This window comes from Melozone crissalis, unplaced genomic scaffold (assembly GCF_028551555.1).
Source record: "Melozone crissalis strain CALT ecotype California unplaced genomic scaffold, PUWL_Pcris_2 ptg000027l_1, whole genome shotgun sequence".
NCBI classification, from domain to species: Eukaryota; Metazoa; Chordata; class Aves; order Passeriformes; family Passerellidae; genus Melozone; species Melozone crissalis.
Window position 1 is genome coordinate 30,737,720 of NW_026535805.1, and position 288,358 is coordinate 31,026,077.

General features: G+C 39.3%; 2 protein-coding genes across 5 annotated transcripts; one reads left to right on the forward strand and one right to left on the reverse strand.

Annotated features, from left to right (window-relative positions):
- Positions 1-12,266: 12,266 nt before the first annotated feature.
- GRM1 (glutamate metabotropic receptor 1) lies at positions 12,267-192,904 on the reverse strand. Of its 4 annotated transcripts, none has more exons than XM_054279119.1 (10): positions 192,545-192,904; positions 190,180-191,077; positions 154,584-154,833; positions 78,340-78,575; positions 54,702-54,948; positions 48,346-48,514; positions 46,334-46,460; positions 39,989-40,919; positions 23,928-24,008; positions 13,262-13,351 (listed from the first exon to the last, which is right to left on the reverse strand). In XM_054279119.1, exons 2-9 carry the CDS (start codon positions 190,940-190,942, stop codon positions 23,948-23,950), a joined length of 2,784 nt encoding a protein of 927 aa, XP_054135094.1. In that variant the 5' UTR covers positions 190,943-191,077; positions 192,545-192,904; the 3' UTR covers positions 13,262-13,351; positions 23,928-23,947. The 4 variants fall into 4 exon arrangements, with proteins under 4 accessions (XP_054135091.1, XP_054135092.1, XP_054135094.1 ...); XM_054279118.1 differs by having other exon boundaries at positions 13,298-13,386; XM_054279116.1 differs by lacking the exon at positions 23,928-24,008 and having other exon boundaries at positions 12,267-13,386; positions 192,545-192,901.
- A 19,368-nt stretch (positions 192,905-212,272) lies between these two features.
- SHPRH (SNF2 histone linker PHD RING helicase) lies at positions 212,273-260,849 on the forward strand. The gene is made up of 30 exons (XM_054279695.1): positions 212,273-212,343; positions 214,754-215,423; positions 215,839-215,968; positions 221,900-222,118; positions 222,439-222,517; positions 223,303-223,453; positions 224,737-224,842; positions 225,334-225,590; positions 226,920-227,615; positions 230,082-230,333; positions 231,105-231,183; positions 233,104-233,267; positions 233,358-233,614; positions 236,365-236,486; positions 238,939-239,027; positions 240,828-240,917; positions 241,492-241,599; positions 242,097-242,239; positions 245,058-245,231; positions 245,547-245,609; positions 246,641-246,866; positions 247,757-247,900; positions 249,096-249,197; positions 250,019-250,090; positions 251,829-252,017; positions 255,569-255,661; positions 256,202-256,288; positions 256,732-256,910; positions 258,794-258,874; positions 260,100-260,849. The coding sequence occupies exons 2-30, from the start codon at positions 214,785-214,787 to the stop codon at positions 260,194-260,196; spliced, it is 5,088 nt and encodes a 1,695-aa protein (XP_054135670.1). The 5' UTR covers positions 212,273-212,343; positions 214,754-214,784; the 3' UTR covers positions 260,197-260,849.
- The last annotated feature ends 27,509 nt before the right edge of the window (positions 260,850-288,358 follow it).

Consider the following 288,358-nt stretch of genomic DNA (forward strand, 5'->3'; position numbering starts at 1 on the left):
CACTGCACACACACAGAACTAAACCAAAGGGAAATGGGTGGGAATGCCATCAGGTGGAACATGCTGTATGTGCCTGCACATGTAACTAGCTATGGGGAAAAAGGAGCTTTTTTATCAGTCTTTGCAGCATTTTTTACATCCTTCATTTTATGTCTTGCCCATTAAGCCTGAGCATGTGACACTATTAAAGGCTGCTGCAGATTCCTTCTTGCTAAATTGATAAAAACTGGCTTTATAATGAGACTGAATACAAAAACTAGCACTACTTAGCAAAGGAAGTTGCCAGAGTTCTTAAATAAACTATAGAATAAGAAAAGAAGAAAGAAAAGAAAAGAAAAGAAAAGAAAAGAAAAGAAAAGAAAAGAAAAGAAAAGAAAAAAGAAAAGCACCAAACTGATTTCCTCTTGATTAATTGTAGTGGCAACAAAAGCTCAAAATAGCACCATTTATATTGTCAAGTGATTCCCAGATGAATAACTTTTCCTTCATCATAATAGCACGCTGTCACAATAAACGTCAGGGGATAATGGATGCATCTAGATTTTCATCCAGAAAGACTGCTTGACAGTAGATTTGGACTGAAAAATATATGCCACTGAACAGGAATTACAGCAGAAAAGGTGGTTTCCTTTACTTTTGAATTTGGCTGATGGTCTACTCTAACATGTGTTGCTGAGGAATGCTACTTGGCATTGCCTTAAAGCTTTAGAGCATCTCCTGCTGTAAGATTTTGCTTGAAGCTGCTTGAAACATTGTTCAAGTATTTGGGCTGTGATTTTCCAAGAGTTCAACCAATCTCAAATTTTAAATGTTCAAATAAAAGACTTCCTTTTGTCACTTAAAAAAAAAAAAAAAGTACATCCAACATTTCTTTAACAGGCGCTGAAATTCAGTCTGAGTTGACTATGGAGATTAGGCCTGAGCTGTGTCTGCCAGAGGGATGTGAGGTACTTGGTGTGGAGACTGGGACCTTCTCCCTGGAGCAGAGAAGTTCTAGGAACCAGTGGGGAAGCAGACCCACCTGACACAGAGCACTTCTCCCAGGGTGAGCCAGAGATCCCAACACAAGCTGTAAACTCCCTGGCAAAAGCACCCCACATCCTGTAAGGCTGGGCTGTGGTGGGGAGAGGATCCCTTGTCACTGCTCAGGTGCTGCAAGGACCGAGCAGAGAATCAACACAACCCAAACCATGAGAAGCAGCCATGAGGCTGGAGCTGCTCTGCTGCTGAGTGCAAGCCCAGGCCATGTCACAGCTTGGAAAGGATGGCCAAAATAGTCAAAAGATGCTCCCCATATGAATAGTTTATGCTTAAAAAGCATAACCTTGTTTTGTTCTTTTTTTATAGACAAGTGAAGACAGCTTTTAAAGATGGGAGCAAAAACCATTTTCCTATGGGCTATTTTTCTATTCAGTAACAGGATTAACTTGTTTTGGGAGTGAATCACTTTCATGTAGTAAATGAAAATTATGTGGTAAGTGAAAATCATGTAGTAAATGAAGAGGGGAATTGAAAGACATTAGACAACTGTCTTTCATCAAGTTAAAACATTAGGCTTTATTTCCATCTCTGGGCAGCCATATGTGGTACCAAAATAGCAAAGCTGTGATCTGATTTATGACTTCCTTATAATATTATAATATTATGTAAATTGAAGCAGCTTGGCCAGAACGGGGACCCACAGTTAATGGTGTGACCCTTCTCTCTCTGTCTCAGTTTTATGTGCATCTTTGTGTGACTAAGCCCCATGTCTCACAGGAGAGTTATGGCATAAAATTAGTTTGATTAATTTGAAAGAATTTGAATGAAGAAAGCTTGCTCCCCTTCTCATCACATGTTGGTGGAAATCAACAAAGCATTGGAAATCTGCTCACTGTCTGAGCACATTCCCTGCACTGCAAGAGATCCTGTAAATGGCAGATGGTTATGTGGTGACAAAATTGAAGTCTTTGACCTAAGACATGTCAAAAAAGAAATCTGAACTACAGAATATTAATCAGTCTTATTTTGGACATGCCTTGTTCCAGAATTCTAGATCTGGAACTAGGTCATACCAAGGGACATTAGTGTAGGTTTTAATTTCAAGATGAATATAGATAAAAAATCTATAGGGTAGAAAGAGAAGAATCTCTTCTCTTTTTGCTCAGTGCCACCAGTCCTCATTTGTGCTACAGGATCCTTGCCTTGAAGCAATAGTTTGAAACATTTTTGCAGAAGAGTACCTAAAACCATTAGAAGTGAGACCAACAGGTCATGTTTTACATATATGTGCTTAATATCTGTAGCTGCCATTAATTTCAGGAGAAGACAAGAACTGAAACAGGCTATTTTTTTTTTCTTTAAATGTCAAAATAAGAACTTACTGCTTAGCTTTAGGAAAATATTTGCAAATGTTGGTGTTAGTATACGATGTGTCAGCCTCCTCACCTGCCAAATGGGGAGGACAGTGCTACATCCCACACAAACACGCTACATTACAGACAGACTAAATCCATAACTATTTATGCTCTGTAAAGCTCTAGGAAAGGAGTGCTCGTAGCCTTCCAGATGCCTTTGAAGAGTTGGAGTGTCTTGTACTGGGATGAATAAAGACATGAATATCAGGGGCAGAAAGGACCTGGGGTGTAGCTGCTCAAACACATATTCTGTAAGATGCCATGCCGTCAGTTTAAAAAATCTCAGAGGCAATTGTGACAGAAAATCCAGAAGTTCATAAGGCTTAAATCTCTCTTGACTAACTTCAGTGTTTCAGTAGGCATGGGAAGGTAAATTTGTTAGTCCCTGTTTTCAAATTAAAGTTGTGATTATCGACAATTGAAAGGTGGACTCATGTCTCCTAATTATTGGATTAAAAGCAGTAAGTACCTTTTCACCATGGCTTGATGTGATTGTCAATGATGAAGACACATGTAATTCAATCATTTTGCAAAGATAAGGTGTAAAGTGTAATTTTTTTATGGTTTTACGCAGAGCTTTCCTCTCGAAATAAAGGAACTCCCCAGCCTTCTGTTGAGGACTCTTTGTCTTAACGGTGATAACTGCATGTTAGCCACTCATGGCAGGTATGAGTTCCCTGCAGGAGAGAGAGCTTTTGGAAAAGTTAGCAAAACTGGCCTGACTGGATGACTCAGCATCAGGCTTTAGCTGAACACATCGTGTGTTAGGCAACGTGGAAGGCCTGCATACTGAATCTTTACATGCAGCTGCTTTTGTAGAGAAGAAAACATGACCAAGTGTGTTTGCAAAAATACTCCTCACTGGAGAATCTTCTCCCTTTTCTTCTTGAGATCAGTTAGGACATATCATACCTCCCAGCTGATGTGATACAATTTATATATATATACTCAGTGGTTTGCTGGAGGCTTATTTCTTACATTACAGTAAACTGAATAATAAAATTAATATTTCACCGCTTGAGTGAACCTTTCCTGGTTGGAAATAGTACAGATTTCCTTTGAATTATTCTACAGATGCAGTTATACTGTCAAAGAGGGATTAAAGGAGAAAAATACTTTTTACCACTGTATCTTGTAACTTTTTTATTAAGAGCTGGATCCTTATTCCTCGGTCTTGGTCACTTGACATTAACCATCCTTGTGAAACTTGGGTGTTAGAGTACCACTTAAAAATTTTTAAAGGGTTCAGATTTTCTCAGAAAAGCAGAAGATGGAGAAATTCTTGTCATGGTGTTACCAAAACAGGACTGTGAGTCTTTTCATTTCATGGTATGGAGTAACTCTGCTAAGAGTTACTCTTAGCCTTTGTCTGGACTGAGTCTAACACAGTGGTAGAAGAATAACTTGTAACATCTCAGCTATTAAGTCCAATAGCTCTTTTAAGAATTAGCTCTTCTTGCTGACAGATGCACTTGTTGCCTAATTGGGCTCCTTTTCTTCTGTGTTTTCCTTCTGTTGTCTTTGCCACTGCGGCAGTCAGTACAAACTCGGAGAGAGTCCCCAGCTGATAGGGATGTCTGAGCTTGGGCAATAAGGAGCAAGGTATAAAGGTGTAATGGACAGCATGCACCACTTCTCTCATCCAGCCCAGTCAGAACTCTGGATTTTCATGATTTAGCCAGGATTTCATGGACATCAGAGTGAAACAACTCACAGAGGCCTTTCATGCAGCTCCTCTCCCTTTGTTCCTATCGTACTTTGTGTGCAATACCTGCATGGTTGGGAATTGGCAGCATTGCTCTCCCTTCCCAGCCAGGACAGGGACAGCAGACCACCCCCTGCCACCCGTGCCCACAGGGACAAACACTGGTTCCCATTTCAGCTTGCATTTTGCTTAGAAGCCAGATGAAAATGCATCAGCAGAGACCTCTGGAGCAAGCAAACAAAATAGCCAGTCTTGCAACTCCCTCCAGGCATCTTCCCCTGTGGAAGGAGAGAAACAAGTGTGAAGAGCTAGGGCCGGAGCTCAGGAGGGTCTAAAGGTGAAGGGAGGCTCAGCCTTGGTGGGCTGTAGGCTATCCCAGACACAGCAGGAAGAAGTCCTACACTCACACAGACCCTGTGACCTGAGTCCCTTGGAGGAGGATGTCAAGGGGGAACTTCCCATCCTTGTCCTTTTCAAAGCTCTTTGTCCCAAACTGGTCACACATAGATCTTGATTGTCTTGGTGAACAGCACTGTAAAATTCCCTGTGGTCTCAAAGAGCCTGAGAGGGCTCCATGTGCCCTGTCTCTTATCCTCAGCCAGTGACAGTGTGGGCACCTTGTCTCCTGTGCATGTGGGGGACTCTCCTGTGGGACATGCCTGATCTCTGTAAATCAGTGTTCCCTGCCTTTAGCCCCAAGAGGCCTTTGCACAGAACGTGTTTGTCTCCCCTGTTTCTTCAGTCAGGCTTACCCCCTTGTGTCACAGCTGACAAGCTGTTTGTGGCAGGAAGAGGGAGCACACAGATAAGGGAAAGTCCTAGCAGCAGAGAGAGTAAATTCTGCTTGCTGTGCTGTTTTTGCCAGCTGTGTGTTGTTCATGCTGCTATGAACAGAGGTGCTGAGGCTCAGAGAGCTCTAAATGCAGAAAGGAAACACAAACACAAATGTCTAAAACAAGAACACTGCGCAAGAAAGCTTTTGCTACCCGGGTCCTGATCCTGCTTCCAGCACTGCCCCATGCCCAGCCTGCCAGGGACAGGGTATGCCTCGCACTGAAGCTGATAACATCTGTCTTAAAAACAGCTTTAAGGAGAGAAAGGCTTGGAATGTTTTGTAAGTGCTGGGGAAAGGTCTGTGCACAGCAGCCACTGAAGATGATGATATCTACTTTAAACAAACCAACCCAGCACTAAGGAGGAAAATGCTCTGAGTGTTTTTCAAATGGTGGTATTGCAATCTGACAACACAGCTTTATTCTGGAGCTGAGACTCAAAGCCTGGATCTTGCTGGGAAAATTATTTCTCCTTAGACCTGCTAGCATTTCTGTCCTCCTGAGGATTAACTGTGTTGTAGACTGTTGTCTTTTTTGATGATTTTTATGGCTGCAGCATCTAAGCTTGCCCCAGCTGATATGACTGTTGTGCCTTCTCATTGTGTGCTCTTTTTTACTCCCTAAGCTTTCACAGACATCACAAATCTTCCTTTAACACTGATCATGAGGTAACTGTAAATATGGAAAATGATTCAAAATTATTGAACTGCATGGTGCCACTTCCACAGTTATGCCATGTATGCTATAAAAAGAGGCTGAGTAAGAATGAGCAGGAGTAAACTGGCATTGAGATCAAGGTGAGAAAGAGAGTAAAAGGACTGTGAATATTTTCTTTTATTTATACACCCTTCTCCTGTGTCCAGGCCTGGTTTGAAAGGAAAGACCGGCTGAGATTTTAAACATATCTTAAAGGTTTCTAAGCTCAGTTTTCACTTCTGTGCCTTGTAAATTGGAACCCAGTTCCCTTATGCAGCTTTGAAATACCCTTGAGTAGATGAAAATCCTGAAGTTATTGAAAGAATCAGGAGCTGAGCTGGGGTCAGAGCTGAGGGCCAGGCTGTGATGCACCACGTTCGTGCCCAGCAGTGTGACTTGTGCCAGACTGCCCCAGGGGAGCACAAGAAACACATTGGAGGGCATGCAGCATAGCCACTTCTCAAAAAGGGAAATGGAACTCAGAAGGAAAATGTCTTGGCACTCTTGGGGAGCTGCAGCCTGATGGGCACTTGCCCCTGTAGTTGGGCCAAGGCTAGTGCAAAGGCATCGCATCAAATTATAAGAACAATGAGCAACAGCAGCCTCAAAAACAGAGATAAGAACAACATCCTCACAACTGCAAAATGGAGCTTGGGGTGGGAAATGAATCTTGAAGAAACTCAAAAGTTAACAGCACAGGTACTTAGCCAGCTTCTCAGGGAAAATGACATAATTCAGGACTTAACGCTGATTCACACACATTGAGGATCTTGGCACTGAGAGGCTTCAGTTTCTAAATTAGCATCACACAGATGCCCATGAAAATCCTGGCACAGTTAATAACCTTGCTAAGTATTCTAGGCATTATTTTTAAGCAAAAAAAAAAAAAAAAATCAATCCAACTCCCCCCCCCCCAAAAAAAAACATAGCAGCAAAAAAATGGAATAATTACCAAGGTGCCTGCCAAATTAAAATACAGTTTAATTGTTCTGTTTAGTGTTCAAACAAAACATGTATAACACATCCCAGGAAAACACACTCATTCTTGCTTCCTTCCCCAAATAAAAAGACATTGATTTGTCAGTGCATTTTCAAGTCTAAAAGATATATTAAAAAACTCCTATACGATACATTTTTGAAAACATTGCTTAGATTCAGCTTCCATGAGAGACATCACTCCCAGTGGTGGTATTTAAGCATTTTGCCTTGATAATTTTGCAGTTTGTCTATTATAGTGTTACCTAACAAGAGTAGATAAAGAATGAAGAGCCAACTCCTTATGTCTGTTGAGATGCAAATCACAGGAGCTGTCAGGGCTTTGTCAGAAGCCATAAGGGACACGCTGCTGGCTCCACGGCACAGTCCTGCTTGCCTTTCTTGTGAGGGAAATCAAGTCAAGCTGCTGCCTTTCTTTTGCTCCATCGCTTTTCCTGTGTCATTGGGAACAGTGAAGGCCACAGTGGGCCCTCAGTGCCACTCAGACCTCTGAGTGCCAGCAGCTCAGGGAGCAGCAGCATGAAGCTCCCCCCAGACACCTGCTCAGGGCTGTACGTGCAGCACCGGCATTGGGCAGCACAGGCTGCTGGGCACGCAGGGAGCGATGGACCATCCCAGTCTGGATTATGGCTGTGGGACTGACAGTCTGTTCAGCTGTGGGGGACACCTCACCATGGGCTGCTGGAGGGCAGCCGAGGAAACAGCTCCTTTTAAACTATTGACTTATTTCAAGACATTCCAAGGCACTGAAATTCCCTGTCTCTAGGTGACATTTGCAAGGAAAATACACTCTTGGTGCATTGCAAAGATACCCTGTGTTGGGAAAGCAGAGACCTGACCAGAGACTGGCCTGCCCTCAGCCAGTCCTCCAGGCACACAATTTTTCCTGGAGGGAGGTCTTGCAGATCTGTTCCTGGTTCAGCCTCAGAGCAGCACAGGGAGGTAGGAGTCCCACACACCATACCGTGGCGTAGGTGGGGGAATGGATCTCATGCCACCTACACATTGCACGGCGTGCAATAAATAAAGTGGGTGGATTAAATGTCATAGATACATACCACTCCTAAACTCTTATCTGTCTGCACTGGTATCTGTGCCAGCTGCTTCTCCACCTACCTAGAGGCCTTTTGGTTATGGAAACCCACAACTCACAACGTTATTTTACTTCTGTAGAGATACATTGCTTACGCCCACAGTGGAACCAAGTAGAAAACAAATGCTCTTGCTTGGTGCCAAAGAGTGACCTGCTCACTTGGGGGAGCAGTCCTGTTTTGTGTGATTTACTGAGATCTTGAAGTTGAATTAAAGGCAAAGAATAGTTTGCTTGTTTTTTTAGTAGGATACAATTTACCTGTAGTACTGGAAATGGCAACCAGTCACTCCTGCTCTCTTCTACCATCTCTGCTTGGGAACTTGCAGGGTTTGCCAAAATTTGAGTCCAGGTCCAGATATGGGGCCTGTGATAGTACCACGCACTTGGCAGTGTGTCATTCCTGATCTTCTTCTTTGCTAATATCCCTGTTGGGAATCTTACACAGACAAAAATAGGCTACAGTGTCTGCTTCTCCCTCCCAATGATCTGCAGACAGATACTTGCCAAGTGTCTAGTGACTCATTTATTTGGGAAAAAAAGACGACCACAACAATGCAATCTGCAAACCCACACTTTTCCCACTCCCATATAAGAAGCATTTTTAACAGTCACTCAGACCTTGTGTAGAATAGATATTAGCAACCTATTCCCGTTTTTGCCTAAAGAGTGATGAATACAAGCCCAGGGGCCAAATTTCCACTGCCTTTTTCCTTTGGTAGCCACTTACTCTGTGCAAAGTGTACCTGACACCATCTGGAGACCCAAGTTATTGAGCAGAGGTTGGGTGGAGGGGCATGGGCTGGGCTGGTGGAGCTGCCAACACTCTGTCCTTGACAGAAGGATGGAGAGTAAATCTCAAGTGTGCTTTGCTGCTCTGTGGTTCTGGTCCAGCCATCCATTTAACCAGTGAAAAAATTGCTCTAAATGTTTTTTCAGCAGCTTGTGCAGAATTGCACTGGGTGCTCTGGAGGTGAGTAAGTGCTGTGTTTCTCTGAGGATGATTTTGTAACTGAATACACTTGGTCAGCAGAACTCTTACTAAGGCATAGACAGAAAAGATTTTGAAAACAAAAAGAAAAAGGGATAAAAAAAGAGAAAACCTCTATGAACAAAGAGACCAAACTTTTGGCACTTACCACAGAATGAAATGTCACTGTCTGTACTCCTGCATTGCAGTAGTTGTAGGTGGACTGACTCCTCAGAGATGGGCTCTTGCAAGGCCAGATCCAAACAAAGGAGCCACAAGCCTATTCACAAGTGAAAAGATCAAAGATCTAGGTTTTCTATGTTTAGTGACACTCGTTTCTGAAAAACCCAGCAGCACTCCAAAAAAGCATCTTGCTGAGGCACAGAGCATAGGCACAGAGCACAGAGGCACAGTTCAGAAGACACCAAAAAGTCACAGTGTCTATGAGTTGCAGAGCAGGAGTCAGGAGTCCCAATACTTTGTCCAGAAGCAGTAAAGGTAGGACACAAAATGCCAGGTGGATCAATGCCTATCATTTATAGCTGTCAAGAAAGCATATTGCAATTTCCCTGATGGGAGAAGCAGACATCTCAAAGACAATTTTCAGAGAAGGGCTGGTGTTTTCCCATGTCCTTGGGAAGCAAAATTTTCTGTCATTTCCTATTGAATTCTCTTCTACTACTTGTCTGCCTGAATGCATAGTTACCATGCTTCTGAATTTTATTAGGAAGCCAAAACACTGAGGATTATTACCTAAGCAAAAGTCCTCCAACCCTCCACCATCTCACCTTCATGACACAATTTAATCAATACCTACCTCTATTTAAATATCCCACTGTCTCTTATTCATGATGCTGAAAAGCCCTGGAACAATGAACTACTATACATCACTATTTCCTACTCAAGAAACAAAAAATCAAAAATTGTGGCATTCTATTTTTAAATAATAAATAGAAAATATTTATTTTACAGCATTTTCAAGATCATTTTGACAAAAAGGCAGTTTTCATCAAGCATTTGACAGACCAAAAGAAAGAACTTCCACAGAAAGCTTTGTAGCTCATACAGCTGCATACACAAGGTGAGTTCTTGCTCTTTAGATATATTTATGTATGTGTATGTTTCCAGTTTTAACAATTGCAAACTAAAAGCTAATATACTGAATTTCAAGAAAACTCTTACTCATGATATAATTACATTGCAGTAATAAAATCAGTGCTTAATATGTTCAAAGCAGACAGATATGAAAACAGTATAGTACCTTGCCACATTGCCATCTCCTTGTCTGTACAAATCTGCTGTATTTCTTTTTCTTATCTCTCTCAGATCTTCAAAGACTGGCTTCGTAGTATCTGTGCTACTGACAATGTGTGTTTTTGGAAACAGCACAGCAGATCTTATACTACAACTGTTAGCAGATAGAATTCATTGCCAGTGCAGTGATCAACAAAGACGGCATTTTTCTCACTGCTTTAAGGAGTAATCAGCATTTTAAATAAAAGAAACAGCAACAGAAAATATCCCCCTAAAAGCCCCAAGCAGAACAAAAAATCAACCAACTAACCCTCAGCTGTCTTCAATTCATTATAGAGACATCAATATACTGACAAAAACTTGTCTTTGGGCAAAGTCATTTCATGCTTTCTACATCAGGACGATGATAGCAATTGGCCACAAGTAATATTGAAAGGAGCAAATATTGTGAAAAGAGGATGAGAAAAAAAGACTGTCTCTGGTTTTGAATGTGAGCCAAACATTCGAAAACCAATACTGCATAATTAGGGAAAAACTATGAGATTTGGATCTTCAGAGATGAATTGATAACAAGAGGGACTTTTTAAAATTCAAGTGAAAAGAAACAAAAATACTCGAATTATGATTAATTCAGAAAAGCTCTGGTAGAATATTCAAAAGAAGCATGGTTAAAATCAAGGTTTGCAACTATATTAACAGGAAGACATTCCTTTAAAATATTTTTTGAAATAAAGCGTGGAACTGTGGGACAGATTGTCGTCCTCAGCTGAATTCAGCAGCACTAGCAAAGATCATAGCAGCTAAAATCCTGATCTGTGTATGTATAATAAGCACATTTATAAATAGGTAATCATCATGATAATTAAGTTCAGACCACAGCAACTAGACCTGGACTTTTATCACGCCAGTCATTAGGGAGCTTTAGATTAGGCCCATCTCTAGGAAACACATGAAAGATAGAGGAGGAAGAGGAATAAATGACAGAACTACAAATGCCTGGAAGTGACCTTTAAGCTATATTGTATATTAAACACAAGAAGTGAATGCATAAGAAAAGAACAGGCAAGTAAACCTCAAAGGGTTTAAAAGAATTATCAGTAGCAAAACCTGGGAATCTATGCAGACATTAAGCACTGATGAAATTTCCTGTCCTGACATGATTTCATTTTAAATTATCTGAAGCAGTGAAATAGTTGGTTTACTTTTCCTGTCTCTCACCTGCAAGAGTTCTAAAACAGATTTCTTTTTGTTGGTTTTTTTTTTTTTGGTTAGCCACACTTGCTGCAAAACATGTAAAATAACAAGTTCTCAATGCACTGGTTATTAATATCATATATCTACTTCATAAAATATCTGCAAAACAAAGCACCCTATTATAAGGGTAACGACTGTCTCAGCTTGTATGTGAAAAAAAGGATGTGTTAGCACAGCATACAAACCTTCAAAGATCTATCGAATATTTGTACCAACGCGATATAAAAACATGATTTAAACATAAAAATATTCATAGTATATAAGACAATCTTCCAGTGGTAGTTATTGGACATTACTCTTCACACACACCATACCCACGCATACAGATACACAAACGTACGCTCGCTCTCCTGCCTGGAGGCTCCGAAACCCCCAGCGTGGAATTGCCCTTCCTCCAGACGAACAGTTGTTACTCTAAGTAAACAGTTATTTCTCAATGCATTTGTTTCCAAAGTAACACAATGGAATGATGCAATGGCATGGCAAAATACATTGTTTTATGAAAAGATAGTCAATAAATATTGTTCTGCTACAGGAAATGTTGTGTAACAGTTTAGCCATGTGGTTTGCAACCTTTTACAAAAGGGCAGTTTTTCTAAGTCCTTATCATGGTACAAGTACTATGGCAAGGCTTTCTTCAGAAACCTCTTGAGTCTTAACTTGATCATATTTCTTGCTCTGTTCACAATCAGCATTAAAAGAAGCCCAAATCCCCCAAAAAGCAGCCTAGTATGAAGAATGAAATCATTCAGGTAGGAGTCAGTAAGAGCCATGTGCTTTCACATTATCTCATCTCCTCTACCCAAAATAAAGATCCACAGTTATACCACCTGTAGAAACCAGGAAAAAGGTATTTATGCATATATGTCTCATATACAAGTAGCTTTGTTCCCCCGCACCACACTCTGCCCTTCTGGCTCCTGGGTGTGTTACTCCCATGGCAGACAGACAGCAGTCATGAGGTGTGCTAATGACTTCTCCAGGTCGCACTCCCCAGAGTCCTTTGCAAGCATTGCCAAGAACGGGTGTGACTGAGTGTGATTATATTTTTTTTCCTGCGTGTTTATTTTTTTTTTTTTTTCTATAGAAGTTGTTCCTTTAGTTTGTGCTTTGTTGTGGTTTCCTAACATTTTCCCAAAGTACATTTATTTTCAACAGATAGAGAATCTTGAGCCCTCAGAATGGATTTTTTATTTTCTTTTTGTTTCATTTTAGTTATTTAAGTGCAGGATGAAATTTTTGCCCTGTCATTTGTCACTTTGTTCTCTGCTTTCTCTCCCGCAGCCCTGGGAGGCTTGTCTCCGCACGTCCTCCCAGTGGGCAGCTGCCAAAGTCCTTCCTGCCTTGTCTCTTGCAGCATCTACAGGGTGGACGAGCTTTGCTTATAATCCCTCAGGATGACAGTGGCGTAGGTCACATCTGGGGGTGTGCAGAGCACCGACTCCGACACGGGGGAGCTGGGCACGGAGCTGCCCGAAGCCACTGAATCCCGGAAAGGGGACGGGGGCGTCAGCGCCGGAGAGTCTTCGAGAGTCAGTTTGCTGGTTGCCGGCTCCTCGTCCTCCTCCTCCTCTGTGCTCTTCTCATACACATATCCCTGAATGAGCTTCACCTTCTCACTCTCGGCTTCCTCAGCCGGGGGAGACAGGGGCTCCTGGCTGAAGGCAGCCACCTGGAAGGGCTGCAGGGGCTGCTGCGGTGGCGGGGGTGGGCAGGGCGGCCGCACGCCGTTCCCTGAGCCGGGAGTGGGGAGGACGGCGTTGAAGTCGGGGATGCCGGTGGCAAACTTGTTGACCACTCCTTGCAGCTGGTCCATGAGAGACTGTGGCTGCAGGGGCAGGGTCTTGGGGGACTGCTCAGGCAAGAAGAGTTGCGTTTCCTCCGCCGTGGCCTGCAGCGGGGGGGTTGTTGCCACCCGCCTGTGCACCACCATGGAAGGGCTGTTGGACTGGTTGAGGTGAACGGGCTCTCTGTCTTCTTCCTCCACCACATTGTACAGAGTCTTAGTGCTGATGTCGGTAAAAGTCAGACTTTGGCCGTGGCAGTCTTTAGTGAGGGGTTTGATCACCGCTGTCTGATTGCACCCTGTCTCCTGGTTCTTCACATGCACTGAGAGTCTGTGCCAGGTATGTTCCCCCTTTGGATCTTGTCTTCCACCTGGTTCAGACCATGACACAGACTTTCCATTAGAACTATGAATAAAATAAAGATGGTTTATTTGCATTTACATTACGAAGACACAGGCAGTATAACAAACAAGCCTACAAAAATACTAATTGCTTTGCCTCATTAGTAAGCCTCCCCCCACCAGTTTTTCATGTCCTCCCAGAAATACTACATGAGAAAACAACGCTATGATTTTCATCCAAAAGTGATGTTGGTTATCCATCCTACAGCCAACCTGGAAAGGCTAGCCTGCGGGAAGGGCTCTGGGAGAGCCATCTGTGGTTTGAGGACTTGAGCTGTCATTTGGTATCTAGGTTTGCTCACCATTTTGCAGGGGAGAAGAAAAAAAACACAGGAAAAAGGTCACAGGAAAAGATTTAATTAAGCCTGATTTGCAGCTTATAGGAAATATTTTCAAGCTGTTGGAAGAAAAACAATCCACAGTCATAGCCTTTGGCAAACTGAGTAGAGAAATAAATGGTTTCTAACCCCCCCTTTCCCTTTTATTCCCTCTTCCCCTTAGAAACAGATTAGCTAACAGAGAAATTAAGAACTCCCAGGGCTTCTATCAGGTGGGAGGTAAATGCACTTCTTCCCGAGTGACTGTTTATTTACAATCCAGGCTAAAATTCTGGGACTGAAAACAGTTGGTTTGTGTGGGAGGAGGAACAAGCAGCAGCATGACCACGGTGAGTCAAACCCTCTGACTCCTCGTACGGGCGGGGTCCCACCAAAACTCTGGGCAGTTTGGCCGAGTGAGGATCTGAGGGTCAGGTCCCACTCTGAGGAGCTGTAGGATTTTGCATTTCCCTGTACTCTTGAAAGGAGCAGCGCTCAGAGCTGAGTGGCAGCTTGTGAGCAGCTGGTGGGACAGGGAGCTGAGCAGTGCTTTAGAGGACCAAGCAACTGTTTAACTGCAGGTCAGGCAGTAGAGATGGTTCACAAATTCTAAAATACATCATCTGGGTGCAAACCAGAGACGGAGAGAAATTCTGAGATGATTTATGCGAAGCGTCCTTATCTCGGGGTTTCATCCCTCAGGGACCAGAAGCAAACAAAGGATTACATTTCAGACCCTGAGACTGCCATGCAGATGGGAGACAAAGTGAGTGGGAGGCTGGCACAGCAGCCTCACCTCCTGCTACTGCACACACCAGAGGAGATTGTTTCCCCTACAGTATTGCAGTATTGTTGTAAGCATTTTGCTTCCCTTGCTCAGACTCTCATGGTTCTCTTTTTTAAGGAGTAAATAATTGCCACTTGAATTTTATAAAAAAAACCCCATATTGACTGACTTTGTCATAGCTGGAAGAGACTGGTACAAGACATCTAGTGTTGTAAATCTGTCAAAACAGAAAAGAAATATACATGACAATGTGTCATTTTTCTGTCGAGCAGTAAGTACTCCTGGAGAAAAAAAAAAAAGAATTTTAGGTGGATCCAAGCTGGGAAGCTCATCTCCAACTCCAGACTCCAAATTCTGGACCTGTGACTCACCACCTCTGTAGGAACTGGGGCATATGAAAAGGCCAAACTAAAAAATTCATAACTCCCCAAAGCATGTAGTTGATAGGACCTGGAGTTGTTTTGATTTAGAGCTTTAACCTAAGAGATAAGAAAGTCATGTTCTGAACTGAAGAAGGAAACATCCATTTTATAGTGATCAATGAAAAGATAAGAATGAAGGCTTAGAACCCTTCCTGTTTTGATCAAATAAGCTATGGTATAACTTTTTTTTTTTAATGTGCTATAATGATAAGCAAATGAGTGTAACTCTTGGGTGTGAAAGTTTTTTAAAGTAATGTTTAACATGCCAAGAACTGCAAACTCTTCACACAGAAACACATTTAGTCTAGTTTAATTTCAAAACAAGTATCTTCTTGTAGACAGGAAGTCTACAAGAAGAAGAAATAAGTCAAGTGCTCTTGTATTTTGCTGACGCTGTAGCTTACAATAAGCAAAGGGCTTTTCTAAAAAAATGTTATGATTATCTTCTGCCTTTTGTGCTAAGTCCATTTCTGCATAATTTATTTCTTCACATCTAGTTCTGGTGCATCACCTCACTTTTGAATCCCTCCTCACACCATCTGTTTTTTCTCTATCTCGTTTTATTTCCAAGATTTTGTATTTTACATCAAAGGCAAGCACAGCTATTTTAAGGAGCTCACTACCTCTGTCTTCAATTCTTGCTCCTATTTAGTTCATTTCTCTCTCCCTCACTCTCAAATTCTGGTCTTACTTCCTTCTTCTGTGGCACTCTCCATAGTCTCAGGTCAATGGCCATGCTTAAACTGTGCTGGTACTGCAATGTCCAAAGGTGAGCAGACCATTTCGTCTAAATTTGTCTGGTAGCAGCTTGCTCCTTGGGGAGAGCTGGTCCTGCTTGCCTCTGCTTGCCTGACCTTACTGCTCATGGCTCCAATGGCCTCATGACAAAGAGCTTTAGGGCTGCAGTGGCTCTCTGTGAAATCCATTTGACAAGATCCATGAATTATTTGCCTCAGATTATTGTTCCAGCTCTTTCCCTCTAGTTGCTATGTCCAGGCACTGCTAGCCTGTTAATGAGTCAGATTTTGAGATGGAGTCCCAAGACTGCCATAGAAATACCTGGGCTCTGTCTTGCTGGATGGCTGGCAGGGGGTCACATTGAGTTTGACACTTTCAGGAAAAATTAATCATTAAAATGCAAGAAGAGCACTTGTTATGCTGGAACAAAAAGCAGCCATCTTGAATATCATTAATTCCCATTTAGACAACAACAAAGATGGGTCTGGAAAAGCTCAGACCTGAACAGAGTCTCAGTGAGAGGAGCTGTCTCACTTGTGCAAACTAATGATGACAGTCCTGATTGTGTGGTCATCACTTGCTAAGTGATTGCCATCTCCTCTTTTGAAGGAAACATCCATTGGAGAAGGCCAAGATCAAAATAATCTGCCTGGGTTAATGGGAGAAGGGATGGTTTTCCACAAAAAGGCAAGAGAGGGTATGAAGCCAGGTCACAGTGAGGGTATTGAAAACCTGATGTTCATTAGCACAGTGACAAGATGGCACCAAGTCGTGTTTTCTTCATTTAATCAGTAGGGTGATTACCCAGTGCATGTCCACCATGCGTTCATTTATCTTTCCTAACTCTGTCCTTTCTCCTGTCAATTTTTCATAGGATTTAGACTTCACACTTTCTGCTCAGAAGTGAACTTCTTGGAATCTCAAGGGATCTTAAGGTTTGCACTTGCATATACCCAGTGTAACACTCCACTTACTATTTCTCCAAATCCTCTCATCTAGTCTATATGTTCAGGTGGATTGCTGGACATCCTATCAGCATATAGGGTGGGTTTGCTTTTGCTTATAGGCAAGAACATACTTTGAATTTAGATGCTTTTTCTCAATTTTCACCACAGCTTTATCTATGTGTTTTGTATTTTAGGGGAAATAGAAGTATATTTTTGGTGTGAGTTTTTATTAATTTCACGAGCAGAGCTTTTGCTATTTTTGGTAATTCAAAATTTTGCTTCTAATACATGCATTGATCTTTATAACATACTCTCTGTATGACTCTGGGGCACTTTCAGCTTTCTTTCTTTATTGTAGACCCTAAACAAGATGCAAAACAACTTCAGATCCTAATAGTTACTTCCTGAAATTCTTTGAAAGAACTGATACATCCAGGTCTGAGACTATGGTTCAAAATGGTCCAAAATGCCTGCCCAACAGGAGGACATGCCTATAACTTGTTAAACAGCTCACTGTGTTAAGTATCTCCAGATGACCAAAATCTGGTCCCTCCTTGTGACCAGGAGCTCCCCAGAACCAAGTACAATTTCAGGCCAAGAACAGAGTCCTGCTCTTGCCGGTTCCTGGAGGACCTGACCTTATCGGATTCCTTGGAGTAGTGTCAAGTCTGAGTACTCCACAACTGTTGGCTTCTCTCCCTACTTCAGGATTCTGAGGATGACTTATGTTAGATGTTGAATAGAAAAGGTTTCTTTACATCTCAGAGGCTGAATGCTTCTGAGATGAAAAATTATTGTCACATTGGTCTAAGGTAAGTTAGACCTCTGATCCTTTTACCAGAAAAGTTATAACCTGATATCAAGCATAGAGAATTAAATCACCTTTGAGTCTTGTGGGCCTGAAACTTTGTCGCCTTTTTTTTTTTTTTCCTCGAATGTTTTATGCATGACAATCCCTAATTGATAGCACATGAAACAGTTAAGCAGGGTAGTATGTTTCCTGATGAGGTTAACTCCAGGAACACACAGGCTGGAAAATGGCTTCAGGCCTGGCTTCAGATGCAGTCAGGCAAAGTGTTTGTGAAAGAGCACTTTCTGTTAAAACAGGAAGGGATATTCCTTGATCTCGTAAGAGTTTATACTCTGTTTTGTCCTTTCAGGATGCCAGAGTTGTGGTCTGCTATCTTCTTCAAGTGGCCGTGAGCTGAGGAAGAACCTTAATTAAGATTCTTAATCTTGCTGAGATGAGTGATGCAGACATTTGAGCCAGCTTGGTGGTGTTAGACAAGACACAGAGCAAAGATTTAATATATAAGGCTGTTTGTGTTTTTTTAAACAACAATGGTAATTAATCAGAGGAAGAGGAGAATATTATGGGACAAATAGTAAACATCACCTGTCTTTCATTGCCAGCCCAATGTTTTGGCCCAACCTACCTCCTTGTAGTCACTGTGGTAACTGAAATGCCACAGCCAGTAGGAAGAACTGGATAACCTGGCAGTCCCTTCTATTACAATAAAATTTTAGGAATGAACATAAAATGAGAACTGAGAAGCCTATCAACTTTGTCAGGAAAAATTAAGTCTGAAACAAACCCTGACCTGTCTTACCAGCAGCCAGAGGAGGTCACTGCCAGGTACTGCCCAGTGACCAAATGCTGCTCCTCCCTTCAGAGAGCCCAGGTACAGCCATTGGCAGCTGGCTCCGGAGCGTAGCACATGCAGAGCTGTCCCTGAGCACTGACACAGGTGACCAGCCTTTGGAGGCAGTGGGGTGCAGAACAGAAAGAAATGCCCTGTTCAAAAGCTGTGCTTTGGACAAAACCTTTCTCATCCCTACACAGCACTTGCTGATGGATGCTATCCTAGGGAAGCCAGTGGAGGAATTTCTGCCCTGCCCAGAGAGAGACAGTCAGTAAACTAAAAACTTTCTCCAGCCCTGCAGTCAGGTAAGTGGCAATGAGCTAGACTAAAGCTCTGTCCTGCTCCTGCCTCACAGTTCCCAGGGCCTAAGCTAACAAGCTGAAAATTTAAGGCTAATACCTGCACTGCAGCACACTGCAGGTGCTTTGCTGGTATCCCCAGGGTCTCTTCTGTTATTGTCTCCATTTCAGTAAGGCCACTGGGGCATGAAATGTGATTAAGGGAGTGAGCAGGTTCTAATCCAGGGTAGTGATACCTCCCTGCACTGAGCAGCCACTCTCAGAGCTGCCACAGCCATCCCTGCTGCTCATTAGCAAAGCAAGCCGTGCTGGTCTGCGTGTGCCTGCCAGCCTAACTTCTAGAGCACTGGTTCTAGGGACCCCTCTCTTAAACCGGGGTTGGTAAAATTTCTCTGCACTCTCTCATCAGTGAGGGAGCCCTCACCAACCATAGTCCCTATCTGGTGTATGCTCAGGATTTTTGCCTCATATAATCACCTAAATGAAAAAAGAAATCACAAACAAATTTCAGCCTTAGCTTGTTTACACTATAATCTCTATCTTGGTGACAAGAGGAACTTAAAACTGTTCTCACAGCATGGCTCCAATGCTTTTGTTAGTGCTGTGTAATTAGAGCAATGTTTAACCTCCCACTTGTGTTTCTGGAAATTTAAATTACTTAACTTACTTTTCCTTGTTGCTCCCCTCCTCCCTTTACCCGCCTGCCCTCATCCCTCCCTCCCTCTTTTTTTTTTGGACAAAATTGCCTTGAGCATTGGACACAATATTCTATGTTAATTAGAGCACTGCTTTAAATGTATGATGCAAACAACAACAAAAAATATAGGAGAACATAATGATGTCATACTGTCTTTCCAGGGCAGAACCTGATGATACTTAGAGATGTTGTGAGTGAGCTCAAGTCCAGAGCTGCCTTTCCAACTCTCTGTCTGGCCACTGGTTTATGTAAAATAAATGTAACCAAATAATTTCCTTCATAAGCTACTTTAATGCAGAAGTTAAGCATTACTTTATCTGAGTTGCAAATAGGCTTTCTAATGTATATTCACCCTATTGATAATTGGAATATTTTTCTCTTTTTTAAATTGAAATCTTAATATTATACAGTCTGTAATGTGGATGCAGTACTTATGCCTAGGCTGAGTACCCTGTGATGAGATTCTGGTTTCCATCCAGAGGGTCTCCAGGTTGGGATCAGACCCTTGGGCAGGATCAGAGGTTGGCAGCCCCCCTCACCTCTCTGCTCTGGTCACTCAGATGGGGAAAGCTGGAACAGGGCTGGTGTCACTCACTTTACATTTTGCTACCACAGAAGTGGGTTGCTGCTAGGCTCATACTTGGGTAGGGAATTACTTCCAAATCAAACAGCTCAGATATAGCCAAATGTCCCAAAATAAGTAGATTTATTTACTTTGAGACATAACAATAATTTTTATGTACATAAGCTTTTGTAGAGTTGTGAATATGGGGAGAGTGAGAGGTGGTGAGAGAAATGGTCAATGCATTGTTTCAGTGTAGTTGAAGTCCCACAAGTTCAGCATGTATCACAAATCTACCTAGCTCAACAGAGGTGTGAGACTATTACACTGATAATGTGTATGAAGGTCTGACTACTCATGATAATTACTACTAGAAATTTGTAGTCTCATCTGAAATACAGAAGCTGTGTCATATTTCAGTCATCCAATATTAGTGAAAAAATTTTCCACTCCTGTGTGTTCATTAGGTGCTTTGGAAAAAAAAAATCAAATAACTACTAAAGTGTTGCTTTGAGAAAACAATCTAATAGATAATACAGAGTCAAGATAATAAACAATTTGTCAGAAACAGCAAGAAAATTCATCCAGTGCTCAAGAAATGAAGATGAGAAACCTGCAAATCAAAGTGAAATTAAAAAGTGCTCTTAGTAGTTAATAGCTTTTGAATCTGTTTATTTTGTTATTATTAAAAAGTAAAGCCCACTGAATATTCAGAATTAATTCATCCTACTGAGTCATTTTTGTAATTTTTTTAAGGATAATAAAGTTAATGCATGGGAAAACACGGTGTAAGTCATCATAGGTCCTCTGGTATCAACGGAGAAGCTCATTTGGGTTATCTGAAGGTGTGTTTCATGCTGCAAATTCAAATAAATGTTTATGACAGTGCAGCCAGTGCCAATGCCTGACCTGAAGCATTTATTCTTACAGGCTCAGAAGGGAGAACAGTTGATAGAACCTGAAAACTGAAAAGTACAATGTTTTGAGCAAAGGAACCTAGAAAGCTTAGGAACATTCGAAGAAAATGCTACAATTAAGTTCATTTACAAAAAGTGTAGGTGGGTGCAACTAAGGCAAAATAATCTGTAGGACTGGGAGGCTGTAAAGATCAACAACCTTCAAAAAACATTGCATCAAAAGAAATGCCATGGAGCTGCTGTTGAATAAGAAATACTAATTAATGAACTTGAATAGAATAAAACCACAAAAATTGCCCATGAATTCTGTATTCCCCACTGAAAAGCACCACACCATGGTGCAGAAATCAGTAGATCTTTCCTATGAATGCATTTTAATAGTAATTAGGACAGTTGGAGGTTTTTCCTTGCTTTCTGTAATCCTCTGTGGTTCTGATGGAAAATTATTTGGGCCACAATGTTTTTTACCAAAAAGATATTGACAAGCTGAAAGCTGTATAGTGAACAGCAATAATAAAACACTGGGGACATAGGACAGAGTGCATGAGATAAAACTAAAATATCCAAATATATTCTGGATTTTTTCAAGCATCTCGAAGGCATTAACACCAAGGCTGAAAAGTATTTCACATGGCATAGAGATGCCCAACTGAGAGCTCTAAATGAAGCTAAAAAAGGGCCAAATTATACTGCATGGCCAGAATATTTCCTAGTCTATAGCTGTATTAGAAAAGGAGCAATTCCTTATGAACAGAAAAACCAGCTGCCCTGGATATTTCCTGCCAAAAAGTGTGCAACCCTTACAGGGGTAGTGGTCAATGAGGTCGTTCTTCCACAATAACTTGTCAAACTCTCTGGTAGCCTTGAGAATAAAATAAATTCCCAACAGTTTAAACGGGGCTTAAAGAGCCATCAGACTTGTCTTAGCATGCCAGCATTTTGAGTGCTTAACCCTGTGGCAAACTTAGCCAAGTTGCCACAGGAAGCTTAGTCATGAGGCCTCTTGTTTGTAGTGTACAGCTCTCCCTAATGTGCTGCAGTAGATAAAGCAGCCTGTAAAGCCTGTGGGTTTTTGGGTGTATCCGAAAGTTTCCATGGTAACAAATGTGCAGCTTCAAAAGAAAAAAGCCCTGAAACTCCAAGCTGATGTTTCTGGGTTTAATATGATAATAAAATGTTATGATTCTATATTTCGATGATTCTGCATTTCTAACCATCTCCAGCGTTGCACAGAGAAGGGGGATGAAGATTGGTGAAACAAATGATGCTAAGTATAATATGCATCAAAACACAGGACAGTTCCAAGAGTTTACATCTACTTGCTTGTAGGTGGGAGCTGAGGGAAACCATAGGACATGTGGTGATTTCCAGCATGTTGGGGTGATGAAGCGGGGCCTCCTAAGGAAATTCTGGACTTACAAATTGCTGGAGTTCTGGTGGATGAGATTGAGGCTTGAGACCAGGTGGTGCTGATGGGCAGCTGGTGATATCATGGACAATTGTCTACCGCTCAGACTGGGCTGTGTGGCCACAGGGAGCTCAGACTGTAGATGGAGGACATGCCTTTCCTTGAGCCATAGTGCAGCCCTGCCAGGCCTCTGAACACATCAGCCCTGGCTGGAGGGAGGGGGAAGCCTGAGGGGCAGAGGCAGGCAGAAAAGCCAAAATAGCAAGCTTCATGCTGAGCAGATCTGAAAAACTCCCCTGCTTCTTGAAGGTGTTCTTATCTGGACAGATACCACAAGCATTTGCAGACCCATTGACAGGTTGGAGTCCCACCAGAGGTGTTTCTCAGGAGCAGATAAGCATTTTTTTTCAAAACTGAAAAAAAATATCCAAGCATGGCCATGCAAAAAGCAGGAGGTTCAGCTTTCCCTGTGCTCAGGAGCTTCACAGCGTGTACTCATGCTTTTTTGAATAGAATCTGTTGTTGCATTTGCTTTTACCACCTAATAGTATGCCTGCATTGGACTCCCATTTGAATTTCCAGACAGACAATTGGTGATCTGTACCCTGAGAATCTGCAGCACTTGTTCCAGTTCAGAAAAAAAGAGGCATATTGTTCTGATTTAGAAGATAGAAACAAATAGTTTGTGCTGCTCCTTACACTGCCTGTGTACAGTTTGCTTTTCAGGGTGCCAAATCTGGTTGCTGCACAAGCCCCATAAAGCCATCACAACTGCTCCAAATGTATGATGAATTTTGTGGATTTCTTCTGATCTGCAAATCAGAGAGGCAGGTTGGATTGAATTAACATCGTTGCTACATGCCCACAGATTGCATAGACTCTCAGAGACATACACAGAGCTGGAATGCTTTGCGCTACTCATAGCAGTGCAACGGCATCTCTGGTTGCAGCGGGGAGCACTGCCCAAAATGCTGTGTCAGTGGATCACGAGCATCCTTCCACCGAGTCACTGCACAATCTTCCCTGGGGCAGGGAGCAAGACTGTCACACATCTGCTGCTTATCAGATGGAAAAGAGCATAGATCTGGGAGAAATGAGGTGAAGTCTTTCTGGTTTTGCAACAGCTTGCTTGTTTTCTGCACCGTATTTGTGTTTGCTCAGAGAGGGCAGTATTTGCACTTCTTGCTTCTGAAGAGCAGAACTTCGCTATTGTTTGCTGAATGCAGAATCTGAACGTCTTTCAGAAATTACAACAGAAAAAAGATTCACTGCTGTTATTTTGAGATGCCATTTGTTTCTATACAAAATCCTGCTGGTTTTATTTACATGTGCCTTTTTGTGATTTCCCTGTTTTCTGCAAATCCCACCAAAACAAATGTTTTCTGTGCTCCCTCAGCTGGGTCTGCAGCCTCAGTTTGCTAACAAGCATGGGTTAGCAAGAGCTGTGCACAGCAGAGGTGTCTTGCCATGTAAAGCACACAGGATAGTGTCATCTCTATGCAAAACTACAAAAAGGAGAAAAATGTTGGCTGAATGGAAAAAAGAAGATAAAATTAGTACAAGAAAGAGGACATATTTGCAAAGTTGTAGGCATTTAGAAATAAATGTAAAATCTTCAAAAAATTTATTCAATGTCCTCTTCATCACATCTGGACAATGTTTAAAGTATTGTGTGAAACAAGGGGACATAAGCAAATTTCCCATATTTAATGGCATGCACCACATTTGTCCCATCATTAGACATGATAAACCAACGAGAAAAAGAAAGCAAGGGGTAAAACCACTCTTTGTCATGCAGCTTCTCTTACACATTCACTGCAGGGATTTTTCAAAGCTGCACATGTGCCGACGGACACTGGCTGGTGGGCGAGAATTCTGGCTGCCTCTTCCTGAAGATTGAAAAGAAAAACACAGCCAGTGAGTGGCTATACACATGTGCACACATGGTGGCTATACCACTCAATAGGTGCCTGTCCCTAACCTATGTCTGTGGATTTCCCATCTTTCATCCTCTTGTCACCTCAACCTCCACATAGCTATATCTCCTTGGCTCCAGCAAAATACTGGTTAAAATAGATTTCCATGGTGTTCATTCTGCTTCCTGTGCTGAGCCTTGATGCACTTTTCCTACCAGATGGCAAGGGCTGCTGTGTATCTAGCTGTCAGAGGAACTTCTCCCCTGGTATTCTCAACATAGGATGAAATGATGAAAAAAGGAGCATCTGCCCCTCACATCTTATTTACAAAAGAATCGCCAGACGTTTTTGCTGGTGGAGTTTTTAATATATACTCAGCTGCTGCTTTTTCCTTTGTCTCTCTTCTTCTAATATGCTTTTCTAAATGTTTCTTTTACTTTGGAACTCTGGCTGAATAGTCACTAGCTTTCATTTTATGTGATTTCACTGCTGTGCTTCTTTTTTTTCTAAAGGAAGCATTTGGTTTATTAAGGTAGACACAAAATGAATAGTCTCCTAAGCACTCTATCTGCAATGGTAATTCAATATAGAATTGCAGATTGCAGTTTGGGCTGTTGATATAGGATGATTTCCATTTAATTTTTCTTTTCTTCCTTGCCCTGTCAAGCAGATGCAGATTCTCATTTGTCTTCCCCAGTATCACTAAAAATAATATACACACAAGCACGTGCTTTGACAAAACTCTCAGGTATTTTTGCACATGAAATGTATCACTGAATTTCTGAAAAAAAAATTAAAATAAAATAATCATTGTATTGCAAATAAAATGCAAATAGAAATTCAGCATTTCTCCCCATCAAACAGTCATAGTGCATGCTTGCCAGACTTCTGTGTACCTCCAAATGACAGATTCATGGATGGTGTGTGCACGTACTACGTACTCAGCACATGAGCCCAACAAGCCATTCCTCTCACCATGTAGGAAAGCACAGGAGCACAGCATGATGTACACAGAACACATGCATACCCATTTGGGAGCAGTAGATGCCTTGAGATGACTTCTGAACTATTATGAATAAAACACAAATAAGACATTCTGCTGAGCAATTTTGCCAACCTGATTACTTTGAAGCCTCTAGAAAAATTTAATTCCTTACCGGGTTGTAATGGAATCACTGAGATTTGAAAATTTAAATGTGATCACGACTAGAAACTTATCTAGCATGCTCTGTCCTCCACCCTACTAAAGGCACAGGGATTATTAGGCTTCTGATTAGACAGAATATTCAGCATTTCTACAGTCTTCCATTTTTTTAATCAATTGAAAGAATAAGAGCTTTCTACATCCTGTGCTTTTTGTTCAGTCACAGGAACTGATTTTACAAAACAAGTAGGGACACACAGTTGATTATCTGAGAGAAAAAGCAATACATATTTCACACACATGTATTGCTATGCACTCAGTGGAGGGCACACAGCTACAGACAGCCCTGCTAGGACCATGGAAAAGGTTTTGTTTCTTAACATGGCTTGGAACTTGGATCTCTCTGAGTCAACAGGCTTTGGCAGCCATCATTCCTCAGCTGCTGCCATTTGCTGTCACTTTTGGGTTACTTAGCTGCACCCCCTTTGTGCTTCTTCTTACTCATCTATATCCCTGTAGTGAGCTCAGAGCAGTTTGCTCTCCAAGCTTTGGGCATTTGTTGGTCTTGTTATGAAATCCTCCTAAGCGAAAGGAAGAAAGAAGCCTGCTTCCTCAAGCAGTTCAAAATGCCTCAAAACGTGTTCAAAATACAGCAAGCTCCTCTCTTACTGGGATTGCAATTGTGCTGCTCAGCCAAAATCAGACACAGACATTGCATCTAATAGAGTTTGCAACCCCCAGATGCCTGGCCAGGTTTGTATTCCGGAAATTGGTTTGCATTGTTGTTATTAAAATGCTGCCAGGCTCCATCAAAGCAGTGGTCTGACTCTTGATCAAAGTCAAGGGTGATCCCCACACGGTTATGCACAGCATATACCTAGCAGAAATCCCCTAAACCTCAGGGTTCATGCTTCAGTAGAATTTGAATTTATAGTGAAATTTAGATTTATTAAATGGGAAATGTAGTGCATGTGTTGATAATATTTCAGTGAATTATTTTCCAATTATCAAGTCAATGTCAACTGTGTAAATATTAATAAACACTTTTGATGCATTGAATAAGAAGTATCCTTGTAGGCTTTCTTTTATCTTCCTAGTAGTGTGTGCTAATATTACAGAGCTGTGATTCAGAATTAATGCCCAGATCTCTATACCTTTATATTTTTTCTTTTATTTTTAACGATGGCAATGTATCCCTGCTTCTTTCTCCTAGCCTTGCTGGCAGTAACAGCACTTCACATACATTTCTCTGGTTATAAAACATTAGATACTCTGGCCATCTTTACAATATGAGGATTAATGAGTCATTTTGGGGGCAGTCTTCTGAAGGGTAATTCCTGCTGAGTAGTTATCTGTATCCTGAGCCCAGGGGCAGGATGGATCTTCTGTGCATTTGAACAAGGAGCTGGCATGCCATCATGAAAGTGTCTGAGTTGCTTTATAAGGAACCCCTGGGTGCAATAAAAGGGAGTCTGGCAGAGGAAGCAGGGTGGCAGTGCAGAGGGTTTCTGAAAGAAGTGGCTTAATTGCTTTACTTTATGTTCTTTGAAGCAGAAAAATGCTTCTGGCTAGTCATTCAGAACAGGGTAGGTAACAAGCCTGTTGAAATCTGCAGTGAGGAATATAAAGCATCAGAGGGAAGAGTCAGTCTTGCCACCATTTTTCCTCTTAAGTGTAAATGAATCATCCCACGAGGCAAACAGCTGTGTCAGGATTATAGGAAGTGTAAATTCTTATCTGCAATGTTTTATATCTGTGCAGCTGTGAAACTAGAAACATTCACCTTCTGCTCTGGAATTATCCCTTCTGCTCAATCAGACTCTCAAAACAGAATGAATTTATCTGGTGCCCAAGAAAACTGGGATGCAGTACACTGTGCTACTTATCATTTGAAGTCATGGTCAGAAATCCCCCTCCCTAGGTGTACTTCAAGCTGTAAAAAATCTTTCTCATTCCCCATGTGAAAAAAGTACAGAACAGCATATCACTAGAATTTGTACAATCTCATTTGAAGCAACTGACCATCAACAACATCAGGAAAAAAGTAAAGTGGGGATGATATTCAAGGGAAGTTGAGTGATAGTCCTGAATAAACTCGTTTTTAAGAACTTTATATATAACCCCTAGTTTTAGTACAGGAAAGGAGAAGCCTTGTACCATAAATTCTTGGCACACTGCCTCACATTCAAGAGCGGTTCCTGCTCCAACTCTCAGACTGGCTGCCCTCTGCACTCCCAAGGAATATCTCAGCAACACCAGAAACTTTCTGGCCTGCATTTCACCTCCTCAGTGCTCCAGCAGTCTGCAAGGTGACTGGAAAGGTAAGCAAACCTCATGTGATGAACCAGATCACTGAAGTGTTCAACTAAACTCTCATCCCAGAGCGTCATGCCTCTCCAGTTCTAGCATCTTCCTAGGAAGAAGCATGTTCCTCTTCAGATGCTTGTGTCCTTGAAAGGTCAGGTTTTATGTACAGTTGTCATGGCTGGATCAAAAGACATCTACAAAAAAGAAGCAAGGTCATGTCCTTTTCCTGTAGGATGAGAAGCTGAATTTTCAATGCCTTTTGTATGACCTAGGACCTGATAAAAGATTTCTAAGCCAATAGAAGTTGGGAAAATGGACAGATTCTTGGTACAATTTAATTTTTTAAACACAAGGCCTGAATTCCAGTCTAAGTATGTCTGGAAATAATTGCTCTGGGTTTAAAATTAATTATGCTAATCAATGGCACAGCGACAAGTTTTGGAGAGAAATGAAGAGCTATGGAGCAAAGAGCAGTACGAGTCCATAGGGTTAGTCACCCTCACCCAGCAGAGTGAGGCATATGGGTAATTATCACCCAGAGAGGACTGAGAAGCAGGAGGGATTTCATGGCACATGCTTTCTGTTGAGGTGTGAGCATCTGCTGAAAAGGACAGAAGGGTCAAGATCACCAAGGAGAACATAATCTCAGAAGGATGCTCAGAAAGACCTGGCACTGAGCTGGATACTGAAGATGGAGCATAGGCTGTGTGTACTTCAGGTCACCCCAGGGCAGCAGGAGCCAGCTGTGTGCTGGAGGGGTGCTCTGGCCCTCCCCAGTTGCTCCCTTCTGCTGCTCCACCTTCTCCTCCGTGTCAGCACAACCCCTGGTGCAATTATTCAATCATCTGGCAGGGAATGACAGGGACAACTAATCTAGGTCACAATCATGCCAGAAAAAGAAAGGAGAAAAAAAACCCCCTCTTATTTCCCAATTTGATTTCACAGCATGGCTGTCCAGATTCTTGTCCCTGCATTGGCAAAGTGATGGCATGGGATAAAGGAAGGCTTTGAGTGTCAGTTCTGGCTTAGAGCAGCTTAAAGCATTTGTGGATTTACAGGCTATGATAGCCCAAAGTAGCTGCAGAAAAATCTCTTGATTGTCTGGGATGGTGGCAGGAGAGATTTTTGAGATAACTTATATAACACTAAGGATTAAGAAATGTACACAGCCTTATGTTTCAGAGGAAAGCAAAGGAGGAAGGACTGCTCCCTGGCTGGGGAGCACAGAGATGCCTGGGGCCACCCTTTGTGCTCCCCCAGAGCCTGTAGTGCCCAGGCACACGAGCCGTGCCTGCCCACCCACGCAGTCCCTGCTGAGCCCAAGAAGGAAGCTGCCAGCTGGGCACGGGAGCCCGCGGCTCAGCGGGGCTGGTGCCACCCACACCCACATCTGCTCGCTGGGCACCGCCTGCATGGGCTGTGCTGCCCTGGCTGTGTTTTCAGGTGCAGCTCCCTGCCAGTCCCTGTCAGCCTGCCCAAGGTAGATAATCCCTCTGTAGGGGGTTCCACAGACTGTGGGATTTGCTTTCTTTGGTTTGATTGGTTGTTTCCTGGGTGTGTTGGCTATCTGGTTAGTCAACTTGTCTGGGCGGCTTTGAGATGCAAAAAATATGAGAAATGTGAAAAAAGACCAAATTTCCAGACAATCCTTTCTCTGGGAAGGCAGGGCTTGCAAGCCAGCCAAAACAGGCTGAATGGAACCATCTGAAAATTTGGGTTGTGCCAGGAAAATAAATGGCCAGAAGATAACATTTAAAAAAATCCATTCAAGTAGAGGGGAAGACCAACAAGAACTCTAAGTAAGTGTGTGAAGATCCTGGCTTTAATACACCAAGGATGAGGAAAGATGAATAGTGCTGGGTCAAGAGAAGGAGGATCTACTAACTAGAAGGTGGCTTGTAGATGGTTATTTAAACTGAACCTGGGATTCTCTGGGGCTGATCAGACTGAAATTGCAAACACCAGCAAACAATTTACTAGCAAGGAGTTGCTATAATCAGATCAAGGGGCACTTGTTTTGATACAGTTTATGATCAGCTTTGACATCTCTGGCTGCGGTGCTGCAGCACAGCTGTGCTAAACTAATAATATGCTGCTGAAGGGGACAACTCTCACCCCTGTTCCCCAAATCATGGGCATCAGGCACAGTTTCTCTGGTGCTGACATTAGTGTCTATTTGACCTTGAAATCTGGCTCAAGGAATCCAGCAGACAGTAATTAATTTTCTTTTCTTTTTTCCTCTTTGTAAGCGTAGTTTTATAGGGTGGAAGAAAGCCACATCCTGCACATCACAAAAGAAGAACCAGAGAGAGTAGAGAAGGGGAAACAGCTTAAGAAGAGATAAACTGAAGCAGTAAGCTAGAAAGGGTAAATTATCTATAATGAACTAACAAGAAACCTGGTTTTAGTTGTCAAGTGGGCTTGAAAGTGACAAATTGTGTGATTGCTTTCAGCCTGCACAATTGTTTGGTGTTTACAGTGATAATGACTTTTAACCTATGCTTGTCAGGTGTGGGAGGCTGAATGCCAGAGCACATATATGCTCTGCAGAATTAGTTGACTTGTTATTTCAAAATTAAATAGTCTCTTAACAACTTTAGTGTGGAGGCAGATGTTATATTGATACAATATATTTTCAACCCACACTGAAGGTGGTTTCTTAGAGTCTTTTGGCACAGGAGAGAACCTAGCTTCTCATGCTGGCCATGTTTATTAGTGACTCTTTGACAGTCTATTTCTTCTGTGTGGTGGAGTCTGTTCTACAGCTATATCTTGGTCTGAAAACCCTAAAAGAGATCTGACAATGAATGACAATAACATTCAGAGGCCTTGAAGCACAGAGGTAAGAACACACAGAAGAGAGGGCAATGTGCTCAGATCTCTGCTCTGGGTGTGAATAGTTTTCAGTGTGTTTGGGACAAAGGAAAAACAGAAGACAAATAAAAAAACCATCACTCCATACTAGCTAAAAAAAAAAAAAAAACCAAAGCAAAAAACAGCAAGTTGCCCATTACACATGTTGGAGGGATAGATATTTAGCAAAGACTACATCCAGATTTTGGACTGAGTAGTGCACCAGAAGTTAGTCTTTGCTTTGCCATATTCATAATATCCATATACAGGTATTTGTAAATGAACATGTCTGAATGTGCAGATTTTATTTCTAAGAGGGTGTAGAACCATACGCACCTACATGCCCTTAACAGAGACGGACCAACTTCTCTCTCTGGGGATAGGATTCATTTGTGAATTACAGTCTGGCTAAAAATCAGATGCTTTTTTGGCATGTGACTACAATATCTGCAGTTTGTCTTGTGGTGTTTTGCTTTGTGAGGCATCCCTGAACAAAGGGGTGAGCACATCACAAGAAGGGATAAACTCAGTGGACAAGCCAGAAGGCAAAATGCCTTTCACATCAGTGAAAGAGAAGACATGCAAATTTTGTCCCCTTCTTGGGCTCCTATGTGCCTCTTATGTGTCCCTAAACAAGGAAAAGGATTAAATAAATAAGCAGTAGTTCTGCATTTTCCATTAGTAACTTTGCACTGAATTTCTGGGATGAATCAAAAGTATTTTTCAGATGTCTTAACTTGATGAAAAAACAAACTCCAGTATTAACTGTATATAGATGTGTATAATACTTCTGCTTTTTTACAGTCTTGTTCTTATTTATAAAGAATATCAGGGATCCACATTATACCCTTCAGTACTCAAATTTTTTCACCCCTAAACTAGCTCAATGATGTATGAAATCACAAGGTGGCTCAGAGACCCCTGCAGAATAAATGCTTGCAGAACACCCTGCATGTTTATTCTAGCAAGTATTTTTACATGAATTATCACATGTTTGTGCAATGTCACAGCTCTCTTAATTTCTGCTGAGGTGAGGTGACCAACAGTGGCATGGGCTGAAACATCACACCTAGAGAAAAGAAAGGAAGTAAATTGCATTCTTCTCTTAAAAATTGTTAAATTGACCTGTAGAAGACTTGTATATTCTTCATTCCATTTCCATTTTACATTTCAGAGCAACACTCACACACAACATGGGTGTGGAGATTGGTTTTTTCCCCTAAGGGTGTGCTTATGAGAGTTGGAATCTGATTTCTAGATGAAATATAAAGAACTATCCAGGGGTTTAGGTGCTTAACTGGATGTAACCTTCAACGCCTATTTATGTATCTGACACTCTTTAAAGGTGAAGTTTTCTTCCCTATTTCTCTCACAGAGACAATTGTAACCAAAACAATGTGTGAGTGTGGTGCTAAGCAGATAAGCAACACTTGCTTATCCCTACATGGGAACACAATTGTTTGTATCACTCACTAATGAGTTGATGCACTTTTGCAGCATCTTAACTGGATATGAATAATGTATACAAGTACCAAAATACAAGGAAATGTAATAAGTGATCCAGTCAAGCAAGAAATTAAATTATGAGTGGTGTCCTTATTCCTGTGGTTTATGCCAAGAAAGATCCTAGCTTTCCCCAGGATTTCTGTAGTGCTGCCTTTGCTTCCCCTCAGTCAGGAAGCAGAGATTGTGGTACATAACTGCAAAACACCCCTCTGATGTGACTCTGTATCTTTCTGTCATTGTGCTTAAGTATTAATATTCATTAAACAAAGCTGCCTGGTGCTACAGCAGTGCCCCCAAGGAGAAAAACATTTTGTGATGCAGCATCCTGAGAGCTGTAAAACAAGAGGAGGAGTAGTAAAGTGAAGTTCTCCAGCAGTCCTTTGGCAAGAACCCGGCTGGACTCAGGGACTGTGCCTTAAACATATGTCCTGTCAAAATCTCCTGGGAGAACAAAGTTGTGCCCATCCCTGAAAAGACTGTGGCAAAACTGCCATGAACTGGGAACTTCTGAGAAAAGGAGGAAACTGCATAGAACCTTACACAACAGCCCTCTCATTTAAAGTACCCTGGACATAAAATGTGACTCTGGTGATAAAGGAGCAGAAGTCTGGATGGGAGCTCAGGGTGTAGGCAATATATCCTGTAAACTTATTGAGTATATGAATTTTGTCTTAGGGGGGTTTATCCCCACTGTTCTTTCTGGGAAGTCACTGCAGAACTTCACAGCTTTTTCCAAGTTATTTCTCCCAAATGTAGTCTCAGGCAGCCTCTGTTTGGCTGTGGAAGCAAGCCCAGAGGACTGAAATTAAATTGCCAGGCCTTTTGGTTTTTCAAACATCTCAATCATATCATGTATTTTTGTCCACTTCTTCTCCTCATTTTGTTTTAGGAATGGCATGTGATCAGCTATGCATGAGCTGGAACTCTCTTTAGCTGGTATAATTTGCAAGGAAACCTTTTACAGTGCTTTATGCAGTTATGCCCCTTATTTCTCATTAGAAGGATTAAAAAACCCACTATCACCAGATTGGTTATTTTTCACATATACACCCAGATAGACAATTTGGTGTATAATTTGATATATACATATGCCATGTCTGGTTTTTAAATAAGTATAGGTTTTAGTAGTTTTTTAAATGAGAAAGTCTTTTATCCCTTATTCTGTATTTTATTTTTGGTCTATGGCCAGAACTAGAATATATGTGTATCATAATCCAATGGAAATTCAAGGCCATGGAAGACAATATTAGATATAATTAATAGATCAAATTTAACAGAGAAACCCTGCAACAGGGCTGGAAAAGATTGTTATTGGAATCTTAAGTTTCACACTCCCCTGTTATTTTTTGTTTCTTCCCAGTTCTTTAACTTTGGTTCAAGAGTCTCTTTGGAACCATGTAACTGTCCTCTGGGAGTTTTAAATCAATCTGGGAATTTCACTTAAATCAATATACTGACAAGGACAGAACAGCTTGACTGGGTATGTTGCATTTTCTTACATGAAATTCATATCACATCCACAAGAGAATTGGGTAAGAGCTGTTACATGTCACAGTGCTATGTGTCTGCAAAATCTTTCATGGTTTAAGACCAGCAAACAGCCCAGCAAAGCCAGCAAACATGCCAGCTGCTGAGAGAGAGGCGTTTGGCATTAAAACCTACAGCTATCCTTTGTGAGCATGCAAGAGGCTTTCCCAAAAAGGCACTGCAACCTCAGAAAAGGGTGGAGGATTACACTAAGTACAGAAACTGGGTAAATGTTAGGGAGGGCTGAAATAGGAAGATGAATCAGGCCAGGCCAGGGTGCCCCCTGCCTTCCCTGTGACAGCTGGGTCACCAGGAGCCATTCTAGAGCTGCCACATCTGCAACACCCTGTCAAGGAAGCAGACTCCTCCTGAGTGTGATGCAAAGGTGAACCAAATGTCCAGGGGTTTTGGAGCCCCATGCCCTGGTTGGGAGCTGGGAGCCTCAAAACCATGGACCAGGACAGCACCTTGTGCCCCATGGTGCCTTTGCCCCAAAAAACAGGCTGTGGGTGTCACCATTTTATTCGAGGTTAATGGAGAGATCAGATATACAGCAACAAATTGTTTAAATAAACAACCTTATCTGTCCTGTACAATTTTGCCAATTTATTTTTTCTTTTCAATCTCTGTATAAACTTCCCACTGGCAGAAGCTCACATTCTTTCTGCTGTTCCAAAATTCTCTTTCATGATATGCCATTTCCCTCTGGGGTAAGCTTCAGTAGGATGGCTGTGCAGGCAAAGCAGGCTTAAGGGTATTCTTGCAAATCCCTCGGAATGTGGTGTTTTCCAAGGCCTGTAATTGTGTCTGCAATACTAGTGCAGGACACAAGAAGTTTACCCACTGCATCAGGTTTCTAAATTGCAAAGCAAGGTAGTCTACCATCTCCTATCTGATTCAGCAATTGTCTTTGTACTGTTTTGGCACTGTTGTAGGAAGGTAAAACTGCATGACATGCTAATTTGTGTAAGAAGCATTTAAAGACAATTCTTGTGTGCTGCAGGCTAGATGACACACTTCAGGACCAAAGAAAATACTTCTTTCATTGGGCCTGTCCTGAAAAACAGGATTTAATATATCACTTTTACAAGAGAAGGTACAATGGCAACTGGTTTTTATTAATCCTGCTTGCACTTTCCACTAAACCTACTCAGAGGTTTTGATACATTTTAGCCAGACTGAGTGAAAAATTACCCCTGTGGCTGTTGCCAGGTTAAGATAGATTGGTTTGTTTCCATTTCACCTATTTTAGCCTGTAGAGATCAGGACAAAAGGCACTGTTTTACTAACATTTAAAGTGCTTTCATGAATTCTGTTCACACTTTTCTCTCTCCCTCCTTGCCTCTATAACCCCTGCTTAAAGACAGAATATTGACTGTGCAGAAGAATAGCATTATAGTGAGAAGATGGAGTACTCCTGAGCACTATTTCTGTGACAGGGCTGTTAGGCTGGACTAAGTGACATGCTGTAAAATATCTACATTTGGGCAACTGCAGCAGAGCATGCTGAACGTTTACTCTCTGTATCTGGAAGCTCCAAGTCTTGCCATGCTTCGTTGTGCACTTTTCTCCCCCCACACCATAAAAACCAGTGAAACAAAATCTTCTGGACATACTTGTGCTAAGATTCCCCTCACCACGTGTCTGTGGGAGGCTTTGAAAATGAAGGAGGTGAAGAGCCCAAAAACCTTTGTGGACTGTGAATGGCCAAGGGAAATGAGCCCAGAAAAGCACGGCTTGTCAGTACAGTTTGGTCAAGATGAAATGGCAACTCAGCAAGTCAATGTAAAGAGAAACATCAACTTCAGAACACCTGGAGATAATTTTATAACTGGCAAGACAAAAAAGCAGGTGGTTCCCTAAGCCATGGTAAGGAACAGACATGTTACTAGAGGTTTTTATCTGAGAATCCTGATTCTCAGTTAAAAAACTGTATGTAGGAAGCCAGCACACAGGGAGAAAGGATAAAGGGAGGCAGGAAGAAGTTACTAGGGGATGTTGAGTTGTCTGCAAATTTTTGTTGGAATAAAATAAATACATTTGAGAGATCTGTGGCCCAGGGAACTGGATGCCTGTGACAGCAGTCTAGAAGCATGGACTGCTGAAATGTGTGAAAAAGATAAATTACATGTTTAGAAGTACTTTAAATCAGCTATTCATTCCTAAAGGCAGACAGCTGGTTGCAAAATAATTAAATGTAAATATACTAAAATTATAAGGGAAAAGCAGATAGCCTATGCATTAATGTGGAGTCCTGGCCATTCAGTAAGTCTTGCTAGTTGGCTTCCTTTTAACTCAGATTTTGCTACATAATGTATATCGACAACTAAATCCTTACTAACTCTGATTCAAAATGCACTAAAATGGTGTCCAGACCTGGGGTTTCAACCATAAATTTTAAAATAATTCAGATGTGAAGACTGAGGGAGCAGATAAGCATCACTGCCAGACCTGGAATTTATTATCCAAAGATACAAAATGAGCTTTCTCTCTGTGACAACCCCCTACAGCACTCCTGAAGAAGGCATTTCCTGAACCCTCATCAGAATCAGCATCTGAAGTGTCACTGTTTGTTTTTTTCCTTCATCTAGTAGAGAAGACAGCATTGCTTCCTCAGGGAAGGATCATTCAGGCACTGTAAAAGTGTCGTTCTCTTCAAGCTCATTGACCCTCATAGACCAAAATAATTTTTGAGACCAATAAGAAGGATAAAAATCACAGCAAGATCCATACACAAATGTTTCCCTCTCACATCTGGAAAAAATAAAAAAAAGATGCAAAAAGCTCTCCTAACAAATGCTGGTATGCCATCATCCTATAACAGCCAGGATCTTGTAATACCTTCAAGCAGCAAACGAATAAATGTCCCCACAAAACTTCAATACAAGCAGCACATATCCCTCTCTCTTCATCTCTCCTGATGGAGCTGCTCCATTTTTTTATACATATTTAAGTATTCATTTGACAAGAGGGAAAGGATGACAGTTGCTTGGTACTGAAGACACTCACGAGGGATCCCTCAGACCCAGATTCAAGCTCTCTCACAGAATTATACCAAGTATTTCCCAGAGGTCTGCACCACAATATTTTTATCTCTGTTCCAAAATACTGCTGGACAAGAACATACAGAAAAGAGACTTGCCCTGGACAGTGCACAATCCAGTTATAAATCATCTACCTGGGAAATGAAGGAGATGATCTTAGCCTAAGTGAGCACTTTAAATACTGGGGTAAGATTCCCTCATGATTTCCCAATGTCTTCCTCTCTCCGTGGGAAAAAATGTCCCCCTGGCCCAGGGTAAATACTTACCAGCAAAGCCCAATTCTATGAAGTGTTTTGAAGGGCCAGAATTTTCTGGTAGAAAACATATGTATTCCACTGGAAAATTCCCAACCAGCTCTATGGAAAACAGTGCTGGTTGTGACCGCTCCTGGTTTAACTCAATCAAAGTAAGAGCAAGATCAAACCCCCAAGACTGCACGTAGCATCTTGAGAGCACAACAGATCAGTAAAGGCAGTGTGCTCTGTTATTTATGTGAACACCAGCATTACTAAGAAATTTATTTTCCCTGAAACTCTGTTGGCAATGCAGCTGGGAGAGATGTTTTTCAAGATGACTTTTTTGATCACTATGTCAGCACCAGAGGCAGCTGAAAGGTTTGCATTGATTAATTGATCCTGTGTTAGGAGACTTCCCTGGTTAATTCTTTTGCTCTACTTTAGGAAGGAGAAAGGAACAGTGTCTCATCTTGCTCTAGTCCCCAAGCTATACTAGTTAAACTAACAGCACAACATTGCATGAAAAGGCTTTATGAAGGCTTATATAAGTTTTATCTGCCCTTGTAAATGAAAAACAGTTTCCATTTTTAAAACTAATTAAATTTAACCCTGTACCTCCACACCAATTTAATTTAGATGGATGCCACTTTTCTGTTTAGGAATTGGAATTCAATAGATTAAGCAGAGAAGAGATTTGATACAGACAGGAAAAGAGATGAAAACTGAAAAGCAGAAAAAGAAAAACAAACTAAGAAGAGGAAGAAGGCATAATAAGAAGATAGCTTAATACATCTAGAAGAGAAATCTTCTGAGTGCAGAACTGCTGGCCACTTATAGACAGAAAAATGTGGCCACAGGGAGACACTATTGAAGATTCTAGAAACAGAGCAACATACTTACAGAATTACTGAAAACATCACAAATAAATCCCAGATCTTGATGTTTGACAAAAAACCAAACCAAATATAAAAGAAAACCACCCAAAACCAAACAAAATCAAAACAATCAACAAAAAACAAACCAAACCAAAACCAAACCACAAACAAAACTACTGAAAATCAGTCTGAGATCATTCCTGTGGGCATTGAGCGTGTACCAGTAGCTGTAAGTCCTGTTTCAGAAAGGACCTGATTACACATTTGAGTTATCTAAGTGCTTCCAAGGCTGCAGCAAATTCTTTTTCCTTCTTGATTTCCACAGTGCCTCACTTTTTTATTTGCGTTGTCACAATGCCCTCAGAAACTTTGCAATGGACTCAGCTGGGAGATAAAAAACTTGCCCAAATCCCCGAAATTACTTCTTGTTTTGCCTTGTGACTTTATTTCCAAAGCTTCATGTTTGTCTATTAAACCTCTTTCAGTTCTGCATGCCCATGAACAGAGATGTCCTTTTCCATCAGCAATCCCAGGGTGCCTCTGCACCTGAGCTGGTTTGGGTGAACAACATGCAGTAACTGCACAAGAGGTTTAGGACGGAGGTGGGAATTTGGCTGTATAAAAGACACGGATGCTTAACCTGAGGGACAAAAAGGCATATTAGCTAGGTATTGAGCTTTTAGTTTAGAAAAGCAACTTAAAACTCTGTAGACCTTTTTTGCTTTGTAACACTCATGCAGGCTTAACATAGAGGTCGAGAAAATCTTACTAAAATGATGTAATAAATTGATAAAAATCTCAGGTAAGCCCTGTTGAGTTTTAAACATGACAATGATGAGGGAGAAGCTTAACTTTCATGTAATATTTTCTCATATTAAGATTTGTATTCTAAGTATATCACATTGGGATCTTTTAAATTACTTTTTTTTTTAATAAAGGTAGAAGAAGAATAAGCAGAACAGAGAATTAGTTATTAAGTCTGTCATGACCTAAAATATTCAAAAGTCCTCTTTTTTTGACAGTCATAACTTAAAGAAACCAACACTGTTAGCCAAAAACCACACTGCAGGGACACCATACTAGTTTCTTACAGATGTCCCTCTTATTTATAACTAAATAAGAGTCAGAGGAAGATGGATCAGGCTCCATCTTTCTATTTGCATGGAATTCATGCTCTTGGGCTACAGAGAGTTTTGGCCATCTCCCTGTAGATGGTGGCTGTTAGGGCTGCTCCCTGCTCTCTCTCTGACTAGCTCAGGAGTCAGCAGCCTTGCCTTGATGTGGCCTCTGTGGCACACTGAGCTGTGTATTTGGGTCACTTATGTCTCCATTCCCTTCCCTTCTGACCCCCTTTCTAGCAAAACAAAAAAAAAGTACTGAAGTAGCACAAAGATAAAATTGATCACAGCATGGGTTTTCTACAGCATTACCTCTATCACCAGGACAGATCAAAATGGTTCTTATGAAAACTGAATCAAAACCAACCTGAGTGACTCAGAAAACTACAGATCCCAAAAAACTGGAAATTAACTGAATTTTTGTTCTGTTGGGAAGCTCAGAAATGTAGGTTTCACTGGTGCTTTTTTATTTTTATTTAATTGAGACAAAAATCATCTAAGATCATATGTACCCCTATAGTGCTTCTTTAAAGATTAAAAAACAATAGGATAATAAAGAATGCAAATTTTCAGACAGCTCCTCACAGGGAGATGCTGTTTGAAGTAACAGTTCTCCCTCCTGCTCTGCTGCATCTGGCTTGCTTTTAATTATTAGCAAGGAAAATAACGAGTTCCACAGATGTGAATGCAAGTTCATTTTCACCCTCAGTTGACTTCTGCAACTTTCACACCAACATTGAGTTTGAGAACACGGAGAGATTTACACAAATGATGAGTAAGAGTATTGCTCATAATACTGAGTATTAAATAGAGCACAGGGATAACATGGAGGGTGCTTTTGAATCACAGTCATGAGGACTGTCACAACACACTACCTTAAAAACTTATGTTCAGTCCTCAGCTTTCACACACATTCCAGTGGCCTTGGGCAAGTAGATGTGATTTACAATCATTTAGACAGAGATTTCTTTTCTAAAAGGCTACAGTAGCACCTCAGTTTGAACATGGTGCAGAGCAACTGCACCTCAGGGCGTGAGATTCCTGTACACACGCACATGTGACAGGGAGATGCAAGAAGCTGCTATGGAGCTTGGTCACTCTGCCACTGCCTGACCTGCCCCAGCAGTACAGGGCTCCTTCAGAGCAGGTTGAGAAGATAATGAGCAACATGCCAATATCCATCTGAGGCTTAGAAATAAAGGGTCATTCCCACCTTCTCTGCTACACATGAGATGAAAAACTATTACATACCTTACTATTCAGCAGACTACAGTCAACCAAGAAAGGATGGCAAAGAGAGGGACATATACAGATAGAGGTGTACCTGCAGTCAATCCACTTACTTTGGATTTCCAGCCCCTGGCTTCTTTCTCCGGAATATGTTGAGGAAAGTGTTGGACTTGCAAGGTGCCTTGCCATCCCCGACATGCATACGCACCACATCTGAGGTGGTGAAGGCACTGCGGACGTTCCTCTCGGGCTTGGCTATAATGATGTACATCTTGGGAGTGAACATGCACCCCAGAGCCACTGTCACGCTCAGGCTCACTGCGAAACAGGTGGTGATGATCTTGTAGTTGCTCCCGAAGTAGATGGGCACGAAGGCCAGCCAGATGATGCAAGTGGTGTACATGGTGAATGCAATGTACTTGGCCTCGTTGAAATTGGCAGGCACGTTGCGAGTCTTGAAGGCATAGTACGTGCAGCTCATGATGAGGAGTCCGTTGTAGCCCACAGGAGCCACGACGCCCAGGTTGCTGGTGTTGCAGATAAGGTAAACTTCCTTAATGCTGGGGTAGGAGAGGATGGGCATGGGGGGCTCCAGGATGATCAGTGTGATCACCAATGTCAGCTGCACGCTGATCAGGATGGAGGCGATGACCACCTGGGCCCAGGCGCTCATGAAGCGGGGCTTGCGGGTGCAGATCTTCTTCTTGCTGCCCGCCAGGATGCGCGCGATGCGGTTGGTTTTGGTCACTAGGGCGGAATAACACATGGCGGAGGAGAGGCCCACCAGGAGGCGCTGGAGGTAGCAGGAGGTCGTGGTGGGTTTAGCTATAAGGGTGAAAGGGCAGACGTAACCCAGAAAGATGCCAGCCAGGATTATATAGCAGAGCTCGCGGCTGGAGGACTTGACAACAGGGGTGTCTCTGTAGAGCACAAAGATAAGGGTGACAAACATGGTGACCAGGATCCCCAGGCAGGAAAAGACCACAGCCACAATAGACTCTATATTGCTCCACTGGAGATACTTTACAGGGATGGGTTCGCAGCCTGCAGTGTACAGAAGAGAAACAGAGTGTTAGAAAAGCAGCTCCTAGAAGAACCTTTTTTTGCTGGATCTCAGTATAATCCAAGCATTAGCATATGTCTACGTGATGTGGATTATTAAAAACATCTTACAAAGGAGTGAACTGCATGATGGAAAAGTTTGGATTAATATGTTCAAAAAACAGCCATGCATTTTGGGTGTTCCAAACATTTCCTCATGATGCTGCAACAGGAAATTAGATTTGGAAATATCTGCTTTTAGAGATACCTGATTACAAGCACAGAATAACAAAGGTACAGCTGGGAACAGAACACAGACAAAGTCACCATCATCTCTTCATTTCAGCAGGAAAAGCATTGTTGCAAACAGGTAGGTTTTTACCTTCTCAGATTAATTTATTCAATCATTACCACAATCACTATAGTTTGATCTACTACATTTTTTGAGACTGGTTTTATAAATACCATAAATTAATCAGAGGTCTGTGGATGGAAAAGTGGTAATAAACCCAAAATTTTAATGGAACTATATTGTAGATACTACACCTTAGCACACTTCTGCTTTTTTCTCTTCACAGTATCTCATTCTTATTTTGTCATTTTTTCCCCTCTAAATAACATAATTTAATTCTCTTGGAAGAGTCAAACCCACAGAATATGCATGCCTTTAGATAAAAACTGGAAAGACTCTCCTTTCTGACTAGTACAGATGTGCAAATATATGTATCTGTTAAGACAGTACTTAACTGCTCTCTCCCACACTCAAGTTAAAGGAATCTCTGGATATCTTCCTCACTGTGCTGAAGTAATACCAGCAATAAACACTACAGAGAAAATAAAATCCTTTGTGTAACAAGATGTTGGTTGAGAGGCTGTTATGGCCATCTTTCATTATGGCATTTTCTAATTTCTGATCTTGACTGAGTCGTTCTAAAATGCTTTTAACGTGTTTCTTTATCTCAAGAGAAGTATCCACAGCCTCTTCTACTTCTTGTTTCCGTCCTCCTCCAGTTTCCCTTTGACACAACTCAACTTTTCTGCCTTTCCCCCAACTCTCAAGTATCTTTCCTCCCAGTCCCCCACCATCCCTGTCTCTGTTCACCTAACAGTTCAGGTTTTTTAGCCACCTCTGCACCTAGATATCTTCACTACAAACTGCTGCTCCAGCTTTTCTGGTCCTGGACTGGCTGCTCATTAACTCCGCCTAAATTCCTGGACATGGCCAGAAAGAACAGGAAAAGATGTTAATGTCAGCAAGCTTGTGAGAGAAGCATTTTTTCCTCTAATTTTTGCTGCTAGATCTTAACAGGGCCCCTGATGTTGTGATGGGCAAAAGTTGTGCTCAGTTCCTTCCTCCTCAGTGTGGAGTGTATTTGGAGAAACCATCTATGAAAAAAAGGTTTCTGAGTCTCACAGTTTTGCCTAATTTATATGCATCTTCAATATTGTGACAAAAAGTACCACCAGACATTTCTGCTCTAATGTAGATACCTGTATTGTACTCTAAAGTCCTTCCTTCAAAATAATTGAGAAGTAAGACAAGGTATGGATAAGGGTTGAACACTTTTACTGTAACTTCATTTTGAGAAACAGGAGAAAAAAATTTTTGTTTAATTTAAAAAAAAAAAATTAGCCCAAGGCAAAGTCCTGACATGGAAAATTTCTTCTTGAACTTTTAGTGTCGGCCAATGTCATGTGAACTGAAAGAAGGTTTTGTACTTCTGTCCACTTTGTCTCCAAGCTGACTTAACTACAGGTGTTGTTCTTACACATGCCCATAACATGAAAAACATTAGAAATTATAGCAATGGCTACCAGAGGTCTTATTTTATAAAGAAAATATTATAAAATAAAGAGAAAATTTTATAAAGAAAATTAATTTGCTCAATACGGTCTGTTCAAGACTCAGGAAATCCATACTTCTAGCCAATACTTTTGTGGTGAAATAGGAAGGAAAACCTCTTTATTAGAAGTGTGAACCTTTGGCCATTAGCTTTAGCAGCCCTGACTGGAACCTGGCTCCTCTATGATTTAATAAAAGACTAAGGATCAGAAGGTCTTGCTCATTGATTAATAAAAGTGAAGCTCTTCTCATACAAGGATCTGGTCAGTCATTGTTGGAAGGGTTAAGTTTTAATATGGACTTTAAGCTTAACAACATCAAGACTTACTCACACTACTCCATTTTAAACTATATTTTCAGGGGCTTAACCCAGATCCAACATGGTAGTTAAGCCTATCATTTACTCTAAACTTATTCCATGCAAGATTTGCTTAGAAATGTTTCATTAAACCAGTGTAATTCCTGTGTATCAGCAAGCCCAAGAACCACATATTGTACAAACTGCAAAAAGTTCCCTAGGCTGCTTATTACCAGCTAACAGTTGTTGGTTGTCAGCACCTGTGAAGGTGGGTCATTTCCCAGCTAGGAGGAAGTGGGCTTGGACCCCCACTGAGACTGGGGGAGGATTACTCAGGAAATTGTGCATGCATTTACAAAACAAAACAAAACAGCCCCCTCAACAATTAAACCAAACCTCAAAAAAATCAGAGCAAAAGCTTCACAGTTAAAATTTTCTGGTAAAAGCTGTCTAGTAGTTTTCATGTACTATTTTCCCTGCATTTTGACTGTGAATAATTTCCAAGATCAGAAGGCTAATAAATTTTTTTCTTACTATATCCATAGCGCAAGGACAATAAGAGAAACTATGATGTTTTCTGAGGTCATTAACCCGTCCCAGGTAACTGATGGCCCCAAAACCTTATGATTCTTTTCATAAGACTGTAAAACTTCCTTTCCTATCTTGTTTTATTGCTTATTTAAGATGATTTATGTAAACGGAGTTTAATAGCTTGACATTCAACCATCTTATATTATATTCTGGTACTATAAAAGATTTCTCTTGGCACAAAGTCTAAGGTACTGGTTTTAGTGACTATTTCTCAGGTCAGGTTTTCATCATCTATTGTGAGAAATCCTTTGTGTCTGCTGAGTCTATTTCACTGCATTCATATTTAAGGGAAGCAATCTAAAAAAGTTGTGTACATTTAAAAATAAAATGAAAATGTCATTAAATGATTGCTGAGCCACAGAGATTGATTTCAAATAGAGAAAATGAGCACCTTGAAAAGTATGTCTTACAAAATAGGTTAGTATGTGCTTCACATTTCTTAAAAGGATTAAGGATTTTAGAGCCTCCATCTGGGATGGAAAATTAGTCTAAAACCACATACATGTTTAGCATTTAAGATTTAAGGCAAAGGGAAAAACAATCTGTACTGTGAGATGTTACCGCCTGTGTCTAGATGCTATGGTGACTGTCAGTGTATGAATACAACACATAAAATCAAGCTATAAAAACACATTTGATGGGAGTCCTGGCAAGAAAACCGAATTCCAGATTAAATCATACCAATGGTGACTCCCACAAAGTTCAAGAGACAGAGTTTATCTAGATAATTCCCCTTCTTCTAAATATTAGGATGGCATCAGCTTCCTTTCGCAGCTTTGTACTTTGTAGTATAATTCAAGTAAATCAATTTTAGGGGTTAAAAAAGAAGATTTTTTCTTCAATTATATTGAAGAAGCTGTGCAGGAGCAGACTGCCATTTCAATGTTCTCTAGGAAATAAGTCGATGACTATGCTGTCATTTGGCTGAGGTTACTGTGATTTCAGAACAGCAGCAGTCCAGTCTCCTTGCTGAGAAGAAACACAAATCAGCAGGTCATCTACTGATTTCATTAAAAGTTAATAGATTGCAACATGCCCTGGAGATTTTTTCCAGCACTGATTCTTTCCACAACTCTTTTCAGCAGTGCCTGTCATTTTGACATGACCCCTTCTGAGCAACTCTGAGCAGCTGGTAGCTCTGAACCATATTCTTTCAAGTGCATATTGATCTCTCACCAGGTTTTTATTCTGGCTTCTTTTTAATCAATAGAACCCTTTTTCTTCCCTGAAGAGTAGATACAAGCAATTCTGTGAACTTCCAAGACCAGGAAAACTTGATTGTGTATGGATATCTACTTTAAAATTAGCAGATACTGGTGTCCTAGGAGCAGGAATTGAATATGGGCTTTTCAAATAGGACATTTATGAAAGGTTCTGTGGATTTTTTTGTGTCTATTAATACCAGATGTGTTTCTGTGATTTGAGCCCTTACAGAATATATTTTTCATTAACTCCTCTACTTACAACCCACTGACATGAAACCTGAAGGGTCTGAAGATTTCTGTATCCCTACAAATCTGTTTGTTTAGCTGCATACCAGAGTAGGGGCAGGGCAGGGCGGTGGGAGTGGGAGGTATGGAATATAGACATTTACACACACACATCTGGGACACAACCATAACTTACTTTCCATGGAAAGCCAAGTCAGAAAATGAGTCACATTTACCAGTCTCTTGTGATTAATACTGTATTTTTACCTGGAGAAGTAGCTAGCTTTCCTCTCAAAATACATGCTCTGAGAGCTCATTTGGCTTCAATTGCTAGCTTGAAGTATCTTATAGAAGAAAATCACTGAAGTTTGAGGATTTTGCCTATGTGCTAAAAGTTGCAGCAATATCTGTCAGCCAGTCATGGTAAAGGACAAAGATGTGTTAAGTTGCACATTTGATCTTTGGCTAGGTGTTTAGATTGTTTCTGTGACTAGAAATAATGCCCTGCTGAATGCTGACATCCAAGATCTGCAGAGGTGACACGGGGCAGAGGTGCCTCTAGTCTTTCATAGTGATACAAAGCAAATGTTAAGGTCAGGGTGATACTTCTCAATGTGTTGTAGCTTTTTTTTTTTGGGGTAGTGGTTGCTGCAAAGCCCAGAGCAGAAGTGGAGGTTGACCTTGATAGGTAAAAAATAAACAGAAGGGTGTCAAAGCATGCAACTCATCTAGGCATATACACAAGGGAGACTTAACTCATTCCAGACAGCTTTTCTCAGGATTTTAAAATTCCTCTTGCTGGTGGGTCCAGTGGGAATGATCTTTACGCCAAACAAGAGTCCAGTAATCAGTTACTGAAGGTCCTGAAATCCCAGATAAAGTGCTACTAATTGCATGTTAAAATGGTCAGAAAAGAGTATCAAGTCAATATGACAAGAATGCACTGAACTCTTGCGACAGTCACTGCTAAATTGCAGCAAATGCTGCTGAGTCATTAGAGTCTTAACAGCTTTATTAATACTTGTGCTAAATGAAGGAAAGGAACCGACAGACTAGAACATTTCTTTTTGGCAGAAATTTTGCTGTCTTTATTGTCTCTGCTGTTGCACTAAGCTGAAAGACGGTCACCCTAAACTGCAGTGGAACATGTGTCCAAATATGTACCTTTAATATCTCTGCCACCTTACTGTCCAGCACACAGCACTCTCCTCGTGTCCTGCAGGAAAAGAATGTGTTTGGAGGGATACATGCCTACCTGTCAGGTCAGCATTTGGCCACCAGCCGAGCTCACAGGCTTTACAGGTGAATTCATCCTGAACAAATTCATTCTCCTTGCAAGCAGTGCAAATCCAGCAGCAGCTCACTTCTCCTTTCCTGATTACCTGCATTACAAAATACATCCTCGGTTCTCATCGTCTATCAGAAAACAAAGAGGCACACTCCATCACCCCCCAGCAAACACACAACACAATACAGTGTTTAAAACATGACAGGATTCCTGTGTATGGCACATTTCAAACAGCTAGAAAACACCAATCATGATTTTGTATCGATCCCTGTATTAAAATCTGTGCTAAGGAATTCAAGGATAACCTCTGGGGACAATTTTATTTTGTTTTGAGGAGAGCTGTTCTGAGTTAAAAGTACAAAACCATTTTGCCTCTGGTACAGAGGCATGGTGAATGTCATATTTTCAATCAAACTTGAGGCTTAATCTGTGAGATGGCAGAGGTCAGGACAAGCAGCTCAGCCCATGCTTAATATCTATTGCATAGTAAAAAGCAGTAAACAAATTCAAAGGTTAGAATCAGGAGTTATTAATGCATATAAATACATATATATGCATGTACACACAAGCACATTCACATAAACATACATTCCAATTTATTTGGAAGTCCCTTTGGGGCTCATTACACAAGTGAAAATAGAAATTAAAATAAGAACAAATTGCAAAACATCGTGCTAAAAGGATCTATTGGGTTTTAGCATAAAAAAAAAAAGCAAGCAGTGACCAACCTCATGCTTCAGAGCAGCTCTTTTAGGGACAAATGTCCCTGAAAAATTTCTTTCTTTGCTGTGAGGGCTGCTAAATGTCATGATCCAATGCTGAAAAGATTATTTCCTTGTCTTGGTTCCTAGTTTCATTACCCTGAGGCTGAAAGAAAGATTAAGGATATCTCTGGCTCCTAGGGCTCTGACAAAGACTCTGCCCTTGTTTGCCAGGAAGGAGGAATCCAGCCTTTTCTTCCAGGTCTTCCTATCCATCTATATGCAGAGATGAGTACAGCAGTGAAATGCAAAATGTTGTTTTATTGAATACTAGCTTTGTGGGCTTTTTTTTTTTGTTTAACATTTCCTCATGCAGTCTGTGGAGAGAGTCCAATAGGCTTCAAGGAGAGCTGAAGCTGGCATTTTTATGCATAGTGTTTACATATACACTATGCATAAAAATACACAAACTGCACAACCTCAAAAACAGAAAAAAGATGTTTCGGAGGGTGGTAAATACCAATAATGTTTCTCCTCCAAGATGTTGGAGTGTGTCACTGTGTCTCTGCCAAATCATCAGTTGCTTATTGTTTAGAGTAGCAATATAGAAATAAAAAGCTGCAAATGTGATTATTAAATTAAAATAGAAAGGGAAGTCTACTCTAAGGAGATTTTGCTGAATGACTTCATGCCATTTTAAACTTAATGCATCCATACCATTCTGAGAGTGGTGAAACATCTCTTTGTATCATCCAGACATGACTGGTAGCAAATTATTTGTAGCCTGATGCAAGTGCTACTCTTTGGTGAACACAGTTATTTCATTTGTGTTTCTATTCATCCTGTTGTGAACATGAGATATAAATAGGCATTGGGTTTGTTGGATTTTTTTTTCAACTTTTCCTTGCGGGTGTAACTGCTGGAACAAAATACTAGACTCCTGTGGGTCACAATATTTTCAAGATCAGCCCCCAGGTGAATCACAGCCATTGAATGTTGTAGGCAATGACTAAGTGAAAATCTTTCTCACATAAGGTGAAACTCAAATTCTGTCACACTAGAAGATTCTGCATCCGTACAAATGGTAATTTTAGAAAACATGGGCCTGTATATGCTGTTGTTAGAGAAAGATATTAGTCTAGGATTCTATCATTTTGGCATTCCTGAAGGAAAGGAAGTCCTACCCATTGGCTGGAAAGGAGCTTGCTTGGGTTTAGGAAAAAAACACTGACTGGATATTCCTATTTCTACAGCAGAAAGGAAGTGTCTGAGGCACACCTTGATCTGGCCCTTCAGGCAAGGCTCGCTGCACACCGACCGGACCATTCCGCTCTTATTCATCTGAATCCTGTAGTCATCAATATTGAGCACGCCCTCGTGCCAGGTCCCAACCAGGACGTAGTCGTAGCGGTTGGGCTCTATGTACTGCAGGTTCATGATGTCATATCTGCAAGGAAAAAACAATGAGTCACTGTCCTGCAACATAAAGGACAAAAATTTACCTTGCTCTTCTTCTTCTGCCTCTAAATATTCAAGTTTTCCCCCAATTCCAGGGACTTGTGTTTCACAAAAACCCAAAATCCTTTAGGATTTGCAGCAGAATCACAGGAAGTGTCAGCTCTGATTTGCACACAAATGCTGATTGCCTGCCTTGCTTGCATAAAATTATGGGTAAAAAGTTGTGTATCCAGGAAGAACTGTACACCAAAGACAGTAAACTCTGCTGAAGATGCATGTGTAGGCAATGTCTGGGTGCTGCTAGTTCAAATAATTTGTCAAAACTTCTTTAACCTTCAGTTGGTGTCTCCGTGCAGGCTGGTTGTAATATAGCCCTTGCTGGGAGCTCTTAAGCAGAAATGCTCAGACCAATTGAACTGGTTTGCCATGAGTTAGCTGTAAGCTCTGAGTTCGACCATTCATTTTATGCAGCCCAGTGATCCTGTCAGGAAAAGTTAGCACCTCAGTCACAACATTTACTTCCTCACCCTAGGCAAGGAAGAGAGCACTTCCCAAGGCTAAGGTAAGGGAAGCATAAAAAACTGCTACAATAAACATCCAGCCTGTCCCATTACCTTCAGTGTGTTGGACCTGAGGTGTGTGCATCCCTTCTTGATATTTATTATATTCATTCTTTTACCCACAGAATGTAACTTGATTCTTAGTAGAAAATAAGCAAGAATGGAAGAATGAATGTTAGAGCGTGTACAGAGACGAAGAACCACAAAAGAGGCTAAACCCACATACTGGTTTCTTAAGATGGGAAGGGGGAGGATTTTGTTTAATAAATGACAAGAAAAAGAGCACTGAGAACAAGGAATCAGCATTAAAGCTGAAAATAACAGAGCATCCTATATTTTCCAAGCCTGGGGTTTACTGCCTTGCTCTTCTGTACTGGATTGGCTCAGTCTCCAGAGGAAAAAATTCTTTTGTTTATAATGGGCATTGCTAATCTGTACATGCTTTAAGAATGAAAGGTAAGGTAAACAAAGTACAAACCATAAATAAAATTGGGATGTTGGGTTGTGAGCAAAGAGAGACATCCATTTGTTTCTTTTCCATTTTGAGGTTCAAATATGCAAAATTTCAACTCTCTCTGCACTTCACAGAGGGAAGAGGTGCTAGAATTATTCTCTAGAGTAGAGCAGAGTAATTTTCTTAACTAAGTCTTTGTTAAAGATGATTTAAAGAAATGCATATTTACAGCTGTAATTATACCTCAGTTTTGCAAATATGCATGCTCAGATAATGCCAGTGCCACTGCAGAGCTCCATTGAATCACGTGTGTAAAGCACCCCTGCCACTCAGTTCAATGGAGCTCCAAGCAGCAGGCAGAGCCATTGGTTGGGAATTGGCCACTAATCAAGGCATTGCTTAGGAAACGGGTAAATTTCAAATTCATTAGGGAACAATTGCTTCTCGTATCCCAGCTCTAACACTAAAGGAAGTGCCTAAAAAAAGAAATGCTGTTTCCAGGCTTGTGAAGAATCAGGATAACAAGAAGCAGTGAAAGTCAGGCATTTCATAATGGATGCTCAACAGACAGGAGTAAAGCTCAGTAGAAATGTGCATTCCTCTCCCTAGCAAGGAAAACGTACTTGGATTTCAGTTTGACCTTATATTAGACTGACACAAAATCAGTTACTCTGGGCTGGAAAATTAATTCAGGAAGGGGAATAAAAGATTGCTAAAACCTCACATTCCCTTAATGGAATTTTTGAGCCCACATACTTTTTTGATTTTTACAAAAATACATCACAAGGCACAGAGTGACATTAATGCAATATCAATTAAGAGGTTCTCCTGTGTTCTTGTAATACTATTCCCTTTCCTATAGGTTACCTGTCAAAGAATAAAGTATGTAGATTAAAAGCTCTTACACAGCCTTGCGTTATGACAAGTTGTAGTACAATGTTTGCAGCTTTGATATGCAGCTTGAATTTTAAGAAGAAAAATGTGGTCTAGAAAATACACGTGGTATATGGAGATGTGCTTAAGTTCTTTATCCTTTCCTTCTTTTTCGTAAGGAAAAATCTGTGCTTCAAGCAAAGACAAATTCAGTGCTGGAATACCTCCTCCCATCCCCTTGCTCACATATGTACAACTTGAACAACTTTGGGCCGTGTCCATGCTAAAAATTATGATCCCAAAAGAAGAGAATTTGACAAGAGTTGTGAAGTTCTCAGAGTGTGAGACTTCTTGGAGGCAGCTGTATTTCACACACACATGGCAGCATTTAAAGAAGCCATTCAAACATCCATCAGGTAAAAAATTAATCCTTCTTTTAAAAAGCTCTCTGGTATATTGGGAAATGATGTGACACAGTAGGTGGTGTCTTATGAGCAAGTTACTTGTAAGGCAAGCCAGAATATAAATCAGCTGGTCACAGGCACACCCTTGTTCCAGTTAATCTGAGATAGCTGAAGTTACCTTCTCCCACAGCCATAATACCTGACTGATACTGATGTTTGCTATCCTGAAAGACAGGAGGGAAAAGAGATACTGAGCAATGCTGGGATGTAAATGGATGAAATAACCACCCGTTAATCCAAACTCTGAAACAAAAATACATATTTGAAAAAAAAATTGTTTACATGCAAGTTTGAAGCCTTTACATAAGGCAAAATTTGATTATTCACTCAAAGCACTAGGGTAGATAGCATTGCCATGACTAAAGCCTGAACAGCTGTTGGAAATTTGGAACTAAATAGAATTACGTGGTTCTAAGTCCAAGTCTAGTTAAGATGAAAAGTTTCATGTAGGTGAAACTTTTGTCTTAGTTTGTGAACCTCAGCATTTCTCCACATATCAAAGGTTCACTGTTGGGCTGAAAGTTCTCCTGCCTGTTGTCACAAAGCATTTATGGTCAGAGGTCTATGCAAATCATTTGCTCTAGAGAGGAAAGGTTCTTCATACCAACCACAAGATAAAAGGAGGCAATTACCTAGAATGGACCAGAGCTAAAAGATATGTCTTATTCCAGAGAAGGATGTTGTGTTGACTATTGCATCCTTCACACCTTCTCCAGCCATTTCTGGAAATTTGAGTGATGTGATTGCTACAGAGGAAGGAACTGGGAGCTAGTGAATGAAAGTAAAAAGTGCAGTAAATTTACCAGCATGTTCTTAATGACAGTAAAGAGAGCACAGACAGCTGAGTTTCCAGAGTTATAGCCATGTCATTTTTTCCCAGAGGCAGTGCAGCCAGCTAAATGACTGCATTTGTGCCCTTCCAATAAAAGTTTCCTTTGTATTTCTGCATAAGAGATACTCAAAGAAAAGATTCTTCACAGAAGAAATACACCTTTGGCTACACACTTTGTGTTTTCGAATCTCATTTTGATAAAAACCTTGAAACAATGAATTGAGCCTGAGATGGAAAAAAAGTTGTGTCTAAACAAATGGTTAAGGTTTCATGAAGCTGTATGGGTTTCAAAACAGAAGATTATAGGAGTGCCAGACAAACATAACTATAGGCAACTCTATCTGCTCTGCTCATCATGATGACAATTAAGATTTTGTGGGAGTCAATTGCTCAAAGAACCTCACAGATTTTGAAAATGATGAGAAAGTTTGCTGCCTTCTAAGAAGAATATTATTTCACCTTGGGAAGTTGATTTGTTCACATGATTTGAGGACAAGATGTCTAAAAACATTTTACACATTTGTGTGACATTCTTGCACTTGCATAGAGAAGTCAAAAAACTAAGAAATTTCATAGCAGGCTGACTTTGCTATGTTTAGGTTTTGTACGTGGTCCATTTTACTAAGGTACAAAAACTCCTGGGTATTGACACAGTGCTATGGTCTGTTCACTGATGCATGAAGAGACTTCCAACACAAAGCTGTGGAAGCACTACAGCCAGTCTGAAGCTACATATGATTCTGTTAAACTGCTGCTGCCATACAAGGATCTGACAGACTGTGCAGGTCACAGTTCATATACACACAGCAATTCTCTGATACGATATTGCCCACATCATAAATGCCACGGATTGATTCAAGGATTGCAGAATGAACAGCAAAAAGGTTAATTGAATTTCCTTGCTCAAACTTGCTAGCTACAACTGTGAAAATATAAATGAGGATCAATAACAAAAAAAAATCCCTACCTAAAATAACCTATCAAATTCTAAGTAGGCCAGGGAATCAAGAAAAATTAACCTTGCTATAGACAAAAATGATGGATGGAATAAATTCTATCATTCTGGCATACTCAGAGGAATATCCTGGTATAAACTCTCTTATGTTTTAAATTCAGCAACTGTTCAATCTAATTTTATGCTTGGTACTGATGAGAGTTGTGGAAATGCTCTTGGGTGACAAAATAATAAATAAGAATTAGGCTAAAATTGGAAAATTATATCTAAACATCAAACCAAATAGCTAACAGACAGAAAATGCAGCATCTGCAAAGCTGGAGTAACGCTTTTATGGACACAAATATGTGCAAAAAGCATAAAGCTACACTAAGCAGTAATTTCTCTGTATTATCTAAATTATATGTGCAAAGACTTGATTTATGCATTTATGTTGATAAGTATGTGGTCAAATTTAAGGGAATTGCTTGCTTTACTTTCAAAGTCTAAACTCAACTGATATGTATCTTCGACTAAAATATGCAAAAGTCAATGCTCAACAAGACCAAACTGACTAGTTTTTTGTTACTAATTAAATGTAACAAACTGTTTAAATGTATATATGTTGTCATTACATTGCAAAGGTTCCATATTGTTGTCTCCTTCATGCAAGAGTTTCATACCTCCTTGATGTTTCTTATAGGCAGCACCACTAGGTACTGACTTTTCCTTCTTCTCAGAGTAACCAACTGACTCCAGTTACCCCTGAACCACCCAATCCACTCTTTTATAGCACTCTTCTTCTCACTGGTTACAGATGTGGCCTGTTAAAGTCAGGCCTGCTCCTAATCTTTAATAATTGGCCCAGCTGCAACTCTTTAGGGCTAAGATTACTTTCTATACTACATTTATTTTCTTATATTCTATCCCCCTACATATATACTGTTTAAATATGACAATAGAAAGAAACCATAACAATCTAGAAAATGGCAAAATATTGGCCAGTTTTGCTAATAAAACCTAGTACTAGAGATAAGAGTTGCTTTAAGACCACCGTGTGTTATGAATACTCATTGGAGGCATGGAAAGACATGAAAACTCTTGTTTGCTCCAGAGTCCTTCCTTTGTGTGGTGCTGGCACTCAGATGCACTTATGCAATAAGCCCAAAGATGGAGTGAGAGAGCCTTTTATAGCACTTCAACAACTCAGTAGGAAAACAAACTTCAGTGAAGCAATCCCTGGGTAGGTTTCAATTAATAATGGACTTTGTACTTCAGCAGCTGAATTAAATGTATTTGTAAAAAAGAAAACAAAGAAAAAAGAATCCCCGTGTTAAAATGGAATGCACAAAACTAAATGAAAGATCTCAGTCAGTTCATTACCATAAGAGAAGCAAAGATGACATCCAAGTCCCCAAAGGTGCTGCCTTACCCACTGCTGGGGTACATCCTGTGTCTGCTGGGGGGGGCTAAACAACAGCAGCTGCCACATCTGGGACCAGACCCCAAATGAGTGAAACACAGAAACTTCTGCCAAAAGCCCCCTATTATTTGTCCTGCTCTACACAGACCTATCTTTAAATTCAGGGACTGATCTGATTCTATTTGGAGTGAACAAATTAAGGAGATCATAAAGGATCTTACCAATCAACACTAGTCTCTGGCAAGGTTTCAGCGGAGCTCCAGTTGGAATAGATGAGCTCTACAGCCCTCTATTCAAAACCATGTCAGGTAAATTCTTCATTAAATTCCAATAATTTGTATTAGGCCTTATATATGCTAAAACCCTGGTACTGAGACCCGATAGTACCTTGCACACCAGAATTCTGTGAGTTACAAGGTTTTTCATCTCCTGTAGCACCAGAAATTTATAAGCTCTGCTGTAGTTCTTGTCCCAGTATAAGATACCATGTGTTACCAGTGTTATTCCTGGCTGTTGGAAAGAATGGTCCATGCTTTATGCTTCAGGAAAAAAAGCCAAAGAAATCTACATCACCAAACACAGTAACATTCCCGCTTCCCACCCTCTGGTTTAATAGTTGAGATGAACCCTCTTTACCTTCCAGGGGCATCTCCCTTCTCATCAAACCAAACTTCTTCTCCAGAAACACCAATGAATGAGGATTTGAGGAGGAACTCCAGGAGCTTGCTGCCATCAATTGGCTTCATAGCATCACACAGTCCAACATGTCCGGGGCAAAGGGAATGATGCATGTTCTGCAGCCCGTAAGCCATAGCGTATATTGCATTGATGACAAATCCCATTTTACTGTCCTGCACGTAATTTTCTTCTAAGCTCTCATTGCCTACAATGGTAAGAAAAAAAGGGTTGTTACAAAGAAAGATGAAATTACATGAAAATGTGAAAAAAACCTATATATAAAAGGGATTTCCTTCTTTCTCTTATAAAGCTTTAGAGTCATAAACAAGGTGCCAGTCAGGGATTTTTAAATAAACAAACAAATAAATAAATAAATAAAATACATAAATAAATAAATAAAACACATGCCCACCACCACCCCAGAGATCTTGAATTCATTAAAAGTTAAATGCTTCACGAGAAATCAACTATTTCATCAAGTTGTCATCTTTTGATTATCTTTTGTAATTTTTTTAAATTTTTCCTTGTCATTCCACAATATTATTTATTTTAGGAAAGGTTAATCAAGAAGATAGATTTCCACTGAAATAATTTTTAAAGTGATTTCTTTGAAAAATTGACTTTTTGTTACATTTGAAGTTTTTATTTTTTAATCTCATGTTTTTGAGGGTCAAGATAGCAATGTCCCTTTCAGTGTTAATAACTAAACAATGTAAATCAACATCACTTCTCCAGTTACCAGAAACAGTCCTTTTAGTTAAAAGTGGTACTAGATATGCCAGTATGGGGTTGCAACAGAAAGTCAGCCAAAGTATGAAACACTGAGTATTTGTGTGACTGCAGCAGGAGCAGACACTGAAGTCCCCTTCCTCTGATCAGAATCAACATGGCAGCAGAGGTTTTCTCCCCACACAGGTTTTCCCTCTGATCTGCAGCTGGGCCAGCACTGTCAGAGGGTGCTGGTTTTGGGGTGCACTTCACATCAGACCCTGCTGGGTCCTGTGCTGCTCCCTGCTTGCCTCCTGCCAGCTGAGCTGCTGCAGAGCACTGCCAGCTTTGGCCCCAAGGCCCTGCAGACCTGTGCTGTGGGGCCAAGGCAGCTGGAAGTAAGAAACCTTCCAGTTTTTCTTCTTTCCCCTTGAGTCATGCAATGACAATATGCTCCAGACTGCAAGTTGCTTTTATCTGCAGGCCTCCCACGTTACTCGATGTTTAACAGGCAGTGGCAATCCAGCCTCTGTTATTTTGTCTCAGGAACACCTTGTGTACACCAGGGAAGTAGGATGTGTGAGAGACTAGCTGTTAACTGACACTTCTTGAATCCAGGTTGGAGAAGATGCTTGTCATTTTAATATGATGAAAGGAGGTAAAAATCTGCAAGTTCACCAAAACTTTCAAGTTGAAAAATAGTTCCTTATCCTAATGCAGCTATTATATGGCTTTCAAATGAAACCATGAAGACTGTCCTTACATTTTTCATTGGAAAAGGCTTGGATTTGGTAGATCTTTTCATTGGCTTGCCCTAAAACTCAGAAATTTCAGCTGAGAATTCATAGGATAGCAGAGAGTGCAAATGCAGGGATGTCTATCTTGCTTTCCCTGGGTTGCATTGCAGCTGGGCAAGAAAATTTTGCCTCAGTAACTATTTCACAGATGAGCTTAACATAGCAAACAGACATGATGGTGAATTTAAAAAGCTTTGTGAATATAGCATAATCTGACTGAATGAGTTCATGTGCTCCTCACTACCATACATTCACCACCAGCATCACCAAGCAAGGAGCAGCTTGAAAGGAAGCAGAAAAAAATTCTTTCCAGAGGCAACATATCTGTCACTTTCTTTGTGAGAAAAGGTTCACAGCTCACATTCAAATCACATGAAACAAACACCACTCAGATGTTGAGAAACACAGAAAAAATAAAAAACCTGGTATGCAAGATGACAGAACATTCACCCAGGGAAGCAGAGAGCATGCCAGTGCTTGTGCACCCTTACTTATGTACAGCTTAGCCTGACATTTGTATGCCTGTATATGCTAATATATAGTCTCAATAAATTATCTGTCAGGGTGTTTTATCAGCTGATTTGTCCCATAGGATTAGCAGACAGCGAATTTATCACTGACTCTGCTTTCTTGTAGCTAGAACATGAAATTGTTCTCAGTCCCTAAGTGAATGAGACGCAGGAAGAACCTGGGCTTGGCACAGCATTCTCTTGTGAAGCTTCTAAGCAGAGTGTTGTGGAAGAGATCACAAAAATCAGATAGTGCACAGCACCCACTATCTACCCTTTCCTACATGAAAGTTTGCCTCAGTCTTCCTCATTGTTTAAAATTAGTTAAAAGAAAGAAGCATAAACATCAGTAATGCTGACAGGAGACAATGATAGCATCCATGAGTTTCCTGAGGCAAGCCTTCATGTGGGTGATGGAGGTAGAAAACAAAATGTAAAAGGATTTGCCAATGTTTAAAAAGAGGCCACTCCCTTAAATATGTATTGACTCAGTAAAACATGCTTTCGATTATCATATCTCAATATGATATGTATACCTCCAAAGAGAATAAATAGTTGTGGATTGAAGAATTTCCTTTTGACTATTTTGGAATGAACACCTAAATTAAGGTTGCAAGCATATACTCTGACACTACAGAGGTGACTGCCTCAATGTCACCTATCAAAATAATTGCATTGTAGTGGAAAACAACATGTAAATTGTCTGAATGAATTGTCTCCAGATCAGTAATATAAAAATCCTTATATGTAAATAAGATATTTTTCAGTAAATCCAGAATGAGAAATCATGTTTTCCCTAAACTTAACTTCCCAGAGTCAAAATCCACTCTATTTCATTTTCATCATTATAAATTATTGATACATTTATGCATTTGAATTTGTAAGATTCACTTAGGACAATCAGTTAGAAATGTGTGGGTTTTTAAAACAAAAGAAATCATGTAATTGTGTTCAGCCAGAGATAAAACAGTGTTCAATTAAGTCTTCATAGGGCAAGTTTTTAATAAATGCAAAAGTATTTCAATATTTGTCATTGGCCATCTCTATAAAATTGTATTTCTCCTCAGGAAGTCTTTGAAATGTAACAAAAAGCAAAGCAGAACCCTGAACAGTGAAACTTCTTTTTTTTCTTTGTTTCTCAGGCCTTGGAAGAAAACATCACTGATCTACAGACACTAACAGAAAAATATTTTGTTAGTTTTCTTACTTTATATTTTTTTTTAATTTTAGAGACCTTAGCTTTCACTAACCTTAGCTTTTCACTAAGCAAAGAAAAGCTGGAAGTCACAAATCCTGTTGGATTAATTGAAGTCACTCAAATTAGACCATTAATTTTTGAATGACCTTGAAGAATTCAGGTGTCCTAAATATCATATTTAATTTTCTATTGGGTGTAATGCAAATCTTCCTTTAATAATTTAAGTTTAACAGCTTCTCAGTACTCTGGGTCATTTTTTTTATCACAGTTTTGATTTTAGTCTCTGTGTCTGTCAGTAAATCTTAGAGGATGAGGGCACCTACACACATACACTACTAACCAGAAAGGAAAAGGAGATAAAAACAGGAAACAAATCCCAACAAAAACCCAAACACCACATCTTAGCTGCACACTGCTGAAAAATCTCCCAATAGTGCTAAAAGTGATACTGAGGGACAGGTAGAGAAGGAAGAGAAAAGAGTCCAAATTTTCATGAAAATCACTGTTATTTTTTCCATTTACTGTAATGTATCTCACAGCTAAATAATCCCAGCTTCAGCTAAGTCCTTAGAAGGATGTGACTGTGAAGCAGCCATGAAATTAATTTAGTGCCTTTACTGTGAATTCAGTGTGGAGCTAACAGTGCTCTCGAGAACAGAGAGTGTATTTTGCAAATCCCACTTGAAAAACTGAAATGAAGAAAAAATGGGCTATTGGAATTATGGCAAGCCATGAGTTAACTATCATGTGATAGTTAACTTCTCTTGATATTCAATATAAAACTCAGCACCAAATATTACTTGTTTACAGTCCTCAGAAAGGTTAGGGCAGGAGGGAATTTGTGATGGAAATAAATGTAAAAACATTTTGGTTGGTGAATCTAGCCAGTTGGCAAATTTTGAGCAAACATAGACATTTGATAAAGAACACAGTCTGTTCATAGATGACTCTTGATTAGCTTAAAAAGCCAAAATCTGTTCAGCAAAATTTTTATAAAGGACAATATTTCATCTGGAATAAGCAGACAGTTTTATCATTAGCTATGGTCATCTGCTGAATATTTAGGGTGAAATAAAAAAGTTGCCAGCTTTCATAAAAACTATCTTCATTTCTGGTGATCCTGACAGAGGTATGAAGGTATTAAAAATTGTATATACTGCTTTCTCAATTTGCAGTTGTCCTTTACAGGACTGCCATGCTTCATAGGAAGGCCAAATGAGATTTTTGCTTTGTTGTAAGTTACAACATGGCTGACGGTTGCTTTGAATATGAGTGCTAATTTATGCAAAAAATAAATACATCTGGAAGGACAATTGGGGCAAAATTTCATTGGGAAAATGAAATGAAATGAAATGAAATGAAATGAAATGAAAAAATCTGCCATACTTGGGTTGCATAACCCAAGTATAGGTTATGCAAGTATAACAAGGAGTAAAGAGGGCTCCCCCCCAAAAATGCTGGGTATGAACTGGTAGAGCAGTACTCAGGCTGATAGCAAATATACATATCTATTGGACAAATTGTGGAGTCAGGTTCCTCATCCTCCCCTTCAGTCCCAACAAACACTGCCTTTGCCACAGGGTGGCCAAACACTGGAAGAGGCTTCTTACAGAGGTGGCCAATGCTTCCAGCCTGTCTGCAGTTGGAGCCATTTGAGCAAAGCCCTTAAAAATCTGCTTTAACTCTGGTCAGGCTCCACAGAGTTGAAATTAAAAAGCTCCAATGAAACCAAAGAACCCCCAGTGGCTCTGAGAAAATTTGCTCATCTTCCTCTGTGCAGGTTTGTGTAGAGAGGTGCTAGTGTCATAGCATGTCCTTGGAAAGCACTGGAGGTCACTTATCTTGCAGTGTCTCATGCTAGAGAAGACCTGACAGACTTCGACAACAACAAATTTGTGTCATAGGATCTTGTAAGGAGCAGGGCAGAAGACCCGTCATTTTAAATCTGGGACTCTAAAGGTAAGAATTAAAGATTATTCTAGAAACCAAATGGAATGTTAATGGTGATGAAAAAACTTAGTTAATGGTGATTTTTGTAAAATGTTACGGTAGTTGGGTACTTAGAAAAGTTGGAACAATTTTAGTTAGATGCTTAAATATTTAATTATGGCTTTATCTTTGTACACATAGGAAAGAAAATGTGCTCCAGATTGTGCTCCAGTTGGGCTTTGGCCCTTCTAATTTTCTCCCTGTATAACCTAATGAAATCCTTGTAGTCTTGCTGAGTTGGTTTCCCCTTCACTCAAACGCCATAAACTCTCCTCTATTATCCTGAGTTCCAGCCAAAGGTATTTGTTCAGACAGGTCAGTCTCCTTCCCTGGCTTATATTTCTGCACATGGGAACATTCAATAATGGCTAATCTAACAAGCATGCCAAACTATGGTTGTATAAAATATTTTTCATTTGTTTTAACTCATTTGCCATTATTGATTCAGATGTTTTAGAAACACTGCCAGCTCACTCCCTCTTATATTCTATTTGTAACATCTTTTTACATTATCTAACTTCAAAGATAACAACAAAATTATTTAACAAATTTCACTTCAAGGCACTGCAAAATGAGTAACAGAGATTATAATTTCTCTAGATATGATAAGAACAATGATGGTGTGTTTAAAACCTGTGCATCTTTTGGGATTTTTCTCTTTGTATCACCTTTTTGATAAAAAATACATTTTGTTCATTACTATTGTATGGCTGAATGAAATCTGCACATCTTAAGATTAGAAATAAACTTTTGTTCCTGCTACTGTACTCACTATGTCCAAAACCAAGTCACAGGCAACAAGTCATTTATTCTATATGAAAACATCCAAACACTTCTTCCAGCCCACAGTCAAATATGGAGTAACAAGAATTCCTGAAGTTTTATTTCCTAGGTAACTGCCTGCTTTGCAAGGCATTTCAAGCTGTAGCTCACCAGCTACGAGGAATAGGCCAGGATTTGGTGACTAGAACATGCAATTGTGGATCAGGAGCACAGGTCCCACTTGTTGTGGGCTGTCTCAATGACTTTGCTGTCTCTACGTGCAAGATATAATGTGACCACCAATAATTTGTGGAAAAATTATCTGGGGGGAGCATATTTTCCAGGCCAAAATATGTTAAACATGTTCAGAAAAGAACAAGGCTTTGCTTTGTTCTCAGTTAAAAAGAACTTTTGAAATTTTCATGACAGAGAATAGATAGGCTGAAAAATTTCTCACAGACCATAATATGTGTTTCATTCAACCTACCACAAATGATCCCATCATGGTAAGTTATTGTTTCTTTTATGGTTTCTGTTCCCAGAAAACCAGTTACTATTCTGTTTTCAAACAGAACAAGATATGTGCAATGGTTACCACTTCTCACTTTGGTGTCTGTTTTCTAGCAGCAGGGAGGCAAGTCCAAGAGGCAGCTAAATACAGTGAAAGAGAGGAGAGATCCCTTACAGGGATCCCATGCACAGAGGATAGAGCTATCAGAAAGGCACAAGATGAAACAGGTAACTCAATTCCCATTGTATGTGAACTACTTGTTTTTCTGGACAGAGCTCCTGTATTTATAAGGTAAGGCTGAGGAAGGATCAGGATTTTTATATACATCAAGGAAAAGACCTTTCCTTAATGTCCCCCTGAGCATCATGTTGCCACTCTAAAGGAAGCAATGCATTTCTCTATCTAGAACTGCAACTTCTTCCCCCTTTTGGCAAGAGAGGAAGCAGAACTTTCACAGGAGAAGCTAAAAGGAAAAAATATCTTACAAAATGCAGGTTCTACACCAGATTTTGAAGCATACTGATAAATATTTGACATTTTACAATACTCATGAAGCAATAAATGAAGTTCACAGGGTTTCAGACTTTGTTTTCAGGATGTCATTAAATCAGAAAGGTTTTGCTTCCATTCTTCAAATGGTTTTTATTTCCCCAAGCAAAGAGATTAAATTCATGCAATTACATTTGATGTATTTTTCCCTGAAAAGCTAGGATACAATTACAGTTACCAGTTGAGACACCCTGCTATTTTCTTTCTGAGCAATGTAAAATCTATGAGACTCTCAGATACTACTGCTTTGTTACATCTGGTGAATGTAGTTTTTTAATTGGGATTACTGTATTTCTATTCTTCTATATAAAACTAGAGAGAAGTGAATAGAAACGCCCATTTGAAAGCTGGATGTTCAGCAAAAGCTCCTCAAAAAAATTGCAGTAGAATTCTCTAAGGCAGTAACAAGATGGTAATTGCAGCAGTATTTTCATGGAGGGTTTTTCTTTTTATCATTAGCAAAGTTATTCAAATCACTGATGAAATGACTTCTCTTGGAATAAAGTTGATATTGAATTTAAAAGAATTTGGGGTTTTTAGATTTATTTTTACCAGCATATCTTTTACAGATGTCAACTCCATGGCTAAAAGAAACCAGAATATGAATTCAGCCATCAAGGTACAGGTTCTCTCTCATTTCAGATATCTAACACCTAAACCTTTGAAGGTTAGTATCTATTTTATATATATTATACACCACCAGGGTCTTCAATTTCCTTGCTGCTTTTGTGAGTACACCACGTTATTCCCCAGTGTTCTAAAAGAAGTTCCTTTTGTCTCTCCCTGTGTGTCAGAAGGAGTGGGGAAAGATTTAATTAAATTTACTTTCTTGGTTCTCCATATCATGTTATGTAAGCACATGAGGGCTTTAAGAGCTTAGTGTCAAAGACTCTGGAACAAGTCTGGCATACACAAATACAACAGTGCCACAGTGAAGCTGAAACATTGTGAGGAGAAATGACTGTACAAGTCGCTGACTCACTCATTAATCAGATGTAGAGCAAGTGTCGGAGTCTCTAAGCACAGGGCAGGAGAAAGGGGACCCAGCAGTGCAGGCAGCCCTATGCCAAGTCTGAATTCACCACATGACTTGGGAGCAAAACAGAAGGAAACTGATCTAACTCCTCCTTCACTTCCCAGTCTGCAGACTTTGCTAAACAGATACAAGAGTCTGAAGTTTGCTCCCTGCTCTGTTCTCCTGCCTCTTCCCATGGGCATTCAGACTCTCACACAACTATTTGACTCCAAGACAGCAAGTGACAATGCACATAGCTCATGCTTATACTGAGGGAGATGATGAAGATGTGTTCTACTGTGCCTTTGTCCAGGAGAGTAGACAATCTTCCTTCTGTGACCCAGAGAAGCAAAGCAGGGGATGAGAAGTCCATCACCTTCCTAGGGCTGCCTGCAAGCTCAAGTGAATGTGAGGACTGGGCATGCCTGATGCCACAGGACAATGCAGGGCTGAGCAGACAGGGCATGTCTGGGTGAGATATTACATATTCACAAGCACTTATAGCTGATGTGCAATGCTGCAGCCCCTGTCTGCCTTCAGGAGAAGCTGGAGGAAGACTGGAGGCCTTTGCAGAAATTGCCAGCATGGCTTTGTCAGAACTGCATCACTGGAGTGGGAGGCGGTGTTGGAGAAAAACATTCCTTTTCCACTTCTCCATGAATCCGCATTTCCTACTCTGTCTCCTGTGTTGTTTAGCAGCGAAAGAAAGGACTTGAAGGGAAACATAACGCATCACCTGAGGGCCATGCTAACAGCACATCTGTCTGCATGCCAGGAGCCCCAGGAGGGGGCTGTCTCTTCCTTCATTAGCTGCCCCTGGCAAGGTGTAGCTTTCCAACACCACGGGCTTTACAATCTACACAAATTGTTCCCGTGCGTTTATAACTCCTGTCACTGAGAGCTGAAGAAACTGATCACAGAGTTGAAAAGTTGCAAGATGTAAGTCCACAAAACCAAGCGGGAAAGGGGGCGGGAAAGGAGAAAGAAACTAGGTAACAAGCAGAGAAATTCCACAAGTTCATGTACAGGGGGACATGCTGTTAAATGCAGGTCCGGAGAAACCCACTTAGAGCAGATGGCTTGACAGAAGCTCATCAGCCTAATAAAGCTTCTGCAGGGGATGACATGGCCTGAAGCCTCTGTGTTTCTTCCCATTAGGATAAAGATTCCTCATAAGAAATTTTACTTACCAAAAAATATAGGATTTATCACCCTATGAGGATGATATGCTGAGATTCCTTCTCTAAACAAGCCTGCAAGCTGCCATTTGAAACTCCTTCTGTACACATCCATTGCTATGGACTGTTAAAGCCTTGACAGGACATTTTAGCATTACTTCTCCTTGTTCATAGCTTTTGGTGGAATGATCTTGATGAAATAGCTCTGCAGCGAGGACTGGTTTCTAATGAAATAGAAATGGAAGGATCTACAAAGTATAGCTCAGTGCAAGGTGAAAACAATTCAGTCCACTTCAAAGAATAATAAAAAAAAAGATTCATACTTGTGATATTTGTGTGTGCACTTCAATGAAATCAGCTTAAGAAGTACAATTCACAGAATGTTCAACAGTGAAGCAAGATAACAAAAACCTGCCAAAAACGCTAAGTTTTGAAGTTATTGTTTGCCTCACTTTGGCTATTATCTTAATTCCTGTTGTTTGGAATTAATACACTGGGAAACAACAAAAGAAAATAACTGCCCCTATTTAAAGAAATCACTTCCTGCATCTTATACTCCCAAGCAAGCATCAGTAAAAATGGTTTGAAAAGACGCATGACTTTGTATTGATGTGCCATCGTTTTCATGGCTGCAGTCATGTGCCAAACCAGAAGTATACTTAAAATGCCATAATGAAATAAAGTTACGGACATTCATTTTTTTGCACACTCTAATAAAAATGTTTGGAATCAACTCCATCATGAAGCAAGTAAGTTGTAAAAATATTTCATCTACTCGCAGATCATAAAATAATCAATATTCAGCCATTCTAGCTTATGGAAGTTCATCCCTGATTAAAATACTGTGATCACAGATTGGAAGGCTCATGGAACTGACCAGGAAATCACATGGAAATACAGTGGCTTATTATGCTCAAATACTCAAACATGATACTCAAGGCTTTAAACTGGAAATCAATAAAATATTGATTCTGAACTTGGGAATTCATCAAGTCAGAAGCAGTTTAGGCTTAAAGAAATCTACACTAATTCAGATAGTTCGGACATAACATTAAATTACAAATTCATTCTAGGAAAAAAAACAACATAGAAGAAAATGTGAGGTGATTACAGCATCTTTTTTTACTTTTGAAACGGACAGAAATCACTATGAGAGCTTGACAAATAATTATTATTATTAATTTGTTTTCCTCAAATGCTGGACTGTGTACAGTCTGCCTGTAAAATGACCACAATATGTTCTTTTACTTATTTGAAATTATTATTCACCTTCTGCAGCAACATATTATTTCTCAGTTCCTATTTTAATCAGAAATTAATATTTCATCCTATAATCAGGAATAAAATATGCCAGATGATCTTTTTCTTTGATTGAATGGTTTGTATATGTAATCAACAAAGATGGTGATTTCAAATCCTAATATAGCATTTGAAATCCATCTTGTTATTTCATTAACTGGCTAAAATTTAATGCCAACAAAGGCATTTGAGTCAGGCTCAGCCTTTGCATTTAAAGGACATAGGCAGCAGCACAGTTATTTTAATGGAAGATTCACAAGCAGTGAATGGAATGGAATGGAATGGAATGGAATGGAATGGAATGGAATGGCTTTTGATCTGTCTCAGCCTGTTCAGAGGCCGTATTCTCATCTGGCATCATGGGTTTTGTTGGATGGTGGTGGTATACTTATTATTATTATTTTCTCTTATTTTCTTCTGTCCCCTTTTTTGGGAATACGAAAGCAGAGGATTTAATTTGGTGCTGTTACTGTGTCTCACATAGCTACCTCTGTCAGTTAGAGCTCAACAATAAACTGTCTCTGAGCCTCTCTCAAACTCTGCAGGGTCCCACAAGTGTCCATGCTCTCAAGGCCTCAGGCACCAATTTAATTCCAATATTACTTAATCTAGTTATTATCACAGAGACCTTGGATCTGCCTTCGTCTCTTGCTTTCTTCACAGCCTTCTCCCAGTGCCATGTGGATCCTGACCAAGATTCTCTAAGAACAGGATTCCACAGAGACCATTTTCTACATGACCTGAACTCCTGGGGAGAAACAATTAAAAAGAAAGAAATCCCAATCTTGAGTCTTCCCCTCTCCCTTAGGTAGCTATGTAACCTTGCTGCCTTACTCGCACGCTCAATTAAAAATATATTTAGAACTACTATTCTTAACAGATCAGTTATTTGGAACAAGCCTAGCAGATAATAAGTTGCTGCTACTCTTACATGAGACAGGAATGAACACACTTACAATCAAATTCATTTACAAATGTAAAAGAATGTGTAGAGATTTTTATGCTATTTGGCTAGTTTTAATCAAGTGTTCACTCTTAATAAAAAGAAAAAAGTTGAGTCAGATACCCTTGTAGATGTTCCATTGTAACACGATACAATAGAAAAATAGTTCAGGAAATAGGACTGATTATGTTTCAGGTGTCATGCTTTTTATATGAAGCTTGAGACCTTATCTGAAAGAAAGATGGAACTCAGTAATTGTACTGCAGCTTTCAGAACATCATCCACCATGTGCAATACTTAAATTAGGAACCTGAGTACATATTCAGGCACCTAATTAATTGACTTGATTAATGCCTGAACTTCTCTAGCTGCTGTTGACTTTCATAGAAATTATGGGAGATCAGTACCCTTAAAAATCAGGCCAATTTATCTAGGTCTCAGAACATGCACTTGAGTAGCCTAATTTTGAGCATCTTCATCAGAAAATGTTAGTTCAGAGTTGAAAATAATCAACTTCCATATTAACCACAGAATGTATTACCCCCAAATGAGGCAGGAAATTTACAAGAGATCTATTCTCAGTATATGTTAAATATATGGCACCAGCACAAAACCCAAAACAAAAGTCAGGGTCTTTAGATTGGAAAGTGGAAAAATATGATGATTGTAATAAAATACACATATTCATCTGTGCTCCTATGTGGCATGGAGGCAGAAAATTGAACAAATCACAAACTCTCTTCCCTCCGTTGATCTAGATTTGTAAATGTCTAAGTAGTGGCAGTTGTTGTCCGTGTATGGGCATGAGATTCTGAGGTCTTCAAAAGTATGAGTCAAAATCTCATGTTAATAGACCCAGTACTCCCCTTACGGTAGGACACAAACTAGCTGGCATAACTGGTCTTTCCCTATATTAAATTCCAGTGGTTCTGCAGAAGTACAAAGAGCAGCCAGGAAAGATATCCACTATTTAGTGAGCTTTAAATCACTATTGATTTTAGAAGGGCTTCAGAATTCTTGTCTGTAGTACCCATCAGCCAATACTACTGGTTTTTTCTTTCTTTTAATGGTTTTTTATTATTATTCTTAGAGTACAAACTTTCTTCCTCAGTTCTGTTTTTAATGCTAAGGTGTTATTAAAACCACCAGCATTAGCTGTCAGAATACAAATGAACACAAACACCAATGTGCCTTACTTCTGCAGAAATATAGCTTACTCCAAATTTCTCCTTTGCCAAGTTTGCTGTTGGTTTTGGGTTTTGTTTTGTTTTTAATAGTCCATATCCTCACACAAGACAGTCTCTGTGTGAAGGGCTGGATCCTAGAGCCACATGAATATCCAATATGCAAGGCCCAGGCTACACAGCAGTCCTGCAAACATGCAGATTCTTACAGAAAAACTCCTGGCTACCCAGGACCAAAGCCAGATGCTGCAGCTGCTCTGGAGGTACAAAGTGGTCTTGGCCACTCTATCTAGCTGGGCTATGTTATAAATTAGCAGAGTACACTCACAGTTTTTGGTGAAATTAAGCATTGTTTTGAAATGATTGTTAGGAGCACCCACAGTTTCCCTTTAACCCTTGCAATATGTAATCATTTAATCACAAATACACAAATCACAAAGACCCATTTTATTTTCCCCTCACCCGGACACCTGCCCAGGGCTGTGTTCAGTAACACAGAAATGATCCTTCTTAAAGCTAAGCTAAGATTAGGAGTTTCTGAACAATGTCTGCACAAGGACAATGCATCAATGACTAGCAGCAAAATAGAGCTAAGCAAATCAGAAGATAAAATAAGTGGCCCTAATCTGTAGTCACACGTCAAATTCAACAGAAAAACAGAAGCAGAATTCTTTCTGATCTGAAAGAATTTTAAAAGCATCCATTTTAGCCCACCTCTTGTTTTCCTGGGTGTAGCCAAATGTGACAATGCAGAAAACACTCAGGTACTTGAGATCTCACGAGAAAACAGGTCTTGTGGTATGAATTTTTTAGACAAAATAAGCCTAGAAAAAGATGCAGATTAAGTTGGCCTCTGCAGAAAGTGAAGAGTTCACTAGCATAATATGTACAGTGCTACTGCTTCGAAGACAACAGCCCTGCTTTTTCATTCCTACAGAGCTGAGCCTGAATCCAGTGGTAAATGGAAGCTTTGAACTTGTGGGTTCCTCCAAAGCTGCTTTCTACTGTATGAATCTCAAAAATCTCAGCTGGAGGAAACATTTTGACATCATCTGGTCTAGTGCCTTGCTGTGCTACAGTCGATTTCTGGCTCAGCCAGCAACGCAGTGTCAAGGCAGTATCTTATCATTTTTCCCTAACTCTCTCCACACAAGCAGACTTCTGCACTTCCCCAGACATCCCAGGATGAATGGGAAAACAGAGATTTATTCTAGCAGCACTGCTTTTCAGACCACACACCTTCCATCAGATTATACTCCCTGTGGATACCAACACAGCATATTCTGAATAGGAAATTCTGTGGTTTTCATGGTTTCGATTTTACTCAGGCTCATAATTTATGTTCTTTATGCCACTGCTTGCCCTCAATCTTTTAAGAGGAACCCATTTATTTTAAGAACACTACTGGCTATTTTTCAGAAAATATCCTTGTGTGCAAAGAGTATCTCTGGTCTGCAGATAAACAGGTGTGAGTATGTGGGACTGTGCCTACATGTGTTAGCCTCCACTTCTTCTCCTTTGCACCTGTATTTATGGGGTAACGCTGCCAGTAATGACAACCTGTAAAATTGCAAGCTGAGTTTAAAACTTTCCACCTACAGGTAAATGAGAAAATGGAAGATATCATCTAATAAAAGACATGGAGGGCTGACAGAAAGCAGCTTGCTTTGTGTTCAGATCAGTTACTTGTGCTATTTCATCTGACTGACTTCCTGGTTTGGTTAAATGTTTATATCTCTGCTAATTGTTCTGATGCACAACCTGCACAAACAATTGATTTCTAGGAACAAGTCAATTTTTGTTTTAGTTGTGTGCTTTTGTCCTCACTGTGCTCCTGATAAAAGTTTAAATCATCTGTGGCAATCTGAGCAGTCAGGAGTGGCCCTGTCTCTCTCTAGGCACAGGAGACAGGAGCCTGAAGGAGGCACAAGGGAGCACGATTCAGGTGTCCTCTTCCTTAGTAGCACGAGGAAGCTGGATAAGGAAGTAGTCCCCTTCCTTATCCATGTAATGGAGAAGGCTCAGTGTTACAAGCCTACCTGAGGACTTTTTAATCCCAGAAGTGCAAACTTTTACTGTTAAAATTCAGAATGGAAAATGTAGGTGTAGATTCTGAAAACTTTTGTCATATGCTGCTGTAATATGCATGGTTCTGTAAACTGTCTTCTATGCTGTTTACAAAGGGACATGTATATTGTGCCTCTCCTTTATTTCATGATGATGTCATTTTTTTGTTATGGGTCCCAAAAGAAGAAAGATATTTATTTTCATTGTATACTTGTAGACAGCCTGGTTTAAAAGTGTTTTTGGAAATAGAAAATACAGGAAAAATGTAACTGCTTTTTTTCCAAACATGGACACAAAAAGGGAGAACCAAATGAACAAAAACCTGGCCATTATCTCTTTTCTGAATAATTCACATTATTTATCACAGTAAGCACATTATTAATCCTCCTCATCTTTAAGCCTTAAAAGCTGCCTGTAACATTGGGAAACAAAATGAAACTACAACTCTCCTGTCTTATCTGCTGTAAAAAAGACTTGACTAAGAAAAGTAGCAACTAGAATATTTTCAGACAAGTTGTTCCCAGTAGGCTTTGTTCTAGGTGCCAATGAAATTGCTATCAGTTTTGATCACTCCTGGGATCACTAGGATGTTCTGCCTCATACTGGGGAAAAAGAGTGTGATACATGACCTAAATATGTAATGAGAACGCAAAGCAGAGGTGAGCATGGACAAGTCACAGGATACTTGATGTAAAATATATTTTGAAGAAGTTATGGCATGTAAATAACTTGATTCCTTCTTCAAGAGCTTAAAAATATGTCTCCTATACACCACAAAGATGATTTACCGGCAGTGGCTGACTTGGCAGAGTGTACACCAGGCTGTTGTCTTATAATTACTTTTTCTGAATTATTGTAGTGGCAGTAATTCCTATTGTAGGTGCTTCTGCTGATGAAGAATCTCGTGGGAGAGGTGCTCCATGGGGGAGCCTAGCAGATGTTGAGATAAAAATAATGTTCTCAGAGAAACACCTGCACACTTGTCTGACACAGCAGGATGAGCCTTAGTAAATCCTGCTGGATCTAATTTGTTCATCTCTGGAAACAACTCAGATCAGCTCTCACTGGAAATGCATTCACTCCTTCAGAAAAGTGTAGAAAAATCAAGTAGACATCTGGAGTGAATTGTCCACTGAGATGAGAAAAGGAGAACCTCATGTCATCTCATGTAGATTTATTAAAAGTAGGGTGGGTCTTGAGAAAAAAGTTCTTGATTAAGAGAAGCTCTGAACTCCATTACTGGTGGCCTGGATGTAATCTGAAAGATGCATTGGCCAAGTACAACTGTGTCTCAGGATGGCAATAGGCAGCCATCAGTCTTCTGTCTCCCCATCTGGTGCAATAAATGCAATCAAGGAGAACTTCACAAACAAAAACAGAAAAACAAACATCATGACACGAGGAGAGGTCCTGTAGATCGTCTAAAAAATATGTTATTGTCCTTGTCCTTTTTTCAGCCAAAATCATTGGGAGGGGCTGTAGCCAAGACTGTAATGTTATTTGATATCATCTTACATCATTGCCAAGGTGAGGGAAAGCAACTTTCTCTTATGTTCCCCTCCCATGGGAGAAAAGGTGGTGTGGTGTGGAAGAGTTGGTTGGTATCTGTTGCAGATTTTCATGTAAATCATCTCTTTGTTCCTTTGTCTTAAACCTTCCATTGCTATTATTGTACTGCTGTTGTTCACTTTCTTATTTCATTTTTGTTTCCAGTAAATTTTTCTTATCTTGAACCATGACTTTCACCTTTTGTGCCTCTAATTCTCAACTCCATTCCTGGACCAAGAAGGGGAAGAGGTGAGTAAGTGAGTGGCATCTGGTTTGGGAGAGTCTTGGCGGGGGCACTGAACTGGGGAGTACCATTTTTAAACCACAGATATCCTATGTCAGGAAAAAACCCAAAACTTTTCATTAAAATTACAAGAACTGTGAGTATGGATAGGATAAATCTAGTTACTTTTTAATGAGTGGGTGATAATGGTGGCAAACACTTAGGGATGCTTTTCAGAAAAATCTTAACTAGAGGCTAACAACCCCACCTGACTTCAGGACCAATTGTTGAAATGATTGGATAATATTCCACAGATATAAATACACTATTTGAGCTGGTATGTTCATGTAACACTGCACTGCTTTTTGTATTGCTGTGTGGGTCGCTAATACCTAAACCACCTCTGCCCTGTGCTCCACATCTCTTTCAGATTATGGCCATACCAAATGTAGCCCAAGGTCTTTACAGTCACAAAATAATCTATATTCACCGACATTAACATCTCAAGAAATATGACTCTGCATTATTAATACCAAAGCATAAATGACCCTTCTGGAATATTTAGCCTTCCTAAGCTTCTTCTGCTATCATTATGTTCTGCTCATGATTTAATATGCTATGACAATTTGTGGTAGTCTTTCAGTACTGGCCAGGTGTGGTGAAAGCTTATGTCTGCTGCAGAAAGGATATGGGAAAAGACACACCTTTTTAGGACCAAATTTGACACAAGAATATGGTGGACATACAGATCCTTGGCAGGAGTGATGGCAGGCAGCATCCTGTAAGCAGGACGGTAACAGCAGCACAACCAGTGACTGAGGCATGTGATTATCTAACCATCACCACCATCCTTTACTTGGCACTCATCAGGCTGCACCTAGAACACTGCATGTGGTTTGTGAATCCCTAATACAGAAAGACACTGATAACCTGGAGTACCTGCAGCAGAGAGCCATCAGGATGACCTGGAGCTGCAGTCCTTGCCTTTGAGGGCAGACTGAAGAGCCTGAGCTTGTTCAGCCTGAAGAAGAGATGGCTGCAGGAGAACCTTACAACAGCACCTCATACTCATGGGGTGGTGAAGAAGAGAGGGGCAGGTTTATCATAGTGAGGCCTGGTGGAAGAACAAGAGATGATAGGCATATCTTGAAACGAGAGAGGTTTAGACTCTTTCTTTAGATATGAGGCCAAACTTTTTCACACTCAAGTAGTGGAACAGGTTGCCCAGACACACTGTGCCACCTTGGAGGTTTTCAAGGCCTGATCAACCTGGTCTGTACTGATGACTTACCATGCTTTGACAGGGAGATGGACTACCTGAGCTATCTTCTAGACTGAGTGATCCTGTGATCCTTGTGACCTTGGAAGCACTCAGACTGATTGCTTGCAGTTCTCTTGGGCCAAGACAGGAATTAGCAGATAAAGAAATCCTTATGGCATGACCAAAGTATGAGTAAGCATCCCGAAGGGAACTTGGACTATGACTTCCTTTGGAACAAAAAATATCTACATTTCTTGTTCTTATCTGCAACAAATACATTCACTGACAAATAACCCTTTGTCACAAAGATCAATTGAATCGATGAATGAATCATGAATTGCCCACTTTGTTCCACTTTGCTCTATTGAAAAATGTTTGTGCTGATTGCCTGCCAATGTATTTTGTTGTCCCAGCAGATGAACTGCTGTGAGCATAATCTGTTATTTGCATCAGTTCCATTACCAATTTCATAACTGTCTCTTGTGGTGCAGAGGAGGACTCAGCCCACCTGGTTTACATAAACTCCAGCCACTGTATGATCTGCCAGGAGGAGAATAAGGCATTTTGTAAAAGAGCTTTCAGACATCTCTACAAGTGTTTGCACTGCACTGAGTTTTATATCTGTGTATTTATTTCTGTGTGAGTATGACTTGCATTTAATTTTGACCTATGTGGGCTCACCACATGCAACAGAGAAAGATTAGCCAGTGTATTTTTGTGTGGAAAAAAACCCACCTTCATTTGGGCTATCAGATCTGGGAAAACATCCTACAAGTCTGTTGGAAAAATATCTGAACTCTGTTGACTGACATACACAGTCTATCATCTGTGTACAATCTACAAAATGCAGAAAATGCTGTTTTCTAATGAACTGAGATAAGCAGGGACTGTTCCTTGGGGCAGTGCCTGAGGCTGTGTGCTAAGGGAACTTTCTGTCAGGTCCATCCTGAGTCAGATACTGTCTTAGTACCTCAAATTCAGAAACAGCCTTTTTTATTACTGTTAAAACACTCTGTTCTGTTCTGACATTTTATCTGAAGGACATGAAGAATGGTGTGAATTTCTGAATTCTGCTGTGTGTCAGGGGTCCATGCAGAATTGTAAGATGTTGTTTCCTACAGAGTGTAGCAGCTACATGGGATACATTACAAGTACCTTAGTGGCACAGACAGTTTAAGAACATCTTTGTATTGGAAGTGGTTTTGACCTGTTAGATACCCAGAAAACTCTAGGAGAATATCCATATACAAATGTGTGTTTTCTGCTGTGGTACATTGACTTCAGCTGGCTGTCAAGTGCCCACCAAGAATTTTCTCACTCCTCCTCCTCAGCAGGACAGGGGAGAAAAATACATAAAATAAAAATTAAAACCACATGGGTAAAAATAAAGATAGTTTGATTAAAAAAACCCAAAGACCATATGTAGAAGAAAAGAAGAATGTATTCTCTAACTACGTCAGCGGATGATGTCCAGTTTCTTCCCGGGAAATAGGGACTCAGTGTGTAGCTTTGCAAGACAAATGCCTTAATAACAAACACTCTCCCACCTTCTCATCCTTTCTCTCATCCTTTATTGCTGACCATAACATCATATGGTATGGAAATTTTAGTCAGTTGGGGTCAACTGGTTTTGCCCCCTCCTGCTGTCTTGCTCACTCCCAGCCTACCAGACTCTGAGCGTGGGGGTGTGGGGTGAAGCTCTCTCCCAGAGCTTCAATGCTGTGTGAACACTGCTCAGCAGTGGCCTAAAAAACTGTGTTACCAACACTCTCCTAGGTACCAATACAAAGTACAGCACCCTGAGGGCTGATGTGGGGAAAGTTAAACCAATCCCAGCCAGATCCAATACATCTACATGTAAAAAAATGTCTATACTTGAATCCTATTGGGGAAGAATATTTCCTACAGCAGCTGGAGAAAGAGGGAAGGAGAGAGGGATAGGCATTCTGTTACAAGAGGCACTTGGCTAAAACGTTGCAAAGAATGAGTCAAAAAGAGCTCCCACTCATTTGGCTGTGACCCAAGTGGGAAAAGTAAGTTGTTTAATTTTTGCAAGAAGGGATGATCTAAATGAGCAGTAACTGCAATAGTCTTGATGGATTTCTTCCCTTCCCAATAATTTTTTGCTACTACTACTTAGTTCTAGTAATCCAGATGAGCTATTATGAAATTGTGGCAAACTGTTAGGCATCATACAGCCTTCATGGAGTAGAGCACACTCGGACTTGTGTCCTTCCAATAGTGCTTAGAGCAGATATACTTTTTTTTCTTTTCCCAAAAATATGCATGTGCATTCAGGGCTCAGCGCAATATGAGAATTTCTGAAGGACAACATCAGTCTTCTCAGAGACTGACTGAGGGAATTCCAGCAGTAATTCCTGTCATCAGAGATGGGAGATTTCTAGGAACTAGTTTTCCCTTGCTTCACAGGGAGTATGCAATCCTGAGCTAATGCTGACTCAACAGTAATAGGGTGTGAGAAATTGCAGATGCAGCAGCTGTAATTGCTCGAGGAGAAGTCCTTGCCTATCCATGAATGATAAAAATTGAACCTCACATGCCAGTGGCAATTTTGAATAAATTACTCAGTAAACTGATTAGATTTTATGTGAGTAAATTATAATGGGCAGGCAGTAACTGAAAAATCTCAACAGATACAAACTTTGCTATTAAGCTCCTTTTTAAAACATTAGTTGAAATATTGTGAATATATTTTAATAAGGTATTCAAAGAACAACAGTGTCTTTTCTATTTTTTTCTTGCCTCTGTCTGCTCCTAGGAAACCCCTTGCTGTGTAAATACAATTACACTATGCTTGCCTATCACAAGAACTTTTGCACATAGTTCTTTTTTTCATTATATAGTTTCCTGAGATGTTAGCTCTCCAGACATGGAAAACAAACTTGAGCAGTATTGCCTTTGATAATTGCTGTCTGTGTTAAAGTATGGGTGTGTTTTGTTCTCAGTAAGGACTAACAGAGCACTTCTGTAATACAAAAGAGGTCATGACCCAGAGATAGTCACAACACCTGTTAATAATGTGCATGGATTCCTGGGACCACAGGAGACTCAGCTTTTTCCATGATACATGGCCCTACGTGCTTTTGCATAGGAATATTGAGGTAGGACAAAAAGTTCCTAGATATACGGGAGATAAGGTGCTTGATACCAGTACTGGCTACTGGTTATTTTCCTACGGTGATGCAGGAGTGGCAGCAGCACTTAAACTTGTAGTACCAGAAAAATTCACATCACCTATTTGCATTTTTAATGGGTTTCATATATTTGTGCTTATCGTTTATTGAGCATAATGGATTTTTCTCCTTCGAATTTGTGTACAGAGATACTTTGTGAAGGAAGAGACTCCTTTTTTTAACAGAGAGTTTGTGAAAAGTCCTGCCTCCAAATCTGTGAGAGATGAAGAAGGCGGTTTCTTGGCACTGTCATACTAGACCTCCTTGGAGAGAGTGTCTCCACCAAACAGCTTTGAAGCTGCTAGTATTTAAAGTGACATTCTTAACCTTCCAGAAATGTCAGATAAAGATATGTTCACAGAAAGCTTTGGTGGTGCCAGACAGTCAGCAGTCAGATCTGTGTAGTTAAGTAAAAATAAGTATTGTATTGCCCACAGATTTGCTGGGGACATGGAGATCTCTTGATTCTGTAGGTATGTCATTATTGGGAAAGATACCTTGTGATGCTTCCCTTTGGTGACTTGAGACATTTTTGGATTTTTTTAGTTGTGTGTGATAAGCTTGAGAGTTGTCAGTGGTAGACCACCAAATTTAAGAGCTGATTGCTTTTCAGCAAAGCCTAAGAAGTATCACATATTTTGAGGTTTCATGCAAAAATTGACAGCTTTCTAGAGGAGGGAAAGATGTCTGAATGCCTGACTTGACACTATTAACTGTCAGAGTCTGCCAATGCAGATAAATGATTTTGTGTTTCACTAGTATTATCAGAATTTAGTGGTCCCTGACACCTTGAGAACCCAGAACACTGGGCAGGCATGTGATGATACCTCTTCAGAACTCCTCCAATGTCCAGTGACTTCAAACCTGGGATATCCTGAAAAGTTTGGGGTAAGACATTTTCTTAATAAAATTGCCTCCACTACTTTTCTTCCATGATTTTCTTAACTTTTTCTTTTTTGGCTTAAGTACAATTTTAGAGTCTACAGCAATCACTGTCTGGAAGCTCAGCTACGCGTTCTGTGCAGAAATACCCCAAGTTGGCCATTTTGAAGTCACCATGTGGGGAGTTCCCTTGCCTTTGATCCACCAGATAAAAACTGACTATGAAAGTTCAGAATCAAGTTTTTAGTTTCATAACCAAAGAGAGGCTAGATAACAAACTACCCATGTTTATAACAGCTGCTGAGATGTCTTGAAATTGAACCTTTGTTCATCAGCATGAAACATGTTTGTGTACAAAACCATGCAATTTTAAATTTCTTTTCTTACAAAAGAAGCCTGTGCATTTGCACTGTGCATAAATCACTCAACTCTCCTTAGCAATTTTTGCTCCTGTGGCCTATATCAACTTCTTTGTCTGAGTTGAAGCATTTCTAAAGCAGACTAAATATTTACACCAAAAAAAAATCAACATTTTGCTAAAGTCTAAAGTTAGTAACTCATTTGAGGAAAAATTATCCCTATAAACTCAGTATGGATTTAGCCTGTCTGGCCTGCTATTAGTCCCTCAGCACCCAGACAGGCCAGCCTGGCTGCCAGTCAGCACATCAGGCCAGTTTAAAGCCAGGGACAGTATTTGGTGATGTGCCTCAATGGTGAATAGAACAGGGGAGAAACAAAAGGGACTGTGGAAGTCCTTCTTATTAGGAAGTATTACTGATGGAAAAGGGAAGAACTAGAAACTATGGGAATGCAACTCAGAGAGCATGATGAGACCAAGTGAGATTTCTGCTGGGAGATACAGGAGGTCAAAATGTAAATAATATGAAAGAAATGGATGAAAAGTAAGACTTCATTAGTTTTGTTTCTAAGGAAAGAACTTCCTTACCATCAAGTATATATTTTCGACTACAAATTAAATATTTGCAAACTACAAACAAAATATTTGCAAAAATAATTCAGGAAATATTTCATAGAAATGTAATTTTCTCTGAATTTACTAAAAAATTTAATCTTACTGAAATATTTTAGCTCATTTTCTCAGACTCTGAATGGAAGAGAAAAATTATCTATGCAGAGGTACACTTCTCTTGCTATGAGGTAAGACTTACTTCCATGTGTAAAACATGTTTTTTATGTGAATGCTATATAGTAGAAACAAACTGCATATGTTTTAATAGGTTAAGAAGAAAAAAAAAAAAAGGTAAAGCAGATGACTGGACAAATTTAAAATTCATAAATTTTCTCTAAAATTTTCTGCTGTAATATTGTCTGTGAATTTCCTGATTCCTCAGTTATCAGAAAAGCTGACTTTGAGGAAAGAAAGTATAAATTTGTTCATATTTTTGTCGAAATTTTCATGTCTCTTTATTTTTTACAAGCCATATTACAGACTTGGGCACTCAGACTTAGCATAGCCCTAAACATAAAATGGTAGCAAGTTGCTCTATTACAGAGCAGAACTAAATTGAGAGAAGGCTGTGCAACAAGCACCAGATATAGTCCCACTAGAGCTGGGATTATAATCTGTTCAATTTGAGGTCACCATCTTTCTTTTCACAAAATAAACAAAAAACCCCCAAACCAAACATTTAATTAAAAACCAAACAAAAAACCAATAAAACGACAACAAGAAAAACCCAAACCAGAACCAAGGAAAATTTTTTTGCTAGAGCACAGATTCAAAAACCGGAAAAATATTTGAAATGTTTGACAAGTTACCAGTGCAATTCTTCTGGAAGTTGGGATTCTCAAGTGGGTGCCCTGGGATGCGGCACTGGAATCTGTGCTGCCAGAACTCGGGAAACCAGGGGTTGCGGGTGTTGGTGTCCAGCCGCAGCTTCAGGTAGTAATCATCAAACGCCAGCACCTCAGGAGACTGCAGCTTGATAGTGATGCCTCCATTTGCTTCGGGTTCGTAGCCTTCAATGACCTCATCTCTGTCTGCCCAGCCGTCACTGAAAAGAGGCAAAAAGCCGCTTATTACACAAAGACAGAAAGCTGGTTTTGGAAAAGCCACCAGCCAAAGGCAGGCCGGCACCCTTGGAAGGAAGTGATTAATGGGGAATCTAAAGATGTAAAATCCAGGCAGAAAAAGCAGAGTGATAGAGACTTGTAATGAGCAGTCTGACTGATTTTGTGCAGAGTCCTCATTAACTCATCCAGAATAATGAGGCTTTATCCTTGTCCTTCTGGAAAGGTTATTTAGGCATAGCTTGTGCTGTGATATCCCTGTGACTGAAGAGATTCTACTTAATTTCTGCTGTCCTGTAAGAGGTGGAAACAGAAAATTACTGTTGTTGAAAAGGAAAACAAGCTAGAATTCTGGAATTTTTTTTTTCAAAATAGACCTCAGCATGTATGGATCATACAGGTGGAAGAGCAAGTCAAATCAAACATGACATGAGAATTGGATTCTGTTAGAAGAGAATGAAGTAAGCCTACTCAACCAAACCAGAAAGAAAACCAAATGCTATTCTCCTGCTGCATGGGATTTGTGATAAAATGACTTTTTTTCCCCCCCACATCCTTCTTCTTTTTTATTTTTTTTTCTTTTTTCTTTTTCATTAAGAAAAATGGCTTTCTGCTTTACTTCCCTGTTTTTCATATATGAGATGCTTTTGAAAACCTGAAGATAAAGCTCTTTCTTGACAACATTATTTCATGGAAAGTCTATCTTAACAGGTTTGAATAAAGTCCATTGGGCTTAGCATCTGAGCTTTAGTTTAGTTCTTTAGTTTTTTCTCTCCTTCTTTAAGTGCCCATTGATTTACTGTCACTCTGCCGTTCTTATTAGCATCCCCCAAGAACAATGCTCTTACAGTCTAATTTAAGTGCAAATATAAGTCAGACATTGCTTAATCTTAAAATGCTGGGCATGTAATGAGAGGAATAGATTATTCGGGCACCTCAGATCCAGGTCTATTGCATTCAGAATCAAATCAGCTGCACTGCTTCTTTGAATAGCAGACAGATGAAGCACTTCCAGCAGCGAAGAGCTCAAGAGGTAAAATGCAATTCACCACTGAGAGAAGTCTCAGATTCACCCAAAGGAGAATTGCATCCTGAATTCCAGACAGACTGAAAGAAGGTCTTTGTTAGAAGCCTTTTACACACAGCCTTGAGAAGAGTGTTGTGGTGCAGACCATTACCAGCTGAGGGCATTTATGAGACACTCAGCGCAGGTGTGCCTGGATCACCACAAAAGAAAATATAGATGATTTCAAGTAGCAAGCTCTGTCACAGTCCTGGTCAAACAGCTGTAAAGTGACTATGTACTGGACATATGTGAGCTTTTGGCCCTCAGCCACCACACTAAACAGCTGCATGGTTTAGTTGGCATTCACATTAACTGCTGCATCTCTGCTCTAAGGACACAGAAAGAAAATGGCAGTTTTCCATGAAAATACAGGAAAATCCATGTAGTAAATTCTTTCCACATCTGAAACACAACACATGCCTTTATTATGGAAGTTATTTGAGACATGGAGCATCTGGCAGTGCAGAGTAATCAATACATTCCTTTCAACCTAGTCTCAGTATCTCAAAATCTATATTTTAAGATGGCACTCCATGGCATCTTTGAGGCAGGATTCCTCCTCTGTTTCCCCCTTTGCCAAGGCCTTGCAGTAGAACCACCCAAAATTTCTGAGTTTACAAACTGCTGACAAATATCTTCATACAGCATGAGATACACACATGTGACTGTTGCATTTCAAACACAGTATAAAAGCAAAGAGCTGGGGGAGATGCAGGGTGTAGGTCACAGGAGGGAGACAGAGATTTTGGAAGTGTCCCAAAGGAACTCTCTCTGTCAAGCTGAACCTGTCAGAAGCTGCTGGTCACTTCTTCCCACAGCCTGTGGTGCAGGTTACTCAGTGCCTTGTACCAATACAGCCCAAGTGACACCCACCTGGCTCAGCCTTGGCCTGACAGCTGCACTTGAATTGCTTCAGGGGTGCACAGAGTTACAAACCTACAATTTGTCCATCCCTGCTCCCTGTCCCAGCAGACTGCCTGAAATTCTAGAGGGAAAGATGCCATGGTTCAGCTTCTCTGCATCACCCCACTCTCCACTTGTCCATATGCTGAGGACAAACAATAAAATGTACCATGCTCCCCTGACTACTTCATGACAGACCATGGTGTAGGTAATCCTGGTCTAGATAACCTATAGAAAAGGTAAAACCATGAAAATTAACTTTCTAGATTTCACATAATTCAATATGGAAATTTTCACTAGAGAGGAGAAAAAGGCATAATATTTATTTTTTCTTATGTGGGGGAAAGTAAGAAAGAGATCACTCTTACAGTATGAGTAATTAGCTCCTAATTACTTAATTATCTCATTATTTGTCACAATATTTTTGGCTTTCAAACGGTAGACTCAAGCACAAACATTAGCAAGACATAAGAATTAAGTAAATTGAGCCATTTTTTACAAGACCTTGTTGAAATGAGGTAGTTTTGCTACTGCGTGGATTCCTACCAGCCAAAAAATTTATTTTCCTCTCCCCTTCCCCAATATGTTTAGCTTGGAAAATGGCCACATAAATTCTGAAGACAAAATGGAACTAATCTCCAAAACAAGAGCAAGTGTATTTTGAGTTCTCTGAGGGCAGCTCATTGAAAAGTTCCCCTAAACTGAAACACAGATTGTCACCGAATATTTCTTTGTCTCTTTCTGGCTCCAAATACTTTTAATGCTTGTTTCAGCTTCCTCAATTTGTTAAATCTGTCTGCTAAGTCTCATCCTCAGCAAAATGTGAAGAAAAATCTCTTGAATCAGAGAAAAAATGGTTCATGGGTATTGAAGCTCATATGGGAGCTTAGTTCTACTTTCAGTAAAATCAAGGAAGCAAAGAAGAGTCCTCTGGTTTCTTAGAGGATCCATGCCATCCTGGCAGCTGCAGGCTGACTGAGGTGAAATTTGCCCTAAGTGGGATTTGCAGCCCTCCCTGCAGCTGTGGGAGGATTATTAGAGATCCAAGATCCTGTTATAACACCTTTCTGGATTCCTTTTTGCTGTTTATATGCATTTTAAAAAGATTGTCTGGAAGCACTGCACCCCTGGTGTCATATGAATAAATGAATAGTGGTCTAGAAGATGGTAGGGAAAAAATTATATTTTTATTGCTTGGTGACAGCATGATACTGATGGTCAGATGACAGTGACAGAATCAAAGACCAATAGCTGAGTCAACATAAAAATGAAATTTCATTTTAAATAGGAAGCACATACCATTCTTTTGTTGTCAGAACAAGAACATTCCACCTACTATCCTCCTTTCATCCTGCTGAATAGCAAGTAGCACTACACACAGCACTTTTTGCTAGCCTGTTTTTCTGTGCCTTTGCTAGAGATTTCAGGAGGTGGCCCAATATCCATTACTGAAACTGCCATCCCTGCTAAGTGTCCATGTGTGTGACAATCTAGCTTTGAAAGGTGCTGGGTACCTTGTGCAACTGTTGATCTGAAGCTCTGTGAGGGAGTTTCAAGTGTGATGACAGAAACAGTGAGGGAGGGAAAAGCATGTGGGTGTCAAACTAGCAACCACTCTTTTTGCTCTTAGGAGAGAAAGAACAGCTTTTGTTGTGGTTTTCTGGTGTTTATCACAGTTAAAACGGTCACTGATACTCCGCAAGCTGCTCTTGGTCCAAGTTCCAGTCTGGTGGCTGATATTAATGATACCAAATCCAAATTTCAATGTTCACTCACAAAAAAAAATCAAGTGGAAAGGGAAAAAGCTCAAAGCTACACCAGAATATCAGAAGTCCTAGTTACCACTATCACAGACAGGATTTGAAGAAAGAAAGCTAGCTTTTTTTTTCCAATCAGTTTACTGTTCTGTTAATATGTAACAATGGACATCACTGAATTGTGGCTTAAGCATCTTAGCCTCTCTATATTTTCTAAACTGCGGTCACATATATTCTTGTGACTGAAACACCTGAGAAATGGAATGGATTTCCAATTTCCTCTCCTCTTCCAAACATGAATACTGTCAGCTGCTTTTCACAAGGGCTGATGAGACAACCAGCAATCAGCCTTTCTATTTTCATCTCTTCACGGCTTAACTCTTAAGTGATGCAGCAGCAGTTCTCTGCTTCTCAGCACAGTGCTCAGAGAGTTACTCATCCAGATGCTTTTTCCAAACAGGCAAACCCACAAAAGTAAACACACTATTGTTTATGAGGACTGCTTTCCCTGTGATTATTGTCGAGTTAGCATCCTTTCACAGGTAATGAAAATGACACACATTTGTTAGTCATGGATACTGACTGGCAATTTAATCCCTGCACCCTTGAATTGTTTGATCTGACTGTACAAAGCTATAGAGGGCAATTGATTTAGAGTCCTCTGACTGGAGAGCTGCAACACCCTTCTGAATTAGCCGAGGTTATGTTTTCTTAAGAAGTTTTTATTCATTATGAGATATTTTCTTTCTCTATGGATAAGTTATAAAAGAGAAGAAATTAAGAGCAGGAAGCCCTTTTAAGTGCTAAATGAATTATTTCTGCAATAATCCTTCTGCCTACAGCAGATATTCTTGTCATTATAAAACCAAATAAGTCAATCATATTAACATGATTTCTATCTCTTTAGTTTCAAGCATTCAACCTTCACAGCAGCTCCCTGCAGCTATCCCATTCAAACAGGGTGACAGGGAACTACGTGACCATAATTGTCACACAAAAGGCTCAGAATCTACATTTGTGCCTTGCTTCATTTCCACAAAATTAAAGTCCATGCCAGTATACCTCCCCTGTCATGTTGATATATGTCCCTGCAGAGCCCAGTGCTGAATGCCTTCTTGCCACAGTCTCAAGGCTGCCAGCCGGCCTGCTGTTCTGACAAACTTCTAATGCATTTAAGTATGAGAACAGCACCACTCAGAGAATTCAATGTTCAATCAAGTGCCAAGACATTTTGTTGATATGTTAATAGCTGTATTTTTAAAAACAAATCTTATATGCTGGATTATATATGTTTTTGAAAGGCTGGACATTTTAATTGCAAATACTTTTTGCAAAACTGTTCTTCTGTGGAGTAGTCAGACACTTCTTATTTAGAGGCTCAGACACTGCTTATGTAGAGGTATTTCAAAGTGCTACAAAACCCAAAATAGTGCTAAGTAGCACTTAAATAATTTGTTATTTGATTCTGGCAAATACCAGTGGTCTCATTTTCTAGAGCTGGTCAGACTTGGAAGCTGCAAATTTCACTCTCTCATTTTACAGAAGTCTTTTCTGACAGCATACCACTGGAAAAGCCTGCACACATTCTCCTGTCTGCATGCAAGAGTTGTATAACTCCTCTTCTTTACTGGCAGAATGGATGGAAACAGAGCTCAGCATAAGGCCAACCCAAAAAGTAGCAGTGTGGCAAGTGGAATAATTTCATAGGAAAAAGAAAAAAAACAATGTTACCACTTGCTATGATCATAGGTGGTAGAATCAGGCCCAGAGTTACTCATGAACAGCTCTGTAGCTGACTGCTCCACTGCCTTCTTCTGGGAATAGATTTTTTTTTAAAAGAATCCTTTATTTCACCAGCCTGATGTGAAGAAAAAACACAACTACCTTATTGTGAAGGAGGATGAGCCTATTTGCTGGCAATAAGGAGCACTACCAAAGATATTCAGTGTCTGTGTAAGACATGCCTTAAACAGAAGATGCCATGTAAAGGAAATTGAGACTGGCCAATACTCACAAGTCAGCAACTCAGAAAGTGACTTTCCTCCTTAGGCATGTGCATTGTCAGTCAATCCCAGCAGTCAGCAATGTCAGCTAAAGGGTGCTGATCATTATTGCTAATGAGTATTGTTGCAAACATGGGAAACAAAAGGCCATTTTTTGCACCTACTCATTTAGCTAATTCCCCAGAATGACAGACTTGCATTGAAGACTGGGAAACCTTTCTTTAGTTGCCAACCAGGAATTTTTAAAAAGCATAGTTTTACTTTCACCTGTGTTATAATCCTAGCAATATCAGGAAATTAACCCCGTGGCTACAGATAAGCCTGTATGTCACTGCTGACAAGAGCAGGCTGAAAGGCTGTGTATTGTCAGTCTGTAACCTGAGCCCTGCTGGCAACTGACTGACATCCTCAAAACCAGAAGAATCAAGTTCACTAAATTTTCTCAGCTGAAAGGAAGACAAATAGGTGATAACATACAATCATGGAACGGCTTGGATTGTAAGGGACCTTAAAAGCCATCTAGTTCCAGCCCTCCTGCCATGGGCAGGGACACCTTTCACTAGACTAGGTTACTCAAAGTCACATCCAGTCTAACCTGAAAGATTTTGAGGAATGGGATATCCCCAGGTTCTCTGGGAAACCTGTGTCAGTGTCTCACCACTTTCACAATAAATAATTTGTTCCTAATATCCTACCTAAACCCACCCTTTTTCAGTTTAAAACCAATCCTTCCTGTCCTATCACTACAAGCCCTTGTAAAAATTTTCTCTACATTTTCTTGTAGGCCCTCTTCAGGTGCTGAAAGTTGCAATAGGCTCTGAAGTCTCCTCTTCCCCAGGTTTAATAACTCTCAACCTGTCTTCACAGGGGTGGAGCACCATCCCTCTGATCATCTTGGTGGCCTCCTCTGAACTTGCTCCAACAGGTCCAAAACCTTCTGGGTCCCCAGAGCTGGACACAGTACTCGAGGTGAGGTCTCACAAAAGCAGAAAGCTGGAAAAGCCTCCTCTGATGTAGGCCTCAATATAGTCCAGTAGTTTGGCTCCTGCATGTATGGATGGAGACAGGTAGGAGTCATCCCCTTCCCTAGATCCCTGTCTTTCTCAACCACAGTGTCACAAGGTACTTTGGGATTCATATCTGTTTCCTTTTTCCACAAACTCTGCTGGAGTCAAATGTATCCTGAATTCCAGCCTTTAGATTTCTCCAGTTTGCTCACCTCCATAGGGCACTCTTGATTAAAATAAGCTGAAAGCATGGGAATATTGGTTGTGCACACTGGAAGCATAAGAAGAAAACCACTGAAGCTCCTTCTGGGAAAGCTTTAGAAAGCAAAAAGTAAACAGAAGACTGCTTCTTTGACGATGTCATACACACACAGAAGAAGGTACAAGAGGAGCATTTGGTGCCAGACTGCACAGATTTTAGACTGAGACTGAAGAGCATGTCAAGGATCAGAATGACTGAAGAAGAGACTGGTATGATTTACCAGTTAATCCCGCTCCATTTGAGACAGCACCATGTACCCATCATGGTTTCAATTCTAATGTCCTACAGGAGTTGCTATTTCTTGAGAGAAATTGAGATATGAAGTTCAAAAAGTTTAAAAATAATTCCAAGGCCATTTCCTGGAAGTGATTTGCCACATTTCTTAGTAAAATTTCTGTCCTTGTCAGGTTCTGCTTCATGACGTTGCATAAAACATTTTTCAGTTCCCATGCATGATTACTGAAAGCTCAGTCACAGTAGCACATTAGTTATTATATTTCACACACACAAAAAAAGTGTTGGTAGGGCTTGAATCTTTTATTTAATCAATCAGAGATTTTTTTTAATGAATGACACTCTGTAAAGAACCTAAAGTTGGTAAATGACAGTTCACAATGTTTCAAATTATCATCATTCCCTTTCATGTGAATGTTCAAAGTTTTTGCACTGTTCATTTAAAAATGTAGATTATAACCTTGTGGACCATGATGGATTGTATTTTGCAAATATGTATTTACAAAGGTTTTAATTATCATATGTGGTGCATATATTTGCATGCAATTTGCATAATGTAATTTCACTGCCTATCATGCAGGCAATATCTTGGAGAGTCTTTACTGTGAAGACTCGATATGTTTGGCATTTTTAAATGTAGTTGCTGCTTTTATGCAGGAAAGGTTTTACTGTTCTCAAGGGTGCACAATGCTGTATATCTTGGAAAATCAGCAACCATTCATGTATTCTCTAAGGCAGTGGCTGATTTTTCAAAAGGGATGCACATGCTTTCACCATAGACTGGCAAGTGGATTAAATCCTTGCTCTGCATGTTTGAAATTCATAACATGAGGCATCACGAAAGCACAGTATCTTTTCCAAATGGAAGCATGTCTGTAGAGAAGAATACCTAATTTTAAACAAACACACACAAATTGGAAACGTTAATCTTAGCATCATGCCTTATCTAAGGTGCTCCTGGGCTTCAATATCACACAAATACAGAACCACAGAATAAGCTGAATTGGAAAGGACCCACAAGGTTCATCAAAGTCCAACTCCTGGCCCTTCACAGGACACCCCAAGAGTCACACCATGTCCCTGAGAGAATTGTTCAAACACTTCTCGAATTGTGTCAGTCTGGTGCTGCGATCACTTCCCTGGGGCACCTGTTCCAGTCCCCAAACACTCTCTGGGTGAAGAACCTTTTCCTGATATTCAACCTAAACCTCCCCTGAAAGAACTTCAGCCACATCCAGTGAAATCCAAGATTTTTGACATCTTATTAATACACATAAATGTAAAAACAGAGACGTTTAGCCCTGTGCATCTCTGTACCAGTTCCTGGGGACTTTTTTGCATCCCCTTGCTGCTGCTTTGCTTTGGTATATGTGCAAGAATACTCCACCAAAAAATGAACATGGATAGTAAGGATATGATGGTCATTCCCACTATAAAGAGCCCAACTGTAATCCCTTTTCAGGATGGATAATTAGGAAGAAACATTCCTGCTGGTTCTTCCAACTGGCCTGAAAGTTAGAGACTGACGTCTTTTCTGTGCAAACATGAAAAGGCATCAAGGGGAATGGAATCATTCCTGCCTCTACTCTGGCCAACTACAGCCTTGGGGCTGGATCTGAAGGACTGGAAAGAGAGAGAACACATGGAGGTGAAGCAGACTGGAAATACATGGAAATGTGTGTGTATACATATATATATAAATACAGCAAAGTGATCAGGTAAACACCAAGTCCCTCTTCACTCCATGTTACTCCATCAGATCTTGCTGGGTGCTTGAATATTAATTTTTTGCACTTATGAAAATATTAAATCATAGATGTCTTCCCTAACCACAAGCATAAAAAGTGGAAGCATAGTTCCTTTCTTCCCTCCTCCTTTGTTTTTTGAGGTCCTGCCAAGGAACAGGAAAATAGAGAAACATCTTAGAATCCCATTTCCATACAAACCATACTTTCAAAATAGCATGAGTTACAGCCTTTAGCTTTCTCCATGATAGTTGTTTACTTTCACAGGATAATCCAAATTTTCCCTGTAGGGTTTATATCTTTAGCTGATTCCCTCAAGCCATCACTTACTATAGCCATCTCATATTACAAGAGTTAAGAGAAATACACAGAATTTATAGGCCTTCTCAATATAAATCAAATTTCAAATATGAAGACCTAAAGAGTACATCCCATATCTTACATTACCTTTCTCCATGGTTTGCATGTAAATTATTTTTCATAGCTGCACAAGGTTTCTGGAATGCCTTTTCCACACTCATTCTTTGTTTAGGAATTTATTTTTGCTTTAATGAAGCTGTGTCTGCAGAGGACCTGGCAGCTGTAGGTGAGAGCCCATTAGCCATCCATACCAACAGGTACTAAAACGGACTTTGAAAATCAGATTGTATAAAATGAAGAACAAAAGAATAAGTATGATTGAACCCATGATATAATCACAAAGCCCATAAAGATATTAATCAAAGTTATCACATGTCCCTAAATGACTGTTTTTACCAAAACTATTTTAAATTTGTCTTCATCTTCCATTCTCTCTTTTTCACATTCTGTGCATAATTGAGCATCCAGATTACTATGAATGCTTATGAATAATGTAGTTTCCACTCAAATATTTATAAGTCATTCATTTGAAATAACATATTGATATGGGAAATATCAAATTCATATTATGCTAGTGAGTCTCCTAAGCACCTAAACCATTCCAGTGAGAGAATCAAGTAATACTTTAAGGCTTGAATAAATAAACACAGAATAAATAAAATCATTACACTTCAATAACCTACTAGCACAGCATTATATTGTGTCAGTAAAGAAAAGCTCATGAACTGCTAGGAGACCAAGAAACCTATGAATTATTTGAATAATGAATTCACCTGAAAATTAACCAATCGTTTAATGAACAATTGCTGAACATTAAACACGTGTAATAACTTGAATTTCTTTTATAATCTACTTTGTTCAGACAATTCTATTATACTTGGCCTGAAGCAAATGTTAGAGAGCATTTAAAAATGTATAAAAATATTATTGATTTACCTTTCTTCAATTACTGATGTCTTAAAGGTGTAAGTGTCTATTCCTGTAGCTCTACACTTAGGAAAGCAGACATTTAAGAACAGTCCTATGCTTGTCTAAACCAAATATAGTTCAACACAGCCAGGCAAACCTCTCTGCCTTAGAGTTCCTGCTGCAGTGAGCAGAGCTAGAGTAGGATAGTAGCAGTCTTTTAGGCACTTAGGTCTCAGGTATCCAGTCCTTATTAAAACCAAAAAGGACCTGAATGTAACTGGAAGTTATCAGATATCTTTCTCAGAGGAACTGCTGAAATGTGCCATCTTGTTTAAATGCACTTATTAAAGAACAGATCACAAGCTTATCATTCAGATTGTTCAAGTCTTATTCCTCCCATGTGTCATGCTGGCATCACTGAGAAAGCTAGGGTTGCAGATACTCACTGGCATAAGGAAAAGGTTCACACAGGCTCCTGCCAGCATGCAGAAGGATGTTATACTATTGCATCCCACAGTAACCTCATTTTGTAGCTTGTGGGATATGGAGTAGCCATAGTGAAGTGCATGTTTAAATGCTGAGTTTGCAGGCAGCAATACCTGCCTACCCTCCTGACTATCTAGGGATTGGAAAAGCAGCCATTAAAGCCTTTTTCTTTTAAAAAAATTATTAGTATGTAGACTTACTCAAGTGTAAACATAAGTGAAGATTTACTAAAAGTGATAGGTTTCATTTTAAGTTATGCTAATCAAAATTTATATAGAAGATTTAATAAAAAGTATTTAAAACCACTTGTTGTTTATAAACATTAATAAAAATTGTGAACAAATGTACCTGTAGAAAGAGTAGAATGATTTTCCAAAATCTTGTTTACACTAGGTGTATTCTTACAGGTACTTGGAACATGCTTAAAACTACAGGAGTAAGAGAGTTTGATATACTTTTTATATGGTCAAGCCAAACTGAAATTAAGTAAATATACATTGAGGAAACTACAGACATTTCAGTAGACTAGATAAAATACAAAAATGCATCAAAGTCACAACTGAGAAGGCCTCCATCCTTCAAAGTGCCTGATTTACCAAATCACCAAATTAAAGAACAGTGTAATCAGATTAATTTCAAAATGAACAAAACATATTAATCCTTATTAGTTCTGTACTGGAGATTGAGAAGGCATCTTTTTCCCTTCTAAATCCCAAGTTGTACATGAGTGCATTGGAAGGCAATATGTTTGGATACCTCTTCTTATATCAGATATTTTCCTGATGGGAAATTGTCTTAATGACCATCTGTCCCAAAAAAAGATGGAGGCTTTTCTTCTTATGTAGAATCTATGTTTGTACCCTTTATTTATGCAGTCATGGAATAATTTATGTTGAAAGAGATCCCTAGAAATCTTATAGGCTTAGGAAGATATACGGCCCATACAATATCCCTTTAAGAAATTTGTCTCATTCCTGTCATTTTCTTTGGATCATTAGTCATGTAACTTGGGAGACAACAAATCTGCTACTATAAATTAAGTTTTACACTTTTATTTAGGGAGATAAAACTTCTTTTATATTTCATTAATCTATTGACCCCAGAGTAATCAAAGTGTTCCTAGGATCAAATTCTATTAATTAGTGATGATGTTACAACTTACTAACAGAAAACTGAAGCAACCTTTTTAAAAATAGTACCTGATTTTGTCTGGCTTTTGAACAAAGGTGCAATGGTGAAAGATTAACTTGACTTTCCTTCTACAAGATACAGTGAGAACACCTTCCTTTTCCTTTCATGAAGCTAGCCAGAGAAGAATGTGCATGGGGCAACAGAAAACACATACTTGTCAGCTGCTTCATGCAGTATTGGGATATGCAAAGAAAATCAGAAAGGCAAAGTGCAGAAGCCTGTCTTCAGTAAAAATGCTGCATTTATGGACAAGGAAAGGTGTAAGAGTAAAAGCCAAATGGAATCAAGCAAAGCCTGCTATCAGGATGCTGCATGGGACAGCTTTTCCTTGAGGGCTGGGGAGCTGGGAGCTGAGGGGGAGCCCTGGGCAGGGCCATGCCAGCCAGGGCTCGGTCCAGCTGTGCCCAGAGGAGCCAGGAACACCCAGGTGCTGTGGCCAGGTTCAGCATCCATTCTGCTTTCAGCCTTTTGAATGGTTTTTAAATCTCTTCAATAGAGAAGGGAAACATTGCCTGCTTAATGTTTCTGTCCCACAAATACAACTGCTACAGTCATCACAAACATGCAACATGTCCAGGCAGAAGAAAGAATTACCCTTGAGACAACAAACTGGACCTCTGTCTTTTCCTGAAGGTAAGAAAGAAAAGGAAATTCAAAACCATGGAGAAGGTGACAAGTCCCCAGTGCTGTTATTTCCTTTTACTCTATGGCTGAATAATATGCAAAAAGGTTTAGAATCAATCTCAAAGAAACCAATCACAGAAATCTACTGTACCTCTATCAACAAGCTCTGAAAGCAAATTTTTAAATCCATGTTTATGCATTCAAAATAAAAAATACTTGCTGGTATTCATTCATTGAAATACCAACAAAACCTACAGAATTTAAGGTTAAGTCACATGCAAGTTAAGAGAAAAGAAACAAAAAAAACCCCAAGCAGAACAATAACAATAAGAAAAACAAAATCTCAAACAGAACAATGCGAGGGGGAGAAGGAAAATAGCCTTTTCAATAAAATGACTCCTGTGGGACTCTGTTGTAAGAATAGCAGTCTGAAACTTTGAACACAAGGACTGTTCCTCACAAAAAGGCAGAAGGGATAAAGAAGGAAAAATTGATTAAAGCAGAGAGAGCCAGATAAAGAGCTCTAGATTTTCTGTATTATGTCCTGTGAGTCATAAGTAAAGGAAGATTGCACAGTTGGTACTACCTCAGGAGAAACCTGGGATGTGATTAAAAGCCAAATAGGCAGAGTAATTTCATCTGCTCCCTGCTGTCTTAGAAAGGACAAATGTTTGAGTTTCCCAAGTCCCCTTTGACCTTTTACTGGTGGCCACCTGTGCTTAGTTCTATACCTTCCTCTCTATTTGATTTCGGGTGCATTAAAACTCTTTCTTTCCCATCTCAGTGAGAACTAAAGCATGGGGGATCTTAATGGGTCCAGTCAGAAGGAATGGACACAAAGGACAGTCCTACAGAAGCCTGAGCCTTGATGGACCAGCAATTCTGCATAGAGCTAATTACTTATCTCTTGTGAATACCATAGGGTTGATTCCAGATCCTCTAACTATGGTCTGGTAACACCTACTTGTCTGAGGGATACAAAAGGAAATAAATGAGATTGCTCAGGATCAGTAAACTTCAGTGAGCTAGAGAAATGAAGGAATATGAGGGCAATATCAAGATCACTTCAATCATGATGCTTTTTAGAAAGTCCATGGCAGGCAGAGGACACAAGGGTAAGGAAGGAATGCAGACATGTCAGTATTTTGAGGGTTTTAAAGAAGAGTGTATAAATACAGATGTACAAAGACATTGGCAAGAAAATAATTTTCTGAGTGAATTAAAAGTAAGAGAGAAGGCAGAGAGGGAAAGGAAACGTAGTAAATTCCTACATTGCAGTCAATGTAATTTGAAATATAAATATTTCATAACCTACCCAATACATATTAATCATATTTCCAGTTGTAGGAAAGGATAAATATTTAACCTAATGATCCATTTGACGATATTTAGGAAACAATACTAATGGAAAGTATTGATATGGTATCTTTATGAAATCACGTTATTTTTACTTAAGAGGAAATAAAAATATAAATGCTCACCACATTAACCATTACTTAAAATCAAACACTGTTTATTAATTAATTAGAGTAATTTTTTTAAAATTGTGCAGTGAACTTCCCTCTGCAGTTGTTATTGGGGGAAGAAGGAGGAGATGTGACAACTCTGCATCATCTATGTAGCAACCACAGATAAAAGCTAAAAGGGAATTTACATGAATGGGAATGAACTCTGTTTGCCAATCAGTTTTCACCTGTCCTCTAAGTCTTCTTTGTTGTGATAGAGGGCCACACCCTCTGTCCTGGACAGCGACCCCCGCTGTGGCCAAGCAATCCTTTGCAACCCCACCCTTTTCTCTTTCTTATTTGCTTGTCTGTTATTTCCCCAGTTATTCTTTCTTTCTACACTACACAACCTTCACCTTTTCACACTGTCTAGATAGTGGAAGTCTTCCATGAAAGCCTCTAGATATTGCTGTGATTTAAGTGACAGAGGAACAGCCACTACTTTGTGCATGAGAGGCAGCATCTCTGCGTTGCACTCTGAAAACTACATCTTAATCCCTACTGAAATGCTACTCAGTAGCTACTAAGATGCTAAGATGCTGCATCAGTTAAAAGAATTAGCTGTGAAAGATTAGCATTGTATTAGTGGGAACTACACAGTTTTGGCAGAGGAAAAACATAACTATCCCTGGAAGTCTGACTCAGTACAAGAAATGAGATTACTACAAAAATGTTATTTATTTCTATCAGCATCAAGTTTAACTGTGCTACAAGACACATAAACACCACTAAACTACAAATTCATGTTTGTATTCTGAATAGCAATTCAAAAAAATAAATACATCTGTTCTACAAAATTAGAGCTTGAGCCAGTATTTGTCACAGAGCTGCTTGAACTGTCTAAAATGTAAGTAGTAAAACACAATAACACTCTTACTGTGAATTCAATTATGACTAGGAAACTATATTTTTGCATAGAAAAGAGAAGGGAAACAGAAGCTATATCTTGATTATAGAAGTAAAATATCACTCCCCCAAAAAAATAACATTCTGTTATATTCTAGTCAGGTACATATATGTTATATATGTTATTTATGCGTGCCACATAATTAGCCAGCCAAGAAAATAAGAAGGCAATAAATGATTCTGGGGAAAAATAATGTAATTAACAGACAATTAAAGTAATATTTACTAGGTCAGGTTTTGCTACCTTGTCAGGGAAATCTCTACCTTAGGACTCAAAACCTGTGGACATAAATGGATTCCAGCTTAAGTCTGTGTTGTCTGATATCCAAAGAGATGAGAGGAATGACTTTTTTATGTGTCTGTCTAATCAATGTCCAGAAATAGCAAAGATTAATTTTCAGGGCAGGTTTGGCAGAGAAGTAGGTGGTGGGAATTGGTTTGATAAGACAACATTCTATAATGCTGTATTCAGGAAATCCTTAGAGAAGCTCATACTAGCATTCATTTGACAGCCTTCCCTGTAAAAAAACCCTTTTTTTTCCTTTAAAGAAATAAAAATAAAAGACATGAAGATTAGTAAGTACAGATTTGATTCCCTCCTTTTTTCTGTTTGGGTTTTTTTTTTTTTTTCCCTTGAAAACACAAGTCTAATTTACCAAGCCTGGAGTGAACATTTTATATTGAAACAGAAGCTCATTTATAACCAGCAAGCCCATTTAACAATAATGGAAATAGATACTGCTGCTCCATTGTCCTCTCTGAGGCCACCTTTACTACATACCATCTCATCACCATAAACCAACTAATATTAGCCCACGTTGGTCATTAGCTGCTTTGCAAAGAACCTTCTGTTTAATCAGTTATAAAGAGAAAAAACAATACCAAGAAAAATTACCTCTTTTCACTGCCTCAGAGAAAAGAGGTGAGGAAAACTACCTATCATACAATGTTGTCATTATATTGCAAGAGTTCTAATGTCATTACATTGCAAGGGTTTCATATCACTAGAATTTTGTACCTCCTTGATGTTTTTTTGCAGGCAGCTCCTCTAGGCACTGACTCTTCCTTGTCCTCGCAGCAGCCAACTTACTCCATTCCCACCAATCCAATATTGTATCCCCCTACAATACAACAGTAATGTATTCCGCATCCCAACTAAAACACAGTACTCAAAACCAAGATGCTTCATCCTCAGAAGTGTTGAAGCATGTTGAAGCATTTATTATTGACTGTTCACATCTTCTTCAAATAGGTTGTTGTAGGGTGATACAGTATGGGTAAACGAAGGTGGTATAGAATGTAATCTTATCCCCTAAAGAGTTGCAGCTGAGCCAATTACTAAAGATTAGGAGCAGGCCTGATGTTAACAGGCCACACCTGTAGCCAATAAGCAGAGTGTTATAAAAGAGTGGATTGGTGGGAATAGGAGTTGGTTAGCTACTGTGAGGACAAGGAAGAGTCAATGCCTAGAGGAGATGCCTGCAAGAAACATCAAGAAGGTATGGAACTCTAGCAATATGGAACTCTTACGATGTAATGGCAACAGGTTGTCCCTGTGATTTTTACATTACAAATAAACCAAACACCTGATGATCACAGGCTATACAATTGTAAGACATGTAAAAATTGCAATATATTAATATACATAGTATTTTTGGAGACTATTTAGAACCTTTATTGCCTATGCATTTCCTTCATTGAGGCTTTCTTTGAAATCATGAGAGTCTTTATATTAAATGAAATTGAAGGTTCTTGTGTTGATGCATACCTTCAGTAACTAAAATAGAGCAGAAATAAAAGAGAATTCAAAAAGTTTTAAAAAAAGCCTAGTCTGTCCCCCCAGCTCCAAGCACAGTGATGCATAGTTAGTAAACTAAGTGCACATGTAACGCTAGGGATAGGAGAAACCATTGTGCTTCATTCCACAGTTTGCTCAAGTTAATTTCCCAGAAAATCTATTCACTAATACCAAAAAATACTTATGCAAGATATACCTGCTACACGGTACTCCACTGACAGTATAAAGTAATTCAAAATCCATCTTAACTTTGCATCTTCATAGTGCAAAGCTCCTTGAGTCCTTTGACTGATCCTACAAACAGGTTTATAGCCCAGAAAAATGGACACCAGATACTCCTTTGTGTGATACTGAATTCCTAACTATTGAACTTCTTAATGTCTTCTCTTCTGGGATCTGAAACAGCCACTGCTATCCTGGCATTACAGAAAGAAAACAGCTTACAAAATCCTGAGAATGTCTGGAATAATTATGGGTATAATGTCTGAGTTAAAAAAAAAAAGAGTAAAAATTTTTTTTTTCCCAAGTTGAAAAGAAAACAAAGGGTTTGTTTTCTCTTGATTCAAAAAGTCTTTGGAACAAAGAGTGCATCTGAGATCTGACATCTAAAATAAGATGGAAGAAAATAAGAGGAGATGGAAATATTGTTAGCCATTGGGTTCACACTTCAGACTACTGGGACTTGCTTACTGCTGCATGATGGAAAGTTTGAAAATTTGCTTCTAGTTTCAAACTTCACATCTACATAGCAATACACCCAGAATTCTTTTCATCTTCCCCTTTTACATGTAATTGTCAGAATTTTATACATATAACTGTCTTCTTCAGTATGATTTTACACTAATTTCTTTACATGCAAAACATAAATTTTAATCTTTCTTCTGCCTGTTTGCATCCTTGGCATTATTTGCCTCATTTCTTTCTCTTAGCAGCTATATTTGCAATGTCCTTAAATACTTTTGCCTGTATGTCTCATCTTCATTTGTCTTGAGAAAGATTTAAGCAGGAGCTAGTTTAGTAATTTTAAGCTCATTATTTCCTATCTTTATTCATGAGTTTTCTTCCTTCCTGCTATTTATTTTTTCTCATTGGAATTGTATAAGCCTCTCCAATTTTTCTTAACAAATCAGCTCTGTCCTTTTATTTAGGTTGTAATTTCTTTTCTTCACATATGGTTCTTGTTTGGTTTACTATTATATCTCTCCACTTAGCAGAGAACAGGAATGCTCAAATAGCCAGGCTGAAAAAATCATATTCTTCTTTATGCACAGCACATTATTGATGTATATTGCTTATATACCTTTTTTAAACCTTGTTCTTGTAATTTATACTGCAAGTTCCTTGAAGAAAAACAAAAATTATCTGCCTTTGGAATTTCATTATATAATTTGAAACTATGCAAATCAGAAGTAGGGCTTTTAATACATATCTGATTTAATCTTTGGGCATATGTATATTACTTACTACTGGAGGGGATAATAATCCTTTCTTTCAGTAAGCAATCTTTCAAACCACTTTTAGCCTTTAGAGAATTTAACAATTTTAATATTGCTATTTCTCTATATGGTTATGTATGTGTTTGAAAACATATTCCTACGTGCCTGTACTAAATGAAAAATATCAAAAACTGGTTACCTATTTACTGTAGTAATTTCTTTCTTTACAGATCCTCTGCTTCCCAACTACACAGAGATCTCACTGCTCAGCTCAGCTCTGCTCCTGTTAGCTTTCCCAATACCTGTCTTGGACTTGGCAGGAAAACCACCATGCCTCAGCATGTGCTGCCACACATGCCTCTCCTGTGTTCAAATGGATTTGCTCTCAAATGGGAGGTGGCTAAAGGACATTACCTCTGTTAGTGCATCTCCAACACACCACAGCCAAAGCTGCAGACTTTAACCCAGCTCAGTTCCCATCTCTGTCACCTCGAAATGTACATTAAACTCTCACCATGAGTGCAGAAAGGTCTGGGTTCATAAGGGAATGGGTAGGGGAAGATGAAAAAGACCTGAACTTTTGCATACCTGGTTGAAGAAGAATTGCACATGGGAACTGGGAGATCACTACCTTAAATGCCTGGGGTTTGTGAATCCAGGTCTTTGCCAGTGTTAATGGCCTCAAAAAATTATTTGGAATATTTCTGCTTCAGAACTTTGATCAAAGAGATGAAAAGAACCCATTAGGACAGCGCTGTGCTCAGGAGAAAGCCCAAAGCCTCTCACTCACAGTTAATTTCTCTTTCCTGAGAGAGACAGAAGGCAAGCTGTGGGGCTTTGTGGAGTTGTTGGCTACTTGGCATTTTCACAGCACTTAGGCAGTGTGATTCAGAGATTAAGAGAAACTGGGAGGTCAGAAGGTAGTGGCAAGGGAGACAATCTTGGGCAAAGTGATGACCCAAATAAAGTCCATTTCTGTTTGCCTTATCTCTAACTAAGAGTTTGTGCCCTTTTTCATGCCTAGTTGTGGACAATACAGTCCCTTTATAAATGACAACAAAAATGGAGTACATCTGGCTGTTCTGGCTTCTGCCATGAGGCTGGCTAGGTGTGTCAAACCAAGTAAGCAGCAGCCATCAGTGACAGTTACCAAGATTATTATTATTATCAGGACCTGGAAGCACAGGGCATTGGTTACGTTGGCCTCCTACAACTGAGTACTGGCGCCTCCAGCTATGATGAGGTTGGCTGCTGGGCAGATGTGTGTATAGCACAAAGTTAAATCAGGGGAACTCCAATATATTATAGGACTAACTTACAGTGTCTTATCAGTGTGTCTAATGGAACATGTGTTGCTTATCTGATATGACTTTTGTCTGGGTTATTCTTACACGTGTGTTTCCAAGCCTTTCCTGTGCATAACAAGTCCTGTTGCTTTCCAAATTTGCATCTGTTCCCAAGGTCCGGGTATGCAATTTTGAAGGTGCTTGTATGGACTTTGAAATGGGACAGAATTTTGGGTCAGTTTGTAACAGCAGAATATGAGGGGCGCTCCAAACAATGGAATCAGAAACAAAAATACTTAATGGAAAATTCAGTACAATTGAGATCTTATCATGTGAAGCTGAAGACTTCAATTGAAAACAAAAATTAAAACAATTCACCTAAAATCAGTAGGGAAAAAATAATTTTGCCCAAGCTCTATTTAAAACCTGCTGTAGCCAGCATGAGATGAAGAGGTTGTATGTCATGAAAGAGTCCAGAAAGGGTAATGTAGAAGACCAGCTGTCCTTAATGGTATGTGTATACAGGCCATAGATCCTGTCGATTTACAGATCTCTAAGTTAGAAATAGAAACTCAAACATTTAGTTAATGACTGACGAGAGATATTAGAAATGGACTCTCAATAGGTACCACTAACACAGAAAGAAAATCTGCCTTATCTGTTTGTGTTTAGATCTAAGAGAACTAAATAGATTGGAAAAAAAGTTTCATGAATTGAGGCATTATTCTTTCACTAACTTAAATGTGTATCTGCTTTGCTTTTACAAGTCTTCCCAAATAAGAGGAATTTGAGGCAAGCCACATTTGATGCACTATACAGGAGGAAGTAGTTTCATGGTTTCCTTTGGCTTAAAATGTATTCCGGAGAATTTTCACTAAGTGCTACATATTTCTTGAAGGAACTGAATCTATTGAAATGCACAGAGATGTTGTTCTGACTTTTGTGAGTACAGCAACAGAACATCACAAAAGACTAAGAAGTGTGTTTGACAGGGCTATGAAATAGGACCCAAATTACACGATAAATGTAAAGCTTCAGACTCCAGAGATATTTGAAAAAAGCCCTAAAGAAGGCAGTCAATTCCTAGGTATTCTAGACTTCAAAGAAGAAAAGACAAATGAGTGTGCAAAGTGGGAGGGATGGTAAAATCTGTGGGAAAATTCATGCCAAGCTTGACAGTCTTTATTAGTAGCTGTCAAGCACTTATAAAGAAGAGCACAATGGCATTCAAGCTTGGACAGAGACTTTCAAAGTTATAGGGTTAATAAAGTTCCTGTTTTTAATTATTTTGATAACAGTACACAGACCTAGGTATTTTCAGATATTTTGGAAAATTGAAGGATAGGATGCTTACAGAAGAGGCTGAATAGAGGGCACCTATGATATCAGAATGCCCCTATGCTTTAGCAGAGGAAGAGGATAGGTGAAAGAAATTTTACGTATTCACTTACAGAAAGCTGCCAATAGTAAGAACTAGTCACATAACATTGGTACGCAGAAAAGGTGCCACTGGTTAAATATAACTGCAAAATAGAATGAGGTTTTACTGACTGCAATTATACTATTTGAAAATATATAATGAATCTGGAATAATGCAGACAAAGACAAGATGAATTCTCACAAATAAAGGTGTATTGTGAAATAGTTAAAAAAACCCCAAACACTATTTCAGGAGCTATATTGCTGAACTATTATTTGTGTTACTATAAGGCTACATGAAGAAATTTGTTCCAATTTTTTCACGGGAAGAATTAAATCTGCATTTGCCAGATATGTCCTAGAAACTGCTAGATCTTGTCCTGCTCTACCACCTGATAGGCAGCAATCTCCCCAGCACACGTGTACGGCAAAGCTGCATTGGTTACATTGACCAAGCTTTGTGGATGTGTTGTAATTGACAGGGATCAGGCAGCTGTGGAAATGTGAATCTGGTTGGATTCAAACAACTCTGAAATTATTATACAGTCAGTTCTCATTCAAAAATACTGGGAGATGAAAAATTCCCATAATCTGTGCAATCATTTTAACTTTTTACCCAACATGTAAGCTGATTTCTCATATTGCTGGGACTAGAGTCAATCAGAAGCAACTGAAACTAATAGAGTTCTAGTACCATGGACTAGAAAAAATTGTATCAGGTCTTATATTTATGTCCAAAATTGGATTTGTTTTAAATTTAGAGTTCCAAAAGCTTCTTGACATGAAGCTTTATGTGAAACAATGCACCAGGATGGTGTCAGCTCTCAGCACACAGCTGCACTCAGCATTAACCTGCTGTCTACTCTGTCTCTGCTCAGGTTAACCCAGATCCAAGGGGTGTAGTGGGATAGAATATAAGAAAATAAACATAGTGTAGAAAATAATCTTACCCCTAAGGAGTTGCAGCTGGGCCAATTATCAGAGATTAGGAACAGGCCTGACTTTAACAGGCCACAGCTGTAACCAGTGAGAAGAAGAGTGCTATAAAAGAGTGGGGTGGCTGGTTGAGAAGGGAACTGGAGTCAGTTGGATGCTTTGTGAAGGAGAGTCAGTGCTCTGAGGAGCTGCCCCTGAGAAACAGCAAGAAGGTATGAAACTTCTGCAATAGGAGACGACAGTATGGAACCCCTGCAATAAGATGACAACAAAGGGGTAGCACAATGCAGGACACTGGTGTTGGAAGGCACTGAAGAGACATAGGGCCGGATTATGATGGCTACTGACAGTTGGCACTTTGGGCCCTATCAAGCTTTTAAAACTCCTTTCTTTCCCATATGCATAAAATTTCCTTTGTGGAGAATACATGCTTAGTTAACCTAGAGGATACTGTGGTGATGCAAATATGTGAAGAAGAGGTGAGATACAATGATGTTATCTTGAGAAAATGTATATCCCTATCCTAAGAACTACATCAGTTCTTGAAGTAGAAAAGAATAAAACTGAGATGATAAACCAGCAAGAACTCATAATTTAAAAGAATGTGTTGTCTTTAAAAACCAAGAGAAGGATCTAGGTCAGTGTTACTTGCAGCATAATGGAAAATAGCAGCCAGACACACAAAAAGCAAAAGAGGGTAATAAAGGTTTATTGGGCAGTGTCAGGACAATTAAATGTCAAAAAACACCCAGTCTTCATAAAAGATCAATGATAAAAAAACCATCCCATAAAAGCTGAAAATAGCAGAATAACCTTACAGGAATAAGTGTCCCATTTTTATGAATGTGACCTGTAGGATGAATTACTAAAATCTTAGCATGGGTAACAGAAGATTAGAAGGACAACATGTAGCTATAAATTGAGTATGTACTGGACTAATAACCTTAAAATATGTGACTGAGGAAACTCACAGAATAAGCCATAATCCATTTAAAAAGCTTTAGATGTAAAAGGACAGTAGTAACAGGTAGAATATCCATAAAGTGATATTATATTTTAAGACAGATGACATATACAGCAAATTAAGAGAAAGTAACTCTTCCAACAGTTTTTACCCTTATGAAATAAAATTCAAAGGCAGTTTGTGACACTTGAAGATATCCAGTGAAGGTTGTAATGAAGCGTACAAAAGGAAGCATACTTAAAAAAAGTCAAGTGAGGTAGTGGATCAAAATCAAATTAACTTCATTTCCTGAATTCATCATTTGAGCCATTCCATAGCTGTATTTCCATACCTTTCAGAGATGTGCATATTTCTTCCAATCCAAGGCTTTTATATTCTTCTAGAGTGAGACAACCTAATCATTTCCATTCTCTATTTCAGCTGAATCTTTGAAAGCTTTTTTATACATGAAAGACCCTGCCTAATTTACTTCTGCTGCTTTTCAGGGGATGGTGCTGAGTTCACTGTCTTAGAGGTATCTGTGATCCTATCAGAAAACCAAAAGTTTTTCCTGCAAACTGTCAGGAGTTTGAAAAGACTAATCAAACTTCCAATTGTTGTGATAAGGAGGCAAAACCTTGTACTTTTAAACTGAAGATGAACACGTTACCGAGACTAAATCCAGAATTAAAGAATTTAAACCTCGGTTTATTTATGCTTTCTCAACAGAGACAGGAAGATAAAACACCCTCGGAGAGGAGAAAAAATTACAGTGTGTAAGGATCTGCTGTGCTCTGACCCAAACTAGGAAGCATTACCTTAGGTTAAAAGGTACTGTATAGGTACCTAAATCTAGTCAATGAAATGTGAAATTGAAGAGAAAACATGCCTCAGATTAAGAGATTCCTGAAAGAAACATTAGAACAGTCTGGAGTGAGTACGGAATGTGCGCATGTTGACAGTTACATATGTTTAGTGAAATGAATTTAAAACACGTGCATCACCCACACAAGTTTATCCAAGATAAACTTATATCCAAGATGCTGGGGCACCATATGATTATTCATTTACTCATCTTTAAATGGAACTAACTTCCCAGAAAGCAAAAGTGTGAGGTCTTGTTGGAGACAGCTTTAGAGTTTCTTCTATCCCCTTCTTTCATTTATTCCCAGATAAAGTCTCATGCTGAACCCTCTTCTGAACAGTAGTAATCACTTTGCTGAGGGGTGCAGGGAATCACTATGAGTTTCAAGACTGCACTAATTTGCTGTCAAGGCTAAAGCTCGGTCTGATACATCAAGGACCAAGCAGCAAATAGCTGATATACAGGGCAGCTCACTAAAACCTCTGTTAGCTGTATGAAAAAAAGCCCCCAAATTTTGGAAAGATGCTAACAGTAGAGTATGAGGGTACAGGTATACAGTACTTCCTTGGATTAAATTCCACCAAAATCATGTAAATATTATTATTATTAATGTAAATATTATTAAAGCCCTACTAAAGGAAAAGAGAATTTCCAGAATCTGTTTGCATGTTTGTTTGAAAATGTAGCAAAAGGAGTGCTCTTTTCTTACATATTATAAGCAGTTTTGCAGAGACATGCAAATAATACTTCAGTTAAACTTACTAGACACTTCCATTTGAGAATGATGAAAATATGTAACAGTCATTTAAACTGAACTACTTTACCAGCTACTACTCAAAAATCAACTGCAAATGCACCTTTGAACTGCTTGTGTAGAAAAAAACCCTGTCTGTATCTAAGATGGTAGCACAGCACAGCTGAGAAACTGTTATTTTGCAAAAAAAAGACCATATATAGAAAACTTTTACTGGTCTAAGGTGATGAAAGCCAGTCAGCAACTTGGAGCACAACCATGTAAGGCCTGTTTCTAGTACCTGGAAGGTTTTAAGGGGAATATGAGGTTCATATCAAACCAAGGTGAAGATTTTAAAATTGTGCTAATGTGTTGAGACAGTCAAGTGTCACTGAGATTTTTCAGATATTGCCATTTTGTATAAAGATGGTTTTGTAAACAAGATCACAAAGACCACATCAAGACAAAATTGCCTGGTCTTTCCTTGAGAAAAACAGTGGTGTTAACTGACTCAGGATGCCATTTTAAACCACCAGGAATCTTGCATTCAACTCTACTATCACAGAGATTAGTAAAATGGGGCTGGTAGACCCAAGTCTACCAAGATTAGACTAATATGTGAAGAAGAAATTTCGCATAGACAGCGATACTGGAGGAAAAGCCTCACATATACTTTGAAATTAGTTAGGTTATTTCTGTTTTAATATTATAAAACTACGGGACACCCACAGCTTAACAAAATGAAAGCTTGCCATCTCAAACCATCATAATAAACGCAGGATGTGACATAGTTAGAGAAATTGTGACATTAATGCTAATTTTAATGCTGCATAACTCAACCTGATAGCATCATCAAGAGGCAAAGGAGAGGGACATAACATAATATAGTGTTCTTGGCAAGCTGCAAATTAGAACAGGGATCTCAGAACCTGAGACTCATCCAACCTATTTCAATACTCAAAGCACAAAGGATGCAAATAAACCATAATAATAATGGATTATAAAAATAATGGTCTATAGATATATCATAAAGATATGACCTGTGAACAGGGAAAACAAGTGATTTAAGTAATTTTCTATCACATTAAGTACTCAAGGAAAAAAGAATCCAAAGAAAACCATATTGTCCTTTCTAGACCATAAAAATACATTTTCAATTTACAGAAAAAAACCCAACATCCTTTATGCTTTGACGCTTTTATTTGTCTTTGATGGTCATTTCAACAAGGGTTTATGAAAAAATGTCTTCCCTGCTCACCCTGCTTGCCTGGGGTATGAGTGCCTGGGGGTTTCATGCACTGTGGTGCATGCATAGATATGCAGTAGCCACTATGTATGAAGATATCTAATGAGTGGAACATTATATAAAACATTTATAAAAGCATTTACTGAATTTATCAAGCTGTAATCACAGCAAAGTTCCTGTGATTACACATTTCAAATGGCTTCCTGTCTGCACCAACTAAACATTCACCAGATCACATGTGCATTAGTACTAAGAACCACACTTCACTTAACCCTTTGCTTTTTATAATTCAGACTGATTTCTGACACTTAAAAACCAAGTTTGCTTTCTCTCTGAATGAGCCACTGGTAATCTCCCCAGTCATCAAGATGTCACTTTGAGCAAGTTTAAATCAAAAATATGGCAAATTGTACAGATAAATAAATGGGATAAAATGAATAAATTGAATAAAAAATGAGTAAATAAATTAACACAAGAGACCAGGCTTGAGATAAGAAAACCTTACTGAATTGGTCACCACTGAAGAATACAAATTGTTTGAATTATCTCACACTTTTGAAATCCACTGACAACAACTTCCAATGAACATTTTTGCCTAGCTGGCACATCCCAAACTTGGGCTGATATTGCTGTTTATTACTAAAATTGCCTGTGACTTCCTAGGGTAAGATTTTGTTCACAGTAATTTGTAACTTGGAAAAATACCTGTCTCTTTGCCTGCTATTTACCTCAGGCTTTCTTTTTATATTGATATTTTTTAAAATATCCAGAACAATTTTGTAATTTCTATTATCACAACTGCAGCAAAAGATTGTTTTGCCTTTGTAAAAATTCTCTTGTGACCTTCCTTTGAAAAGTTCATGCAGACTCCATCTTGAAATTTGTGAGGGCCTACAGAATTTTTATTAGACTCTCTTTTGAAAATACACATTTAGTCAATGCTCATCCCTCTTTTAAGTGTTCAGGGCCCAGGGAAGGGCACTTGATCAACCTCCTGCTCAAAAGAAGATAAGCTCTGAGGTTAGACCAGGCTGAGATCCATGATAAAACGTGTTGGAATCAGGGTCAGAGCAAAGAGATCAAACAGATCAAACAGAAGACTCCTGGGCAGCTTGAAAATCTCCTTTGCCCCAACAGCCACTTCCAAAAGCTTTTACCTAGATGGTATTGTTGCTTGTAGAGATTGCTGGTATAGATACCCGAGACCTACACTTCATTTTCCCAGAAAAAGAATTATTACAAGAACAGCAAAATCAAGACATCTAAAGACAAAATAGTGACTTTTCCAATGGTTAGGCACAGGCAAAAATATTCATTTTTCATTTATGTCTAAAACTTAAAACTATGCCATCCTCCCCTCTCAGATCTCTGATTTTTTAGGCTGCCAAAAAGACCAAAATTCTTATACCAAATGAACTTAAAATACTGTTAAAATTGAAATAATTTGTTTCAGTATTGGGTTAACGTTTTCATTCTTTTTCTTTTCTAACATGGTTGATTTTTAAATGCAAATTCCTCTCAGATAGAAGACAGAATTTTCATTTATAAGAATCTGAATTAAAATATTTCAGTTTCTCATAGAGAAAATATTTCAGCTAGGAAAGTAAAAAAAATACTTTTATGTCTTCAAAACAAACATTATCTAATATTGTTCACTCTCAAATTTCTGTAATTTTTGGTTCCTTCAAAATGTCAGTTACATTATTAAAAATTAGAAAAACTTTTTCACCACCACTTTTGCATTTTCTTGCAGAGCTTCAGAATATGGACTTCTTAACAATGAACTTAACTTCAGAACATACAAGATGGGAGAAGAGGATTAGTTATTTCTTTTTCACAGAAGCTGAACTGAGACATGAGAGAAAACTAGTAAGTATAAACTAATTTGGGAATCTAATCAGGACACCTACTAATCAGTCTTTCAGACTACTACTCCAGAAATATTTTATTTAATCGATTCTGTATGTATTTCACATTAATTTTTATGACAGATTAATACACTCAGCAGTTTTGCAAATCATACCTCAAGACTCTAAAGCCTGGCCCCCATCTAAAACCTTGTGCTACATAACTTTGTCAGCATTACATAGAAATGTGATGTAAGCAGGGTGTTGTGACAGAGACAGGTTTGTTTTTGTTTTTAACTATCATAAATGGGGATGTTAAACTGTTTTATAACAGACATTTTCTCCTTAGGAAGGGACCCATCAGGATCACAAAGCCCAATTCCTGGCCCCACACATGCCATCTCCAGGAGTGATACCATGTGTCCGAGTCCATTCTTGAACTCAGGTTCAAGAACTCAGGACAGGCTAGTGCTGTGACCACTTCCCTGGGGAGCCTGTTCCAGTGCCCAAACACCTTCTGGGTGACAAATATTTCCTGATATTCAAACTAAACTTCCTCCCCCTGACACAACTTCAGGCTATTCCCTCGGGTCATTGGTCCCCACAGAGAAGAGATCAGTGCCTGCCCCTCCTCTTCCCTGCATGAGGAGATTGCAGACTGCAGTGAGCTCTCCCCTCAGCCTCCTCTTCTCCAGGCTAGGCAGACCAAGTGACCTCAGCTGCTCCTCACATGGCTTCAATTCCAATCCTTCAACATCTTTTTTGCCCTCCTTTGACACTAATAGCTTAATATCTTCTTTATGTTGTGGCACCCAAAACTGTCCCCAGCACTCAAGGTGAGGCTGCCCCAGTGCAGAGCAGAGCAGGACAATCCCCTTCCTTGCCTGGCTGTGATGTTGTGCCTGATGTGCCCCAGGACAAGTTTGGCCCTCCTGGCTGCCAGGGCAGAGCTGACTCAGATTCAACTTGCCATAGACCAGGACCCCCAGGTCCCTTTATGAGGTGCTGCTCTTCAGTCTCTCATTCTCCAGTTTGTACACACAACCAGGGTTGCTCCATCCCAGGGGCAGAATCTGACACCCGCCCTTGTTAAACTACATATAGCTGATGATTGCCCAGCCCTCCAAATTTTTGAGTTCTCTGCCTTTAAGGGAGTTAACAACTCCCAATTTAGTGTCATTGTCAAGCTTAGTATTCCTTCAAGTCCTGCATCTAAGTCATGAAAAGAACTGAAAAAACCTAAGAGATTTTGAAGCACACAGGGCCAATGATGGAGCCCTGTATAACCCTACTGGTGACAGGTCACCGGTCTGATGTCACCCCACTCACTGTAACCCTTTACACCTGACACATGAGCCAGTTGTTCACCCACACATCACTGTCCAGATGTGTGCTGGACATTTTGCCCAGAAGGAGAGATATTGAGAGATTGTATCAAAAGCTTTACTGAAATCCAAATAGATTCTATCAACCGGCTTCCCTGGATCAACCAGGTGGGTTACCCTTATTTTAGAAAGAAATCAGGTTCAACAAGCAGGACTTTCTCCTCACAAAGCCATGCTGGTTGTGACCCTTGGCCGAGCTGTTTTCCTCCAGGTGTTTTTCAGTACTTCCCACAATAATCCTTTCCATGATTTTAACAGACATGACTGAAGTGAGACTGACAGGCCTGTCAGTCTGGAATCCTCCTTCTTGTCCTTCTTGAGAACTGGGACAACGTTCACAAGCTTCCAGGCAACTAGAACCTCTCTGGGTTCCCAAGATCATTCAAAAATCATTGACAGATTTGCCATTTATGATGGTATTACCTAGGTTCTTGAGGATTGTCTGATGAATCTTATGAGGCCCCATTGATTTGTAGGGATCCAGCTGGAGTAGCAGATCTCAAAAAAATTGAGAGTTGCCTGCAACTTGATCATTCTTGCAGTCTTGGTCCTTCAGCTTGATCCTCCTTGTCCTCTTGCCCTGTGATTTGTTTATTATATGTGTGATATTTCAGTATTCCCTGAGGCAGAGTTACTCCAAATGGCAGTTGCCTTCTGACACAGCCTTGCCTGTACCCAGAGATCTGCAGCACGTACTGAGCAAAGCAGTGTTTTATGGAGAAGGAAACTTGCAGTTAATTAATTAAGGAGTGCTGCATGACATTCTTAAATGCCAAGTGATTTACTTCATAACTTTAGGAATAAAGTCAAGAAGTAGTTCTCTGTGTGTGGATGCATATCCTCATCACAAATGTCTTCTTCCTCCAATTATTAATTCTCTTCTTAAGAATGTATTTTCCCAGCAATCTCTTGCAAAAGAATATAAGCTGTGTGTTATCTCCTCTCGTGAAATGATATCAGGCAAGAAATAAATTAAGGATCTGAACACAAGTTTGATGATACATGCATTATTCTATTCCTCTACAGTTATGTTCCAGATCGTTCTCATGCTATCATTATTTTTATACCAACAAGGGTCCTCCTAACAAGAAATTAGGCCAAGTATATGCAGACTGGCATAAATAAGTATACAACATTGAACATGTAGATTTTGTCCCATATTTCATGGTGAAAGCATTTGATCTGTACATATAACAATTTGGTGAACAACATGAATTTAGAGAAATCAGAAAAATAAATGGAAAGCCTGTGTTCAATTAAAATGTCTATCAGGACAAAATAATGATGATATCTGTTCTTTTCTCAAGTTTTCGCTTCAATGAAATGTCTCTAGAAGTGCCAACAGGTACTGAAATGCTTGGGGAAAGGTGAAGGGCATAGCTAATCCCTACCCTAGACAGATAGCATCTGCCCACTGACTAGCAAGCAGTCTTGGGTTTGGTTTTAATTTATTTTGGTATTTATTGGGCAGACAGATGGCTTCATGCCAGCATTTTTAGCTAAGTATTCTTACATATAGGTACATTGATTGGGTCTTGTGGAACATGTTGTCATATGCTGCCTTATAAAGGTTCTTTCCAGCCTTGAACACACAGGCTGCCTCCAGGTCCCTACAGGAAGAGAGGTTCTACCTAAATGCAGGTTCCCTTAGTGCCCTCTTCAGTGTTTCACCTCACTGAAGGACATCTGTTATTTTCAGTTCTATTCATATTTTTTAATTCTTTCCCTACACATGAGACATTTTCAAAGCCTTCAACACTACAGTGTGGAAGAAAAGTTCAGTGCTGACTGCCACAGTTGACAAGAATAAACTTGAAAGAATAAGTGAAATTATATGGGAAAACAGTACTCTGCAAAACCAAAATGCTGGTCTTAAGCTCAGGAGATTTAGCTTTGTGTTCTGAGTTAGACATCAAAATTCTCAAGAAATCTTTTTTTTTCCTGAAAACCCACCTAGTTTAGGAAAATGTTGGTTCTTATAATCCATATGAGAAATGCATTATCAAGAAAGTATTGCTTAGTGTAGAGAAATTACAAAAAGAATTGCATTGGGTTTTATTTGTTTTCTTCTTTTGGCTTCCTTTTTCATGGTTGAGATTTGATTTTCATTTAAAAAATAAGCATATGTTTTATTCAAAGTGCGGTAAGGGAGAAAAAAGGAAACACTATTTTAATCTTTATGTAGCTTACAGGGTTTTTTTAATCCCCTTAGAGCTGACAGTGCAATTGGGGCCTATCTCATTCAGATCAAATCTGTTTACTGTAGATGTTAATGAACAGATTCTTTTTTCTTTTTAATAGGGCATATCTATTGGAATAGTCCATGAGATTAGGAAGTTTGCTTTCAGATTTTTCTGTACAGCATCTGCTGACACCCTACCCCTATTTTCTGCTGCTTTATTTGTCCTTAATTTTTTCAATGAGTGAGTAAAATATTTGCTGTAGTAAATGACAGCAAAACTTATGTCATGCCTCGACTGATAAATTTGTATGATAATTTGGAAAACTCATACTGAATAATTAATAATTAGCAAAGTCCAGAAATAATATTCTGTTTCTTGTATTGACTGCTACAGGCTGTTAGCATCATTGTTGCTATGTACTTCCACCTTCTCAGCACAAATTTAAAGCTGCTAGGCTTGACTCAGTCATATTGAGAAAAGAATATTGAATTCCACAGCTCCTTTTCTCAATAGAGGGATACATAGGGAAAGGATCTAGCAGGAAATTACAACTGATAAATACACACCTCGGACTTGCTTATGGCTATGATACACAAACAGATTCTCAGGTGAGATGTGTAAGTGAAATAATTAAAAACCCACAGAATTTATAGTGCTTTTTTTCTGTTTGTCAAAAAAAATCCAAGGAGTTTCTGCAAGTTAAATAGTGACTATGCAAGTTTCCAGACATGATATTCAGCTTCAGAACTTTTTTCCTAAGGAAAAATATTGACCCTATCCAACAGTACATTCAATACCTAGCACTGAAAATATTCACATATTTTTTATATATTTAAGAAACACTTCAAGTGGATAAAAGTCAGGGGAGGGTATGATTATGAGGCTAAAATGCTTATGTTTCACTCAGAACAGAGTTTTTGTTCTTTCACAGGGACATTTTCTTTTTCACATGGTAATGACCACAAACCCATTCCAGCTAACAAGAGTAACAATATCCAGTACTTTGAGTAGCCTATTATCTGGAAATAGGGTTCATCCTACATTTACCATTCAGTCTACAGGGGCAGATTTTCAAAAACCACATAGAAAGTAAAGAGAAATTAAGCTCTTGTACTTCAATTAAATTCAGCAGGAGTCCAGGAGCTAATGCCTTGGACACAGCTTTAAAAATGTTGAGATGAGCACCAATTGACTGGGCAGCACTGGTGTCTGGCAAAGGATCTGGATTTCAAGGTTTTTTAGACAGCATGAGTTCTCACAACACTAAATTAGAATGGGCAAAACTGGAGTTAAGCTACTGCAATGGCCATCCCACAAAATTTGTTCTCAGGATGACCCCCACTACAGGAACTCTTTCCTCTATGAATTGCCATTGCCACTCAGCAATCAAATTACTAAATCATGTTACGCTGTTGTAGTCTCTACAGTGTCTTTGTAAGCCAGAATCATTTGATAAATGTGATAAATGTACAGAATTTTCTAGCAGATTAAAATGATTTCTGGATAATACCAGTACAGAGAAATTTATTGCTAGCCATTCTTTCTTTATCTGGGAAAAGGATCAACTAAAGTCCCAGCAACAGAGTGATTTCCAGGGAGGACTTAGCCTTGAGATCTGTTGTTACATGAAAAACTGGAGATCACTTTTTTTTGTGCAGGAGAGAGAAGCATCTGCTTCTGCTTGGACATATCAAAAACTGATCTGGTCCTACAGCTGTAGGGATATTGCTCCTCCCTTGGAATACTCTCACTGTGTATGCTGGCAAACACTATAATGCACAAAGAATAAAAAATAGTGAGCAATGATGAAATTCTAGAGCAGGACCAAAATACACCTTACACAGGGTTTGAAAATGCCATATACCAAAAAATGAATAATTCATCTGGGTGAAGTCCTGAAATATAATTATATTGTAGAGAATAAGCTTGCCTAACCTATCTGCAGCACAAAGAACTTAATCTATTAGCTGTTTTAAAACATTCATCATAGAAATGCTAGAAGCATTCTATTTCAATTATGAAATATTTGGCTTAAATAGCCAGTTCCTAGACAAATCTCATGGACAGAATATCTAATTAGATATCTCATTTGGACAGATGTTCTCCCCTACTTTATACAAATCATGATTTTTTAAAATTTATTAGCAATAATGCACAGTAGAGGAAATCTGAACTGGACAGTAACATATAATCATGAGTAAATGTTAAAGAGCATGACAATGTTGGATTGGATTCAAATTTCACATGACTTTCTCTATTCACTTGAGAGAGGTTTGGATCAGTCTGAGCAGCAACCTAAAACTGATGAAACGAAAGTGATATTCAGATTACATAGCTACTGGTAAAGTGCATGGAATGAAGTAAAAGAAAACAAAACCAAGCAAAGTTGGAAATTAGGATAAAAATATCTACCAAAAACTGTAGCTTAAAAAAAGATGTATTTATGTCACATTCCATCTTTTGAGAACCGTTGAATGCAAAAAAATAAAAGCCGAATAGTAAACCTAAGAGGAGATCTGCTGAATGATCATGAATCACAGCTGCAACTGGAATCTGACCCTGTATCAACAAATTTAAAAGGTAAAAAATTAGAATATGTGTATATTTCTAAGGAACCCAGTTGCAGAATTTTCTCCAAGTCTAGTTTATATTATTACAGGAAATTTTCAACATATTGCAAACTATGAGTATTAAAACATCTTTGAATTTAATTTGAGGTTGAATACTTGTATTGGTACCTGGTTTTGGTTTAATCTCACAAACAAGATCCTCAGAGACAGGCTTTTACAGCCCTTCAGGAACTCGCTGATTTCAGTGGTTTCTCTGCTACCTATTCAATAGATCACTATTGCGTTACAAGCTCAGGTCTGTGCTCAGCAGAATATTTAAGAGCACACTTAAATCCATACTTACTCATCAGAGCACTCAACTACAAGCACATACTCAAACCCCTCCAGTATCAATATCACTTAAATATTTTACAGACTATGGGTAGATATTTCAACTGGGACACTGGCTGGGTGTGCCAGCACATATATACTTCCTTTCTCTTCTTTAGCAAGGAATATGGAATATTTGTTGTGACTTACACAACTATTAAATTGCTGGATGTGGTTAAAAAATTGTCAAATTGCACTTGACCTGATATATTTATGTTTTTACCTTTAAAAACATTTGTTGGAAACATAAGTCTTATACACCATTTCTGTGATATTTTTCAGAGGACTCAAGTTTGATAAAGCTTATTGTTGCATTGCTGTGTTGGACAAATTTGATAGAAACAGATGGAAAGATAACCCACATATTTTCACTGCCCACTTCAAAACAAACACCAACTCTCAAAAATTTTTGAGACAAATGTACATGGAAATAATTTAAAATTAATAAAAGCCTGGAAGTTTTAGGCTGATTTAATAGTAATTTACACTTTTTTAAGCTAGAGTAATTGTTTTGAAACTGCAGAATATCTGGACCTGTAAATAAAGTACAGTTAGGATTGTTAGCCTGAATGTGTTTCCCATGTCTTGATAGTTACTAAATTAAAAAAGGTGAAATATTTCATTTTAGTTTTTCATGTGACCTCTTTTAAATAGACTGCTAAATAAAAAATCACCCACAAATTGTCTTTAAAATAAGCTTTGTGCCTCAAATCTAGAGGTTGAAAGAGGACTGCATTATTTCTACTTGTAAGGGAAGTGGAAGATACATAGCATACTGCAAAATGTTCAAAACAAATAATCCACAAATCACTAAAAATGAAAGATATTGTAATTCTATTATAAATTAAAACCAACTGTTGAAGAAAGTAAAATAACTATCCTGTGTGCATAATAAATGTCAAAAGTAATTATCCTCTTGTATGAACCAGCTGAAGTCTCTAGAAAAATTAGTTATCTCAGTCACAGTCTAAAACAAATGCCATTTTATCTCTCTTTGACCTAAAGCCTTTCCCATTAAAGAGTTTTCATTCCTAAAATCCAATTCAGCATTTCAATGTCTCTTTTAAATTCTGGACATTTAGAATTGTTAGTGTTTCAATTGTGTTTTGATAATCTGACAGTTGCAGTAGTGTTTGGAGTAGTAAATTGTACACACAGAACTACAACTTGCCTGATACTGTTAAAACCCCCTAACACAAATATCTGGGACAGTTGAAGTAGCTAGGAAGAAAACCATTTTGAAACAACTAAGGCCCATAACTGGTTAAAATAGGTTGAAATTCTCATATTCTTGTGTATACTGCTAGTGGTGTAACAAGCTGGTGTGACAGTCTCATCTCAGTGAGACGCATGGGGTCTGTGCTGAAGGCACTTAGCAGCAGCCAGAAGAAAACCCCACCACCACCTCAATGTATGTCCCTCTGTGGGTATCTCCATTTGCTGTTTCACACTCCGCAGAACAAAAGGGTAACTTTCGGTGAAATATTTACAAAATATTTTGATGTTGGAAAAACCTTTTCTATTTTATTTTTTTTTAGGTTAGTAGATTGCATTTGCACATAAGGGCAGCAGACTTTGCACAGTGTTTTCAAAACAATAAGCATTATGCAGACTGTGAAGAATAAAATCCCTATGATTAGCCTCTTACCTCTGCAAGCTTCAATGGAGTTAATAATCAGCTTTGCAGTCTGCAGGTATAGTTGAAAAGGCATGAAGAAATCTGTATTCTAGCCAATATTGTACTCACAGAAGAGCAGAAAACCTGAGTTTACCTTAAATAATGTTAATAGCAAAAGCAGTTTGAAGTTCAGGCTCTGTTCTCTGAAGCAGTAGCCAGGTGTTTATGGATGCCACCAAAGCTAACAGGAATACTCCAGTGCTTATGGCGCCTTACCAGAACTGTAGAAAAGCTAATCACAATTACAAATGGTCTCAGTGGTTGAGTAATTTGATAATAACAATTGGTTTAATGTCAAAAAGATAGACCCTATCTTCAAGTTATTTTTGATGTAGAACTGGCAACACTGAAGGCCTTTTAAAAAACCCAAAACACTATTCAAATTATTTTCAGCTTTCTATAAATGCATCATTATAGAAAAAGTAATGTCACAGGAACAGCAGAAACACATTTTTATAAAATTAATACTAATTTATTTGTCTTAACTATGTCACGTAGTTCCCAGAACTACGTGAACTTCCCAGAAGACATTTCTTAAATTTTTTGTAAATATTGTTATACAATATAGGAAGAAAATAAACATTTGATAAAGGAAATTCCGAGAGGCTCTGTTTAATTCCAAGCCTTTGCATTAGCAAGATTGTATATTTGGTCAAGGTGCCATTCAGAAGTTTTTAATCACTGAGTTGTCCTCTTCACCACTGAGTTCAGCCAGCCCTAACAGAGGTTGCCTGGAGTTTCCATCATTGCAGATACTCAAAAGCCATCTGGATGGTCCTGGGCAATCAACTTTAGGTGGCACTGCTTGAGTAAGGGATTTGGACCAATTGATCTCCAGTGGTCAGACCTTCCAACCTCAGGCACTCTGCAATTCTGTGCTGACTAGAAATTTATCATCTTTCCTATTCTCCTCCTTAACTATGAATATTTCACTAAGCTTTCCCGAAAAGTTCTTGGACAAAACCCTAGTCATACAATACAAATTCATTCTTTGGGTGGTACTTTATGTCCTCCTTCTTCCCCTGAGCAGCAGGCAGGGGAAGCCTACAGATACTACAAAGAACGTGGGACACTCAAACCCTTAAATGGCTTTTGTGCTGCTGCCACTGGCAGGCAAGCAAGCACAGTGCTTTCGGGTGCTCCAAGGGAACTCACTGACAGATTGCCAGGTAAGCTCAAATATTTTATCAGGCCAATGTCTTGATCCATCCCATTGTTATTTGCTGTGCATGGAAAAAGTCATTTGGAGAAGGCATCAACGACAGGCTTTAAAATTCTATGGAAAATGAAGTTCAACTGGAAGTGACTGCAAAAATAAAAATCTTCATGGTTGCTGACACAAACACAAGGAGATACCAATACAGAAATGTGCTTTTGCTTCTTGTATTCTACAGACAAAAACCTGTCTCAAAAAAAAAAAGAAGAGTTCAATGAGCTATGTCCATCTGGTCCCTCTTGCCCAAGGTATTGTTAATCTTAAAATATGCCAAATGGAGGCCATGAGCCTCTCAGCTTCAATGCTGAGCCACATGGCAACAACAGAGCACTAAAATCTGTGCAGTTCTGTGTGCCTTTCTCTCGTGGAAAAGGGAGCAAAGTGAAGTGAATAAAATGAAATTAAGAGATTGGCACTCAGCAGCCAAAGACTCCTACAACCTTTGTATATAATTTTCTTTTTCCTGGTAGTATGAAGGCACTCAAAAGGCATTCAAAACCATTATCTTTAGAGAGCTCACTTCTCAGTAAGCCCTGCATGGCTAAGAATCTGTCAGGAGCTGTAATAAACTCCCTCCCAAATGAAATGTACCTCTAGAATGCAACAGACAGTTTTGTACACAAAACACTATTTAGCAGTTTGAAAGAGAAAACTAAGAAGGAAAATTACAATTAATGACAAAATTCCAAAGATAGAGCTACACAAAATGTTGTGATTCACACAGAGGCTCAAAGAGGAGCTTGTGGGCTCCGTACAGGCTTATTCCACCTGCATGGAATAGCAGAGAAATGGGAAATCGGGTTTATAAACCCATGAAACCTAAAGTTCTACCTGAACCCAAAGCTCTCTCCTGGAATATCTTCACGTTCCAGGGCTCAGGTGAGTGTTCTCCTGGTGGTTGACTCTGAAGTGGGGGCAATGCCTAGAATTGACCTTAAAAACTCTCCTTAGTCCTTCTGATCTGCTTCTTGGAAAAGCAAAATCCCGCATACTAACATTTGTTGCTCATATTGTGATGTCTCAGTGATGCACATATTTGAATCACTAGAACTACAGGACTGGATACAGGAATTTTGTGTGTACATGCACCTCTATCTTAACAATTTCTGTGTTAGAGCACATGGGTTCATTAGCAGTTCCACAGTCTGACACTCTTCTCACATTATTCACATATCTGTTTATATTTCCATCTAAAACTTCACAAAAAGAATTTCACATGCCAAAAAAGGATGTGAAGCTGTGGGAGAAGCCATTCCCTGCCGCAGGTTGCCCCCAGCCATCTCCCTGGTAGCAGCCTAGAACATGAAAGGTGTTTAGTTTTTCTCTTGGGGAAAAATGTGTGCACCTATACCCATAGAAACAGTCGTGATTCACACAATTCCTTGAGGATCAGGGTGAAATTTTCTTCTCGGTGTTTGATTGGAAAATTATCAACAATTCTTCTGCCTTCCTTCTAAAACTTGTGGTAAACAAGTGCATTTTGGAAGAAAAAAATAATCCTCCTTCATTTACCTGAATTTGTTGTTCCACAACACTAGCAGGTTGCTCCATTCTGAATATCACTGTAAAAAAGACATTTTGTGGTATCAAAAACATTTTGAGCACTAGAATAGTGGGTCTTCTGTATGTCAGTTATTTCAATTTTATTTTATTTTGGGGGCTGGAAAGGGAAGGTTCTTTGCCATTCAGAGTTTAGTGCAAAACTGTAAATGTAGGTTGCCTGGCAACTGCTTTTAAAGAGTGTTATTTGCTCTCCAAGAGACAAGCTGTTATTTCTTGCCTTTTAAAACAAAAACATAAAAGAAGAAATGGAACAAAAAGGAAAAAAAGGAAAAAGGTAATTACTTTACCAGCTATTAATGTAAATGGCTCCTTTATATGCATACAGTGGTGACATGCAAGGTCTTCGTCCTCCCCACCACATGATTTCCAACATATAGCAAAGAAGTGGATTTCTACAAGACGTGCAGCCAAGTGGAACTGACATCTCATACCAACTCAGAAAAATAAATTACATGCAAGACAATGCATCTCACAGCTGGGAAAAAAGCTATTAGAGCCCAAGGTCAAACCAGCTCAAATTTTTCTTTTTTAGGAGTTCTTGCCAGCAGCCTCTTGGGGAAAAACTGTAAGAACCCCTGTGCATATCCCACCCAGTTGTTTAATCCTCTGTTTAGAAGAGGCTGTGAAGGAGCGGAGGCTCAGCAACCCCAATCCCACGGAGCTCACAGAGCGGAATCAAGGAAACCCAGCTGAAAGAGAGAGGATCACTGGACTTGCTGAGGAGGACACCCCCCGTCTAGAAAGCTTTCACACCTTTTCAGGAATTGAAACCCAGAAAAACAAACTAGCAATGGCTGCTCAAGACAAAAATGCAATGGGTCCATAAATTCCACCACTTCCATCAGCCTCCCTTTTCTTCCTTATTGAGTATGCAACATCTTAAAACTGCTTTTGCTGAATTTTGTGTGTTTTGGTTTTGTGAACATTATGTCATGTCACTGATATCAGCTATTATTTAGCTGCAAAAAGACAGCTTACAAAAACACACTGAAGAATCCAGAAAGTGATTCAAATTTATTTGGTATGTGCAGTTAGGGTTGCAACTTCACATGACAGAATGTGCAGTTTATAAAACAAGCATACTTCTCTTGGCGGAAAATTTATACAGGGCAGAGATCCAATTCAGATTACAGAGGCTAAACATTTCTAAAGAAAGCATTTAAGGTACACATATGTCCTCAACAGTCCTTTAGCTCAAGGAATATACATTTTTTTTTTTTTTTCCACTCTAAGCAAGTAAGTCAACTATCTTAGGGGTAAGAGTCAACTGTATGAATGTCTCTGCAGAACAAATAGAAATGAGAAGAATTGGTAATAAAAATTAATCTGAGTAAATACAGTAAAAAACTTTAAAATTGCAGGCCATAAATCAAATATACTATCAAGATGAAATATGCAGCAGTTTAATATTCTTCTAATACTGACAGATGAATAGAGATTAATAATAATCTGGTTTCTGTCAAGAGTACCTTACAGATGGTGAAAGTTCTCAAGTCAAAACAACAGCTAGGTAGTCTTCAGAAATATTAATTCTCCTGAAAGCATTATATGACTTAGAGAGTTAGCAGGTTTCATTTCATTGGCCTGGAAGCCTTTGTGCCCAGTGCATTTCAATACCTGCTAGCTGGCAAAAAAAAAAAAAAAAAAAAGAGACTTATGTATAAGTCTATAAAGAGGCCAAAACTCACCAATTAGGCCTGATTAGTTTTCCTCTTCAAGCATACCAATTGTGTTGCACCAGAAAAAATTTGTATTCAAGTGATGGACCTATATCTCTTTCAAGTCCAAGCCTGAGCTGTAGCAGCACAACTCTTTGACTGCATGAGGATTTAACTTTTCTTATCTTTTTTAAAGTAATTTTCGTGTGTAAAAACGCAGTTCTAGCTATAATTGCTTAGGAATTTTGCAGTTTCCTTGATGGTCACCAAAACAGTTTCTGATTTCAATATCTTATATTCTCATTTTCAGATGACATTTTAAGATAAAATTTTCTTCTGCAGAGGAGAACTAAGATACATTCCCCTCAGAAAATGGATTAAGTGAAATCCCTTTCCTGGTGTGGTTCCAACACTAAAAGAAGTTTCTATATCTTTTCTGATATAAAAACTGTTCCTAAATGAATGACCCTAGGAATCTGTATCTAGATTTTGTTTGAAAAAATATAAAGAATGCTTAACAGCACTATAAAAAGCAAACACATGCAGAACATGTAACTTTATTCCGAAAGGGTGGAAATTATTTTTTCCTTTGCTTTTCATTCAGAAATTACTTTTAGTAACTCACTCTACAGAAAAATGTGACTTCTGACTACAAGAGAGAGCAGAGAAGGTAAATTCCTGGAGTTATACAGCTATGATCCTATACAATTTTGTCATTTCCCCAGCCGTGGAACCAGCAGTAGCAGCACTGCAAAACACTTTTCATGGACACTGTTAATAGAGCAGAGCCTGTAATCATCTTGGCCAACTTTTAATTTGTTGGGGTGTTGTACAAGACCTTAATGATTGTAGCAGACATTAGTAAAATGGGGTGGCAGATACATTTTAGATGGGCAACTGAGGAGCTTGGCTCTGCTAGGCCTCTCAACACAGCAATGGAAAAGTTGTAACCATGTCTCAATTCAATTTTCATTTAATCTAAAACAATATACAGGGGAATATGGTGAGAAGTAATGAGCTTGTTTTGCTTCTGTAGAAGTCAGAATTGACTCCAATAAAGCCCAAAATGTTTCTCCAGTGTGGTCCTAGTGCCAGTCAACCGGGTACCAAGCACCTTAGTCCCCAGATCTGCATTTTCCCCAGGAAACTGTCAATATCATTCAGAAGCATGTGCAGTGGTTACTTTTTCAAGAAGCAATCTATTGACTCATTTCAGGCTGCAATTATTGTCAGAGTCAGCCTGAACAAGTTGAAGTTTTTTCCCAGAGCTGGAATTAGAGTAAATATGCATCTCTTTAGACTACTCAGCCCTTTATAGCCCATGTGCAATATAATAAGGGCCAGATTCAGAGTAATGATAGTGGTCATTCAAATTCTGTACTGCAGAAGAACAGAAAAAAGGAATGAAAACCATCAAAAGACTGATTTTGAGTTCTAAAGATAGTATCTGAGCAATGTCAACTGTGGTGTAACCATCTCTATTGGGTGGTTGAAGGTCCTTGGTTCCCAAGCCATTAGACTAGCAATGCACAATCTGGTCTTCTCACAGGGCACCTACTTTGGGCCTCTCAAGGCAGGCAGCAGGCACTTGGTTGGCAGAATCTGATTAAGCAGGGGCATTACTCACTTTGCACATTAACTCAGTGCTAAAGGTATTAACACGGACAGAAACTTGGGTTCACATTCTTTGTCTAAGCTATTTGAAAGGCACAGATTCCTTCCCAGGTGTCTCAAGGCATTGGTCAATCTAAAGGGAACTCTTATTTTTTTCTGCAGAAATTAGGCTAAAGTGCAGAAAAGAAGCTTAAAAAAGAGCATGCAATGGAGTCCATTTCTGTAGCTTGGAAGCAGGCTACAAGGTCAGGGGGAAGATTGTAGCTTTCACTCACTGTTTCCTGGATTGTTTACACATTTGCACATCTTTTTTCTTTCTTTTTCTATTTTTTTCCCAAAAAATAGACTGAAACAAGCCAGAAAATTCTTAGAACTATTCAGCATGGTACATTCCAATTGCATATTCACTAAAGTGGAACAAGAAAATCAGGAAAATTATGGAACTCTCTGAATCCTGAGCCACCTTTTCAGGAGGTAGAAAGTATATCTGGATGTAAGATTTATTTTTTGTCAGAACTTTAACCAAAAAATTGTACAGAGTGGTGGCCACTTAATGTTTCATAACATAGGTATGAGCTCTGGTTTGGTGCTTTTTGCATTCTCATTGAGGGAGTGTTTTTTGCCTGCTTAAAAAAACTGCAATCACCTCTCAAACAGCATCCCAAATCAACATTTGGGGCTTCCATTTATCTAAGCATTGCAGCTAAATTATAGCAATAAAATTTAAAAAGACCACTTTTGACATTATAATGTGACATTATAATGAGACATTACATTATAATGTAATATGCACTACATGTGGAAACATTAACATTTACATAAAAATATTAATTACATTCATTTAACTCAGCCTTCTTTCAATCAGAGGCACATCTATTAGCAAATAGACTCTGCATTAGCTCAGCAATTCCATCTGAGGTTTAAATTAAGAAATTGCATTTTGATACTCTTTTGATATTTGGATAACATTCAGACTTTATATTAGATTTTTTAGTGAAGTGCCATCCTTGCCTGTAAGCTGGCTGTTAAATTTATCCTTCCAGTAACAGCCTATACTGAACACAGGTTTTTACTTCAGTACAAACTGAAAGGTAGAAATTAGCATTCTCTCTTGATAATGAAAAAATACATGTGCTGAAGGAAGATGCTTGAGCCAACACAATGAATGAGAAATGCAGTGGGGAGGGAGAGGCCTGAGCTGATCTGACCCATTGAAATGGGCCAGCTCTGTTTGTCTTGTCAAAATAAGCAATTTCCAGTCTCCTAGGCTAGGGTTTCATCAGACCACAGAAAGATACTGGCACAGGAACACTTCCTCCACAACAGATAAGACTTCTAAGTGCTACACCAGACTGGGCAGCACCCCTAGAGGAAATTTTTCCTTCTCCCTTTCTCTTTCATGAATGTTTTTTTCTTTTCTGCAGTCCTCCTTTCTACATCAGAAACTTCCACTGGTTTTCTAACATGAAATGAGCTGTGTGAACCCTCTCCAGCCTTCCCATAGTAAAGTGAATAACAGTGTGATTGAGTAAAAGCACCTAGGTTGGGAAAGTATATTTAAAGAAATTTAAATCAAAATTCAAAACTCAGCAAACTACAAGCCACTGATCAGCCTGAAGCATCCTTCACAGAAAAAAGTTAATGCAATTTTTCTGTCCCTTCCTGGAAAAGGTATTTCCTGAAGTGCTCAGAGAAAGAGAATTTCTCCTGTTTCAGGCCCCCAATGTAAAGTTAATTGCTTGCAATACTGTTAGATGATACAGCAAAAAGACCATATTAGTTTTTCTTTACTGTACTTTTTGCCTTTTCAGGATGAGCCATTTGAAAACATTCTACTTCTCTATCTCTTTTCAAGGATTTCTCCTGATGACAGGAGCATTTACATGAAAATACAGAACAGGCACTGACTGACACTGTGTTGAAGCTCATAAAACTATCAAATTATGTTAGGTTAGAAAAATGTCATTGGCATACAGGAACATAGCATGCTCACTAAAGCTTCTACATTATTAAGTTTGAATATTTACTTAAGACTAATTAAAGATAGTGTAACAGTCTGTTCAAAATTAGGGAGTTCAGTTTGGGGTTTTTGTAGAGAAAGAGAAACTACAATTTAATTAAACTACTATGACAGGTGATAGCTGATTAGTTTTGCCACACTTCACATTTCTAATGGGGACAGGTTTGAGATTAAGCTGAAAAATGTATTCCAGTAATGAGAGAGTTATTTCCCATTCTGTGTTATTACATCATGTAAACAAATACACCCATACATATGGACATTATAATGTGAGTCAAATTTAAAAATAATGGATCAAATACTAATAAAAGTCTCAAATTTTTGAACTACTTATAGTCAAGATGTAGGATGGCTGAATCTCAAAACTTTTTACAGGAATGATTTGCAAATCTCGCAGCAACAAACAATTCCTATTTCAGGAAGGCTGAGAATGGTATGTAAAATTCATGATGCAGTGAGAGAAAGGCTTGTCCAATATTTTGCATAGATGTAAACAGAACTGGAACAATACAGATACAGCCTACTGACCACAAACCATTTGAACCAGATAGAGTGGCTGAGGCACTCTTGGAGGGTGAAGGCACAGGTACCAGTAGTATTCTTTCCTTGGGAAGGTGGATGAAGTCACCTTTAAATGACATTTTAAAGTTGCTTCCAGCTAAAAATGAAGAATTTTTTTGAGAATGCAGGGATATAAATTTGGGGCCAAGCATTCATGAACTGATACAGAGCACTCTAATAACACAAAGAAAGAATGAGAGCTGCCTTTCTCATCCAGTGAGCCCCAGTCAATTCAGGGAGCAGGTGGGTATATCAGTAAGGATATGTAATGCACAGATGTGTGTCAAAAGTGTCATTTACTGAGAGACACAACATCAAACGCTGAATGGCACCACCTCCTGGCACTGTGGAAACTGGTAAAAACCAGACAAATGGCAGGTGTCTAATATGGAAATATAAAGAGGAATGCAGCTATGAAGGGGAAAAAAAAGAAATTTTAAAAAATAATTTGGGAACTTTTGGGAAATGTCACATATTATGGACATTTGATGTGCATGGTTTTTCCTTACTTTAGATCATTACAAGAGAGCAAAATAAGAACATTTACCTGAAAAAAACAAAATCTTCATGCAATACAGACCATAAGAATAAAATAACATATCAGTGTTGCTGTAAGTGTTTGTTTTAACTCAGAATTCTGAAACACTCATAAGCTGAAGCAATTTACATTGCTTAATAATCCTCAAATTACCAACTGGGTTAGCTCTGCTCTAAGTTACAACAACACTGATGTACCTGACTGCGCAGAGAAAATTGTGGCACAGGTCAAAAAGTTCAGTCTCTAGATGATTAGATGATCCGTTTTTCTTCAGAGCAGGGCAGACTTGTAAGATATTAATGTGCCAATGAACATTTCCAAATACAGAAAACTTACATAATTTGAATTTTTGCTCCAATTCATTAAACCTTTGAACTGGGATTTCTAGGATAACATGCCACTTGAAGAAAGAAAGGTTCAGCATCCTAAGAATAGATATTCACTGTGAGGGAGAACATATATCAGTATCTCCCCTTGTATCTCATAGAGACTAATGCATAAAGCCTCTGCTAAAAGACAAGCAATATCTTTAGCTGAAACTGTGGAAATTATACAGATAATTCATGCTTTGGCTATCTAATGCTAAAGACACATTTAGTTCTAGCCTCAAAATCACAGTTCACCTAACAGCTGGCTGTGGTGCTTAGGCAGAAAAATGTTTGTTTAACTCTCTGAAGCAATTATGAGGACTAAATTAAAATATCAGTACTAGGAATAATATGCTTCTTACTTATTTTCTTCTTAAGGTAAGAGCAGCTGCACTGGATTTTATCCAGGGAAAACAGTTTCAAAAAAACTATGTGGAAGAAAGTAGAAAGCATGAAATGTACTGTAAGGGGTGAAATACTAATGGCATTTGAGCAGCCTGGTCTGGAAGGTGTTGGGAGAAAGTAGCAGGAGAGACTGGGTGAGATAATCTTTAGGGTTCCCTTCTAGCCCAAACCATTATATGATTTTATGATTACATTTTATTCTGTGTTTCGGTCAGGGACACGCTGTACGAAGCAGTTCTTGGGACTTTGAGAGGCCAAAGCAATGTTATAATTCAGACTTTGAGGACAAAATGTATTTAGAATTTCAACATTTCTTTGCTGCCCTAGTCCCCAGTCTATGTTTATTTTCTACCCTCACTTTTATTTTTCTACTCACACACCATTCCTGAGGATTCATTTCACGTCTGTTCACAAAGCTGAAGTCCTGATCCACCTGCTGCTTAACTTTTTTGTTTAGGTCTATTTTCACAAAAGCCCTAGGCTTGGCAATTGCACAGGTCAAATCACAGCATTCTCAGGATACAGAAAATAAGGCAGCTCTCTCCCTATGCTGTGAGTTAGATAAACAAAATAATTTTGCAGATATCTCTGTAATTTTACAGAACATTTTCTCTGTGTGTCATCCCCTTTGTTCTAGGTACCTGTGAAATAATGGCTGGGGTTTTTATAATAAGACCTTTATACTGAAGATCATGTCATTATATTTGCACTTTGCCATTCCTGCTTGTGTTTTTTTCCTCAGACTTATGCAATAATGGGAGTGCTGAGATAACAATAAAGAAGAGTTCTGAATCATAATGGCAGGTGTAGAGGGCATTAGTTCTTGCATTCAATATTAAGAGAAAAAACCAAGGCAGAACTGGACAAGGCAGCTGGAGAGCCAAGGCAGGGCTAGGGAAAGGTACTGAAAAGCCAAGCTGGAGGAAACTGCTGACTTAGACCCAGGATTAAAGCAGAACACCTGTGGAAATGAGGCAGGTGCAAAGCAGAGCCCAAAGGCAGAACAGGCTATATCAGGAAGTTAGGGCTGAAAGTGGAAGCAAGGAAGGAGGGCAGATATACTGCAGTGGACAGAGGAAGATTTGTGTACCACTTGGTATCAGAGGTGCTCAGATCTCCTGCTTTGTGAGAGTCAACAGAAATACAAAAACACCAGTGAAGATCTCACACTTCTCTCCCTACCATGAAAGGAAACAGAGTTCTTTGAATAAAGACAGAAAATCTGTTCAAATAGAGGCCAAACATCACTTGCAGTTACCAATAAAGCTAAAAGTACCACTGATTAATTAGCAAATTAATTTTCTAGAAATGAGTATACAAATAAAAGGTGGATATGGAAGGGTCAAACAGACTTTGATCATAAACACCAAGATTTTTCATATTAGATTTATGGAAAGGTCTGATAAAAAGATACTAATTTTTCAGATCCAGAAGTGTAGGGATACAATAGTGAGCAACTCCTACCAGAAAGACTGAAACTTTGTCTTAGTCTCTGCTTGAAAATGAGGGCTTGCAGATCCAGTCCAGCAGAAACCATATCAGGCAGCAAGGTAAAATGGGGAAACACATGACTTGGGGAGAGAAGGTAGAATTTCTACCAGAAATATTACTCAACTCTTCTATACAAATTCAGCAGAAAAATATTCTTTCAACTTGATGATAAATTGATAAAGCAAGATAAAATTTGCTTGAAATTTTGATTGGCTCATTTCACTTGTCCATTGACTTTTGGAGAAAATTATAGCTCCTTCCATAATGTAGAGATGCACCAAGTCCTTTTTTTCAAGCCTATCCAGCTGAGAAGAATATCAAGCAGTAACTATTGCATCCTGTGTTTGGCTTGTACATAATTCAAGAATTCCACTCTACAGTGTCAGACAGGTACAGGTATGCCAATGACTCAGTTTGATTAATTATTTTTAGCAAAAGATGTACCAGTATCTCCCAAAGATCACAACTAATATCACAAAGTTTTACAAGTTGACTACAAACAAAAAAAAATATTTTCAGTCATTTTCTACACTGTACATTCTTGAAAAGAACAGAGTTTGGCAACAAAGACTTTTCTTTATTCCTTCCCCCTCTTTCAAATTATTGAGTGTGGTTCCTGTTTTGACCAGTCAGGTATGAGTTCTTTTCTTCTTTGTAGCAAATCGTTAAAGAAGGTGGCAAAATTATTCATACTAGCAATTAGATGACTCAATGTTTATCTTTACCCAGTATTTGCAATAAGGTAATATGCATTTTAGCTGCTTGCTGGGTGATGACATCATTGCTGTCCCATTGCAGTTGCTATAGAAACACAACTGGGCTTTTTACAGGCCAGGCAACAGAAAAGCTGTAGTGATTTGCTTGTTTTTAGTTTTGATACATGACTTGTCATCAAAGTATAAGATCCTATCACTATGTACCTGATGGAAAACAGAAGTATCAAAGGGTAATCTATGTCCTAAGAACGTGGATTTAGTAAGGTCACTACTAAGTGATCAGTTTTTCCTGCAATTCAATCCATATAAAACAGATCATGATGCCAGCTAGGGAAGGCTGTACTCTGAAGAGAGCTGAGTACACGTCGTACCCTCACACTGACATAAAAAGCAAGTCCAACACCACCAAGTTGTGGTGTTTATACCTCTCCACCACATGTACATTTGGATGCTACCAGCTACATGCATATTTTCCAATTGCTTAGAAAAACCTAAGCAAGCATTAAAGGCAGATAGACTCCTGTTTAAATCTCACACAAAAGTGAAAATACTGAAGAGATCTTTGTGGATTTGAGTCTGCACTAGATCCTGCAGTTCTATAAAACTCACATTGCATAATCTCTGGGGTTATATTCTCTAAGCATGCCACATTTTCTGAGTGTGCAAGGTTTGGTATTTGCAGTTCAGAGAGAAGACTCAAAGACAGTACAAGACCAGGGTCGACCCCTTCCAAAATATGATCATAAATGAAATCACATTTTCTACTTTCGTGGTTTGGTGTAGAAACTTTCATCACAGTTTTAAAAGAAGGCAATTGTACAGATTTCAGAATTTAGTTTTGACTTATGTAGGTTTCAAATTTAGAAACACAAAAGTTCTCTTTCAAGGAAAACAATACTGTACAAAATTAGTAGTGTGGTTTTTGGTTTGGTATTTCATAGGAAGCAGTTATTTCAAAGTTGTTTTGAAAGGAGAAACTAAGACTCCATGTTTTCCTAGAAGGTCTGAAAGTGTGACTTCACCATTGCAAGTCTCAAAAAAGTCTTTCAGAAACACTTTTATTCAAATCAATGCAACCTATATTTCATGCATTGTACATAATGTTAAAAGAGATGCACTGGTTGTGAGTCAGTCTCACAGCTCAAAACCTTAATATATGTCTATATGGAGGTGTGTTTACTTACATGCCTATAAGCAAGTTAGGTGCCTAAGTTGCAATTGTAAAGAAAATTTAATCAAATGCAGTCACCAGAGACTAGAGGATGTTTCTGGTAGCATGTGTCTGTTTTAGCGGACTGGAGTGGTTTAAAGGTTGTCTTCACTTGGTCTGAAGTAGCTGTAGTGAGACCTCAGTGACATAATACACTTGATCATCTAACTGAGACACTTCCATTTAGATGTCTTAATTTGTAGATAAATCTCAACTATGTATCCAAAAAAAGGGTATAATCATTACATATTAGAATAACACAATAAAGTGGGCTGCTGTAAAGGCAGGGAGCAAACACAGGTGCTGTGTTTGGGTGCTATTCCTCTCTTCCATAGTAATAGCATGCTGTTATGCTTTTATCTGGAGACCCAAAACTTGGTTTTGAGTACATGAAACTCCAGGCTCATACAGAAAAGGAGGTAAAAGTGTCTTGGTGTGGTCTCCTACAAAGGCATGAACATTTTCTCAGGAGTGGCTTTACTCGGCAAAATATCTAACTCAATTATGCCATTAAAAATTTTTTCTTATGTGATAAATGCGCTAGGAGAGACTTCCTGTCCTTACAACACTTTCCTCTCTAACAGCACTGACCAGCTTAGTTCATCCTCAAGGGTATTTATAGAAACATAGGATCATAGAATATGGTGATTTGGAAGGAACCCATCAGGGTCATGGAGCCCAACTCCTGGCCCTGTGTAAGACACCCCAAGAATCACACCCAATGCCCAAGAATGGTGTCCAAATACTTCTTGAACTCAGTCAGGCTTGGAGCTGTGACCACTTCCCTGGGGAGCCTGTTCCAATGCCCAAACACCTTCTGGGTTAAAAGCCTTTTCCTGATAGCCAACCTGAACCCACTGTGACAGCTTCATGCCATTTCTTTGGGTCCTGTCACTGGTCCCCACAGAGAAGATATCAGTGCCTGCCCCTCTTCTTCTCCTCATAAGGAAGTTGCAGACTGCAGTCAGGTCTCCCCTCAGTTTCCTCCAGGCTGAACAGACCAAGTGACCTCAGCTGCTCCTCACATGGCTTCACCTCCAACCCTTCACCATCCTCATGGCCCTCCTTTGGATGCTCTCTAATTGTTTAATGTCTTCTATATACTGTGGCGTCCAAAATTGCCCCCAGCACCCGAGGTGAGGCTGCCCCAGTGCAGAGCAGAGCAGGACAATCCCCTTCCCTGCCCAGCTGTGATGCTGTGCCTGATGTGGCCCAGGACAATTTTGGCCCTCCTGGCTGCCAGGGCAGAGCTGACTCAGATTCAACTTGCCATAGGCCAGGACCCCTGGGTCACTTTCCACAGTGCTGTCTCCAGCTTCTCATTCCCTGGTCTATGCATGCAACCAGGGTTGCTCCATCCCAGGTGCAGAATCAGGCACTCACCCTTGTTAAATTTCATACACTTCCACAGTTTAATTCAGTTTAAAAAGAAGCAAAAGTGGAAAACCAAGCACAGTGAATTTTAAACTTTACCATAACTATATTCAAATCCACTTTTTCCTAGAATAAACATTAAGCAGATTTTCCAAGAAAATTTTTTGGTTTTGAGGAAGAAACACAGTTCCAAAGCAGACACTGCTTTTTATCTGTGTTTTTATCTCTTTTTATCAGAAATGGATCCAAAACCCACAGGACATATTCATTAATTACAAACAACAGCCAACCTAGCACATCTGTACTATCTTTTTTTAGTTCAGCAGTGTTGAAAGGCTACATTTCCTTTTGTAGTACTTTTTAGCTACTCCACTTTGAGACAGATTATTTTATAATTTAATTTTCCTTTCTTTTTTACATTAATACAAGTAAAACCTGTTGGCTAATTGTCTAGCAAACACTTCTATGGTGAAAATTAACAATATAAGCAGTTTTGGTTAGACACCAAAAGTGATAAATTTTGTCAAATTAAAACATTTTTGGAAATCCCAAGTGACTACCAAAGGAGGATTTAGAGAAAATGCCAACTCACATGTAATTGCAGTGGTAGCATCTCTGTGCAACCATGCATTTACTACAGCATTTAAGCAATCCTATCTCCCCAAATGAATAACACTGAATGGCTTATAGGCAACAGTGAAAAATAATTCATTCTCCTTTAAAAAACCTCTTGCAAAACATATTTCCTCTCTGGTTTAATTAAAGCCATATGAATGTCAGTCTTTCCTTTTTATTTGTTCATATCATTTATTTAATGCTGAAATCTTTTATTTATATGAGGTTGTGCAGGTAATTTATTTATAGCAGACATCATTTAACTGGACTAGCAGTGAATTGTGCATGAGAACACCTGTGTCCCTAGAGAACTCATCTGCTGTGATTCAGATCCCATCAAAATGCAATCAAGTCTTTGAGCTGTGACTTTAGTCATGGCACTCAGATTTTCCTTTTTATAAAGGGTTAAGAGGGTTCCAATACAGAGGATGCCACCAGTTATACCATGTTTCCTAGATGAGTGTTGCCCATTTGTTGTTTGCAAGTTATAGGTGTTAATGCTCATCTCTTACACTAAAAATTTTGTCAAGGAGAAAAGGAATGCACCTTTTATGCAAGCACAAGAATTTATTGGCAGCTAATTAATCTTAAAAACCTGATCCATTATTTTTAACTTAGTTGCAAAGATATTAAAATTTTATTACATATATATATGGTATAAAATGTAGTGTGATGCATTGCATACATATAATTATACAAAATTCAAATTATATATATCCAAACTTTCATGTCTTTGATGTTCTGTTGACCTTCTTAAGATCAAAATTTGGTGGGGGCAGAGGCGGGGAAATGAAGGGATGCAGGACAGAGAAGAAAAGAAGGGCAGCCTGCAGCATCCAGAGAATTTTTTCCAGGAGGATAGCAATTTGGATAGTTCCTTCTCCCTCACTTAGAGTAATTTTTAGGTTTGATAACACATTCTGCAGACATTGTTTTTTCTTCACTCTTCAGCAAGACCATAGAGCAAGTCAATTTGCTGTTTGTTTGATTTTTTTTCTTTTAACTACTCTTGGTAAATCTGTTTCTTGTATAACAAACTTGCCAGTGTTTCATTCCTTTGCTGGTCACTGGAGAGCTGCTTGCAGCCCAGAGTCTCCAGTATAAGTCTACCAGTGTTTTTAAGCCCTGAGTCTGTCACCCTGTGTCTTTACTTCTCTGTGCTGCCATTCATTGTAGCCTTACAGATCATTCATTCCACACACAATTAACACTATTTATTGTGTACTACTTGCAGAAAAGCAATAATCATCACAACCACACAACTATAGAGAGCTAAACAAACACCAAAAAAAGTAGGTGATAGTCACCTGGTCATTAGACAAGTAGTGCTGCAAGCTAAAACAAATCTCCAGATACGCCAAAATAGAGCCTAAGGGAAAATCTGTGGCCTATTATGAGCAAAAACGTCCTCAAATTTACTGGGCTACAAGGTTACATATGTCATTTGAAAAGACAAAAATAAACTTAGCTGGTGGTTTCTAGGACAGAAAAAAAAAAAATCAGTGACAGATTTCTACAGATTTTCTACAGAAAAGTGCATCTGGAATCTACCCCTGAACACTATATGCGAGAGAAAGCTGACAGTAATATGCTTAAAGTTAAGTCCATTGTGGTTGAATTATGCATGCATGTAAGATCCAGGAAATTATGTAAGTCACCTACATACTGATATACATAAGGATGTATTTGTATGTCTAGTTGACTGTATTATACTTTAGAGTAACAAGATGCACATGTGTAATATTTTCAAGCCCTTCCCAGTCTTTCTCTAGCCCTTTTGACCCACCTGTTTAGCTGAAAAATATAACAGACCAAATCCCAAAGGAAAAATCTGGAAAAGGATTTTGAATCTTGGCTTCCAAAATCTCAAAGACAACTTGCTCTTCTAGTCTTCTATTTGGTCCCATACAGTCACAACAAGCCCAGAGCTTTTAATTTCACTGCCGCTTGAATGACTTACAAGATTCCATTGGGATGGTGCTGTGCAGGCCCAGAATTCAGACTCAATGATCCTTCTGGGTCCTTTCCAGCTCAGCTGAGTCTGTGATTTTGGGATTCTACAGTGTGACAGGCAAAATTTTTCATGCAAAGCTTATCTTGATTGCTGCACATTGACACCATCCTGTGATTTCTTCCATATACGAGTACTTCCTTCCTGCTCTTTTAACTACCTTCCGTCTACATCCAGATCTATTTTCATTGTTTACTTATAAAATTTTAACATAAGCCTACATTATGCTAGGTCTGTGATTAAAATATTTATGGATGTTGCACAGGTGTCCTGGGAACCAAAAAAGGAAGCTGTGATTTGTATATCCACCACGTTGCTAAGCAAAGAAGCATCTTTTCCTTTACAGATTGGATGACTGCAGGAGATTTAGGGAAGATGCAATCTTTATGGAAAGGAAACCCACAGGTCATTGAGTAAAAATAGCTTAAAATAAGTCTAATGAAAGCTTTCTGTTTGAAAACAAAGGGAGGAATGGGAAAAAAAAAAAGAGAAAAAAAAAGAGGAAAAAAAAGCATCCACTGCAAACCCCCCAACTCATTAGATCTAAAACCCCCAACTCATTAGACCATATTGTTCCTTACTTTATTCACACCACATGAAATAATCAGTTTATTTTCACATGTGGTATTGCCCTTCATAATACAAGATTTCACAAGATTTGATCTTCCAAAAAGCGAATTTTAGGAAGCCAAAATTACTGAAAGGAAAAGTCCTTCATATCCAAGACAGACATGTCTAGCAGGTTTCAACTTCCAACCAGACTGTTGGTATGGCAACAAAAGACATTCAAAGTTCAAAGACAGAATTGACAGTGTGAGATATATTGTATATTCACTTTCAAAAATACATTTTGAAGCCTGTTATTTGATTAATTTTAAAGACAGATCCTCTTTGGTATATATATCCCAAGTCAAATAGATCTGATAAAATTCTTCCAAAAATTACTATAAATAATTACCACTCCCTCAAAAGCAGTGGGAAAAGACATAGTTTACTGATCAGTCCCACATAATTTAAGTTGCTCATATTTGTGAATAGAATTTATATCTTTTTCTTCTTCTCTGTCTGGCACAGTTTCTGAAATTTCACTGCGGGGGATTCTGACATTAAAGTAACAACATATCAGGTACAACAAAAACACTGATACCTTATAAGTGCAAGTATATAATTTCAAGTAAGTTCAAGTATATAATTTTCAATAATTTCAAAAACAAGAATGCTATAATGAAAACCAGTCCTTACCTCAAAATAGGATCTTGTGTACTATAGTATCCATTATAGTATCTGCAAAATCCTTTTTATATAATAAAGCAAGAGGCTCATCTAGATGTTCTGAGAGAAATGATACATAGGGCAGTCATCTTCAGGCTCCATTCATCTATCTAGATTAGTTGCTCTGTCTTAAACATGCTGAACAAGAAGATGCCAAAAATGTCATCAAGGCATCATGTAGGCCTCTGACACTGAAGAACATTCAGGATTTTATTGTACCAAGAGTACATACTGATAGATGCCGGGAAGTTGGGCTCATTTTCATCATACAAAATTAAAAGACACATCTCTGATGTGTTCCACATGTTGATCTTAGCCCACAGCACCCATCAGTCCTGAGCAAAGGACATTCATCACCCTGCTTGGCTGGAACTATACTGTCCCATCTTTAATAATTTTCCAAAAGGCTGGTACTACAAAGGTCCCTATATTTTCTTGTTAATATATGAGAGCAGTTGGAAATATAAAACACCAAATACAACATCTGAGTTCTGCTGACAGAATGGCCAGACATTTAAATCTATGAGGTGTATCTATCATGTATGCTAGTTAAAAAGAATCCCAGAATTTTTGACTACACTCTTTCCTGAAGCAACTAAATACTCATGCATGGTTGTTTGTTTGTTTTTTTCTTTACTGGAAGCTACTTTTACTTTTTACATTTGTATTATTAGAGCCATAAAAGGTAACCTCATGCAAATCACACATCACACTCTGTCTTCTCCAGCTTGTATTTGTGCAATGTGAAGATGTCTTCACAGCTAAGTCACTAAAGCATATTAGATCAAATTCACAGGCAGTGTGAATTTTCTTCCTAGGTTACTCTACTAATGGAAACACTCCAAGAAAACTGGCAAAAGATGTTGTTTGTTGGCAAGATAACCCAGTGTGTGAAGGCAATGCATCTTCAGAGAAAATAAACAAATCAGCAACAGCCATTTCATCACTTTCAGAATTCATTAGCTCATAGGAATTTAATTTCAATTCCTGTACAGGCTCAGTATAGCAGAATGTGTGCATGAATGTATATGTTACACCAGCTTTCTGGTAGATTCACTTGGCACTACTCTCTGCAATTCAGCCAAAAGCTTAACTAAAATTCTCTGATACAAGATCCCTTTCTTAAATAACATTTTAACTTTTTTTATGCCATAGTGTGTGGATAAAATTTCTGAGCAGCCAACAAAGGTAATATTTTTTATTTTGAACCAAATTTACTTTGGCCAAGGCTATTACTGTATTTGACTTCATTTTGTATCAGTCTGATATAAAGCAATCAATCTTCTTCAGATTTCAGAGGTCTTACTAAGGTCTCTAACAATAAAACAGAAATAGCTAACTTTTTGTAAGAGTTAAAAGTGTTTTCAGAAGTGTTTATTTGTTTGAGTACAAATACAAAGCTGGAAAGCTGAAGGAATAGTAAACTCCATGTGAAATGCTAATTGTCTAACATTAAAGGACAATATAACTTTAATCTTTTCTTGCATCCTCCTTACACCAGAACTCACTGTATTTTTCAGGTCACTGAAATGAATACTTTTCCTAATGGTTATTTATACCAATTTGTTTCAGTAACAATGAATTCCAGAAGCACCACAACTAACAAAGCACTTAGGCACTGTCTAGCTGGTTTCTGCATTTCTACACAGACCCAAGCGAATAACCACTGACCCCCAACTTGGCACCTCTTTTCTTTGACCTCACACCCAGCAGGAGTCCCTCTGGCCCCATCCATGCTGACTGCCTGGCCAAGAGGCAGAAGGGGTAACTTGAGTTCCTGCGGAGTCAAAGAGCATTGCCTTGGGGTTTCCCCTCTGCACAGATGGCAGCTGTGGTAAGACTGATACAAATTTTGATACTGAAGAACTTTACTTGTCTATCAAATCTGTTTGAAATTGGCCAAGATTCTTAATACTTATTCTTTTTTATACTTATTTTTTCCTGTAGAAGTCAAGATAAGTGAAACTGAATTTTGACCAGATTCCTTCCCTTTCATATTCATTTTCAGAACTAAAATTTTAATAGCTAAGAATTCAGATGTTCAGCTCTTCCAGATTTAGCCTTGCCAGTAGAAAGTGTGATTATCCATAAAGTAAAAGTTATATTACATTATTAAAGAGTGCACTCAGAAGTTTTCTTCACTTCCCTCCATCTTTTTTTTTCCCTTGTGAAAGAGAATTGTGTGTTAAATTTAAAAGCATTCCAGCAAGACTGTGAAATAAGAAATTCAGCAAGCTTAAAAATGAAATCATTCTTGCTAATGAAATGTCCCAGATTCCTAAGCTTCCCTAGGACACAGCCAATTCCTATTAATATTATTATTAATAATAATATTTAATGACAGCTGGATGATAGACATCTTTTCTTCTTGCATCTTTCACCTTTGTAGCCTTTATTAGACATTTTTTTACATGGCATTTCTTATTACTGACTGATGGTGAATTTCTTGCCAATACCAGATACTTCAATTCAGAACCAAGTTTTATATCTATACTTTTTTCTTCAAAGCCACAAGTTTTTCCTTTGATGAGAGGGAGTTTTTAATTAAAATAATCAAACAAAAAATACCCATATAATGATTGAGAAACACTTAAACATGTATGTTAGAGATAGTCATCTCAGTGCTTTTAAATAACTGCTTTTTTTTTAAAATCAATATCCAGAAGAACTGGATAGTTTATGGGAAAAAAATAATGAGATGTGAAGATTTCTACCAGTATTTAAGTCCATCCATACAACTTAAAATAAAAAATTACTGAGATCACTATATCTATGAGTGTCTGTTATTGAATGTTTACTGATGAGAATCCAGTTTTTCAGGGAAAAAAGCAGTCCCATTGGAATACAAATGTAGCTGACATATTGTTTGGTATCACTATTCAGGAGACAAAGGCAGTTGTCCTCTTTCATTTGTAGCATTGTGGTTTTGGGTGTTGCACTAGATCTGCTCAGCCTGTAAAGGATATAGATTTCTGCTGATTTCTCTCTAGTAAATTATAAAGAAACTAAAGTCCCTTTTTTTCCTCTGAAATAATTTTAAAAATTAGTAATATATTCCAGTTAGATAGCACACATTTGTCCCTTGTGATCTTCCTTATGTAACCAAAGTACTATTTGACTTTCAGCATATTTTTACTTCAGGACAATGGAGGAAATATACAGTCACAATCAGTATTCCTAGATAATACCTGGATATGCAGATCTAATCTATAAAACAACAGTAAAGCATCAACACATTAATCCTCAAAACCCTCCTGCAGAGAAACAAAGACAAGAAAGCATTAGACTGTTCATTTCACAGACTACAAAAAGACCAGCTATTTGCAGGGGTCATCTCTTCAGGGCAACAAAGTAGAAATAATAGTGATAAACCAGCATTTTCTTGCTATCACGCTTTAGATAAAGATTGCACTTTCCCTTATTCAAGCTGAAAACAACATACACTCCCCAGTTTGCACTCAGAAAAATTAGTCAAAGAGAAGTAGCAGCACAATCTGTACAACTCTGAATTTTAAATAGGCCAATAATGTAATGCCCATGGCCTGATACAACTACAGATATTGAATAGTATTGTTTCAAAGCATGCTGGAAAAAACAAAGAACAGGTATTTGTGCTGATGGGAATAGGGATGAAATACAACACTTGTTTCTGTTCTCATAATACCTCCTACTTCATTATTTTGGTCATCAATCTTAATTGACTCTAGATCTTCCAAAATTCAGCTGTATTGGAAATGTCAAGCAGTGATTCAAAAACTTTCAGTGCTAGTTCAGCAGCAGCTGACAAACACAAAATTCAGGATTCAGATAGTTTGTCTCAGTTCTCAGTCTGATCTGAAATAATAGAAATCATGGTTGCCACAGACTTTTAACCTTTTAAGAAAGTACAAGCCACAGAGTGGGAACATACCCCCAGAAAAAGTCTCTAAAGAATATGTATTCTGATACATTAAAAGGTTTTTAAAAAAAGCCATTTGATTGTGCATGTTGTCCACTATCGAAGTGCTCTACCCTGCCATAAACAAAACACTTGCCAGACTGCAAGGCATAAATATACTTTCTTATGAATCTGCCAGTCCTGATCACTGTCAGCAGCTGTTCCAGAAATTTGGTTAGCAAAGCATGCTGAATATTCATTACTTCACCATAGCCTATTTTGATGAGTCTGTGTCTGTATCTCCAGCACAGCATTGCAATCCCTCCCTCGCCACATAAACTGAGACACCAAACAGATTCTCTAGGCTCAGCAAGCCTTGCATCAGATCCTGCTTCTACCTGATGGTCTGGTGAAAAGGGAAAGCAAGTGAAGTGATGCAGAATAATTGCAGCTGCAAAAGAAACTGATAGTTATATAAACCTCTGTGCTTGAGACTCTGACAGACTCACTCCATTATTAGAACATGTTAATTAGCATATGCTCTCTGATTTTCTCTCTGCTCCTCTTCTTGGCACACAGGAAAAAGAACATGAAAATAAGTGTTAATTCACCTAATAAATTAACATGTACCCAGTGGGAAAGGCATTGTTTGAATATTTTTGGGTAGAGTAACTTTATGATACATAAACTTTAGTCTAGCCTCATAGCTATGTTAAATAACCAACCAATGAGGATCTTGTATCAAGTATCAATTGTAATATGTCGATGAACAGAGTTTTTAATTCTGATATAACTGTGGAGCATGTCAGTTGGTAATTAAGAAAATGCTTAGCAAGATTTTCTTATTTGCCTTGAATTCCAAGAAAGACAGAAGGTGTCTGATGAAAGACCAAGAAGGAAGAAGATGGAAGAAAAGAAATTTAGTAGATGAGAACCTAGAGAAAAACTTGTCCCTAGGGATGTTGAGCAGTTCAGAAAACTCTCCTGCACCACTAAAATCCAGGCTAGTGTGACTCTGATTAATGGCAAAAGAAGGAATGAGAAGTGCTGGCTTCCCTTCTCAAGAATTATTCAGAAGTATTTGTAAGCCAGCCATATGTACCCATCAAATATATCTTTTGGCACTAGCAGTACAAAGGGGACTGTGCATTGTATCCTGCAGAGAAACCCAAAGCAGGGACAGGAGACCTTGCCTAAGAGATATGGGACCTGGAAAGACTCTACCTGGAACCTCAGCCACTGACACTTGAAATGGCATTAGCAGATTTTATGCAGATGGCAGCCTGGAATATAAAATTGGCCATTGAGAGAATTTTTCTATTAAAAATAGGGGGGAAAAAAACCAATGGTCAGTGTTCTACAGATCTTAAATGGCAAAATTGGTAGCATTGAGGGACCCTTCAGAAACAGGTGCTTTTAACTACAGAGAGATGATGACAATGATAACATGCTGTCTTTGTTGGAAATATCACCCTTTGTTCCTCAAAACACAGGGCTGCTATTTAAATGTTAGTCGCAGCCAAGGTTCCGTTTCTGCCGTATGTCAGAGCAGAAGATTACTTAATTACATACTTCTATGAAAGAAAATCACTGATTCACATCTGTCTTTGTTTTAAAATATATCCCCCTTTCAGCCAGCTCTATCAATTGCATTAAGTATGCCTAGTCTGAGTGCTGGTGTAAATTAAATGTACATAATCTAATTTTGCAATACAAACAATAGATTCAGGAAATTAGTCTTATTTGAAGTTGAAAAGTTAAAATTCTCTTCTTAATTTGCAATATGTATTTATACCAAACTGATTGTGGATGTAAAGACAAATTGCTGTTCTATTATCACAAATATGATACAGTCCTTAACTTCAACATTGATAAAAACCCAATCATAAATCTAAGTCCTGTTTTCTCTCTAAAATAGCCCACAAATTCCCTCTGACATTCATTCCCTTTGAGAAACTTCAACTACTAATTTTTAGAAGAATTTTTTTTTTCAATATAAAATACCTAGCACTTAAAAGTACATAATTTTTAGTTGAAGAAAAGCTCAATACACTGCATCAGTGCCAGGTTCTATCATTACAGGCTGTCAAGCTTCAGGAGAAATCTGGTTTACAACAAAAGAGAAACCAGAGGTGTTGTGCCACTCAACCAAAACCACAAACCAAAAAGGAGTCCAGATGTATCAAAGCAGTTGCCCAAGGACCCAGAGATTGATGAAGCTCTCAAGAGATTCCCTCTCTTGAGGTTCTGTGACAACAAAAGAGTCTCCAGCACTGCTGGCCCCAGCTATGAACCAGCATCCTGAATCACCACCCTGAGGTCAAGTGGTTCTCACACCAACAGTACCACAAAAGACTGGAGACAACTTCAGGCCTTTCTCTCCCTAAAAAGAGAAGCCACAAGGACTCTGCAAGTTTATTTGAAGAGCCCCAGCTTCAACTAGTTTTCCAGGGAAGTACAGCTCCACGTCTTAGCGGCGCTAGTCCCATCTCACAACTGGATGGAAAGTCACCCAGAACAAAAATGCCTCAACATTACAAATCTGCTTGTTACCTATAAGTGAGGAGTCTGGATGCTACTTCTAACAAGGAAATGCATGTAAATTATATAAACATGTATTTCCCAAACTTAAATTTATTTTATGAAGGGGTATGAAAAGCTAGACAATAGAAAGCATACAAGTTGAGAAATGGCAAGGAAGCACCTAATTAAATGGACCTTTTTCACTTCTGAATGTTTGGTTGGGTATTTTATTGACACACATTTACTTGCTGGTTAACAAATATTTTGGTGCACAGACATGCCTTTGTCTTCTCAAAACATCATGAGCTTTTTTGGCTACTAGATACGCTCCAGAAATTATAGGAGAAACTGTGGATGTTCAATTAAAGATTAGCTCTTTGAGCATGAGACAAAACAAAGAAAGAATTTAAAGAAAACATTAAATATAGCATAGAGTGAGTAAATGAATAATAAGATGCAACAGACTCTTACAACAAGGAAATCACGTATGCCAGCTGTATGAAATATGTGGCTATAAAGACAACATAAAAATAAAGATTAGACCAAAATCATATTCTGTCTTGAAAAATCCAAAACAGGTGGCCTATTTATTAGAACAAACTGTTACCTCATTTACACTGAATTCAGAAACAAAATTACAAATAACCTCTTACTGCACACCTAGAAAAGGACCAAGACACTAATGCAGCTAAAAGAAGCACAAAAAATGCTGGTTTTCAATTTCTTCAAGACTTTGTCACTGCTATAAAATTATATCACTTTCTTCCATGACTACAGCTAACATTTTATTCTATACAAAGCTTATAAATACATCTATTGACTTTTTTAATCAAGTTACTTCTTTGACCTTTATGAGTGCAAGTCTCAGCTTGTTTCTGAATCTTCTTCCCTTCTGTGCTGTAGGCAACTTAATTAGCATGATTAGAGTCAAGATAAAGATATATTGACAATAACTTTGCTCATTCTTTGCTACCCTACTGTATGTTACTCTGTGCCAATTTTTAAACTGTAATAGAATCTTACTGCTTACATTTTATACTAGAAAATTGCTATTTAGTAGTCGAGAATAAAATGTTAAATCATAACTGCATGCTGTTGGAGTAATAATTTAAAACCAGAGCCTAATTCATATTTGCTGCCTTTTTAAAGCAAATCTATCCAGAACAAGAATGTTGTCCCTGCCCTTGCCCATATAACCTCAGTAAGAAATGTGAGGACAAAAGTGGGAAGCCTACATGGGAGGAACCTCTACATATCCTAGAAGATCAAAGTGTCCAAGATACAAAAATCCCTACACCAGAAGGTGACCTACAGCTCTCATTTACTTTTACAGGGCCCCCATATTAACCAGGGTAAGAGAAATGAGGTTTTTGTCTCTTTACTTAAAAAATTCCCTCCTTTCTCAGCAACAGAAGGCATGGTGCCAGAACAGGATCATTTTCTGTCCTGAAAGGCAGAAGAATTTAATGAAAAAACTATTTGTTTCCTTCTGTATATATGCTTTCTAACCTCCTTATCTGATGCTGGAATTCCTGGACTTTTGAATGACTGCATATGTCTTATTCCCGCAGCAAACGCAGTAGGGAGGCAGGGAGGCAGGGGGATGGACAGACAGGAAGGTGCCTTTAGAGGTCAACTTGGCCATGTGTAGAGAGCTCAGCATGACTGGTCTCCTTGCTCTGGTACTGCAGGAAGATCCTAACCTTTGAAATGAGGACTGTGAAGCTGGGCAAGCTCCTCTTCGGGTGTGTCCTCCTTTTGCTGGTAGAGCATTGCATACATCATGGAGTTTCTGTGCTGCAGCACATGTTTGCAGCTATTTCCTAGGGACATGTTTAGGGAGTGTTCATTCTGTGCTCTCATGCACATATTTTTATGAGTGTTGATAAGAGAAGCCAGAAGCTAAGCTGCACACCTTATACCCTATCTCCTAAGGCCAATCTCAGACAGAAGCTTTGTATTTTCACAGCACTGCTCCATGTTATTACAGAACACTCCCTTTTGGCATTTTGGACATCTTCTAGATAACTTTGCCAAAGATCAACACTTTCCTTAAGGATAAAAGGAAAGCTGACATTACATAAGGATTTTGAAACTAAGTAATTCTATGGGGAGCCAAAAACCCAGATGATGGTTATCAGGATCAGCATGATGCTGTGAATGCATGTAGTCCTCTCCCATGCTCCTGAGAACTTCAGTCCACATAACTTACATTGCATTTATGTAGGTCACAGAAGAAAAAAAAAGTGGAGGCTTGTATTATTATAATTATCCATAGGAGCAGGATGGAGTCTCAGACTAGTGAAAACAGCGATAGATTTTGATCTGTGAAGTCACTATCAGCCAGGATTTCAAAAGCATAAATAAAACTAAAAAAATGGATGAATAATACATCTGCTGGAAATTACACTTGTGAGAAGACCAAAATTATTTACCAATTTGGAAATGATGGAGGGTTAACTGTTATGACAATTTATTTTGACATTTTCTAGAAGAAATCATTTCAGCATTTTCAAAATAGGAGCATTCTGACTTTCTATTTTGAAATAGCATATTTGTTTTGAAATTGACACAAGATAGCTCTGGATTTTAGAGGAAATGTTTGGGTTGGCAAAGAATGAAATTCTTCTTCCTGCTAAAAAAAGGAAACAAACTATTAAAGTCATTAAAAATTGTTTCAGGTTGCTATAAGCATTGCCTCCAGAATGCTTAGTTCAGCCACTAAACTTTCAAAAAGATGATAAAATCCATCATTTGTACAGATCTTTGAAAATCCAGCAGGGAGAAAAGCAACTGGAGATGCATACCTTTCAAAGACCAAGGAAGGCCCTGAGGTTTGTTTTTCCTGGGCTACCACCCACTGCAGCATAAATTGGTTTTGTATGTAACAAAGCCGAGAAAACACATACGTATAATTTGAAGCACTGCACAGCTGCTTTTCTCTCTGTACATCTGCCCCTATCATTCAGCTCTTCGTATACTCTATAATGATCAGTAGACCTGTCTCCTTCAAGACAATGCAAATCACTCCCTGCCTCAAGGGGAGACTTCAGTTACACAGCAAGGCTCCTTCTGCTTCTCAGTCTGAAAATTTCTGGCTGTTTCATTTAATGGATCCCAAAGCTCCATATTAAGTTACATACAACATGTAATAACACAGAAAATACAAGAGTTGATGTCTCATTTTTATGTTAAATTCAATTTATACTTGGAGTGTCTCCCCTATTTCAGCTTTCACTGTGCTGCAGATTTAGGCATTAACAATGTACGAAGTTTATTTTAGAGCATGCCAGGAGCAGAGAGTTGGAGAATTTGGCTAGGTAAGGAGTAGGTATATGAAGATATGTTTGTCTAGGGACTCAAGGGGATTTGAGGTTAACAGGAAAAGTAAATTTTAATCTGTTAGAAGACCTTGCAAGGAAACAGCCACATCCTTTAGTGGAAAATGCAATCTCAAAATCATTGATTACATTGATTATCATCAATTACATTGATTACAAGGAACTCTGAATATTACAAAGGGATCACAAATCCAGTTTTCTCTAATCCAAGGACTCTGGCTTAAGGAAAGCTTCAATTTTTAAAAGATGAAGAACTAGATTTGATAGCACAACTTTCATTGCCTTAAGCCAGGAAAAGGAGACTTTAGGTAGGTCTCCATCACCTTGCAGAATCTGTTTCTGGAGCTCTGTCAGAGAAATAGAAGCTTTTTTCAGACTGTGCCTATACAGTCTGAAAGAACCACAGCACCTTAATAAACACTTTCTTCTCCAAGCCCCCAGTCAAGTTATTTCCATGGTTATCAGGACTTCACAAACTGCTGCTCCTGCTGATATTGAGCACCTCCACTTTAGCAGTGAGGCCATGACCCTCATGCAGCATCAAAATAACATTTTTGGAAGCACACATAATTTATCTTCCTCTTCTGCTTGGTGTTTGGTGTTTCCTGCACATTATTTTCTAAAATATTTTATTCAGCTTTAAATATTATTACTGTTTGCATGAGTAGCAGTAGTATTTAGCAAACTCAGTTATGAGCCAAGGTTACCCCTCTTTGTATGGCATTTTACTGACCTAAAATATTGTCCTTTCCCCAGAGTCTTTGTAGCATGCAGAACTTTAAAAACAGTGCATTTAGTTAGAAAATGACATGAGAACAAACATGATGCTATGTCTAACACAAATGATGAAAATTAGTCCAGGTAGACTAATTTTCCCTGTTCCATTTTAATGACTTGGTTTAATTAAAAGCCAGCAGGTGCAAAGTACAAAGACATTCTCTTATATTCAGACTAATATAGGGAACTCATGGGCACCATGAGTTAACCATAAGTTAATAGCTTAGGAAGTTCTAAACAAGAACTGGAATTTCTACACCAAGGATGAAAATTACAAGAAATGTCAATCACCTGGTTTGAAAACAAAATAGCCAGACAATGTTCTAGGAGATACATTGCTTCACAGAGGAAAAAAAAAAGACTAGAAGTAAAAGATCTTAATTTGAATCACAGGCACTGAATGTTTACCACTGACAAACACAAACCTAGAATGTATGGATATTTCTCTTTTTTTACAGGTGAGACCTTCATTTCAGGAAGATATTCTTATTTCACACTTGCTTTAGGAGCCCAGAGTGTCACTCATGATTCACAGCAGCATGAAAACAGAATTCAGCTCCTGATATTTTACTGCAGAGGTTCAGTTCATCAAAAGCATTCTTGTATGGAAGTAGTGAACTGGGTTAGCAGTTCACTACTTTTTCTGTTTGGAATCACGATTCTGCTTTTTCAGTTATCTTAACATACCTCAGTCTAGATCAGAAAAAAATAATCATTGCCTGTAACCAAATCTCTATCACACTTCATCTCTGTCTTACAAAAAGACTTCTATAACTCATCCTCCCCCACTTCCACGTTCTATTTGGCTCCCTATAATGGATGTTTTTCTTTCTTGCATTTTAGCGCTACCTCTTCTTTCTTAGCCTTTTATTTTTCCTCCTTCTTAATCCTGCCTATATCTCTCTAAAATTGTTACCCTGCTGGAATAGCTGGTTGTACAATTAGTTGAGTTAAGTCTCCCCATCTAAGAAGTTTTCCCATAAACATAATGGCAAACAGATAAAATAAATCAGTCATACTTGGACGTAGACCTCTGGAGAAACATTGTGCTCTATCATCTTCTATTTTTATTAAACTTAGAGACAATGGAGAGTGTCTTGTAAATGCTGCAAGCTCCCCATTGCTGTTAAGGTTCATTTAAAATAACGTGTAATCACCCAGCTGAGACAATTCCTTTGAGATGCAAGCAGATTAACACTTCTAGTCTTGTACTGTAGGTGTTCCACTGGAAACCAGTCTGGGCACTGGCCTCAGCAGCGGTGCTTTCAATAGACTGCAGCATTTGGTTTGTTTGCTTGCATTATGCTACCTCTTAGTGAGTCCCCACATGCACTCAGCTTGCAACTCTGAGAATGATCAGCTGCCAACCTCCAAAGTCAGAGCACTGGCCTACTTTCTCTCCTTCATACCTTTGCCTTTCCTCAGAACTCAGTTTGAAAATACCAGGGATAGCTTATGAGTCCAGATTCAAGGCAATTACAGCATTTCAGGTCTTTAAAGGCAACAGTGGTTAATATGATAACAAATCCATCTTGTATTTTTAATAGCAATAATAATGCAAAGTCCCATCAAGAACAATTGAAAACAACAAAAGGAGCAGTCTTACACAGCTGCACAACTACTTTTGAGTGGGAGGGCCTCTTTTTTTTGACTGCTTGTTGCACATCTACAAACAAAAAGAGGCTACATCATTCCTAAATTGGTAGGTTTATTTAATTATGGCTTTAGGTGTAGGGTGCTCATCTGCCTAACACAAAAGAAGAGTCATGAAATTAACCTGTTCCTCAAGCATCTCCTTTATATGAGTAAGATTTTCAAGAGCAAGTTTTGCTTATCTCCATTCCTGATTAGGGAAATGCTAAAACTCTTCATGACTTAACAGAAAGGAAATTACACCAGCACTACAGACTTTTTACTACACAAAATAACAGGTGCTTGAGGGTTCAAGAAAGTACAGACTCAGGTAAATGGGGGAGAAAGACCAAGAAAGGATGGATGAAGATGCAAGAACAAAATTCAGTATGCAAGGAACTGAACAATGCAAGTAATATATGACAGTAAGGAAGTAGCTAAAAGTGTATGTTCAGAGGTACACCAAAGGAAGAATAGAGAAAATTTATGGATTATAAATAGCAACTTAAAATTATTCACCCTGCTGTGAGAAATAAGCAGAAATCACAACTGGAGTCACATTCACATTCTTATTTCTGTATACAGAATTGCTTAAATCTGACCTATTATGCAGCTTTCCTGATCCTGTTGACATGCAAGAGATGATTTTAAGCCTCATCTTAGCAATGAAAAGAAGGAATTGAGTTTGATTCTGCAAAGCAGAAGAAAAGAGCTCACTCCATTTCTATTAAGCAAAACAACAGTAGTATATTTTTCTTTCTAGCTATGACTTGCATTACATCCTTCCAGTATTACCCTCAAAGAAGGCCAGAAAGAAAAAAATCCTTAAAACTGAATGAATAAATACAACCCCATCACCAGCAATAAATACAACCAAATCACCAGCATGTAAAATAACTGTATGAGCCCTAGGTATCAAAGCTTACCCACAAATAGCTCATAGTGAATAATGCATGTGGTTTAAAGTCAGTTAAAATAAGTGCCAGGTCACTTATCAGGCAGCAGTGAATTTGCAAGAATTTGAAGCAAAATTCTTCTTTTGATTCTCCCTCTCTGAGGTACAAATAACTGAACTAAGATGCAGAGAAGTAAAGACTGGAATGGTATGTGGCCAAGAGCTGGCCAGTCTTTTGGTCCACAGTCGTTTAGTCCTATAGCAGAACAGGCTGGTGGTGCTGAAAAGGAAATAGTGAAACATGAAAGAGCCAACTTTGACTTTGTGAAACAAATTCTTGACACCATTGGTCCTAAAGCCCAACTATGCCTCAGAAACTGAAAAGATTTTTCTTGGCTGAAAAATTCAGCAGAAAACCAACAGACTAAGAATCTATCAACATGGGTCAATTGCCTGTAGTCACTTTAATTTCTGCTTTTGAGACATAAAGTATTTGGCTGCCAGATTAAAACATTTGCATGACCTAAAATTTTCACAGTGCATGTTCATGAGGATGCTTCAGGGCTAGCCTCCCTTCAGATGAATTCAGCTGCTCAGACTGCTGAAAGTTGTGCACATTTTCCAGACTTGGAAATGTACCAGGGTTCTCCAGAAAAGGCCATAAGGTTAAGGGCATTTGTAAAAGGAAGGAAAAAAATTAATGAAAAACAGGCAATATATAAAAATATATGGCCTTTCTCCACAGCATCATACCCTGCTCTTTATTTTGCCTTCTCTGCTTAATGAGCCAAAGGTTTAAATAAGCACTAAGTTTCTGCACTGAAAGTGCAGCCAACTGATTATTCAAAGGAGCTCTAAAGCTTTTCATTCCCTCCTTTCCAGAATGCAGGAGAAAGGTGCTTAAATTGCAACATAAATTATTTTCCCCTTGGTGTGCTTGTGCCTGTCAAAAAAAAGTGTTGTTTGTATGGGTACAGCTCAGGCAATTATCATCTTCTTCAGTCAATAATTTAACCCTATTAGCAATGTTCTTCTAGTGATCTAAAAACTGGAACTGTTACTAACAGTTGACTGTATATATTCCAATATTGCAAGAGAAAATCTATTTTTATACCAAGATATATCAAGAAACAAGAATTATTCTTAAATAATAATTCATAAAAATTTTTATGATTATTCCAGGTAAGACGAATCTTCAATTTCTGTTTTTCTTCTTAAAAAAAGGTGATTAATTTGCTGCTTAGAATTAAGAAAATAAACATTACAGAAAACTATAGAGTTTTACATTTTGAGCGAAGGTTTCGCTTATGTTTTTTATCAGAACTTCTATAAGTTTCATTTCTATTTGCACACTAAAAGGAACTGAAAGTAAGCTAGAAATTTGAAAGGTCACAGTATTAGGATCTTATTTTAACTTTTGGGAGAAAAACAAACTTGGTTCTTAACCATTTAAGAGGAACCTCAGCCTCACAGAGATGTGCCTGACAATGTCTGGCCCTACATAAATTATGCAAAGACCCTTGAAATAACATCATTCAATATGAGTCCTTCACATAAAAGTACAACATCATTTTCCAGATGAGCAGCAGCCATCCAGCTCCTGTTTTCTGCAGGGGCATGATAAAACATATACTGCCTAATAAATAAACCCTTAACACACGGCACTACTTAATAACTCAATTATCTAACGTCCACACTAGTTCATAGACAACAAGCAGATCTTGAACTTTTACACATTTTCAGGGTTGGAAACCTTTGCAGAAAACTTCAAGGTAAATTATTTCTGTCAAGGTTGGTCTTTCCTTACATTCACTTGGACATTACTACCTTAGATAACTCTTCCTGCAGAACCCATGCCAAGACAATTTGAAAACACTGAACCAAGCCCTAGCTTTCCTTTGCTAAGTAAGAAGCATAAACTGTGCTAGAATCCCAGAAGTTTTAAGAAATCTAGAAATGTGAGGGTTTTTCCCCACAAATTTTACCATCAAAAAATTCAAGCATAACATTTGTAATTTTATTAAGATGCTTAATTGTATGGTTTTGTTTCCTCTCCTATTCCAGTGACTTAAGCAAGTAAAAGATACAATTCCTCTGCTTTGATAATCAATTCCATTACATCTTCAGAAGCAAAAAAAACCACCAGTCCTTTACTTTCTCTCATTTATGGAAAAGGTGCATTAATGGCTACCATTAAACAGTGTATATTGCTTTAAAACAGGTTTTCGCATCCTTTTTGTCAAGCCAGAAAGCTTTCATACCGCTTTAAACAACTGAGCAAGCATTTACTTTATTAAAACAACTTATTAATTGGTATTTTAATAATCATTTGCAAAACACCAATATCTTATCTACAACTTCTGTACATTTCATCCTCAATTAAAGCACTGAGTGCATTCACAGAAATAGCTGAGGGTTACTACATGTTTTTAAATCTAATTCTGGATGCCCATATGAAAGAGGTTTAGTTACATACAAAACCTAGTTAAGCTCACATCACATAGAAGCAAGAAGTAAAAAGATAAAAGAACAACCCCCATATTTTAAAAATTGCCCACTGCAATACATAAATCCCACTTACCATAAAAAATATGTATTCTTCTTGTATTCTTTGGTCTCTGTAAAAGTGAACATTGCTTTTTTATTAAGACTCAAAATGCAGTTCTGTTCAAATATACTGCTATTTAATTGGCATTTATTATGCAACCCCATTTTAACATGGATTGATGTTACTGTAGTTTAGAGGGTAAACAAAATATGCTTGCTCAGTCTTCTTGCATCATGTAATTCTGTTTTCATCCACACATAGTGGATGAATTGTGGATGAATGACAATTACTATTGTCATAGTAAACAGGTAATAGACTGCAACTACTAAATGAACCATGAATAAGGTATAAAATTTTCTAGGGACATGCTCTGAGGTCTCAGACTTTAAAGTTAGCAGTGGATCCCATTACAAACCTGGATAATGTTCAAGAAACGGTTAGATGTTGCCAGGTGGGACTATCTTAATTGACAATACTTTGCTTAAATGTCAACTTCAGTTAGACTCTGAAAGGATTTGAAAAATGATAATGACTTATTTCAGCATTTCACAGAAGCTACCTCAATTTTAATCCATGAATTTGAATCCAAACCTAGCTAAACTTCTGATTATATCTAAACATTTATTTAAACGCAGTCTTCCATTAACCTGGAGTGTCAACAACAGAAACATTAAAAGTAGTCATTCTAAACATCTTTGGTCATGGAGGTACCAGGAAGAAAAAATAGTCCTTTCCTGCAGCAAAATGTATGGAAAGTAAACCTTTGGTTCTTAAATTACTAATTTTCTTTTTATTTTCAGCATGAAAACTGTCTTGTCATCTTTACTTTGTTCTTTCAAACCTCTGAGTTTTACCACCCAGACTGCCCTCTCAAAGAACAGCACATGGAATATGAATGGTTTGGGTTCAATCATATATATTTGGCCGTGCTAAATTACTACCAGTTTTCTTAACACATTCCCATTCATAACAAGTTGGCATAAAACAGTATTATGAGCAACATTGCACCATATCTACTATTTTTATTAGTTTTATAAGGCCCAAAGATATCCTAGATAATCTGTGCTAGCACAAGGCAGAGTTTTTCCCCCATTGACAACATATTGTTGGTTCTTACTGATTTCTTTGTAATCTCATGAATACCTAAAAATAGCAATTTTTATTCTTAATGGAATTAAACATATTTTCCCTGCAAAACATTTCAGCTGCTTTAGGAGAATGTGGACATTTGTCATTGATTTTTCATAAATATGGGGCAGCCCAAGTGATGAAGACATGGTGCATTGGACAGCAGAGTACAGCATCTTTTTTTCAGCTAGTCAAATTTAAAAGAATAATCATATCCTCTGATGGTCATCTCCCTTATGAATAATATTCCATCAACAGTTTAACATTCTCAGTCATTTGATAAGTAATGCATTAGCCAGGGACTCATCAGGGAGCAAGAGGCAGGCAGTCTTCTAAGCCACCTATGTGAGGTGGTATTTGTGATACTCTTACGTTAGTGATGTTAGAGCTGAATGAAAGAGAAATACATAACATCATGCTTTTGGCACTGCAAGCTGTGTCATCTGTAACCTTGGTCAGCAGCCAAATGCTCACCCAGACACTTGCCAGCTACCCTACTGAACAGACCAAAGGTAGAAAACAGAGAGAAAAAAATCTCACAAATTAAAATACAGAAAGGGAGATTACCATCACAGGCAGAAAACTTAGCTTGGGGCAAGCTAAAATAATTTCTTGCCAATTAAATACATTCAAACAGAGAGAAACTTTGGTCACTTCCTTCTCCTGCTTCCTTGCAGAAAGTCCAGCTTCCTGACCAGATTCTTCCTCCTCCCTCACTAAATGATGTTATGGACCTGTCAACTTCTGCTACCACTTTTTGACAGCTGGGGTGATTATTCTGCATGGGATTTGGGTGCCTGCCTTAGCCATGGTGTCCTCAAGTGCAGAGGCTCTCCTTCCTCTGCTGTGATGGAGCTGAAAAAGGCTCAATAGTCTCAGTGCTAAGGAACTGAGGGGTCTGACTGGGGTAGGCAAAGCATTCCCCTGACAAATGCTGTACCAATTCAGTGGGACTACATGTGTGCTCTGCCATAAAATCCCAGGCCTTGGAAGGTGATAACTGCCCTAGGCATCTGCCAAAATCCTCCCACACACCCTGCTGCCCAGGGATTGACCACATCAGGTCACATTTCTCTGTCAACTCACCAACAAATTGTTTACTCTTGCACTCGGATGCAATCACATTCCACTTATCCAGAAATATCAGATAATAGAACCAAACAGTTTACAGTGATAATGCTTTGTCAATATTTTAGAAAGTATGAATTTAAATGCCATAACCATTATTTATATTGACTTTTGAAGGGGGAGCAGTCAGAAAAAAATTCACCACAGTAGGTACTCTGAAAGCTCCATCATCCTGTGCTAAATGAGTTTTATTAGATACATGGAAAGAACAGACTTGCTCTTCAAAATGGGTTGACAGAGAATCCAACCAGACCTTCATTGCTGCTAAGCATTCAAACTTTGAGAGATTGCTCTATTGACACTTAAAATTTATAGTTCTACAACAGCCCATACAGCAGCATTATTGGAGACTGTAAAGCATCAGAAAGCCTACAGAAGTAAAGCAGTACCTTCTACAAAGGACTGTACTGAAAACTAGCATGTCATTAATATAACCCTTCCTTTGTAAAGTTCTTTGTACTTTTACGCAGACCATTGAGTGTAGGAGTTTGAGAACAAATTGTGAAAGAGCATTTTAATTTCCAACTATTCATCTAAAAATTTCTCTTCTCCAATGAGCTCAGAGTACCTCTTAAAACTGGTTATTTCATTTGTTTATCATCTGCTTTGCATCACCCATACTGATTCTGATTCTGAAAAGTCAGTTACACACCTTTTCTTGATGCATAATCTCAAGGGATATATAGGAGACTCATCAATCTTGCAAAAATCTCACAAAATCTAATTGATGCTTATTAAGTAATATAAAACCCAGTGGCCTGCATAAACATGATTAGACACATGAGGTTGAGCATCTTCCTACATAATCTCTTCACATCAAAACTAATTTCTGCTAAAAGAGCTATCACCTGAACTCCCATAAGAGTACAGTTAAATTTTTTGCATAATTTTTGCCTTTGCTTACTCCAATTCTATTCTATTATTTCTTTTTATACAAAAAGCCATGACCAAGTTTTGCCTTCTTTCCCTTTCATTATCAGTCTTTTCCAAAATTTATCATCATCATTTCATAGTTTAATAAATTTTCTTACTCATTCTCTGCTACATTTCAACACTATCAATTTCAGACTATCTGCCATTCTGCCTCAAGCAGGATTGTAACCTCATCTATTGTACTGTTTTAATTCCAGGTCCCTCCAGATTCAGAGAGAGGAATTCCCTTCTCACTAAAATAACAGACTCCCACTTCCAGTAGTAAAGGAGACTGAAATTAGGATTAAACAGAAGTCAATTTTATTTCCCAGATCTCTTTCTGATAGCATGAATTTAGTTAAGCTAAGCTGTTCCTGTCTACTTTGACAAATAGCAGTATTGAAGATGTAGCAGGAAGAGAACTATTTAGCCAGGTGTTCCTTTGCAAAGGCTCCCTCTTTACAGTGAGTCAGAGCAGAGTGCGGGGTTGATAAAATGTGGCTGATAATAAACCTGTGGGTAAACTAAAGGCTTTGTTTAGCTGATTATTGAAAAAAAATATCTTGATTTCTCATTCACTCTCACTTCCTTCAATTAAAAGAATGTTCTTAAAAGGCTCTTAGTTTTTTTGCTTAGCTGGGTACTTGAAAAAAAAAGACTGAATAGCACATCAAAGTAACATTAATGTGTGTCTTGGTTCCTGTTTGTATATAGATGACCAAATTCATAGCACTGCAGTTCCACTGCAACTTACTTATTCACAAGTTTGCTAATTTGCCATTTTTTAAAATCACTTAATTAAGACAATTCAAAGAAAATTTCTTTTCTTTTAGTTCTGCAAGCACATAAGAGCATGTGCAAGCCCTATAATACTTTTTATTTCAACCAGCTGTCGTGCACAATCTAGACTATGCAAAGCAATAACCAGCCTGTTTTACAACTGACAGAACCCATTCAGCCCTAAAAAGGAGTCTCCCATACTCAACTACCAGCATGAAGGAAGGGTATGTGAAAATCTACCTGAAAAATACATAGTGATTTCCAAAAAAATGCCATTATTCCATTTAATAGGTGGACATTTCAGACAAAAAGCTCAGAATTACATTGTAGAACAAATTCTAAGAAAAACAACTGAAATTTATGGACCAGTGTTATGTTTGGCAAGGGCTCAAAGTCAAAATTTAAAGCTTAAATATTCCACATATCCAAGGAGTAGGGGATTGAGTGGTTTAATAGGAAACCAAGGTTTGTGGCTTAATGTATGAGGTTTAATTTATTTGGTTCTCAGTGTGATCAGCATCAAGAGGGAGCAACAAAATCAGTGAACAATGAGACACTGGTTTCTTTGTGACAATACGCAAAGAAAGCACAGCGCTGCCCAAAGCTTCAGGATATTTACTAAAAGACCAGGGATGCTGTCACTGAGACTAATTTTATTATATTCAGTTTCTTCTATTCACTGAAAACCCATACATGAAACGTGTCACTCCCAAAGCCTTCCATTATTCATTTCAACTGATGCAAACTAAATGATGCACTTGAACTAAATGTGCACTTGCATGTGCACAATCTGGAACACACCATTTTCAATCCAGTCTTTCTCTTTGTTTTATTTTAGTGCTGACAGTTGTCCAAATGTGCTGCATCTTATCTTCACAACCTTTTGGAGATACTCTAGAACCTCAGCTTCAAAAAAATAGCAAACAAGGACTGCAACAAAAAATTGGTGAGATTGACTTAATGCTTTCAGTCTATTCCTTAGGCCAGAGTAGGTATCTGACTTGTAGAAGTCATAACTGTAGGTTTTGAGGAGTCAGGGGAAGACAATACCACAGTAGAGACCAAAAGGAGAGGATATCAGTAACAAATGCAGACACAAAGACTTTAGGGAAAGAATGGGACAAATAGAAGCCAGGATCAAATGACAGCAGAAGCTAAATAGGCATGGAAACAACTGACAAAGGCCTTGAAATAATTAATTTAAACATTCCTTCAAGGAATGTTAAAATTACAAATAAAGAAACAGAGAGTAAATAAAAGGATTAAAGCAGACATTATCAATCCAACATGGAAGACAGAAAATATCCATCCTCATCATTTGAGCAATGTTCATCAAGACAGAAAAGTGGACAAAGACATTGCAGAAATCAAGGTGAAAGTCAAAGAAGCCTCAAAATAAGAAATATCACAAAAAAATGAAATTGTGGATGAAATACATGATAGAACTAGATGTACTATATTTCAGTGATTACCTACAAAGATAAATTCTAGTAGAACAAAGCAACCATTCTCATTTTGATAAAAACAGTTTTTTTCTGTCCAATACACACCTGCACTGTTACTCTGGTGATATAAAGACACACATACATATTCATTTAGCCATTAGAAATTCTGACATTTTAAAAACCAAACCAGTCTGCATAATATCAGTGCCCCAGCTTTCAATAGCAAAGATCACAGCAAAGTGTACAACTGAGAATGCAAGGTTATAATCACGAGACTGGAAAAAAGTTCCAGTAATCAAAAAAACTTGGTAATTGGAGTTTCAAATTATGAGGGGTCATCGTTACTCAAACACATACAATTTTGTCACATGCCACAGATCATATACTGAAATCAGAATTCTTCACTCCCTACTTCAGGTCTAAAAATATGTCCATGAAACATTCGTCTAGAGTGTGCAAAAGCACAAAACCAGTAATTTCATATATCCATATAAAAAAGTTATTAATGTTTATTTCAGCAAAAGCTGTCACCACTGACAAGCTGGCACACATCACCATATCTCCTTCCTGAGAATCTGCTCCACCATCTTGCCACTTTTCATGCCGTAGACAATTAAATATGGAAATCACCGGTAGCCTAAGCTGCACAGTTCTGAAATCAAAGGCCTGCCTACAGGACAAGAGGGAGAGGACAGGCAGAGAAAGCACGCTCAGAGCCTTACCTTCCAATGAGCAGGAACTCGCCGAGCACCCCCAGGCGGCGCATGGCGATGAGGATGCCCCTGACGGTCATTCCCTCGCAGAAGCACACCACCACTCTGGCCTTGGGCAGCCTCTCCCGCAGCTTGCGCAGCAGGCGGTCAAAGCTCTTCTCGCCGGCGTTGCTGTAGATCTTGTCAGAGTGAGCAATGCAGAGACCCTCTTGGGCAGCCAACTCTTTGAAGGCTTCCATTCCACTTTCCCCATAATTTCCTGTAAAAAAAAAAAAAATTGAATTGTGATGGAAAAGTGATAGTTTCGCCCTCCAGAATCAAGCAGCATTAGTAGAAGGAAGAGCAAAAGAGATCCATCAAAGTGAACATCCTCAGAGTTCAGTGGAGCAACAGGATATCCATGTATCAATAGGTCTTAACAGAACTGGAGACTGCAGTCCTGGGAGGGGCTACTTACATTGACTTACAACAGACAGTAAAGGGGATATTAAACAAGGAATGGATAGGTAGAAAAGGGGACAGAATGGACAGTAAGAGTGAAGTTTTATTGACATTTCTATGGCATAACCCACAGCCGAGCTAATTTAGCAAAACAGTAACAGGAAAGGGAAAAAAGGACTTAATTCTAAGCTGTCTGCATAACATGCAGTCCATGTTCACAAAAGTGAACATGAATGATGGATGCACATTTAAAACATGCTGATCTGGCAACATTTTCAAAGTCTAATTTGACCAAGCAATGTTTATGACAGCTAAAATTTAGGCTTGATGATGTGTCTCTTAGAATAGGACACTTTCTAACCGAAAGAACTTCAGAAATAACCCTTTCCAAGGCAGAAATACTTAAACTGTATGGTCCAAACTATGTATAAAACCTGATTCTCAAATTCACATCTATTTATACATTCAGCAAGCCAAAACAACAGTTTTACAAAACTCAGAGGGCCTTCTGCTATGGAAACAGGTGAAACCCCAAGTTTTCTTTGAATATTTTATGTCTGACATGAGCACAGGACTTATGATGAACACCCATCACGTAAGAGGAACAGATGGATTAAAAAAACCCCATATCTATTAACAGTAACAAGAAATGGTTCAAAAAGAGAATAATTAATTTGATGTTATCCAAATCCATAATGTTTCTTTCATCTAATAAGGGAGTAAAATCAGATATGCTGATCACCTCTAGACTCTGATCTTTTCAAGCAAGGGGTGATTGAGGAGGTCCCACTTCCCTGTTTCCAGCAACTGTTTGAAACAGCAAATTGCAAAGAGGGGGACTTCTGAATTAGGCTAAATTTCTTAAAAAGAAAAAAAAAATTAAAACTCCTCAAAAGTGCAGTCATCAGAAAGAAAATGCAGCAGGAGACAGTTCAGGCACTCTGTATAAACCCAGTAGAAATATGTGCATTTTTCCAAAAACATGGATCATTTTCCACAGATCAACACTATGCAGACGCACTATGACAGTCATTGTCATACTAAGTTGCAGACAAACCTGACAGGTCTAGTGTCAAACACAAAACTGAAGTTCCCCGGCCCTTTGCACTGAGCTGCCCTAGTTTCTCATAAATTTCAAGCGCAGCACAATGGCCTCTTTTCTAGCCTGTGACTCAACATCATACTCAGCAATCAGGTCAATTCTGCTTTTTTTTCTGTGAGCCAGAGGTACTCCTGAGCAGCAGTCCTGCATGGGTGTGGGGAGGAGAGGAAGATCTGTGCCTGGTGGGAACTCAACACCAAGCAGCCCAATCCCACAACCCTGTACTTGGGTAAACCCTGTGGCCTTGTCATATGCTGAGAACAACCCAGATGGAGCCATTTCCAGGTATTTATATGCCAGGACCTGCACTCACCAAGGGACTTACTCCAAGGCAGTGCAGTTTGAACCGTGCTGCTTTGATGACTTGCCTCAAGTTCCAGACTGAGGCAGGACAACCTCACCCCTGATTTGTCACTAGCAAGAACTTTATGTGTCAGCAGGATATATTTCCCAATTTCATGTGGAACTTTGTTCAACAGAGACTCCTTTGAAACCAGTACAGTTATTCTTAAAGTCCTATCTAAGGAGGGACAGGAGACTAAACTGAATAAAGCTATTAGATGTTTAGGCAGTGCCTATTAAAAATATATATATATACCAGGTTTCTTACCCAAACTTTAAAGAAAGGTTCTGTCGTACATCAGTAAAGCATTAATTTTGCTGTAGTTCAAGTTAATGGTTGCAAGAAATGAAAAATTAAATCCATTTGGTTTGATTTTTCTCAACTTTAATTTTGATGAAATCACAATTATCTCAAACATAGTCAAACTCATACTAACAGTACAACAGCCTACCAAAACATATGCTAAGAGAAAGATTGGTGTCTATAAATTCAGTAAGTGTGACAGAGAGTCCAGAAGGGAAAAAGCTAATTAAGATCAAGAACAACATGAACACAAGATGAAATAGGCAAAAAACAAGGCAGAAAATCTGCAGCTCTAAAGGAAAGATATCCAATCCTTATATGAAAGTAGCATAACAGCTGTCCAGTAGCAGCACAAAGTCTGATGTTCGAGTGGAGCTTGCTCAGCCCACAAGAGCATTATGTAAAGCAGGTTTCTGCAACAGCCAGAGATGAGACTTGGTGACCCTGCAGGCTATCTTAAAATCTCTTTGCCATGCTCCCAGAGCAAGACAACATGCTGCACATCTTTCCCCTCCAGGGAAAAAGATCAGAGAGAAAAAGAACGTGTGACATAAGCTACATAGATTGTTCAATGCACTCAGCTACCGAGGTATGGACAATGTAAGGGCATATATGGAATAGAAAGCTCCAGTTAATTCTGTGCAATAGCCAAAACCACAGCCATCTGTACCAGCTTGGTGGGTACATCCATTTCAATCCTCACTCAGACAGCTGAGAGGGGAAACCTGTAATGAAAGAAATCTTTTCATGATTGTAGTCAGTGAAGAGTTACATCAGGGCCCCAGGCTAAGAACTTTCTTCCTTTGAAAGAGCCATTGAATAAAAGATCTAATCTTATCTGAAACTACCTTTTGCTACCAGGATCAGCTGTGAAAGGCAAAATAATTATTATTGTGATTTTCTTTCTGACCTCTACCCAAAACTAGGTGAGACAGTAAAATACTTTGAGCCCTACAATTGGGGCTCAAACAGCCTTTGCCATTTTTTTTAACCTCTTTTAAGGTCTGTTCAACTTGTGCCCTAATCAAAAAATCACACATTTTCCCTGTATTCTTCATTCAGAGTCTGTACAGCAGTATAAAGGTAAATTCTAAACCTGCTATGACTGCAATTTTACCAAGAGGATTTTTATGACACTTTTCTTTCGGTGCCAAAGGAAGCTTTGCTTCACCACTGAGGAAATTCAAGATAAAGCCATTTCTGAGAGGGATCCACGTATCTAAAGACACTGCTGAGTTACATATAGTGGTAATTATTCTCACTCATTGCATTACATGCCTTAAATATCTTAATAAAAACATTAGGATGTTGTAGTAAAAATCAGAGATGTTATCTTGATCAACAGAAGACATACAAAAGAAGAAACTAACAAAAAAATTCCGCCTCATAAATTGCTCCTGTGAGCCAGTAAGTATTACATTTGTGCCACAGCTATATTGAAACTAGCACTCTTTGGTTGTATTAACACTTTAGTAGTGTGGGGAGCAGAACCCATGAGCTCCATCTAAAAGGTTTATGTTCTTTTTCTTTATTACAGCTGTTTGGCAAATTTGTCCCATTTGTTTTTCATTTATGAAATGAAGCAGAAACAGCTCAGCAGTGAGGTGCTTATGAGAATCCTGGAGACTGTTTTCTTTAGGGATGCATAGAATGTCTGTGTGGGTCTTCCCAAGCCATATAACAGTGTGTTGTGTTTTCAGGGGGCTTGAAAACAAAAAAATGTGTCCCACTTATTCTCAATATTTGAATTAAATCAGCCATTGATTTATTTGGGCAATAACATAAGGAAATATGAATCATTCATATTTGAACTGAACATTTCCTTGAAATATAGGCTAATCACCATTTAAAAGAAAATCTTAAAGACGATAATGCCGAAGAGAAAGACTGAGACTGTGCTTTCTTGCTCTGCTTTAAGTGCCATTAAGAAATACCAACTACATTTTTAAGACCCATTTAGAGAGACACCTACAAAACTGACAAAACCCTCAGCAGAACTCTGCCTGGAAGAATGCTCCAACGCACTTAAAATGATAAAAGGTAGGGAGCAAGAGTTACTTCACCCACCATGAGTAAGCTCTTCAGGTGAGATCACCTGTTGTTCACCACTAGGGACTTGCTGCATTTATTCCTCTAAACCACTGTGGAGGTACAGAATGTAAGAAAATAAAGATAGTACAGAAGGTAGTCTCACACCTGAGGAGTTGCAGCTGTACTAATCACCAAAGATTAGAAACAGGCCTGCCCTTAACAGGCCACAGCTGTGTCTGATGACAAGATGAGTGCTACAAAAGAGTGGGTTAGCTGGGTGAGGAGAGAAGTGGGTGGGGTTTGCTGGCTGTGAGGAAGAAAGAGTCAGTGCTGTGAGGAGTTGACCATGAGAAATCACCAAGAAGGCATGGAACTTTTGCAATAAGATGACAACAAACCACAACCTGGATCAAAAGTGAACACACAAAAACTCTCATATACCCTGCAAGCACGCAACAAAAGTAATGCTCCAAATAAGAAAACCGCAAGCTCCAGTTTGACTGCAGGGTGCTACAGAGGCAAGTCATATTGCAAGAAAGTTCCCCTTTTCAAATTAACAAGTGAGAAACTGTTTTTGTCCTCTTCTTTCCTCTCTTAGTGTTATGATCTGATTTTTTTCACTTCTCCCAAGCTTGTAAACACCTTGCTGGAGGTATGAAGTCTGTTTCATTTTTCAGTATTGATTCACTGCAAGACATCTCTTTTACTCAACTAATTAACTACTTTTTGGCAGAGAAAATAAGAACAAGAGGACTGCATGACATACCAGCAAGTAATAACTTTTTAAAATCTTCACTGCTGCAAAGGCAAATTACTTGGGAAGAGCAAAGCAAGGACATGATCTGATTGTCAAGCTAGTCTCTGACATATTGCGGTAAATAATTTGTAAAAACTAGTAAGAGTAATTTGTAAAAACTAGTAAGACAGTAACTATACAGTAGTCAAATACAAATCTGAAAAGACAGGAAAGTTTGGGACCACTGAACAGAAAAGAAAAATAGGCAGAAAGAGCATCAGTTTTCTCTCCTGTAATATGGTATGCCTCCCTGTGCCACAGGAGCATCTTTGAGTAAGGTCAATAAACAAGAGAAAATTGAATTCTCTACTTTTAATGGATTTGTTACAAGTACCATATTAAATAATCATGGGTATGCTGTTAGTTGATTACAAACTAAAAAATTTCAGCCATCAGATTTAAGCTAGTATGTTAGTAACAAGTTGGGAGCATGTACAGAATCATCTAACTTTCAGAATCTGAAATTACAAGCAGTCACTTTCCAAGCTGTAATAATTCAACCACTCACATCAATTTGTCCACAACTTTGATTGGGAGAGTTACAAATAAAAGTCCATATTTATTCCCTGAAGGTACCTGACTGACAAAAAAAAAACTCCAAAAATTTGTAGAAATGGATCTGCCAGTGTGCGTTATTGTGGTCTATCCCAAACATAAATGCTGTGTTCATAAAAAGCAGCCTTGTTGGCACACAGCTTCCAGGGCCATCAAACAGACACTATGCAGCCTCTGCCAGACTTCTTTGTCACTGGGAAAAGGGCAAGGATCCAACACTTCCATGTTTCCCCAGAATATCTTTTTCAAGGCTATCCCACTGATGTCAGGAGGAACTACATTTTACCAGCTATGTTATTCCAAGTAGGATTTGTTTTTTCTTTTTCAGTGAACTCTCTACACCTAATGTTGACTTTGCTACCTAAAGCCCTTTACCACACAATTTCTTTTCAGAGTTCAGATAAAAAATTACATTGAGAAAGTTTCCTTTGCTCTGTAAATTTCACCTTAGGTATGTTTAAGGGACAACTTCAAAGAAAGTAGCCTATGAGGGTACTTCACAAACCCTAAAGTACTGGCTATTTTACAAAAACTAGAATTCTCTGTGGATGTGGGCTCTGTTTCTGTTACCAGTCAGGACAAAACAGCAGAGAAAACATCAAAATTACAAACTTCACTTCACCTAAAATCTCAGTCAAACTGCAAAGCTTAAAAGGAAAACTGCTACCTCTTCCTTCATTCTCAGTGGTTTACAGAGGAAGGAACAACCCAAAAGCTGCTTTATAAAGAATGCTGAAGTGGCTATTTCGGTTTCTCTAGGTAGAGTGGATTTGAAGAGAGAAAGAAATCCTGCAAACATTGGCCCTTAAGGACAGTTTAATACAGGTTGAACATCACTGCTACTTACTAGAGGTTTTCCCCTGTCCTGAAGACCAGCTGGATTGGTTACTACCTCCTACCCTACCTGTGGATTGGGTCCAGCTGCCCATCTCCTCAGTTCTAAAGTTGCTTTTAGCCTGCTACCATGCATCAGTATCAAAGTCCTTACCACCATCATCTTGCCTTCCAGACCAGCCCATGCCTCTCTGGAAGTCAGTGTTTCCCTTACATTTCCCTAGATGTTTATCTTTGACACTGTCAAAAGGACTTTGTATTGGATGGAGGCCTTACCATCTTTTAGTTAAGGAGAAGAAAACTCATTATTTGAAACTGAAACTACACTGCAAGCACTCTGTCTTCATTTAAGCTTAGGAAAATTTTTTTGGTTCTTTCCAAGCAACTGCACTCTAACCCTACAAAGGCCAGAAGGATATGTTAAATGAATGAACTGAGTGATCTTTAGTACACTACAGATCTCAGCCATCTGTGCTTGCAGCCTGTTTTCTTCAGGCCCTTCTAGAAATGCAGAAAGTGAGCTGTTAAGGCCAGACTGTTGTCTTTTCTTTTCCTAGTTTTTCCAAAACCAAAATTGAGTACAAGGGATTTTTATAAAGAAAAACTGAAATGATGAATTAGATGATTATTACATCCATTAAACAATACACTATGCCTAACATCATTAGAGAAATGAGCTTATATTTCAAACAAGAAAACTTACATAATTTTATTAAATGCTAGGTTAGTTCTTGTCACTAATTACAAAGTACACTTTTGCCAAGAGCTCACCACAGTGATGTGTTACCTCAGTAAAGAAGACACAGAAAAAGGTACAATTCTGCCACTCAGTAAAGTGGTTATATTTCAGCCTTCATCCTGAAAGCAGCAGGTGCAATATCTTGAACAACTACTTGATATTCTTGTCAGAAATACAGCCACAGGTGAAGTCAGCCTGAAGTAATGAGACTACTAATGCTAAATGACACTTCCCTAATAAGACAAATGCCAAAATGTGGTATCATGCCGGTTTTTCCCTAAATGTATTCAAAGCATACACCCAGTGATTATTTATAATGTATCTGTCGAGGAGTTTGAGAGGTTTATATTCTAATGAAGCTATTTCAGCTCCAAACCTAGCTGACACACACTACTTTTAACAAATTTGCTTGCTGAACTTCATCTTTCTGTTCTTGACTTATCAGCAAGGGGCTTCCAGTATTCTTCATAAAATATTAAAATTAATCTAGTTATGCCTAGCATTAACTGTTGGTTGGTTCTCTTGGCTGAAATCAGTAGAAAAAAGTCTCACACTTTTTTGTGTGTGTTTCTTGATGAGTCTGGGGAAAGTGAATGTAAGAATAAAGTTTCAACTCCTATAATAATGTCTTTTTGGTTTAAGCTTGCTGTGAATATTACACTTAGTAAAATCATTTGCAGAAGTAGTTATAGCAAGGATACCCAAAAGTGACATCAAAGTAGGAGAACAATATTCCCTTTTTTTTTTTAATATGAGGAGAAATTTCAAGAAGAAGGAAAGAAGTATATCTGCAGTTCTGCTCATGCTTTGGCAGTTTTGCAATTAGATTAGCTCACATCAAGCACAAGATTTAAAACCTTGAGCAATCAAAAATCATGAATAAAAGTACCCTATATGGAGGTTTGAACATGAATTAATGAAAATTTTAAATCATATTTCTAGTGGTTATCTACTTTCTGAACTTGAGGACACATAGCAATCGGTTTCTGACCTTTCCTTAAAATTTTGAGAGTTAAAGATGGCTATTTTGTTTTAGTGACTCGAGATACTCACAAATTATATGTTTTTATGGGCTGTCACTTAGAAGTTCAAGCATCATGAAATGCTCCATAAAGAGTCAGCAATACTATGACCAATTCCCAATAACCTGCACTATCAATGACTTCAGCAGGTATCTAGAAAGGATGCTAGAAATGAGGTTATTTTCTGAGGAGTATTTTGTACTCATTTTCTTAGGAAAGAGAAGCTAGTGTTTGGACCTACTCCCACTGAAGTGAGATTTCAGTGGCAAAACTATTGGATATTTATTAATTTTTAAGAGAGACAAACAAACTATTAAATTTTATTCTTCACTGGCTGTTAACACTCATCATTGAAAAAGAAGTCAAAAAAGCTACTGAACTACAACCCCAAAGCTAAAAGTTCATGACCTTTAAGGCAATTTTAGCTTACATATAATTGTTAGACGCTGATACATTCTGTTCATTTGAGTCACAGCTCTAGCTGTGAATTATATTACATCTGGAATAACATATAACTGATAAATTTTAGTCTTTTGTCTAAAAAACTATACCTAATCTTATCTTATCCATCACAAGAGAAACTGTGTTATCTAATTGGAATAGAATCCTGCAGGTTTTACAAACCAGAAGATAAATTTTTTGATGTATGCTTTATCAAATCTCTGAATACTGTAGACTTATTATTCAGAAGGATATTAAGCTATTTTAGAAATAATTGTGGTTTAAATTAAATATGTTTAAGAAAAACAGTGACTGCCTTGGTGTACAATTCTATTAAAGGTTTTTATGAAAAGGAATATAATTTCATAACATTATGTGAAATAAATTCAAAACAAAAAACAAATTCAAATCCTGAGTTTGAAAGGTACTCTCAGTTATAAAGTTGAGGAGAGATAATCATACCAGCATTTCCAATTGAGTTCATAACTGTAAGGATTGACACAAGATAAATGTTTGAATTACACAATGTTAAATGTCATGTCTGCTGCTGAATGGTGAAACATTTGAAATACCTTTTCCCAAAGGCTATTGCAGTATCTGCATATGAAAAGGTGATTTAATGTTGGGAATACAGGCAGAGCTAGTTCAAGAAATTAACGTAAAAGCTGAATTACCATAAGTAAAGAACAAATTAGTAGTTTACTTTACACAGCTCCCACAGAGGTAGTATAAAAGAATGAACTCTGGAAGGGCATCTTGAGAGGTAGAAAAAAATGGCCACCTGCAAGTAGGAGAAAGTGATAAGCTGAACATGTGAGATAGTGAGATACTGCACCTGTGCAGCTCTGCAAGGCTTCACCCCAGGGATGACACCTTGGACCGATTGAATCCTCCCATACCCCCACCCATGTCCATATTCAGGAATGCTCTCAGGTCACCTCCTGCGCTCCAGGACCTTATGGGGGAGGCCTCAGGATTGGCAGGAGGCCCTTGCAGCACTCCTGATGCAGTTCTGAAAGCATCCTCGAGGAGATAAGGGCAGTGTTGCTACACAGACCTGTAAAATTGCTCAATGGAGGGAAAACAGAAGGACCCTTTGCTGGGCTAAGAAATAGAAAAAAAAAAGACAAATCATGGAGAAAGGTGAAAATACTGGGTTTTTTTCCAAACATTGCAGACTCTGAAGTCTTGTCTACTCTACAGCCAGGGCGTACAGATAGATCCTGAGGAATGGCTTCTAGGTACTCACAAGTTGTACTGCCATTCAGAAGGTCCCAGGACCCTTCTGTTCTCAGCTCAAAACAACCTGAACCCAGGCATGTCATGCCATCATGGCTTCAGCTGCTCTGTCTTCAAATAAATGTTCCTGGTAGAACACACTGAGGGCAAGGAGCTACCCTCAGTCAAAGGCCCACAAAATGCCTGCAGGCCCCGGATGTACCAGGGAAGGTGGACAAGCCCTGCTCGCTCCCACCACCTTGTCTTTTCCCAAATTGTCCCTCTGAGGGCCAAAGCCCACAGAGAAGCTGGGCACCAGCAAGGTGGCCGAGGGGAGCTGGCTCTGGTGCCATGCCCTGGGACACGGCAGAGCCAGCAGGGTGGCCATGCTGGCCCTGCATGGGGCTGTGGCTGCCTGGCAGCTGAGCCACCCTTGCTCCCAGGGCAGCTGATGGCTGGGCAGGCTCCTCTGCCCCACCACGTCCTGGTTATTGGGAGGGGAAGCCAGGATGAGAAGAAGAAGGAGAGCAAGGGGAGGCAGGCCCACAGATGGAGCAGTGGCAGGTGCGACATGGAGGAGAGAGGCCGAGGCCGTGCCTGCACTGAGCACATCCAAAAGCAGCAGCCACTGAGGGCAAGGCAGCCGTGCTTGCACAGCTGGCTGAGTACAAGCTCTCCAGGAACAGTGTCAGCCACTGCCAAAGCAGGCTGTGAGGTGGCAGAGTGAAATGCAGATTTGGGTGGCCTGCTGGCCACAGCTTCGGAACCCCGCTGACAGTGAAGAAGCAAAGCTTTTGGCCTTGACAGTGCCAAAGGGCAGCATTGACATGGCTGGCTCTGATCTCACATCTGAGAGCCAGGAAAAATACATCTGCAGCTGTTCAGATGTGAGCTTCATGGCAAAAATATTATGGGGGGACTCCTCAGCCATTCCATGTGGTTGTTCCAGCATTGGGAAACAGCGCAGCCCACTGTGTGCCAGGAATTTTGATGAAGGTATTCATCAAAGAGTGATTCTCATGGTGTTCAATATTTCTGCCATGACTGAATCAATAAATGATTGACATAGATGCCTCTTGATCTTATGACAGCATGTGTAGTAGGTCTGATCTGCACACTAAAATATTCCATATATTTCTTGACAGCAACAATTTTTTTTTTTACAACAAAGTATATAGCAGTTCAACAGATGTACTTCTACCACCAGGAGTGTCAGAAAATCCATCCCTAAAGCGCTGACTGGGCACCATGGGCATAAATAAGAGACTTAAAAATCATAATTGCCTTAAACACTATCCAAGATCACTTACAAGATCACCAAAGGACTTTGGGCAAACTGTATTAAGAGGCTGCTACCATCAATGCCCACTCTCTCACCATCACTGTCATCACCATCCCACCCCAAATATGCCTCCTGGATTTGGGGAATTTGGACTGCAATCTTACCTGACGGGAACTCAAGATAAAATAAAGGTGGCACTATTGTTCAATTATCTCTGGTCTGAGGAGAAGTAAACAAGGCTGAAGGAGAAGAATGTGTCCACAAGGAAAGCCAGACCCAGCAGCTGTGCTGAAAATCAGCTCTGGCTGGGTTTGGGGCAGGCAGGTCATAGTCCACAGACTCATTAGCTGAGGCCAGGTTCTCACTCTCCCTGCCAGCCAAGGGGGAGGAGAAGAGTTTTTGTGTATGACGGCAAAACCTCCCATACAGAGGGGTTGAACACCCATCACCAGATGCTACAAGCCAGATAAGAAGCAGATCCCGCAGAGTCTTCCCTCACATAAACTGGCTCAATTGTAAAACTCCTCCAACTGCTGGGAATGTCACATTCACACAGGACATTCACATGAGAGGCAGGTGTCTTGTTTTAAAAAGGGTCATAAACCATCAAAGACCCCAGAAGCACTCACCAGACCTATTCCTAAGGCCTTCCACAGGTCCAGAGTGTGTTGCAGAAGACAGTGTAAAACTCCCCAGTGCAAAGAAAGTGCTTGGCATGTTCCCATGGATATCTGAATGTAGTGTATGTTTCGTGGGACCCACATTATCAAGAGAACCAGAAAAGGACAAATGGGACACTGCTGGATCCGCAAGGGTGGTGAATATCTTTCTACTTAATCTTCTCTCTGTCACTTTTTTCATTCTCTCTCCCACCTTCCTTCTGTTTTTCCTATTTCTTTTTCTCTCTCTCTGATCCAAAAGCACAAGACACTACAAGTTCCATTTTGGCATTGCATAACTTGACCTCACTAATCTGCCTCTGGTATGAAATAGCATGATGTTCTGTGACAAGATGTAAGCAAGAATGAGTGAGAAGATACTGAATCTTTCAGATGTATAGAATGTTTTCAGGCCAAATATCATCAGCTTCTTGTATCTAATCCAGATATAAATGAGTGAATTGGTGCTGATGGAAAACATGTGAGATAAAAATGAAAGAATTTTTCAATTTCTATTATATTGGACACTTTATAATTTCTTTCTTTGTTCCTTTCTTTTATTTTATTTTTTCAGAAAGATAAAGTTCACTTTCTCTTCCAATTAAAGTAATTACCATTAACCTTCAGTAACACAAATTGGTGTTAAGCAGAGGTGTTAGGTTGGCCAAGTGTTAAAAGAAAAGAAAACAAAAGAACAGAGAGGGTCCTTATGACAGCAAGCTCATAAAAGTTTCATAAAAATGTTAAATAGATGGAGAGGAAAAATAGGTCTTCTTAGAGAAAAAAAATCAGCAGTGCAAAGGCCAACGCAAATTCTGTATACCACTGAGGTTTCACGCAAACTCTTTCTCTCTCCAACAAAGCATTTCTGGTACTTAAATAAGATCTGTTAGTCTTATATAGAAGTCTCACATAATCTCCTTTCCTCCACAATATTTTTTAGATTTGATGACTGTTAGTATGGAACCCAGATTTCATCAAAATAGTCTGGAAAATACTAATGCTTTTCCTGCTATTGTGGAAAGAAAATAATGATTCTTCTTAAGATGTAACTAAGAGATATACTAGTCACAGGGTACTTTGGATGGCACTGATATGTCCCTTTTTTTAAATTGTAAATGTTTTCCTTTTTTTCCCATGCAATTGAATGGTTTGTTTGTATGGTTTGCATGCACTTGTCCTTTGAGGAGCTGATAATGATACTGTGATCTTATTGGACACCTTTAATGAAATGAGGTTTGTCTTACTCTATTCTGAAGAGCACTCTCCTGTTAGACTCTATGATTAATTGGATTAAAAGAGTGATGTTTCTATATGTAATCGCATAAAGAAACAAACCCATGTTTGTTCCCAGCTGCTTGGAATAGGGAATTTCGGGGCATCTGTGAGTGTGCACTATATGAGAGCAGAGATGCTCAAGGACTGGGTAGATGCCACTTGCATGACAGGGATTCCCTCAGAAGGTGCAGAATGCATCAAGCAGTTTCCTTTTCAGTAGTGTTTCCCTGTTTCCAAAATGCTGGTATATTTTCCCCATCTATGTATTCAAAAATAGTGAACAGTGCTTTTGTTTAAAATATGGTCTGAATGCAAATTTTTCTCTGTCTCCTTTGAGACTGTTTGAGCCTCAGAAGGTAATACTGAAATTAGCCACTGCTCATTTTCTTTGGTATCACCAGGATTCAGTTCAAGACTTCCTGATTGCACAGATAAAACATCAATGGGGAAGGGAGAGAGAAAAGACTGTCAGTCTAAAACCATACACAAATTGTGGTCACAGATTTCAGCCTACTTCCTTCAGGGATTCAGTTAAAATCCCTCTAGGATGGTTACCCATATAAGAAGATAAGAAACTCCTTCATGTATGCAACACGAACCAATTCCATGAGCAATGCATTGCAACTCATTCCAAGCTGTTCTCCCACTTGGAGAGCAAACGATGCCCCCAAAGGCAGTCTGGGCTGACTATTTGGGCAACACAATGGCCTCTCTCCCACTGTCACTGCAGTCCCTTCCCAGGTGTGGGGCTGAGGGGAGGGTGTGAATGTGCTTTTGATGTGTCTGGGAGGGTGAATACAAATGCAGAAGGCTGCTCTTGAAATGTCAGCCTGACAACAGGAATTACTGGCACAACCGTGAGCAAGCCCTTTCCTGCAAAATCATTGGCATCAGCAAGCTTCAAAATTATGGACAGGATTTGTATTAGCTTAAAGTACATTTGTTAGACTTTTCCACAGTCCTCCCTCCTACATAACAACAATTGAGTTTCATATTTTATGTGTACGAGATCTGGTGTCTAAGATTAGCTTTTCCTCAAAAACATATCTCACATTGCTATGGTATTTCCAAATGAACTACAATCTTATCCTATACATCTGTCCAGGTTTTAATATAAGCAGAAAAGCATATGGTTATGCATATTAACATACTATGAGAAGGACATGCATTAGGCAGACCTCAATTTTCAGCTTTGATAACCTGACTATTTATAAGCTGTTGGAAAGCATGTTAAATGACAGAGTGAGGACAAAAAAATCTACTGTTTTGAGGATGCATATTTAACTTATTGAATCTGGGTTCACATGCATATATAAGTGCAAAACCAGAAGGAGGAGTTGGGACTTATATTTCTGACAATTTAAAAAATGCTGTTGCAACTTGATGCAGGGGGAGGCCAAAGGATGAAGGCTGTGTAAGTTTGGAGATTTTAAAAAATATCAGTAGCACTCATCTTCTCACTTTTGCCTCTCTTGGTTCCAACATTCCTCTATATATTCCTTGGGTGCCTGTTACCTGTGCAGAATCAAGAGGACTGTATTTCCAGCAGATACAGCAGTATAGCAGGGCCATATTTAAAAGCACAAAAGCATAGTTGACAAAAGCCTCTCATAGGCTTTTGGGAATCTAAGAGATAAACCAATTATCTTTTGAGATTAATTAAAAGAACCCTCAGTGTACAGAGTGGAAAAATCTAACAGTACAAGAAATCCCCAGAAATTGTCACTGAACTTTGGAAAATCATCAAATACATCTTATTTATGAGTGAAAGAGCCAAGGCAAGGTTACCAAAGAATCAGAAAAGACAAATGGCCCTGTAAAAAAAGCTTTTAAAGTCTGCTAAAGGTCAGCTGAAGTGAAAGATATATCTTCCACTTCATCAAGACATATCTAAAAATGAAATGTGTTCATTTTTCTGACCCCTGTATGGACCATTCACTTAAGAGGTGGACACAATCCTTGTGTGCCTTCCAACTCTGAATATTCTGTGATTTTGTGAAAAGGCTCTACTCTATAACAATAATAAGGGCTGATGACCACTGGCTTTTTGCACAAGGATTTCCATTTTTACTTAAAAGTTTGTCTGCCCTAATCTTAGGTTAGTGCTTTCTGTGGAATTTCAAGCTCCTATTAAATTGAAAACAAATATTTACATTGTGCCCCTTTAAAAGATGTTTAAATTTATCTGGACTGAATATCTACTGATTTTTTTTTTTCAAAAACAGAGGCTCTAGCAAATGACTGCTAAAAAAATGAGGGTTTCGGGCTTATACAATGCCTCTGAGAGTTCTCACAGTATAGAATGACAGTATTTCCAAACTGCCTTATTCCATCTTCCTTAGCTAACGATGAAGACATATCAAAACTAATAAGATATGCTAAAATAAAATGAAGAGATTAGAGAGGAAACAAAATAGGATCTGATTTAAAAAATGTAAATCACTAGACTCAGCTAGGAGTAAGTTTAACTTCTTGTTTAAAGATGATATTTGAAGATAGCACTTTTAATGCATTGCCTGAAACTTTACTGCAATTATAAAAAAAAGTAAAACCAGGCAAACTTTATTTACCAAATTAACATACAGGAATCTTCTGAAATAATCTATTGCATAGCAGTTTGCAGCCAAAGGAACTTAATGTGATTCTCCTTTTTGTTAACCAAGATTTTTTCATTGTTCAGTTGTGGGGGAAAGCAAATACTCTCAGAAAGACAACTGAGTAGCAGCTTGGTTCTCAGTGGGGCTGGGACCAAGTTTGGTAGCACACTCCAAGTACACCTGCCTTAGAGAATCACCTCTCTTCATGTAAGCCTTAATTGACCTCTGAAGTAGTGCAGTGGTCTGGCAGCTTTGTGCCCTGTACTGCTTCCTAAAATAGTTGTGGCTGATGCTGTCCTTGTAACCACTTCCACTCAGTGAGCATTAGAGAAGCCTCATTGTAACATCTAAAGAAAAGCTCAGGAATGGCAGAGCTTTTATCTGGACTAAAACCCTGGTGTGATGATTTTCACTTGGCGCTTCTGAGCCAAAGATTAGAGTTTATCTCAATAACCAGCAAACAATCAAGAGTAAAAATGACATCTGAAAAACCTCTGCAATATCTTGCTGGAACACTCACTACCAGCCTTGCTGTCAACCCTACAACCCAAAGAAAGCTGTAAGTGAAGTTTTATAGGAAAGCGACTTTTCAGGAGTTCCGCCCACAGCACTCAATCTTCTGTTAAGTCTCATCAGCAGCTTAAAAATGTTTGCATTTCCAATTAAAAAATCCAACCTGAGACAGAAAATGCTGTTAACAACATCATACTTTAAAGTGTTATCACGCATATAGCCTGGGAATAGAGGTTAGATGGGACAGTTTTCCTTGGCAATATTAATCAGACTAATTGCTTCATTTTTCTTACAATCTAAGAAGGTAATGATTTTGCTATTTTTGTATGTGTCTGCCTATAACAAAAAGTATTGATGATCAAAGATAAATGGATTTAAAAAAAAAAGAAATTCAAATCTGAATTATCTGTTACATTGACATCATAGTGCTAGGAAAAAAAGATGAAACATCACTTCCTGAATTGCATCCACTTTATTCACATTTTGTTATAGATGTCAGTTCTGTCAGAATATCATCTGTCTGAATGAATTAGTGCAAAATTTAGTACTTCACTTTTTACAAAAAAAAATAAGATTGTAATGGCATTTCATTTTGCTTCATCCTCTTGTTAGCACTTGATAAATGCAGTCTTACAGGCACTGCTGCTCATCTGACATGATGTCTGCAATCTTAATTTAACAAATCTGAAGAAAATGCAAAGGCAGAAAACTTTCTGGTTTTCTTAAAATTTCTTGAGATTTTCTGCAAACTATTTTTTCTTGACGACTTAATTTGCGTGGATTCATAGGGCCTTTTTCTCCTCCCCCCCACCTCCCTAAGCAATGTTTTTTTCTGAGTGGGCATTCATATTAACAGAGGTTGAAGAACATAAAACACAAAGTCAATGAGAAACATCTGAAGCACTTCTGTATATTCATGTGTGTATACAGAGCAAGAGACAGACAAGCTGGTTTTGTCTCTTACCAATGGGATGCTGTGAACTAGTTTTTTTTTAACCACAAATGAGCATTTTTCTTTCTTTTCTCATAGAGCTATGTCAGAACACAACACTTGGAATAGACACTTCCCCTGAGAAAACTGCTGTGCTTACCATCCTTGAGAAACAAAATACCATTGCTCCTTCAATGCAAAACCCAACTGCAGGCACAACTAAAGGCACAACAATGACTCAAGAACCAAATGTTGGCTGGGCAATCTTTCTGAGTGACACCATTAGAGATTTTCCATCTTCTGAGCACACAGCACCACCAGCCATCTGCTACACAGGGAGTTCTGTAACTGGAGCTGACTCAAAGCTAGTCAAAAGCATTAGCAGATGGCAGGAGAGGCCCTGGGATTTAGGGACAGGTGAAAGCTTTGGGGCAGCAGGTTGGTTGCTCTTGGCAGATGCTAAAACGTGGATCCTAAACCTGGGCAGCAAAGTTGGGCTTTCCTTTGGCTCTCCCAGTAATCCCTCCCAGCCACTTTCTTTGCTTAGCTCTGAATTGGCCTCCTTCTTACAGAAAAAAAAAATGAAATTATGCCATTTGACTGGTGATATTGCCGTCCAAAAGGTAAGAGAAAAGCTTTAGAAGCCAGAAACTTTGGAAAAGAAAGAAAAAAGGGACGATGATGATGGGTCAGTGCTAGAAGGGGTTCTCCAGAACAGAAAGAATCTTTTAATAATAAGTTTTTATTTTATGCATTTTGGGAAAGAGACAGATAATGTATACATACCAGAAGATGGTGACGGTGTTGATGGTGATGATGAATGGTAATGTCCCTTCCCAACTCAGAAGGAAATCAAGTGGCAGCTCCAAAAGATCAGGCATTTTTAAATGGATGTGTTCAGATAACTTCTGACATAAGTTGCTGATGAGCCTCTAAACTACTAGAAGCTATTTTTGATAGCTGTTGAAAGTTGTGAAGTGCCAGAGGTCTGCAACAAAGGCAGTGTTGTGCAATATTTAAAAGGATACGTGAGTTAACCTGAGTAATTACAGGTCTGTCAGGCTGACATCTATTTTGGAAAAAATAATAGGTTACTCTGTCAGCTGACATGGAATTTGTGTACAAAGAAATTAAGGGAATGGGGCAATGTAAGGGTTGCCAATCATTTTGTGTAGGTGGAAACTAGGTGTTTCCAATTCAGTTATCCAAATCATCTCTTATAATTGAATTTATAATCTTGGTTATCAAGAGTAATACAGTCAATGCAATGTTATTTAATTGCCACAGGACATCTATGTTCATTTTGCATGACATTTTGGCTATGAAGCTGGAATGACAAGAAATGTGCTGCATACATAAAATAGATTAAAGTCTGGCTGGTAGGTTTCAACATACACTTGCAGTAAAAGAACACTAATTGATTGGGTGTTTCTTTATTGTGTCCCATAAGGATCTGTCCTTAGATTTTACAAGTTAACATTAAGCAGTGACCTGGAAAAACAAAAAATACAAAAGCATTACCAATAACATTTGCAAATGACAGCAAGATTGGGAGACAAGTCACCAATGCAGTCTGATCTAGGTTAGTCAGGAAACTGGACATAGACAAAGAAATATGCAGTTAAATATACACATAAATTTAAGCTTTCAAGAACTAAGAACTCTGCACTTAAGGGATATTGGAGCCCATCATGGGATGCAATTACTGGCATGGTAATTATAACAGATAATCCCTGAAAGTAATGCTGTGGCTAAAAAAAATAGAATTGGGGTTTAGTTATGCAAATAAGTGTGGTACTGTGGTAACAGAGATTATACTACCTTACCTCTAACTCACAGTATTGTGACTGCTTCTGCACTGATATCCAGCATTTCAAGATAATGGAAAAATGGTGAAATCTCAAAGAGTAGCCATCAAGATCATGAAAGACAGAACGATGTGACTTTGAGTGAGCTATACAGAATCTCCTTCTCAGATCAAAAACAAATGAACAAACAAACAAACTCCAAAGCAACATGCAAAAGTAAAGCATTCAGTGGGTTTTAATTGTAGAAGGAATTATATTCTAGAACAACATTTCAAGACTACCATTGGTATTAAGGAACTTACCAGGCTGGATTTCAAAATTAGTTAAGTGCACACACACAATTATACAATGTAAGGCATCCTTCAAGAAATTGTCTGGAGAATTGTATGATTTTTAAGTTGAATTTTGTCTTGTGAAACTTCTGCTCAAGTGGCACTAAGGCTAGACCTCTGTCTATACTCTGTATTCCTAAAATATATCTCCTATTTCAAAACAGTTAAATTTCTCATAACACCACAACTTCTACAACCCTTGGGAACATCTTAAAAATGGAAAAACTTTCCAACTGAAGTGCATGAAATGCCATTTATCTGTAATATATTCCTATATCTCATAAGTACAGTTGGTCACACAGGTATCCAGGCTACTTAAGCACAAAGCATGCAACTTAGGACTTGTCCATACGAGTGCTCTAGGCTGTAAATCAAGATTAAATAACTTTACACTTCTAAGTCCTTGCGTGGCTAGGGTTTGAAATGTTAATGCCATTATCTCTAAGGTATTAGTTGTGAAAGTTTCAGTGTGATGTTACAAACTCAATGAGGCCTCTGCAGACTTGAAAGTTCAAATCAAGCAGTTCTTCTTTTAGAGCCCTTATCAGAGAAGTGGGCAACATAGCTTCAATTTCAACCTGAGAGAGTAAGAAAATACATCTTTCACATAGGAGAGTGGCTTAATCACTGAATAAGGTGTTTCTTGACCTGGATTCTACTGGATCTGGCTGCAATGGAGTGAACTTTCCTCAAAGCAGTCTGTACGGGCCATGTTTTGGATTTGCACCTAATTGGATTCACTGTTGTTCTACCTATTGTCTCTCCTTGTCCCCTCTGTACAGAGTGGGGAGTGAGTGAGTGAGTGAGCAGCTGTGTGGGTGACTGGCTGCTGGCTCCTTATTGCCTCCGCAGGGAATAACGAACACATAAATAGTTCTTGCAAAATACAGCAGTGTCACACTTGACAGTAATGCTTCAAAAAATGGTCTTCTCCTCTTCTCAGGGAAAGGTTGATCCATAACCTCTTCAATTAGTGTGATCAGTGTGATCTTATTTATAATAAGAACTCCTATCATGTGTCCTTTCTTGGCTCTTAAGAGTGCCCCAGGAAAAAACATTTTCTTAATGTTGAAATAATTTCAGTTGTCCTTTTCTATAATAAATGCATGAATGAATCACTTATCTCTAAAGCCAAGATGCAACCAATCACCATTTCAAGGTGTGTTAGGCTAAGAGAAAACATTTCTTGTTTTGTTGTGTTCTTTTCATTTAACTGTGACACATATTTAGATCCCTCTTTTCTACTGGGTCTTATCCTAATTGGCAGTGAGCACAACTTCTTGCTATATACAGAATTTAAACGCTCTGAGTGAAATCAAAGTTGCAGAAGTTAAGGGTAAAGCATCTGTGCCTGCAGGTATGCTCTACCCCATCCCTCTTTTTATTAAAATGTATGCTTTTGCCTATTGGTGCTCCTGACTACAATATAGAGAAAACCCTTTTCCCTTTATTCTAAATAACAATGGACTTTGTCACCACAACAATCATTAGTAGCAGCATAAAGTTTCCCTGAGACTGAAATTCAAATTTACATTACCATGGAGCAATTCTTTATAGAGATTAACACTTAGAATATATCCCTGAAATCTTCCTACACAAAAATAAGGCAAACTGAAGCAATTGTGTTTCTGCTTGTAAGATGTACAGGCTTCCCCTTAGGTTCTGTGTTTTATAACCCTCTTTCCTCATATACATGTACAGTTTGCTTATATGCATGTATATTTGCCTTGAAATTATAATATATAATATAATATAATGTAATGTAATATAATATAATATAATATTGTATTGTTTTGTATAATAATTAAAACCAAACTTCTTCCTAAACAAATCAGTGGCAAATCTTCAGTGGACATCAATGAAATCAAATTGAAAGTTATTCTTATATTAAAATAATCTAGAGGGAAAAACCCCAATAATTGTAATGACTACAAAGCTTTTTTTCAAATCCTTTGCCTGTCTGAAAACTAACCTTGCGGCTCAGCTCAGGCATTTAGTTTTTTCAGTCTAAAGAAAATGCACTTGCTATTGATTGAGGGCATGATTATACATTCTGTGTGGTTCAGAGGTGCTTATGCCTTGTTTTCCAAGCCACAAAAATCTGGTGGATTATGTTAAAAACATGAAAAGAGCAGCACTGAAGATGAGTGATTTTGCAGTACTTGTGTGCTTTTTTGAAAACAATAAAAAGCCAACTGAGCTTTTTAGAGATTGTTCTAAGTATCAATATAGACTCTGAGATACTAGCCTGGGAGAGGAAGTCCTCAGAAAGACTAGGAGACAACATACAGAAAGGTGCTGGCTATGATTATTATGGGATGGGATGATGAGACCTGGGGTCAGAGGCAGAGACAATTAGAAGATTCCTGTAGGATATTTTCCTTTTTCTAAGGTGCTGATTTAGCAAAAGCAAATGATTCAACAAAAACCCTATCACATCAACAAATTTCCCCCCGAAACAAGGCAGCCCAGTGCCCTTTCATGGTCACTTCCAGTCGCCTTCTGCATGCTGCTGTTAAAAAATGAAACCTGCCTCCTAAGAAATGAAGCACAGATAGGGCTTATTCTAAATATGATCTATATCTTTTTTTTTAATTTCTGTTTCACAAAGCATTGTGTGTTCCAAATTTTAAATTAGTATTTGTTAGAGGCTAGACAATTTAACATAGCATCTTTGGGAGTTTAAGTTTGTAGAAGTAGAAGAAGCCTGGCAACACCAAAAAAGCCTTTTACATCAGAAATCTTTGTGTGGCAGAGACACAGAAGTCGTTTCTTTCTTTTTCTGCTTTGTGTGTTATTGTCCTGCATGTATTATGATAAAAGAGCTGTCTAAGCTTGAGAATTTAAGCACATATCAAGTAGCACTCTAAGATTATCCATTATAACAGAGAGAGGAAAAAAATCCAGGTGATATTTACCATAGTGTAATCCAGTATAGCAAATGAGTAATTAAAGCAAAATAAACAAAATACTTAAAAATAAATCATAGCTTTCACATGGGCAAATGCAATTAAGTTTCAACATTCAGTTAGCTGCCTAATTACCTTTATCTTCTATTCATAAAATTAGAAAATAATTAGAAATTAGAAACCCAACCTAATCAGTTTACTTCAGTACTCCACTTTAGATTAAGACAGCAGCAACTAGCTTTTACTGTAATTTCAAAACATCACATCCAAAATCCTGCCTTTTTTCTCCAGTGGGTTGCAGCCTGTCTTCATTTAACCCATATTACAGCGACCTGAGTGGGTCGCTGGGGTGGTGAGAGGAGGACAAGAATCTTGTTTCTTGATCAGAAGGCTGGATTTATTGATATATGATATATAATACATTATAACTATACTAAATAGAATAAAGAGAGAGGTTGCAGAGGCTGCTAAGCTAAGAATAGAAAGAAAGAAAGAATCTATAGCAAAGTTGTGTCCAGGGACTCTGCCCCCAGCTTACTCCTGTGATTGGCCCTTAATTATAAACATGGGAACATGAACCAATCACAGGTGCATCCTATTGCATTGCACAGCAGCTGATAACAATTGTTAACATTCTTCTTCTGGGGCCCTTTGCTTCCCAGAAGATACGCAACCCCAAAGAAAGGATTTCTGTGAAAAAATGTCTGCGATAAACCCACTCATCAATTTTTATAATCCCTTGATATGCAGAGTTCTAACCCCTTTGGTTTCCCCCTAGACTAACCCACTGCAGAATCCCTTACAAGGCTTATAAATGTCTGCTTTATCAGTAGAAAATCTGTCTCAGTGTGAGATAAGCACACCTGGCCTCATCCTGTGAGGCACTGGGCACTGTTGTGATGCCATCTACCCCCAGAAACTGTATTGTCTAAGTGTGTGGTTTGTTCTTACCCTCCATAATCCAAGTGCATAAAGTTAAGAGAGCATTCACTTGCCATTTGGGATCAAGCAAGAGCATTCTGCACCTTACAGGATCATCTCACAGCATCAACACAGCTAAATTTCAGTCAATAGCTCCTACTGACTTCATTACAGTCAAACACAGCTCTGAATACAGATGTTTTACCAGAACTTGGAAGACAATTTTATTATTTATATGTCCTCAGGATACGAACTATAAAAAGCAGTTCTGTGACTCTGGATATGGTACCAGAGCATTCCTGTTTCTCACTTCACAGACAACAACACATCTGTGACAAAGGTGGAATGCATTATTTCACACATATTTGGACTCAGTTGAAAAGTCAGAAGTAGATGTGACAAGAACAAAGGATTTAACAAATGTGGCTATACTCTAAGTTGCCTTGGAAAAGGACATTAAGATGTTCATTGCATGAAGAGCTTGTGTTATAACGTGTTGGTTGGGATCTGAAACAACCAGAAAATATTGATGTCCATATTACATCTGTTAAAATTTAAACAGATAATCAGAAATTCAGCACTGAATTAATTTTTAGAAAAACTGCTGGGTAAGAATGTTAATTAACCTAGCTATCAAGTTATAGCTTTCTTTCATAGTGTTTTTCAATTTTTTAATTTTCTTTGCATGGATTGTCACATAAATTAAATCATTTTAGGTACAAAGTAATATTATAATTGGTGAGACCTCTGGAAAATGTCATTGCATCTTTTTAGAAAACTTGCAGTTTTCTTCAGTCACAGAGGCCAGCATCTGTGTCACAAGTAAGAGAATAAGTGAAATATAAATTCCACATGCAAATGTAAATTTCCTCCAAGTAAACAAAACCAGTAGGAACTTGAGCTCTGTAGTTTAAGGGCAAAATGCATTACAGGCACCAACGGCTGATGAGAGGACAAACACTGACTTAAAATACTGCATGTAAACTGAAACAGTGGGCTGAATTTGACTGATGGGATTATTTTGTCCTGAGTTTTTCTTCCTCTACAATCAGTATCCGCAGCACAGGATACTTTGTTAGGATACAGTTCCTAGGCAGCTGAATAAACAAAATATTAAGCTACTCTTTTCTCACCTCCTTACATAATTAAAACTATTCACAAATGAACAAGATTTAATGACAAAAGAATTGTCTGCTCTTATTATCTGTCCATACTACCTATCAAATTCCAGCCCATACATTTGCTCCAGATCCAGCTGTGCTGTGCCCAGTGACAGGCCTTTCAAATAAAACTGTTCTGGAATATCTGCAGCTAAATTTTATTAGACAGTATCAAAATTTCAACTTTCCTCAGTCATTTATCTCAGTGATTAACCAGCAGCACAAGTAAAAACATTGGTCTTTTTCTAATTGAAATTTGTTGGCTTACCAGCAATCAGTGCATTTAACCATTAGGATGCAGAGCTTTGTTTGCTTGGGGGAAAAAAAGCATTTTTGTCACATAAAACTGCATCTCATTTTGAAAAACCAGGCAGATTAAGCTGGTTTGGATTCCTGCTATTAAGCACTTTTTTTCCAGCCCTCAAATCATTCAGAGGTTTATCCCTATCTCTTTTCAATATTTTAATATTGATTTTTAAAAGTTGACAAGAGAACTGAACAAATATCAACATTAAAAGTAATAATCCTTAGATTGAGGTGAAGTTCCCACTTTCTCAAGGGTGACATTAGCTTTTGGGTTGGGACTTTTTTTATACGTAGTTCCTCCATAATCACAAAGTGTATTAGGACTTCTTTCAAGGACACAATTCTCCTGTGTAAGCTGCACTTGATGGTCACCCTTGACTTGCTGAGATCAGTGTGCTGAGTTTAAATTTATGGGACATCTGTTTTCCTGACATTGCCCAGTGCTTTTTCAATGAAAATATTCTGTAAGACTGGTTCAGTGCCTGAAAAGAAATCTAAGATCTAAGATACTTGATCTGCACTTCCAATCTGCAACTACCAAGTTTGCATTTTCATCAGGGAATAAAATCAGGTTTGGCTGAGAAGAGCTATTCTTCATAGCATCACACTGATTTGTTTTAATTTAATTACAGTTTTTTGTCAGCTGAAGTCTGCCTCACCATCTTACTATTATTCTGAGGATTGCTCTCTTGGTAGCCAGAACTGTCTGGCATAGCTCATTTGTCTTTTGTGTTTGGATTTTTGGTATAACTCAATACTGTCCATTTTTTGGCTGCTCTATAATATATTGAAATCAATATTTGTTGACTCACTCAACTTCAGAGCATCAATTTTGCACATTATTGTCCCAATGCCACTTTTACTACATCCTTATCCTAGCCTTTTTCAGCATGCCAACATTGAGGGACAAATGGTCCTTCATGGTTAGGGGCATATGTTTAATAGGGTATTGTTTATCCCTTTCTGAGTTTGGTGACAAATCCATATGGAACTCCTGGAGAACCTTCCTGACATAATGACATTTCCAGGTTGGCACTATGTGGGAATGGAAGGAATTCTGCCTCTAGGTGACACACACTGGCATCATGTCACTTAGTATGCCCAGACTGAGTTGTCAGATGTTGGTGTCCTGGTCTAACTTGACAGAGGACAAAGAATGGTTTGAGTTGGGCAGGTATCCACTGAAAGAGGAAGGTTAAGCCTATTTAATTGGAAATGCAGTGACACCTGAGAGCCACAATTGTAGTACCTTGAGGGTGGAAGAGAACAAGAAAGGAGTAAGTGACATGCAGTCTGCCTGGGCTGCTGTCAGGGCTGCTGTCTGGTTCATTCTCCCTTCTCAAAATCTTCAACACTTTTGTTCCAGTGGAGCAGCTGTCCCAGCTCAGCACTTTGCTTCGTATAGCTGACAGCTGTAGAGTTTTTAATCCGATGCTGAATAGGTTTATCCTCCCAGTATATATGGCCTGGAAAATAAGGGCAGCCTCCAAAAGAATGCTGTCAGCCTGCCACTGTAACCCGTTATGAATAGTTCAATAGGAGTGGGATTTTACTTTCCAAATAATCCTACAGTTCTCCAGTGCTTGTAACACAGCATTTCTTAATAGTACTACCAATATTCAGTTTCACATTTTTGCTGTTTTGGCAAGAGGCTGAGATCTACTCATGTGGAACTTGAAGTTAGGGAAATAGGCTCTCAGGAGGAGGATCACCAATTTCAATATCCAGCATGAACTTCTACATGTCAAATTTTCATTTGTTGAAGCCTTTCCACAACACCACATGGGTAAGAAAAGCCCGTAAACAAGCTTCAAAGGTTTTCTCACTTCCTGACAATTAATTGCAAATTTATCTTTTACATTCTACTCCACCTAGGAAAAGATATTCATTGTTCAATGCAGCGTGGCCAAACACTTTAAGAGAGTATTTATGAACACTTATTCAGATTCCCAATAGTTGTCATTTGAGAAATATTCATGTCTGGTTCTTATTGCTGTTTTCCAGGATGACTTTTGTTTGAATAAATGACTGGGAAATTACTAGCTTGTGCAAACGCATCTGTACCCGCAGATTAATAAGGATGAACGTTGCTGGTTAAACAACTGCATTTAAGAAAATGAAGGCTTGTTCCTCAAACATTTTTTAAAGAGAAGCAAGTGTTAAATTCACTGGGGAACTTGAATGGGAAGAACAAGATTCAGCCTCCTTCTAAGTTGGAAGGAAAAAGTTATGTATCTGAATGTCCTCTAATATCGATGCAAATCCAACTAACACAGCTTTGTTTTCACACAATCTTACACTAGTCCAAATTAACTATGGCATACACCTAGATGTGGGATTCACAACCCCTGCAGATTTTTGCAGCTTTCTGAGTATTGTCAGTTCAATAACCTGAAAAGACAACATCTGATGGCCGTGCTGAGCTCCATTCAGGATCCACTGGTCTCAACAGAGGGCCACCAATTAACTTCAGTGAGCATTTGATAGGTGCCTTATTGCTCTCTGCACCAGCACAGGACATGATATTCTCTGCTTTGTCTACCAGAACTGCCAAATGCCCATGCTTAAAATAATACTGTCAAATTTTCAAGGGACTTATAAACCATTGATGGCTGTTAACATTATTCAAATATCCTTTAAGAAATTCATTTATCTATGAAAATATTCAAGAGAGATTATGAAATAAATTGTTTGAACAAAGGACTGTGATACTACAGAACAAATAATATGACTTGTCAGTAAAATGAAATATATGGTTTTTGATAGACACACACCACTTAGGCAGTGGCTCAGCAGAAGAGGAAACAGCTTGTGATGCACAATGCCCATGTCACAAAATGCTATTAAGACACTCTGGATCTGTAGGTAGCAGTGCCAGACTGTAGGTTAGATAATGAAAAATGAAGGCAAATCTTACACACTGTATTGGTTTATTTTTCATGTGTTTCTTGTGTAACTCATTTGCTCATTGAACTCACAAAGGAAGAAGCAACTCTTGATTTAGTCTTAAGCCATATACAAATTGTTAAGACTTAACTATCCAAAAAGTGGTCTGCAATTGTGACTGCACTTTAGTGATAAGACAAAAAAGAGCTACATGTGAAATAAAAAAAATCAGTAAAAGTAATGTTTAATTCTAAGCAAAATAAATTATATCAAGATGAGAAAGCGACTTTCAAGGACATTAAAAGGAGAAGCCAAAAGACTGAAATACTAAAAAATTACATAATGACTAGCCAGGAATAGTCAGAGCCAAAGTTCCAAAAGGATTTAAAAAGCTGGCATGAAAAAGCAAAAAAGTAAATTTTCTAATGCTATTAAAACAAACAAAACCAAATAAATAAAATTAAAACAAATACTTTGAAAAGTCTAGGTTGTGCCCTAATGAGGGAAAGAAAACAGACTATACCTTGACAATTGAAATACAAAACCAGAAAAAAGCAAGATGAAACAATTCTGAGACATAAAGGCATAGAATCTAATAACCCACCATTCTTCAAATATTCAAGAAATGGGAAACTAGCCTGAGATTCAATGATAGCCAATTATATAAAGAGAGCACTCAGGGAAGATAAAACCACAACAGAAAAGTTAAATTAATTCTCTCAGTCTGCTCTGCCAGCAAAGGCAGATAGGACAGTTCTCACACAATGGCCATTCCTTATGTAGGATAGAAATGAACCATTGTCTCTGAGTGTCAATAGAACATATTTGAGAACAAATCCAATTCATAAGGTGGACTTCAACAAATTTTCAATACCAGCTAATTTTCTATTGGGGCATGTTAATACCAGTTACAGGGGCCTTAGCACAAAAGCAAGCAGTAAAGTAGAAAAAGCAATTTTGTATTTTGGCATATCAATTTTCATTTTTAACTGAATTTATGGAGAGTAGAGAGGCATAGAGGGTAATCCAGTGAACAACAGGCATGATATTTCTGCAGACTTCAGATATTTCTTCACAAAGCTAATTGGTAGGAACAATGACAAAACAGTACAAATAAATAAATATGCCATATCAGGGGAAAACTAACATAACTTTACAGAAAAGCCCCCACATATCTCAGAAGCTAAATACCTTCTTTTTGGAGCAGGTAATCGTATGAGTAATACTATACTAAGAGTACTTAGGATTTAAGAAAGCTTTTGATGAGGTCTCTTATTAAAGTCTCTGACAGAAATAGAAGTAATACAGGATACAACAGAAGGTCCTGGATTACTAATTGGTTAACAGATAGGAACCAAAGTGTAGGAAATAAAATTTGTGTTAATAAAGTAAGGGTAACACACGAGGATAACCCTGTGTATAACAGCCTCTGAAATAAGCCTTACCATTTACAAAGAAGATTTTGTGATAATTTTAAGGTATTTTCTGACAACATTCATTCAGTGCATGGTGATAATTTAAAAAGTAATGGATAACTGAAAGGTTATCCGGAAAGGTCTGAGAGCAATACTGAAATTGTTACCTCATGAGGGAGTTTAACCATGCTGTACCCTCACCCTGAATACTGAATGTAGCTTTGCTTGCCCACATTTCATATTGGAATTAGAAGTACAGAATAATGATCAGGATTAAAAAATGATGAATACTTTTGTATGAACTTCTGAAGGTAATGCAGTTATCAAAGAATAGTTTTAAGGAAACATTTCTTCACACAAGATACAATTAATTTATAAGATTGAGGGAGAACTTCTTTACTGGGAGTGTTACTGAGCAATGGAACAGGCTGACCAGAAAGATTGTGGAATCTCCTCCCCAGGAGATATATAAATAAAAGCCATCTGGACAAAATCCTGAGTAACATGCTTTAGTGGACCCTGCTTGAGCAGGGAGGCTGGATTAGATGACCTCCAGTGGTCTGTTCCAATCTTAACCATTCCGTGATTCTGTGATACTCTAGAGATCGAAGTATAATTGATACAAAATGGGATTGGACAAACTCCTAAAGGAAACATTCATGGGTGGCTGGGAGCCCTAGGATGTGGAAACTTGCTACAGACTGGAACTGTGGAGATACGCTCTGTCCTGCTCTTGTTTCTTTTCATATTCAGCCTCTCTCTCAACAGCCAACTTTCTGCTGGCAAACCAGATTTAGAAATTGTTCTTTAAGATGTATATTAATAGCAATAATAGTAATAATAGTATTTGAGAAAACACTATTGAAAAATTAGACTGCTAACCTGAGCTGGTTACCCGCTGGATGGCATTTGTGCCTTGCACGCCTCTCTCCAACCATCCCTGGTGATAACCCTCAGTATTCCTTAGATACCCATGGGTGACAGGACAATTATTTCAGGTGCAATCATGTCCAATGGATTCCTGGCCCTCCAGCTCAGACTGCAGGCACACATGTTAATTACTGCCATCTGTGACAGTGGTTTATGCAGCAAGCATTTCTGCCACCCAGAAGATAAAGTGAAATCCCTGTGTTGCTTTGCATGGGTCAGGGAGCCCCAGTTAGTAATGACTTTGCTCAGCATTTTTCTGGGCTGCATGTGGCAGGTGCAATGCTTCTGGTCTCTCACTACTGTTACCAGCTCGCTGATGTCTCAGGCCCCTAAAGAATCCTTCTCAGTGGGTGACGCTGCTTAAGTTATATGATTTTACTCCATTTTACTTCAAATTTTTAGCTTTTTGTTTTTTGTCTAAGAAACCTCAGTGCAAGCACCTCCATGTTATGAACTTTAGTTTCAAAGGCATATTTTAGAGGCATTTGGACATGCTTTTTGAGAAAGTTAAGGTCATTTAACATTTTTTAAAGTCTTCAGTGAGACAAGAAACTTGCAGGAGTTAACAAGGATTGTAGGACATAAAAATCTGATAGCAAGGACATAATGTAAAAAAAAATAAAGCACAAATGAACACATTGTGCTGACTGATAAATATGAACTCTAGCAGTATTGCTGAGAAGGCAGGCACAGGAGTTCGATGAACCTTTTGAGCTGATATAACTCATGCAGCTGCCAGTTGTGCAGTTGAAAAGCTATACTATTGGTGAATTTAGGAGTAATGCAAAGCAATATATTTTCAAGAAGGAATTTCTCTTGATCTCTATGGTGTTTGTCACCAACCATAATTTTTCCAATGTTAATCTATGAAAATTATTCTCCCAGCACCTTCTAATTAATACAATTAATGGGATCTATCCAAGGTAGGGATACTTGTTTTGAAACTAATTTCTGTTTTCCTTGGGATATACACCTTTCCTTTTTTTCATGTCACAAAGCCTCTGAAGATGATTAGTGAAACAAGTTAAACATAAAAAAAATTAGATTGAAAGCTGCATTTATGAACACACATCTCAGCACAATTCATACCACTACATGATCTTAACCTATTAGAGCATTTTAACAATTGTTGGTATCTATAGAAATATTTGCATTCTGTAGAATTCCAAACATTTGAACTAGAATTCCTTATTCTGCTGCCTGACAATAATTTTATCAAAAATTATTTATCACTGAGTGACACCATAGAATTAATAATAAAACATTGTCAGAAACACCTTCGAGAAATTAAACACAATTTTATTAAAATCATTCCTTTGAGCTATTTGATCAATATAGACCCACTTATCTTTAAACAGAAGTGTTATCTTCCACCATATCTAAAGCTACTTTAGTAGGTTCTACTGAATGAACTTGTGAAAATTCACAATTTTCTTGTGAAATTTGCAATAAAGTCCAGGACTCGCTCCTTTCCATCCTCTTTCCAACACATATAACCACGTTTATGATTTTCCTGTACAATGGATAGTGTGCAGCAGACAGGTTATCAAAAATCATTGTGAAGATAATATACTTACCATCTACTTTGATCTGAAAATCTTTATAATTGTGCCATCTGCTTCATCATAGCTCATTTTAAGCCTTATACTCAAGAAAAAGGAACTGCCTGGCAATAAAATCTGACAAAATTTAATCAAGACCAGAAACATCTCACTGTTCTCTAAAATTAATTTCTAAACAGTCCAAATTTTGTGCAATTATCTTAATCACTCCATTTCCAAAGTTGCTTCTGCAAAGTCTGCATGTTAATCTGTTGGAATGGAAATCCTGTTTATAAAGGGGTATTTGTACAATTAAGCATGGTCTCCATAAATTTCAAACAGCATTCAAATGAATGCTCACATACATTTTATAAGGCTAACAGGTAGGCAATGATTGAAATGAAATCCAGGGACAGGCACTAAGTATTTCTATTAGCTTATTCAGAAAAGGGATACTTGGAAGATGAGGTGATAAAAGGACTACTTCCACCACCATCTCTCCTGCTCCCTGTACAAGAGGAACAGGAAAAGTGAGGGATTTGCTGGAGACTTCACGCTGATCACTAGCCAGGGTGCAGTTGTCTTGTGGGTTTTGGAAGTCAGTTTAACCTACAGCCATCTCATAAACACTGAATTTTCTTATGGCAACCCCAGAAATTAATTTTCTCTGCCTCCAGCATGGAAGTAGCACAGCAGTGGTGCTCACATTCTCTTGCCTTGTTCTGGGGGCAGCCTGGGGGCTCTTCCCCAGGAAAGGAAGAAAATGTTCCCTGCAATTCTTCACAGTGCTACCAAAGCACCAGTGCCTTCCTGGTCTAAGTTGAGAATTCCTGACTCTGAAGTTATCTTGCAAAAGACCAGAGTATCTCACTTGGAAAGTTACTCTTGGCAAGTGTCACTCCTTCTGCCCTTATCACACTAAGGATTGTGCCCAATTTTAACCAATGTGCTTTTTGATGCCTTTGATTTCCATGGGAAGCTTGGGCTCAAAGTTAAGCATCCACTTAGGTGCATTTCAAGATAAGAATGACTTTCAAGCCTAAAATTTGAGATGCAGATGTGCCAAGAGCTCCAATATTGAATTATCTTTGAAGAAAACTTAAACAAAATAATAACCTTGAAAATGCTTTGCAACTACTATATGGTCATACAGCCTTACACTGACTGATGCAGATATTTGTTGCAGCATTTAATGACTGTTGCCCACTCTAGGAAAAAACTGACTCACATGATGGGCAACTATGCTTAGATACATAATAAAATAACTAAACTCCTTTCTTCTTTAATGTGGAGTTTTATATGTAAATTTTAATCTAAAAGGAGCAACGTGTTATGTGGACCTTTGAAAACAGATTTTATTGACTGAGAAGTTCTTACGCAGATAATGTTTATTTTTCTTAATAAACGACTGTGCAAAAAACCCCAACCGGTCTGGCACATCTCCATGCAGCTTCATGTACCTGCCAGAGTGTGGAGACTGAGTGTAGTTAAAAGTTATCATCACTAATTAATTATCATTTTGGCACATGAAGGATAAATTTCCATGTCAAATGCAAACTACTTAAAGACATCCTCCTATATGGATGACCTCTTTATGTTCATTCTTATGGCATGTACAGGTTTCATGTAAAGAAACTTGGGCAACAAATTGTGTGCTTTTTATTTCTGATTATCATTAAAGCTATAATGTTGTACCCAGGAATTGGTTTGGGCATTCAGCCAGCTTCAGGTAGGCTGCAGGAGCAGGGGAAGGTTAAGCAGAGGAGCTGGATGGTTCAGGCTGGGAAAGGGCTCATGTGCCTGGGCAGTTTCCATGACCCTGCCCTGGTCAGTGAGGACTGAGGAGTGTGCCTTGCTGGCACAGTCAGTCAGCTCAGTGGTCTCACTGCATCCCCTTGTGGCTGGGCGCCCACAAGAGCCAAACGTTGTCCATTCCCACGAGAACCAGAGGTCAGGTAGGAAGAAAGCAGCATTCCTGCCCTGGAAAGGGGGCCAAACTGGATCTTGGAAGGCAAAGCAATTAACTTCCTCACAATGTCAACCTGTGCATTTCCTAGAAACATGCCCTTTCCTCAGAGCCTCTGCTGAAGAGATTCTCCAACCAGTGATACCCCAGAATTCCTCCCAGCACATTTTGCAGCCCACCATAAAGACTGTGTAGAGGCCTATGAGTAATTGTGGAGGAGGAATGTTTCTGACTACACTTTATCCCCCTATTTCCAAACATAGCATGGATGGAGCAGCTCTGCTCAGACTATTATTGAGTGGCTTTGTGTTGTCTTTGAAGAATGATTTCACTTTTAACAATACAGTGAATGTAGGGGATTTGAAACAACAAAAATGCAACCATTTACACCGATTTTCATGAATACTAACTTCACTTTAAATAGAAGGAAAAAAAGTCTTTGGAATCTACCCAACAGCAATTGGGTAGGGTAAATAACTTGTCTGTCTGGAAAGAAATGTGAAGTTAAAGCTTGTTACATAATTTCAGTGACTTTTTTTGCTTTAATTTAACAATAAATTAATGGCAGACGCAGATTAATAACAAAAAAGCGAATCTGAATATCAAGCTGCATGATCTGTGAAATTGTTGTGACCTTTCCTAAGAGAAGTGTTGCCCTGTGGGCTACCCCTATTTTCAAAAGTATCACTTCAGAAGTCTAAAAATACCTTGCAACAATTATTTTTCATCAGTCAGTAACATTATAAAAATAGGTATCTAATTAAAATTTCTCACAATCAATGATTGAAGTTGCTGCTTATAATGATCTTTTTTTTAAATGAACCTTCAGAGGGTGTTGTCTGTTCCAAAAGAGATAAGGTCCACTAAGGTTAGCAGGAGTGGGACAGAGATGCAGCCAGTCCCTTGAGGCAACTCTTCAGGCACAGTGAGTTAGCAGAGCACCCCAGAGTGCCTTGAAGGGAGAGATGGCTGTTTAGATCAACAAAGAATTTACCCCTTTCATGTTTATTTGTCATCCTGGCCTTCCGCAGGATCTAATCATATCTGTCAACAATAGAAAATCTTAATAGCTTGTGTTGGAGTCTTGCTAGCAGCTCATTTTCTCATCTGAACAGGGCATAAATGAACTGCAAATGTCAGGTCATTGCTTCATGCTCAATTGTCCCCCAGCCCCCTCAAATTGCAGCATTTTCTGGTTTAGTGTCCAGACCAATCCAATTCCCTTCTAAATGTTGTAAATATGTAACCCTTCCTGGAGATTCTTTTTCTTTTTTTTTTTTCTTTTGGTCACAATATATGTTCTTACCTCATTTTATTTAGTCATCTCTGTGAGAATGAAAGGTGTGGAGTCAGCTCAGTAAGCACAGAGAATCATAAAAATCAAATCCATGCAGGAGATACACTCAGATAAACAGAATAGTTGCAAAGCTATAGCAATAATGTGGGCAGATTTGCAATTTATACCTAAAAATCCCATTTTGAGGACCACAGCTGGACTACAGAAATATCACAATAATATGTCACAAGTTTATTTTCTATCAAATGCAATTACTGCTGCAATTTATATTGGTCCACCTAGCCTGGCTATAAACCAATGTCTCCTCTTTAAGAAACTGCTATTATCGCTATTTTTCTTTTGATATTTAAAATTAAGAAGACCTGTTGACTACGAACAGATTGTGCAGAGCGATAGCTTTGACTAATGCTCAAGCCGCAGACAAGATGCATGAGCCTCTGCCTGCCCTTTCCCACGGCACCTGGCTGTGCAGGGACTACCTGGACAGGGGAGGGATTTTCAGGTTTCTTTCCTCACTATTCGCAGAGCCAGGAAATCAGTTCACACTCAACAAAGCCAGCAGCTAATCCCGGGGAGTCAGGATTAGTCACCTCGGAGTCCCTGCCGAGCCCTGATCCCGTTTTGTCAAACTCCCGGCTATGGTAGCGACCGAGCGCATCAGCACCACGGCCGGAGGGGCGAGGCTGCCCGCCCCGCATGCAGCCGCTCACATCTGTTAACTTTTATTTACAAACAAGCCAACCACCCCGTGTGCGAGCAGGGACAGCGCCGGGGGGACGCCCGATCCCTTGCGGACTTTCCTGCCCGCCGAGCCCCGCTCCCGCTGCCCGCAGCCGGGGGAGACCCCTCCGCCCCCCGGACGCAGCCCCGCACCCCTCCCGCTCCTCCCCGCTGGCCGCACGGTGCCGCGGCTGGCAGGGCCGGCGCTGCCCCGGGAAGGAGCCGCAGCCCGGGCCGGTCCCGGAGGGTGACCCGGCACGGGCGCGTCCTTGCGGAGCCGCCGCGGAGGGCGCAGCGCCCCGGGAAGGCGGGGGCTGCCCCATACCCACCTTCCGTGTGCACGGCCGAGACGTAGGTCCAGTTGTAGCGCTTGACGATGTCAAGCATGGCCCTGGCCTGCAGCGTGTCGGAGGGGACCACCCTGAGGAAGTACTTGTACAGCGTTTTGTCGCTCAGGTCGATGCTGGTGGCGGAGTAGGCGATCTGGGGGATGTCGAAGAGCTGGAGCAGATTTTGGACTTGGATAGCGACTGAGCTGGAGCCGGGGCCGATGACCCCCGCGATGGGCTTTTTCACTCTGGCCTGGGGCTGGGTCTGCGAGTCGGAAATGCAGCGGGCGCCTCCATCCCTGTCATCCCTGATGGAGATTAGAGAGTCCCGGATGAACTCAATGCTCTGCTCCAGGGCCACGGAGGAGTGCCAGCAGGAGTCTCGGATCTCGCTGCCCAGGGTGATGTTAGGTAGCAGGACCGGGTCTGCGTTAATTTTATCCAAGGTGTGAAACATGGCTTCGACTCTCTGGATGCCGTATTGCTCCCGGATTTCCCCGCACTTCCTCTCGGGCACTTTCTCAGCTGGTGGCTGGTGATGGACAGAGAAGAGGGCCCCAATGATGACATCCCCGTCCATCCGAGCCACCGACCGCTGTGAGGAGGCTGCAGAGAGAAGAACCCTCCGACCCCCACTCCTGGGCAGCACGTCCATCTCCAGCAGCAGAGCAGGGAAAAAGACCAGCAGCACACCAATCATTTTGTTGCACGATGTCATCCAGACCCAGGTTACAAATTTCATGGGCTCCCCTTGCCTGCACATGGTTTAAGAACATGTAGGAAATGGCATCTGCTTCTCCCTGACGACGGCCAGGTTGCTCCAAATACCATCACAGCAAAGGCTCACAGCATCACTCTTGAAGGTGCCAAGACAGCCGTCATCCTAGTGACTTTTAACCTGGTGGCATAGAAAGAGGGGATAAAACAGGCTAACCAGGAAATTGATGTCAAACCTGAGCTCGACAAAGCAACTCTGCACAGTTAGAGATGTTTGCTTTCTCAAAAGCCCAGGGCAATGTGCTCCAATAAGACGCTCAACAAAAAGTTTCAAGAGGGATTAAATCATGTACTTTTTGCCTTGATATGTGATCATGCATACTCACACATGTCGAGTTTCTACAATCCTTTTTGCGCCTGCATTTCAAGCCAAGGCAGCTACTTCCCACATCTCCAGCCAGCACACACACCCCCTCTGCCCCTGGGAAGTTTTAAAAGTTTCTGTGGGTAGGCAGCTCGTCGGAGAAGAGCCCTCGCCCGGCCCCAGCGGCCCCAGCCCCAAAAGCAGAGTGACAAGCGCTCCTTTCTTTCCATTCTGATTACCTGAAAGCATCTTTCTCAGTTCAGACATTTCCTTTATCCATCCATAACGTGAGCAAAAAGAGAAAGCGAGTGGTCTGCCCTGCCAGCCACGGGAAATGTCATTTAAAGGTCAGGGAAGAGAGGAAGAAAAAACAGCACTCTACAGTTTAGATTAACTTTTCCGTGTGTAGGGGGCAAAAACTGTAATCCAGTCAGGGGGCATACACATGAAGGTAGGGGAAAATACATATTAGTTACTAAGGCAACCGCGGGCAAAGCCCCGATGTGCCTTACCAGCACGCCTGCCGTGCAGAGAGGCTCCGGGCGGGGAGCGGCGGCGAGCGCGGCGACAGGGCTTGGCCGTGCTGGGAGGGCAGATGCCACCACGGCCACCGCCGCCGCCCGGGAGCGGGGCCGGGCCGCGTCCCTGTTGCTCGCGGAGCCGTCAGCACCCGAGACAGCGCCCGCAGCCGGGGCAGCCCCAGCGCCGCCGCACCCCCGTCCGCCGCCTCCCTGTCCCGGCGTCCCCTGCCCGCAGCCTCCTGTGTGGGTGTCCCGACACCCCGCTGGCCCGGCGCTCCAGTGTCCCAGTGTCCCTCTGTCCCGGGCCCGCACCGCCGGCTCGGCCGCCCGCCAGCACTGCGGGGCGCTTCCCCAAAACTTCTGCCCCCCGCCAGGCGCTGCTGCCGCGCTGTGCCCGGATGCTCACGCACGGTGGCTGGCACACACACACGCACCGCCCGCACACACACTCACACTCGCACACCCGCACACCGCTCCCGGCGCCCGCCGCGGCACGCACAGCCCGCGCCGAAGCCGCTCCGTCCCTCCCCGCCGGGGCCAGCGGTGCCGGGGCTGGTAGGGCTGCGTGTCCGCCGGGCGGCGCGGGCGCTGGGGACGGTGCCGAGGAAGGCGACGCTCCGGGGGAGCCGCCGTCCTGCTGCGGGTCCGCGCCCGCGGGCGGGCAGAGCCGCCGGGAGCCCCGCAGCCCCGGGGCCCTCCGCCCGCCCCGCCTGCTCCGCGGCTGAGCCCCGCGCTCCGCTCCGAGGGGCAGCCCCAGACGTACCTGGCCGGGCGAGGCAGCGGCTCCCTGCCTGTCGGGAACGGGCATTGGCGGCTCTCCGGCCGCCCCGAGCTGGCGCGCTGGCGGCGGGGCGACGGCTGTGGGCTGGGCGCGGGTGCCCTCTGTCTTCAGCACCGCTCCACCGCAAGGAAAAAAACAGGTCATCCCGGGCTCATCCATTATCTCATACAGAAGGTTCAGTCATTTTCTCCCCCTCCTTAATTTTTTTCGGCTATTGTCTTCTAAACGAGTAAGGAAACATCACCCGGAGCACGCTGCGGCTGCAGGGGAGGCGTTGGCTCTCACCTCCCGTGGCTCTTAATTCATTATCTCCCTGCCTCAATTGGCAAGAGCGAGAGTTAAAGCAAGAGGCTGCTGCTAGAAGGGGACCCAGACCACGCTCGGGAGACCGGAGACAATGAAATGTGCCGTTCGGCCTCACTGGCAGGGCTTCGCTATTTAAATAAACATTTATATTTGGGGGGAAAAAAACCAAAACAGAAAAAATACACTCCAACAAGGTAAATCACCTGTAAAGATAGAGGCATAAAAGGCATTGAGATTGCAGTTTTCAGGTCAAGATGAACCTAAATGAAGCACGTGAGAGGCATGCCAGATTAAAATAATACCAGATTGAATAATCATAATTCAGACGACCTGCTTGCATCCCTAACACAGGTCTCGGGTGTTTTACTTGACTGTATGAAAGTTAAAGTTAGATTACCTCCCCGCTGGGAACTCTATAGATATTTGCCCTACTTTTGAAAGAAAGAGGCAAGGACAAACATTTAACTATTGCTCATGCAGAGATGGGTTTGCAGTGAGTGCTGCCTCAGGGGTGTCTTCTCCTTGTGTCAATATCTGAGCTGATTTTATTGTCGCACAGCTAGTTATTTGTCTGCACTGTGTTTATCCACGAGCTGTGTTTACTATGGAGGAGCCAGCCTAGGGGGTTGCTGGTGCCCTCTTTCCCTGCAGGTAATGTTTCCCAAGGATCAGGGTCTGAAGGGCTGCCTGTTCTCTGCCTGTGGGCATGAAGCTTCCCCAAGGCCAGCCCAGGGCAGTTCTGCCAGGGCCAGATCTGGAAAGACATTCAGATGTGCACAAAAGGAGGAACAAATTCCCCTTCACCCATGTTTTAATGATTAAACTTTAGTTTCTGCCCTTGACACAACGAGCCTGCAGCACGCCAGCAAATTATTCTAATGGTTAAGTTTTGGGTTGCTTCTCTGGCTTTGGCAAGGGAAGCATTTGCAAATGCTCCCACTGGCTCTTCCCGACACACAGCACCCTGTAGCCCTCATCCCCTGTAACCTGGCACTCAGAAAGACAGCAGGTCTTTATGCTGAGGCTTGTGCAGAGCTGTCACACAGAGCTGCTTTCCCTCAGTGATGGTCTGAGTTTTGCTGAGACTGGAAAGCAGGTCACTGGGTCCTGGTGCCCAGCCATGGCTGCAAACGCTGCCTCTCCCACCCCTGCAGCAGCAGGTGGAGTAGGTGGAAATGGGCAGAAGTCTGGGGCTCATATGAAGACATCTGGCATATTTTTAGGAAAGGCCAGGGAAAGACAGCTCTGGAATTGCAGTGGCTTTGATCTCCCCTCCCTAATGGGGAAAGCAAAGGTTTTGCCCACGGGGAAGCAGCCATGGGTGACCAGTAGCACTGCTGTCTTTGTCCCACAAAGAGTCATCCCACTGCCTTTTGTCCCTGACTCCTACACCTCCTGATCCTGCTGTGTCCCACAGATCTAGTACTTCTCCCCTCAGAAACAGTCCATGTCCCCAGTCCTACCACCTTCACAAATTTCTGAACAGATGGTTCCTTTATCATCTGGTAACCATCCTTGAGGCACTACATGGGACTGCGTTTTTTGCAGAGATATGAGCTGCCATCAAGCAGGGAATCAGGACAAAACCAGAGCAAGGCTGGAGCTGTCTTGTAAGCAGCAATTCCTTTCCAAGGGAAATTGCCTGCTGTTGAATATTTTTTCTCTGTGAAATGAAGGACAAGTGAATAATTTTCATGTTCCCATGTTACACAATTTAAAAATCACTTGGAGGTTGATTGAAATATTCTGTTTTGATGGCATCCAAAGCGTTTTTACTGTTTTCTTTTTAAACATTTTATACAATGCAGAACAGTTTTTTACTTCAGATAAAATCAATCATTAACATAAAATGAATGTTCACGTATTTCTTCCAAAAAAACCTTCTTTTTTCTACTCCTATTTCATCAGAATTATCTCTTTTAACAGAAAATTTTTTACTCGAAAAGTTCTGTACAGCTCTTATGAGAAAGGCCAGTGTATTGTAGAAAATGGTTTGAAAGGAGTTTTTTTGGAGTAGCAACGGCTGAATCCTGGAAACCTGGTTTGTTGAAATCCCACCTTTGGTTTCCCTAACATGGCTACTCCCTCCTCTGCTTCCTAGCAAGAGAAACAAGCCAGATTGACTGTCTAGCTGTACAGACTCTCCAACTAAATCATTGGGGAGATTTAAAGCTGTTCTGCAAGGATCAATGATGCTAAAGTTATACAATTTTATTCTGCCGTGGAAACAAGCAGAAAGCTCATGTGTTTCTGTCTGAAATAAATTGAAACATATATATATCAGCTATCTGATAAATTGTCTCCAGTCCTTTTTATTCTGCTCACTTAGCTGCTTTCTTTTCATGATTTAGAAATGTCACCTGCTATATACAAACAGTGTGCATGCAAAACATGCATAGGTAGCCCACTGCTGTAGATACTGAATTGCTTGCTTGTGACCAAAGATTTGGAACAATCATCTAGCAGGTTTGTTCAAATAAAAGAGGGATTAAATCTTACTAATATATTCATTATTTTTTGAATTTTCTCCTTTTCTCTTAGCGAAGTAAATATTTCTCATAGGTTTTTGTTTAAAACATGTGCCAGCTACAACACTGGTTTTTACCTCCTTTCTTGTGTTTAGCCTTTCAAGTTGCCCTATCTGTAAGAAATAAAGCAACAGCATTTTTTAAGTTTTGATTGCTTACACTTATCTGCTGCAACAGCTAAGAAATGAACATAAATGGATCGATGTCTGTATATATGGAGCTTTGAAACGGTCTGATTGCTCAGCTGTTCCTGTACTAGTAGATTCATTAAAATTAAATAGGATTAACCCATGAAATTTAGGACTCACTTCTGAAATACTTAGAAACTCGCAATAGCTTCTACACAAACCTATGACTGTATGGGCTTACTCTCCATTTCTTTTTTTTTTTTTTTTTTTTTGAGGACAGGAATAGACACTCATTGAAACCCAAGGATTCCCAGAAATTTGAAAGTTCACATTGGTAGTCATCCAACACCCTCTTGCCCACTGTCTCAAGTCACACTACTGTCAGCATATTTTACAGATTCAGGTGATTTTACATCCTTTACAAAAGTTCCTCCACTGGGGCGTTCTCAGGAGGAAAGTGTCTGTGTGGTTATGATTTCAGATGTCTTTCAAACAAATGTGAGATCCAAATCAATGCAAAATTCAGTATTCAGAGATGTCTTGTAAATTTTTTACACTCTCTGAGGATTATAGACTCCATGAAGTGATAAATAGAGCAGATTTATTCAGACATTCAGCAATTGTCATCTCTGGCTAGCAGAGCTGTTAATAAGCTACGAGTAATTCTTTCTATATTTAAAAATAAGTAAGTGATTGCTTTTATAACTCAATATTAAAAAACTTTCAGCAGCAGTACTTCATGCCGGCTGCTGAGGAGAGAGACTGGAAGAACGGGGTCCAGAAAACAAAGGGCCTGATCACTCCTCTGCAGAAATTCACCTCACAAAGGTTTCCCTTGCCACAAGCCTGTGCCCTCCAAGCAGTGGCATGCAATAGTCAAAGGCAGCTGGTTTCCATTCCTTACAGAGAGGGTTGAAGGTTTCTTGGGCATCTGCTCTTGTGAAACCCAAAGACAAATTTTGGTCTCATGGCAATGGGGACGCTCCCAAATAGTGAATAAGAAGTCAGCTGAATGTCTCCTTTGCTAAAAAAACATGACTATTCAGTCCCGGGTAATGTTTAAAATCATTCCTGTATTTATATTCTATCTGCAAAAATGTACTTAGGGTGCCCCCTAGGCCAAAATGCTCCACAATGTTTACAACATCCACTTACACCAATTCTATCCAGTTAGATTAATTTTGATAAAACTCCACTGCCATGAAATCCCCTGATTTCCCTGAAATTCCCCCCTGAGAAACAACATGAGTAAATAGATAAATTTGCTGGGACTTGCATTCCAACAAGCTTACGCTACATCAGGCCAAAAAGAAAAGTGCATTTCAAAGTCAAAGGTCCACAGTTCCTGAGCATGAGACTGTCCATTTAAAATCCACAGACTTCTAATTTAATTTGGAAATGTCAGTCTGAATCATTCTGGCTGAACTCACCAGGCAGGGACTTATATAAGTGTGAAGGGAGAGACAGTACCTTGGATATATGGGATTTAACACAAATTAACGAGACAGGTCTACTTAATTAGATTGTAACTAACAGGACAAGTAATTTAACAAGAAGTCACCATCCCTTATGGAGACAGATTTGGTACTCTGTGGGAAATATGGCAGCTGAAGCATCAGCTAGCCAAATTTTCCAGTGATTTTCAAGGACAGCTCCTTGTAAAGCCATCTGCAGGAATTCAGTCTGGTACCAGTGAAAACTGGTAACACCTACATATGGAAAGGAAGTCCTTGCTGTGCGCGAATGAGGAAAAGGTGTTCCTGCTCTCTCCTGCCATCTCGGCTTTCAGGCTGCAGCCGAGGGTAAGAAGGACCTTATGCTGCAGATTGCAGTCACAAATGGCACCAGTGAAGATGGAAAGTTTACTCCAGCTGTACGATGTAACAACACAGCTCTGCACTGCTCTGAGACAAACTGCACCCAGCTTGTAATTTCGAAAATTTTCCCCATGACTACAGTAAGCACTGAAGAAAACAGCTTTGTGTTTACTGGCTGTTGTGCCCTTCATTTCTCCACACAGAACCCTTATAAACATTCTGTAAAACAAAAAGAAGGAAAAAAATATTAAAAATCACAAATATCAGAGGTGGAAAAGGCTAGCAGTCTTTTCAAAGTGAAAATCTTTTACATGTGACTAAAGAATCAGGGGAAGTTTTACAAATATACAAATACAATAGGGAAGTTTAGCAAGTAAACAATGTGTGATAAATACCTGACATACTTTAAAGAACCTTTCCAGTGCGTAAAAAAATTTTAGAAAAGGAAAGGAAAAGAAGCCCAAATTAACATGTTGAATACCTCTGGATGTTAATTTTTCTGTTTGCAGTCTGTCACTGTTTATGTAAGACTCTATACAGGACACTTTATCAGCTTCCCTAAATAGGTATTTTTAAAGTCTGCAATAGCAAATAAAATAAGGAGAAATGGAATGCCTTAAAGGTTAGTAGGATTTTGTGGTGACCTTTAACTGAAACGATCTCATTTTCTGCACTGCACCTCCTTTATGCATTTGCAATTGTTCAGGATGGATGGAACAGATGCCTTAAAAGCACTGCCAGCAGACTGATCAGTTTATTCACTTTTTTCCGCTATACCTGGTTGTAAATGAACACAGAGATTTCAGCCGGGGGAACTTCCAGCCTATTGTTCTAGTTTCACAATCATTATTTTCATTATTTTTCAAAATGCATGCAATGCAACAGAATGGCACATCACTGTGTAGTAACTCAATAAAATAACGCAAATCTGTGCTTGTTTCAGCTGGGATAGAGTTAATTTTCTTTGCAGTAGCTGATGCAGGGCTGTGGCTTGGATTTGTGCTGGAAACAATGCAGAGATAACAGAGAGGTAACACAGAGATGTCTTTGTTACCGCTGCACTCACACAGAACCAAGGCCTTTTCTGTCTCTCACCCCACTCCACCAGCGAGGACACTTGGGAGTGCACATGGATTTTGGAGGGGACACAGCTGGGACAGCCAACCCCAAGTGACCAAAGGGATAATTCAAACCATGCAACATCATGCTTAGCACATGGAGTCAGAGGAGGAGGGAGGAAGGAGGGGGCATTTGGAGCAATGATGTTTTTCTTTCCAAATGACTGCTACATGTCATGGAACTCTGCTTTCCTGGGGATGCCTAGACACCTATCTGCCCATGGGAAGCAGGGAATGAATTCCTTATTTTGCTTTGCTTCTGTGAATGGCTTTTGCTTTCCTATTAAATTGTCTTCATCCTAACCCACGAGTTTTCTCATAAAATACCACATAATACTGTATTTATTTGTGGTTTATAGCTATTACTTAAAGCAAGACATACACAACAAGAATCGGATACCCAGAAATAGAATGAGGATATGGTGTACAAACTACACGCCTCCAACTATTTGCAAAGTACTTGATACATTTGTTCAAAACCTTGATGCAGAAAAGCACTGTTCCTTCAAAACGAGAGGATAGTTCACAGCACTATAAAAAATAGTTCTCACTAATGCTTACACATTTTCTGTGCTATAACAAAAAAAGAGAACAGTATCAGATGACATATGTTTCTTTAAATACTTATTTATGGTCATCATAAGGAGTTGCCTTGATGACAGAAATTGCACAGACTTTATCATTTTGACTTTCCATCCAAGCAATGCATTTCTGGGAGCATTTCATTACTTCAGGATCTATTAGAATCATTGTTGTAGCTCTCTTTCCCCTCATTTCCCTGACAGTATGCTGCTGTGGCTTTGATGACACATTAGTTGTTTTTTCTCTGTGACTTCCTTCTGGTGAAGTGGCTGCACTGTCTCACTGGCCACCTGTCACTGCAGGGATGTCAAGACCTTGATGCTCACTGGGTAGCCTGGCTCCTCAGCTTGTTGCTATGACTGGTTGGTCCTTGGAGCGCTTCAAATCCCAGCATCCTGGTTCCTCCAGAGTCAGACATTCTCAGTCTTATCCACCAATGCAACTTTTTTTGACCTAACCATGGATTTATCACAAAAATTGCATTTATTAAGGCTGGAAAACAAACATCAAGTGTAACATGACCATGAGTGATAAAATGTTTGAAGTCCAGCTGATCCAGCAGCTTGAATTCATTGCCTGTCCTCAGGAAGTACATTCAAATGCTTTTTATCTTGATTTTCCATCAGCTAGTTGCCTTTTGTCATCCTTTCTCAAAGTAGGCAACATTTCATTTATATGTCTCCTCCACTTATGATTAATGGCTCACATTTGGTTCATGGATTAGATCACAGAGCTCCAACCATCATACTTGGATGTTTGCTCTCCTGATTATCTACCTTAACCACTATTAAAATTTTTGGCTGTACCTGAGCAAAACAAGCTTACAAGGCATTAACAGATTCTGATTATCTATAAATTCTGAAGTAACAATGTTCTGAAATACCAGACCCTCTCATACACTTTGAATTGGACATTAAGAATGCACCTAAAACCATTAGTTTCTTTAAAAAATCTTACTTACTATTTGTAGACATGGAGCTGAATTGAAAATGATCAAAAAGAAAGGCCAGGAGCAGTGAAGAAAACTCAAAGAGAAGAGTCTCACTCAACTAAAGAACACTTTTATCCTCTTTGTCTAAGGAAATATAGCCAGCATGTTAACTGTGCCTATTGCCTCCACAGCCCTTCCTGACAAAATACCAAAAATATTCAGAAGGTGATTGAGGAAAAAAATTCACTGAAATTTGGAAAGGTCTCAAAGGTAAATACATTTGTCCAAACGTTTGAATGTCATTAGTCAAGTAAAAGAAGTAGATCAACATAAATACCCACACTGGGAGAGAGACAGGTAAAATTCTTCACTCTGAGGGAAGTGAGGCACAGATATAGGTTGTCCAGAGAAGCTGTGGAAGCCCTATTCCAGGAAATGCTTAAGATTAAGTTGAATGGAGCTTTGAGCAACCTGGTCAAAGGGAAGATGTCCCAGCCTAGGGCAGAGGGCTTGGAACTAGAAGGTCTTTAAGGACCCTTCCATACAACCCGAACCATACAATGATTCTATGAAATAACCAGCAGCTGCAAGCAGGTGCCCAGGCAGCCCAGCTCTGGGCCAGCTGCAGGATGGGCTGTCTCTGTCCTGGGGAGGTACAACTGAGTCCTCACAAGAGTTGACTTTCAGGGGTGGAGGACGGAGCAATCATTAGGCAGGCTGATGATACATGCCTGATTACAAGGTTTGTGTAGGAAAGTGGGGTCCTCACAAAACCTCTATTCCCCTCATATATGGAAATAATGTAGATTTACAGGTAAACCATGTAGATTATTAACTGTAACTCACAAGGTGATTCTTGAATCTTGTTTAGCAATGACCAGTGAAGGGACAGAAAGAGCACATGACTGAGTAGCTGCATTGCCATACTGTAAATAAAAGTCATAGGTAATCAACTTTTGCTTCAATAAATTAGAGAAGTCACTAAAGAGAAAATAAATATGTCTAAATAGTAGTCAGTTGCATTGTTTAGAGAATGTCCACATATACAGGGTGATTCTATGTAAACAGTGTGTCCTTGTGGTTCTCAAGTTTTCTGTACAAGTCTGTTGTGAAAGCACATACTAATTTCATGGCATAGCCTTTATTTTTATTCTAGAGGATGTTTTCTCAATAAATATAGTATGTGCTTGTTTTCATAGCATATGCTTGGTTTTGTTTCCTCTTTTCTTAGCAACAGCTTCTAAAAAGATTCCTTTCATCACCACTGCACTTTTTATTTAGCTGCAAACCATAAGTCCCCAATAAATTAACCTAAACCAGCTCAACCAATTTGGCAGCTGCTGTCACTACAGTAATAGACAGCTATTGATTTCCATGTCTTTATTTAAATTCAAGTAATGCTTGTGCTGCAGTTTATGCTGTATCTCAGTTCCTATTGTGTGTCTGATTTCTAAATGGTACCTGCACTTAGTTTATCTTTTCTTTAGCTGGCTTTTATTTTTCTCTAAATTCCAACCACTGTCAACAGGGGATACAAATCTGTACCTCACTCTTTCTTCTTGCTCCCCTTTACCAGACAATGTAATATGCACCACTCAAATAACACATTTTCAATCAATTTTCTAAATCATCCTAAAATTTGATTCTTCAGCCCAAACCCACATGAAAAGTCATTGTGTGCTTTCATTTTGTGACTACATGTACATAGACTCATGACACACGTATAGGACTTAATCCCAAAGAATATTTGGACATATACTTAACTCCACCCTCATTTAACATAGCTTTTAACTTTTTGCCCTCATTTTTTCTTCTAGAAATTGAGGAGGAGGGTAAGGAGAGGAATATAGGATTATGTGGTGAGAAGAACTGCTTTCAGCTTTGGTTATGTACTCTGTTTTTAGTTTTGTTCATTCATTTCTAATATAGTAAAATTTAAAACTACAGTAAAACTAAAAAAAAAAAAAGGCTACACAGTAAAAATTCAGATGAAGCACTATTCTGTGAAGTGAGAACCACACCTGTTTTCAGCTATGCCTTCCACCTCTGCATATACTTTCTAGTTCAAAGCCCTCACAGCTGAAGAAAGAGAAATCTTGGCCCATTAGGTGTCAAAGGAAGACCTGATGCTGCAAGACCAGAGTTCACAGTGGCTCCTCGAGGTGCAGGGAATGTGTGAGAGTGTGGAAGATCTCTAAGGAGTGTTAAAAAAGTCTCTTAACATTTCATGGTTGTAAATTGTACTTTTTAGAATGCTGAGATTAAACTGCTTGGTCTCTTTTTCTGATTTAACTATCTTAGTTGAAGATATGAAATATGGGTGAGAGGAAGATGTTATTCAGTTGGATGCTATTTTTAATTTCATAGTGTAGATAATGTATTCAGAAACCTTCGCTTTGAAGGCAATCTGCATTCAGTGCTGGGAAGGAGTATCAAATCTTTACACAGTTTATGGGATGATTCTGATTAGATGCAGTTCTTACTCTGTGGACAGAAGTGTACAATACCGACAGTAATTATGGTAATTGTGTATTGGAAGTCAGCTATTCAGTAGAAAGCTATTTGTTTAGCATACAATAGTTCAGGCCTGTGAGAGAGGGAAGTATCTGCAGCTGAAGGACAAACAATAAAGACTGCTTGGGAGCAGGTTGTTCTTATATTATCTCACTTTAGTGTCTTGAAGATCACTCAAATTTAAGTCTTCTTGCTCCAAACAACTCTAAAATCACCAGAACCTCTCAGAAATGCAAGGCGTATATGAGGAACAATCAGCTTGGCTCCTCAGGAAACAACCTTGCCTGGGCAGAAGCAGACGTGAAAGGGGCATATTGCCTGGGAAAAGTGGCACCAAAACATCAAATCACACCAAACTTTCATCAGGCAAACCCAACCTAAAGAAAAATTTTGACTGACTTCAATCATGCCAAACTGCACAAGCTTTCAAGTCACAAGAAGTTGAAACAAAATATCTGTGAGGATTTACTTGGTGTAGAGGCTACCTCTATTTCCCTTCTCAAATGATGCTGGGGTTTGGCTTGAGAGAAAGGAGCAAAAATTTTGGAACAAGACCAGCAGCTGCAATAGTTCTTCTGGAGTTACCAGGGTAGCACAGCAAAACAGAACTTGGCATCCAGGGTTACTTTTGGTGGATAACTCATAAATAATGGTGAGTGGCTGGTTCTCTGCAAATAAGCTAACCTTTCTGCACTACCAGAGATGTGTCTTCAGATCTTCTGACATCACACTCTTCAACAATGCCCTGATCTGTGCCCATGGCAGGACCAACCCCAGGGCAGCAGCAAGTGTGGGGAGCTCACCTGACTCTTCTCCTTTCTAGGATCCCATCAGCAGCAGCACGTGGCACTGCCATAACCACTTGGGTTAAAGCTGGATAATGCAGGTATTTCCCACCAGGTTAATCTTTTCTGGAAGGCTTCCTGGAAAGTGTGGTTTCCAAGTAGAAGTGAAAAGGAAAACCACCCTTGGCCTAGGTGCCCTCATTGCTCTCCCTGTGGATCAGATATTGTAGGGCTCCCCGGGAGCTGCTGGTGGTGGAAGACATCAACAGGGTCCGCCAGGGCAGAGCTGGCAGCCAGGACCCATCCCATCTCCTCAGCCCAGCAGGGATGACCAGGAAGAGCCACTCTGGGCTGGCAGCAACATGCCAACTTGTGCTTTGGGCAGGAGCCAGAACTGTTGCAAAACTGATCAGCCATAAACAAGATGCTTACCAAGCCAGCAGATAAGCATTCCTTGCTTTGCTGATATCTCCACACACAACATTGTAGTATTGTTATTTATATCCTATAACATCTTAATCATTTATCACTTTCCATCTGTGCTCCAGACCCAGGATTTCATCAGCTAGGAACATCTGCAGGTCCATAAGCATCCCAGGAGAGTATTTTTGCAAAATTTTTGTATTATGTTCCTGTTGCCCAGAGAAACAAACCATAGTTAATGAAAAGTAATACTTTGTTGGAAAAAAGGGAAAATGTTTATTTTGTTTTGACCTCATTACTTTCTCTTGCAATCATATTTCAAATAAAAGCCTGTTCCCTCATCTCTCGATAGCTTCCAATTACCTCCTCAATTAAAAAGGTTTATTTTTACTCAAGCAGGGTCATGAGATGTAATATTTCATTGTTTCATTGTGTGACAAGGTGGTTTTTTTTTTTTTCTCTGAGACAGTGCTCAGTGATGCACAGTAATTTCTGCTGACTCATTTCCCCAGTCAGAGAATGTGGATGCTACCAAGCCCAGCTAGGAGGCATGGACGCTCCTGTGGTACACAGATGGGGCCATGTACAGGACAATGCCTTGGAACAAAACCAGTGAAAAAAGAAAATCCCTCAGAGCACTGAAAGCAGGAAGGAGATTGGATTGAAGCATGGTTTTTATTGACATTTGTGTACAAACTTTGGAACTGTAGGGCTACATTACAGGTTATGCATCTACCCTAGTGAGAGCACAGCAGACACAGAATTATTTTTTGTTGTTTTACAGCTAGAACAAAATCCATACATCTGGGTTTGCCTGGATGTGGAAAGGCAAAGTAGAGAGTAATAACAATAAAATATCTACAGTTGCTGGAGATTAAGGAAAAATATTAAAATTTGATTACATGTTTCTGCAATTTGAAGTTGCAAATATGTATAGGAGCACTAAAATGTATACAGATATGTATAGAAATTCCAATATATAAATACAAATATGCATAGAAGTACCAAAATGCTTAAATTGCTTGCACCACTTGTGCTGGTGATAAAACCACAAACCAGAGCTGCACATTTACATGGGTCATTCCATCAGCCCCCATTAGGTTGGGCTCCCTGTGGTACTATGTAGGAAAACAAACTAAAATACACATTTGGAGTCCCAGACTAACTTCTTATCGCTCATTGTATTTCTAAATTTTAGGCCAAGGACAGGCAACAAAATTATAGTTTGATTAATAAGCCTCAGTGTACACACATTTAGAAATACAATGACATTTATATTCAGAGAAAACATCCTTTCTTATTAGTTAAGGTTGTTGCCTTAGTGAGTTAATGCCCCAGGCCAAAGCAAAATCTCTCAGGGATGATTCAGGTGCCTTTCTACTATAGACTTGTTCCAGGGACCCACATGACAGAGGGTCTAACGGCTTCTGCTGTCTTAATATTTCACCCTGAACAGCAGCATCAACCAAGTACCACCACACTCGGGCTTCTCCTGTTCCAGATTTACTGCACCTTTCAGGCAATAGTTACAAGGGACCAGGCGCCAGTAGCAGCAGAAAGCAGCCAGCTCTGCTGCCCAGCTGAGATCTGCCTGTCTGTAATTCCCCTGTGGCTCAGCATCACATGGTACCCACCTCCCCGGGACACTGCAGACAGAAACAGCCCTGTGTGTCCCACAGCAATGCTGCCTGGCACTAACAGCGCCCAGGCAAGGTGCAGCTCCCCCGAAGCCCCGGGCAGTTTGGGGACAGCTTTGGAGCGTCTCCTCGGCTCTTCCATGCCCTGTGCATTCCGTGAGTCAGCACTGCCTGCTCCTGCAGCCCAGAGCCAGAGCAAATGCACTGCCTGCCCTCTCTGAAACTGCTGCTTTTTCTGACTCAGGTAGTCACCCAAGCGGGCTCAAAGGTGATTTTTGGAATGAAAATTTAATATAATACTCCTCTGAAGAGAATGATTATTAACCCCCTGCAATGAAGCCACATCAATATTTATGTACTTGTTTTAACATCAAACCTTGTCAAACTCAAAGAAAACATCTGTGGAGGCAGATTTTCATTGTGTTAAACAAATACATTGATTTCTGGCTTGAGAACTGCAGATATTTCTGTACTTCTAAGATGATAAATCGAACAAATAACAACCCTGATGAAGTTCATATATTCTTTGACAGAAACTACCAAGGCTGCTTATCACTTCTTTATGAGAAAAGAGGCCAAAATAAAATAGTTCCAGAAGACTTCTGGAATAGACAGTTTCATTTTTGTTTTAAATTCAATTTTATTTGTCTTTTTTCTAATGTATAAAACATCGGTAAGAATTTTGCAAGAAGTTTTGTTTTGCCTGTTTTTTATATTACAGAGCACTTTATGAATTCAAATCTTCTCTTACCAGAGTGTGAAAATCAGCATTTTTCACTGCCAAGAAATATATCTCTAATAGATAATGTCTGAAATATCTCTTTATTGTGAGCATCCTTCAGCTCTCTTTCAAACTACTGTGCTCTGTATTATGTTACAAACATCTATATTTTGGTCCTAAATTTCCAAATGCTTTTACTGATTTTATTTTAAAGATTTTATTTATTTAATTCCAGTTTTATTAGAAGGTTTGGTTTTTCTCAGAAACTGCAAACTTTTCCTTTATGCATTTTTGTTACATTAAAAAAAGGCTTATGAAAGGAATATTAAAGCAATGAAAACAGCTTATTTAGGTATATATTTAAATAACTCCAAATCCTACATAGTAAATCTAGATGATGTCCTAGATGCAATGACATGGTTATTTTTTTTTTCCTGCTCTATATTTAGATAGTCTTTTTAACTGTCCTTTTCTCTTGGAAAAAGGGAAATGGGCTTAACTCCCACCAGTGACAGCTCAGCTGCTGCTGTCAGTGCTGAGGTCAGGTGTATCACCTGGTTTTCACAAAAGCAGCACGTAGCTCAGCTGAGTGGCAGATGGACGAGGGTGTACAAGAATTGTGCACACACGTGAGCTGGGACAGATGGCCTGCAGTGTGCAGTTCTGTGGGGTGCAGGTAGATTCCCACAGGAGATGCTGTGCTAAGAGGCAGAAAGGCACAAGTGATATGTTGAACTTCTCTGTTTTGAGGAAACAGAAAAGAGTGGAAGCCCTGAAGAAGTGAAAAAGGGGAAGCTTGCCATCGTAGCTCCATGGTGTTTTTCTCATGCTGGGTTCTTAGCTTACTGGCTTACGTGATGGTTTCTGGCACACAATAACATGCTCCTCTTTGTAGCACTCCAAAAAATATTTAAATCCTCCACTCTTTTGTCCCAAGCAGCATTATGCACTGTGGATGGTGGCAATTATATGATAACACTTTCAAAGTCCCACTATGACAGTTATACTATTTTCTATTATATACACACCAAACACTCTGGAAGTTAGGTAGAGCTTAACCTACGAAAATAATTTCCTACCAGGCCACAGAATACAGCTCCAATTTTATTAATCTGGAATAGACTGGAACAGTATTATGTCTCCACTGGGGTCCATCTTACCATTTCTGTCACATGGTGATTTTTATCAAAGGAGCTGAATAGATTTCTCCTGCTAGTTAACCACCAGAGTAACACATGGGTTTGCTGAGGCACAGCTTAGCATACAGCCATTGTAGTGCAGGGAACAGAGTTTATCTGCCCTCAGTTGCATTAATTTGCCACAAACAATCACATTTCCTGCCAGAACCAATTTGGAGGCGCACAATTTTGATTTTCTTTAGAAGATTTCTGCTTGTCTCTGCAACTAAAAAAGAACTTTTAAATACCATAACAACTGGCATGCTGTTTTCTCCAGCCTCCCTCAAAAAAGAAACCCTTTGCAAAGGAGCATGTCTCCTGATTTTATTTGCTTACTTTTTCTGGGTTTTAACACTTGCTACTGAAAGCATAGGAGAGTTTTTATTCATAGGCAAGGGAGGCTATGTTCTCAAGTGTGGTCAAAAAAATCACATGATCTTATTTTATATCATATTCTCTTCTCTTTATACTGCTCCTTTTTATTTTGTTAGATTAAATGGCAATTATCTTCCTTAATGCACTGAAGTTCCTTAGAACAGTAGAAAAATTACTGGGTGCTAATCCCTAGGATCCTTAGTCATTAGCTGCTGAATAGAAACGGATTTTTCCACCTGCTCTAAACCCTTATTTCAAAAGTAAGTGGCTAGACAGAAAAGCAAAACTCCTTCAGACAAAAGATGGACACAGTGGGTGGAGACCCCTTTGTATCCTCCTAAGCAATGCCTCAAACACTGCAGTGGAGCCACAACAGGCAAGACAACAGTCAAGTGTTCCATGAGATATGTCACAAGATATGTAGCCAAGAGATTTCCATGAGATATGTGAATGCTGTGCTGAGGGAGGGGATGATCCTTTTCCTTGCAGCCAAGCAGAAGAGGGAGTGCTGCCTAAGTGTCATGGCTCTGCTCCGCCCTTTCACTAGACCCACAGCCTTTGTCATCCTTCTCTTTGTTCCTTGTCGTCATCTTATTGCAGGGGTTCCATGCTGTTTTCTCCTATCACAAAAGTTTCATACCTTCTTGGTGTTTCTCATTGGCATCTCCTCAGAGCACTGACTCTTCTTCACAAAGCAGCCAAGTGACTCCAGTTCCTTCTCACCCAGCTGTGGCCTGTTAAAGTCAGGCCTGTTCCTAATCTCTGATAATTTGCCCAGCTGCAACTCCTTAGGGGTAAGATTACTTTCTATACTATCTTTATTTTCTTATATTCTCACTACAGTTCCTAAGTATAAATTGTTACTTTTACATATAAATTAGTTGCCCTGCCCCCATTTATGACGGCAGCATGGTCTCACGTCCACTTCTTCCAAAAGTAAAAACTGGCATTTGAAATCTTCATAAAAGAGGCTGAGAATACAGCCACCTTACAGAAAAATCCACAGGCCTGCTTCTCTTTCTTCCCCAAAGCAGGGACAGCTCTTTGGTAAAATTTGTGCCCCTGTGTTGGAGTGTACTTCAGAACTAGTGCTCCTGACACTCCAAAGATCTCCATTGCTCTTAGAGATCTCCAAGATCTCTCTTGCTCTATGCTTCAGTAGAGATGATCTCTCTCTCTTCCCCCCTCTTTTTTCTTTTCTCTCTCTACTTTTCATCCTCGTCTTTCTCGTATGATGCTGCAAGGTTTACCAACGTAGTGTTTTGCTAGCTGAGTGCCTTCATCTTTGTTCACAAATGTGAATTTTTCTTCAAATAACATCATTACTTGTTAAAGGACCTCTAGTGTTGTCTCAGTGCACCTCTACCCAAGGGTATTTTCAAATCTGAGTCACTTTCCTCTCCTTCTTGAGTTGAAAAGTCCTAAGGGGTACTGAGTCTTGACCCAATAAGTGGGCAGGGAGAGCTGGGAAGTGACTTCTCAGCTTTAAGCCAGGAGGGGTTCGAGCAGTGCCAAGACAATGGTGACCTGGGAAAGGCCAGAATGGGACTGTTACTCTGTCTGGAGTTATCTCCTCCTTCCCTCCTTCCCTCGGCAGGAGGATCATGCCAAGGTTGTTTAAGTTGAGAACTAGGAAAGATACTTCTTACCAAATGAGGGTGAGAGAAAAAGAGAGGCTCAGACAGATATTGCCATGTACAGCAGGCACCCTCTTGGGGCCATTGGGTTTTCCCCCTCCTCTGAAAGCAGAAATGTTACTCTCTTGCTTACTAGTTTTCACGACATACAGATGAGAGAATAAAGTTCAGTTTCACAAATGCTTTATATTCTAAATCTCCAAAGACCATCATCACTACCAAAGAAAGCAAAAGTCCCAATCCGGGAGAGGAAATTGTTAATAGAAGACATGGACAATATAGAAATAGAAGAGCTAACTAAAGGGCAAGACTCATTAAGAGACTCACGGCCCTGTGAACAGCCGTGTAAATGAGTCTGTGATCAGATCTCACTGAGTCATGAATTGTTGTCCTCTATTCCTACAAGAGTTCTGGAAGTGTATGATTTTCCTTCCTGTTTCCCTTTGCTGGTGGAGTCCAACTTCACCAAGTGGAGGAGGGTGAGCAGCAGTCACTTGTGGGACTTTCTCACAGCATCAGGTCACCAACAGCAGCTGCAGCACACTCACATGAGGAGTCACACCTTTGAGGTCCCACGTGGGGAGCATCTGCATTATCACAGACTCACAGCATGCCCCCCACCTCAGTAAATGTGATGGAAATTGTCCTTTGGCTGCCCTCACTCCTGCCATCAAGAGAGACAGTTCACAGTGAGGAAATTTGATATTCACATCTTGCAACACAAACCTAGATGTCACTCCTTTAAAAGAGCTGCCTGCCCTACCTATCCATATGTATAGGGATGCACACCAGTAGTAGGAGTGAAACAGGGTAGCTTAATGAATTCCTAGCAAAGGGCATCACTCCAGCTGCTCACTGTCCCACAGACTGGCATCCTGGCCTGTATCAGCACTGGTGTGACCAGCAGGAACAGGGAAGTGATTCTCTCCCTGTACTTGTGAGGCCACACCTCGAGTTCTGTGTTCAGTTTTGGGCCCCTCTCTTCAAGAAGGACATTGAGGTGCTGGAGTATGTCTGGAGAAGGGCAATGGAGCTGGGGAAGGGTCTGGAGCACAAGGCTTCTGAGGAGCAGCTGAGGGAGCTGGGGGTGTTTAGACTGGAGAAAAGGAGGCTCAGGGAGGATCATAGTGCTCTCCACAACTCCCTGAAAAAATATTGTAGCCAGGTGGAGGTCAGCGTCTTCCCCCAACAACCAGCAACAGGATGAGAGGACATGGCCCCAACCTGTGCCAGGGGAGTTTCAGGTTGGAGCAGTTTCTTCACAGAAACAGTGATCATACATTGAAATGGACTGCTCACAAGAAGGTGGTGGAGTCACTGTCCCTGGAGGTGTTTAAAGGAATAACTGGATGTAGTGCCATGATCTACTTGACAAGGTGATCAGTCAGAGGCTGGACTTGATTTCAGAGGTCTTCTTCAACCTAAATGATTCTATGTGATTGTGTCTTCCCTTTCATCTCTGTTCTGCAGCAACTTCCTGTTGTAACATAAGACCAAGTGATGCTTTTTCAGCCAATTTTAATCTAGGAATACAAAATCAAATATTGCCAATTAAGACAGCCAAACCACATAAGGTTGGTGTAAGGGCCAACAATCAAAGCTACTGCACACCACAGTTCTGAGCAGCTCTTCTGAGCCCACCCTTTCAGAAAGGCTGAGAATGGCAGAAAATCAACACAGGAAAGTAAGGAATTCATTTGGAAAAACTAATATGAAAAAATGGTTGGAAGAACTGTTATAAAAGAAAACCCCACCTTCTTGCTGTAAAGGGCTCTCTATTTGTGTATTTACAGCTGTCTCCAATTGTCAGTCTGTGCATTTCACAGAATCACAGGATCATTGAGGTTGGAAAAGACCTCTGAGATCATAGAGTCCAACCTTGGACTGAATACCTTGTCAGCTATACCATTACACTAAGTGCCATGTCCAGTCTTTCCTTGAACACCTCCAGGGACAGTGACTCCACCACCTCCCTGGGCAGCCCATTCCGGTGTTAAATTGCTCTTTTTATGAAGAAATTCCTCCCATTGACAAACCTAACCCCCCCTTGGCACAGCTTGAGGCTATGTCCTTTCATCCTGTGGCTGGCTGGCTGACAGAAGAGGCCAAGCCCCGCCTGGCTACAGGCTCCTTTCAGGGAGCTGCAGAGGCTGCTAAGGTGCCCCCTGAGCCTCCTTTTCTCCAGGCTAAACACTGCCAGCCCCCTCAGCCACTCCTCCCAGGACTTGTGCTTCAGACCCTTCAGCAACTTCACCAGCTTCCTTCTGTAGTTTTTCCTGCAGTGGTATCTGTTGTTAAAAATTAATTGGCCTGATTCTGCCTTTTCGCAGCGCTAACAGCCCAGAAATTCGCTCTTTCCACGCTTTTGTCAGATGCCTGAGCAGTCCTCTCTCTTCTGCCAAGTGTTTCACGCACAAAATCACAGAGTGGCTCACGATGGAAGGGAGCACAGGGCTCCATCTGATCCAGCGCCCCTGCTCGGGCAGGATCATCCCAGAGCGCACGGCCCGGGATTGCGCCAGACGGTTTTCGGCTCTCTCTAGCGAGGAAGACTCCTCAGCCTGTCCGGACAATCCGTTCCAGTGCACGGCTGCCCGCACACTGAGATTCGTCCCCGGTTCAGGGAGAACTTCCCGTGCATTCCCGGGATCCCACCGCATTCCCACGCCCCCCCCAGGGCCCGCCCCTCAGCACCACCCTGCACGGCCACGCCCACACGCGTGACGTCACAACACAGCGCTCGCCACGCCCTCAGCCACGCCCCACTGAGGGCACCGTCGCTTGAGCCCCGCCCCCTCGCCCGGGGTGCACACAACTGCGCCTGCGCAGTTCCCGGCCTTCCCTTCGCTGTGTTCCGCTGACATCAGGGAGGGGCGGGGCAAACGTCACGGTTCTTGAAGCCCATTGGCTGCCGTTCGGGCCAGCGCGGGTGCTCGCGCTCCCTGGTACCCGCCTGCCTTCCACCCCCCCTGCCCGGGGGCTCCGTCCGGCACTGCCAGGGGCGGTGCGGTCTCGCGCCCCCCGGACCCGCCCCCCGCCGCGGGGGCCCCGCCCGAGCTGGGAGGAGCCGCGGCCAGCGGGGCAGCAGCGTCACCGCTCCGGTACGTCCGCGGCTCCTCGCCCCGCTCCCCTCACCCTGCGCCCCCGGGGCTGCCCCCCGGCCTCCGCTACGGCCGTGAGTGGCCGCTCCTCCCGCCGCGATAATCCTTAGGTGTGCGGCGGCCGTGCCGCGGGCGGCGGCGACGAGGCCGGGCAGCCCGAGGCCTGTGCGAGTGGCCGCGGGTAGCGGGGGATGCCGCAGGCCCGCTGCGCGGTGACCGGGGGGCGGCGGTGGGTCACCGCAGCCGCGCAGAGCCCGCCGGTGGCCGGCATCGCGGTGGTGCAGTGCGGGCTGCCGAGGGTTTCGCATTCCGCTGCTGGGCTCGCCTTCCCGAGCTTCCTGTCGCTTTCCTCGTTCGAGACTGCGAGAGCTGCCCGCGTCCCTGCGGCGGAGCGCGGTGCGGGAGGCCCCGGCCCTGGCCCTGGGGTCGGCAGGTGTTCAGGGCGACGGTGGAGCCGCGGGGCTGCTCTGCAGACGGCCCCGGCCGCTTCCCCTGCCCCGGGCGCGGCTGCCGCTTCCTCTCGTAGGCACGGGCGTGTTGTGGCCGCTGGAGCTGTGGGCAGAGCCCGCTCGCACTCGCACAGAGCGGTTCCCTCACGCTTGTCCCTCAGAGTGCGACCCAAGCTGGCGGGCTCGAGCAGGCCGGGATAACGCAGGGAGCCTTCTGCCTCGGGGTTGAGTGCGGTGTGTGCTCGCCGTCGGGATTTGCTTCGAGTGCTGTCAGCATCGCTCCGTGTGCATGAGCATTGCTTTGAAAAACTCGCCCTTCCTTCCCTGAAGTCTGTTGTGTAATTGTGAGAGACTATAGACTATCATTCTCTACAAGTGCCTGAAAGGATGCTGTAGCCGGGTGGGAGTCGGCCTCTTCTCCCCAACAGCTGTGACAGGATGGCCTTGGGCTGCGCCAGGGAATGTTTCGATTGAACCTTTGGAAGAATTTCTTCACAGAAAGGGTGATTAGGCATTGGAATGGGCTGCCCGGGGAGGTGGTAGAGTCACCATCCTTGAAGGTGTTTAAGGCAAGATTGGAGGTGGCACTGTGTGCTGTGGTCCAGTTGACAGGGCCGTGTTCAGCCACAGGTTGGACTCGATGATCTTAGCAGTCTTTTCCAACCTAACCGAGTCTGTGATTTTGTGTTTGAGATTCAAACAGAGAAAAATTTGTATGTTCCACGGTATTTCCTTTGGCTTTCATGAATTATCAGTTAGCGGTGAATTATTAGTTTGGGGTTTTTTTTGTTTTTTTCCAAGACCCTTACAAAATTATTCAGTAACAGGAATTCTGTTATGTTCCAGCATAAACCTCTTTAGCATTAGGGTATGTTGTACTGGATTTAGTAGCTTACAATATTTTCCTCTTATCTTCCTACATTCCTTTAAAAGTTGTATGCACAAGCTGAATTGACATAAATATCCATACTCACAATATGTGAGAAAATATAATGTCACAGACCTATTGCTACGTTCAGGCTCCTTGTAAAAAATCTTTTGAAAAAAGTTCCTACTTGCTTGAGTATTTAATTATGAGCATGTGGTTTTGGCTATGTAATTATTAGTTTCCCAGATGGATCTAATATTCTATATTTTGCTTCTTCATATATACTATTTAACAGTTGTACTTTATTTTCTTGTATTTTATCCACAAAGTTTGTTCTGTGCCTGGGTCAGTTGAGGAGTTGGATGTCCGTCTTGACTTAGGTTTGCAGTTAGTCAGTATCAGTAAGACTCTACATTTAGTTTGCTGACTGGTCCCCCTGAAATGCACAATAACTAACTAAGGGCTCTTCTGCAAGCAGTTTGTATATCCAGGGCCCAGGATGCACAGTTTCCTGGGAAAATTATTCAATACTAGTAGCAAGGTCATTGGGGACTTTGAAGGACAGAACTTAATAGCTTGGGCTCTAAACCATATTTTATGTAGTGGCATCTTCAGACTAGCCCTGTGTCAAGATTAAGTTTCAGCTCTATGTAGGCTTTGAAAGGAAAGAGGAATTTTATGTGTATTTACCCCACTCCCACCCCCAGATCTCCTGTACTTCTGCACTTTTGTTTGCGGAGGTTTGTTTTGGTTTTTTTTGCTGTCTTCCTCCACCCCCATCTTTGAAGGATTCCTCTGCTTCTTGGTTTATATCTATCCCACAAGATTCTGAGTAAGAGCTCTGAAATGAAGCAGTCTTGTGGATCTTTGTCTGTAGCTGTCTGGCAAACTTGTAAGATCTAGTAGGAGACCATGCTTCATGTCCAGCTTCGTGTGATGGCACAGGAATGGGAGGCCCTCTAAAGCTAATACTTCTGAACAGTTTGAGTGCATAGTGCATGTATTTGTGTCCCAGAATTTTGCACAGTGAAATTCCAGTGTGGCCATTTGATTTTGTAATGCCTGTTGTTGACTGATTCACTTCACCTTGCAGATACTGAAAGCACCGTTGAGAAAACAGCAAAATGAGCGGTCGTCGGAAACGTGCGCCTCCATCCAAAGTGGATGAGGAGAAGAAGAAAAAGCTCTGCTGGAACATGCACGAAGACCGGAGAAATGAGATGGTGGCTTTAGATGATGAAGTAACCAATGAGGACCATATTCCTGTTCCAAGCACTTCTGCATCCTTCATTGTTATAAACGATGATAGCGCTGATGAAGATCTTGTACAGAAAGAAGGCAGCGGCTCAAAATCTGTTAAGTTTTTGACAGTTAATGATGAAGAAGACTCTTACTCCATCTTGACTCCTGTGTCTGTACAGCTAAATATTATAGTCTTGCCATACCGTGCAGATGGGTCCTGGAAGACTCTGTTGGGAGAATTTGCTCTTCGTCTGCCTTCTGAGCAAATTCTAACTGATGAGTTCCATGACAGGAGCTTTACTCTAATGAGGGGAGACTCTGATGATGAGCTGCAGGTCTGTGTTCATGAAAGAAGTGAAGAAGAGCACAGTAATGAAACAAAAGAATACCTGGGCGCTTATGAACAGCGTATTCTGGTGGAAGCAACTTTAAGTGGTGAAATATTGGAAGGTTTGAGATGGTTGCAAAAGAAAAAGATAATTGGACTTTATCAAAGACCTGGAGAGGCTCAGGCTTTAAAGGTATGCATTCATTATACTCGTTTTGCATTTTGGAGGTTCTTTTTTTTTTGTTTGAAATATAAAATAAAAATATCTGAACAAAATCTGGCAGCTACTATGTATTTATAATATGATGAAAATGTATTGTTTCTACATGCTTTTGTAATGTTTTCAGTGTGGTTTCTCCTGTAAATATATTTTCATCTTTTCACCATTAGCAATGTATAATGTATTACCTGAAGGAATCACAGATTTTATTATGTTTCCTCTACATGATGTTTTTAGTAGATTTATTATATCTGTCTGTACCTGCTAATTTTCAAGCCACTGTTATTATTTTTTGTGCTCTTCTGTTTATAATATTCTTGTCAATTAAATTATTTGTTAATTTAATTTAATTGTTAATTAAATTGTTAACTGTATAACCTTTTCACAGGTTGGAATTTACCTTCTCGAAGCTGGGCTAAGTAAACCAGAATTTCTCAGTGATGGAGGTGGAAGACCCAAAAAAGCTAATCAGATTATTCAAAAACTCATGGAGAAGTTCTACAGTTTTTTAATTCCAGGTAATGCAATAAAGTTGATTGTTGATGAACAGAAACAGTTTTGTCTTCTGTAGTAGTTGTAAATGTAAGGAAAAATAGTAGTTATTCCTGCCATCTAGAGCAACTCTTCTTTTGCAGGCAGCATTATTAGGTAATTCACCCAATACTATTATCTGGCCATTAATCATATGCTAATTTGTTTATGCTGAAATCAGAGGTGATAATTCTTCTCTACAGATACTGAAGCATAGAGATGTTTTGAGTCCTTACTTTTTTGGAAGTAAATACAGTTGTCACTGTTTCATGGGGGCAGTTTGAACAGATCTGCAGTATCTTCTCCAAATCATACAGGAACAGTGAAAAAGAGCCAGGAATTAAATTTGGAAAACTTGTTCCCAGGTTGGGGCCTATCACAATAGGCAATAGATTTCGGTTTGGTTTATATTGTAAAGCAGTTACAATGTGAAATACTACAAAATGCAGCTTTACAACAGTTTTGAGAATATACCACTGCAGATTGAGAAACATGGGCCTCCCTATCATTTTAGAATTAAAGGTATATTTGCCAGATTACACTTACTAGTAGTACAGATTTATAGGGTGATAAACAATGGCTTTATGTTGTGGTGTCTTAGGAAACTTTTGGAAAAAACAAACAACCAACCCAACCAACCTTTGTCTCGTTCCTGAGTCTAGAGTTGATTCAAAATTTTGACTGAAGACTGATTCAGTGACTAGTATACAGAGTTTGTGTTGTGGCAAAAGCCTAGCACCCTCCCCAAATAGCACTGCACTTAATTAGAAGAGGCAGAGTTGTATAAAAATCAGGCAACTCAGGCTAAAGAGAAGCTAACAGAATAAACTCTGAACACCCTTACCTGCTGTGAGGAACAAACGTGCAGCTGCGAGGAACAACATGAGGTGTACCAAGGGATGGGCCAATATAACTCAGTAAGTGGGGAAGGTTGTGCACATAAGAAATCATCCTTCCAAAAACTGAATCTGACTGACACAAATATGCCAGTTTAGGTTGGAAAGCATGACAAATCACATCCAAGAAGAGGTGTGAAGAATAAATAGTTTAAGGTCTAGAAATGAATAGTAGTGGTTTTAAATCTGTTAGGAGAAACACATTATCATAAATGCATTAGAAGTAGAACAGTTGCCAGGGAATTCATAGACTTGAGATCTCTAAGGTATATGATAGAGGGCTGAAATAAATGTAATGCTATAGCAGAAAGCACTATTTTCTTCTCTGCATATTTTCCCATTATGGAAGAGTTGGGGAAAGAAATTGTGAAGAAAATTACTGGTGAGTTACTTTAAGGTCTAACCTAATTTTCTGCTGGAACCTGGGACATTTGTCCTCAGTACACCAAAGGATGTGTTTATAGGGACTACCTGGTTCATTGTAGCTTACAGATGAAGAGGTACTTTCTGAAAGGGAAGACGTGCCCCTCAATGTTTCTGGGGCAGGAATGTGGTCCTGAGAAGTTGGATTGTCATGCCTTAACTTCTCATGAGCGATGCAAGCAGCTTAGGTTTGTAAAGGAGCTGTGTTGCCAGCTGGTAAAGATTTGGACTGTCTTTGAGCATGTACATTTTTATGTGCTGTAAAATAATAATGGAGTCTTGATTTCACGCCAGTGAATGCCATGTAAGTGACAAAGTAAAATAGCTGGCATGGAGAACAGAAATAAATGATTGCAAATCACCAGTCAAGTCCTTTCCTTCAAAGGCATGTGCAGCTTAATGTATTACTAATGCTTTGAGAAAAAGAATGATTGGTGAAGTGATATCAACAATGTCTAAATGTATTATTCAGCGTAACAGAGATGAAGAACAACTGAAAGCTTGCAAGCAGACTAGGCCGTGGAGTTTCAGTAGTAATTCAATAGATGAATGGAAAACAATGCAGAAGGAAAAAATTATGGCCTCTTTGCTAACTGTTGCAAGCAGGGTTGCAGTTCAGTAGGTAGGTGTATAGCTCAGTAAATGCATCAATTTAATGTTCAGTGTTAGTGAAACCAAATCAATCGTAAAGAATTATCCTGAAGGTGTTAGAGAACAAAACATGATCACTAAACCACTAATGTAAGTCCATAGTGTGCATTATGCTCTGCTCTGAATTCAGAAAAAGCATGTCACAGAAATGAAAAATATTTGTGAAGGAGGACCCCAGATGATTATGCAATGGGAAGGTAGTTTCATTTCCTAACAGTTTTTGAACATGAACTTACTGATGTGGCATAAAATAATATAGCCTTGATTCTGTGCTGATTAATGCATTTCTCTTAAATGTTTCTAACAACTTAGTTTAAATTCCACCCGTTTTTAAACAGAATTAGTTGAGGTTTTGTAAAATTGTAAAATTAAGTATATATTTTAACATTTATCAATATCCATCTAAAGTGAAATCTATACAATAACATTCCAAGATGAAGCTTCTTGTTCCCCCCACTGATGAGCAAATTCTCATGCTGATGGTGTTGTGCTCAAGAATTTACACAAATAATGGATATGACCTCTCTACTGCTACATTTAATTTTAATATATTTTTCCTCACTTTACTCTGTTAATTCTGGTGATATGCTTCTGGTTTTGAGACTTTGTGGCAGGAAGTTCGTTTGTGTTATGGCAAGCATAGCCATAGGTGCATTAAATAATCTGAAAAAAACATGATAAAATGTTTAATATGGAATCCTTGAATCATTTAGGTTTTAACCTAGCACTGCCAAGTCAATCACTCAACCATGTCCCTAAGTGCCACATTTACAAGTCTTTTAAATATTTCCAGTGATGGTGACTCAACCACCTCCCTGGCCAGCCCGTTCTTATGCTTGACAACCCTTTATGGGAAGAAATTTTTCCCTGTTACCCAATCTAACCTTCCCCTGGTGCAACTTGAGGTCATTTTTTCTTGTTCAGTTACCTGGGAGAAGAGACCAGCCCCCCTCTCACTATGACCTCCGTTCAGGTAGTTAAAGAGAGGACTAAGGTCTCCCCCTCATCTATTTTTGTCCAAACAACCCCAACTCCCTCAGCCGCTCCTCATAAGAGTTGTGTTCCAGATCCATTAACAGCTTTACTGCTCTGCTCTGGATGTGCTCCAGCACTTCCATGTCTTTCTTGTCATGTAGTGAGGGACCCAAAATTTAATACAGTAACCTCACAACATCCTTGTAGTTGTACCCTGAACTGCCAGCCCTTTGGAAGAAAGGTCATAAACTCTCTGTTTTCCCTGAGTCTCAGCCAAATCTGCCTGCTCAGGCAGATGTTCTCTGCCATCTTACCTTTTCATCATTTACCATTTACCCTCAGTTTTCTTAAGAAGAATAAATTCTGTGTACAAAGATGGTTTTGGTATTTGTTTGTTTACTACCATATGTGAGGCAACAAGTTTTCAATTAATCTAGACTGTTTCATTAGTGCAGATATTGTTATATTGCAGTCTGGAGAAGGAAAGATCCTATTGCAGATGCAGTAGAAGAACTGTAGTTCAGTCATTGAAGGAATTAAATAGAGTACTTGAAAAGCATCAGAGAAACTGAATTTTTAGACAGTACAATGGCATCTGTTTCTCAAATGTAAAAGAGATTAAGATGAGACCTCTGTAACTGAATTACATTTTTAAATGGTTGAAAGCATAATTAAATATTCACTGTTTAATAAGTAACTGAGAGGGATAAACTTCCCTAGCATCCTCTTCAAAATCCCCGTGGTATGTAGAACCATTTAATATTGAAAAAGAAATTTCTGAAAGAATCAGTAAAACAAGAAAGGTGTGTACAAAAAAATCCAGTTGCATTAAAAAAAAATTTGCTTTAAATTATATTGCAGTCTTTGCTCTCCTGTACAATTCTGGATAGACTTAGTTTTTGTAGAAATTAATTTAGTACACTTAAAAATGTGAGATTTGAAGACTGTTATTTTAGCAAGTATAATGATAGGTGTCATTATATATCAAATTCCTTGATCAAAGTTATACTTTGCAAATACTCTAATTTTCTGTTCTTTTCCTAAAGTGAGGGGTATGTGTTAGAGGATCCCTTCAAATGGTTTCTTTATATATATAAAGCTGAATGTTTTCTAATGTATAAAGCTGAATGCTTTCTTGGTGCTTTTTGTTTGGCTGGATCATTAATAACCCCACATGTGCACTCTGATTGCCTTCTTTATGTTACAAGTCATATGTATAGTTTTCATGAATATGTAGAAACTTAATGTCTTTCAGTATTCTCATTTCCCTTGACAAACTCTGGGATTGTTCCTTTGATTTGAAAGGATTAGGGGAAGGCACTGATGGCTGCCATATATAGGCGTATAATTTCCTCCTTTTGTTTTGGAAATCATTCTTCACCTTCATCACCCATTTGAATGAAGGAAAGCTTTTGCTTTTCAAGAAAGAGTCCTAATACCAGCTTCTGAACCTTATGATAAGATTAAGCTTTCTGGTTTTTGCCAGGTACATTTCTTCCTTGTTAGCCCAAGGCATCAGAATTAAAATCTGATTTAAGTGTGTCAGCGTTCAGAATTAAAATCTGATTTAAGTGTGTCAGCCGTTCGCTGCTTTATTAAAATGTTAAATATACTTTAAGGTTACTTCGTGCTGCAAATGATAGCCTTGACTTGCTTCCAATTTTGATGGTGGCTTTTTTTTTGTTGGTATTGTTGTTTGTTTGTTTGTTTTTAAGACAAAAATTCTGCAGTGTGAGTTTATCTCCAGTGCTAGCTAAGGTTAGAATGGGTCTGTATTTTTTTAATACTGATGTTGTAATTTTAGGCCTAAAACACTGTTAAAACTTGCCCTGCAAGTCTTTCATTCTCTCATACCTGTTTTTTAGAACACCAACCCTTGAAGTTTTCATGAATTTTTGTTCTACATTGTTTAAGTTCTGTGTATGCCCATATATCCAAATTATGTGAAAAATACATAAACACAAGGCCTTCTTTCTTATAGGATAGAAAAGAAGGGTAGGCCTGTCCCAAAGGGTGATTACTTCTCTTGAGGTGGGTTTTTAATTTTGAAAATATGCCTTGTCTGAGTTTTTGCAGTGATGCAAGTGGTGAGAGTTATATTTTTGTCCTGCTGCTACAATTTTCTTAACCAGATGTATAGGTTAAGGTTAACTTTTTTCGTTTCAATAAGGTTATTTATTAATATTTAAATCAGAAGCATGAGATAATTGTGATTCTGTAACAATTGGAATTTTTTAGTGGGAAGTCTCTATTAAATAAATAAGTTCTGGTCATTCTATACCTATATTCTAAAGAAAGAGCTTTGTTGATTATGTATACATCTGTGCTCACCATAGCATGTTAACTTTTGGATGTCCTGGTTCCAGTTGGGGCAGAGTTCATTTTCTTCTTAGTAGCTGATGAGTGCCGTGTGTTTGGGTTCACTGTGACAATAATGTTTGTAATGCAATGATTTGTTACTTCTGGCTGAGTGGTGCTTGCCCCAAGTCAAGGACTTTTCAGTCCTTGCTCTGCAGGTGCACAAGAAGGGAGGGAGCATGGCCAAGACAGCCAAAGGGACATTCCACACCATAGAACAACACCCTCAGTTTATAAACTAGTGGGAGTTGGCTGGGAGCCACCAGTTGCCACTTGGGGATGGGCTGGGAATTGATCAGTGAGAGGTGAGCAATGGTATTGTGCATCACTTGTTTCTTGGATTCTTTTAATCTCTCTCTTTTTTCCTTTTCATTGCTATTACTATTATTATTACTGTTGTTATTTTTGCAATGTTTTTCTTTATTTCAGTTGTTAAGCTGCTCATTGTTTGCTACTCCTGCTAGCTGAGTCAGATGCAGTCATGGGCATATGTTTAAATGACACTTTGCTTTGCTTATTTTTATGTATGTAAACTAAATATGTTGCTGCAAAATTTACCGAAATGTTGTCCCAAGTTGATTGATGATGCATGTCTTAAATTATTTATGTATGCAGACGAGCTGGAGGAAGATGAGGAAGAATCCGACACGGAACTAGAGCGACAAAATATTGAAGAGCTTTATGACTTCGTGCGGCACACCCATCAGCAGGATATCCAGTCACTGAGAAAGGATGTGCAGCATCCTGCATTGATTCCCATCCTGAGGCCGTACCAAAGTGAGGCTGTGAACTGGATGCTTCACCGAGAGAACCACACCAGTACTCCAACTAGTGGCAAGTATATGGATCCGAAAAACTCGCATAATTGTGGAAAGTGTAATTGCATTGTCAGCAGTAATGTTTCCTTGCTGTTTGAATAGAAGTTTTGTAGTTATTTCATTAGTGTTTTTATAAAAGCTGTGGTTTGGGTCCGACACTAAATAATAAGCTAGGTTTTGCTGAGCAACCATTGATGTATCATGTTGGTCATGAAGCTCTGTTGAGGTGGACTTCAGCTTTTTTTCTCTTAATGTCACAAAAAGGCTGAATAATTCTAAGGGGTGTGCTGTTAATAGAGAAACTTCATCATAGTAAAGTGAACACTTTCTCCATAGAGAACGCGCTGCACTTCTTATGGCGGGAGGTGATCACTCTGGATGGAAAAAGAATCTACTATAATCCATTTACTGGCTGGTATGTTTTTATAGTTACTCTTTCTGAGGACATCTCAGGGTTGTGCTTTGTGAAAACCATGTTGGTAGCTTTGTCCTGCAGGATATAAGATATTCCATAACTTGTTTTTCAGTTAGCAACTAAAGAATTAGAACAGTGATATCTTTAATTTGAAAAAAAGAACAAACTCAAGTATGTAATGCACAGATAAATGTGTAGATCTCAAGTTGAAGATGTAATTATTAAAGCTTTTCTTAAAAAAAGACAATAATTTAATGGTTTAATATTAACTTTTTTAATTTAGAGTATTGGAGGCTTTGATCTTCTTCTTCAGTGTTTTCAAAGTCCAAAGGAAGGCAGCAGTATAAAGCTTTTTATTAATGCTAGATATTGCATTACTAAGCCTGTTTCTCTTTTATCATTAACTTGGTCAGAATAGTACCTCTTAATTGCTAGTTTGCTTTTTATTTTTCCCTATGTAACATTCAGATCTTTTCCACATGTGAATATAAAAATATTTCAAATTTTTTGAGGCTAATGCTATGGTATACTAAGGTCAGCAAGGCAAGGCTTATTAGGAGGTGAAAAAATTCTCAATATTCTTGCATGTGTATTTGTCTTGATGAGGTTCATACACCCAAAAAGCTTGTTAGTTTTTTTTTATCTCAGCTTAAGTAATAAAAGATAATGCCTCACCTTACAAACTTTGCCTTGCTGAAGCTATGCTGTGTGTCCCTGAACTCACCCTTGTCTGTCACAGCATTCTGTGGTAACTGACTTTCACTGGGAATGGGCTTGAATTTTAGCATTATCCGTGAGTATCCAACTGCTGGACCCCAGTGGCCTGGAGGTATTTTGGCAGATGAGATGGGTCTTGGAAAAACAGTGGAAGTGTTGGCTCTTATTCTGAATCATACTGGACCAGAGATTAAACAAGATGATCTGACATTACCTGAGGTAAGGAAACCAGGTTGAGAGTTATTATTAAGAAAATGCTTTTCAGAATGAATGCAAGTGCACTTTTTATTGCTTTAGAAGTCCATATTCAAAGCTCTATTACTGTGAAAGTTTTTCCCTTAACGGGACACTATACATGGCAGCATTAATGGTGGAACAGTTTGCATGAGAGGCTGTTGATCCTTTGCCATTGTTCAATGGTTTTATCAGGCAATTGTACTGTTAATATAGTTTGGACAGGCTTCAGGAGTGTATAAATAATTTAATTTAGTTTACTATGTTGGAGATCATTCTCCTTCACTTCATTGTATTGATGGGTGTCAAACATCCATTAGTCACGTGTTCCGTGCTAAAATAGGGACAGTTTACATTCTGGGTAAAGATTTCTGCTCTCCCTCTGTTTCATATAATAAATGAGCTTATTTAGGAACAGTTTTCCATCTTTTCACTTTCCTCATCATGCATACTGTGAAAACTTGGCACATGCACTAAACCCAAAAATTTTTTCTGAAGGGAAAGGACCATTATTCTTAAGTAAACTCTTACCACTTTGTGAGTTTCATCCCTTGGAAATCATGGCAGCCAGTTTCATTGCACATTTATCATAGTGATCTCCTGCCTGCTTGTCATTTTATCCGTTAAAAGGACTCAATTCTTGGAGAGAATAAGATGATTCTTAAATATATAAGAGGGTCAGCACCAAGTAGTGCAAACAGAGGAGTAAAAGCACTAAAGTGCCTGGACACCAACTGATAACAATAGGTAGAAACCAGAGCTTTTGGAGGGCTGGAGTTACTGAAACTGTTTCATGATTAAAGTGATTAGGACAGATGTCAGCTAATATATAAGAGTAAAATTTTGAGAGGCAATCCCTAAAAGGAGAAACTTACTTTTTATACAGCTGACTACGGCTCTTCCTCTATATTGCTTACTTCCTTTTGTGTTTCTAGCTATATATTAAATATATATTTTCCTCCCCCATCAGGAACTTAGATCACTTACATCTGTAGGTTCCTGCAACTTAATGCTAAAGCAGTGGAGGACCCAAGAGGCTTTCAGAGCTGCTTTTTGTGTTTCAGTTAGGGTGCTGAACACTGTTTGCCAAGAAACTGAACTGAATGATGTGTCACTCTGTACATTAAGAGCTATCTGAGCAAATTGGTGAGATCAGAACATATATTTGTAGCAGCTCATGCTTACTTTCAAATACGAGGAGATTAGTGAAGGTCAGAGTGACTGTGAAGAGACATGAGCTAATAACTATTTATTGTTGTCTGCATTAGGGTAAGCTTGTGAACTTCTTTGTTCCACCTCAACCTTTAGAGGGAAATAAAAAGAAAAAAACAAAGGAAATGGAGCCTAAATTAAAGGAAAAAATACAGTATCCCAGTAAGTATTTCTGATGAGTTTTAAAATATGTTTTGCTTTTAGTGTTGTGTTGTATTGGCCACTGACTATGAGTTCAAGGCTACTCTTGACTTCTTCAGAATGAAGTTATTCTTTTGCTGAGCTCTGTCATGTAGGATTGCATGCTACAAACAAGTGATCCACACTTTTAACGTGAGTTAAAAGTAAAGCTACTAACTCAGAACTGTGCTACAGAGCTCCATGCAACTAGAGGTCTTTGTAAAGAGTTTATGCATTTGAATGAAATAAGCTGGTTTTTTTATGCCTCAGTAAGAAAATTGGGTGATTTATTTCTATCGCTATCCAAAGTTGTTTTAGAATCATTGCAAAACAGCAATCTGTAGAGCTATGTCAAGTAAAAGCTTGTCAAAACTGCTGCCTATCTGCATTTTTTAGATGAGCACTATGTTTAGGGTTACCTTAATACGCATTCTGTGAAGTAACTTAATTTTTTGTTTTGATTCTTCGTACAGGCTTACGAGTAATGATATTAGAAGCTGTAAAGGAAATGAATGTGAAGAAAGGAGCATCGATAATTGCAATATTTAAGTACATCAGTTCTATATATAGATACGACACACAGAGAAATAGACGGCTTCTCAAAAGAACTCTAGAAAAACTAATTGCAGAACAGGTGGTAGAACAAGTTAAAGGACATGGTCTGGCTGGGTCCTTCAAGCTGGGGAAGAATTACAAGGAACAGAAGAAGCGAGAAAGAGCCAAAGAGCAGGTAAAACATCCTGCTGTAGTTATTTCAAAGAATGTTGCAAAGGCTGTTCTTTTTTTCTGCTTATTGCATGCTACTCTCAACTGTACTGATTTAGTGGTAAAAATGAAGAAAACTGCAGCAATTGCTTCGGCACTTATGAATAAAGAAGCAGAAATCATAAGTAGATAAAATCTGGGGCTAAAATATTAACTACATCTGTCACAAGTCTTCTAAAATAATGTTCCTGGGAGTTGTATTGTTCTTACTGTGAAGTTGTTTTTTAAACACTGGTAAACATTAACCAAATCCTCAAACTGGAAATTAATATAAACCCTTAATATCCATGTACTGATGTGTTTATATGTCTATTTAAAAAAAGGGTGAGGAGAAAGTTGTTTGGGTTGGAAGGGACTTTAAAACTCATCTAATTCTAAACCCCCTTGCCATGGGGACACCTTCCACTAGACTACGTTTTTCAAAGCCCCATCCAACCTGGCCTTGAACATTTCCAGGGTTGGGGCATGATTGGCTCTGGGCAACCTCTTCCAGTGTCTCACCACCTCACAGAGAAGAATTTCTTCCTAATATCTAAACCTATTATCTGTCATTAAAAACTATCCCCCCTTGTCCTGTCACTACGTGCTCTTGTAAATAGTCCAGTTAAAGCTTCTCATAGCTTTTGGTCAGGTACTGGAAGGCCATAATTTAGCCTGAAGCCTTCTCTTCTCCAGGCTGAAAAATTCCAACTCTCTTAGCCTTTCCTCACAGGGGAGGTGCTCCAGCCCTCTGATCATCTTTGTGGCCCTCCTCTAGATTTACTCCAACAGTTGCACATCCTCCTTATATTGGGTGTCTCAAAGCTGGATTGCAGTACTCCAGATGGGGTCTCACAAGAATGAATGCCTAGGCAGAATCCCTCCCTGGCCCTGCTGCCCACGCTGCTTTGGATACCGTCCAGGACATGATTGTCTTTCTGGGCTGCAAGTGCGCATTGCTGCATCGTGTCCAGCCTCTCACCCACCAGTACTCCCAAATCCTTCTCAGCAGGGCTGCTCTCAATCTGTTCATCCAAGCCATGTGCAGCACCTTGCACTTGCTCTTGTTAAACTGCATGAGATTCCCATGGGCCCACTCCTCAAGTTTGTCCAGGTCCCTCTGGACGGCATCCCGTCCTTCAGGTGTGTCAGCTGTACTCCTCAACTTGGTGTCATCTGCAAATTTGCTGAGGATGCACTCTATCCCTCTGGCTATGTTATTAATGAAGACATTAAGTAGCACTGGTAGCTGTTAAATGTCACTGGACAAGTTAGAATGTAGAGTCTGACATTCTTGGTTAATTTTACTTTGTAGGTAGCAAGGACTTCAGAAAACACTCAGAAGAAGCAATTGATTGATGCTAAAACTCAAACCAAAGAATCAAGAAACAGTGATGAAACATCTGAAAATGTCTTTGAAACTGCTTCACGTGAGAACATCACCATGGAAGAACATGATTACTGTACAACTAGTAAAAATAACAGGAAATCTGAAGCAGATCATGAGAACTCTGTAGAAGAGAAAAATGTTAAGCAAGAAACTGAGGTCCCAAAATCTCCTGATTTTCCTGGCAACCTTCTTGTCTCTAGTGACATGAGCAGTCATCCTGATGTTGATGTTTCTAAAGCCGCAGCAGTTATCCAGCAGGAAGTCCCAAAGGTCCAGTCCTCACATTCCCAAGAACGTGCCGGCAGTAGTGTACAACATACCAGTTCCGTATTTCCATTTAATACCGCTGAGTATCGTTTTGAATGCATCTGTGGTGAGCTCGGATTGGCTGACTACAAAGCTCGTGTGCAGTGCCTGAAATGTTACCTGTGGCAGCATGCAGAATGTGTAAACTACAAAGAGGAGAACCTGAAGAGCAGGCCCTTCTACTGTCCCCATTGCCTTGTGGCAATGAAACCAGTTCCCACAAGAGCGACTCTGATAATTTCTCCAAGTTCTATTTGCCACCAGTGGGTAGATGAGATCAACAGGCATGTAAGATCATCATCTCTTCGAGTTCTGGTAAGATTATAGAGCTTCATATTCTGGAGAGTTATTTTATCAAGGCTTGGGGCTTGCGTCACTCAAAGTTCAGAGGTCTTTGTCCTCTCTGCCAGAGCTCTATGTTTCTTGCTGCTAGACCAATGCTTTGGCATTATGTGGTGCATTGCTGTCCCAGAAAGACAGTCTGCAATTAGTCCTTTTTTTTTCTGTTTTAGTTGGTCTCTGGGGGATAAACCAGTGGAGTAGATTGTATAGCGGCTGAAAGCAAATTTTTTTGTGGTTGCAGCAACATGTGGCTTCTGAGGGGGAAGCCTGTTTGAAACCTACCAAGGAACTTAAAAAGGCCTATGGGTGTTTTGAGTGTGTCTCACTGTACATGTACACTTAAGCAATTCTCAGACTGTTGCTCCTCCTTCTGTTCTAGATAAAAAATGTTTCCGTAGGTAAAGCCTGTAGCTTTGCATTTCTGGTTCTCAGGCTTTATAAGAGAAGTCTTTGGCATTGGTGTTTACTGAAAACAGTACTGTTACAACCTGGCTGTTGTGTCTATAACATCTACCAAATTTATTAGGATGTTGCTTATTTGGAGACCATGTATTGTCCTTTTACTTGATTTCTAATAACCCTGTCACTAGAACAAATCTAATTACCCTAATTATACTTAGGGTAATAATCACCATGCAAGTTTTTAGAAAATACTGAAATCACAATATTCAAGAGTCTTTTATTACTGATGCAGCCAAGTTTTTTCCTTCATATTTTTAGCAGTCAGGAGCCTTTGTAATGATCAAGAGCTTTGAAAACCATCAATCACTTGTATTTTGAACAAAGTAGTAGCAGATTGATATAACTTTGTATTCAGAGATATATCTGGTACCTTTGGCTATTACACATAGTTGCCCAACATGTAAATGAATTCTAGGCCTCCAGTGCTATTTGTGTGAGTAGTCCAATTAGATTTAATTCAGGAATTAACAAATGTGTAAAACTCACATGGTTTTCTTAGGGCCCAGTCCACGTTTAATACCAGCTGTAAAGAAAATTAGCAGAAATAGATGTACATGGTCACAATAAAATAGTTTAAATACTGAATGTCAGTACTTTAAACTGTGTGGCATCTTCCATTCTGTAAGATTGTTTTCATTTTCTTTTAACTGTGAGACTTGTTTTCAGTGTTGCTTCAAAATGAAAATTTGGTGGTTTATTTTCTGTTGAGGTAAAATGAAAGTAATGGAAGTGTTTCAAAGAATCAGTTTCCCATGTTAACAACTTTTGCATTGCATGTGAAATGTGTTTTTTACTCTTCAACTGCTTACAACCCATGGGAAATTCTAATGGTTTTATGTAATAGAACGAGAAATTAAAATTTATCAGTAAGTCTTGCTTTGTGACAGATTGTCTTCCTGCTCCTGTGAAAACAATCAAAACTTGGCCAAGTTATAAATCTCCAGAAAATCTATTCATAAGTACTTGAAGAAATCATTAGACTTTGGCACTTGTTTGTTTCTTTGTGCTTGCTTCAGAGAGCGTGCTCTTCTTGGTTAATTAGTTTCTTTTTTCTTCCCCTTCTAAGCTCCCCTTCTCTCTTTTGTTTCATGGACAGTGAGCTGAGTTACTCTGTTGCCCCACTCTGGGGCTCAATAGAAAGAAATTATCTGCAGGTGTTTCTTTCAGTTGACAGAAACACTTGCCGTATGCACAAACGTAGAGGAAGATTATTACTGGGAGGAAAAGTAGGGTTAAGACTGAAATTAACAGTGAAATCATGTGCTGATCATCAAGGGGTAAAGAACAGTTATTTTAAATTCTGCATGTTTCTAAAGGGATTTGGCTTAACATTATGAGGGAGATAAGAAAAGTACTTCTGATAATAGAACAAATGCCAATATGAAGGGTTTCTGCTAGTGCACAGAGACTGTATTTTACCTAGGGTACTTTTTTTCATCTCTTAAATCTCTGTCGGTAAAACTTTACTCAGAGTGCAATTTCTGTTTTTTATATATTTTGATGCATATTTCTTTCTTTGCCTAATCATCCATTAAATTTTAGTGAGTAAAGTTTTCAGAAAAAGATAATGATCTACAGCAAGGGAAAGTAGAAGACTGAACATGTAGCAGTAATTTGTATAATGTTGTTCCATACAACATTACGGAATACTTAATCTTCTAACAACTGTTATAACAAATAACTATTTGTAGAAAATAATGAAGTCCTCTCTCCTTCAAAGGAGGAAACAAGTGTTTTGCAAAGTCATAAAAATTTTGACAAATTTTTCATCCATGACTCTATTGTATTTATTATTAGGTTACTTAGATGAATTTCCCACCATACTATTAGATGATTACACATTTTATAAATAGTTTCTTTTTATATGAGCAACACTGCTACAAGCTTGCACATATTAAGCTGTACTGATGTATTAGCATTTTTATCATTCTTACCTCCCTTCGTTGCTCTCGTGCTGCTGCCTGTGAATCCCTGTAGGTGTACCAAGGCGTGAAGAAGCACGGCTTTTTGCAGCCGCACATGCTGGCAGAGCAGGAGGTGGTTATCACCACCTACGACGTGCTGCGCTCCGAGCTGAACTACGTGGACATCCCCCACAGCAACAGTGAGGACGGGCGCCGCTTCCGGAACCAGAAGCGCTACATGGCCATCCCCAGCCCCTTGGTGGCAGTGGAGTGGTGGAGGATCTGCCTCGATGAGGCACAAATGGTTGAATGCACCACTGCAAAGGTATGACATTGCTGGTCATGAATTCACTTAACTTGAAATAATAAGAGAGTCTCTTCTTCCCCCCTCTTAATATTCAGAGTACGCTCATGTAGTTTGTCCCTTGTTCTTCAGAAGTGAATTTTCTGTTGGAGATACTTACCATTGAATGGTTCTCCTGTTGAAATTTTGGAAGATTGTGAAGTATATCCAGCTCAAAACATACTTAACATAATCTATACTGACAGTTTAAAGAACTAGGTCATCATGTTGTATATGGTGTTTGATAGTTTTCAACAAGACACTAGCCTTGTTCAGTGATGTGGCTCAGAGGCATAGATGTGTCCTTTGGGTCTAGAAACTAAAATAGTCAGCAGTCTGTCTGCAAACTCAAGGGATACAGTCTGCAGGGGGGATTATTTTAATTAGTCTTTGTTCAGTTTTTTAGCCCAATACAGGAAGACAAAAATGCTACTTACATAATGCCTTACAGGCTTTAATGTTTAGAATTTTTTAAACATAGTTTATTTTGCTATTTGTTTGCCTTCTGTGAGCCCTTAATTGCACTTAATTGCTTGGAAGAGGACATGGCTTTTGTCAGCTTTCAGTTACCTTCTAAAAAGATCAAAAATATTATATATGTTTTTATAATATATTGCACCAATGCTGCTTCTAGGTCTAAGGGTACATGCTGAAAAGATGTTCAGACTTCTCAGAAATAAGATCCACGTGTTGTCAGACTGTGTTCCACTCTGTTTTTGCTTTCCTACCATTGGCTCTGTGTCCTTTCATTAGGCTGCTGAGATGGCACTCCGTTTGAGTGGAATCAATCGCTGGTGTGTCAGTGGCACTCCTGTGCAGCGAGGATTAGAAGGTGAGATTTTATGTGGTGTTGTAATCTCAGGGCTTTCCTTATGCTGATAACTAGGTGGGGCTTTGAAGCAGTATAAATGTTTGCTAGTTTTGTTCTGAATTCACTAGGTACTCTAACTTTGTAAGCCATAAACTTTAAGCATAATAATGAAGCCATCAATACATGTATCAATATACAAATCGAAGAGCTGAAATCTTTTTGTCTCCCTGAGTTAGACAAATACTTTGGGGAGCAGAGAAGCTGTGTGTCTAATAGCTGACTCAAGTGTGTTCTTCAGTTTTCTCGTAGTGGAGTGGATAAATATTAACCCTTCTTTACAGCAGATAGTTTGCTCTGGTTACAGAATCCTGTGAACTGTCAAATACAGCAAGCAAAGCTGTATTTGCTTTTTGCATAGCTCTGTATGAACTACTGTGGGCATCCGCTGTTATGAATATAAATTCTAAAAATCATACTAAACCTTATGAAACCATCTCCAGTCCTTATGTAAGGACTTAATGACTTGAGATGTGTGGAGTAGGTAGCTGTATGTTAGCAGGTGACATTTATCTTGTCTTTTTTTGTGTGGTGCTCAGTTTCTGTAGACAGGCTTCAGACAGAGATAGAATAAAAGAAAGGGAGCTGACTAACTGCTTTGTCTCCCTGTGTTCTCTGATGGATTTTGGAATATATGGTACACATGGGGCAATGTGTTTAAAAGTGGATAAATCAGTGTAAGCATTTGTGGACTGTTGTTTGGATACGAAGTTGTAAAAATCAATATTTCAGATGAATTCATAATGGAATTTTGAATTAAATTTATAAATACATGTAATAGTTGCGAGAATACAGCATTAATAAAGCAAAGCTGCAGAAAGAAATGATTGATTTTAGTGTCGTGATGAGCTCGTTCGAGGCCCTGTGTGTGATTGTGTTGATTTAATACATATCTGAAATATCATACAGTTCATAATACATGTTGACAGACTCTAAGGCAGCCCCATCACTTCAGGGATGAAAACTGCTGACTCATTTCAATCTGTGCCACTGCTGCTGTAATGCAGTGGGATGGGAGCTCTGGGTAAACAATTGCTTCTTGCACAGAAATGATTCCCTGGATTTTTCTTCTTCTGGTCTATGATGTATTTGGTGAATGTCTTGATGTTTTCAGCTGAATACTGAATTATGATAAAGCTAACAGAATAAGGAATGTAGCCACCAGATTTTCAAGAACTAGGAGATATCATCACATATCTCTGTTTCTGCAGTATCCCCATGCAGCATTTAAATGTGTGCTTCTGTGTTTTTCCAGTAAAATTAAGACAGACGTTTAAAGTCAGGACATCCTTAAATTTCATTCCAAAAAGTGGCAAGTTTCTGAATTAGGCAGAATTAGCAAGATGTATTCTCTCAATTAGCAGGAAAACAATTGAAGTGTCTTTTGTTAATTTCTTATGCATTAGTAGAGAAGTGAAAATTCTTCTGAATTGCAGCCCCTTCTAGGATTGTGGGCAGCAGACAGTTGGTGCACAGCAGGCTCTGGAGTAATGATGCTGAGCAATATTGGTTCAGAAAAACCTGGCAAACCCAGTTAAACATATGCAATCATGTAATTTCTGCCTCTTGTCTCTGCTCTGAATAGGCTTAAATTCTTTGCTTTCTTCTGCTAAGCTTGAAATTCGGAAAGTGTCTCACAAACAGCTAAATTCTCTCAAGTTGTGTGGAAATCAAAAACGAGCTAAAGGAGAGAATGCCCACCTTCCACCACCCAGTCCCCTGCCTCAAATTAAATATTTTGCTGAGGGAATGACTGGAAAACAAGTGCAAAATATAAAGGCCAGAATGGAGGTGGTTTATGCTTCATAGGCTTTGTATTACAGTTAAATTTTTTTGAGATGTATTGCAAAGCATTAAAACACAAACACTTTCTTTTCTTGGCAGATTTGTATGGATTAGTCCTTTTTCTTGGAGTTGATCCTTACTGGGTCAAACATTGGTGGGACCAGCTACTATATCGGCCTTATTGCAGGAAAAATCCCCGGCCTCTCTACAGTCTAATTGCAAAGATCATGTGGAGATCAGCAAAGAAGGATGTGCTTGACCAAGTAAATCAAAGTTTTGAGTTTCAGAATTCCTGAACATCATTTATCAATAGTTTTATTTGCAAATTACTTACTTTCTTTTTTTAATTTCAGATTCAAATTCCCCCTCAGACAGAAAATATACACTGGCTTCACTTCTCTCCTGTGGAGAGACACTTCTATCATCGCCAGCACGAGGTGTGCTGCCAGGATGCATTGGCAAAACTCAGAAAGATTTCAGACTGGACTCTTAAGCTTAGCAGCCTAGATAGAAGGACTGTGACTTCTATTCTATACCCTTTGCTACGGCTCAGGCAGGCCTGCTGTCACCCACAAGCTGTTCGGGGAGAGTTCTTGCCACTACAGAAAAGGTGAATTTCTGTCATTTCTTAAATGGCCTACTTTATCCAAAGCAAAACTCTGATTGTCTCCAGCAGTGCAAGTTCTTGTACAGTCCTCAAATAAGCCTAATTTAAGCTTCTTTAGTTAAATGTGTGATTGTGGCACACCAGGGTAATATGACCTCAGAAGCTGAACAGGCACAGTGGGTTCATTAGTGTAATTGTTGTGTTAAAGAACATAGTACTGAAGGCATTTGATTCTCCAGTGGCATTCTAACCTTACTATGACTAGAGTGTTGCAGGTAACAGATTGAGTATGAAGCAAACTAGATTCTTTTTTTGTTTTAAAATAAGCCCACTGCTTTTTTTTTGTCTTGTACAAAGCTCACATTCATGAATGAGAACAATGAAAGAATTGAATCAACAGTATGGAATAATTCTTTAGTTCAAAGAAAATGTTAATTTGAGGTTGCAGAATTTGTAAATATAGATCCAAACTTGAAAGCCGTACAAATGCTCTTTCATTTGCATGCTTTCAAGATCATCTTCCCCCATAAGTGCTCTGCAACTACCAGTTTGGTCTCAGTTTTTGTTAGACCAAAAAAAACCATATTGCCAGTCCTATTGTGAAATGTAGCTGCTACCTTTTCAGTCAGTTAGAAGGAGTTTGTGAAAGAGCAGGCTGTTTCAATCCCAGCCTCTCAGAGGGACATCTGTGTTTCTTTCTTAAACTACAGATAGGGAAGAACTTCAACTTTTAGCACTGCCAGTGTTATTGCTACTGTTTCCTATTCCATCCATTCTATTCAGTCTCTTTCAATCATTGTTAGAAGTTTTGTGTCCTACTCCTTGCTCTTTGTTATACAGGGCACCTGCAGTGCCTAAGCAGCTGAAGCTGATTTTGCCCCAGAGACCAATAGTTAGCCACTGTGCTGTAGCACTTACTGTGGCAGTCTGCTAATGTGGAAGCAAGGGACTCAAACGTAGGAGAAATCAATATCCCACCCATCATACAAGATTATCTGCATTAAAATGAGCCAGTGTAGTATAAATGAAATATAGGTAAACTGAGCAGAGTATGGTGGGAACAGCTTCATACTGTGTTGATTTTGGTGGAATGGTTGCACCGTGACAGCTGCATAGTAACTGATGGAAAAGCCAGCAATGAAAATGAAATCTTTCTTAAAATCACGTGTCCAGAGAAAAGTCAATTTTCGGCACTCTTTACATACCTTTTTTTTGTGACCCAAACTTGACTGCAGCAGTGGACATTCCCAGGATGGAGAGAAGATTTAGTTCCTGTCTTTGGTTATGTGTAGAAGAATAATGAAGAAATTCTCTGCTAGGACTTTTGATGAATAACAGAAATTTCCTGAAATAAGAAAGTTGGTGCTGGAGCATATAAATAAGAGACATGGGCCTGGATTAATAAACCTGAGTTTGGAGCATATTCTGTGATAGATGACCTTTTTCTCCCACCTGTCTAGTGAAGGCAGTAAATGAGATCTACTCAGGAAAAAAAAAAGCTCTCAAAAGAGATTTTTCTAGATTTTCCTAATTAACTTGAGTAAAAACCCCTTCTGTTTGCCTTAGTTGGTTGTCTCAGGCTGTGTATCTAATTGCATGTTTTATATGTACATCCTTCTGCTGTAACAATTTTTGTTGGAACTCCTGATGGTTTTGAAAATAAAAGGTAAGTAGCAATGGTGGAAGTATCAGCATATGTTATGTGTATTTACTATTTCCTTTGCAGAATTCAGTAATTATGAATAGTGATTATATTGATTTAAAGCTGATTCTGGTGTAACACTGTACTATAAAACCAAGAATCATTTTCTGCAACTGGAATAATGTTGCAAGGAAGGTAAAATAAAGGCCTAGGGAAGGGCATCCTTCCAGCATAATTGGAGCCCAGTCTGTGCAAGAGTTCAGTACTCTGTTCCACAGTGCTGAACACCAAATAGTAAATGCTTCTCCTGAAGGTGAATGAGGCTGAGGAGCAGGGTTTCAGTGGAGGGGAGTGGTGTCTGGTGTAACAGCAGCAATTGGTATTTGGAGCAGCCTCAGGTCATCTGTTGTAGGCTGTTGCTATTGTTTACTCTCCTGTCTCTTCGTATCAGTCCTCTGATTCTTTAGCCTGTGGCTTTACTCCAAGGTACCCTTCAAGCTTCCTTCTTGCATCCTCCTCATTTCTGTTCCCATTTCACTCTTTTCATTTCTGGTATTTTTATGTGAAGCTAATTCTCTTCTGGTAAAATTCCTCTCATAATCTGCAGATATGACGAATGTAGAAAAGGAAGTTTAGAATGATTTTTGCTAGTCTTTTCTGTTCTCATTTCACACGTTTTCTTCTTTACATTGACACTTCATGTGTTTTGTGTTTAGATTGGTAGCAGAGGTTAGAAGTGTGGTCTGTCATAGCTGTTTTCATCTGAACAGCTTTTGACAAAATGAGGTCTATGTTGCTTGTTTGCAGTTCACCACTAACAGAAGGAGAACAGTATTTTGCCCCATGAAGGATTATTTTATCAAGTTCAAATTTTCTTCTTGCTCCTTTTTTCTTGGTGTTCCAGGAAATGGCAACCTCTGGACGCATTCAAGTTAGGGTAAAGCTCTAGCAGGAAGAAAATCTGACAGCTAGAGGTTTTTTAATAAGTCAAGAAATCTCAAAAAAACCCACGGATGCATGTAATGATCTGCTATGCTGCTCAGCATGACCCCCTTACTTTTCTAGTACTGTGATTTTGTTTCAAATTCAAGCCATTTGGTCTCCTTTTCAGCACCATGACCATGGAGGAACTGTTGGCCTCTCTGCAAAAGAAGTGTCGAACAGAGTGTGAGGAAGCTCACCGGCAGTTGGTGTGTGCTCTCAATGGCTTAGCTGGTATCCATATCATTAAAGGTAAGACCAAAGGGCTGTAGCATATCCTTTACTCCTTTCAGTACAAGAGTAAAGGATATGCTCCATCTCTGTGTACTGGGAGGTTAAAAGAAGTCATACTTGTGTAACTGTACTTAACCTGCTTTTGTTTTATCAGTACTGCTTTCTGGGCTTCCCTTGTGCCCCCAGCCATGCTGACTGCTAAGATTCCTTTTGCTGCTCCTGCTAGACAGCTCTGTCAATGTCGATTTTGTCTAAATTGCAATGCAAAGAAAGCTTTGAATGAGAAACAAAAATAATTATGTGAATCTTGAGTGTCCCACAAAATAGATTAAAATTACTCCATTATGAATGTGTAAAAATGCCACTTTTCCAAGTTCTTCTAAAGTTGACAGGCTGTTTGAATTTTTCCAGCTCATGTCCAAGTCTTCCTTCAAAGAGAACAGGCAAACTGCCTTTTCCCTTACTTGCCTCACAGAAGGACTATATTCAGATTCTTTAATCTGTAGTTAGTGTGTTTGAAGTACTTTGTTACAATTGCAGCATGGAGATAAGTGCTTCTGATACAGTTAAGTGCTTAAAAAGAGTTACATACATATGTAATGCTTCTAAAATGCACTAGTAGCAAAAATTATGTTTGGCCTATTTTGAAAACCAGATTGATAAAAATTTCGCCTGATGAGAAACAAAAGCAGGACAAAAGAGGCAGAATTCTGGTCTGTAACTCCTTCCCCAGTATTACCATTACACTCAGTCTTCTTTATCAGGAAGGGGGAAGCACACCTTACATAAAAGTGAGGCCATGAATTTAATCTTAGTATAATTGAAAACCTGTAGGTCTATTATTAGTCCAAATTTATTGCTACAAGCAAAGAAAAGAGTAACAATCACACTTACTTGTTTCTACTTGTCCTGCTTTTCTGCTTACCTTTCTACTTAAGCTCGTCTGGACCCTGAGGTCAATGGTTTGGTAGATGTGGTGGCAGTGCAATTGCCAGTTGTCACTACCTTCATCAGTAGGAATAAGATGTTTGTGTTGATGGTTTCTTCCTCACACAAGAGTCCAGTGAGGGTCATTTTTATGTTTGCTAGCACGTTTGCATCTTTCTCTTTCTTCATTGGTCTGCAGCTCCATGAAAACGCTGAATTTAGTGGACATGATGCCTTTTATGAATGTTACATGCTCTTTCTTTGTTCTCTTTGTTGCCCCTAAAACCAGTTTTGTCCAGCTCTAAGTCTGCATTTCTTTGACTGTGGGTGAGTTGTTTATAGCCATGGCTTTCTTATTCACTGCCAAGCCTGTGCACCATCTCTTAGCATCCCATGGCTGTACTCTACACTGCATCCTGTATCTTGTCAATAGCTCTGCTATTGTTACTAGGCCTATTTCTGTACTCTACATCATTGTGGTAGTTGTAAATATCTCATTCTACATGGAATAACTGCTTGTTACTGCTGTCTATAGAAAGCTGTGTTTGTACCACACAAAGATAAACAAAAGTTTAAAAATATACTAAAAATTTGCCATAGACATCTAGTGAATTATAGAAATTGCTATCACAGCTAAGCCAAGTAAAAGGGTCAGGCAGGGCAAGAAAAATTCAGGGGAGGCCTGACAAGCTTCAAACAAGCAAATTCAGCACATAACTTTTGGCCGTTTCTGGTAATTGCTGTCCTGTATGGCGGGACCACACCCTTACAAATGCAACTCTTTCAATGTAAGAAGCAGCAAATCTTGTTGCCATAGAATTGTTATACTTCCATATAGATAGGATGATGGTTTTTGTTTTACTCTCTTATCTGTCTTTATGCATTTCTTTTCTCTGTGCTTCTCCATGTTTTAAGAATCTCTAAGAGTATTACTGGCTAAGTAAATTTCCATCAGTTGAGAAAAGCAAATTAAGATGGATTTATTTTTTCACTGCTTTTCCATACACAACTTCAATTTTGTATTTCTTTTTAATTGATATCAGCTATTTTCTGAGGAGTGATTGTGATGCTGGCAGCTTACATCAGTAGTTATGCTTCCTGCATGTACTTAATCATTTCTGCATTTCTGAAGTATGACACAACTTTGATGCCTTTCACTGGGAGAGTGAATAATGCATTTGCAGTGCAAATTTAGCAATGCATCACTGCAGTGAGTTGTAGATGATTTTTTTAAGTGCAACATGAGATTTTTTTTGATTTATGCAACCATGAATACATATTTTAAGAGATTTACAGATCTTACCATGACAAAAGATATTTAATTTGAAAACTGTGTAAGTCTTTGTAGAATATCATATTGTATTTTTTGTGGGGGGAGGAATGACTAGGAAAGAATTGCTTGAAGACAGGCATTTAATATAGAGACTCTCTGAGAACATCTTAGTATGTTACAAGTAATGTAACACTTGTAAGGTCATAGCTGTTTGTATATTTAAAATCCAACACAATGTGTCTGTGTTTTTGCTACTCTTTTTTAATTCAGGAGAATATGCATTGGCTGCGGAGCTGTACAGAGAAGTACTGCGATCATCTGAAGAGCACAAAGAAAAGCTCAAAACAGATTCCTTGCAAGTGAGTGAGCACTGAAATGTAAAGAGGCATAGTTAAGAACTGGAATACTTTAGAATACTTTAATTTAACAGGTCAGTCTTTTCTTCATCCCAGTGGTATGCTGAATTACTCTTTCAGCCTGCTGTAATGATAACAATCTTTGATAACAATCTTTGATCACAATCTTCAGATAGGAATCTGTCCTATGACCTTTATGTTTCCTTTTTTTTTTTTGACTAAAAAAAAAAAAAAAAGCTACTGTGTTTATAAAAACCTGCTTGTGAGTTTTCTTGATGTCCCTGAAGCAGTGTATGATCTCCACCTGCTGTTCTGCACTACAGTTAACAAGCTGAATTCCTAGTCTGGTGCATGTGACTGTGACTGCTCACATTAAGTGTTATATCCTGCAATTACAGAATGCAGGGTTTGCACTGAGAGTGATATTAATGTGCCAAATAATAGAGAATAATAAAATACTTGCACTGCAGAAGATAAGAGGGCATCAAAACATGGAAAAGAATTGAAGTGCCTTTTCTCTTTGGGCATTTGACTTTTGAATACTATTAGCCTTTTGAATACTATTTAAAAATATGAATATATTTTCCTGGTAGAAAAGTCATGGTTCTCCAAGTAACATATTTACAGTTCTTCAAGAACTATCAGTTATTAATTGACCAAAATTTTCTTCAGCATAATAAGAGATTTTAAATGTTAGTGATACATAGATAAGTGATCAGTTATCTGTTTCTTTACTTGCTTCTATGAGCAAATTATTGTTTGATTGTGTTGCATGGGGTCACCTGATGCCTCTGTTGTGCTTCTTTGATTCTTCCTTTTCCTTTGTGACTTTCTGGTGGCTTTTTTGGCCTAGCATAGAAGTGTTAGCCTGAACTTGTTAAGCTGTGCATAGGTTATTAATTAAATTGCTCTACTGGATTGTACAATCCAGTTAATTTTTTCCCCTTTGAAATATATGCTGATTAATGATGCCTTAGTGTGATAAAATTTTGCTTCTGTTAAGTCTTCTCAGTTGTGTAGGATTAGCTCTTTGGAATAAAGGCAAATCACTACTGGCCAGTCCTCTTGAGTGACTGAAATAGTAATAGGGCGGAGGTGAAGAGAATCCAGGATGTGAGAAGGGCACAAGTTTATGATAGTGGAGGTTATTACTATGAGTTTGTGGGAGCTGTGCAGGAAGCATAATATTATTGGTCTGGTTTGAGAAACAGAGAGTGAAGCCAGAGAAGAGGAACAGAGTTTCCTTATATTAATAATCAAATTTATTTTCCCTAAAAGTCTGCCTAATGGTCATGTGTTTTTCAGTATCTTTTATTTCAGAGAAATGAAAAATATGAAAAATTATTATAGCTCTTGGTATCTGGTCTTTTCCTTGCACTTTATTTTGCTTTAGATTGGCTAAATGAATTGTTTCCTCAGAATATTCCAAAAGACACCAAAGGAAGTGCCCTGAGATAATTTGTTTTTCAGAATAGTAAAGGGCTGTTTTAATTAGGAGGGTGAGTATGGCATAGGATCTGATGACCTGGTGTCACATTTGCCTGCTGATTTGCTTTTGAGATGTTAAAGAAGGTCTTTTTAATATTTCATATCCTATCATTTCCTATCTCAGTAAAATGTGGAAAGGAATCTTTCTTTTCTTTATAAGATGCTTCCAGATTAGCAGAGAAAGCAAAACTGATTTTAAATTCATGCTAATTTCCTGCTGTAAGCTTTTATTGCTCTTCAGGTCTTTCCTGTCACGGATGTTCCTATGGATTTTTGGATTTTTTCATGATTGCTCTTGACTTTGTGTATATTTAGAGACTTCATTCTACACATAATTTGATGGAATTGTTGGCAAAGCACCCAGGAATTCCCCCAACTTTGCGTGACAGCCGACTTGCAGAAGAGGTAAACATCTTTTGTTTTTACATGAATATGTAGAGCATGTTTTTATTTTTTGTCCCCTCAGCATTTTCCCTAACAAAAGAAACAATTCTTTTCCTTTCAAAAGAAATAGCTTTTTTGAGTTAACTGCCTACATAAGCCTTTCTTGTTATTTTATAAGTTTTATATTATGAGTATATTTTATGAGTAAGTTCAATTGTCCTGTTTTCAGACTGTTCTGGGGTCTTATTATTGTTTGCTTAGTCAACACAGATAAGTAGAAATACTGAGTTATATTCCAGTTCCCTTTTGTAATACATTGTATTCCTATTGTGTTGTTTTGGCTTACCCAAAAGCTAAGTTGCATAGTTAGCATCTTTATAGTGATTTGTCTTCTCATGTGTTTTTTGTGGCTTACTAATAAATGCTGGATTCTAGAGGAAAAAAAAATATTGCTAAATATTGCTTACAAATGAAGATGGGTAGCACATAGATAGGTGACCACTTAAAAGTACTATGGTAGTTGGGGAGTTTTTATGTTTGCAGTGTTCCTCACAGATATGATTTGTGCATAGTTTAATCTCTTATTTCCATACAGGCAGAACAACTCCGACAGCATTATATGAGTAAGTCCAACGCAGAAGTTGCAGAAGCCCATCAGGCCTTACAGCCAGTTCTTCAAACCATTCGGGAACTTCAGAGAAAGGCAGGTACCTCTTAAATGTTTTGTCTCTGACTTTTGGCATTTTTAAAGAATATTTTTTTCATCTTTTTGTCTATAACTGTAGCTGTTTATCTTCTTTCACCCGTTATAATTACACGGTCACTTCAGTGTTGCTCTCTTAATTTCACGGGGACCTTTGCTTTTTCTGCTTAAATGATCTCTTACCTCCTTTTGAGAGAGATGGAAGAAACTTTGAGATCACAGTATCTCTGTGTGACTGTTCTGTGTAGATAGCCTTGATGAATCTGATTCTACTGAAGGAATATAAAAGTGTGGAGAATGTAGACAGTTTCTTAGTCATGTTTCTACACGTCAGCTGAAGATGGGATATTTTTTAATGACACCCTCATCCTCCACTTTTCATGGAATTAGCCAGTCTGTGTTTGACTGTGGCCTAAAGATCAGTATATGCCTCTGTTGCAATGAGTAGATTGGTTTTCTGTTGAAAGTTCAAGATAAAGCTCTTGTTTTTCATACAGATACATTCAGGTTCTCCTTGGTGGTTGGATGTCATCCAGACAGCAATACAGTATGCCATCGATGAGGAGCTTGTTCAACGTGTGCAAAATGAAATTACCTGCAACTACAAACAGGAGACAAGTAAACTCTCCATGGCAGAGAAGTAAGAGAATAACTGAGTTAGGCTGTTAAATACAGTTAAATCTACTCAGGTCTTCTTACTAGTTTGTGCTAGCTGTTGCAATTAGATAGCACATGTTTTTTCTTCAGAGCATCTAGACTGCAATTATGTTTCCAAACCAGTCCCTGAAAAAAGCACAACTAGATAGAAGACTTTGAAAGAAAAGCAGGAAAACAACTGTTTTCTCTTAGATAAGCATTCTTTGAAATGTTCTTCTGCATTATCTACTGTGGTTTTATAGTCTTCTATACTCATGAAACTGCTGAGTAAGAAGACTTCAAAGTTTATTACATTAAAATTGAGTAACCTGTAAGAGAAGTTGGCTTGCTTAAATGGAAAGTAGACAGACAATATCAGAAAATCCTTGTGTAACGCCATAAAATAGCATCACTCTTTTTCTGAGCAAAGAATTTGAAGTTGGTTTCATGTTCAAGACAACAGTATGCCATTCAATTACAGAGTAATGAATTCAGAAGGGACAGTCAGAGGTTGCTTAAATCAACCCCCATCTTAAGATCCAGACCCATGGTTGTTCAATCCAGTAAAGCTGCACAGCGATTTGACCTGTTTAGTATCTCCAAGGAGGGAGATTCAATAGTCTCTGTGTGAAGTCTGTTCCAGTATTTGGCCTACTTGGTGGATAAAATAGACATTAAAATTATTTTACCTAGTTAATATTTCCTGTGTTGCATCATGTGTACATTGTCTCTTGTTCTTTTGCCAGGTGCCTTTGACAAAAGTTTGACTCAGTCCTCTCTGTATGTTCTTGTTAGATAAATACAGAAAACAATAAGGTCTCCCCTTAATTTTAGGATTGAATGGACCATTTTCTTCTAAACCCCTCTTGTACATTCTGGATGAAGGTCTGTAAGTTCATCACAGAAAAGGGAGACATAGGAAGGACAGTGCTCTGGTGGTCTAACTTCGGGCAATTTTCTCAGATACATGAACTTACGCTTTTAAATACAATCTTTCTGAATCATGTTTTAGTCAAATACATTTTTGTTACCTTTATGAAATATATAAATATATGTATATACATCTGTGTACTAGTTGTAAAACTTGTGTATAAATTTAAATACTCAAGATACACATATTTTAATTCCATGTGTAAAGATGTATCCTCCATTCTGACTATTCTGCCATCACAATTCCAAAAGGTTGAAATTTCTTCCTGATTGAAGTAAATATATCTTTTATTTTCAGTACTTACATAATTCTATTGAATAATCTAAATAAAAACACAAAATCTCATTTTTCTTCAGCACAAGAGGCAGTGCACACTGATACACAAGATATTCCCTCTGAACATCAGGGAATGCTTTTTTCTGTGAGGGTAACTGAGCACTGGAACAGGAAGCCCAGAGACGTTGTGGGGTCTCCATCCTTGAAATACTCAAAAGTTGTCTGGGCATGGTCTTGGGCAACCAGCTCTAGGTGACCCTGCCTGAGGAGAGCTTTTGAGCAAGACAACACCCTGAGGCCCCTTCCAACCTCAGCACTCTGTTAGTCTGGATATGAACGTCTTGTGGTTCTTTGAGAATGATAGCATCATATTCTGGTCAAAAAAATATGAGGAAAGGATTGTTTGCATGTTCATGCAAAACTATTATGCCACCCATCTGTACGTTAGCTTGTGTCACACTGTTTTTTTTTTTCTTTGAAATGAGGTATTTAGAAAGTATATTCTTAAATTGCTGCTTACAGATTGTGTAACTTTGGAAAAGCTATCTGTGACTAAACTTTCTTCTATAACACAGGGATAAAACTTAATTCTTATTAAATTTATTTTAGCATATGAGATAAAACTTAAAAAACAGTGTTGTATCAAGTTCTACTGGTCAATGGTGGAAGCAACAAGTATTCTGAATTGAGTACTGGATATAATTAATCCATGGTATAGTGATGGAAGTTTTTATAAAAGCTGATATTATTTGGCAATTGATGATAATAACAGCAGACTTGTGGCTGCAATTTACATTTCTTTTCGGACTACCTGGTTAGGCAAACTTGGTCTATGTTATTTTAAAACATATATTACTGAAGTAGGTTATATTGAATGCCAAGCTTTAGTAGTGTTAAACCTGTGCTTTGCTCTCTGCACTGTACAAAATGTATGTTTTGGATCAAACTTTCCATATTGCATAGAGCCAGTCTTGTACATCAATGTCAGACCTTGTAGGAATGATGCACTTTCTTTCAGCAAGAGACCTCTGCTCTCAGGAAAAACACAATGTGAGAAGTGCTTAACTTGTGTTCATGTTTGTGTTCATTACTGCAACACCCCTCCAATCACAGAAGACAGCTAGGTAGCTAGGTTTCAGAAGAATAGTTTACTGTTATGTCCATTTAATAAATTTAACTTTAAAGCTGATTTGCTGAATGAAGTGCATTTTTGTGATGTGTGCATGTGTCTGTTGTGAATTGCACAGGTGCATTGAAAATAATTTTGTTGGCCAGCAGACACAAGTAAGACTGTATGTGCAGTGGTTTCCATTTAGTAGATCTGCATTGCGGACCAGAATGTTGCATGTTGGTGTTCACTATTAGTATTTGGCCACACCTCTCAAGTCTTGGAAAGAGTCTTTCTAAAGATACCAGGCATCAGCTCTGGGGATACACTGGAGTGATTTCTGACAGCATTGCATGTAGCAGGAATAAGCATTTGCTTCCTTTTTATTAAAATTTTTTATGTTGTCCTAGATTGCTATTTAGCTACTTCTCTTCTACTTTAGAATACTGAGTCAAGTTTGGATTTTGTGTCTTGGTGTACAGTAATTTCCCTTTTTCTTTAAATCAGATTCCGTGACTGCAGAGGCCTTCAATACCTACTCACAACGCAGCTGGATGAAGTGAAGAAGTTCCAGAAGATTGTAAGAGAAGCAGTGAAAAACTTAGAAGGGCCTCCTTCTAAGCAGGTCATTGAGGCTGCCACTATCTGCCATTTGCGACCTGTTAGACTGCCACTTAACAAGTAGGTCTTGAAAACAGAAAATATACTTTAGATGTGTATTACTACATTTTCCTTTATTTGAAATAACATACTGAAGCCTTTATTATGTACTCAGGAGCTGTATGCACACAGATATCACAGATTATTTGTTAGCATCATGACCTTTGGTTTTATTTTTATAAAATCTTCTGGTGTTAGCTATATTAGTGTACATATGACTGTTATTTTGTTCTTTTTAAAGAATTTTGTATAGTTTTTTATGTTGGAATAGGGGCTTATGATAATTTTGTTTCTGATGAAATTGAGTGCCTCTGTTTTCAATTTTCTGTATTGCAGCTGTGTCTTTTGTAAGGCTGACGAATTGTTCACAGAATACGAGTCAAAGCTCTTTATGCATAGGTAAGTTCGTAGCTTTATAAATATCTCACTGTTAGAAAAAGTGAAAGTTGCATTGGTTTATGTTGTTTGAACTAAGTATATGACCCAATGACAGAGACTTCTTGCTGATGGCTTTGATAATAGTTCTATTAGGTTTAATTTTCTATGTAAATTTCATTTGAAGAAATGGTGTCCAAGGAATGAATACATGCCACTTTCTCTCAAGCCACTGTAATATGACCACACATCTGAAATGAAGTGGTGGCATGTTCAGAAAGCATGTGTATAGATACAAGTATGCTAATTTAACACATACTCCTATTTGTGCAAATATTTATTTGCAGTCCAGCTGCAAGTGGTGTAATACCACCCTCATTCAGTGTTACAATGAGAGATCTCAGACAGGATGAAGCTGAAAGAAGGGTGACACCAGCATGGGGTGTCAGAGACATATGCAGTGGGTGGTACTGAAGGACATAAATTACAGTTCTCTGCATGCTTTCTTTTGGACTTCTCTCTCATATCCCTCACAATGTCAAAATTGGATTGAAAAGTTTTGAGGTCACTGAGAAAACATTTTAAGAAGTCTTTACCAGTGGGAGTTCTGTTGCTTCATGCCTTCTGGAATTAGGAAGAATGGATTATTTTAAAATTAGCATTATTTGTCAAGGAGAGAACTGGGAAGCTGTACTGTTCTTTCACAGTATAATACACAGCAAATTTTGCATCCAAGTTTAACTGTAATTCTTGCTTATATAAAAAGTCAGAATTGATTTTTTTTTAATTAATGTGACGTTAATAGCTACTGAAAGATGATTTAGATGTGTAAGCCTTTACAAAAGCTATAGATGACTTGGGGCTGACAGAATGGCCTGAGGATTGGTACCGAGGTCGCTGTGTTCAAAGCAAGCTTTTGATTGGGTAATAAAACAGCTGTTTATATTTCCTTGGTTTGCATTATCCTTTAATCATATATAAGAAGGCTGAATAAGTACAGATGGATGTGGCAGTACCAAATCAGTGCTAAGTGCTGTGCTTGGTTTGTTTTGAAGTGTTAAAGGCCAGATGGCAATATTCGAGGAGATGATAGAAGACCAAGAGGGGCTTGTCGATGACCGTTTGCCCACCACAAGCAGAGGGCTCTGGGCAACCAGTGAAACTGAGCGTGCTTTGAAAGCTCTTCTTTCCTTTGCCAAAGCTCACAGAATGGATGCTAGGGTAACTGAAGAAGGGAGCGTATTCCTGGAGCTCTTTGAAGCATGGAAAAAGGAATATAAGGTACAGTAAATTAAATGGTGATCAAACAGTGCTGTGGTCCATTTAATTTATTATAAACAAATTGCAGCTGAATATTAGTGCATCTAAGTTGTATTCCTGAAATAAGGGTTTGCCTACCAACCTTCTCCACAGTGCTTATTACAGGATTTGATTTTAAATGATTTATATGTGAGCTAATAGTTTCTAAAAGCTATACTGGCTACTAATCAAATTACTAAGCAATGTAATTGCATCTATTAAGAGAGCATAAAGATATAATTAAATGTGTTCATCTGTTTACTTGAATCAGAATGTGTCAAGACTCAGCAAATCCAGCACCGGTCCATTCTGTAATTCAGGTTACCTTCAGTCTTGTGAAGAAGGAACACAGTTTTTTCATGTGCCTTTATGTTAGGAAACAAAAGATGAACCTAATATACCAATGAGAACGAAGACAGTGTTATGATTCCGTCTGTTGTAACTTGGAAATACTGATTCAGTGGTCTGTACTACTCCAATATACACTGAGCTACAAGAATGATACTCTGTGAAATAACTTTTTTTTCATTCATTAGGGTTTTTTTTTTTTTTGTTTTGCAAGGTATTTTGTTTCTGAATTTTTAGTTGCATTAATTATTGTAACACTAATTGTTGTAGAAGAAAGGAGCAAAAGCTATTTCTAGTCGTTTATCCAGAGAGGCTGGAGAAGAGACAGGCAAAATTTCTATATGTCTGTATGTCTATACTGCTTGTTTTCCATTATAATTAGTTGTTGTTATGGCTGAATGCTGTAAAGAAATATTATCTGTTCCTCCAAAAGATTCTCACATTTCATCTTACATTGTATGGCAGAGTCATGTGAGTGTAACTCAATTCAGTTCTGCTGCTCACTTGTTGGAGTTTTCCTGCAGTTACTTCATGAGTACTGGATGGTGCTCAGGGATCACGTGTCTGCCATTGATGAGCTGGCCATGGCGACAGAGCGGCTGAGAGTGCGTCACCCTGATGAGCCAAAACCAAACCCACCTGTGCTCCACATCATAGAGCCACATGAGGTAGAGTACTGGCAGGACAGAGTGGTTTCTTTTTGAAGGAACCTACCTCCTACAAAATTAAAATCTATATCTGGATCTATGTATAATGTCTATAATGTGTCTCTGTTTTCATTTCAGACAGGCTTGGTGGAGTGTAGAATTTTGCTAGGTTGAGTACATGGGCCATGTTGAGTTTGAAACTGTTACTCTGATATATTTTGTTAGCCTTCTGACAGAGTGGCATGTTTCTAAGAGACTGCTGCCCTTTCAGGAGCAGCAACTTCCTTTCTCTACAGTTGCCCAGTTTTCCAAGCTGGGTGGAAAATTAAGTTGACCGGATTCCTTACCCATATTGATAATTTTCACAAATACCTATATAAAAAAGAAATAAGCACATCAAAGAAAAATCTTTTTTTCAGTATTTTGAAATTTCTGAGCTACCCCTGACTCTGTTTATGATGATAGAAAAAATCTTGGGTTGATTTAACCTTTTAATTTTTTTTTTTGCACCAACAGAAGTGTATTTTCTATAGACACATTTTGTGCTTTTTTTCTGTGAGATTGAGTTAGATAAAATTGCTTCTTTTTATAAGGAAATAAATTTTTTCTCTGTATTAAAACAATTTTTAAAAAGGAGCACTTTGCTTAACAAATGCCTAATAAAGTCTTAAGATTTATACCTGTATGTGCAGCCATAAAAGAAACGCCCATTTCTTTGGCCTTCATCCTTCAGGTGCCTGCCTCTTCTGCAGTATTGAACTTCTTCACTATCAGCTGTAATTAATCTAAAAAAAAGTCAACTTGATGTTTCTGTCTTTGTATAGGTTAAATCAAAAGTGGACATTTCTAAGAAATATAAAGAAAATTATTGTCTCGTACACATTGTTTTTTGAACCAGCAGTTAATTCTGGTATTTGTATATACAATTGTAAGAAAAGAGATGATACATTGAAGGAACCTCAAAAGAAACTTCTGAAAATTTGGGTTATTTTAATTTAATTTTGTTTGTCTAAAGAACTAATAATGTAAGTAAAACAATAAAAAGCAATTTTATGTGCATTCTGCATCTCAGCCCATTCATGGCGCTGTGTTCATACTGGGTACAGGAAATGAATAGATATTCTGGATTTCACAAAAAAAATTAATTTAAGCCTTATTGTAAAACTTAACTTTCCCCCCCCCCCTTTTTAACACATATTTAATGTTGTTTTCTTAGGTAGAGCAAAATCGAGTGAAACTTCTGAATGACAAGGCAGTTGCCAAATCACAACTTCAAAAGAAATTAGGACAACTTCTGTACCTCACTAATCTGGAAAAAGTAAGATTAATGGTTCCTTGGTCTTTACCTTTCCCTGTGGAAGGGAAGAAGCCTACCATTATTTTTATTTAAAATTTCCATTTTAAAGAAGTTGTATTTTCTGAGAAGATTGATCACTTTTTGAAATCCAGTGTGCTGTTCTTTGTGTTACTGTGTGTTCATAGAATTATTTATTGCATTATATATTTTAGTTACTTGTTTACTTACATGCTTATTAAACTATAAACTAGTTTTAGATGTGTAAAGTTTTCATTAAAACTAACTGGGCCATGTTTAGTAGAAGCCTTATAAAATTATGTATGTCTCTGCATACCTTTGGTATTTTACTAAGAGCTAAGAGCTTACCTGAAACAGAAGGATAATCACTTCTGGAGTTAAAGTGAGCATTAAAAAAAAGCAAAACAGACAACCTCCATGTATTTTATGTTATTTTAATCACAGTGTTTGAGTCAGTGCATTTATGTTAAAGTAAGCATAGTTAAACAAAATTTAAGTGGTTTTGCAACCATGTGAAGCTGATAGAAAATATGTGGAGTTTCTTGTTTGAAACTTGTATTTTACCAGGATTTTTCAGAGCTGTTACAGAGCTGCAGATGCCATCAGAAGGACTGCAGAATGAAAAGTGCTCCTTTTGCTTACCATAAGTTACATGTTTTTTAACTCCTCAAGGTGGACTTGAGTACATGGATATGTTTTAAATTTGCTCTTACAGTGTTTTGGTTTGATGTGGTTTCTAAGGGTTTCATTATTCATTTTTTCTAGAAGCTTATTTTAAATATAGAATAACAAAACACAAAGTTGGTTTTTTTTCTAATTTATAGTCTCAGGACAAAACTACTGGAGGAGTTAACCCAGAACCTTGTCCAATCTGTGCACGCCAACTGGGAAGACAGGTAAGATACTTATTCAGCAGGTTTTACTTTTAGAACATCTTTAGCTGGAGCTGAGCCAGTTGTGTGTCAAATTGTCAAGATCTGTTTTTAAATGGATGTTGTATTGAAACAGGGAAAATGAGTTGTTTCTGTAATGTACCAACCAACCTCTCCCCTGAAATAACATCTTCCTCAGATGCAAGCACCTCTGCTTCTTTTAGCTTTTGACATCTGCTTAAGTGTTCCAAATATGTGAGTTCATGATTGTTTTATCAATCTGAAGTTACACTTCTGGCAGAAAGATTTATTTCCCATTTATAAGCTAACAGAAAGAGGAAGTAGGTGAACTTCTATTGTATACTATTGTATTTTATTGTAATTGTTCTTATTGGTAGTATTTTTTTCTTCTAAAGAAAAGGATATTACATATGCACACAGCAGCAAAATCCAACAGAATAAATACTGGCAATGTGCATTTCTTTCCCTGCTGAAGTGCAGGAGTTGAACTTCAAGTGAGACTTAATCTATATCATAAAGTACAAAGCCATAGTTTAAACTTGACTTACCATGCATTAGGGAAAAACATAAAAGGACTCGTTGTGATAGAACTAAATTGTCTCTTCCTTTTAGGGCAACTATTTTAAGGAGGTTTAGCTTCTCTTTGCATTATAGACATGTGTAAGCATGAACTGCTGTCCTGCCATGTTTCCAAAGTCCCCTCTGTGTTCTTCTGCCCGGGGTTATACAGGTTTTTACAGAGAGCAACTGTTAGTCCTGTTAACTGCCATTATTCTTTATCTCAGAGCTGGAAGACCTCACTGAAAGGGAAAATAATCTCTTAACTTTCTTTATCTTTTCTTAACAGCAAGACTGTTTCTTTAGATGATAGCAGTTTTCATGTTGCAAAGAACTTTTAAAATACTTCTCATTGTGTTTCTGCACAATTGAAAAAACCTAACAAAGCCCAAAAGACCTGCTTAATATCAGTGGTTTAGTCAATCCCTTTGCTACTTGGTCCCACGAAAACTTCTAGTTATTCCTCTTGGAATGGCCTAAATAACAGGCTAGTACAGCAAAAGATGTTATTTTGAATTTCAAAACGACTGGTCTACAAATTGTTTCTATAATATGGAAGGTTCCAGCTGACATGTAGATGCTCTAGGCTCACAAGGGGAGAACAGCTTCTGCAATGCAGTCTTGTTTCACATACATTCTGTCAAAAAGAGATTAAGACACTGTCTAAAATCTTTTTGTTAAATCTAAAGATGCTGCCTTGGACGTACCAGTAGGGAAAAATTAAAGCATTTTTTCTATCACTTATTAAATAAGACCAATCTAGTATGAATGCACAGATAAATAATAGAAAAGGTAAATCAAAACATTTTTGTAATTTTTAAAAAGTATGTAAATACTTAATCTGTGTTTACATATAAGGCATTAAGAATCATCTTTCGTAGAAATGGAAGATTGTAATGTCTTTCCTGAAGTTCAAAACTGAGAAAATGCAAACAATGAACAATAAATTCAGAGACTTCCTTTAGATCATGAATGTCTCTATGCTGGAAAACTTTAAAATTCAGGCTTTTTATTAGCTGGAGTGCAACAATTGTAAAATTATTCTTTAATCTGATTAATATAATGAAAAAAAACAGAATTTCTCTATGAAAATATAATTTATCATAGATTAGTACACTGTTTTTCTTTTGCACTGGCCCCAAACTGAAGCTATGTTGTGTCTGGGTTTTTGTTTCCTGCGCAGTGGGCAGTGCTGACGTGTGGACACTGTTTCTGTAATGAGTGCATTGCAATCATCATCCAGCAGTACAGCGTGGGCACCCGCCGCAGCTCCATTAAATGTGCCATTTGCAGGCAGACCACTTCTCATAAAGAAATATCTTATGTCTTCACTGCAGAAGCTGCAAATCAGGAGGATGATATTCCTGTAAAGGTGAGTTGTTTGTGCAGGAGCTCTGTGGCCCAAACTTTAGGCAGTGCATACTTATTGTGGTTTGTAGCATACTACATCTAGGCAGACAAGTGTACTATATAGTTTTGTAAATAGTTTTTCCTAATGACAAAACCTCTAGACACAAACATATAAGAATTCAATCCTGATTGCACTGTTGTATCTGCATTTTTTACTAAAGGAGAGATTTCATTGGGTTGAAGAGACAGCATCTCCATGAGTCTTTAGCAATGCTGACATATAGGTAGTACATAAGTTCATGTTTGCACTGCATAAATGTCTTGTAGAATTATCATTTAGAAACCAAAAACCTGTGTTTATTGCAATTGTGGAAAAAATAGAGGATTCTGGGCTAAAATACAAAGATAAAATTTGATAATATTTTGGTTTAGATGATACTGCTGTCTTTTAATAAAAATATTATTATGATACAGCTGGATTAAAATATGATTGCAATGCTTGTCATAATTTTAATCTGATTTGTGTAGTTAAAGATAATAATAGATAATAAAAGATAATAAAAGATAATAATAATAATAATAGATAATAATAGATAATAAAGATAATAAAAGATAATAATTTGTGTAGTTGTGCTGACAGACTTCCATGATATCTGTGCGAGTCTCCTTGAACCTTGCACAATTTCTAGGCTTGCTACCTGTATTGAGGACAATGCCACCACATTCACAATAGATATTTCAACCTCCCTGGACAAATGGAATTCCATTTTATGAGGATATGATTCCTAACTCGAATTATTAAAGTAGTTGACAGTATGTGGCACCAGGGGGAGTAAATAGACTGTATTTTTCAAGTGCTACTTCATAGAACACAGCTTGATGCAAGGATTTTTACATAGTAATTCCATATACAGTTTAGAGATATCACTCTGTTTCTAACAAAATTTCAAATATGTTTCATAAATTACATTAAAAAATAACCAGAATAACCAAACTTCATAAATAAGGCACAAAGAACACGTCATCTGCTATCCTGTGTAAAGAGTTGTAGTGTTTTCTTGAAGTATTTCTGCATCAAAAACTTTGAACAAACCAAAAATGTGAATTCTGTGTGATTTTGCTTGACCAAAGATCATTCTTAGTTAATAAAAAATTAAAAATTTACGCTGTAGCTTCACTGTATTTACTATGTAAACAAGCAACATTGTTAAAAATAAAAAATTCTACCTCATATTCCTTTAAAGGACAGTTTACAAAGAATTACAAGCTTACTATCGTTTCTATAGAATACTGAGGTTAAGATCAGTATCTTTCAGGATAGATATGAAAATTGTGTGATTGTGATTTTTTTCAGTGTTCATATTTTAATCAGATCTTTCTCAATCCCTCTTAAAGTATTCACTACCTGCCTTTCTTTCTAATACTTTATTTTACTGACACTAACCATTTTAAGGTAATGCCTTAGATGCAGAAGGACTACTGTAAATGGAAGCATTTTATACTGAGAGAGAGATTGCTGGCATCCCTGCATGTTTTGGTTTTGTAAAAGCTTCCTGTGTCTGGTCAGTATTACAGTGGGTGTTGCCAGCCTGTCATCTAAGACAGAAATTGTTTGTTAGAGGGTAATTGTTTGTTAGGTTTGCTTCTAATGTTAACTGTTCCATAATTAATTTGATCTAGCCAATTTCTTTATAAATAGTCATCTGAATATTTAACAAAATGACAACCTCATGGTGTAGGGGTAATGAGTAGGATACCATTTTTTAAGACAGACTGAAAAACAAGAGTGTTTCTGTTAGTTTCATCTCTCCATAGAGAACATAACTGAGATCTCTGTGTGCTGTGAGCCAAAGTTTTAGTCACTTGTAAGTTCAATAAATATAATATGGTTTAACATAATGTAGACAAAGGGATGAAGAACTTTATACAGTTATTTTGTTTAAAAAATAGAGGAGAAAGACTGTGCCCACTTTGAGCATTGTGCTGTTCTTTTCTGCATAGTGATCTGTATGAAGTCACCTTTGTGACACCTGAGTCACAGGAATCTGAAGGGTGGAAAAATCAACAACAGTGGCTAAAGCCGCTATCTGCTATAGCAGGGAAAAATAGAATCTGTGATAATGTCTAAAAACAGTTTCTGAGGAAAAGACTACTAGAATATATTAGCCAGGATTGTCATCACTGAATCAGAGATGAACAGTATTGGAAAAGCCATAAATGACCCTGGAATTCTGTAGGAAGTCCTAAAGGCTAGTCTCAGATCTCCTAACTGTGGGTGTTTATGATTAGCAGGCAGTAGCCATGGGGCTGCAAATGTGTCATCCTTTCAGACCTGCCAACATAAGCATTTCTAATTGTCCATGCGACTTTGCAGACAGTCAGAGGGACAGTCAGTGTCTACCAGGTGCAGCAGAAATGACGTGGAAGAAAGCTGGTTAGTTTCTATGTCTGTGACATAGAGTTGGAATCACTGTGGAGGACCCTGAGTAATAAAATGGCACAGCTTACTGCAGCCTTTGGTAAAACAGTCTGCAGAAAGTCTTTCACATGTTAGCTGCCTAATGTGTGAGTGATCAAGGAGCCCAGCACTGGTTCCCAGCTTGTGCTGAGACTGCTGACATCCTCCCCAGCCAATTCTGCACACAGCATGACTTCAGTAAATTTGATCTGTCATTGTAGTAAGCCAACATAGTTAATTCAATGTTCAAAAGACAGGTGCAGACAGAAATAAAACAGTATTTGTCCTGCTGAATCTAGCACAGTTTGAAATGACTTTGTGTGTAGTAAGAAAGTAAAGGCTTCTTTAGAAAAGACATGAGGTAAAATTGCTGAAATAGAAAGTACATATTGAAGGAGATGGAAAAAGAATTGCATCTCATTGTATCCTCTTGCTGACCTAAGGGGATGGAGAAGAGTACATATATCAAAATGGACAAGATGAGGAATAAAGTATTGGATTCATTAAGCACTGAAATAGTTCTGAATGCAGAAAGATGTTTTCATTGCAGCTCATCATCATTCAATAATCAATCATATTTACAATTTTAATACTGTTTTAAATATAATTAACAAGCTTCATAGTACTGAATGTATGTTTGATGTTGCCAGAATGAGAAACAAAAGCAACATAAGTAGCATTCAGGTAGTTTTTTTTCCTTGGTCCATTTTCAAAAGGTGTGAATGTAGGGAAATTTTAATGTGCATTTGAAAGATTCACTGGAGACTGTGCCACAAAGTTAAACTGCAGGAGGCCTAATGGGCACGTTTGGTGCCACTGCACCGCCTGGGCCATCTGTTTTGCCTCATGCAGAAGCAGAGGGTGTGTCTGTATGGCACTTCATTCTCCATGTGCTGCTCATGCTGGTACACTCTGCTGATCCTAATGCAGTGTGTTATAAGGGAGAGGTAAAGTAGTTCAGTGCTATTTCACCTGCCCTTCCTCAAGGCTGATCATTGTTAACTTTATGTAAGATGTGTAAGAGACCTAATATAACATCATTTAATAAAGCAATGAATGTGGAAGGAGTTTTTTACTATCCTGCTTTACTAATGTGCTTCTTTGACTTTTCAAAGGGAAGTCACTCCACCAAAGTGGAAGCTGTGGTCCGAACACTGAAGAAAATTCAATTTAAAGATCCAGGGGCTAAGTCCTTAGTTTTCTCAACGGTATTAATCACCATTTTCTGTCTTGTCTTTGCATGTGTCTTTTGAGTTTAAAGCATTCATAATCTTTTCAGGAGCTAGTTTAGCTACCAAAATGTTGAATCACTCAGTACAACCACTTGATTGTTTTGAGGATTTGTAGGGCAAGTCTTGTAACTGGAACAAGAATAATGATCATAGTCAGCAGATGTGAAAGCTTGTTTCTTTAAAGGGCAAACACTTAGATTTGTATGGAAGCAGTAGAAATTCTAGATAATTTTAAATGTGATGTCCAGATGTTTTTGATACATTGTAAAACTGTTTTTTCAATGGCTACCAATTTTTTTCATTCAAGTTATCTTTCTAATAACTCAGTTTTATGAAAGATTTAGTTTCTAGCGCACAATTTTTTTAAAATAATTGCAAATCCTAGCAGTTTGAAAAGTTTGTAAATCTACTTTTTGTTAGAGAAGCTAATTATTATTTTTTAGTTGTCATTGCTGTTTGTAATGTTGAGTTACTTTTACTGTGTTGTGTGGTTTTGTTTTGTTTTTTTTTTCACAGTGGCAAGATGTGTTGGATATAATTTCAAAAGCTTTGTATGACAACAACATGGTTTTTTCTCAGATCAATGGAATTAGTAAATTTCAGGTACATAAAGGATATTTTTCTTAAATTATTTTCAGTGGGAAAATCATAGTTCATAAAAGGTAATCTGATCCTTTTTACTTCATTGCTTCATTTCAGAAACTAAAAAAGCAGCAAATTTGTATGGCAGAAATTTTGATCTCCAATTTATTAATTCTAAAAATTATAATCTCAAAAAGTCCTAGTTTAAGGCATTTGGAGATAAACAGTACATTCACTTTTGAGAAAGATGCATTGGCATGGAAGTTAAGGATGTGACACACTGATCAGTGTTGCAAGAAGTTCATGCCTTCCAGACTGTCATGTATCTGTTCTGGGATGACAGACCTGCAAAGATTGTCCATCTGGAGCCTGTATTAGCTGCTATAATTTGTTGAAAATACAGTCTTGTCCCCCATGCACTGCATTGGAGCTTCTGTCACACTGCTGTGATGTTTGCCTTTTAGGAAAACCTGTCTGCATTTAAATATGATCCCAACATCAATATTTTGCTGCTGCCTCTTCACACTGGTTCCAATGGACTGAACATCATCGAAGCAACTCATGTTCTGCTCGTGGAGCCCATTCTGAATCCAGCACACGAGCTACAGGCTATTGGCAGAGTGCATCGTATTGGCCAAACAAAGTAAGATGTACAGTTGTGTTCAAGTCTTTAGATATGGTCCAGAATAGATCTGAAAAAACCTTGTTCAGCTGCTGCCCTATTTTATATGTGCCATTGATGCCTTAGTTTTTAACTTTGGACTTCTGCTTGCAAAAATGTCCAGAAATGTCTTAGCTTTGCAGGTCCGAGTAACTCATAATTTATGTCATATATGGCTACGTTCAGGCATGGCCTTTCTGAGATTCCTTGAGAGGCTCTTTCTAACTGGTCATTCTCAGCTCCAGATTAGGAGCTGCATAAATTGTTGGGGCTTTTTTGTTTCCTTGGTTTGGGGCTTTTTTTAGTTGGGTTTTTTCCCAAAAAGAAAGTTGTAGCACATTCTCATTAGAACTGGCAAGTTTATAAATCACAGTTCTGCCCTTACCCTGTCTTTTTGAAGAAATTAATGAGTTTGTATGTCTCTTGTTTGTTTCAGTGTTGTTGCTCTGACATAGGTAGTACTGAACACTTGAAAAAGGTTTTAGAAAGTTTGTCCTCAACTATGAGATGTACGTGTTTTTTCTAAGGTCTCGTGACTTTATAAAAAAAAATTTAAAGCCCAGTACATGGGGAAGAAAGAAAACTGCAGTCAATTCTGGAATAACAATACTGTAGAATAATAGTGGGGGTTGTGTTCTGGAAATGAAAGCAAAGAGAGAGGTGGACATGAAGGAGCATGTATATGAAAGAATGTTTATGAACAGGTGGATATTTGTGTGTTGGTAAAGATTTTGAATTAACTGTGAGGGCATAGAATTATAACTGTGAGGGAAAGATTGATTGCAGCAGCCCACGGTGCAATTCTACATGATGCTGGCACGAAAGGTGCGGCAAAAACCTTGCAATAAAATCACCAAGATACATTGTACTTTTTAAGAATTAAGATTTCAGCTAGGCTTATTTTTAAGAAGGGCTGTGTTCCAAGTGCACCGAGCATTAGGGAATACTCTTGTTTAGTGTCACTGGTGCAACTCTTACCAGTTCAGTTCTTATTTACTTCTCTTTTTTGGGGGTAGACCTTTGCCTGTGAATCCAAAAGCATTCCTCCTTCATTCTTCTGTGAAATGTTGCCTGCCAAAGTTTCAACCTAAGACCTGAAAATCATCTAAGCATTTTCAAGTGTTCTTACCTTGAAAAATGTTTATACTGGAGAGCATGGGGTGCTTTTTCATTTTTATCTTTGGATCTGACTGTTTTCTATTTCACTTTCTGGTGCCTGTCACTTTTCTAAATTACTGCTTTCTTTTTTGAAATTTTATTTCCTAAGTGGAATGAAAAATTATTTCATAAATGGAATTTTCATTTTGTGGTGTGTTTATTGACATTTTGGGGTTTATATTTTACCAGTGTTTACCTGACTACAGTTACTGACTTCTTTTAAAAAAATTGCTATATTTTGCTGTCTTCAAAAATAGTATTATTAAAACTCAGGGTATTAAGTTTAATTTTCCATCACATTGATCTCTTGTGTCTTGGAATAATTAGTGACAATGAAGTATGAACATTGTATATAACCAGTGGGCAAAACTCTTTTTACTTTTGTCTCTGGAGGAATGTTTCTGTTAAGGACACAGAGAGCAGAACTTTGCCTTGTATCTACATTAGCATTTTAGTTAATACAGCTTACATTCATTTAGTGTGTGATCCGTAAAGTGAAAGTGTGTTTCCAGGGAAGCACTAAGCACTCTGAAATGTCAATGGAAGTTGCTAATCACTTCTAACATTCATTTCTTAAAAACCAGGGGCATATTTTCAACACTTTTAATAGAATTAGTATGAGACAAAATATAGTTATAAACTTTGGCAGTAACAGTAAAACTTCTGCTCGCTTATGGTGGCATTTTCTTTTTTTCAAACACATTCAGATCTACGATTGTTCATAGGTTCCTGATAAAAGCAACAATAGAAGAGAGAATGCAGACTATGCTGAAAACTGTAGATAGAAGGTATGTGTGGAATTTTTTTTAAATGTCATTATTGCACTGAAAATGAAAAGGTGGTTCTCCACCATACTTTTATTATGGTTAGGAATGTACATCTTATATATAAATTTTAACTGTTCTTCAAACTATTTTGATTGGCAAAACAGTTTTAAAACTTCAAAAGTTTTAACTTGCCTCCAGCAACTTGCAGCTTAAGGTATTTTAATTCTCTGGGAAATATGTTGGTTATGTTTTGTGTATTTTATTTCATAAAAACCCAAGTAATAAATTATGTATTATGGTATGATTTATCTTTTCAGTTTACCTATGTTCATTGGTATAAAAACATTGCAATTGATGGAGTAACACTAAGCCTGCCACTAGAGCAACAATATGTTATAAACTCTAACACAGGACATGGGTTCTTTCTTTTGTTATTTTATCTTTTTAATCCTACAAATCTCATCTGATGGTGCTGTGTCACACTTCTTGGTTTCACAGTCCATGCAAGCATTGCCCAGATGCTAAGTCAGTCATACATGAGGCTGATGTGCAGACACAGAAAGCAGTTCTCACTGTGGTTTATCTTTCCAAAATCTATAAGCAGTGATGGATTGGAGTGGGACCAAAAATGCTATTTACATTCCTTATTATGCAGACAGTGTAAGAGGCTTGTACCTTTTAACCAGATGGTATACATATGACAGATCTAGGAGGAGGCCTTTGTTTAAGGAGATTTTCCCTGTTACAGATCATGAAACTAAAAATTAGATGCACATCTTTAGCTGTAGTTATGGAAGATTTCAGTTTTAGTTCTTCAGAATGATTTATTCTCCTTATCCATTAATTAGCATTACTTTTGCACATAAAATTTGGATAAATGTACAGCGGTTGAATGATCCCATGAGGACTAATGTTTTGAAAGTGATATTAAACCTCATGCTTGGAAGCTCAGGCAAATCCCTTAAATGTTAAGAGGTCAAGGTGGGTAATCCCATGTTCTGCTGCCTTTGCAGTGTTCGGTGTTGACCACACTGGGGACAGTAGATGGACTTTTTATCTTACTTAGAATGTGCAGGAGCAGTAGCTGATGAGTGTATGTGCTTCCTGGACAGAAGGTGTGCTTTCCTGCTGAGCTTCAAAGCTGGGCAGGTATTGACACTGAACTGTGTGCTCTGTCTTCAGTGCACTCAGCTCATTTCTTACACTGATTCTTTCTCTGATTCCCACATGCAATTTTTTCCCACAGCCACACGAGCTCTTCCATGAAACAGTCAGAAGCCTCAGTGTTGACAGTGGCAGATTTGGCTGACCTTTTCACAGAGGAAACTGAAGAACTTGAGTAAAAACATTGGTTTGACCTAATGAAATTGGAAAGTACCTGACCCAGTAAGCACCAGGATAAAATCCACTTGATCTGTCATTCCTATAGACATCATCTAACATTTGTCCATAAGAGAGCAATCGTAAATTGAGAAGTCTTAATTTTTACTGATTTCTTCTTTGGTAATATTCATAGCAGCACACACTTCTGATGGCACTGGATAAAAGTTGCACTTTGCACATTATACAAATATGGATTTTTTTTTTTTCCCAAAGAGAATTTGAGCTGAATGCTGAAACCGAGATCTTGGACCCTTGGTTGAGAGGATTTTTACCATCAGGCTTGATCGGCTATTAGCTCAGTCTGAGAACAAAACTATGTGGGTGGTTGGGTGGGAAAGGGAAGCAAAAAAATACAAATCTAATTTTTTTTATTGTACAAAGAGTTGCTAGAAAGAATGATTGTAAATTAATATTCTTCTAGAAAAGGCTTGTTAGATTTAATGCAGAGTTATTAAATGTCTTATTGTTAACACTTCAAATTACAAATGTTTACTAATAGTTTGGATATTTGTATTAGGCCTTTAGATATTCATAAAGACTTTTGACAGTTAAATATTTCATTGTTAATGCTTACTCATGGCAAAAAGATGATAATTAAATTATGCTTTTTGTATGTGTGTTGGTCTGGTGATCAGTTAAAGACTCAAACTTGCTGTACATTTTTTCACTTGAAGCTGTGACTAAGTTAGTGCTCTGTTTGAAAAAACAAGAAAAGCATTTGCTACAGAATTTTCAAAACTTAATTGGTTACACTGCTGAGCACTTCGTAATTATTTGGTGTCCCTATGCATTGTCTCACCCTGATCTTTTTTCTAGTTCTTCTCCTTAAAGATGCATCAATTTAAATATACAAAATACCTTAAATTGTGGTAGGCAGGCTAGTTATTAGGTGCCTGGTCTGAGTTAGAAAAAGTGTGGAGAGAAATGGAACTTTTGTGAAGCTTCATCTTTAGATATGCAAGAACACTCTACCCTGCCTTTTTGACAGTAGATAGTTTGGAAAAGACATCTAGGCTAACTTTCAGACTGCTGAAGGTAGGCAAGATGAATTTTAAGCCTTTTGGCATTGGGTATGGATGTGCTTTTATATAACATTAATTTCTGAAGGTATTACAAAAGCAACTTCAGTTGTGCAGTTGGTGTTAAACACAATTTTGTGTTTAATAGGTGGGCAAATGTGTATGCGTGAGCAACAGGCTACTTCCCTCAGTTTGCAGCAAGAGAAATGGAATAGATGGTGAGGTCTGCTTTAGATAAGATTGATCAAGCAGTTTACACAGAAACTGTGACATCTCCATCCTTGAACATACTGGGAACTCAAATAACCCTAAGCAACCTGATCCACCTTCGAAGCTGGTCCTGCTATGTGTGGTGTGTGGGACCAGATGACCTCCATGGATCCCTTCCAGCCTAAATTATTTTACAGTGTACTGGGGATCATGCTGTACAGACACTCCAGGAACTCTGAGGACAGCAACATTCCAATTTCCTCATCAGCTTCAGATAATTTTGATATTATATGACACAATGTGACTGCACAAGAAGCTGCTATTCACTCTGATAAATGATGGATCTGTGCTACAAACTGTGGAAGCACATAGTGTTTACATTCATAGCTCCCATTTTAATTAACTAGACGTGGGAAGAATAGTTGTCAATGAATGTGAAGACAGAAAGGCAAACTGAAAAAGGTCAGTTATGAGAGAGTTCCCAGCCTCTTCATGTTTTTGGCTTGATGCCTTTTTCAGGCTTACCTAGAAAAAGAGGGCCAACAAAGTTAAAAGGATAAAAGTGGATATATTTAATGAAGGGCCTTTAGGTACATTGAGGGCAGACGAAGCCTCCCCAAGGCTGGGGGCGATGGTCACAAATTTGACAGATAAAAGTTTGGTCTACTTGCAATTCAGGGGATTAATGCTCCAATTACAGCTTCAGGTAATGAAGTCATATTCCCCCAGTCCACACACTCCCAATTCACTTTTCTTTATAATTTTCAAGCCTGAGGCTGTAGGGTGTCCTTGAGTTTTAGGCCTCGAGGAACTGCTTTGTCTGACCAAAATGTGAAGACAGTAGTTAACACTTTATATGAAGTTTAGAGTTATGCACTAATGCAGTACATGATTTGAAAAACAGAAAGGCTAAAATCTTAAGGCATCAGGCTTATTTATATAAATATGATGGTTTCATTGTTTATTTATAAATATGTGGGTTTTGAATTCCTAACCAAAAGCATAGCTTCTTATCAAGCACTGCATGACTCTTTAGTTCTGGCTTACCTTGTTTTATACTCATATAACAGCATAGGATGCCAGAAAATCTGGTTCTAGGTGCTCTCCTGACTGCCCTGGAGCAATAGCACCTAGAGCTCTGGATACATTACATTAAAATCTGGCATGAGTCATATTAAAGCACCTCTTGAAATTGGAGGGTTGAACCATACATAGTCAGTGTCAGTAGTAAAATGAACTCTTCCAGTTTTACATAGTATCAAACACAGAGACTAAATTTAATGCTTTTTTTCATTTTTTGCAATATTTAGTATCTTTGACAAAGGTTTTTCTTTCAGACATCTTAAGAGACTTCTCATTAAATGAATTTTTTTCTTTTCCTGCTGAGGGTGTAGCTTGTACATCTGCAGTGCTAGTCTCTTATCAAAGCACAATAAGCTTGTTTTCATAGTACTGTCATGGTTTTGCCTTCTATCAAAACACTTTTGAAAGACAGTATCTTAGCTGAGAACAAAGTCTGCCCTTTCCTAGGACTTCCAGTATACTCATAGAAATGGGATTTTCCACAGAAGACACAAACCTCTAAATACTGACTGCAGTGTTTGCATAACATTTGCGTGGACCTACCAGAGGTATGTACCAGATTCTCGCGTGTTCTCCTGCTTAAACATGTAAATATGATCCAGATTAGCAGTATTACTTACCTGGTGAAGTCAGTCCCTTGAAAAATGAGGCTTCACCTGTTTCCAAAGACCTCAGTGCTGACTTTTAATCTCTTTCATTTCCATAACAAAGAATGTCAAGGGGTTTTTTAATTGTAGTTGGTGAGGATTTTGGGACAGGTTTTCTCACTGTATATAAAGTTCAGTGCCTTGTAAAACAGAGCTGTCATTTTGGTATCTGTAAAAGCTTGATGCAAATAGTGAACTTCCTTGAAGCACACAATATGATCATCTTGGAAACTGAGGTGTTAAACTTGTGTTGTTAAATTGAGCTCTGTGAATGTCACTGTGGATCTTTAAGAGAATTTGTAAGTTAAGACTCCCCCTTGCTCTCTAAATCAGGCTGTGCCAGGAATAGGTTTACATCTTAACCTTTTAAGTAACTTTTTAACATTCTAATGAAAGTCCAGGATATACGACAATTTTCATTGTATTTCAGGTCAGGTATTTCAGTGTATTTCAGGTCAGGTACCATAGAAGAATATTGACCTCAGTCTTCTCTTGCATATTCAAGTTTCATATTTAGAACTGGACAGAGTTGGTGATGCTTTTTGTGAGACAGGCCTTCCAAACCACACATCTGCCAATGTGTGCAGGTGTATTAGAGTTATCTGTGAGTGGGATCCTACAGAGATAAAAAATAATTGTGTCTGGTTAAACTCATAATTAGACATAACTCCACTTGTAAAATTCTGTCTGGACTCTAGCTGGGGATCAGCTAACAGCTTCCTACCATTGTCTCTTCTGACACAGTGCTGTCCTCTTTTCATCCATTTTTGCAGTCCTTATGACTACATTACCCCTTTCATGAGTCACAGATTTATTTGTTCAGTTGAAACTGTGCTTTGGTTAATTTGGAGGGAAAAAGGTCTGTATTGGTCAATCTTGCATTGACTGGTATAAGAAAAAATTAACCTTGAAATTTATTGCTCTCCCGAGGTAAACAATCAGATGAGTTTCTAAGGAAAACCTAGAAATCTAGGGCTTTGTCTAGCTGTAAATAAAGCCCATTTCTGAAGTGTAATCTAAAGACTTAATGCTTAAAATCTTTATGCTGTGCTTTTCTCTAGACTGAAAGGCGAGCTACAAAGCCACTGTGCCTGTGCTTTTTTTCTTCCTTTTTTGGTTGCCTGAAACAAGCGAGATCTTTACAAGATTATATGCTATAAATGTAGATTAAGTGGATTTCATAATGGAGAAAAAAATAAGGCGCAAGACATCTGTCTCTCCCTCTGCCTGTGTTTTTTTCCTTTACTGTGTTGGTCATCTCATCCCACCCTCCACCTACCCCCAGCTCGCTCAGTTTGTTACAAAGAATGTTTGTGTTTGGTCAGTGGAAGTAGAGTAAAAGAGTTATAATCCATAAAATGGCTACAGTCAAACTAGCTTACTGTATCACAGGAAAAGTATCTGAAGTAAAGAGAATTGTAGCCTGCAGGCACGGAGTTTGTGGTAACTGGGAGTGGGGCTGCACCAAGCCTCATCCCCAATGGGCCCCGGCTGTGAGGAGCAGGTGAGCAGCATTGGAGGCAATGAGACCTGGAGTGCCCAGGGGCACTGACCAACCACCAAAGGGAACAGAGGGCACACAGGTGCAGTGCATCAACATGAGGGCATAAAAGGTTGGGTTAAACAACAAGAAGAGTCAATGCTTGCAGCCTTCTGAAGTGATGTGGTCTTACTCTGTATGAGTGGGTACTTGAAGCCTTCTGATGTGGTAAGGTGTTACTCTGTATGGGTTGAAGCCTTCTAGAATTGTATGATGATACTCTGTGTATCGTGGCCATCTCAAAGCAGTATATGCTGCAACAGTAGCCTGGTATAAATTCTTTTTTGTACTGATAATATTTTCATTTACCCATATTCTTCACCACTGTAGAATCAGATACTGAATTTCAGTCTGTTAACTTTTGTATACCTGGTTTTATATTGTACAAGAGACACACAAAAAGGACCCCAGTAATCTACTTACTGAGTAAGAAATAAGGCTTACAAGTTTTTACTTGCAAAGTCTGTAGTTTTGGCATTCATAAAGTGCACCTGAGCCACTGTCACAAATTACAGTGTATCCACTGACTTCCCTTCTTTAGAGAAGGAGGAAGGAATAGGCAACTACTGATTCACTGTAGTATTGGATTCAAGCCCCAAGTAGGCACTCTGTATTCTACAGTCATACAAAGTGTAAAGAGGACAGGTAGTTGAAATTGTAGCTTTCAAACATTGGTAAGGAATTAAATCACCTGGTGTAGATGACATAGGGTTTCTAAGTACTAGAATAATTCTTGGACAATTGGATTGTGAGATACCTGTAAACCTCTGCTTTGGCTTTTTTCTGTGTACAAGATATCAGCCTTCCAGGGCTCCCTTCCAAGTTCCTTTGCTTTGTGTATTTATAGAGCTTACACAAGCAAGTGCCCAGCCCCATTCATTGAACTGGACACCAACCAAATTTTATCAGTTAAGGAACAGGTGTCATTGTTTCCATGATATAACATCTCTTGGTTTGGTAGTAACCTTCACATGGGGTAGAAGCTACCTTTCTAAATTCTACCAAGTGTAAGGTCTGACTGCTTGTAGGGTGTCTCAAAATGTAAATTATTGGTGTAGGCTGGCTTAGATAGTTGTGGGGAGTTTTATGCTGCTTTTCCTTCTATCCTGTGGGAGCAAGTGAGCTAATGGGATTCATATTATGTTGCTATGAATTGTCACTTCTTTATGCTAACAGATGATCTTCATTTGTCAGACTTTCTCTTGACTATGTCATTTGTTTAAGGAAGAAAATCTAGACTGCCTTTCTTGTTACCTTGATGGAATTTTGGCTCATCACTCTTGGAGTCTCCTGAGATGGAGGCTCACAAGTGTGAGAACAGTGACTTTCCATTTATGAATGCTGAAATTGTAAGGGACTACCTGTACTGTCTGAGTGTTCACAAGTCTGTGGAGCCTGATGGGATTCATCCCAGCATTCTGAAGCAGCTGGTGTATGATATGGAAGAACCCTTCTTGATCATCTACCAAGGGTCTGGGGAGGTCCCTGCTGACTGGAAGCCAGCTAATGTTCTTCCAGTTTACAAGAAGGACATGAGTGAAGACCCAGGAAACTACAGACTTCTAGACTAACCTCAATTATGTTTATTTATTATACCTGGTATTATTGAAATGTGTTGTTTCTCTTCTAGCCTTCTACAAAATCTTAATGCAGTAACGTAGGAGTTGTGGACATGATTATACCAGGTAACTGCTGCCCCCACTGTTAGATCTTGTAAGCAGATCTGGTTAAAAGACATTCTACCCTACAATTCCTGCCACATAGTGGAAGGCTCAGAGCACTTCACCACCAACCAGAAAAGAGATGGCGGGGATATCTCTGAGACCAGGTGATCCATTCATATTTGCTGCTGTTGCACGTGCTGCAGGGGAGGTGGAATCTGTACTAGATGGAGTTGGAGGAGATGGGAGGAGGTTGAGGAGGAAAAATGAGGAATAGTTGTAAAATGTTCCTCTGAGTGACCTTCTGCTGATTTTTCTGTGGGAGGAATGAGTCACTGATATGAGCAATGAATAAACAAAGGGTGAAAGATTGCAAGTATACCCTATTCATTGGAGCTAAATGTTCATCTAAATGCAGTGGCACATTTCTGTGTTCCAGATTTGAGATAGTAGTCACTTTCTTACTGAAAGTTCTTGGGCTCTGAACACACAGGGCTTTGCAGTGCTTGAACAAATGTTAATATTAAAAAGTTTTAGCCCCTGGGATACATGTTTTGATGTGCACCTAAGTCATAGGATTCCCCAGTCAAAAGTTTGCTGTGGATTTGTGAAGGATAGTGGTTCAAACTTGTAATATATACTTTTATAGATTACCCTTCCTGAACCAAACAGGCAAGTTTTGTTTAATAGAGGCAAGATAATTAATCACTTCTGCTGTAAATTACCAAGTGTCTCTGAAGGGGCAAGACAGTGAACTTTGTAATTGCCACTTGGGAAATTCTGCCCCTTGAGAATGTTTGCAGTGGAGATGAGAGGCAGTAAGCCCAGCCCAGTCCTCTTGTGCAGGGAAACGAGGGCTGAGAAATCTTGCCAAAGGTTTGAGCCAGCTGTGTCAAATGAAGGACATGCCATGGATATTTCTGGGGAATCTCCTTTTGTGTACTGTTATCTTCAAACATCTTGTAAGCATAGATTTCCTCTAAAGTTTCTAGAATTCCTAACATACGCTTCGTTCATCAACAAGCTACTGCTGTTTGGTAGGGCTTTTCTTTTTTCCCTGTGGAGTGTGTATTTCTTTTCTGTTACTTGTTCTTAACAAAGGTGAGCGACCCTGAATCATTTACAGCTCTTATTAAAAGCCTCTAGAATAGAATTAGAGGACATGAAGCATCAAAGCAAATGAGGTGAGGGAGGTTGTATCTCTGCTTACTTACAGCTGCTGCTGCTGTAACACAGAGGACAAATGTGAGAGTGGGGGAATGGTAGAGAGGGGTGTGCAGCCCTGTCCTGGGGGATTTGATTCTAAAATAGAGAGGAAAGGTTTTCTGAAGAGTATTTAAGTTTCCACTCGCTCCACACTTCAGGAAACCTGTTGGGCACAGGACACCTTTTGGCCATTTTTTGGGGCCCTTGATTCTATGGAGAGGTTTTAAAGTCCAAAGTCTCAACCCTTGACTTAAATCTATAATTACACACATTTTGATAGAAAATATTTTTTTCATGTAACTACATATTAACAGATATTTTGTCAGGAATTTGCAAGTGATTTCATGTCCTGTAATTTAATTGTTCAAGTAACTGAAACTTATCAGCTTTTGCAGCAGCAAATTAGTGACTTTCAGAAATCAGCCCACAGGAGAGAAAAGAACAGTGTTCAGTTATGTTCCAAAAGTGAAATTCCTGGATGATAAGCCAAGAAAAGAGTATTTTGATTACCTCTGTGTTCCTTGCTTTATACAGCTATTGTAATTTCAATGAAATTATTTATTTAGAAAGTAGCAAAGCTAAATTTTTATTTGAAAATTATCAGATATGGATAAATGTACAACCTTGTGTTCTCTTGGTCTCTGAGTTAACATTCCCATCAATAGCTTTTCTTTTGCACTCAGAGTTTGCTCTCAAAATTACATCATAGCATCTCTTGAGCTTTGCAGCTATTTCAAAGCCTTTGTGAGCAAAAATTTTTGTCTTAAATTAACCTACTACTGAAATAATAATCACCTGCTACTGACTGATGTAACATTCATTGCCTTTTCTTTCCATCTTCCTGGTTTGTGGAAGAATAGCTGGTGCCCCTTCTGAGAGACAGGGCTTAATCATTTGTGTTCCTATTCTTCAGTACGTGACTGAGTTGTCTGATAGATGTTACCTGTTAAATAGTATCAGTTGATAGAAATGCTCTGCAATTATGTAAATAATTGTTATTCAAAACTGCAATCACAATATATGTAGAAGCACAGGAGTCCATAATTATTCTTTCCAGTGTGGTTGGTTGAAACCAGCTCCAAAAGTGCCCACTTCTGGAAACAGCTCAGTGTTCCCTACAGCAGGTCTTCATTACAGTCTCCTGCTCCATGGAGACCAAGCCTGTGACATCTCCTTGATAAAGTTATCTGTTGGATCAGTTGTATCATATTTTCCTTCCTAGAACTGTAAATCAGTCCTGGTCAATCCCAATATATACAAACTATTTTTAAAAGAGTGGTATAATTAGGAGACCTCTTGGGCCCTTGGGTATATTGCAGTTCATGTGTTACTGTTTATAATTTCCTTTAAGATTTTTAGAATTTAATAAAATATAAAAAATGTGCACTTACTTATAACTAGATAGAACCTAAAGAATGAAGAAAATAGCTAATACATCTCATAAAACCAAACTTCTTGACAAAGCATGAGAAATTATATTGAAAAAAGGTATCTTAACTGAGTTCTAAGACAGCGCTGCAGCAGGGCCTTATTGTTCCTGGCACTGCACAAGTGGGATATAATCCAAAGTACAAATGATGATAGGATATTTTCTGTGGAGTTAAATGGTCTGTGGAGCAGTTATACAGGGAGGGACAACCTGCCACCACACTGCACAGAACTGCAAAGGACGTGAGGGTGGTGAAGGGACGTGCCCAAAGCCAGATGGCAGCAGAGTGGAGATGGAGCTGCAGCCTGTCCCAATCCATGGGGGGAGCAGGCTCGCCCACCTGGGCCAGGGGCAGCCAGCACGGGCACAGGGCTGCTCCTGGGCTGCCAGCACGCCCAGGGCTGCTGGCATGCTGCTCCTGACAGCCACAAGCTGTCACACACGGTGCCTGCTGGCACACAAGGGGATCCTGTTCCTGCTCTTACTGTGGTGTTTATTGTCTATTGGTGCAGCTCCACAGAGGCTCTTGTGAATAGCTGGGCTCCTTGCAGCACTCCCTGCTACTGAGCGTTGTGTGCAGGCAGAGCAGGGTTGTCTTCCATGTCCCCCACACTCGGCTGACAGCTTTGGACAGCTGTCCTGCACTGAGCAGCCAGGCAGTCTTCCTCAAGAGGTGTCAGTTCTAGCAATAATGTGGAAGAAAGCGTGACCTTGGGGAAAACACCAACACAGCTATTAACAGAGCATGTTATGACCTGATATACTGAAGTACTTAGGTGTAAATAGGCAGGTGATAAATTTTTTCTATCAAAAAGGCAGTGCATCCATCAAAAACCACTGCAGCCATTGATCAGGGCCTTTATACATCTGTTACACTTTGGAACAAACAAACAGCAAAGTGTGAAGAGTGTAAGAAGAAGGCACCAAGGCTCTTTGGGGTGCAGTTGTTAAAAGATGATTGCACAGAAAGTCCACAGTGGAGTCTGGCTGATTCGGTAGCTGGTGTGGGTGAGATGCAGGCTTCCATGGCAGCGTGTTATGGGGGGAGCACCTTATGGCATCACCTGTACCAGCCCTCGCACTAATGAAACACACACCTTGCTGGAGAGACAGATATCCCTTCTGCTCCAAATACTGTCATGTAATGTACAGGTCAGAAAGGAAAGGTGGGATTTTGGTGGAATCACCCTGAAAACATCCATTTCATATTGAGGTTTGGCTGGGAAGGAGTTGGAAAGCCCCTCTGGCTTTGGGCAGGTGGGGATCTGTTACCCATGGCATGTGACTGAAGGCTGAGTCTGAATCTGGCCCCTGAATCCCTCCAGGCTGATGTTGCACAGGATGGTCCTTGTGTCAATTCCACAAGCCCCTGCTGAGATCCCCTGTATTAAGGAACTGTGAGTGGATGACTGGGACCTGTAATCCTCATCCAGGAAGGATGGGAACACAGATGTGTGAAGTAGAACTGCAATAAGCAAAGTAGGAGTGCATGGGTAATGCCTGGGGGGAGAAACTTTTTCTTTCTAGCACAAGCAATAAGAAATTATTGCTACATCTAGTTTTCCTTTGCTTAGCTATCCATGGTATTCTGAATAAGGAAGATGGTGTGTTAATAGAACAAAAATTTTTAGGCATGCATATGGAAAGGGGAAATCTGGACCTCCAACAGTTAAAAGCCAAACAGAAGTGACAGCTGGAGTGAAAGATCAAAAGGCAAGGTGTGCCACTGGCCATTTCCAATGAGATGTTCAAACAAGTTGGTTCCTTTGGATATGTTTCAGTATCTAGGGACATGTCTTGCTGTCAGTCAGTCCACTGTAAATCTGGAGCTTTGTGGAGTTTTGTCGTGCTCGTGCCAGCGCAACTGAGAGTAAACTTTGGCTCTGGTTACATCCATCTAGAGCAAGCTGCAGCTTGCCTTATCCAGAGACGAATTCCTGTTGCCTTCATAGAAGTTTTTCATTACTTGGGACGTGTGGATTTGGTACAGTAATACTTAACATTGTGATGTTGCTGTAAACACTAGAATGTTTACAGAAAGGAGAGACAGATCAGACCCCTGCTAACTATTTCACAGGAGTGTAGGGTTTCTTCCAAGAAAAATATTTGAGCTCTCTAGGGCAGCATCTGCTCCCCAATTTCTGTTCTGCAGGAAAATCTACATTCAAGAAGATTAAAATTAGCCTCCATGGATTCCTAGAGTCAGCTTGAGAATTTCCTGTGTCTTGCAATTTCTATTGCACCAATTCTTCTAAGTGTCAGTGAAATTGTAATGGGTGCTAAGCAATTGTTTCCCATCCCTCGGGAGTTCCAGCCTCAGTCTACCCTGAGCCAGGGTATGCATCATTTGATAATTACAGGCTCAGCCTCTGCTCCAAGAGAACAGTAAGTGAACTACTATGAAAATTGAGGATGAAGATGATGAATATTTAGAATGGAAAAGCTTTATTTTAGATGCACTTCCCTTGTGCATCAGACTTCCTGAGTTAGATACAACATATGGTTTCATTTTTGTTTCTCAGTTGAACCCCTTCTTAAATAGAAATCATCCATTCAAAGCAGAAATTGATTTAGCTTTTTTTTCTACATCCTGCAGCTCACAAGCCACTCCAGCAAGTAAAGTTAAAACAAATAGCCACTGAGGCAATTTGGATGACAATTAGTACATAAAAACCATCATAAGCTGCTTCAGTTACAGTAAGAACTGGTCCTAAACAAGCAGGAACTTTCTGTCTGCAGTGTGGGAAGAGCATTTGCAGAGCTCTGTGCCAGGGGTTAGCTGGCAGTGAGAGGGAGCTGCTGCTGCCACTGAGCTGGAAGTAACTGGCTGCAGCTTCCCATGCATTGGTCAAGTTGATGTTAAGCTGGTGACTCAGTGGTAAACAGAGAGCTGGAGCTCTCCCTGTGCAAACTCTGCAAACACAAGAAATAACCTTCCCTTCATTTTGCAAAATACCAGAGGTTGTACAAATAATTGTAAAGGTTGGATAGAAGGTGTCACGGTTTTTTCACTGTGAAAATGCTGCCTGGCATGATCACCTTCTTGGGATCTTAGCTCCAGCCTTGAACCAGAGATGTTGCTGGGTTTCTGTCCCTCATTTACCAGAGGGGGAAGTTCAGTACTTCTTGTTGGTGCTTTTTCAGCAACTCTACCGGCACGGCTTCACTTGGTCAGGAGCTGAGCCCCAGAGGATGTCACGCTCAAATTAACAGCTCATGAGGCTGGAGATCCTCTCTTCCACATCACCAACTGGATTTACTGTTACAGCAAAGTGAAGCTGAATATTGCCTGTCTACTATTATTGCAATACCCAGTATTTCCTTGTTACTTTTCCCAGAGAGTTCATGTATACTCTAAAGAAAGGGGAAGACACATCTGGACTTTCCTCTATCAGATCACTTTTCAGCTTGAGCTCTGCTGTCTCCACTGCCAGCAGAAGGAGATTGCTGCAGTCTTCTGCGGGAGTGTCTGTGGGTCACTGCTCTGGTGCTTCAGGTGTTTTTCAGATCAGCTCCTCTGGCACTCAGCTGTGGTTGCTCTGCTGCCAGTGCAGCTGTAAATCAGAGTGAGCTGTGCATGGAAAAAGGGAATGTTCAGGCCTGATGCACACTGGTGTGGAGTCCTGTCAGGCCATCATTTGGTGTCAGAGTAGGCACCTCCAAAGCCTTCTGGTTCCAGCACCCTTACTGGGCAGTTCATCAAAATTCCCTTTTCACACTGAGGGGCAGGAAAGCCTCTTTGGTACACAGTCTGTGGTAAACATTCCACTGTTCCCTACCCCATCCAAAGGTGTCAGTACCTCCCAGTCTCTCAGTGTCTATAATTGTACCCAGCCTTTGGAAGCTGCTGTGTAAGCAGCACCAAGAGGGTCATTGCAAACAAGAACCTGAAAAGCAAGCTACACATGCTCTAATACAAACTCCACATTAGAATTTGTTCCTTGCACTGATTGCTGAGGTCTGAGCATCTGACAGGAAAAATAAAGGATGTTCTTTTCCATTCCTGTCCTTTTTTTCTGGAGACACAGTGTGCTATGAGGTGAGGGAAGAGGTGCTTCAGCTCTTGCACTCAACACATAAATATTCTGGATCTCCACTAGCCAATTCCCAGTTCTCCAGAATCTATGTTTAGGAGCACTAATGAAAATTAAAATAAACACCTTGGATTGCATTTACGGAATTGGGGTGGGTTTTTTGGGTTTTTTTTTTTTCCTTAATCTCTTAACCATCCTCCAGGTTGCTGCACTAGTTCCCAAACTGGAATTCCAGAGCCACTTGACAACTGAGCCATGCTTTGATCCACTGCTGGTCTCAACCTTAACTCTATGCTGTGGCTGTAAGGCCCCTTGGTAAAACTCCAAAAGGGGAACCTGTGGTATTACCAATACTGGAGCATAGGGTAGGCTTGGTTTCTTGTTCAGTTTTTACGCAGAAGACTTTTGTTGCTCCTTTTAAGAAGACACTGGCATAGGAAATGTTTGCATTTCTATGAATTCATGTGCTGTCCTCTATTAAGAAAATTGTGGGTGGGTGGCTTGTGTAAGAAAACAGAAGGGGTCAGGCCCAAATAGTTGCTTAGATTATTTCCCAAAGGAAGTTTTTAAAGATTGCAATGTATTTCACAACTGAAGAATTGGCCTATGAAAAAGAAAAAAGAGTAACAGAATGGTTTTAATGATGGAGGTTGTTTGCTATCATGCATGAAAGATTTATTGAGTCTCTGTTGCTACCAGTGGAAAAGGTGTTGGGCTGGTTCCTAATTTCAGTGATCATTAACCACCCTGTGTGACAAGGTGTGGGGCAGTAATTACTGTTTTTCTGAAATATTGTTCCAGCAATCTCTGAGTCAGGGAACTGCTAAATTCGATTAGAGCATGATAAGATTTCATGAAGGGGCTCTGAGTCATCCCCTCACACAATCAGGGATGAGAGTTTCCAGACCAAGTTCTGTCTCCTGAGATGTCCATCCCCACTGCATCAGTTTCCTAAAGGAAAGGGCTGCCAAGCAGGCAGGCAGGCCAGCAGACCCAGGGAAATGTCCCTCAGAGCTGTTGCCTGCTCTCTCGAGGGGTGCCTGTTGCACTGAGAGCCAGGCACACACACATTTACCTCTGGCCTCTGCAGAACAGTGCAGAGCTCTTCATTAAAGCCCATGCTTGGGGTAAAAGACTGATCTGAACACGAGCCAAAGAGAATAAATATTTTCCTAAAAATTAGCCCTGTTCATGAGCTGGACTAGCCCTGTACTGCAGACAGCACCACACGTAGTTAGGGGCTCAGCAGGCAATGCCAGCAGGTGGAGTGCAAAGTTGTCACTCTGCTCAGGTTACTCTGCTGACCTGGGATTTCTAGGCAAAATACACCTTAAATACAATATTCAGCTCCTGTAAAAGTTTTCCAGTCTAAATGCCTCACATATCCCAGGGTCCAAGGTGCACTGTTGGGATTTATGGGAAAGCTGCAGTGAGTGGCAAGTGTAGGTCACAGGGAAGAAAACAGCCTACAAGATGGAGTGGAAGCATGAAGGGTTTGAGCAAGAATTTCACAATTCTTTGTCCTATTGACTTAAAATAAGAACTATTCATTCTAAAATGTCAAAATATTTAAATTTTATTTTACATTTTTGAATCAGCATTTTCAAAAATCTGTTTCATGGAGAATATATTTTCTATTCAGGATGTATATAATGTTCAAAGTAATAGGAAATTAATAGACATAGACATTAATTAAATAGACATTCTAACTTTTCTGCCTTTGCTGTACTTATTTCATCGTACTTTTTGTGACTGAGCCTCAGAACAGCTGTATTTCCACATAAATTTCAATCCTGCAATCTTTTGTAGATCTTCAGGTAAGAAGGTTATGGTAAATCTGAATTAGGATGAATAGGATGAAGAATCAAACTGGCCTCAGCTGTATGAACCCAAGTGCTTAACTTTAATGTTTATATAGAAATCATTGAAACCCTTGTCTGTGCCAAGGACCTGACTGAGGTGGAGATTCCAAGTACCTTTCTTTTGAAAAGAATCCTCAAATTCTGGGAAGTATTCATCCACATGAAATAAATAGGGTATTTTTATGCCTTCATCTGATGGGCTTTTTCCCTTGTAATCTGTGTCATTTCATTTTATCTCAGTGACAATTACATATTCCTGTAGTGAGACTCACTGAATAAGGTAAAACTTACCAAATTTGGACAGCCAGATAATGTTAGACTGTGAATGCTGTGGAGAGACAGCTCCTGCAGTACACTGAGCTCTCTAGACTTTAATCTGAATTTAGATGACTCACTAGACATCCTTGTGTCAGAGGAAAGAGCAGAAATGACAAACCATTTTCTCTTTATTTCTTTATAATTCTTTCAGTACTAAAGAAAATAGAATTTTTCTTTTTGGAAATTAGAAATAGTGGTGGTAGCTCAAGGAGACAATTCCAGGCCATCAATGTGGTGAAAGACCAGAATGCTAGGGGAAAAAAAAAGACAAAACAACATCTATCCCATTCCTTTTGTAAATCCAGCTGCAAACCTCTTCTGATCATTGCAAGGACTTCACATGACACAAGACCTGTTTCCCATCAGCCATAAAGCAGCAGAGCCTCAGGGAAGTCAGATGAGGAAGATCTTTCCTAAGGACTCCTTCCTGAAATGATAAGAGGTTATTCCTGTCACTCAGTCATGGGCTTCTGAGTGAAGCATTGACAAGGAATCATCAGGTCTCTGTCACTGTCCCCTCCAGCAGCAGCTGGGAATCTTGCCTCATGCACTGTGAATTTTGATGGATAGCATGTTAAAAAAATATCAGGAGTCTTTAAGTACAAGAGAGTTAGCAATGAAACCTTGGTCTTATTGTATTAATATTCTATTAATATTTCTACAAGAGTAAAGGTTTGCTTTGCAATTCCCAGTCTGGAATATTTTATCTGCCTCTTTTTTCTTACTTTCACATGAACAGATTACAGTCTTTACATCCCGTATCACAAGTGACATAAAATTACATTTGGCTCGGTTTATCATGTGAAAATCCTTTTTTGATCCTGTCTATTTGAGTCAAATGAAAATGTGTTGATGGTTAAAAATCTTCTATTTTCTCACTTTACCATGTATTTTGCTGAGCTGTGAGAGACTTGCATTCCTATTTGTTTCCTGCCTACAGTCAGTGGTGCACAGTGACTTGCATTTCAGGTGAACAGATAATGTGGAAAACAGCATGAACACAAGAGAATCCAGCTGTTCTTTGCTTGCATCTGCTGGAACTGGATAGGAAGCACCTACATGGTGTTTACTGTTGTGCTTTGACTTCTTACAGAATGCTGAGCAATTTATAGTTCTCTCAGACCCTTAATCAAACCTAGTTGAAAAATTACTTTTTGTGTGGTAAGAAGGCAGGGTTGGGAGCAGAAACATAGAATTTTGAAGGTGAATTTGGAAATATGCTCTAGTTAAACCAAAGAGGACAGAATTATAAGAATACTGAAATATTTGATATTTTAATGAATTGTTTCATGTTGGAAAAGTAAATAAATTATTTCAGTGCCTTCAGAAATAAATATACGGCTTTAAAATAATTTCTAATTTTGCAATTAACCTCCAGGAAAAGCTGAACATTTGAATTGGTTCAAAATGTTCCTGTTTGTTGGTCTGCTTGTTTTATCAGAGATAAACATCCATTTGATTTCCATCCAGACGATTTTTTTGTTGTTGCTTTCTTTCTTGAGTTTGGCAGCTGATTCATAAGACGTGCTGAGATTGAAGCCCTGGGAAATGTCACCTGTTGTGTAGGTGTGTGGTTTAACCCCAGCTGCCACGCAGCAGGGGGACAGAATCAGGAATCAGGACAGTGACCAAACTCCTGGCTTGGGATACACCCAGCTGAAGGGGAAAACAAAAGCTGTGTGCAGGAGCAAAGCAAAACAAGGAATTCATTCCCTGCTTCCCCTGGGCAGGCAGGTGTTCAGCCATCCCAGGAAAGCAGGGCTCCCATCACATGGGTAGATTACTTCAGAAAACAAAAACCATCACTTCAGATGTCCCCTCCTTGCTCCTTCTTCCTCCAGCTCTGTATGCTGGGCATGACCCCATATGGTTTGGAATATCCCTGTGGTCGGCTGGGGTTGGCTGTCCCAGCTGTCTCCCCTCCTGGCTCCATGTGCACTCCCAGCCCCTGGCTGGTGAAGGGGGGTGAGAGGCAGAAAAGGCCTTGGCTCTGTGTAAGCCCTGCTCAGCAGTAATGAAAACATCTCTGAAATACCAACACCATTTACAGCAAAAATCCAAACCACAGCCCTGCACCAGCTTCTGTGAAGAAAATTAATTCTGTCCAAGCCAAAACCATCAGAGTAAGAAAATGTTTTGCAGCAAAAATCCAGCAGTAAAAGTGGAACAAGACTTATACTGGAGCTCCCTACATCAAGCTCAGAGGATTTTATAATAGCTGCCTTCCAATTCAGATGATCCAGGCAGAGGATCAGACACAGGAGATTGGCCCCTTCCAATTTAACAGCAAAACTCTGCAAGAAAAAGCCCAGTGCTTCTGCCTGCATTATTTCAGGGTTGTTTATGGAGCCAAAATGGGAGCTCTACTCAGCTGCCAAAGAAATTCTGGGTAAATGAGGATATAAATCTCCTGCAACTCAGCATCTTCCATCAGTGTAGCTCCTGGATATCCGCTGGGCATCCTGTGGGAGTGCAGTTCAGAGTTCCCCATGCCATGGCTGAAAGCTTGACTCTAAGAAAATACCCAAGCCCCTATTTCAGTATTTTGAACCTGTGGTCTTTCTGCTGTATAGCACAGCTATAATTAATAGCTCCTTGTTTATTTTCTTCTTTAGAAGTTAAATGTTTCTCTTTCAGGGCCTAGAGTATGTGTAGATAATGTAGCTACAAAATCACCTCATGTTAATACATAACAAGCTGCTAAAAGTTATTATTTCATTCCAGATCCAGATTACACCTAAATGAAAAATGTCAAGGTTTTGAAAAGGGAAATGTTAATGTTCAGCATTACAAACAATTTGGCCAAATGAGGAAGAAGAGTGGCAATATGTGCCACGGTCTGCTCTCAGAAAGAAACCTATGTTTCCCTAAATGTTGTGTTTATTTCTTCTTGTGCTGCAGATGGGATGGCATACACTGTAGAATAGCACATGTTTGAGGATTAGGCACACAGTTCTGTGCCTTCTCTGTCTTCTCTTCACACTATTGACCTCTCCTGGTTTCTTTTTATTCATTTGAACATCTGTGAAGCCTCCTGATGTTTCCAGAAATCTTTACAACCATGAAGAACATGTGTAAATGTAATGCACCATTTGAATAACTAATATCAGTAGTAAGATATGAGTAACATAAGGCAATGAGAGCAAGTATGCCTATTCTGCAAAACTGTAAATTTTCTTTGAAAGACTGACAGACACTAAGCAAGAAGCTGATGTAGCTCAAAGTCCATGGGAATAGATCTGTAGATATACAAGAATAAAAACCTGCTATGTGTGCAGTTTCAGAACATACATGAAAGAAAGAATCTTACAATTATAAAGAAATGTCACATTCAGAAGATTTACTATTTAAGATTTATTATTTACTGTTTCAGAAGATTTTTTTATATCTATTATAATTTGAGAGGAAAAAATCCAGCAAGGCACAGCAGCTTTCTACATTTACATTCCTTGGATTAATAGCCATAATTATAATTTGCAGTGTGAATTATTAAAATGTGCAAAAAAAATGACAAATAGATGTGCAGTTTGGGGAACTGAGAAGAACATCAGTTTCCCAGAAGCCAGGGTACTCTGCATGTGGAAGGAGGGGACATGTGAGTGAGACTGCCTGAATTCCAGGTTTTGAACACCTATTGCAGAAAATGTGTACTTTTGCATTCACTGCCTTACACAGTGTGAGTTTAATCATGTCTGGCACCAGCTGCTATTTTGAAATTAGACTAATGAATGTTCACTTTCTCCTCTTAAGCTGCTCTGCTTTGAGAGCTAACAAAGGCTGTCTCCTTATGAATTTGCATGTCACCTCCCACCTCCACCCTGCTGCCATGGCACCAGCCTCTGTCAACCCCTCCACCACAAAGTTTTGCTTCCTTTCAGGTTTTCTACAGCATCTACCTTCTGCCAAGCATTCAAAGAATCTGTTCCAGGGCCCTGGGCTGGAAGGGACCCAGGGGCCATGTGGTCCCAGCTTCTGCTGAAAGCTGGTGTTCATCCAGGACCTCATCAGCCCAAGCCTGGAGTGTTCCTTTCCCTAGACATTTGCACAGTAATGCCTGTAGCTCTCCTTCACCTCCCTTTTAGGCCCTCACCAGCACTTCCAAGTGCTCACCACCCACCGCACAGTGGTCTGTGCCTGGGTGGAAGGCAGCCTGGGGCTAGTGAGAAATGTGTTCATTGAGCCAATGCGTCAGTGGGGCTGCCAGCAGCTCACTTCCCAGGAAAGGAAGGAGAGATGTGGCCCTTCTCCCTTCTCTCCCTTGGGCATTCCTTTGCATGTGACACATGTGGCCCTTCATTGTCCCTGTAACGGAACCTCTATCCAATGTGGTAGAGTGTGGGCTGTAGGCTCGGAAGCTGCCAGGACTGTCCTGGCAAACAGAAGGTGTGGTGCTTCAGGGAACTCCCTGCAATGCACTGAAGTGCCCCTCAGAGGCACTAGGGTGATATTAGGGCAATATTAGGGTGCCAGCAAAAGCAAGCCTGCAGCATGTGCCTAAGGCTCCCCTCAAACCACCCCATTCCAAAAGCCAGACTCTGGAGCAGAGCAATCTCATGCCTCAGTGCTAATGAAATAAACATAATTGCTTTTAACAGTGATTGCTTTTAATGGAGCTGTGTGTGCACGAAGATGGAAATGTTCCCTTTATGAAGGTTTGTACAAACAGCAGCTGCTGACAAGCCTCCTTGTCTCCTGATATTTCTTCATTAACCTTCAGACTTCTGCTGGTGCACATGCTGTCTTCACGAATACAATACAGAGCAACATCTCCAGGATAACTGAAAGAATCTTTATCAGGATTGTGTTTGCTTGCCAACACCCATCCTGTTAGTTATAAGTCACAATGGCCTGACAGGTAGAATAAAACTGCTGTTGACATCAAGTAATTCTATTTTTCCCTTTAACTGAAGCTAATAAACTGTCCTGTTTAAAGATGCAGTAAGAGAAAAAGTCTAGGGATGTTCCTCACCTTAAAAGATTGCCTTTTCACATGGCCTGTGTCATAAAGAATGAGGCTGGCAAAATGGGTTCTGGTCTGCTTCAAACTGCAAGATCTCATGATTAACTTACATACATACAATCACTAACTGCAGCTCTGGCTCTCCACAGGCCACAGAGCCCTGCAAATTTTCAGTGCACTTACTGGGATCCTACACATAAAAGTCTCAGAGTCAGAAAGCTCTTGCCTTAGTTTGCCACAGGGGTTGTGACCAACACCTACAAACAGCTTCTCCCCTGAGGGGAGAACATTCATGGGACTGGCCAATTCTCCTTTTTGTGGGAACCTAGTGTCCTGTGGTTTTGAGTGAGGAATTTCTGGCTCACACTGGATTAATGTCAGAACCACCCTGCACCAACAACGTGGAGGGGACACGCTCCTCCATGGACCAAGGGCTGACCTGACAGTATGGGCAGCTCTGGGCCAGCTTCAGCATTCCTGAAAAGTTCAGTGTAGCCTTTCACACCATGGATCCCAACTCAGCAGAGCACTGAGCTCATGCTGCAGTTCCTGTGCCTGTGCCCTAGTGACTTGAGTAGGATTTGAGTTTTAATTTCTGGCTTTGCTGAACTCAGTTTCATCTATCATCTGACAGAGAGTGGCATCAGAAGTACGGTGTGTCTGGCACCACCAAAGTTTGGAAAATATACTGGCTTATGTTATTTCAAAAGCAGTAATTTTGTTTCTTAAAATAAGAGGCTATTCAAAGACACAAGAAAGCAAATAAAAACTAAAGCCACCGAAACATGGACACATGTAAAGCATGCAAAGAGTGATTTTTTCAGTTCAGACATGCTTTTTATGAACTGTTCATGGACTGTTTCACTGTAACTATGTGATTGATCTGAATAGTTCACAGAACAATTACACCAAATATAGAAGATGGTTATTTCTCTATAGATGCAAATTTGAGGATATATTAACTGTTACAGCATTTTTAACTCTGATGGACAGCATTTTTGTTAAAATCAGTTTGGTAAGTTATATGCTTATATTTTGTTTGTGTGATAAGCTTTTGATTATGTGGGGGGCTACAGGGGTGGATTCTGTGAGAAGATGCCAGAAGCTTCCTCAATGTCTGACAGAGCCAATGCCTGCTGGCTCCAGGACAAACCCACAGCAGCCAAGACCAAGCCCATTGGTCACTGTGCCTCTGCTGATCACGTATTTCAGAAGGGGGGGAAAACCCTTCTCTAAAGCACGCCTGGAGTGAGGCATGCAAATGGAGAGGAGCAGCTCTGCAGACACCAAAGTCAGTGCAGAAGGAGGGGCAGGAGGTGCTCCAGGCACCAGAGCTGGGATTCCCCTGCAGCCCCTGATGCAGATCATGGGCAAGCAGCTGTGTCCCTGCAGCCCATGGAAGTCCACGGCGGAGCAGAGATCCACCCACAGCCTGTGGAGCAGCCCCATGCCAGAGCAGGTGGATGCCCAAAGGGAGCTGTGACCCTGTGGGAAGCCCATGCTGGAACAGGATTTTGGCTGTGTGGCTGTGTGCAGGGACAGAGAGGGATCTATGCTGGAACAGTTTCTGAAGAACTGCAGCCCAGGGGAAGGACTCAGGATGGAGAAGTCCATGGAAGACTCGCTCTCACGGGAGTGACCTCACACTGAAGCAGGAGAAGAGCAGGAAGGAGAGGCAGAGATGATGTGTGATGAACTGACTGCAAACCCTCACTCACGCTCTTCCCTACACAACACAGGGGAGGAGGTAGAGAAGTCAGATGTGAAGTTGAACATGGAGGGGTGGGGGAAAGGTGATTTTAAGAATTTGGTTTATTTATCACAATTCTATTCTGATGTTAATCGGTCACGAATTAAATTAATCACCCCCCAAGTCGAGTCTGTTTTGCTTGTGATGGTAATGGGTGAGTAAGCTCTGCCTGTCCTTATCTCAACCCATGAGCTTCGTGTTCCAGTTTCTCTCCCAGTCCACCTGAGTAGGGGAGTAATAGAGTGGATTTGTTGGGCACCTGATGTCAGCTAGGGCAAATCCATCAAAGTGATTTTATTTTTCTAAATACTTCTTAGGTGAAAGCTAGAAAACAGACTGATGCCAAAAAGCTGCTACCACTACTGTGCCTCACAAGCACAGAATCACAGAATCATTTAAGTTGGAAAAGACATTTAAGATCATCAAGTCCAACTGTGAACAGAAGAGAGCTCTCATGGCACTTCATAAACATCAACATTTAATCCAGGGAAGAGGCTTAATGATGTAACAAAGGAATCGTTTCAGTTGTTAAGCACAGGGGGGTTAAATATAAATATTCTCAGTAAGAGTTAATTAAATAAACAAACTTTTGAAGGACAATGACTACCATATTTCCTCTGAGGCCAGAGTGCTGAAATGGCAATAGATAGCAGAGAAGATAATGACTCACAAACCTCTGCCATGGGGTTCTGTGCCCTTTCTGTCACAGTGACAATCACCACTATGACCACCCCAAGATGTAAGCCCCAGGTCCTTCTCCTGACTCATGTTTATGCTTCTCTCTTCATGCTTCATTCGGGTTCCTGAAGTTTTCTCTTTTCATAGGAAAGTTCCATTATGCAGTTAGACCATGCTTTAGATTAGCATAATGAGTGATGACTGAAGTGGCTTGCATCAGGTTTTGAGCCTTTGACTTTCCCATCCTGAGTTGGTGGAAAGGCACCCTTTGTTGTTTCCCCACAATGACAGAGAGTGTCAGATGGGGATGGAAAGTAAACAACTCACAAGAAAAATGCATTTCATGGGTATTACACACAAAGGATGCTGCCAGAAAGGTTGAATCCTCACCTAGCTGGTGGGTAATTCATGGCTTTGGTCAAGAGAGGAGATCACAGAGAATGGGAGGCTTGAGCAACACAAAGCCTCATCTGACACACCTGCTGTAGCTGACCAAGGGAACAGGCATCCTCGCTGCCATGAGTCAGTACAAGAGTCAGGCCAAACAGCACCTTTAGTATTTTTGTGGTTAATTTTCTTCTGGGTTGTCTTTTCTCCTGTCTCTGGAGCTCTCTGCATGGCTGTCCTACTTTTGAGAAGGAGATTGCACAGAATACCTCACCTTTGCTCTCCTGTGTCCATACCTGGCACTTTCTCACTGTGTATTTGCTCTGGTGCACTCATCCACCCTTCCTGGACATGGAGTGCCAACACTGCCCCTGTGCTCCCATAGCTTTTCTGTCCCCTGTGCTCCTTTATAGAGGAAAGGCTTGTATTCCTACATGATAATTAAACATTAATCTGAATCTAGGGTTGACTGAATTTTTTTTGAATTGAATAGTTTTCCACAGGAATATATTGACTTTTATAAGAAAATAATGAAAATAATCAATGCTTTGAAGAAAATCAGTGTGCTTCATTTGGACTTAATAGGTTATGAATGAAGTTGAAGCTATTCCAAACAAAGATCTTTATGAGATTAAATAATTGAAAAAAGAGCTGCTTGAAAATTTAAAATAATACTTTATTGAATTCTTACTTCATGGGCAACAAAAAAAAAAAAAAAAAATTGGGTCATCCTTTCAATTCAGGTCAAAAGGAAAAGTCAAAGCAGAAATCTACCACAGAGGATAAATTCTCTATATTGACCAATTCTATTGCAGTATCTTTAGCTGAACAAAATGTACAGTCTAACCATAAAGAAATACAAATATTTTCATATTTGTACACATTCCCATGTAATTTTACTCAAGAATTTAAGAAAGCATTAAAATAGTCACTAGGTAATGTAGGTGGAAAAGAAAATTTGTTAAGTAAATGTAGATTTGCATTGTGGTACCTCTGTAAACCCCCACAAAACACATCCTTCTGTGAGGAGTTTGCAGTCCATCTCTGTGCGTTACTAAAATGAAGACTGACAATAATTTAAATACATTACCTTTTTGCTGATGATAATCTGAGCAGAAACACCAAGCTAATGTGTTTATCTGCCAGCAATAAATGGAATGACAAGCCAGGGATGAGCAATAGCTGCAGACTGCAGGGACAGGTGCGTGGGCTTTGCTCTGACAAACCATCGGCTGCTCTTGACCCAGGCTAAGACATCACTGAACTGCTCTCTCCCAGCTGCCCATCACATCTTCCTCTCTAAACCCTCATCTCTGCTGGTTTACCAGCTCAGCCGAAAGCTCTGGCTGACCAAGGGAAGCAAGGATTTCTTGTAGCATCAGGTGTTAATGTGGACCACTGTGCAGAGGCAGGTTACTGACTGTGAGCCAACGGGGCAAGTTAGCAGGAGCTGCCCCCCAGCAGGATTCCTTACAATGTGTGCCCCTTCCCTCAGGGCCTGCAGCTGGGTGCACGTAACTAACTCTTCATGCGATTTTTGGTGGAAGCACTCGAATATTTCTGGAATGAATCCAAAACAGGCATGCCAGCAATTGTAGTCTGTCTTGCAATTTCAAGTTAAATCTTCTGATAAAATCATCACAGTTTTCACTCTAAGGGACAATTTTAAATTTTACAGTGTGCAAACTAACATGCGTAAAGATTTGAAATAAATAAGTGTCACTGAACATTTCAGCCAGTGAAAAACTTCATTGAGGCAAATTTATTTACAATAACAGAGTCACTCTTCCCTGTCCTATTCCAAGGATATTACCTGATGCATATTTCATTAAAAACTCAAATCCAAGCCATGTAGATTCAGGATGGCACCATGTTCCCTGAAGTCCGAGTTCACTTTCTGATCCAATTCTCCTCTACAGAAAAGCTTTCCTAGATAAGATTTTTTTTAAATTTATTTTTTTAAAATATGGAAGATTATAATAAAATCTACAATGTCTCCAGAATATCCAGATTATAAGGTGCTGGATCTACACCTCCTATTAGGAATCCATTTTCTTTTGCAACCATCAAATTGACCCAGCAAGAAAAAAACCCTTTTTTCATTAATATTGAGGACTAACAATATTGGATTCTTCTCTAAAATACAATAAACATATGCAATGGTGTAAAACGTGCCTTCCTCTACAGTCAAATGTTTGCAAGAAGTCACACACAAAGACTGACTGCAGATGAAATTACCTCAGCATTTCCCTGCAACAGCTTTTTGAACAAGCATTAAAATAATTTTGAGGTCGTTGTTCACTCCTAGCATTAAATCACAGCCATCTCAGGAATGGAAGCAGAGAGGTGACTGCTCCAGCCCCTGAGCCAGCCCCCTCGGCTGCCCAGCGCAAAGGGAAGGCCTGGGAGGGATCTCTGAGCACCAGGCAAACAACAGGCATGGGCAAGGGGAGGCAAGAAATGCTGTAAAAACACACCTGAGACAAGGGGTTGTATGGCATCCAACACAGTGGCCAACACTCTTGTTTAGACATCGCCTTGTTTTAGAAAAAGTTGTTGTGATTCCGCCCCAGGAATTTTTGGCTTTTGATTTTTGATTTTGTTCAGACTCTCACAGAAGAAAACGCAGACAAAAGAACAATTATTTTTCCCCTGCAATCTTTCACTTTTTCTATCCTCTGGCAAATCTGGAAAAATTAAAAATTAGTGTGAAAATTTAAAATTTTTATTTGAAAATGAAGTGGAAATTGGGACTTCTAATAGGGAAATGGAGCTAGTACCTTTTTCTAAAGAGCCTTCTGAATAATTAACCACTTTATTATTGAAATTTATCAAATTCTCACTTCTTTTCTCAATCTGATTTTGATTCCTTCAGTTCACAGTTAGGTTATTTTGTGGGATGCATGAATATCAAATCTAGTCACTGGATTCTGCTGTTTAGTTAAATCACTTCAATGTCCAATAAAACCCGTTCCATAGTCTAAAAGTTTAGTGGATCAAACTGCATCATAGCTTTTATTTTATATAGCTATCCAAAAGCTGCCAAGGATGGAACCCTGTGTATACTGAAGAATGGAGTGTTTACAATCCAGCTGTTCAGATTTTTGCAGAATTCAGGTGTGTCCCAGCAGCTGCTTGCAAGCCCCTAAGTTCTGCATGTGTGATGTGAGGATAAAGATGAAATTACATTACCTCTAGGCCAAGTTTCTTACATGGCAGTTTCCGAATCCCAGCTGCCATCATTTAGCTGATTCATAGCCCAGAGCAGTGCTCAGCCACAGGGTTTTAGCATCCCCTTTACAAGAATAATAACTCTTGCAGCAAGCCTGTGCAATGACTTGGCAGAAATGAAAGTAAGGAGCAATCAGTGTATGTTTTTAGCTATACTATTGCAGCTAGGTGGCAAATTATTTAACCATGATTAAAGAGGCAAAAATCCCACTAAAATCAATTTGTTCTGTCTACATTACTTGGACTGATACCTTTTATTATTTCTAGAGCAGCCTGTCCAGTGATGTGCACAGAAAAAGAAAAGTTCCGTAGTGATGGTAGTTTATAGCTTAAATGACACACTTGTAGTCCCAAAGGAAAACAAGCAGCAAAGAATCTGTCTCTGTCTCATCAGACAAGGTATGCAGTGCCAGAAGCACACGACAGTACTTGCTCCTACAGGAGTTATAACTAGGTGACATTTACAAGCATTCAGCTGATGAATTATGGGGTCTTGAAACAGGAGTTGTCTAATGGGAGCACTATAATATCCCAAAAGAACAGATTGTTTTATGCTGGGGCATCCTGTAGTGATGATAATAGCAAGAAGATTTATTATTCAAAGCCCAGAGGGAGAATACCTTGTAGATCAGAGGAGAAAATATTATATCGTATTCCTAGTGCTTATGAGATACCATGACACAAAATACAATATCTACCTGATAGGTGTCAGATGGCAGAGGTTTAGTCATTAATGGCAGCTGCCTCATGGCAACAAGGTTTTATGAACTAGTTTATCTCTTTAAAGATGTATCTGAAAGTCACCACACTGACATTAAACAAGTGAAGAAATCAAAGCAGAAGACACTGTGACATTTGGAAATGGATTCCAAAACAGATGCTAAGTCTGAAAGTCACAAGATTGTAAATGCACTCAACAAACAAAGTCTGAGAAAAACAGTACTAGGGTTGCTTCTGCTTCCAGATATAAATGTCAGTTATTGCTTCAGACCTTGTTATGTAAGTTGTCCACACAACAGCATGACTTCCTTTAAAAAGACAAAACCCCCAAAACTTTAGGAACTTGTGATCCTGTTAAACCAGTCCTTAGTTCACCTTGTGATTCAAAACCTTGGCAAACCAATGTCATTACAAAATACTTTTGAAGGGCATAAATAAGTAATTTACCATTGCATCTGATTTATTTTATTTTTCCTATGAGGACCTAATATAGCCTCATCTAATTATGAAGAAAGGGGGATCATGGTACCATAAGGGGCAAGCCATATTCAACATTTATTATTGCTCATGTGAGAAACAGACTCCTCAAGATGTAGCTGCAGAGTGAGTTTTGATTTCATCACAGGGGGTTATCCAGTAGTGGTTGTCTTAAAGGGACCTGAATTTCCTTTTGTGTCTACTATTATAAACTATAGCTGGTTTACATTTACTCATCCATATGAATAAAACTGATGGGAGACGATAAGAAACCCTTAAAAATGTATTGCTGGCCTTTTATCTTCTTCAAAATGTGCAGCCTTACAACATCAGCATCTATTTTCAGTAGCTGACGTCATCTTCCCTTTGTGGAATAGGGTAGATCTTTGCCATGCAATTTTTTGGGTTTTGGAACAAAGTGACAATGATTTCTTAGCCTATCATACAGCAAGTGGCCTTCCTCAGCCTTTTGCAGTTGTTAGCTGTTATGAGGTCTAAGGTACAGAAACCTGACAAGATTTAGTCTCCAGCTTCTAGACAAGAAACTGAAGTTCTGCCTAATTAATCCTTCTGCAGACCGCTTTCTTTAGTATTGCAGAAGATCTTTAAGTGAGACATTACAAGCCTCCAGCACGTGTGTTTATGAAGCAGGAGAGATAGCTACAGCCCCAGTAACTTCTATGCACAGCTGTGATGGGAGGCAGTTATGGGCTGAGAGCCCAATCAGTGAAGCAAGTTTTTATTTTCGTCTGTGCAGCTGACCTGGATGTTCAGTTCTGGGTATGTTGCAAGGGTGTGAAAGGGGTAGAATTTCTGAATCCCGATCTGTTTTATTATGGATGGTGAAAGTTCTTCCTTAATTTGCAGTCTTGTTTTTGAAATTCACTATTTTTGCAGAACTGAATCAAGA

Bases quoted from the DNA above. Each gene is read 5' to 3' on its own strand.
- SHPRH (XM_054279695.1), top strand. From the start codon at position 214,785: ATGAGCGGTCGTCGGAAACGTGCGCCTCCATCCAAAGTGGATGAGGAG. The intron at 222,119-222,438 runs GCAAGTATATGG...CTTTCTCCATAG, and splicing joins CACCAGTACTCCAACTAGTG to AGAACGCGCTGCACTTCTTA. The intron at 233,615-236,364 runs GTGAATTTCTGT...TCTCCTTTTCAG, and splicing joins TTCTTGCCACTACAGAAAAG to CACCATGACCATGGAGGAAC.
- GRM1 (XM_054279116.1), bottom strand. From the start codon at position 190,942: ATGTGCAGGCAAGGGGAGCCCATGAAATTTGTAACCTGGGTCTGGATG. The intron at 78,576-154,583 runs GTAAGGCTCTGA...GCCTCTTTTCAG, and splicing joins GAGTTCCTGCTCATTGGAAG to TGACGGCTGGGCAGACAGAG. The intron at 46,461-48,345 runs GTGTGCCTCAGA...TTTGTAATGCAG, and splicing joins GCCTGAAGGGCCAGATCAAG to GTAATCAGGAAAGGAGAAGT.